The sequence below is a fragment of the Ammospiza nelsoni genome, chromosome Z (genome assembly GCF_027579445.1).
Source record: "Ammospiza nelsoni isolate bAmmNel1 chromosome Z, bAmmNel1.pri, whole genome shotgun sequence".
In the NCBI taxonomy this organism is placed as follows: domain Eukaryota; kingdom Metazoa; phylum Chordata; class Aves; order Passeriformes; family Passerellidae; genus Ammospiza; species Ammospiza nelsoni.
The window spans coordinates 32,879,541-33,167,898 of NC_080669.1; the positions used below are offsets into that span (position 1 = coordinate 32,879,541).

At 38.1% G+C, this 288,358-nt stretch overlaps 3 protein-coding genes across 5 annotated transcripts; 2 read left to right on the plus strand and 1 right to left on the minus strand.

Annotated features, from left to right (window-relative positions):
• Positions 1 to 8,390: 8,390 nt before the first annotated feature.
• IDNK (IDNK gluconokinase) lies at positions 8,391 to 14,671 on the minus strand. Of its 2 annotated transcripts, none has more exons than XM_059492462.1 (5): positions 14,539 to 14,671; positions 14,384 to 14,414; positions 13,934 to 14,020; positions 11,379 to 11,422; positions 8,391 to 9,416 (listed from the first exon to the last, which is right to left on the minus strand). In XM_059492462.1, the coding sequence occupies exons 1-5, from the start codon at positions 14,577 to 14,579 to the stop codon at positions 9,056 to 9,058; spliced, it is 564 nt and encodes a 187-aa protein (XP_059348445.1). In that variant the 5' UTR covers positions 14,580 to 14,671; the 3' UTR covers positions 8,391 to 9,055. The 2 variants fall into 2 exon arrangements, with proteins under 2 accessions (XP_059348445.1, XP_059348446.1); XM_059492463.1 differs by having other exon boundaries at positions 14,535 to 14,552.
• Positions 14,672 to 26,544: 11,873 nt separating this feature from the next.
• FRMD3 (FERM domain containing 3) lies at positions 26,545 to 158,415 on the plus strand. 2 transcript variants are annotated; one of them, XM_059492448.1, is made up of 14 exons: positions 26,545 to 26,692; positions 84,669 to 84,773; positions 97,519 to 97,561; positions 106,324 to 106,402; positions 120,871 to 120,968; positions 122,169 to 122,292; positions 132,555 to 132,642; positions 134,473 to 134,561; positions 136,767 to 136,830; positions 137,816 to 137,904; positions 141,179 to 141,253; positions 141,809 to 141,877; positions 146,672 to 146,793; positions 154,976 to 158,415. In XM_059492448.1, exons 1-14 carry the CDS (start codon positions 26,594 to 26,596, stop codon positions 155,569 to 155,571), a joined length of 1,740 nt encoding a protein of 579 aa, XP_059348431.1. In that variant the 5' UTR covers positions 26,545 to 26,593; the 3' UTR covers positions 155,572 to 158,415. The 2 variants fall into 2 exon arrangements, with proteins under 2 accessions (XP_059348431.1, XP_059348432.1); XM_059492449.1 differs by lacking the exon at positions 26,545 to 26,692 and adding an exon at positions 74,933 to 75,057.
• A 42,069-nt stretch (positions 158,416 to 200,484) lies between these two features.
• Positions 200,485 to 234,248, plus strand: RASEF (RAS and EF-hand domain containing). The gene is made up of 17 exons (XM_059492952.1): positions 200,485 to 200,852; positions 211,139 to 211,285; positions 212,071 to 212,161; positions 214,641 to 214,736; positions 215,728 to 215,805; positions 216,317 to 216,432; positions 217,052 to 217,120; positions 218,025 to 218,109; positions 219,443 to 219,534; positions 222,313 to 222,547; positions 223,561 to 223,698; positions 223,790 to 223,937; positions 224,842 to 224,923; positions 225,958 to 226,072; positions 226,925 to 227,044; positions 228,029 to 228,105; positions 229,189 to 234,248. The coding sequence occupies exons 1-17, from the start codon at positions 200,485 to 200,487 to the stop codon at positions 229,295 to 229,297; spliced, it is 2,166 nt and encodes a 721-aa protein (XP_059348935.1). The 3' UTR covers positions 229,298 to 234,248.
• Positions 234,249 to 288,358: the final 54,110 nt, after the last annotated feature.

Genomic DNA, 288,358 nt, shown 5'->3' on the forward strand with positions numbered 1-288,358 from the left:
CCACCAAAAAAAAAACAAAAAACCCAAAAAACAAACAAGAAAAAAAAAAAAAACCCACAAAAAACTCCAAAAAAACTGACAAAAAAAAAAAAAATCATAGGACTTGAATTTGGTGTAGAACTGCCCAAGATCTTTGGTAACTATCTCAGAAAAAATGCTTAAGCAACTTCAGTTAAAATATGCTAGAATTACTGTTATGGTTGTCTCTTTACATTTAACTGTACAGAAACTTGCATTATAACATTATTTCAATAGTCACAGATTTAACTGTAAATTACTTTTGTCATTGTCCAAATTAAAGAGCCACAGCCTTGTGCTCTGGAATTGCTTCTATGGCTATTTGGCTTGTTCCACTGAGATTTTTACATGTATTCTGATTTGTAATTGGAGAAATTACTTTCATTCATGGTCATGTGATACTCTAATTACTTTTAACCACCAAGTAAAAAAATACTGTATAGCTTTTGAGTTTCTATTGGTAGTTACTTCTCTTGTGCACAGGTAATAAATGAATTAAAAAAATCTTTAAGCATCTTGTTTCAGTGTGTTTGCAGTTGTTCATTACGTAAAAATCAAGATGACAGTCTATCTTGGAGTGAACTCAAGTTCTGGCAGTACTTACCATTTCTGTGCTAAAACTGGTTAACAGCTCCTGCGGTGTGAGGTGGACAGAGGAGAATAAGAGATGGATGATGTTGAAGACTTTTAGCTTAGATGAAGTAGGGATTGCAGAACAGAAGTTGAAATGAATCTGGTTTTTATTGCTCTTTTGTGTCAGTTTAATGGATTTGTGCATCTTCAGGTTCTTTCGATGTTCTCAAACCTGATCTTCTGCAGAGTACAGTTCTTCATTTTCCCAATCCCTGTTCTCACCTTCTATGACTTGGGCAGTGAGGCTGGAGCATTTGCTGGTGAAGACTGAGGCAAAAAAAAATCGAGTACCTCAGCTTATGTCCTACATAACCAGATCTTTCAAATCCCTCCTGAAAGGAGCCATGTTCCCTAATCTTTTACTGCTAATGTACCTAAAGAAGATTTTTGTTACTCTTGATGTTCTTGACCAGATTTACTTCTGTCAATGTTTTAGCCTTCCTAACCATCTCCCTGCTTTTACGTTCTGGAACTTGGACAGTGTGGCTGGAGTATTTGCCACTGAAGAGAACAGGCTGGGCATCAGACAGTGGGTGCTGAGCCACTGCACTGTGTATCATTTGTTTCTCTTTTTTCCTCTCTCTCTGTTTCATTATACTAATAATAACAACAACAGCAATAATTTCATCTCCCTGGCTGTTTGGACAGTTTCTCTGTATTACTCCCAAGCTACCTTTCCCTCTTCCTATGCTCTGTAAGCTACCTATTTGTGTTTTAAATTTGTCCAGGGGCTCCTTGTTCATCCATACAGGTCTCCTGACTCTTTTCTAATTTCCTCTTTGTTGGGACGCATTAGTCTTGAGCCTTGAGGAAGCAATCCTTGAATGTCATCCAGCCCTCTATGCTCAGGGCTCTGTCCCATGATATTCTACCAGAGAGATCCTCCAAGAGGCCAAATTGCCCTCTCCTGAAGTCCAGCGTAGTTATCTTGCTTTCCACTCTCCTTGTTGCCCCAAGGATCTCAGTCTCCACTGCTTCATGGTCACTGCAGCCTGCCTTTGGGCTCCACATTCCCCATCAGCTCCTTGTTGCTGAAATTATTCAGCCTAGCACCTTTCCTCTTTGGCTCCTTTATCAGTTGGAGAGGGCAGTTGTCGTCAGTGAACCTCCTGGAATACATGTGCTCTACTGTCCTTAGCCTCCAACAGGCTGTCACAACCAGAAGTGTGTGTGAGGTTTCTTGTAAATTCTTGTCTGTCTCAACAAGGTCTACATGTCTATACAGTAGCCTTAATTCCAGAAATTAACCTACTATTTAGCTGTAAAAAGTTGGCTAACAAGCTCTCCAACTTCTACAACAAACTTTCAGACTAGCTCCCAAATCTCACAGTTAACTTCTTGTGTTGAAGTGGTAGAATATGATTGCTGGGGTAAAACAGGAGAGAAAAAGGTGGAAAAGAGAAAGAAAAACGTCAGTCTTTAGATCCTGCATTGGTCCTACTGCCGTGGATAGTCTGGATCTGGGGTCGACAGGGAGAATGCGGGAGACCAATCCCCTTCCTTTTATGGTTTACCTGATATATGCCTCTCATGTAAAATAGATTTTTTGGTGCCATTCGTGCTGTATTGTTCGCATGTGTGTAGTCAATTATTTAGAGCCCTCCAGGAAGTGAGGGAATTAATGGGCTGTGGTGTCCTGGAACCCCTTTTAGTGAGTGTCTGGAACTTGACCCTTGACACAGGTGCACTAAGCATGAGTCTCGAGGCAGACTTACAAGCTTAACAACTTGGCAAGGAAAAGGAAGTTGGCTCAGAACGGGACTGACTGCCCCACCTCTGCAGGACCCTCTCAAGCCAATCAGCACTTCCCTGTTGCAGTGGTTGGAATCGCCTATGGGACCAGGGCTTGTGAATGTGAGGCTTTTCTTCTCTGCTTGTGGAGGGCTTCATTGGTCTTTCTGGTAAGGTGGTCTGTAGCAGGCCCCTACTATGAAGTTACCTGTGCTTGCCCTCCCTTTAATCCTCACCAAAAGCTCTAAGTTAGCTCCTTGTCCATTCCAGGTGGAGCTCCATGCACTCCAGGTGGTCACTGACAGAGAGGTTGACACCTCTTCCGCATCTCCCCTGCCTGTCCTTCCTGAAGAGACTGTATCCTTCCATTCCAACACTCCAGTCATTGGAGTTGTCACCATGTTTCATGATGCCAGGAAGATCGTAGATGTGCAGGCATGCATATGTCTCTACTTTATTCCCTATGCTGGATGTGTTAGGATGGATGCATCTAAGTTGGGTCCCCCAGAAAATTATCTTCTCTCTGGAGTGGCTAGAATCCATTTGTGCTGCCCTCCAGTTGTTCTCCTGCTGACCTGCAATCCCTCTCCAGACTCTGGGTGTCTCTTGCTGGCTCTGGCACCTAACTGATAGAAATAACTGACTTAACTGACTAGTAACTCACCTAAATAACTCAGCTAACTGACTTGTGGGATGGCAAGTCATCCCACACCTCCCTATATGGGATGATACCTCCCTCTTCCCAATCATAAATTGTTTAAAGCTGTATCAATGACTGCTAACCCTTTACCAAAGACCCTTTTTTCCTTTTGAGAGAGATGATGCTTCTGATCCTGTCTGATACCAGCAAGAATGGTGCTATATTAGCTGTCCCACTGTCCAACAACCCTAAATTTGGGCAGTGACTTGATCCTCAGAGCCTATGTTAATAGACTCCATTCATTTGTTTCTTTGAATCACTACTTGCACATGGAATAATGGAGGAAAAAATAACCTGTGCCCCTGACTCCCTCACCAATTGTCCCAAGGCTTTGAAGTCTCTTGATGGCCTTTGGACTGACTACATGTTGTGAGTTCATCACCACTCTCATGGAGGATCAGCAGTGGGTAGTAGTCTGAGCACTGTACCGGGCTGGGAATTTCCTGGTGACCTCCTTTAACCTTGACCCCAGGGGTGCAGTAAACTTCCTTGAGGGGAATATTCTTACAAGCATAATGGACAGGAATCATCTACCACTACAACCATTATTTTCTTTCTCATGGAACTGATCTTGTTATGAGCTTCATCCTCATCATCTGTTGCATGACCTTCCTTTCCCGTAACTATTGTACAGAGAGGAACCTAAAGGGAGGGTGAGATGGGCAAGGAGGCATCTTGGCCTGTTGTCCCAAGCAAGTTCTTGCCTCTGTTCATCATTTCATTGTGATCTTCAGGCACAGGGAGGTTACAGGACCATTAGATAAGGACGGATGGAGAGCAAGTAGTTTCTTTAGAATAGCCTCTACTTTTTTACAGTTATTTTCACAGTGATTAATAGGATCTTCAAAGAAACTAATTCAACTTAAGTGTGCCTTACTGGGACCTTGAATTAAAAAAAAAGTTCAGACTCCCTCATCATTCAGTAGGCAGATCTATTTGAGAATACAGTCCATGGCATCCAAAAAGTCTGTCAGATGGAAGGGCAAGGGTGATGTGGGGAAGAGAACAATTTTTACCAAGACACTAAATCAATGAATCTAACTAGCACAAATACTTTCTCGAGACATCATTCAGCTCACCCTTTTTAAGCATTTCAGTTGCCTGTTACAAACTAAGAGACTATACATTTGAAGTAAAATTTCATTGCAATTCAACAGGAGATGTAAGTTTGACCTAAATTCTATACCGAGCCTTTAGCTAAGCTGACTTCTTGAAGTAGAATCAATATTTATCAGTAACCACTGTCAACTAAACTGGCTTTCTAATGGTAAAAACAGCTGCTTTTTAATAGAAGTTTTAGTTTTGTCTGAAAATACAGCAAGCAGAACACGCTTTATAGACAGGAGAGACTTCTTATGTCATCTTTAATGATGAAAGAAAACCCACACTTAGTGGTTTAAGATTGTATTACAGTGTTTCTCTGTTCACCCCTCCCCACTTCTCCCCCTTGCCCCTTTATCCATCTCTCTTGAAAATTCTCTCTTCAGCGTTGCCATCTACCTCTTCTTTCAGATGAGCACTTAGATAACTTATACTTGAAATCTGCAGCTTGCATTTTGGACCAGAAGGGTATGTGTGTCTGAAGGTTGTCTCTTCATTTTCTTGCCTTCTTCTTTTCCTCCGCTGTGGATCAAGTGACCTGAAGGATTGTCTCCAAAACTGCCTTGCCTGATCATCAAACTCCTGCTAGAAAATGTAAGTGATGCCAAAACAAAGAAATCTAAAAGTTAGGATGATCTGAACTGACAGATATTATTTAAAAGACTCAGAATGCGTACATTCAGTATTGGAAGTATGACTGCTAAATGGCTGGTTTTATAAAGGATTTGGTCTGCCTGATTTTCTTCTTGGTTCAGTGACTGGATATACTGGGTTGACCCTGGCTGGATGCTAGGCACCCACGAAAGCTACTGTATCCCTCCCCTCTGCAGCTGAACAAGGGCAAGAAAATATAAAAAATGGTTAATGGATTGAGATAAGAACTGGGAGACATTGCTCATCAAATACTATAAAGGGAAAAACTGGCTGGAATGAGATATATTAGTTGAATTTATTAGTAACAAAATCAGAGCAGGATAATGGGGAGTAAAGCCAGGCCTTAAAACACCTTCCCCTACTCCTCCCCTCCTTTCTAGCTCTACCTCCTATCCCCATCAGTGCAGGGAGACAGGGAATAGGGGTTATGGTCAGTTCATCACAAGTTTTTTTCTGCCGAGGGAGATTTATTCCCCTTGGCAGAAAAAGAAAAAACTTGCTTAAGGAGAGTTATTAAGTTATTAAGGAGAGTTACTCCAGCAGGGGTTCCTTCCCATGGGAGACAGTTCTCCAAGAACTTCTCCAACATCTCAGTCCATCTCATGGGCAACAGTTCTCTACAAACTGCTGCCATGTGAGTCACTGTTCATGGGGCACAGTCCTTCATGGACAGGCTGCTCTAGTGTGGATCTCCTGCAGCGTCACATCCTACAGGAAACCTGCTCCAGCATGGGCTCCTCTCTCTCCTCTCCTAGTGTGTAGGTCCCTGCTAGGACTCTGCTCCAGCACAGGTTTCTCACAGGGTGACAGCCTCCTCTCAGACATACACCTACTCCAGCCTGGGTCTCCTCCACCAGCTGAGGGTGGATCTCTCCATCCCCACGGACGTCCATGGGCTGCAGCGCACAGCTGCCTTGCCATGGGCCACACCAGGGGCTGCAGCGGAGTCTCATCTCTGGTGCATGAAACACCTCCTCCCTCTCTTTCTGCACTGACCTTGGTGACTGCAGAGTTGTTCCTCTCACATGTTCTCATCCTGTTCTTTTCTGGCTGCAGTTTCATCTGTGCAATCATGTTTTTTCCCCCCCTTAAATGTCTTATCACAGGAGTGTTGTCACCATTTCTGATTAGCCCAGCTTTGGCCAGCAATCCCCATCTGTCTGGGAGCCAGCTGGGACTGGTTCTACAGGGCATGGAGGAGGTTTCCAGTAGCTTCTCACAGAAGCCACTCCTGTAGCCACCCCCTTTCCCCAACAGCACAACCTGGCATAATAAAATAAATATTATTGATAAAAACCCAAAACACTTATCAATTTATAGTTGTGGTGGCAGGCAGCTTTCCCTGTAAGAAAAATTGCACAGTTTGGGATAGACTGCATTTCATTTTTATTTCCTCATTTTAGCACTGAAAAATGTTTGTGCTTTATGCTGTAGTAGGTACAGTATTTACACAGCATGTTACTAAATGTGCTTAGCATAAATTCATGAGGATGTATAGTGCATGTACCTTGCACAGACAAGAGACATACCTGTCTCTTGTGCTTAGAGACAGACAGCAATTTCTAACTCCAGGTGTTTCCTCCTCAGTTTTTGCTGCATTTACTAAATACATTTCAAAATACACACACAGTGTGTATGTGCTGAATATTAATAGCCTGTCCAACTAACCTGAATATGACATCCCTAGAATAGTGATGTTAGTTTAAAACCTACAACAACAAAACCAAAAAAATATAGCCACAAAAAAAAAAAAAAAAAAAAAAAAAAAAAAAAAAAAAGTAGAATTGTGTTTGGATATGGATTGTTCTGCTACCTTTTCCTTCCAATGCACACATGCACAGCTTGATTAAAATCTGAGAGTACTTTTAAGTTGTTACTTTTGCAGCAATTCACATCTTAATCTATTAATTTGTAATGCACAGAATATAACTGAACAGAAATAATGCTTTGTTGTCTTTTCAGAATAGCAGGTAACAGACAACTGATTAGGTTGACAACAACGTTCTTTGCAGTATTTTTTAAGTAAAAGCAAAATGCGAACATAGTAAAAGGGTAAGGGAAGGAAATATTCCCAACATAGAAGCAAATACTAAGAAAAATACCGTGACCTAATTTGAAGAAGCATGAACTGCCTGTAAGTACAAACTTTGTTTAGAAGCCTTCCAAAATCCAAGCTGCTTACATAAAACTCTCTAAAAGAGAATTATTTTTTAACTGTTGAGTACAATTTTTTGTTAGTGGTGAGAGTGGTGAAGCCACTTTGAGAGTTTTCTATAAATGTGGACAAGTAGATCTGAAAATCAGTCTGGCCTTCTTAGAACTCACACTTTAAAATGTCCCTTTAAAAAAAAATATTTGAAGGTCTGATCGTATCTGCGTGTGAGAGGATGCAGCTGCTGTAGAGTGTCCTGGTCTGGCTTTATTGTGTGTGAAAGAAGTAAGCATAAATCTGTATTTTATAGTGGGTAAATTAGTCAACTGTTTGTAAAATGGTGTATTGGAAAAGATTAAGATCTCATTAACAGCAGAGGTGCCACAAGAGGGTGTTGTGTCTGTGATTTTCATAGCTACAAAAATTGGTACAGATCTGACAAGTCACTTTGTCTGAGGGGGTCTCTGAAATTTGAGGGTATTAAGCATACAGACATCCCTGTCTCTTACACTTTGCCTCTATGTCTTCACCTGGCACCCTGGCTCTTGGAACAAACAGGCTCTGAGGTGAGAGCACTCTGCAGTAGACTAAAACCGGTAACTGCCTGGTGTTCTCCCTTCTGGTCACTAATAAACAGGAAAACACTATGTCTGGGTAGGTTAATGCCTAAAATCCCAACTTAAAACCTGCTGCTTTCAGTAAGATAATGCCCATTTATTGCACTAATTGAAGCACAGTAGTTTGTCTAGTAAACCACAAAGCCTTTACTATTTCCATACATAATGAGAACCCTGACTAATGTTTTTCAACTACTTACCCAGGTAAAAACTGCACTAAAGATGCTTTCAGACATGAGGTGTTCTTCTACAAGAATTCATCTATCATCCCAGGAATAAAGAAAAATAACATGCATGACATAGTAAAAATAATCCACGTGTGACAGCACATGGAAATGTCTCCATTTGGACAAGACTCAAATCTTGCTTACACAAACTATCTGAAGTTTTTATAACATAAAGCTGAAAAGGCATGTCTTGTATAACACAGCATGAAGTACTTCTTGAAAAACACCTTGGTGGTAAAAAAGGACTTTAAAGTTAAATTCTGTGAGCTAGGTGACTGATTGGGTAGTTGGAATTTTCTTCTCATCTTCATCAAAAAAGATACATACTAGGAATAGTTTGATCAAAAGCTTTAAAGCAATTACATTGACAAGCACTGAGGTGCCCGCCAGCACTGGGAAGTGAAGGAGAAGGTCCAACTGCAAAAAGTAAGTTTTCAAAAATAAGGAAAGGCTAGGAAAGGCTATCAACCTTGCATTCAATTCAGTACCTTAAATTACTGGTTGACTCAGACTTGACTGCAATGTGCACTTTGTACATGAAAACTCTTAAGTTCAGAGTCAGTGTGATGCCACTTATACTTTATTTCTAAAGGTTTCCATTCAATTAAATTTTGTATACTGCATCGCCCCCACTACCTTTTTTTTCCTCACATTTTTCAGTTTGGTGGCCAGTACATACAGTAAGAGATCAGAAAAATTCTCGTGAAGTCATCAGTGCTCTGCTGAGGTCAACAAGAATACAAACACAGAATGTACAACTTGATGAAAATCCAGCAGTGAGACAGGGGTAGTGTCATGTATGGAACTTCATCATGCACGTTCCTGCTTCTTCTAGGAAAATGACGTTATTTTTAACACAGCTAAATTATTTAATCTTGTAATAGCAGATGTGCCCATATCAGTGTCTGACAGACTAAATATTAAGAAAATAAATTATTCTGTGTGACCCCTGCCAGAATTTTCAAAAGCAACCTCTTACTAAAAGGAGAATTTTAACTTAATGGAGTGAAGGGCTTAAAAAGTTAACAATTCTTGCATCTTATATATGCAAAAGATGTAAAGACATTTTAAATGTCTTTTACAGAGCCATGATAAAAAAAAAAAGTAGTAAACCTGCTCTTAAAAATAATTTGGTTTGATTTAATAATCAATTTGATAATTAAAATTCTGTCTCTTCGCCCTGCTATCCTTCAGGGAATTTCTATATGTGTTATTCAGAAAATTACTCTGGCAAAGCCTCACCCTGAAGAATGGCGGTCTCAATCTGTAGGAGTATTTCTGGAAGAGGTTTTTCTAGACTGACAGTAATGAAATTTTCTGGTGCACTGGGTGGCTCTAGAGTATCAAACTGAGACTGGAGAAGTTCAAGTGGCATAAAATGACCTCTCCGCTTCTCCAAGCGGGCAGCAATTATGTCCTTAGGTCCATCCAAATGAACAAAGAGGATCTTCAGTGCTGGGTTTTCTCCTGGTTGCTCTGGCTGGTTGCTTTCAATTGCAGATGCTCCACCAATTAACACACGCCTGTACATCTTTTTCAGTGCAGAACAGGCCAGAATTGTATCTTGTCTAGATGTGTCTTCTCTATAAAAAAAAAAAAAACCAAAAAAAAACAAAACAAAACCCAAAAACCTCTACATATCTACATGTGGTATAACAAAAATGACTTGTTAATTCTGCTAAACAAGGTGGACATGCCCTAGCTCCTCAAGAAGGCCAGCCATGGGAGTAGTGGCATTGTGACAGTGGTATTTGAGTAATCTTGACAGCATTTTGAAACCAAATTTCCAGTCCAGTTAAAGATGTGCTTTGAAAGTGAGGCCAAGCTAGCTGACCTTCTGATAAAATCTCCGTCTTAGGGACTCTCTCTATAGCCTTTTCTAAGCAACCAGTCTTTTCCTAAATTAAATTCAGTTCTAGCACAAGGAAGTATCAAGCTCATGTCCTCGATTGCTGAGAACAGGAAATAAATATCCATAGAAACACCTATCCCTTATCCATAAAATTACTATTCTCTCTAAGGGTAAGTGGCTGATAAGCAACACAGACCACTTAAATACACAATATTTTCAACACCTGCTGTCACTGTCTCAGATTTAACTGTAATTTATGTTTCCTGTAACTCGTTGACAGCATTGCATCTATATTAACTTCACGCTAAACAAGGGATTGCAGGTCAGTGAGTGCACAGTATTCACTGTATTTATTTTCTGCTGTCAAGGTTTCTTCAAATAAAGCATTTCATTCTGGGTGTGCCTGCTCCACTAAAAAGCAAATCCAGAATTAGTTGTCTCTGTGAAGAGTGAATAAAATTCCTGCCTAAGAAAATATATTTTGTAATAAAATTAAAATCTGGTATACACCTATTTAAAAATCATTCTGTGGTCATTAGATTTTGGTTCAAAGGGAAGTAAGAACTTCTAATACCTACCATTATCACCTAGGTAAGTCAGTGACAGCCTCAGCTACTAATAAGTACTAATAATTAAATATTGGCATTAGGCTCGTTTAAAATATAGTTGATTTTATAAAGTTTCCAGAGCTGGGCAGTGGCACTGAGCTATCACATAACATGAAGCAGTGGATCCAGCAAATCAATCCAGACAAATTTCTCAGTGAGAAATTAGGTATCTCAGCTCCAGTGAGGTATGATCACCTAATGTGCACAAGCAAGTGTAAAGCCTGGCTAAACAGGCTTTACACAACCTCCCAAGCTTTTCCTTGTTTGGGACACACTTCAGTCCCTTCATCATGGCTGGATGCTCTCCAGTATGTCCATGCCCCTCTCATAATGAGGAACCCAGAACTGACACAGCAGTTCAGGTGTGGCCTCACCAGTGCAAAAGGAGAGGGAATGGATCACCTCCTTTAACCTGCTGGCAACACTTGGTCTAATATAGCCCAGAATTCAGGATTTGGCTGGCCTGCCTTGCCAGAAGAGCACATTGCTGGCATATGTCCTGCTGGGGCTGTCCACCACAGCTCCCTCAGGCCCTTTTCTACTGCTTTCCAGCTGAGTGTCCCTCACTGTCCATACCAGTACTTGCATTTTTAAAAGGTTCCTACCAATCAATTTCTACAACCTTTCAAGGTCCCTCTGCATCAGTACTCCTCCCATTTTGGTGTCATCTGCAAATTAGCAGAGCAACACTCCAGCAAACAAAGAGTGTCAAAAAAACCTGACACTGTATCTTATTCAAAATAACAGTATTTTATCCTACTGTTGTTATTGGTGTATTTTGAGGTTATGTTCTTTGTAAGTAGCTAATGTTAGGCTTATTAATAAACTGCATCCTTGCAATTATTTTTACACAGATAGTAGAAAACAACCATCATTTGCAACAATTTCCCATTTTAATTCTCAGAGATTAGCTCACCATCAGCAATTACTACGACAGTTTAGATTAGTAAAAATAGAATGACTTTACTGTCTGCAGAATTTCTTTACACTACCACTTACATTTCTGCTTTGCAATGCAGTGGGGAAAAAGACTTCTGGTACTTCTGTCTTTAGCTAAAACATTTAAACACTAGATATTCTCTTACCTCCTTAGTATATCATGCAGTGCACAAAGCCAAGGAATCCTGTCCTAGAAAGCAAGCAAGTTAGTTAAAAATTCTTCAGAAATTACTTTGAAACAATTGCTTCTAGCATCTCAGATATTTGACACGAGGTAAATATTAGCATTAAACTGTACAGCAAGTTCAGTTTTGAATCTCTTTGTTCCTATATAGATTTGCTCCCACTGCCTGAAGGCTAATAAGAAGTGCTAGGCTTATTATGAATAGGACACTTCTGGTGCAATAGTAATTTTTATTTTACAAGTATATGATGGAAGTAATACGTATACAAATGCAGCATGCACCATGTAAATATCTGAAGGACAATCAACTTACTTGCTTCTATTACACTATTCAAATGTACAGCTAGAGTTGTTATTTCTTTTCCCTGATATAGTGTCATATGCACACCCCATCCCCATTTTGGATCCAAGTTGAAGCTTTCAGAAACAGATCTAAATTTAGTTATCTGCAATAATTATATTTATGTCAGTAGCACTCACAAATAAATGTGACCACAATCACAATTTCTCAAAACTTTTGCCCATTACTTAAGCAAACATGAGTGATCAGTCAGATGCTTACTTAATCTGAAATTTTAAGCTGCTGCAAACTTCAGTCATGCCTAATGAGCACAAAACAACTGCTCCCATTTAATGTTTCAATGCTGTTAGTGCTGGGTAAGCACAACAAATGGTAACATGGACAAAAAAATGCAACAATTTTTTGTTGCTATCATTACACAGTAACTTGCCCTAGGCATTCAAGAATGCCCTCACAATTTTGCACCTCTCATTTTTCAGAAGAGATGCTTTCTTCTTGCTGAGCACCACACACCAGTGCTTTAGTCATTCAAGTGTATAATGCTGCTACAGATGATATCATCAGTTTTATCAGTATTTGAATGAAGGGTATCACCAGCATGGATCCAGACTCTGCTCTGACTTCAACCACCAGTGAAAGATTTTAGTTTTTAACCAGAATCTAGAAATTTTTTTTCAGTTTAAATTGGCTAAGGACATCTCCCAGAAGATTTGAGGGACTAAAAAAAAAAAAAAGTGGAAGCCTTGCAAAAAAAAAAAAAAGGTAGGAGGTGTGCAAAATTTTTCTATTACAGATAGATTCTTGAAGTATTTTTCAAAATATCCTATTACTGCATCTTGCCCTGTTTCTAAGCTCCGTATGCTTTTAGATTTATTTTATATGTTCACCAGGATTGTTTCGTTTATATTCTTTGTTTAAAAGTCTTTATCTACAGTCATAAGTGTGTATTTCTCTAGAAGTAGTGGACATTAACTTTTTTAATTCTTCCTGATTCTGTGCAGGAAAAGTGGCTTTAACTGTAAAACCACTGTCCTAATTGATGGCAAATGGAAAAATCCTTTTTCAAGCTGTACCATTATGCTTCAAGCATTGCCAGCCCATCAAGGGATGGGATTGTTCTGCTCTGCTTTGCACTGGGGCAGCCTCACCTTGAGTCCTGTGTGCAGTTTTGGGCACCACAATATAAGAAGAATATAAATATATTAGAGAGCATCCAAAGGAGGGGAAGGTATATGAGAAATGACTGAGGTCACTTGATCTGTTCTGCCTGAAGAGGATACTGAGGATAGACCTCACTGCAGTTATAACTTCCTTGTGAGAGGAAGAGGAGGGGTGGGCACTGATCTCTCCTCTGTGGTGACCAGTGACAGGACCTGAGGGAATGGCCTGAAGCTGTGTCAGGGGAGGTTTACATTAGATATTAGAATAAGGCCCCACCCGCGACGGTGGTTGGGCACTGGAACACACTCCCCAGGGAAGTGGTCACAGCACCAGCCTGACAGAGTTCCAAAGCATTTGGTCAGTGCTATCAGGCATATGCTGCAATTCAGAATTGTGGAATCATTAGGTTTGGAAAAGACCTTTAGGATCATCAAATCCAACCTTTGACTGAATACCACCATGCTAATTAAATCATAGCTCATAACCAAGTGTCTACTCGTTTTTTTTTAAACACTTCTAGGTATGGTGACTCCACCATTTTTCTGAGCAGCCAATTCCAATGCTTAGCCACTCTTGCAGTGATGACGTTTTTCCTAATACTCAACTTGAACCTCCCCTAGCACAACCTCCCAGTTTAACCACGAGTGGTGATAAATTATCAAAAGTGATTTGAGAGAAGGGTAACAAATTTTCGGAGTTGTTTTAAGCAGGGCCACACAATGGATTTTGTGGTTCTTGTGGGTCTCTTCCAACTCAGAATATATGATTCAAATCCAAAACTGCAACGCTGTGTGTGGACTGTAGAGGGGGAAATTTCTCACAAATCCTGAAGCAGCAGCATACATACCACTTTCGAACTGACAAGCATTTCATAAACTACTTTGTAATGCAGAATCTTTTTTGATAAAAGAAGCCTCCCTTACCTTAGCAAATGCTGACCTGTGTTTACAGTTAGACTAATCTACGTAGTACAGCACAATCTACTTCAACAAGATGTGCATGAAGTTACAGAGATAAATGTGTGGACAAGTTTTTTCAGAGCTTATTCAAGGTACCTCATCGTTTAGTGGTATCCCTTTTTCCATTTTCTTCTTATTCTCTAGAGGATGATAATCGTCTGCATCGTAGAATTTCCATCCCAACTAAGAAAAAAAAAATAAATTAATTATAGATCGTTCAGCTAGGTCAGGTGAGGCAACAAGGACTTCAGAATTTACAAAGACGACACCGATGAAATTACAGGCTTCTTGCACCACAGTATGAGTCACCGTTATAGTATGATGATTAGCAAAAAAAAAAAACACCAACAAAAAAACACTAAGGCAGCTTGGTAGCAGCAACAGCTGTTGCATCACGGCACTGAGCCGAAGTCCGTGCAGGCACCACTGCCCCAGCCGAACCCGGCTGGGGAGGCCAGCAGCCCGGGGGAAGGCCGGCGGCCCAACGCGGGGAGGTGCCTGCCCGCCCCAGCACGCCTCCCAGGTGGCGGCTCCACACGCCCCTACCTTCTCAGCCAGCCGCGACCCAACCGTGGTCCTGCGGGGAAGCACAAAGGGCCGATTAACACCCGGACCGGAGCCGCACCGCGGGGCCCCGGCAGCGCCGAGCCCCCGGCTGCGCCGCAGCGCCGCCTCTGCTCCGCCCCCCGCCCGGTACCTACTTCCCTGAGCCGCTGACGCCCATCACCACCACCAGCACCATGGCGGCCGCCGCGCTCTGCCGCTGCCCCTCTGCCCTGCTGCGCCGCCGCCCCGGCCCGCCCTCGCTTCTGCCGCGGGAAGCGGGTGCGGCCCGCCCGGGGCGGCCCCAGCGCGGCCCCAGCGCCCCGCCTGCCCCCGCCGCCGCCCCGCGCCGCTGTCCGGGACCGTCCGCTCCCCTTCTCCGGGAACCAGAGACACCCGTGTCGTGTCCCCCGCTCTCTTTTCCCCCAGTGGCTCCTTGTGCTGGAAGTTACCGATCGTCTCCCGAGCCCTCTTTGTCTGAGGCCTCTCAGTCTGGTCGGGCGTTTCTCTTTCAGCTGTTCCTAGCACGGTACTCACTGTTTGCAGCCTCAGCAACACAGGCGAGTTTAATAGAAAAACAATAATTTCTGCAGTGCATTTATTATTAAGTACGCATTTGTGCCCATTGAATTCTGTATTACCCTTTCATGATAAAGGTCTGCCTTTGGAATTTATTTAAGGCATCAGCTATGCAGTGACTAATGCCATTTTAGAATTTGTTAAAGCCTTGATCCAGTCCTATTTTTAAATCACTGAATTACCTGGTGGGTAAGTCTGGGCAGGACCACTGGTAGGATCATCTATTTCAACACTCCGGCTCAGGCAGGACCCCGTAGAGCACATTAGGATTCTGTCTAGGCGGCTTTTGATTATCTCCAGTGAGGAAAACTCCACAACCTCTCTGGGCAACCTGTTCCAATGCTTGGTCACCTGCACAGTAACAAAGTGCTTCCTGATGTTTGAGTGGAACTTCCTGTGTTTCAGTCTGTGCCCAATGCGTCTTGTCCTATTGCTCAGCACCAGCCAGCAGAGTCTGGATCCATCCTGTTGATACACTCCCTTCAGATACTGATAAACATTGATGAGATCCCCTCTCAGCTGTCTTTTTTCGAGGCTGAACAGGACCAGGTACCTCAGCATTTCCACGTAAGAATAATCTAGTCCCTCAATCATCTTTGTAGCCCTTTGCTGGATCTGCTTCAGGAGCTCCATGACTCTCTTGTTCTGTAAAGCCTAGAACGAGACATGGCGCTCCAGATGTGGCCTCACCAGAGAAGAAGGGCAAGACTGTGGAAAACTGTGAAAATTCTCTTATATAGCAAGTATTCTTGCTATTACTGTGTATATAAATATGACCTAGCAACACTTTCAAAGCTCTGCAAGGATCAAATGCAGTGATGCTGCCGACCAGCGTTGAAGTTTACCTGTGCAGTGGAGAAGCATCTGCTGCCCCTGTAAGAGCTACTCCACCCAGTGACGGTGGCTTCAGGAGGGCACAATGTGTGCCCCCTTCATATTTTTTACATCAATCAAACCTTGGAATAAATTCTCAGAACATACATTAAGTCTCCCAGTCTGCGTGAAATTTTAGTCCTTTGCATGGCACTCCAAATAACATTATGAATGATACATGTATCTCTTTTTTTTAATTGTTGCCTGTCTCTGACCATTTAATTGAGATCTGGAATTTCATATACCTATTTCACTTACCTATTAAGAAATTCTTAATGAAGACCAGAACCTTCAACATTATTAAGCTATTACTGAATCAGGCCAGTTCTCAGATTACTAACAGACTACAACGATTTCTTTAAGGCGCCATGAGACTGGACACATATTTTTGCTGTAATAGGTTATGATTGTGCTAAAGTAATTGAATTTGCTTACATCTTTTCCATTTGTTGGCTTATCAATTATGAGACAGGAAAAATGCTTAATTGGGATGAGAGTTCCTGGGAGATCCAAATGAACAAGCTCAAAAATACCAGCGGTCACTTTGACCCTGGAAGCATCACAATTACTGCTTGCATTCCCAAAATTAAAACTTTTAATTGCTCTGTCACAATAATTCCTCAGATTTTGTTAACATGAAGAGCAACTGACTAGCCTGTCTACAGTGCACGCTCAATGTCTTTTGTTGTAACCAGCTTTAACAAGCTTCACTCTTTGATACCTTTTCATCCTTAATATCCTTGCATTTTGCCAAAAGAGCCATGTTAGACTGGTGTGATGTTATCTAATAGCTATTTTATATCCTTTTTGTGCAGGAAGTTGTGCCAGGGGTTCTCTTTTACTAAATCCCAGGAAAACATAACATGAACATGCACTGGCAGAGTTTGCATGCACTGTACAGACAGCAGTGTGCTCTGCAGATGCTGCTGCAGGAAGGAGAACAAGATCTGGAGAAAGCTGATTGAATTGTGCAAACACTAGAGCCTATAGGCAATGTGAAGCGGGCAATTACATTCAGACTTTCTGCTTGTGTGGCTGATCTGATTTGTGCAGATATAATTCATGTTTCTAGTCAACTGGAGAGATGACTGGATAAGACTCAGCCAAATGGTTGACTTAACAGCATCAGTTGAGCATTTAAGATATGCTTAAGATGTAGATCCAATAAAATATGTGGATTGTTTTCATGTGAGGGAGGATTTTCCTTTCACTCTGTTGTAGTCATAGAACCATTAAATATTTTTACACTTACTATTTCTTTAATAACATGGAAGAGTTTCATATCAGTCTTCATCATTTAGTGATGTATATACATCCTAGGAAATTTGTCCTGATGCTTATTCTTTAAAGATCTTTTCCTGGAGGTGGCATGGGTGCCTTCTCCTTATAATTTAAATTTATTTTTATTTCTAATGTTGTGAGAATGTAGAACTTGATTCCGAATCTCTGATGTAGCTGTATTAAAAATCTTGCATGGTGTCATGAGTTCCAGAGTACATTCACTTAGCTGAAATATGGAATGTAGAGGTCGTCTGATGTTTTATTTATTTTATTTAGTAATAGGTGAAATTACAATATAATGGTGAAGGATAAATATTCTAGAATTAAAAGCCAAAAAATCTCAAGAATACCTTCCAGAAAACCCATCAAGTACTTCTCAGCCCCAAAAGAATTTTCCAGATACTGTACTTTTAAATACTTTTTAAAGTGGCAAGTGGTATATTTTATGGCTATTGAGAGTATTTTCAGTGTCTTTCTGAGCCTTTCTGGTTTGACTAATTGACTAATATTGAATTTATGGAATTCAGTAAAACTTCATCTTCTCCTTAAATTAGCTGCTTAATTTTAGAGAAGGGTAGCATGAAATATGAATGAGAGAATTAATTTTTCTGGAGTTATTTCTGTTTGCCTTCACTATATCTATCTCCTTCCTGTGGATACTCAGAAATGTCTGTTTTATTCAGAATATTGCCATATTCAAGGTAGAAAAAAACATTCCCATCATAATTCCTAATGGAAACTTATCGCAGTATAAAAGGTGAACTACTGTAAAAGTGCACAGGCCTCTTAAAGCTTTCCAGGGGCATCCATTGTCATGGACATCTGCTTCTTATAAAAGTGAGGGCTCAGATACATTAGTAATCTGAGCTTCCTGAATCTTAAGGGAGTAAGACTGTTCTTCAAGCAGCTAAGGCCCAAATTTATGGAGTCATTTAGTGGTTCAAATCAAATCCTGAATATGCATTGATAGCAAATCCAAGGCAGAGGGTGTTAATACAATATGTTCACTCTGAGGAGAGTAGCTGAAAGAAACTATACTGTGGTGTTCTGTTGGTCACAGTTAGTCCTCATTGTGAAGTAAGTAATCATCAAATTACAGGTTTGTTGATTGGAACATTACCAACAATTTTCAGAATTTGTCCTATACTATGCAGAGTCAGTCAATATATTGTCTGAAGTTCTTTCTCAGGAGAATTTAGTGCATAATGGCTTTCTGCACCCACCAGAATTTGCCAGTACTGAGAAAAAAAATCATCAATTTGGTAAATGAGCCAAAATTTCAGACATTTGGGGTGAGTAAATCAAACTAAAGCTGTTAAATATTTTTAAAATCACATTAAGTATTTTTATATATTAACTCATTCCTTTTTTTAATACTGAAACTCGGAGCTGATTTTCACAAAATAAAAAAAGAACATTGTAAATAACTCTTCTTATTTTTCCAGTTTGCAGTACAAACACAAACAAACAAATAAATAGGTAAGAGGGAATGGGAGCAGCTTTTCTTTGTTGCTTGTTACACAAGTTTGTTCTCAGTTTGCTTTCAAATCTGTAGGAATGACAAAATCTTCTGAGCCTAGTTATAGGTAAAAGAGGAATGCAGTTCTTCATACCATACTACAATCTGATCATGTCATAGCTCACTAATTTCTGTACAGAGAAGCCTATGAACACATTTATCTAAAGTTTAAATACATATAGCTCTAATCAGAGAAGCTATTGTTAAATGATTTAAATTTTCCTAACAACAGCAAAGGAAATACTGTGATTTGCTTGTAACAGCTAGCTGATTGACTTTCAATAAAATTGATGTAGATAAGAAATGGAAAATTACTTGGGTTTTTTACATGGCTGTTCCTTAGATTTTGAAAACTTTTTCATTTTATGGACTGGATTTGATTGGTGTAATCATATTTAATTCTTTCAATAACAACTCAGGTTTGCATGTACATTCTACCAATTTTGTATAATAAATCCCAGTGTTTTACCACATAAAAATTTCTTCATGTGATGTGACCAAAATCAAAGGATTAGCATAAATACTCCAGAAAAGTGCTCAAAAAAGCAAAATTGTTTGAAACACTTAGTTTATAAAATAACATTTTATTTATCTGCCATGTGGAGAGTATAAAACATGTGAACATTGCAATAGTTTCAGTCCAGAGTAGCAACTAGAGCTGCAGTAGTGTGACCCAAAAGTGACGGGGAGAGGCAGGGTGTTATGTGTGACACTCAGAGCACAGCCCAGGAAAATACATGGATTTTTCTGCCCGGGTGTGGAAGGCTGATAGCAGAGGTAGTGCACAGCTACTGCTTGCAAGACACAGTCACATACAGTCAGGAATAATTTCAGTGTTACTGTAGGAAAAAAACTGGAAATAAAGAAGACCACAGAGTTACAGAAAGACTGTTTTCTTTAGTCTCCTCAAAAAGAAATCAGGCAGAGCTGAAAAGAGCATCTGGGAGAGTTTTACTGTTTCTATTCCCGTCCATGTGAGAATAACACTTGCTTCTACAGGAGTATTTTGTTGCTTTAAAGGATTCTGGCCTCCACTGGAAGTACAGGTTTTGCAACAGATTAATTATTTTATCTTCTCATCTTGTACTTGTCTCGTAAGACCCAGGATGGAAAAGTTATGCAGCCTATATTTCAATATCACTTACAATACCAACAGTGTGCACTGATGTAGAACCATTAATTTTGGAAGCACTCAAAGCATTAGTAAGATGGAGCCACCCGCTGGCTTTATAAAGTGTCAGGGAGAATATGTACCTTAAAATGCTGCTTCTGCAAGCAGGTAATAAGATTGCTATTTCTGAGCTTTTTCTATTGAGGGCTTTTGAAGTATGCTGGCTTAGTGTCTCTGATGAATTTTTTCCATGTAATTAGTCCACACCTCTTCCCTGGGTAGCCAAGCCTCCATTCTGTGATCACTTACAAGCACGCTTAAGCTCTTACGCCACAGAGTCCTTCATGCGCAAGGAGGTCCAACAACAAAGTTTGTTGCAACTTCAAATCCTGTCCATATTAGCTTTTACATAATTGAAAGAGCCAGACCAATAAAAAGCAGCAGTCTGTACACTGATTTGGAAAGCAATTAATGACAGAAGCCAGAAGCTATAGAGGGAGATGTATCAGAAACTGAATATTGTTGCATATTATTATTTAAAAATCGTGGTGCTAATTACTTTAATAACAGATTCTGGATACAGATTAGATGCTGACAAGATGAACAAACTTGAAATACATGTTTTATATTCATACATGTTTTTCCTGTAATACTTACTTTGTTCACAAAATGCACTGGGAGCCTGACATAATTTTGCAAAGCAGAAGTTTTATTTTGCTGGACTTTACCTTGATTTATGCAAATTAGACATGGTGTAAAATATGAATCCTCATATAGACCTCAATTTTGAGGACTATTCCTGGTTGGAAAAGTGCTATAAACACATTTGAAGTTAGACAACTGCCACTGCAGATAAATGATGTAAAATTCAAATCATATGATGGGAGTATTAAAAGGCAGAACAATCCCAAAAGAAGAAAAGGAACTATAAAACCAGCTGAAACTGGTCTACACACTTGGATCTCTTTCAAAGTGCATGTGCAGCAGCCATGGAAACAGGATGTTGCTGCAAGAGAATTCTGTCCATGAGCATCCAAATCCCACCCAGTAGCAAAAAGAGTATAAAAGGATACACAGAAAGGTGTGTGGTGGGGACTGTTTCTCTGTGTGCTCCTTAAGCAGGGCTTCTGGGCTGCTGAGAGCTCTTCAAAGCCTGACTCTGAATATTTCGCTGGACTGGTCACCCAGTAACTGATGCTAATGTAGTTTTTTATATATTTTATGATGACGTCTATTGTTACAGGAAGGATCAAATTTAATCCTACCTGCAATAATAATTTTGAAAAAATGTGGTTGTTTGCTGTAACATCAGATTGCATGTGAATTGGAGTCTTACTAAACAATTTAATTAGACAAATTCTATAAAAGGAAGAAAAGCTACAGATAGGCAATATCTATTTTCTCCAATTATCAACACTGTCTGCAAATATATCTCTACCTACTTAAAAAACCAAACTTCTTCATTGATCAGATTGCTGTATTTTCTGTGCATAGATACGGTCAGGAGAACAGAGCTGTGCTTTGTGGCTTGATCAAGAGTTAGAGAGTGCCTTTTTTCAGGTTCCCAAATCATTGGTATGGTAATTATTTTAAAAATTCATCATAGACTAAGGAGATATATGGATGTGGCAGCCACTCTGCATTCAGCATGAGACAATCAGGTTCTTCTAGGTACTGAATTAACTCTAGACTGCTGAAACCCCTGGTTGTGTCACGTGCAAAACCTGTAAATCTTTTGGCAGTGGTAGCTGCAGGGTTTTTCTGGGGCTGTTATCAAGTCTGTAAGAGTACTGCATGGATTGTGTGAAAGCAGCTAGAGAGAACCTGTAGTGAATGAAGTTTTTGGGAACAAAGTTGGTCCTGAGAGCACTTCTTGGAGATGCAGCATGGGAAACGGAGAGTACACTGCCTGCTGTAGTTTTTCAGAAGAGGATATTAGACTCATTGGATTAGAATTAGATTTGGAATAACTGGATATATATTCCCTGAAAAGAGAAGAGCATATCAAAGAAGCATTTTGATCCTACTGATAAGAAAACTTGGCAAGTCCCAGGATGCAGTGAATCACAAGAATCATCTCACTGACTTTTACTTCAAACCAAAAGGCTAAAAGCTGACATTTGCCTTTTTAGTAGTTGTACTATGTAGATTAAAATCAATGCAAAGTTTGCTCCCATCAGCAAATTTCAAGTGTGGTATTGTGCAATCCCGTTTAACTTAGACAAATGCTGATTGGAGTTCAAGCTTCCAGATGACATCTGCAGGAAATTTGCTGAAAAGTTTGTACAGTAAATTCAACCCATCGTTCTCTACTGAAAGTGAGTTCTGTAATGTTCTTGGCATACTTTGTTCTGAGTCTTTATAGAGATTGCTAAACTTAAGCAGTGGAAGAAAATACCTACTTCTGACTCACCACTTCTCCTGTGAAAGCCATGGTTGGGGTGCACAAGTGCCCCCAAGCAATGTGGAGGCCGACGGGACCGTCCATGCCATGCAGGTTGCAATACAGTCCTGCAGATTTCAATAACACTCCAGGTCTTTTCTACTGGGGCAGTTATGAGCAAATATATTACTGATAGCCCTGGACTTCTCGGTGGACTTTAGTAGGATTGACAGCTCCCTTTAGAGTACAAGCATGAAAATCCTGTCTTTTTATACTGCTGTCAAATAATGTAGCATTTTATGTATCTTGTTGCTTTCTAATTCATGCAATAAATATGTGATTTTTTAAACTGATTTTGTAATGCAAAAGAAAGTAGAAACCCTATGTAAATTCAAGATTCACCTTCTGACTCAACTGTCCCCCCAGTGAACAGTAGAACTTTTGCTATTTAAATATATTTTTCTTTGCAATTTATGTATATTTTAATACTCTTAGGATTTTTTCAATATATGCATTCATATTTTATACACAGTTTTCAAGTTACTGGTGTAATATTTACACGTAAGAAACCTTTTCTTTCAAGATGCAAATCCCCTGGTTTTTTATTTTTATTTTTTCAATTGTTTTTTTGATCTGAAGTGATTTTTTTAGACAACTACTTAAGACTGAAACAAAAGAGATCCCATATGTGTGGAATATCTTACTTGTTTTCATATTTTGTATGCTTCCTGGTATGCCCAACCCTTCAATTACCTCACTGCTAATTTCAGCTTAGTAACTGGATTTATTTACAATCATACAGTGTGTGCCTTTGTGCCTTTGACACACAAAGGCACACTTTCCTGACAACAGGAATCTACTCCCTGAACTATTGATTCATTGCTAGCTCAACCCTCACCTCCCGTTCTTTAGGACATGTTCTGGAGAAGCCTAATGCCCAGACCATCTCTCTTCATCTGAAATATTTAAGTGTTGGAGTTCCTAATACTATTCTAGAAGGGAACTGGGTAAAATCTAAACTGTCACAGACTTCACAAAAGGTGTCTGTTTACTTATGGCACCATGATCTCTGAGCAAAGGCTAATGGCTGTGCCCTGTGAGGGACCCATGCCCGAGGCAATGGGGAGGTGTGGGCCTTGGGAAAGGACCCCTCTGGGGACAGTGATTTGTGTGCTTGGCCTACCCATGCTGGAACTCAAGGTCTGACCCATGGCAGGCAGTGTTTATAGCCATAGCTGTTGTATTTATGGATTAATCTTCAAGTATTTTGAAAAAAAAACTCAAATCCAAATCAAATGTCTATATGTTTGGTTAGATTATAAACATTAACTGAAAGAGCTTAAGTTGCTGTTACTATCAGCCACTGAAGGGAAAATCCTTGACAACTATATTCTGTAATTTAACTCCGTGCAGAATCATCCAGATATCAAAGTACCACTCAAGCTCATTAGTGCTCCCTGCTGTCCCACATAGTATCTGGCAGCAATTCCTAGGTAAGTAGGCTACTGTCCTTTAGGCCATCCACGTGCACTGATCCCAAAGCAAAGTCATTCAGACCAGTTAGGCGAAGAAAGAATGGGAATGTGGCTATTGAATGGAGTAGTTCTGAGTCTGATGGATCTAAAATGCATTTCAAGCATGTGTCTGCGCACCACCATCCAGTTCTTGAAGGTGGCTTTACCAGGTATTGAAATCTCCTGCTAGAACTTCCAAGGTCTTTGGCAGTGCAAAGCCAGGTGAGAGCTTCAATAAACACAATAACATAACATGGTCTAACAGCAGTAGCTGATAGCCTTCCCCTGAGTCAAAAGCGTATTCTGCAAGTTCAAGCAGCATGTTTTTTATATACTCCATCAGCTCAGCATTTTCTGGTAACTGAATTAAATTTATCTATGGGTTGCTTTGTGTTTTCCTGTATTTGCCATAGTGTTTTAAATATCAGTTCCTCAAGTACCTGCCTTTTCAGGTAGTATTTCCAAATGCTAGCTATATAAGGACGGTTTGGCCTCCAAGAGCTGGCAAAAAAGGGTGCACTGTAATATGTTTTGAGGTAAGTTTGTGGGGTTTTTCTGCATAATTTATGGTACTTAGAGAACTTTAAGAGCCTTGTATTTGTAAGGAAAAAAAACAAACCTAGAATTCTTTTTGAAGAAGGTAGGGGAGGTAGTCCTAATACGTGATGCAAAATTCATCTGATGGATTACTTTGTGAAGTTGCAACTGGGCAGAGTGTTTGGTTTTCAACCAAAAATAACTTTCATTTCTTGGTTGGGTTTTTTTGGTTGTTCTTTGATTTTTTTTCTCCAGGGTGGAGTATTTGGTTTTGATTGTTTTATTTATCTGATGTCTTCCTGTTAGATGGCTGCCACATTCTGTGCCATAAAAACTATTGCTGTGGTAGCTGAAACATAGAAATGGGTTCCGTGTCTCACAGATTTCTCAGGCACCTCAGGTCAACATGGCATCAGATATTAAAGAGGCAAATAAAGTGAACAAAAAGACAGGAGTGACCTGGTTTTACAACAGGCAAATAAAATTCTGCTGAGCTCTGTTCTCAGGCAGCTGTGCTGCTGTTGGTACACACTAGTTCACACTTCTTGTGCTCACACTTATTTGGGGCTGCAGATTTCATGTTGTAGTCATCACTGCTGCTGTAACTCTGAGAACTCCTGGAAAGCTCACCCCTCTCCATGTGGTCCTGAAGGTAAAGCAAAATCCCCCTTCAGACAATGGTAGGCTATGACCTGCTCACAAAATCTTCAACATTGGCTCAGTTCTCTCTTGTAATTCCCCTTTTGGGTGGAGAAAAGTGTGCTGCAGAGACTGAAGGAAAGCTAAAATACTTGGCTTAGAAAAAGAAGATTCCTTCTCTATGAGAAGCAGGAAAATCTGTGTCACCTGAGTCAATCTGCATGTGGGTTTAAATCCTGCTATTGAGTTCCCATGTTGCAGGACTGTAAGACATAAAGTGTATTATATTATTAATGAGTAGGTGTCCACATCTGGTGTCTCAGCTGATAAGGACCTTCTTCCATAACTTGTGGGCTGACTGTGGCTGCTGAGGTGAATAATGTATTTTAAATACTCACTGGTTCGCTTCACTATTCACTATGCAATAGAAAGCATTTATCATTTCAGAGAAGCATATATTTATAGCTTTTCTTTTATGTTCCACATTAAAGGGCTCTGCATATTTATTAGCTGATGGTAGTGAGCATTATATATTTCACATTTGTTTGTGGTTGCCTGTATTTCCTGCTGTTAGCAGTCCAGCAAAAAGCCAAAGGAAGAGCTTACAGCAGTAGCAGCACTTATGCTCTTACACGGGATTTTCTAAAGAACAACACACTCACACAGAGCTATTTTCAAAATACGGACATTTAGAGGTAATCACAGACAACTGGGCAATAATAACTGAAATGTGTGATTGTCAGTGCTTCTTTTATATTTGTAAAAACTTCCAGTCATGTCACATTTGCCCTGGCTGTTTTTCATTTCATATTTCAAAGGCAAGTGCTAATTTTTTAACACAGTATTGATCCCTGTTTCAAGGCTGGTTAAGTTTGGTGCTTGCTTTCTGCCAGCAAGGTTTTACACAAATGTTTTACACACCCTTTTGTGATGCAGAACATAACAGTGAAACCACTGGATGTTTTATTTTCTTTCCCACTTAGACAACAAATGGGGTATGACTGCTGCTCCCTAATGGGTAATTTTTTTTTTTCCCGGAGGAAACAAGTTTCCAAGGCTTGCACTCTTACAGTAAGTTGTATTCTGTTTTCTTCTGTTTCATTAGGGTACACTCATCTTTGGTGAGGTTTCTTTACATGACTCTCTATATGTATTCCACAGGCTTCTCCTCCTGCCTCGGGCTGTGTTGGGATACGCCGGAGGCATGGGCGGCCAGCCAGCCTGGGGACTCCGCTCCCCGCCGGCAGCCTGGGGCTGTCCCCCGTTTGCAGGGCATCGGGCATTCCCACGCGAGCACCAGTCGCCCAGGTGGGCTCAAAACCAGGCGAGGCACGCCCGTGGCGGCGAAGACAAACGGTCGCGCTGTCCATTTCCCCCTGGGCGCTGCCAGCCCGACAGGAACGGAGCCGCGCGGGGCGCCCGGCCGGGACCGGTGGGGCGGAGAAGCGGGAGGAGCAGGTGAGGGCGGAGAGGTGCCCCCGCGGGCCGTGCCGTGCCGTGCCAAGCCGTGCCGGGGGCGGGCGCAGGAGGATGCTGAGGCCGGCCAGCGGAGCGCATCCTGACGCAGCGGCGGCCCGAGCCGCGGCGGGCGGGCGGATGGCGGGCGGCGGCGGAGCGCCGCGGGGCTGAGGGGTGGCGCTGCCGCCGCGCCTCTCCGCGCCGTGTGGCGCCGTGCAGCGCCGTGCAGCGCCGTGCCGTGCCGTGGTCGGCCGGGCGCCTCTGCAGGCTGGCCCCCTGCGGCTGCCTGCGGGGCGGCAGGGGCGGGCGGGCTGCCGGGATGATCCGGTTCCGGAGCTCCAGCATCAGGTCGCTGAGCGCGGAGATGAAATGCACCGTGCGGCTGCTGGACGACTCCGAGATCTCCTGCCACATCCAGGTGCCGGCGCGGAAAGGGGCGGCGGCGGCGGGGCGGCTCGGGGGGCGGCGGCTCGGGGGGCGCAGGGCCCGGGCTCGGCTGGGTTCGGCTGGGCTGGGCTGGGCTCGGCTGGGCTCGGCTCGGCTTGGGCTCGTGTCGGCTGGGCTGGACTGGGCTCGGCCGGGCTGGACTGGACTGGACTAGGCTGGGCTGGGCTCGGCTCGGCTCAGCTTGGGCTCGGCTCGGCTCAGCTTGGGCTCGTGTCGGCTGGGCTGGACTGGGCTGGGCTGGGCTGGGCTGGGCTCGGCTCGGCTGGACTGGGCTCGGCCGGGCTGGGCTGGGCTGGGCTCGGCGCGGCGCGGCGCGGCCGCGGCGGGAGCTCCGCTCCCCGCACACCCCGTTGTCGGCGGGGGCTCCGCGCACCTGCGGGGCGGCTCCGCCGCTGCTCCGCCGGCTCCCGGTGCTGCGCCACGGCGATGCACTGCACGGCGCGGAGCCCGCCCGGCCGCTGCCGGAGCCGCGGGATCCGTCGGGCTCCGGCGCTCCCGGCACAGCGTCCCCGCGGGCGGGAGTAGCGCTCTGGGCTGCGGTGGCCCGGGCGAGCAGGGAAACCCCGGCGGCCACATCCCCGTCCCGCGGGGGTAACGGGGCGCCCGCACGGCAGCGCAGGCTGCGGAGCCGATGTGCGGGAGGACTCGCTCTCCGACACCGGGAAAGCCCTGCCCTGGAAGCAAGGCCCACGGCGTGCGGTGTCGGGAGCCGCCGTTACCGAGATAGCGGGCAGAGTTCAAAATGAAGCTCTGCCCCTTCTTCCTCTTCATCTAAGACAAAAGATAACTTGGAGCAGGCTTTTCAGTGATAGTAGTTGCTGTGTGGTTGGGGGAAAAAAAAAAAACCAACAAAAAACAACTTCGCCGAAGTGCTTCTTCCTAATTACTTAGTCCCTCTTTCTTCCTTCAAGTATTAAGGATAGATGCAAACACTGAGGAGTCTGTGCCTTTGTGGTGTAGCAGCAATGTTTGTAATGCATGAAAGCAGGGGTATTTCAGGTGTTCTGACAGGAACTGTAACTCTGGATACACTATGGAAGACTTAGAGATTCTTACAGATTTAACGGCATGCATGAAAATCAAGTTACCCTCTGAAATTTCCACAGTGTTCACAGAATAACAGAGATGAACTTGGCATCCAGATCAGAAGATGTGAGTGGCCTTTTAGGAAGTTGTCACTCACAGTTGGTATTTCTGTCTCTCTGACAGAAAGAACTACATCTTTAAATCGAGTTGGTAATCTTATACTAAGACCATTATGGCTGAAAAACTCCATGGCTGAAAAAGTGCCATGAAATGCAAGTTTCATTTTTGCCAGAACCAAACTATGTTTTTGTTAGTTCTAACAGAGCTATTTAACACAGAATAGAGTGTTATTTAACACAGAATAGAGTCAGTTGAAAAGGACCTAAAACAATCACCTAGTCCAATTGCCTGACTTCTCTGGGGCTGACCAGAACATAAAGCCTGTTACCGAGGGCATTGCCCAAGTGTCTCTTTTTAAGGCATCAGTTCCAGGAAGCCTGCTCTAGTGTTTGACCATCCTCTTGGTAAACAAATGTTTGCTGATATCCAGACTGAACCTCCCCTCCTGATGCAGCTTTGAGCCATTCCTGTTCCATGTTGCTGGATGCCAGGAACTCAGCAGCATTCCCTCTCCAGGTCCCCTGCCCAGGGAGCTGTACAGAGCAATGAGGTCACCCCTGAGCCTCCTTCTCTCCAGCCCAGACAGACCCAGAGCCCGCAGCCCCTCCTCACAGGATGTGCCTTCCAGCCCTTCCACCAGCTCTGTTGTCCTCCTCCGGACCATTCCAGGACCTCCTTCCCACCCTTCTCAGAGCGTGGGGCCCAGCCCTGCACACAGGACTCAGGGTGAGGGCAGCGGGGCTGAATCCAGCAGGATGATCCCAATCCCAGCTGGTGATGCTGTGTCTGCTGCCCCCCGGGATGGGGTTTGCCCTCCTGGCTGCCCGGGCGCACACTGCTGGCTCACCCTGAGCTGCTGCCCACCAGCACCCCAGAGCCCTTTGGCAGGCTGCTCCACACGCACTCCTCTCCCAGTCCGTGGTTGCCTACTAGTTACTCTTGAACGGCGTGTGACCTGGAAGTAACAAGAAATCACTGAAAATATTTTGTATGTGTATCATTCTAGTGCTCTCATTAGTGAAGAGTCTGGTTATAAGATTTATTGAGTAAGAAGCAGCATGGCCTTCAGAGTCTTTTCTTGAAGTTAATGGAAGTTTTGCAGAACTTATTTGGCACCTTTAAAAATTAGTCTCTTTAAACAATCATAAATTTAAGGTCAGATTCTGAGACAATGTTATGACAGTTCTTTGGGCTTGAAGTATTCAATAGATTTACATATGCTGAGAGTATTCCCTTCAATGCCTACAGAGTAGAAAAATAGTTACTTTAACACTTTAGGTGTTGTATTCGGCAAGGTGGAGCAATGAGATCAGAACAAGTTGTATGGTATTGTGTTGCTGTGGCTCATTCTGCAGGCAAGAGAAAAATCACTGTTGAAAATATTTTAACTATTAGATTTCTAAGGATAATTCTGAAGATTGAATTCTGTTATAATCTCATTTAGAACTTGTTTTCCTGTGTCTGTACACTGACAAAAGCATTTAAAATGTCGGACTAGCTCAGATTGTTTCTTTATCCTTCTGTGTGCACATAGCTTTTTAGACACTAGAATGAATTAATGAATCCCAAACCACTCAACTTTTTGTCTTTAGTCTCTTTGTCAGACCTGTATTTGAACTTCATAGTGTGGACAAAACTTGCTAGGAGCTTTAGCAATACTAATTTTTTTTTTTTTTAATGAAAGGAACTCCCACATGCCAGTTAGATCTATATGTGCATATTGATGCATGTTCACTGGGACAAAATGGCCCAGATGATGTGCTGCTGGGTTAACAGTAGAGATGCCAGGGTTGTGCTGGCTGGAACATGTTGGACAGCTGTGTTTTGGTCATTAAGAGGATAAGAAATCCTAATTCCACAACACTGAGAAATGCCATCAGAGTCTCCTAAGGACACAGGATGCAGTAAGGAATGTGATGACTGAAATTCTTGCTGTTCAGGGAAAAGGGAGGGGAGATATGTAGCTAGTCTAGATGATGAGGTGTATAGGTATGATTTGATACAGTTTAGCACACCAAGTTTTACCAAACCCTACTTTTTCAATTATATCTTTCCAGCAGTTGGCTTGTACATGTAGATTAGTATCACAGGAACCTGGTACCACTTCTGGGCAGAGGTGTATGCTAATTTTCAGATGCACTGTAGATCTTTGGCTCTACAAAATACACCACAAGAATTGTATGTTACTCATCTATAACACTGGGTGTTTGTTTTAGGAAAAATAAGCAGGAGGAGATATACTTAAAAGCTGCATATGCACATGTGTGTATTTTTTTCCTTCTTATGTAAATTTTGGTGTTTAGGTAGGAAAAGAAAATACATGTTTCTTTTATTATTAAAGTTATTTTAAAGTAGTGTTTCATCAGGCGACCAAGCTAATAAAGTTTGCTTTTGGAAATTACATTTTTTTAGCAAATAGTCTAGTGACAGCATATGGTGCAGTGTGGGGAAAATCAGAGAATCAGAAATGAATCATGCATTTTTAGACTCCAGCCAACTAGTTATCGAGCTGTGCAGCTGCCATGTGGGTCACCAAGTTGCTCAAGGCTAGGTTTGCATCTCAAAGGTCGAGACTCAATGTGCCATCCTCCTCATCTGACAGACTTTGTGACTGCAAAACAGATGATGTGGTGACAGACACAAGAATGGGCTGGGACCCGAGGAACACCTAACTAATTCTTATGGTGATGTTTATTTTCCCACGTGAAGGTTTTTTTGTTTGTTTGATTTTTTGTTTGTCTCTGTAACCTGTAGTCAGACAGTCTTATAGCAGCAGTACGGTGAAGCGGCTGCGGCACAGCTGAAATGGCGAGGTTATGAAAAACAGCCTGAAGGGCCAGTGGCCACTGTCTGTTTCCATTTACAAGAGAAAGAGGTGACCTGCTTGTGCAGCCTGCCTGACAAAGCACAGAACCAAGGTTTGAAAGAGGGCAATGGGGGAAGCAGGTCTTCAAAACTATTGGAAATGAGTCTGGAGCAGCAAGAAGACCTCCTTTCTGGAGGTATTAATGAGACAGTTCTCTTCTGACTCAATGACATAATGGGTAAAAACTTCCAGTTTTGCTGACTTCAAGCAATAACTAAATGCAACAATTTAGCCTTTTAGTAGCAATGGCCTAGACCAAGTCTTGGTTTAACCCGTGCCACTCGCTCACTCCTTAATTCAAGTTTTCTTTACTCCTTGAGATGTTCAGGTTCAGCTGTGCGCAACCGGAGATAAGTTTGGCATGACTGAAGCTTTTCCTCTCATTTGGAGCTTATTATTGAAAGATAAACTTTGTTATCTGTGTGTTTATTTGTAGAAATACTGCATGACTGGGTCTTCTTGTGCCCCAGCACATGTGTAAAATTGTGTTGTAATGGGGCCTTTTAAATGTCACAGGTTTTGCTTTGAATGACCTTTCCTATACAGAAATCTGTTTTGATATTCCCAAAAATATAGTTTGGCTACAATACTGTTTTTTTTTTAATTGTATCTAAATAGTGATTTGATTGTTGCTTCAAAGAAAAAACTTGAATTTCTATGTGTGTCCAGATTTGAACAAGGAGAAAATGTTATTTTTAAAAAGTGGTTTAGGAATCAGGGAGAAAATATAGCAGAATAAATCTTTGATTTACTCATGTTCAGTTCTTAGACCTTTTAACATTTTTTGCAGAATTTAAAATGAAGGTGATAAAATCTGAGAAAGCTCACTTCCTTCTGCTGCTGATAGTTCAATAATGTAGAATGGTCTTGTGCTTTGCTAATCTAATTTTGGGAGCAGCTTCTGTGCAGTTTGAATACTGCTGCCTGTACTTCAGCTAATAATTTATTTGCTTGACTCTTTTTTTTTTTTTCTAATTTTCTTTTAAATGTGACATACACTGTTCCATCTAGTTCTTTTTGTAGCACATTGATCACTGAAAAGTTGTCTACTTGATTAATATTATCTGCTTGGTCTGTGTCTTACAGCCAAACGCTAAATTTAATAGAAATCTGCTAACCAGATAACACTATTTAAAATTCCCATCCCTCAATAAAATGTAAACCCCAAAACAACATGCTGAAGCAGGCTGTGAAGTAAAAGAGCAGTGACCACAAGTCTCACTGTGAAGGTATGCTGAATGTCAATGAGTTAAAAAAAAATAAGTGGGAAAGGGAAGGCAGCATGAAAAGGGAAGGCAGAATGAAAATTGTGGAGAGGCCAGAGATGTGAAAAAGGCAGCAAATCATAGCTGTGGGAAGGGAGAGGTTAAGGGATTATGTAGACAGAAGGCAGGAGACTTAGTGAATTTATATTTATCCTGTAAGCGATGTCAGAAGCGTAACCAGCAAGTGCCTTGAGCTGCTGGATTGATACTACAGCGGTTCAAAATAGTAAGATGAGATAAGGATGGAGATGCAGGTTAGGAAGAATTATTCTCTGTGTTCTGTTGACACATTTTAGAAACTGCTCACTAGGGCTTGTATTCCTGTCTTCATGTTTGAGCCTCTAATTGTACAGTTACCGGGGGTAGTCCTGGTGAGAGTTGTTCATGAGAACACTCTCTGATGAAGCTACGCCTATGGGTTAAAGCTATTGCTGTTGTAATTGCATGTGTTGGAATTTGTTTTTTGTTTTTATACATTAATAATTCTTAAAGATGTGCTCTTAGCTTCTTCCAAGACTGAAAAGGAAACAGGAAGAGAGTGTGGTGCTAGAAGATTACTTGGGTGTTGGCAGTTTTTCATTGAAAAATAAGAAATTAATTCTCTTGATAGGTTTTAATATGTGTTCCTGAAACTTGGTACTTGCTTAACATTAGTTTCCTTGTCTCTGATAAAGAAAAGGTGCATACCTATGTGTAATATTGCCATATTACTAACAATTCATAAACTCTGTTGTTCTCTCTCGCTATTTTTTAAGTGAAAATACTCACAGAGCTGGTTTATACAGGATTTATCCAACATATACTAAACTGCAGATGAACAGCTTTATTGTTGGCTAAAGCTTATTAATGATTTTTTTTTTCCCCACAATCTCATGCCGTCTGATTAATGACCAAAATCTAAAAATTTCCTGTCCTAAGACCATAATCTTGCCTTTAATTTTTAACTGCCTGTTTACTTTGTGTTGTGATTGACATTGCAATTCATATTTTGATTGCTAATAAATAAGGGAATCTGTACTTGAAGACTTACCCAGTCCATGGTTAAGATGAAGGTGTGTTTCAGTAAAAAGAAACAATTTAGGTGATAAGTAACTTAGTATAAAGTATAGTCTTTTCACTTTTACCCTCCTTTCATTTTCTTTCAGCTTTGCATAAAGATTTTAAATTCATTATGGTCAGGCATGTTTGGACACTATCTGAACAGTAGAAGTAGAGCTGAAGTAAGAATAAAAGGCAATTGAAAAATCTTTAAGCACAATGCAGCACTGCTTATATCTGTGAACTGCAAATCATAATTTTGATCCTGTGTGTAGAAAAGTGGCTCCTGTGAGATACAGAATGCTTTGCAGGAACTTCATGCGCTTTTTTGTTTTGAAAGGGCTTTTTGCACCTCACCCCAAGGTTTTCTTGTACCTTGAGACGCCCTAGTCTACATAAGCATCTTCGGTGCACTGATACAGATTGAATAGATGAGGCAGCCAAGAAGAAATAATATGGCAGAATTAAGTAGCCAAAATAATTAATTTGTAAGGAAGTAATGTATTTTCATGTTTTGGTTGTATTTTTCTAGCTTGGATTTCCTGTAGAGGTTAGAAATTATTTTACAGTGTGTATCAACGCTCCTGAACTTTGAGCTTTAAGAAAAGGAGATATTAATGCCTTTCCTATGGCAAGGTGAGAGAGAGTCTGAATGGTTTTCACTGGTCCCCTGTAACAGATATTATATTAAAAACTCAAGTTCTAAACACTTAGGTTAAAGAATGGGAAAAATCACAGCTGATTTTTCTCTTCCTCCTCAAAAACAACCAGGTGGGTTGGAAGACTGGAAAGTAATTATCTCTGTGATAAAATACTTGTTTTCTGTAGCACAGGTTCTTATTCTTCTGAGTATTTTGGCTTATTAAATCAAACATACTGAGATGGCTCTCCATCTTCTTGTCATTCTCTCTCTCTTTTTGCACTTCCCCTCCATTCCCTAGTGAGGGAATAATGTCAACCTGTTGGCAATGTTCATAACGTCCAGATAATCCTTCTCTCCTTGTCCTGTTAAAGTCAAGCTGTCAGCATACGACTTTGGCTGTGCCTTTCCCTGCTGCATATGGAATATATCTCCTTAGAGCTCTTCCTTTAGTTTAGTTTTCTTGTCTGTTCCTTTATTTTTGATTGCTTAAATACTGCTCATTTTTCTCCCTAGCCTTGTTTTCTGACAGACCCATTCTAGACCTTACAAGTCACATTTTTGTTCCTTCTTTTCACTGTGTTTTTAATTCCTTGTCTGATAGTGAAAACACAGTGTTAATAATTCAGCAATTTAATATTAAGTCTTCTTTCTGGCATGAAATAACAATAATTATTGTAATAATGATTACGATAACCATAATAACAACAATAATATCACACTTTTCAAGCAACATCTCACTTTTCTTTTTTCACTTCTCCTCTGTCAGTTTATGTTATCTTTCTCAGCTACAGGCATTCAATTCCTAAAAGTGCTTCTCTTTTCCTCTTTTCAGGGTCTAACACGTTTTTGGTGGAGGTGTGTTGACAACCACCTCTGGCCGTTTCAGTGTGCTTACCATTTCAAGACCAGCGTTGTTCTATGGCAGTTGTAAGCCGAGTGTGAGCAGTAATCATCATATTTGTGGCTGCTGCTTATGGGGAATACACACTGATGATCTAGTACTGTTATATTTAGAGGAAAAGTTTCCCCTCTGGAGACTTGATAGGAAATGTATCATATCAATCCATATATGGTTAGAAAACATATAAAATTTCTCAAGGCTGTTCACAGTCAGAAATGAGAAGGTAAAGGGCGGTATACCTTCAGTTCTTTTTCAGCAGAAGTGTTCACAAATGGAAATAACTCCTGCAATAGTTGGAAATCTGATGATTCAAAATAATTGCAGTAAGATACATAAGAATTAAGTGGCTGCAAAATCATTGCTCTTAAATGCTCCCTTTGGAAAATATGTTAAGTGAGTCAACACCTTCATTAAAAATGCCGTTATTTTTCCCTTGTTTACTTGAACCCCAGGAAGAAGTAAATTATTTGTATTGAAGACAAATTTTGCTCCTTTCAAATACATTATCTCACAATGATATTTTCCCCATAGCAACTCCCTTTTGATTAGAACTGTACTTAAAGAACACAAACCAAGATGATTTCCATCTGACCAATTTTTTCTCGATGTTATAATATTTAAATTTGCTGTAAAAGGGCAATGTTGCAAAGATAACTTTGGAACTTCTGACAACCTCATGTAAAACCTTTTTCATGCCATCAGTCTGTATGCCCACTTTTCACAATTTTTCACATAACAGAAAACTAAAAAGAAATGGTATTACAAAATTAAAACAAACACACAATACCCTCATGTTCCAAACCCAGACAGTGTCAGAAAATTTACAACAGGACATAATAATTTATTAAACATAAATAAGGTGAAATTGTGAAGATATTGATGCATGAAGTTCAGACTGCAATGGTGTGTACTTCTTTTTTTTCCAGATGCAGAGACTAGTCAAACACTTTTGTTTCCAAAACAGAGTGTCTATATGTGCACTGATTTTTGGGAATGGTTCCTGGACTCTCCTATCTACCAGTCATTACCTGGGAGCTAGTCAGCAAGAATGTTCATTTGGGGAAACAGTACTGTTGTGTCCTAGCAGTTTGCCTGACATGGGTGGTGGATTTCAACACTCTAAAATGCTTGGAGGGTTTTAGTAGTCTTAGTATAGATGCAATCTCCATTTTTAAAAAGGAAGAAAAAGAAAGAAAAAAGGAGATTTTTTTTAAATGACTGAAGATGTATTTTATAGTTTGATACTAAATTGTGTGAAATAGTAGCTATGTTCATGGCACTTTCATTTTAAGTGGAAAATCTGAAAAATTGTGAAGAGGATCTTCAATGGTTTTTGGTGGCTAAACCAGGAGTCACACTGGTTTTAGCAGGTACTTTCAAAACATCTGCATATCTTGGATTTGTAATCTTGGATTTGTACCTGTAATCTGTTCTGTGATGGCAGTCTTGATTTTCCTGGGTAGTGTGGAGGGTGTATGTGTGTGCTGTTTCACTTGAGCGCTCTTAGAAACACAGTCTAATACAAAAGTGTTCTGCACAACTTCAGTCAATGGTTTTCTGTTCTCATTTTTATGGACACAATCTCCAAGCCCTATAGAGGAGCGATAAATGAGACATGGCTGTTTCTTTATTTGAAGAGTACTTGCGAAAATGCAGATGAGAGTGGAGTGGAGTGCTATGCATGGCACAGAAATGCTACAGAACATATTTCTAATCCTATTTAGTTTTGCTTTTCAGAACAAAAGGCAGGCAGCAGATCTTTCACATTCACCTTATTAATTTAAAATTGAGAAACAAAGATAAATACTGCACAGTCAGAGGATGATAGCTACTCTTGTGTTAGATGGGACAGTTACCTGGGGTATGAGTTAAACTTAGAAGCTGTGCTGTGCCAGCCTAAACTTTAATGACTTCAAGAATTTATCTTGAAACATTCAGTGTGCAAGTCGGTGGAGTGCACCACACACATTGACCCTGCTTGCTCCTGCCCTGTGTGAGTTTTCTTTAGCTCCATCCTTGGAAAGGGAAGGAAACAGCAGAGGCTTTCACAGACGGTGCTGTGAGTGATTCAGTGTGCAGATTCAGCCATTCAGAAAAAATCACTCCAGCAGCTTGAGGAGCCCCTGCCAGTTGCTAGGTGCATATCCAGGGAGGTTTTCTGTTTTGACTGGAGAATCCACTCACATTTCCAGGATTTCTGGAGTTTTTTCATATGGTCTCTCTATTGGTACTTAACAGCCACCAGAATAGAGAAGAGTTGAGCAGTTGTCAGTCCCCAAACCAACCAAACCATGTTGCTGGCTTGTGGGATTAAAGCAAGAAGAGTGGCACATCAAAATGGAAAATTACCAATCCACACAGTTTCAGGACAGTTCTGGTTATTTTTTGTGTGTGCATGATATGCACCAAAGAGGTAGCAATTTTCATCCTCTTACTTTCTTGAGAATCAGAGGCTTGTATCTTGCCCAGAAGAATTTATGGTGTAATTTCAGTGAAAACATAATGGAGGAATGCTTCATTCATATTGTGATGATGAGATCTCACGAAGTAATTCATGCAGCTGGCCTGAGTTTTAACCTAAGTGTGGAAAAATGCTGTAGAAGAGAAATTCTGGTAGCAGGATGCTGGTATATGTGGGCATGAGGAAAATCACACTGCCCAAGGCTAGTGTCCACAGAGGAGACAGAGGCAGAAATCAACTTTATTTTAATATACAGAGAGACCCCTCTTGTCTCCTTTGTGCTTGTGGGGAAGAGAACAAGACTTTGGTTGTGTAGAGATTTCTGTTGTTATGTGATAAAATGCTAAGACAGCAGTATTGGTTACATCTTACCAACATTTGCACCTGTACTTTTGTTTCATTCTGTTATGTAGAAAGTCTTTCCAGTGAAAGAGCACATAGATTTTAAATCTACAATCACAACCACTGAGGTAATTTTTATTAATCTAATATATTCTCCTCCTTGTTCTATATTCACATTTACTTTCAGGTGTCAAGGGATGAGTTCTGTTTCAGCTAGGTTTGTGTAAATAACTTGCTCTCTCCTGGCTCTCTTGGAGCTCATTCATCTTGTGTAGGAGTGTAGGAAGAACTGCAGGAGGCTGGGTTGGACTGGGGAGGAAGGGGAAGCAGGAATTACAGTTCTTCCCTGTGGCCACAGTGGTTTTGATTGCTAACTCCTGCCTTTCAGCAACTCCCAGATTACTGCCTTCTCTGAAATGGGTAAAGACACCAAATCTGTGCATAGACACAGACCCTATTTCTGAGGCCAGCGTCTGACTTGACATTCACACCTTCTTTTCATTACCTGTTTCTTCAGTCCACCAGATTGTTTTCAGTCCTTTTCACAGATTCTCTTTGTGGCACTTCCAGGCTGTGATTTCTACTTTTTGTTTGGAAGTGGAGGTCTTTGTACTGTCTTGGAAACAGAAACCCGGATTGGTTGATAAACAATTCCACAGTTGGTAATTCCTGTAATTGTTTCACAGGGACTATTTAAAGAATTGTTATAGGTTCTGTAAATAATTTTTTACTTGTGTCCTATTGGCTTTTTTCACCCCAAAGTACCTTTTTGGATCATTGTTATGATGAAAATGATCTGGAGTTAGTCTTTGGACAGGGATGGCTAGAAGTTCCTTGCAATATTTTGGACAGAGATTGTTTTCTGGGGTTTTTTTTGGGTGTTCTTGTTTTGTTTGGTGGGGGGTTTTTTGTTTATTTTGTTTTTGTTTTGTTTTGTTTTATTTATTTGGTTGGCTTGTTTGTTAGAGTAATCTTTTGGAATTTATTTGCTCTGTGAATTACCTTGACTCCCTTGTTATATTTTATTGCTCTTGTAACATACTGTCTGCATAGGGTAGTGTGTGTTTGTGCACACCCTATAGTTTTCTTATAGTAATCTGTACAGTTGTAAGGCCTTTATAATATCTTAACTGTCTCTATGGGGATTTTTTGCAATTCTTTTATATTAACCAGGTTTTGCAGCAACTACGTTGTACCTTAAAAACTTCAATTTCTACACCTTCTTGCTCATTAACTAGGTTATTCTGACAAGTTTAATTTATTTAAATTGATTTTAAAATAAAAAAATCTTATTTTTCATGGTCTGCTTGCTGATGCCTCTCAAACCCAATCACATTTTTAAAATGTCTTTCTAAAGCTGTAATGGTATTTATGCATTTTAAAATTGAGATTTAAAAAAACCTTACTGGTAAAAACTCACAGTATTTATAGTAGTGATTTTTGCCCATTCTTTTTATTTGCACTGTCATGTGAAATCCTGAATGATACCAAGGTTGTTCAGAAATAGTGGAAATATTTCTAGGTCCTGCAGTTGCTTTCACAAAGCATGAGAAAACAAGTAATTTTTGATAACTATACCTCCTATCCTTCCTGTAATAAGTCAGCACTGCTGATATATTATTTGATATGAATATTCACATATTTTAATGTTTCTTTCTTGTGTGTGTACACATGTTCACTCTAGAATTTATTTACACACCATGTCCAGGATATGGTACATAGTTTTCTTTCATGAGTCATAAGTAGTTCAGTGGATACCTCTGTTCTGAAAAAATAGGCACAAACTGAATGTCCTGAAAAGCTCCAACATCTGCTTTATCACTGTTCTATTTTTGCTCTGTGAATGCTCTTGTTTCTTTGTGGTCAGAACTACCATTGTAATCCAAAACCTTTAAGAAAAGTTGTATTTTCCTTTTAGATCTTCCATAAATATTCTGCATTCTGATAATGGAAGAACTTGCTTTTGATGTGTTTCTATTAGCCTGTTTTTAAAAGCTTTGTCTTTTATTGTTTGGAAAACTACGGGGAAGATGCAGATGTGGATTTAGTTGCCTTTGCCTTCTTTCTTCTTCTCCCCACCCTTTGCAGGAGGAGCTTTTGGTAATTTTGAGGGCACCAATTTCTAAAAATTATTTTGATGTCCTTCTTGTGCCTAGCCAAGTTGTATTTTGGTGGTATTCCAAGAACAATTAAAATTCTACCAGGTGTTGACAGGTGTGGCCCAAGAAGTAATGTGTTATTCTTCATTCCCAAGCAGGTTATTGGTTTTGCTGGTGATGTCTTCTCCGGCCTCAGAGACAGCTCTGAGGTTCCCCTGCTACCTGTCTCAGTATAAATTATTAATATAATAATTTATATTAACCTATTTCCCTTGAAGCAAAACTCTGTGTTTTCACACTCGGTCTCTGAGATAATCTGTTGAGAAAAGAACTTCTTTGTTCTGTTCACTGCATCAAAGTGTATTTTAAACTGCTCTCCTAGTTTCTGTTTTTTTAAAGAACAAGCAGGTATGCACAGTGACATGTAAATTCATCCTGAAATTCCCGACTCACTGACTTTGCAGTACTCAAAGAAGACAAGAAGAGCTATGATTGTGGTGAACATGCAGTGCTGGTTTGTGCCCTACATAATGTTTGGCACTTCTCTGAGAGATGCAGAAGAAATTGCATTTTCTAACCTCCCTCTGCCTTCCCTCTCTCCAGAGGATTTCCTGCTTACGCAGTAACCCAAACGTTTGCTGGAGGAGGATTCTGAGTTTTATCCTGCAGACTGGATGGTACAGGAAGATTATGAATCCATGGGGAAGCCAGTTTAACAAATTCTGTTTCCCAATTGTGTCTGTACAAATTTGATATTGTTTTGTAATTAAAGTTGAATCTGCTTCTACAGGATATTGTTTTTCTCATTTTGAACAGTGAAGATTTGCCCTTGCATTCCTGAAATAGATCAGCTAAATATATGCTTAAGAAAGAAGGGAAATAAAAGGGAAAGTACTGTCCTCCCAAAGGTTCAGTGGGATTCTTGTAGCAGTATTTCTTTGCAGAAATATCATGAGTTGTCTTGCTGAGAGAAGGGTTTCTGCTTTATGAACATGATAATTGTATATTTCTGTCCAAAGTAAACACCATTCTGACACAATTCATGAATGCCAGATATTTTATGCACTCACTGGAATAAACGAAACAGTGCCCTCTCAAGCACTTAATCTGTGATTGATGTTGTGCCTGCTTTTGCACATCTTTCAGCTACATCAGAGATCAAAATGAACTCCAGCACTTGAGGGCATGTGGGGAGGATTTTAGACACTCTGGAGGAAAGTATGTCCGTAAAGCCTTAATGATTGTTCCTTCATCTACACAGATTTGCTTTAACCAGTGCCAGATCTGCTGTAATATTGATGACATCCTTCACCTTATTAGTGGCCCAAATGTAAAAGAGCATACGCTAGTAGTCAAATTTCATTCAATGTATAGGGAGACTAGAAATGTTGAAGGCTACAAAAGGGATGTGGGCTACAGCTACAGATTTGGCATGGAACATGCTTTCTGTTAAGTAAATGAAAAGTGTTTACAACTCTGACTCTTGTGCACTGGGCACATCCTCTGGCTTAGCTGGTGTGAGAATTTGATAAAGAAAATTCTGCAAGAGTTCCCTGACAGTGAGGCAATTAGTAAAATGTTGCCAGATATAATGGTGAAGTTGTATGTTGAGTGACTGCTTTTATCCCTGAAAGGGTATGAGAGTGTGTGGAGTACAAAAAGCCTGTTGCTTTCCATCTGCCTTGGTCTTGGTCTGGAGATTTGATGAAGCATTTGGCATTTAGGACACAGCAGTAGTTGGTGAAAAACTAGATATGTGCAATAGGAATGCTTAGCCAGACTGGGCAGTATTTGAGCTCAGTTTTATGGGCTTACAAGATGAGATTGCAGAATGCCTGAAGTGGGGCTGCATTTACCCAGGGTCATTGCCAGGGCTGTGCCTGGGAAATGGGCTGACTGAGGCCGTCCAGTCCCTCAGGGAAATAAAGGATACTTTATTTCCTATACTTTATTTCCTATACTTATTAAAAGGAAATTTTATGGTTTCAGTGGGACTATTCATCCCCTAAAATCTAGGTGTAGATTTTAAGGACTAAAGGAGGTTTCAAGGATAAAATCTGCTATTGAGAGAGAGGCTGTAATGGCTGTTTAATTTGGATCACTTTCTGAGTTCTGCAAGAAATAAAATTCAAAAATCTGAGATAGAATGCTCTGCCCTCTATACATGTGAATACATTCATGTGGGAATATGCTGTCTGAGATTTGTATTTCAAAAGAAACATTTAGTTCCTCAGGTTACTGTGTGGGATAGAGTGTTTTGCACTGCACTGGAACTTGTCTTCTGCAGAGCTCATGAATCAAAATGTACTTTGCTATGGGTAGTGTGGAAAAATGAGTTACCATTCTTATTTGTGGTCTGCCTTCTGAGCCTCTCCCCTTTTGCAGAGAGAAGGGATGAAGCTTCCATTGATCACAGTGTCTCTGTAATACCCCAGGTTTGCAAGGTCACTGTGTCCCCCTGAAGCGCTCAGGAGAGAAGTAGACATGCAGGCTGTTTCTACACTGTCACTGCTCCAGAGCTGGTGGGGTTTAATAGAAAAAGTTGCTTTTATGCTGTGTGGGGTAGATATTGTGTCCCCAGGGAATGTTGAACGTTAAGCTTTCCTGTATCTTTGCCATTCTCACAAGCTATGACCTTGTGTACAGCAGTGTGACTGCCAGACCTCAGGCACACCAGATCATCTGAAGCACTCTATTTTCCGATATTGTTTACAAGACAACCATTTGGGAATACAAACGGAGAGCACAGTACAGGTAGCATTCAGAATTTCCAGAGATCACACCCTAAGCCTCTCAGGGGCTTATAATTTGGTGAAAGCAGAATCGTGTTCTTTCAGAGTCCAAAGTTCCTCAGTGCCAGAATTGTCACAGATTATCAGTCACCCTTTTCTTCTTTTTTGCAAAAGGGGCAGATAATAATTTTCCTCCATACTAGTAATTTGTTTTCTCTAAGATGTTACAATTTTATTTTTGCAGGATTTGCCATTTTTAACTAAAAATGTATGTTGTGAAAGTTTTAGCAACTTTCATTAAGAATATCTGTTATTTCATTTCTGTAATATAAAAAAGCCACACCAGACAACTAGCACTCATGCTTCAGTTGTCTCTGTCTATCTAATGAATGCAAGAAGCTGAGGGCCAACATGCAAATGACAGCTTAAAACAGAATGAAACATGTGGAGTGCATTTCCGTGGGCAGTGACAGCAGTGTTTACTGCATTATCACATTATCACAATAGTGCCACAGAGCCTAAGGCATGGATAAGGACCCCATTTTGCTATGCAAACACAAAGTAAGATGCATTTCCTTGTCATGTCTAAGGACACAGACAGAGTGGAATAGTATCTTACACATATAAATAAAATAGCTTGCTGCCATTTAGATGAGAAATTGTACTTGAATCTGTATGTGGTCTTGGTTCATGACAAATGGGAGGGAGAACATTGCAGTCTGTATGTATGTAATAACATGTATTTTGCCAATACATGCTAATAAGTTCGGTTGGACAGTGTTCACAAAGGCAGGCAATAATTATTGAATCATCAAATGCAACTGTGTTGCTTTCTGAGTTATTGAATCATCAAATGCAACTGAGTTATTACCCTGAGCCAGAGTACTGAGCCCAAGTCCTTAAATTGAGACTGTTACCTAGATGGGCACCAGTAGATGAAGAAATGACACAGGACACTGTGGTGTGGTGGTCTCTGCATATTGCCATCTTTGCCAAGAAAAGAGGGGATTGAAACATTATAATGAAATGTTTTGCATTCAGTTTTTTTCTGCAAAAGGTCTGACCTGGAAGGAAATGCAGCTCCTTGTTTTGGAAGTCTAAAAAATGTGGGAGCTAAGAAGAATATGTGATTGTTATCCTCTCTCACTCATGAGGAAGGAGAAAAGGAGGCCTAAAGTGAGAGGGTCCTGATGGGCACCTGATAGGCTGAGCTACAACAGGGAACAGGGGGTGAAGGTTATCTGTAGATAACCACATTTGTGGCCTCCACTGAACTTACTTCAGGACCTCCATGTCTCTCTGGCACTGAGGAGCCGGAACTGGACAGAGCACTCCAGATGTGCCTCACCAGGGCTGAGCAGAGTGGAAGGATCACAGGATCACCTCCCCCACCCTGCTGGCAATGTTCTTGCCAATGCACCCCAGGACACCATTGGCCTTCTTGGATACCAGGGCACACTGCTGGCTCATGGTTCAGAACACCAGGAACCCCAGGCCCTTCTCCTCAGAGCTGCTTTCCAGCTGGTGTCAGGGCTTATTTTTCTTCAGTGCAGGACCCTGCATTTGCTCTTGTCAAATTTCCGACAGTTCTTCTCTGCCTATCTCTCCACCCTGTCAAGGCTGCACTCTGGGGTACTGGTGTCTGCTCCCAGAGTTGTGCTGTCAGTGACCTGCTGAGGAGGCCTCTGTCTCTGTCCAAATCATTGAACCTTGGGGACACCACTTGTGACAGGCCTCCAACTAGACCCTGCTCACTGTCACTGTGTCACCTTCTGGGATCTGCCAAACAGCCGGTTCTCAATCCACATCCACTCGTCAAGATGGTATTCCTGACTCTGCCTTTATGGTATCATGGTACCCAGAGCCTTGCTGAAGTTCAGGTACACAACATTCACCACTGTCCCCTCATCCAGCCAACAGTCCCATTGTAGAAGGTAATCAGTTTGGTTAAGCATGACTTCCTTTTGGTTAATCCATGCTCAGTACTCCCTATTACCTTCTTGTCTTTCACATGTCCAGTGATGGTATCCAGGATGAGCCATACCATCAACTTTCCAGGGACTGAGGTGAAGCTGACTGTCCAGTGGGTCCCTGGATCCCCCTTTCTGCCCATTTTGAAGACCAAAGTGATGTTTGCTTTCTTTCAGCCCTCAGGCACCTCTCCTGATCACCATGATTTTTCAGTGATTGTGAATAGCCCAGCTACAGTGTCTGCCAGCTCCCTCAAGCATTTGTGGGACTCCCATCACTCCCATTGGGGCCCATGGACTTGTGGAGATCATGTTTACCTAAGCAATCTCTAAGCCAATCTTCCTCAACAAAAGGAAAGTCTTTCTTCCTCCAGACCTTGTTCCTGGGTCAGGCATTCCTGAAGGCTGGTCTTGTCAGTGAGGACTGAAGCCAAGGTGGCATTCAGTACCTCTGCTTTCTCTGCAGCCTCTGTTGCAATGGCTCCTGTTCCTCACAGAAAAAGGCTCACACTTTCCTTTTTGTTCTTGATGTATTGGAAAAAGCCCTTCTTGTTATCCTGGATGTTCTTGGCCAGATTAATTCCAAATGGGCCTTGGCCCTCCTTGTTGCATTTTTACATTCTGACAACATCACAGTAATCGGCCCAGGTGACCTGTCCCTGTTTTCACCTCCTTTAAATCTCCTGCCTATGTTTGGATTTTGACAGGAATTCCTTGCTGATCATGCACTGGTCTTGAGCCTAGATGAAGTGATTGTTGAATACTCTAGGATCCTGCTCACTGCAGAGCATGTTCGTGTGAAATTCTTCAAAGAAGTTCCCTGAAGAGACTGAAGTTAACTCTCCTGAAGCCCAGGGCTGCTTCCTCCTCAAGCAATACAGAATTCCATGATCTTATGGTCACTGTAATGAAGATTGCCACAGCCTTCACATCTGCAACCAGACCTTCCTTATTATATAGTTTAAGGTCCAGCAGCCCAGCTTTTCAGGTTGGCCCTTCCATCACCAGTAGCAGAAAGTTGTCATCAATGCTTTCGACAATGCTACCACTTAGATTGTTTGTGCTTTGCTGTGTTGTTCCTATCACAGACATTAAAGTGGCTGATGTTCCCCATGAGAACCAGGGACTTTGACTACATAAAGGAATATGCTGAGGCAGGAGACCATGGAAAAAAATCTTTCTGTGATTTTTTTTGAAAGATACCAGAGGAGCAGAATGGCATTTGGCAGGCTAGAGGATATGATATTGGGATAATGTAGTCACATAATAACAATAATGAAATAATATCTTCATTTATTATAATTTAATGTGCTTAGAAGTTAGGATGAATAATGATTATTTGTAGTAAGAATATAATTTTAGGAAACAAAGTAGATGTGTGTTATGAGAGCATGAGCTTTGTCATACTTCAAAATTAACTGAATAAGAAAGAGGTTTTTAAAAGTGTTCCTTGACAGGCCAAGGATGCATGGGCTGTGAAGCTGGCTGTGTATTAGGTGTGCTTACAAGAAGGTATTAAATCTCTGGAAGCTTAGCAGTGGAATGCCATTTGCAATTAATAAGTGATATTTAAGTACTTCTTTGCTTTGAATTTGGCATGGAAAATTTTGACTGATTGCTACTGCCCTGTTGTGTGCTGGCAGGGTCACAGTCTTCTGGATTATATCATCTAGATTTATATTTTCCATGTATTGAGGTTTTCTCTAATATTATCTACAAGCTTGAAAGGTGAGTTTCAAATCTATTGAGCACTTCAATTACTAAAAAATTGCTATACTTTAATACAGCAAATCATATGTACTCTGACCTTGAAAGAGGTATGATTTTCAGTTCTTAAAAAGAATTACACTTTTTGACAGTCAAAAATGGCTGGCATCTCTAATGTGAGAATTTTAGTGTGAAAAACTCAGAGGTTTAGCAAAGTGTTAGGGAACACTCTATAAGGTTCAAGTGCAGGTGAGCTGCTTATTGACTTCCAATGTAGTTTGCTGTTTTGGAGAAAAAATTTGAGGTATTAGGGAAAATTAGACTCCATTTAGAAAAAAAAGCAAGTGTTTCTGTTGATTTGTATAAGGTATTTGACTAGCTTAAGTTGAATTAGACTAGATTAGTTTACTAAACTAGAATAGTTAAAATTAGACTAGATAACAGGCTTTCAGCATGAGACAATCAGCTTATAAGTTAGTGCTGAAAGACAGCAATATAAGGAATGCCTGCTAGAAAATAACAATCATAAATAACTTAATATTTTTAAATCAACATTTCACAGCTGTCTTTAAAGGATTGTTTAGTGTGATTTAAGATTGTGGGGTGAAGAATGCCAACTCACTATGTCAGTTTTCTATTCCTGAACGAATATGTGAAGGAAAACCATTTTTATGTTCACTTCATTATTCATTAACTACTCAGAGATATTATGTATAAGGTTCAATGTGGTACACCTGATTTATGAAAGTGGTTTTCTTGTTTTGCAGCAGATTTCTCCTGAACTTCATTGGCTAATCAGAAGTGAATGTACATAGTGCTGTACATAGTGCTTTCCTTACTGCTGACACCAGAGACGTAGGAGAGGGAAAATCTAAATTTTAATGTACTTAAAATGCTTTTTTAAAAATTAGTTGTACGTAAGCTGTATGATGGATTACATGTTCATTAACTACAAAAAATGCATTGAGCCAATGTCTTTGAATATGAAGGCACATAAGTTTAGGTACCTTAAAACACATTGATTCCAGCTAAATTAACATGCAACTAATTGGATGGATCTATGCTTGTCCAACTCCTAGCAGAGTGGATTTGAAAGGAAGTTAGAAGTTATTTGTAGTGCTTTACAGCTAATATATGTTCTTGTGGGAATAGGCTTATGATTTGCATCAGCTTTAGGCAAAACCATACAGTGAATAATACACAGAGATTGCATAATTTTTTAAATTTTAGATTAAGGCGTATACAACTTCTGTTTGTTTAACCAGTTAGCAACATCCCCTTGAAGCAGATCTTCTATACAAAACATCATAGGAAAGGATGCAGGAAATAGATCAGTCTTCAGGTGCAAATCACTTCAAAAGCTCAGGGTGAGAATCAGAAATTTATATCTAGCAGTTCTAGTATGGAGAAATGGTAAGGTCTTTTTGCAAAACTACTCCAGTGTGCATTAGGGTGAGGGAAACCAATGGAGTGGTTCCAGTGCAGTCAGTGAAAGCAACACAGTGGAGGATATGTTGAAGGTACATGGACTATACATGAGTCACCTTTATTTCCTGAATTATGCCCGGACTCTGGACTCTGCGCATGAACAGTACATGAGAGCGCTTGCTCTGAAATACATGTGCATTCTCACAATTTTGTTAGCTTACACTGAAGAGGGTCATTTTCTCAGAGGCAAGACTTCATTTCGGTGGTGGTCTTCATTTTTTTAAACATACTGTAAGTGGTTTCTCAGCTTGCTGTGTTGCAGTTAACAGAGGTCTGGAATATTGTATCCAGCTCTGCTGGTACAGACCTACCAACAGTCTTGGACTTCCAGCATCAACAATAGCTAATTTAAATGTTACACTTGGCATCTTCAGTAATGTTTCTTCAGGAAACTGAGGATTCACTCCCTAAATCACATGAGCATCACATGAGCTTTGAAAGTTAATTTTATGCAAGAATCCTGAACTGCTGTCAGGCCAAATAAATAATTTGTGTAAAGCTATGTAGTTTTCACAAAGACAGTCTTATTCAGGCACTCAGAATGCTGAGGTTATTTGTTTTCTGTACTACAATAAAGCTGATTTTATGCGGATACAAACAAATAATAAGCTAGAGTTTCCTGTGATGATATTAGTCCAGTCTGTGATTCTGAGTTGTAATAAAAGAAAAAGAAAAAGTTACAAACCATCCTATTGTCATAAAAGAGTGTTATCAATAGTTGTTATAGTTGTTTAGCTTCATTTTCCCTGCACAATATTAAGAATTAAATAATTAAACACAAATATGAAAAATTTGTATTTGTTTAATAGCAACAAATTAAAAAAACCCCAACCCTTTCCAACATGACAAACTTTAGAAAAGCTGTCTACTTTTTAATCATAATTTAATCATTTTTGCAGCATATTATATACAATATTTGCAGCAATAGCTTTTCCTTAAACAATTACATAGATTGTTCACCTCAATGTCTTGTACAAATTTCATAAAATGATAAGAATGGAAAAAATTATAAGAAAAAGATATAAGCACAATAACATACATGAAAGTAGTACTGTAGACAATACACACTTCCAACTCACTTCCAAGCCATAGTTTAATTTTAATTAGTAGACATTTATCTTGTTTACTTTTCAGTTGAATTCTAGTGCCCATCCCATTAAAACAGAACACAAATGGAAATGATGTCTAGCTTTAGAAAGTCCTCCAAATGGAAATGGAAATATTGAACCCAGGCTTGGTGATATTTAATTACCTAAATAATTAGGTATGTATATTTAATATAATGACATGGTTAAACTGGATAACATTTTTAAGGATTATCAACTACAGACAACTAATCTAAAGCAAGTATTAAAATTGATTTTTTATTTTGTATGTCATTAGTTTCCTGGTTTCTATTTTAAATCATGTGCCCTTGCCCAACAGTTTTCAATGTGTGTAATGGCTGAAGTGCCAGTTTGGCTTCAGGTTTTACCAACAAAAATTAGCAAGCAAAAATCCTGAGTAGTTTGGAGCTGAAGATCATTCCTTGCTACTTTAAATTATGCCTGATGAGGGATTTTTGTAAACATTTCCACCTTTGCAGTTCATCTTGCAGGCTGAAATATGCCTTCAAATGCCAATGTCTGTGATTGCAGGCAGTGTTTGCACGGGGCAGGGTCGGTCAGGGCTCGGAATGCTGGCATGTGCATTGACTCTGCTGCTGGGCTGCTTCATGTTCTGGGCACTCCTGCCACGGCCTGTGAAACAGGGAGAATTATCAATTTAAAGAGAATTTGAAAAGCTGTTTTGGCTGTGTTTTCCTTAATTCACTCTTGTGCTTAGGAGCAGACAAATATAAAGGTCCCAGGAATTCACATCTACTGAAATAGAACTTTCAATGTAGGTAATATTATTTAAATAAAGGTCACAAAAGTGTGTCAGTCCTATTTTTGTATTATTTTCTTTTTATCACAACAAAAGAATGTTTGAAAGCACTTTGAAGGAGAGAGACAGTGTTAGATTGGAAATTTATTTTATAACAATAAATAATTTTCTGGGAATAGGACATCAGTGTTTTTGAAGATAAAAATCTTACTCTGCTTTTGAACTAAAAGTAAACAAGCCCATTAATAATATGATTTTTGTAAGTAATTTAAGATCAAGTTTTTAGTTTCTTCCATTTTCATAAACCTAATTTAGCCTGTATGAAAGAGTTGTAAAGTGAATTTAAGCATGCGTCTCTAAAAACACCTATTTCAGTTAGAAAGACATTTTGGGGTATGCAGTTTCTCAAGAAACATAATTAATTGAAAGGATTATTATGAACATATTTCTGGTTCCTGCTCAGTACTTCACTGAATTCTGTATAGTAATACTAAAGGTTAAATTACTGATCACAAAGATGTCCTTGTATCAGCAAAGGTTTTTTGGTAAATGGGAATCAGTACAGTTTATTACTTGTTGTAAAAACATTTACCTATTTATTTGTGGTTTTCAATGCATTTATTTGTTTATTTTAAAGAAACTATATGAGTCTGAGGGGAGAAAAGCAGAAAATGTAAATATGTCACTTGTGGAGAACTTTTAATTTTTAATGGAATTCAACATATTTTAGCAAAGTTATCCTTCCTCAAGCAGTGATACTGACTGCTAGTATTACCCACATCCACTGCTAGTATTACCACATATAGTACATGTGTATGAAATTCTGCACTGAGCTATGGCTCAGCCATATGCAGAAAGGATGTGTTCTATTGTATTTATCTGTTTTCTATTTTTAAGATGCCTTTTTTTTTTCTTTTTTAGGGACAGGGTTTTAGGGTTTTTTAATGGTTTTTAATGTTTTTTTTATGTTTTTTTAAATTTATTTATTTAGGGGCAGTGGATTAAAATTATTCTGAAAATCCTTGAAGGCTGGAAGCTGCTATCATTATCTGAAATTTTCAGCTCAATTATTCAGCTTCTAAACCATTTGATAGTTTAAACCAGAAACTTTTCTGGCCCATTATCTTTTGATGTGTAACTAAAGTCTCTGCCATTTAACATCTCTGGTCTTGAATCGATTTTATCTATCTCTGATGTCATTCACCTCATACACACCTGCACACCCACTCTTTATAAGGCTGTCTTGTCTCTTGGGGTGGAGGCAGGACCCAGGTTTTGTTCTTGCTGAAGTTTTTAGCAATGCAGTGTTAAGAACAGGAACCACAGCATTGCTACATGCACTCCACACGTCCCTTTGTGCCTCGAGATCTACGGAGGTGTGACAGTGGTGGCTGTGGCTGTGCCACCAGGGCTATTGATCACACCCTGGTGGCCTCTGCTGCCTCAGCTGGTAGCAGGGATGGCTGGTCCCTTGCCTTGAGACAGAGGACAGCACTCCACCGATAGCTTGGAGAAGGATGGAGTTCCTTGGGAATGAAGGCGAGGGGCTGCACAGGATAGGGATAATTTGCCATGACACCTGTATTAGGCAGTGGAATTGTTTATGGGGCAAAATATGTGTGTAGATGGGGGGCTCCTGAATCTTTTTGGCTATGGGTCCATGAGGTGGGCAGCTGGGACCCTAAGGGCTTGCTTTGTTGCTGATGCAACAAGGACAAGATTATATTTGTGTAGAAACATTAGAGTTTTCTCTGACTTCATCATCTTTATGTGTTTCCTTATCAACTTCACTTGGTCAGATGTTCTTTCTTTGGAGCTATAGAATGCCTGAAAAGCAAACTTAGTTCTATTTATGCCATTTCCAACATCTGAAGCTGGCAGCAGTCCAGTTACAACATACAAATTTGGTATATTTCCATTCTAGCCACTATAGGATGCCTCAAGGTATAGTTGTAGCTTGAATATTAAGAGGTGGTTACACTTTTATTGTAGAGTAGTGAGCCAGTTCTGCCAAAAGAAAATCCATGGAACATTTCTTTTTTAGTGCGAGATTCATATTATTCATCTTATTGCAGTTAAACTGTACATCTTCAAAGTTTTTTCATGGTAGTATCTGTACTATGGCTGGGGATATACTTAGGGTACAAAGAGTCCTCAGGAATGGGACAGACACATTGGTTTAAGCCATACTGAATACTCAAAATGGTACTGGAGAAATTCAGCAGCCATGAATTGGCCCTTTACCTCTTTGCCTTATGAATAATTCTTGGCCAGGTTGCTATATTAATCTAAATTCTCAAATTTATTCCTAATTTGTAGTAATCCAGAGGCATTTGCTTCAATTTATTTTTAATATTCTCAATTGTTGGCCCTTTTAAAATAATTGTATGCTGAATGTATCTTCACAAAAGGCAAAGTATTCACATTCCTATGTAATATTTTATTTATTGTATTTTATTGTATACTGTATTTTCCGCTCCAGTCAATCAGTAGATGAAGAATCCTCCCTGGATTTCTTTGGTTTGTGCCTGTTCAGGTTTTGATTTTTTTTTTTTTTTTTTTTTTGTTGCTCACTAACAGAGAAGGTTCCACATGTGAGGTTGTTGTTTGTGCTTGATGTGACCAGACTGACCATGAAGCAATTGAGTTTAAAATTTCTGTTGTCAGGAGGAAATGTGACAGCAAAACTTCAACGCTCAGCATGGGGAGAGCAGAATTCAGGCTTCTCAGGGAACTAGTCAATGAGGGCCTGTAGGAAATGCTTTTGAAGCATTGTGCTGGAGTGCTCTGCGCTGGTCACTTTTTAAGCACCTCCTCTGAAGGGCACAGGAGCAGCAGATCCCAAATGTCACCTGTTAAGCAGGTAAAGCTTGGCTGAACAAGGATCTTCTTTTGGTGATAAGGCAAAAAAGGAAGGTGTAAGCCCAATGGAAGTAAGGTCAGGTGACATGGAAAGTATACAGAGATGCTGCTCACCACTGTAGGGAGAAAATTTGTGTGGCTAAAGCTCAACTGGAGTTGAGCAAAACTGTAGGGAACAAAAAAAGGAGTTTTAAAAAAATACATTAATAGCCAAAGGCAGTGCAGAAATGAGATTGGCCTGTTGCAGAACAACGATGATCACCTCATGGACCGGGACACAGACAAGCCAGAGTTGTCAAATGCTTTCTTTGCTTCTGTCTTCAGCACTGATGATGGGGTCTGGGAGTCCCACTGTCCTGAGACGGAAGACTGTGGGTGTGACAATCATGAACCCTCAGTTGACTCTGAAGTTGTGTGGGATGTGCTGTTCCAGCTGGATCCCTACAAATCTATGGGGCCTGATGGGATTCATCTGAGAATACTAAAATACTCAATATTGTCTGCTGTCATTGTGAAGTCTCTCTCAATGATTTTGAGTGGTCTTGGGAATCTGAAGAGTTCCTAGTTGACTGAAATGTCCTGCTTTTCAAGAAGGAACAAAAGGAGGATGCTGGAAGCTATCAGTTTCACTTCAGTGACTGGTAAAATTATGGAGAAGATTATTCTGGGAATTACTGAAAAACACTAAAGGGTAATGCAGTCACCAGTCATAGCCAGCACGGCTTTGAGAGCAAAGCCTAATCTGTCTAACCTGGTTTCCTTTCATGACTGGGTAACCCACCCAGCTGACCAAGGGAAGCCAGTGAAGTTTTTGATACTGTCTCTCACAGGATCCTTCTGGACCTACTGTGCAGCCTCAGCTGGATAAACACATCATGGCGTGGATGAGCAGCTGGGTCACGGGTCAGGCACAAAGGGTGACAGTGAATGGGGTGACATCAGACTGGGGACCTGTCACTACTGGGGTTCCACAGGGCCCCATCCTCAGCCCTCTGCTCTTCAACATCTTCATAAATGACCTGGACATGGAACTGGAAGGGATACTGAGCAAGTTTGCAGATGATACAAAACTGGGAGGAGCTGTTGACTCCTCCAGGGCAGGGAGAGGCCCTGCAGAGAGATCTCCACAAACTGGGGGTCTGGGCAATCATATGAAGTTGCATGGGCAACATAATACCTGCTTTGGTGGAGGAAATTAATGGCTTGTATGGCCCACTTTCAGAGCCTGGACCAGTTCTGAATTTGAAATTACAAGTATGCCTTTGCAGCAGCTGCTGTGTCAGTCAGCACAGTATTGTGACATACCAGTACCACGGTATTGTAACTTGAAGCCAGTACTCTACAATCTGTCACTAGTTGAGCTCTCTTGCTCTTCCTTTCTATCTCTCTTTCTGCCTGCATAAAAACTCATTTTGAAGATGAGACATACTTTCCTAACACACTGATAACAAATTGTTTATTTTGATGCAAGTTCTCAAAAGTAGTGATTTGTAGAGAGATTATAAAGGTTTCTTTCTAGAGGGCTGGGTGCAGCACCACTGGAGTGGCTCGCAAGGACGAACTTCCCAAAGCTCCATTCACAGGCTTTGGGTGAAAATCTCATATCCTGATGATGATCTGTAATAGTTTTATGAATCACTCTGACTTGGTCACTGAGATATTTACTCTGTGAATATCACAGTTAACAAAGAGCTACGTAATTAATTTGAGTCTACTGAAAGTAGACCTTGATTAATTCACTGTCCACAAGGACAGGCATCAGGGAGTAGTTGCTCTGTGCTGATTCCAGCTCTGCAATGCCAAAAGGCACTGCATGTTTTCTAAGCAATTGGAAATAGAAGCAGTGTGTTGCAGTGACTTCCCAAAGTCCTGAGAGAGAGGGGGAAGAATTTCCTGCCAGAATGTAAAAGGCATTGCATATCTGGCCCATTGGTGGAGCCTTGAAAAAGTACAAGCTGGCTGTGGGCCAGAATCTGCCATTTAAAATAATTTTATGCCTGGTTTAGCATGTTGGAAACCCACAAGCAGTAGCAACCAGTAAGCAAATAAAATTGTTCAGCATCAGCCACTGCTTTCAAAACACTGAAGAATTAATTTGGAAAAAAAATCTCAAAATAAATGTAGGATTTTATGCATGTAGTAGGTTTGCTTTTGTGTTTGCACTGCTGGTCAGATACTGCTGTCAATTTACAACATATTACAGGACTATAGTCAAAATATAAAATTTCAGCCTACTCTCACTGTCAGTCACCTTCACTTTTGCTTTCTTCTCCTATATATTTTGTGCTTCCTTTGTAAAGTCTCCTTTTACTAACTTGTCATGATTCTTGCTTATAAATCTTGGAGAAAATGGAAAGAAGGAAAGAGGACGATGACTGAAATAGAGTGAGAAAAGCAAGAAATGAAGGAGAATGTAGAAAGATTCTGATGCTGTGGTCAGAAACTGGGTTTGAAAAGAAAAGCATCTGCTTCTAAATCTTTAAGGAAGCATAATAGATTGCAACTTTTTATTGTTTTCCTGTTTAACTTCTGCCAATTAATTCAGGATCTTTTCAAAGGGTCATAATTATTTTTAATAGCTGGACTGATGAGCTGTAGTTTTCTGTTGCCTTGTTGGGTAGTAAGTGCTTTGTACAATTAAGAATTTTATCATACCTAAAGTATGAGACAACTGCATTAGTGGCATTTTTTGCATTTAATTATAGAATCATTTAAGTTGAGAGAGGCCTCTAAGATCATCAGGTCCAGCCATAAAACTAACATTGCCAAGTCTACCACTGAATCATGTCCCTAAGTGGCATGTCTACATGTCTTTTAAAGTACCTCAAAGGCTGATATTCTCAACCACATACGTGGGCAGCTTGTCTCATGGTGAATAATTGTTTCATAAAATAACGTCCAATGAATATCCATGAATAATATCCCATAAGAAATAGCCTTTTAATGTTGATTAGTAGTACATGAATAAAAGTTGCACCTGCCAGCTGAGAAAATGTCTGGCTAAAATTCAACCAATATCTTTAGGCCATTTTCAGAAGTCCACTTTCCCAGAGTCAAACTCCTTAACTTAACTCCTCTCTCTTGTGTGAATGGCGCCTCCCTTTGATGCAGAGGGGTGATAGAAAGAGCCATTTCTAGCTGGGGCAGATCTGCTGGCCCAATGCAGGTCAATTCTCTGTATTACTCACCTTCTCTCTTCAATAGAAACATAAACTAAAATACAGCATATGGGAAGCCACAGACGTGACCAGCTGAACGATGGCCAAGTTGCAGTGCTAGCAAAAGACAGCATCTGCTGTGTAATTCTTGTCAAAAACCAATACTAGTCTCATTCACAGGCACTCGTTTTCTCCTTTTGCCTAGCTCAATATGCATGGTTAATACTGTTTGCTAGGCAAGATATGTACTACTAAGATTAAGTGAAAAGGCTTGGTGTGGTGACCAAATCTGCGGAGAGGATGGTGCATGGCAACAATGGAGCTGTAAGACAATGGTGCATAAAAACAGTATTCAGGGCATTTCAATATTGTAGTGAAACTACAGTACTGAAATTCAGTACTGTGCAATTAAGTACTGTAGACAGCTGCAAAGTAATTCGAATCAAGTGATTTATTTCAAAATGTGATAAGAAGAAGAAAATAATTTGAATGTGGAATGTCAGTGTTGTGGTTTTTCCTGAGGTAGAGTTAATTACTTCTCAGTAGCTGGCACAGTGCTGTTTGGGACTCAGTAAGAGAATAATGTTAATAATTAATGCTACTACACAGGGAGGAGCTGTTGACACCCTCAAAGACAGAAAGTCCCTGCAGTGAGACCTCAGCAAACCAAAGATGGGTAGCCACCAATTGTATAAACTATAATAAAGATGTGCCAGATCCTGCACCTGGGATGGGGCAGCCCTGGATGCATGGACAGACTGGGAATGAGGTGCTGTAAGCAGGGCCATGGAAAGGGACCTGGGGGTCCTGGCAAGTTGAACATGGGTCAGCAGTGCCCTGGCAGCCAGGAGGGCCAACCCTGTCCTGGGGTGCATCAGGCACAGCATCACAGCTGGGCAAGGGAGGGGATTGTCCTGCTCTGCTCTGAGCTGGGGCAGCCTCACCTCCAGTGCTGGGGGCTGGTTTGGGGGTCACACCATGAGAAAGACATTAAACTATTAGAGAGCATCCAAGGGAGAACTATGAGGATGGTGAATGACCTTGAGGGGAAGATGTATGAGGAGTGTCTGAGATCACTTAGTCTGTTCAAACTGGAGAAGAGGACACTGTGGGGAGAGCTCATTGCAGCCTACATCTTCCTCATGAGGGCAAGAAGAGGGGCAGACACTGCTCCTGTGCTTAAGTACCCTCTAAGAAAATAATTACTTTCTAACATCCAAGATAAAACAGCACTATCAGTTTAAAAACATTGCCCATTGTCCTGTCGCTACATGCCCTCTCCCTTCTTTTTATAAGCCCCCTTAAATGTACTGAGAGGCCTCAATGAGGTCTTCCTGAAGCCTTCTCTTCTCTAGGATAAACAACCCCAATTCTCTTTGGAGAGGTGCTCCAGCTCTCTGATCATCTTCATTATCTTTTGGACTCACTCCCACAGGTCCACGTCCTCCCTGTGCTGGGAGCCCAGAGCTGGATGCAGGTTCCAGGTGGGCTCTCCCCAGAGCAGAGCAGAGCAGAGGGGCAGAATCCCCTCCCTCCCCTGCTGCCCACGCTGCTCTGGATGCAGCCCAGGACACGTTTGGCTCTCTGGGCTGGGAGTGCCCATGGCTGGGTCATGTCCAGCCTCTCACCCACCAGCATCCCCAAGCCCTTCTGGGCAGGGCTGCTCTGCATCTGCTCATCCCCAGCCTGTGCTGGTACCTGGAGTTGTCCTGACCCAGCTTGCAGTACTTGGTCTTGTCAAACCTCATGGGATTTCCATGAGCCCAATTCTTGAGCTTGTCCAGGTCCTTCTGGATGGCATCCTGTCCTGTGGGTGTGTCAGCTGCATCAGACAGCTTGGTGTCATCTGAAGACTTGTTGAGGCTGCACTCAATCTCACTGTCTGTGCCATTGACAAAGACATTAAAGAGCAGCAGTCAGAGCCGTGATGGACACGGCTTGTCACTGACTTACAACGGGGTGTAGAGCCATTGACCACAACTCTCTGCCAGTGTCCATCCAGTCAATTCTTTATTTACTGAACAGTTCATCCATCAAATCCACATCTCTCCAGTTTGGAGATAAGGATATAATGTGGGACCATACTGAAGGCCTTACAGAACTCTAGGCAGATGATATTTGCCAGTCTTCCTGTGTTGATTGTTGCTGCCATGTCATAGAATGCCACTTTACTGGTCAGGCACAATTTCTCCTTAGTAAAACCCCATGGCAGCTTTGGATCACTTCTTTGCCTTTTATGTGCCTTAGCAAATCTTCAGGGAGGATCTGCTTCATGGTCTTCTCAGGAAGAGAGATGAGATTCCTGGGCTGTACTACCCTAGATTGCCATTTTAAAAATGGGGGAGATATTTCCCTTCCCCTGCATGAAAATAGAACATAGTTTTTCAGATGAACTACACATAAAGACTTAAGGGACAAAGAAACTGAAGTACCAGCTTTATATTTTGAAGATTCCTGGATTGATATACCTAATTTTAATTCACAAGTTTAACATTCCTGAACCTACTGCTGTGCACCAGCAGCAGCTCACTGCAAGCAATGGTTCAGCTTCTGAGCCAGCTGGCGTAATGTCTTTGAAGACGTATACTGCATCAAAACCACTAATCTACATCAACCAATAACAGGATTAAAAATACATCAAAACAGAAACTCGAAATATAATGAGGCTAAAGATATAATGAGGCTCCTCCCCCATGCTCCCAGTTATAGTCTCAGGAGCTATCATAAATTACTTTTATGCAAAAAAGCTCTTTGTACGTATGGATGCAGGAAATATTTCTGCCTTGCAAACATGTTGTGAAGCCCACATGTATACAAACCCTAAGGCATAAACAAATAATCTGAGAAGCATGGTCACATCAGAGTTCCCCTGACTCGCACATTTAAGAACTGACAGAGGCAAGAGGATGAATGATTGTAGAACATTCCTCCCACAAACACTAAAAATAGTTTTCAAAATACTAGATGAAGTCTAGCAAAGAAAAGGAGAAAATCTATTTTGAGATAAAAGAACTTTGTTTCCATCAATGGCGATTTCAGGGGCAATATTAATATGAAGCAGAACACCTCTTAAGTTTTGAGGTACTGTAGTTGGTTAATACAAGATGCATCCAAAACATGTAGTAATTTTGATTACAAGATAAATAATATTTACCATATTAAACGAGTTTTTTATGTAACTCCTTCAGCAACTTTTATTAAATATTACAATAAGATTATAGCAAAACAGAATTTTCAGTACACCAAACATTCCTTGTGTATTACACTTCCAAGGGCTACCAATATGTGTTGATACCACTACAATAATTCTCACAATCAACCTCAATTACACTGTTTTTTCCTCTTCCCCTCCCCTTTTTCCTCTTCCCCTCCTCCTTTTCCTTTCTAATGGAAGCAATTAGAAGTTAGCTTTCCTAGGAACAGCTGTTAGGGAATGAACAACAGAGTTAAAAAAAAAATCTCACCGATTGCACTCATAATCACCATCATTTTGGTATTAACAGATACCACAGTAGCCTCAAATCTGAAAATATTAAATACTTCAAAGGCCAACAGTCCAATGATGTTGGATAGGACAGGGGGAACAAATGCAGATGCATTTCCATAATATATTGTGAACTTGTGAATTTTAAAGATCTGATCCTAAAATCTAATGCTTATTATTTGGAATTTAATATACTGGATAGAGTAGAAGTCCAACTTTAGAGTAATTTTAAATATCTGTAATTAGGAATATGTTGATATCATGAAATATTATCATTTGGTCTGGATTGTCCTAACTTCTCCCTTCTCTTTTTGCCTCATCCTAGCATCAAGCACTACAAAAAAATCTTTTTGCAAGTTTTTAAAATGCTAATTCTTTTTAGATGCTGATTCTTACTGCAGGACATTTCTATAATGGGCTAAGTATAGGCAGAGGTCTCGCTCCTAGTTAGTCCCCCCAGCAGAAGATCTTCATGGGACCCCTCAAACTGCGTCTGTTCACTGTTCACTGCATGTTCATGGAGAATTCACTACTTGTGCACAATCTGCTTGCCAGCTTGTCATCTGGCTATACAAGCAACATAATTGCCCCCAGAAATGGGGACTGTGCCTGCTTGCAGTAGCAGCTCCTCAGCAGGAATGCTTTCACTGCGCCACCAGTGCTGTCAGCACACACACTGAACACTCCCAACAGGATTCCTAGGTGGGCTTCTAATGCCATGACCTGACACCCTCTTTCCTTAGGACAACTTCTCATTGGGCTGAACCATCAGGCAGACCAGTAGCTCAATGCAAAGGCTGTGGTGTAGATTTTGGTTTAGTAGAGAATAAGCCTTCTCACAAGGCTCAGTTGTTAGCATTGCTTTATTAAACAGCTTTCTTTGTCAACAGAGATTCCTCTGTCTGGAAGAAATTTCCAGACTTAAAACTGTGACTTCTCATCCTCCCTACGCATATGTCTACATGCACACACATAGACTCAAACACACACTAAGACACAAACACACACACTCACAGAAACTCACAGACACAGAAAGACACACAGACACACACAGACACACACAGACACACACAGACACACACAGACACACACACTCTCTTGCTCTCTCTGAACCTCCCCTTCATCTTCGGCATGTGTTAAATGCAACAAAGCAATCAAAGGAAACGGAAAGCAGTTTGAAATGTGAGACTAACAGTGTCATGCACATTTTACTGTAATACTTAGAGTTATAAAGAAGAAAAACATTAAGACTGTAAGGCTTCATACCTAGGATTGTTCTAAAAGGTGCTGGACTGTTTGGTGTCAGCATTTTCATCTTCAGCATAGCTGGACTTTGAGATTTTAAGTCCAGAAACCAGTTTGGAACACCTACAATCCCGAAAGATTTTTACATAATCCTGGAATTTTAGGGTGACATTTATTCTTCGCAATATCCACTAGGCAATAGACTAAGCAACATTTGATTTCTTATTTTCAGTTCTACTTTCTTTTCTTCCTACCCCTCACATTATTTCCTATGTCTGTTCTTGCAGAATTAATGGAACTAAAGGAAATGTGCATTCCAACTGGAAATGTATAATCACAGCTTTCAAATGACATGCTGTGTTAATCTCCACTCATTCTAGATTCAGATCCTAATATCAGCTAGAAGTATATTGAAATTACAAAGGCAAGAACATGGAGTAGTAGTCCTACTGACCAATTTTGAAGTAAGAGCAGTTTCCAGTGGGTTTATAAGTAATATTCTGATGTTTTGATTATTAAATTCTTGTCCCAGATCTTCTCAGGAGCAATGGAAGTCACAGTGCAATGCCATTTCTCTGAAAATAAGCAATAGCCACTTGAGACTTGATAATTTAGCAGCAATGTTTCCTGATTTTCCAGTTAGGAGGAAGGTGTAATGGGAAAATACTGGAGTTAAGAAGGAAGATAGTGAACCTGGTTTTTTCTAACATCTCCTGTTAGCAGCTGCACCTTCTCCTTCTCTTAGGAGCAAATGCTACACCAGCAGTAGCAGCAAGAGTTCTACATTTGGCATACATTAAAGTAGCACAATGCAGTGCCAAGTAAGGAAACACCAGCAACTTGGAACAGGACTCTTCTGGCAGAAATCAAGTGGTTGCTTGGATGAAATTCAAGTTTCTGCTACTGGCTTAAAACTGGCTATACTGCTCATCTATCTAAGAAAATTCAAGTACCAGCAAATACCGAACTAAACAAGATGCTGTTTTCTCAGTAAAAACACTTGAAGTGTGAGTGAGTTTGCTAGCAGAAAAGCTAAACAAGCTTTATCTTTTACCACTTATCACTTCATCACTTTTTATCACTTTATGTTTTTAATTTTTAAGTCATTTTAGTCTTTATCAAATTTCTGTATCTTTATATCACTGGCTTAACTACTGTCATCATAAGCCCAGATGGCAACTAAGCATCGGGGACACACTTGTTCCCACCCCGCCCTGCACCTGGTGGAATGGGAAGGAGAATGAAAAGGGAAATTTGCAGGTTGAGATTAGAACAGTTAAGCAGCTGAAGCAAAGTAAATGATATAAAATTTGTAGGGTTTTTTTTGTTAGAAAAAGGATAAAATTCAATGAAGAACAAGTAATGTACAGTACAATTGCTCACCACTCACTGGCAGATGCCAGACCATTCCCAATCACTTATCAAACCCATTTCCAGGTAACTCCCTAACATTATATACTATGCAATATGTTCTGTGTTGTGGAATATTCCTTTGGTCAGTGTGTCACCTGTCCTGGCTATGTTCCCTCCCAGTCTTTTTTTTTTTTTTTACCACCTCACTAGCAAATCATGACAGACTGAGTAAATGCATGACTGAGGATTATGATTTCCCAGAGAAGCTGCGAATGCCCCATCCCTGAAAGTGTTCAAGGCCAGGTTGGATGGGGCCCTGAGCAACCTGATCTTATGGATGGCGTTCCTGCCCATGGGATGATCTTTAAGGTCCCTCTCAACCCAAACCATTCTATGATTCTTTGATTCTATCTACTGGGCATTTTTGAACTTGCAGTTTCCTTCCTGTAGAAGTCTGTAATCACTGACCTTCTGTAGGATATGTGGACACTGGTTTAGGAGAATCAAGAGGTAGTAAACCTTTTTGATAGGTGTTTACTGGTCTGATCCATTGCAGAACTGCTGACTGAGAGAGATTAGTGTTAACACTGTGTATTTTACTCCTATGTGCATTTCTGTCTTTTTCACTTGGGTGTGATGTACTTTTAATTGTATTCAGAATTTGGTGTTAGAGGCAGAAAAATAATTATGAAGAACATAAAAACATTGGGTCTCTAGGTCTCTAGCTAAAGAAGTTACCTGAGAGACACTTCTAATAAATATTTAAGCATACCAATACCTTTCTTAGAATTTAGTTATGTGTAGGTGAATATCTTTGCTCCTCCAGTTCTTCATGAATGCATAAATTGTGCGCATTTTCCTGGGCACTTGACCTAAAGGAGAACACTCAAGCAGCAAAATCCAAAGTCATGGTTGTGCTACCTTGTCTTTGCTTCCATTTTACATGTGTTTTTACCCACCTCTCACCAAATTTATTCAGGTTGGTTCTCTGTAGCAACAATTTTACAGATTTGAATGGTCTGTTCACGTCCCTTTAGAAATTTGTGCTTACTGATGTGGAACTGCACATCCTTATTCTACCCCATGCTTCACGTTGATTCCCTCTGGGATATTTTACAAGTGTACACTTTTGCAAAATGTACAGTAATCATACTTTTGAAATTTGACTTTAAATTCCATACTATTATTCTTTTTAAAAGGACAAATTGTGTGGAGTGAAAGAAGCTAAGTATTTTAAAATGTGCAAACAGCTCTCTGAGTACTACTGTCACAGTTATATCAGTGAACTTCTCCTTGTTAGAGACTAATATTTGTTACTGAAAGTTTATTTAGTTAAATTTTAGGAATGCAGTTTGCCTCTTTATATGAACTTTTATAGAGGTTTTCTTTGTGGTAGGGTCCTGTGTTACAATATGTTAATATTCTGTTATAGTAGTTAACCTTTTATTTTAAAGGAACCTGTACAAATTGAAGCAATTGTAAATTTTGTATTTATTTAAGACTGAGTTGTTTTCTCCTTGAACTGAATGGCATCACTGTAGTACAGGGTCACACTTGTTAATTTCTCATTCTTACACTTAAAAATTGGTATGCAAGTGGGAAGCTGAATGAGTGGTGGGAAGCTTTTCTCGCTTCTCCCCAAAACAATTTGGCAGAGCTTGTATGAGAGCAGTGTATGAGACCAATGGGACACATGCCTCTATCATCCTTAAAGAACAGTGGGCTTCTGTTTTAATCCTGTTTAATGCAAACTCTTTGGTATTTTTACAAGGATTAGATTCCTAGTTCATGCATATTTCTGAAGAAAAATGACTTACAGATGAATAATAGCTCTTGGCTGATGCCACATAGTATTTCTGCTAGGAGGTTGGTGTTGAAACATGCAGGATTGTCTTATGGGCACACAAAATGGCATTTTGGCAAAATGTTAGTCTGTTGGGGCTTGTTTTAAATAGTATTAACAGTCTTGTGGCACTGAGCTGGTCAGGTCCAAAATTGATATGCAGAAAGAGGAAGTGAACAGCAAATACAAGACTACACTGTCAAGCAGGGTACTTGTCTCCATTGGCATCCTCTTGGAAATTGTTGGAGTAGTTCCTTGGGAAGTGGTTTGTAGTGGAGACAGAAGAGGTGAAGGAAATATTTACATGTAGAGACAGTATCTCTGAACTTACATTAAGTTTAGGAAAGCCCTTAAGAGAGGAAAACCCCCCAAATTTAAAAGTACCATGGCTATGGTTTTCAAAACTGGAGACTCACAGTTTCTCAGGATATATATTTATGTGGGCAAAGTATTGAACTTGCCTTCACCATTAAAATTCTCAGGAGTCATTAAAATTCTCAGTCTCAGGCTCCCAAATTCAGTTTCTCCAACTGTCTCAAAATGCGTTAGTTTCCTGGCTGAAATAGGAAGCATTGTACTAATTACCATCACAGAGCTGCTCCAACAGGATTGTGTCTTTAATATTTACTGGAAGTGTTATGTGACAAAGATGGAGGGCATGTAAAATGAAGGACTGTAGAATTTTTTAATACATTTTTGCAATGCTGTTATACATGGCCAATTTGGTAAGATAGTGTGGAGATGTTTTTTACCTGGCTCTGTAAAAAGATGCATTCAGATCCCTGAAAGGACTGCTGTCATACAGATTGCTCTTACTTTGGGTGCTCATATTTTACAGTCTGCTGAAGCTGGAGGCAAATGCCAAACACTTCATCTCTGAGGAAACCACTTCTGTAGAAGTTTAAGGGGTGAACTTTCAATGGTGTACATAAAGACTGTTTCCACTCTTTATTCTTTGCATCTTCAACTTTTTAGTAGCTGTCCATTCATTTTATATCTCCATGGATTAAGTAATAATTTTTAAAAAGAGGTCAGCCTTTTTTTTTTTTTATCTTTTAAAAAAAGTTGTTTTTATTAAAAACAGTTTCTATCAACAGCAATGATTTCACCTCCTTACTTTGTAAATCTGTGAACTGCAGGACAGATCAAAGGGAATCTAGTGCACAACCTGTAAGTAGGAAGATTAGAAATCACTTAATTGTTTTCTTTTTCTTCTTCTGTTGCAGGAAATGCTAAACAGTCTCTTCTGTACAGATAAGCTTAGAATGGTGAATACACAAGTAGATAGGAGAAGACAACATGAAAAAGGAGAAATACTCCTGCCCAGAAAATATTTATGTTTCTCTGATGAATCATAAAGGTGTTTAATTTTTTTCTCTCTTGTTGATCTTACCACCCTGAGGGAGCATGAACTAAGAATTCCTCCCTATTTTTACTTTCTGTTGCTTTAGGCTTTCTAGAACCCCCAAGAAGGCATTAGGCATTTTGCTTTTTTATGTTCACTTGCAATATGTATTCAATACAAGGTCTTAACAATTTGAGAAATAACAGTTTTTATTTTCTGATATATCTGATTGATAGATTTTAAAATCACCTTTAGCCCTTATTTGCACAATTTTCATTTTTAGCTTCCCCTTAGTGCTAATGTGATCTATAAAAATGCTTGGAACTGTCAGTACCTATGAAGGGAACAAGTATTTCTGATCTGCACTTGTAAATACATATTGTAATTAGGTTTCCCTGAGATTTTGTAAGTATAAGCACTGTCAAGTCATCACTGATCCACTGATCATGTGCCAGTGTTCAGTAATAACAGAGCATGAAAATGTGGAAGGAGGCCATTCTGGCAGCAATGCTGTCCATAACAAATTTTGCCTGAAAGAGCAGAGAAGAAAATCTTACTGTTGCAGGCTAGGAAATAGGGAAGAATGTGCTTGATTTTGATAGACAGCTCAATTCAAAACTGTCCATGGTCACTTCTGCTATAAGCAGAGATCCTTAACATGGATCATCATCACGGCATGATAGAATCATAGAATAATTTGGGTTGGAAGGGACCTTTAAAGGCCCTGTAACCCAACCTCTCTGCAATGAGTAGGCACAAGTAATGGGCTGAGAAACACATGATCCAAGTAGAATTCTAATATCCTAGTCAAAATAAAGAAAACAGCAAATACAAAGTCATAATTTTACAACTTTGTATTTGCTGTATTCTTTATTTTGACTTGTTCTAGTTTTCAGATTTCTTTCTTTTTTTTTTTTTTTTTTTTTTTTTTTTTTTTTTTTTTTTTTGGTAGGGGTTTCTTTGATTGCTTTTGCTTGTCGGTTTGTTGTTCTATGTGTGTTCTATTCTTGGTTTTCTTGAAGGTATTTACAAGCATCAGGTCTCCACTGAAAGATATGGAGACCTGCTCTTGAGATCAGAGCAAGGTAATTGATTGCCATGAGTTGTAGAGCATGTGCTGTTCCCTGTCAGCTCTTTGCGCAATGACGTGCAGAGGAGGAAGTTGTAAGATCATCACTGTGTGAAGCTGTGAGGCAATGCCTGTTTATGGCAGTGCATTGGAGGCAAGCTGCAGTTGTGGTCAGAATGTTACTTTGAGCTGGGAAAGCATTTCACTTGCTATTTTTACTATATAGATCATACCCATTTGTTTCATATTTGTTTGCCAGAGTTAAAAATGATTCTAAATGCTAGATTTTCATTTGGATGATTCAAAATGGTGGATTTTCTGTTCCTCTTATTTTATTTAAATGGCTTTATTTTTTGACTTTAAGCAATGATTTTTCAATAAATATTCAGTGATGGATTATCTAAAGTCATCAAAGTGCTAAACACAAAGAGCTTTTTTACCTTCTAATTTTTTGTAATAAAGAAAATAACATCAAGTTCTTGTGGGCTGATTTTTTAGAATGCGCACTCTGTCATTTAAAGTGTCTTTGGTAGCATTTGGTGTGGTAAACATAAAGAGGAACTGGAATTTCCTGGAAGGAAAGATCAAAGAGTGTAAGGATTGTGCAAAACAGAGATCCATTGTGTTACTGAGTTTCCTAAGGAATTTCAAAGAAAATTTCAAGTCCTGCTACTTTAAAAATATTAAAGATTTATGAAACTTATTGGTCAGCTTACCTTTGAACTAATGAACATAAAAGAAGCAGTAATTAATTAGCTTTTTCATCTCTGGAAAAATTTAAAATTAAACTTAATAATAATGAAATTAATACACAGATGTCTTTGAAAGCATGAAAACATGAAAGCAGAGTGAAGAAATGAGGCTTAATCATTCTGTTTCATTGCATAATTTGCTCAATCCCTTTGCCTTGAAGATGCTGTTCCTCTTGTTCTACTGGTTCCATTTCATACCTTCGCAGAACAGTGCTCTGATGTAATTTCCCATGACTGCACAATTGATACAAAGAACAAACCTACTTTTTCTGGCTTTGCCTTTGGGAATATGGTAAACTTTTCAAAGGCTCCTGCTGCAAGTAGGTTAAAGGGATACAGCAATATGGACACAGTAGCTGCTTATCCTTGGTAGATCCATGTGTACCTTGGGATGCTGCGCATCCATGTGTATTTTGAGTGCTGAATGTTCACACCCAACCTAGCTGCTGGTTAAGTGCTGGTGAAAAGCTTTATGCCTTTGCTCTGCCTCTTTCAAGGGTACGTTCACTGTGCTACTACTGAGTCTGGTGTCTGCTGACAGTTTTTCTGGTTTTTACTGCCCTGCACAGAGGAGATGCTAGTGAGCAGTGTAATCTAGGCACACATCTTCCCTTTGCAAATCTGCCTCCCTCATACCTTCTCCTGAGCACACGTGATGTATGCATGTCTACCATGATATATGCGTGTGTTTCAGACCTTTGGAGGTCTCTGTGGTGGGCAGTGCTGCCATTTTGCAATGTTTAACACACTGAAACAAAAAAAAATTAGAGATTAACGAAAATACGTAAGCTTGTGCAAAGGGAAACACAAGAAAGGGTGACCCTGGCTTACTCATGCTACATTTACATTGAATTTTGTTGAGACTAGGACAAGATAATTTGTGCACTGATTTCTATATTTGACCTTCAGATTTGTGTATGAATGTGAGCTCCACAGATTAACAGGAAGAGCCTTTTTGTGATGTGTGAATAGCAGCTTGCATTGTAGGCTGAGATGCTAGCCTGAGACTGCAAAGTGCTGTGTGGTGCATACTTCTTTTTCTTTTTTCCTCTGCTTAGCTGTTAACTCATTCAGACTCCATCAAATGTAAAGTTGGACCCTTGCAGAGTTAAGCTGTGACTCTTTTTTAATTTAAAAATCTGGTGAGCCTTTCAGAGTGGGATCGAAGATTTCTAGTAAATAACTTCAAAATACGACATTTTGCAGGAGAGATCCCCTAAAATAATCTTTTCAGCTAGTATTTTAAAACCTGAAATGTGTATTTAGCTATACTACTTACTGATTTAGAAGGGCTTAATGAACTTCATCAACATTCTTCTCACACATGCATTTCTAGAAACCATGAAAAATTTGTCATGGTAACTTGAATGTCTGTATTGCTAGCCCAGAAGTTAGTGCTACTGAGGCAATAGTAGTATGTTGTTTTATGCTGATTCTACTCTCACTCTCACTGTTACATGCTTTAGTCATGGCACACTCTGAAGTGAATTAGTATTGAATGTTTGAATGTTATTTTTGCATTCCACCATGGTACCAGTAAAGCTGGTGTAGAGCCAGCCGTGATAGACCCTACCAAGACAAAGCTGAGTCAGTTGCTGGATGCATCCCATGGTAATCTTTTCCTCCTCTGATTTCTGTGATGATTCTGCTTTCCCTTACTGTGCACAATAGTGTCTCACCACTGGAATAATCTGCCTGTCCAGGGCTTTAACAAAAATTACTGTCAGGGGGATAAAAATATTGTCCATATTTCCTTTATGTGGTCTTTAGGATATATTGGATTATGATTAATAGTCTGAATAAGACTTTGAACTACCGGTGAGCTTCTTTGAGAAGCCAGTAAGGGCAAGAAAGTTTCCAGTTTGCCTTTTATTTGCCCTTTTGTGATGCCTTTGGCAGGTGCCAGGATGTATCTAGAAAAGAACTAGTGTATTTCCCAAGTCATGTTGCTGAGGTCAGACATACTCTGGCATTCACTGATGCTGCTTTTTACCTTTTCATTCTGAGTAAATGAATCCAGTCTTAACAAGAAAACAAATATATACCTTTATTACTCAGATGTTTTCCGTGAATGTGCTAGCAACTGAGATGCTGCTATTACCAGACAAATTTCCTTTTACATTCTTAATGCAGCTCCTTTCTGGAGGACTTATGTTATACGTATGTTTTTGTACATTGCCAGGAAACAGTCATCTTATTAAGATGAAAAGGTAATAAGAAATTGCCCTCTGCAGAGGGGCTAATTGTTCAGGCTAGTCTGGAGCAAGACTATCTTCCTGACTGAAATACTGTTGTTAAGTGGATGGAATGGATGCATGATTAGATTATCAAGCTGAATAATGCAGATGGTTTTCTTGCTGTGTTCTGGGTGTTCAGTGCTAGAAGAGTACAATAAAATAGAGTTTGACAGTACATAATGGCTTGCTGTAGCAAAATAGACATCAAGATGCGAAGAGTAAAATACAGGTATTTTTTTCACGATAGGAAATCAAGTGGTAAGGCAGAAAACTGTCAAAACGTAATTCATTAAATCAAGACAATTTGTCATTAAACCTTGGATTACCAAACACAAAAATATATTAATGGAAAAGATTGTCAGGTGCTTGTCATAGGTTATCAGAATAAATTCTATTTATACATTTGGTGTAGAATTCAGACAACAGATATTCTTCCGTGTTGTCTTGCAGCTGCAAGACAAGATCTACACAATGTTGATCTTCACAGTTAGACAAACTGGCTTTTGCAGTTTATGTTTTATTGTCTGGATTCATGAAGCCATTTCAGTAGAATGTGTTGTACTGATTTGTAGATCAGATAAAATTCTGTAATAAAGGGATTAATTTTGCAATTTAAAATTTGAAACCTGTGTTTTATATGACCTTTAGATGTTTGCTTTTCCATGGTATTGGCAGAAGAGTTTTGTACAAGGAAAGCTAAACTTTGTCCTTGACACAGATTAATATCTCTATATTCAGGAGAAAAGCTGAGTTGAATTTTCATTTATGAAGTCCTGGCAGGACACTATTGAAGTCTAATAGTTTATTGATAACTGTTTTGATTGCAGTATTTCATTTGCTGCATATCACATGGTACGTTTGTGATTCTTTTCCAAGCATATACAAATCACTCCCCAAACAGGAAGATTGTCTTTCAAGAAAAGAAAACTGCATTTATACAATATGTCTCCCTCTTTTCTCACTTTCTGGTGTTTTGAGGGGATGTGTGCACTTGCCTTATCTTGGGTCTCATGTTTTCCATGCAAAATTTTAAGTTCAACTACAGTTTACTGCCCAGTTTTATAACAAATGAGTCCTTCAGGAGTAGATCAAATATCACAACAGTTTTAGTACAATAACGGGAGTCATCATTCTCATCTTCTGGTATCACCCAAACAGAGAGTGGTGTGAAACAAGGGAAGGGTATGGCAGCTGTGACCTGATTGTGCAGTTGAGAGGTGGAGACCTGCCCCTGTTGTACAACCTGTTTTGGAATATTGAATGTTGTAATTTTTCTTTTGGTGATTTGAGAAAGAAGCTGAAAAAATACATTAATTTCTATCTTAATCTGTCAGAGGTTTTTTGGTAATTTTTCTTTCATGTGCACAATGTACTTAAACAATAATAATTCTGCAGTATAAGAGTCTTAATGTTTTAGCTTTCTGGTAATTTCAAAGGTCTCTGGCAGAACCCATAATTCCAAGTGGTAGATGAGGGAGGGTGAAGTCAGCTGGGTAGCATTCTAATAAAAAGAGAGAAGAGTTTGAAATGGCCACAAGGAGTCTAAAGTGTATGGAATTGCCACCTGCAGTAGGCAGGACCTGTTTTCTGTGTCTTCATAGCTGAGATTTTTTTGACAAATATGAAATTTCGCTTAAGCATTCAGTACATGGTTCTGAGGATTTCCCTTGATTCTGCCAGGAGGGAGGAGTTGTGCCTGTTTTTCCTCCTGATACAGGGTAACATTGAAATTTGAGTGAGACAGTGAGACAGGAATCCTGACAGTCACAGAGCCAGCGCTGACATCTGGTTTTCTGTGTTTTCATGGTAGGGAATGCACAATTCCATCCAAGGGCAAGCTGCCTACCCTCCTTCTGTTTCATTAGTCTGTCATGAACTGACTGGGTGTTTCCAGTGCCAATATAAAAAGAATAAAAATTATATCCATCCCCTTTTTTCTTTCCAACAGCTCAGCATCAGCTGTTGGAAGGCAGAGGAGACTTTCCCAATTTTCAAATGCTTTTTTTGTTCCCTTCATATTTTTTTGGGGAAAGGATGCCTATAAACTCTACAGCGGTTCAGTATATGAGGAACTTTTGGAATTGTGAAGTTTTGCATAATTTTCAAGGGTGATGTTGAGGAACAAGGTAGATGTTTGGCATAGATTGTTGCAAAGGTATTTTTTAAGACTTCATTTGAATGATCTGTGAAAAATTTCACCCAATATGATGCATCAAGTTGACCGGTCATAACTGTTTTAGGGCCTCAGTGAAACAGGGATGAAACTGCACCTTAAAACTTTTTGAGGAAAGCTGTGCTTAAAACTTTGTAATGTGTTCTGGCTTGTGATAAAGTGATTATTATTAAATATGACAGCATATATACATTTTAAAATAACAGTTTTTGAATGCTGTCAAACAGATCATAGTCCTTCATTAAATCCATTTGATGAAAAGAGATTGTTCTAGATAGGTAGCTCTCTTTTTTAGTACTTTTATTTTAGTAACAATGTTTGTGGGAAATTATGGTGCTCAGTGGTGCTATGTTGCCAGTACAATCAAAGCATGTTTTTTCCAAGTTTGTTTTGTAAAGCTCGTTATGCAGTAGAATTAACCAGCATCAGAATTTGCATGTTTTCAATCTCTCTTCTAAAAAGCTTTGAATCAAGATTGACTGCCTTGTCTGAAGACATGCTGTAGAAAAAAAATGCAATTATTTCATTTTACAAAAGATAAGGCTGGCAAGTATGAGACATTAATTGGATAAAATTGTGTTTGTTCCAGATTATGTAGATAGCTAAATCATCTAATGGCCTTCTCTAATGTTAAATGAATCCCTTATTGTTTCTTCTTGACATCTTTGTATTTATATACAAAGTGTGTACCTGTATGTATGCACAAAAAAAAATATGGAGTGTGTATGTGTGAGATGTAGCAAAGAACTCAGTATAAGCTAGAAAAGGAAATGCCTTTGATGAGCTAAATGCAGGATGATGGTCAGCATTTTTAATCTATTGGCCATTGCTATGAGAGATCCTTTATTAAATATTTCAAGACTAGTATCTTCAGCCATGATTGAGCATGCACTGCAGAGGTTCAGTGGAGTCAGTTTTAAATAGGTAGTAATGTCTGGAATTACTGGAACACATCCTTTGGAACTACACATATTTGTGTATTGGGTTATAGGCATGGCAGGAGAAGTTTATATTTGTGTTTCTGTTTGCTGTTGAGAGGAGATGATGAAGACAAAGCTTCAGAGGATTGGCTGCTGGGTACCTTGATGTGTGAGACCTACCTGCATGGCCTGAGGCTGGCCACACACTGCATGGTGAAGAGGAAGATAGGCAGAATTGGGAAGGGTTAGAGAAGACTAGGTGGTGAGACTGGGCAGCATAAGAGCAGAATGTCATTCCTGCACTAAAATAAAGTTTAAATGCCTTGTATGAAAGGGAATCTTTTATCTTTTCTAGAAAAATATATCCTGGTTTACTGGTTCTTGTGTCTCTGATATGGTTTTGCATAACTCTGGTGCATTCTCAGTTGAGTTTTCAGTGAGGTCTGGTCTTCAAGGCTCTTCAGAGAACACTTGGACATGGGTGGGTTTGGGTTAATGGCAGTAGAAGCACTTGATGGTGAAATCTTCAGAGATTTGCAGAATCACAGAAAATTCTGAGTTAGAGGGCACCCACAAGGATCATCAAGGTCAGCTCTTAAGTGAATGGCTCATATAAGGATGAACCCACAACCTTGACATTACCAGGCTCTAACCAACTGAGCTAGCCCCAGTGGCCATCCCCTGCTCCCTGCTTTCCTTCGGCTTGCTGCTTTCCTTGTACTTAGGGCACATGGCTGAGGATGATTGCTGCATCCCACAAGGAAGGGCGCAAGGCCACTGAGTGTCTGATTGCTCTCTCACCAATTTCCATGCTGGCTTGTTTCTTGCTTTATTTTTCAAAAGTTCTTTTTGCACCGATGTGTCAGGCAGAAAGAGAAATCTGAAAAGTTGTCCTGTGCTGCAAGACAAGATACCTTTTATTCTTTGGTGTCATCTGCTCATTTATGTAACTTCTCCAGTTTTGAAAAAGAGGTTCATTATAAAATAATTTCATCCTGAGGTTTTGCAGTCAGTTTTGGCAGAGCAGTTACAAAGCTGTCAGAGTTTTGCTTCTTAGAATCTGCTTATCAGCTTTGCACTGCATCTAGCTCTTTCCTAAGACACTTTTAAAGAAGTTTTTTTCTTTCACATAAGCCTGTAGTATCCATAGATGACCTGGGTGAGGAGAATGTAGACTTGGTTTGCTCCCAAATTACAAGAGGTTAAGTACAGGTTTTCAACTCTCAGAGGACAATAAGAAATCTTACTTTACTTTTACTTTGCAATAATATTCAAAGCCATTCACTCCTTTTTCAAGTTCCTTAGTTGTCTTCCTAAGTTTTTTCTATTGCTCTTCTTCAATTCTAAATGTGATAGGAATTTAAAGAGAGACCTTTCTGATGAAACAATGACCTAGGAACCAGCTGTACTCTCTGTTTATGAAAGTTACTGTATATTATATTTTTTGCCAGGTCTCCTTCCACTCCATAATCACCTGTGTGAGAACAGGAGTTTATTTAAAAAGTTGTGGTTTGATGTTTAAATATCTGTTAACAAGATATTTAAACATTCCCTAAAAAACAAGATATTTGCACATTCCCTAAAAAAATTTGCTCAGGAGAACTGTGCTTATTTATGTACAGGAAGTAGCTTCCATCATATGTTTTTTTTATCTGCCACTACATGTACTGAAATGAGTATAGGCAATCCTATTAAACATCATCTTATGGGGTTTTTTTTTGTTTTATTGGGTTTTATATTTAGTTGCAACAGGCAATGCGGGTGGTTAAGGGAAATCGATCAGTGTGCATAAACATCCTCTGCATCCATGGATTTTTCAAGGCATTCCCCAAATGCCAGCCACCAGGGAGAAAATTTCCAATATATAAGCACATAATCTCTAGTCCTTTTTTCCCCTCCTCGTCTTTTTTTCATTCAGTTTCAGCCAAGAGCTAAACTTTTATAAGTATCAAAGATAGCAAATTTTGCCCTTAATAATAGGAAAGAATAGACAGAATAGTATTGTTGTAAGGTCAGGAAAACTGAGTTACATACATTTGGTATGTAATTCAGGGCTTTGCTTTCCTTTTATTAGATGGGGAGACACATTTGCAGCAGTCTAGGATTTATTTTGGGGGAGGCCATCTTAAAAGAGATACAAGAGTAACTACTGCTAAGAAGAAAAAAAGTATGCTGAGTTCCCAACTTAGTAAAAAAGGATGCATTTAATAGTATGTCAGTACGTTCCCCAAGTAAAAAATGTGGAAAACAGACCAATTATTGAAACAGCAAAAAGTGAGGTCAGCTTGCCTTTGATCTCTGCTGAGTGTGTGGGAACAGGAAGTCTGAGCATATGATGGAATGATGAAGCTGAATCTGACACAGTAAGGGAGAAAGTGAAGTCTAGTAAAGGTGAAACAATTTTAGGGTCTGTAAAATGCATTGCTTTATTATCTTCTTTTTTTGCAGCTGTGGTTAATGGAATAAGTCTGTAAAGCCCTCTCTTTGAATTTTTATTGTGTGTTAGGTTTTTGTGATGATAGTTAAAAGAAATTCAGAAAGACTTGTTTTCAGTCTGTATTCTTATAAGTACTTCTTTAAAGAGTGGGAAAAAAAGACCATAGTTGTAATTTTGTGAGGTGATGATTATAAATGCAAGGGTTGTTCTGGCTATGCTATGCAATGGAGGTTTTATTTTAGGTAGTGCTAATGAGGCAGTTTGTATGTCTTTCAAGGACTGAATGACCTCCAGAAAGAAAGAAAGAGAGAAAGAAAGAAAAAAAAAATCAATCCAGCTTTCCCAAAATGCAAAAAAAATGTGAGCTGGGGAGTTTTTCTTTGGCAAGGAGACAGAAATTTGTATGACACAGAGAATGAGTTTCTCCCCTGATGTCAATAGCTGGCTTTTATTAAATACCGTTGGGGTGCATTGGTGTAGGCACCATGTCCAAGGAAATCTTCTGGAGGACTTCTTTCTTCACTGTTTTCAATCCACCATTAATTTGCTCTTTTGAAGATTGAATGTCAAATCTTACAAATTTAATGTTTGTTTTTCTTCAAAACAAGCATTTAACAACTGGGATTATTATGAGGGGGGAAAGTACTGATGAAAGATTCTTTACTGTGTAATTATTTCTGGCAGAAAAATATATTTAACCATATGTGTCTATAAAGCACTAGTTGAGCAGCTTGGAAATAATTTCTTGTGGTAAAATTATTCCTACAGTCTGCTGAAAGAAAGTACAGGAATGAAGCACTGCGCTGAGTGGGAAATGAGCCAACATGATCCTTGAAGTTACAAAATTTCTGCAGTCAGAGCACATAGGAAAAGTGATTAAGCGTTCTGACATATTACCAAAGATGGATAGAAAGGAGTTACTTACCTAAGGCAGGTAAGCAGGATGAGTAGTTGAAAAAATGTGTATTGGTGGATTCTAAATTAGTAGAATGTGAGAGATCTTTGTGTTTATCCCCATCCTCTTTCATCAAAACTTTTTTTTTTTAATGTGCATTTTTTGAAGATGCACAGTAGGTATTATGGCAAGTGTCCTCTGAGGCATAATGATATAATTATGTCGTATGTCTATCTGACAGTTCAAATGCATAGCATGGTGAGGATTCCTCAATTAACCGAAAATTTTATCCAGGCCCTTATCACATGAGATTAGTGTATGAGTTGCATTTTCAGCTGGTTCACTGAGAGCTGGTGACTTCTTCACCATGACTGAGGGTCTTGTCTGTCAGGAGATATTATTTGGGAGTTGCAGGACTTGTTGTGATTGGGTGTGCTCCAGAGATGATATTGCCAGATCAATGACTATATAGCTGGGTATGTGATTCCAGAATAATCCACAGAGTGATGGATCAAATTTCTGCAATATCTAGTTGTATATTCTGTTCATTATGTGAGCTCTTAGCCTTTCACATCAGCCTAATAGCCTTTCAAATGGGCATCACTTCATCCTCTCTAGGGACTGTGTTCCATGGTCTTACATTTATTCCTCCATTCCTCCCAGCAGTGCATACCCATCCCGTGCCATGCTTGCAGACATTCAAGATGTGTTTCCTCGTCCGAGGTGACGAACATGTGGGGATCAGCTGAGGGGCCACTCAGGGCTTGCAGGGGTTCCTCTGCTCTACTAACAGCTTCTTTCAAGCCACCCTTTTCTCCCACTTGGTGCGGAGGCAAAGGCGTGTTTGTTCCCACACGACCCTTACCATGGTTGGGGTTCAGTTTGTGCAGCTGAGCTCGGAAATGTGCTCCTGAAGGGGCATTCTAGCAACTACCCTGGCTGGCTGCTTTCACCTGGGCAGCATAAGTGAGCTGCATCATTCACTGCTGAGTCTCCCTTTAGCCTGGGCTCAGGGAGGTGTCTTGTTTGGCTAGAAGAATTTTTGGTGCTTTTCTTTTTTAAAAACACTTCTTGTAAAATAAGGACAGACTGCTATGCATCTGTTGGAAAAGGCATATTTAAAAAATGGTACTTGGAGTTGTAGTTGAGCATGTAGTGATTTTTCTGTCTTTCGAAACTACTGAGAAGATTCAGGCCAAGGGAGGATTGTTGACCATCACCTGTACTGGGGGACATTAGGTATTTTTTATTAAATTCCTGGTTTGGCTTTTATGTTGCTTCATAGGTGGGGACTGAGAACTCATTCCTGAAATCTCTTGTCCACTTTCCTAGATGTGATACGATGTCAAGAATGAAAGAGAGAAAGCAGAGTCAGGTTTGCTGAACAATGCTGGATATTGAATAAAATGATAGATTTGTTGACAGAAGGACTCAATTCCTTTTAAGAAATCGATAGTGTCTCAGATGGCATCACAAATGCAGTGCTAATGGAAGCTGTTATCAGAAGTGAGCAGTTAATGCTGCAAGGCTTCTGTGAGGCTCACACTTCGGGGACACAAAGCCTGCATGGCTAAGTGATGCCCATGTGCACAACAGCAAATGAGCATGATCCCTGTAAATGAATATTGCATTTGTGGTCTCCTCAGTGCTTGCCAGCCAGACTGGTGGAGACTTTTGAAAGCTGCAGTATGCAAACTATAAATATTTCTTTTTTATTATTTATAACTTACCCATGGGTCAGAGTAATTTACTTGCAGAATATCACTGAGGTCAAGAACTGATTGTGTGAAAGCTGTTACCTGTCTTCACCGCTGCTGCTCAGGTTTTACTGTGTAGTAGAATATACTTTTCATTTTCCATAGTATTTTGCTTTTAGAATAGTTTTCATTGCATGGGACTGGCATTGCGAGATTTTTTTCTGTTGTGTAATTTTTTCCTTTTCCTCTTCATCTGTTATTATTTGATCACTATCCTCATACAATAACCTCTAATTTAAGAGAGCATAAAAATATGCTGTCTTATGGACAAATCTGTCCATCTGTTGCAAATGAATAATGTAAATTAAAAAAAAAAAAAATAACCTCAAATGATCCTCATTTTCCAAACAAGATAGGAGGAATTTGACAAGTATGTTTCTGACCTCACTGCAGCAATTATTTCTGGGTAAATTTTCAATGCTTGAACCTTTAGCCTTGCAGTTTCATTGAAGATTAATAGAACTTCCTTAGCTACATTCACATATACACCCTTGAAATTGCTGTTCCCTTATTTCTCTTCTTCCCAACATAGACATTATTCTTTTTTCTTTCCTTTCTCCTTTATTTTTAAGATATATTTTAATAATTCTTCCCCAAAAGAAACTGCAAATAAAGGCTTGTTTATGGGGTTCTTTTTCTTTAGTTCTCTTTATTAGTATGTATAGCTTAGGGCCCAATTGATAATTAAGAGCTTAAAAATTTGAGTTTAAAGACTGATATATTTGCAAAAATTATGTCCTTTAAGATCCATTCCAGTTTACCAAATGAATTCTAAAACCAGAGTAGTTTCTGTCTCAGACATGAAGCATTTTTTATCACTATTAACTGCTAAATTCCCTATGAAATAAGATGGACATTAGTTCTCTAATGTTTTCTATCATCTATTCACATACTTTTATTTGTAGTAGAATATATTAAATGACAGATTTAAAAATTGTTCCTTCACTAAGTTCTAGAATTAGATAATGTTTATAGAAATTATTTTTAATGAATGTAGAAATAGTAACTAGTATATGGAACAAAATATATACTTTGCATACACTTTTATATTAGTTACCCATATAAAATAATGTGTGGAAGAGGTAATTAACATAAAATAATGTGTGTTATACTTACTTATAATTAAGTAAATGTCAGCGACTTTATTGCAGTGTCATGTTTTGTGACTTTCATTAAAAATTGTTGGCCCTTTTTTTTGCTTCATTTTAAGTTTGTAGAAATATAATTAATTCTTCACTGTTAACAGAAGAAAAATCTGCAATAAATACTTGGTTTCTAAAATGAAATCTTCAATTTCCAATTTGTTTGTTTTCTTTCAGCAAAAGTTTCCTTTTGTATTTTGGGACTTAAACTACAATAAAAGAAGTAAATTATAACTGACTCCTCTTGCAACTGAGAAAATTTTCTGGTTAAATGTTATATACTAGACTAGACTCTAGTTTAGTACACTCTTCCAGTGTATTTTCAAATAGTATAAAATACTGTAGAATGATGATTATGGATGGAAGGAATTCCTTTTAAAAGAGTTATACCACTTTAGCTGAGGAGTGAAACAGGCATGCTTTTATTGTTCTATATATTTTGAAGGTATTATTCAATATTGACTTCTTGTGAGACCTTTTCATATATTCCTGTTGTTGTTTCCAAAGAAGTAAAAAAAAATGGCAAAGTACTTGTCTCTGTATCTATCTTGTGAGTACTTGCTGTCATCTGTAGTCTCAGTGAATCCATAAATCCAAAGAGCCATAAGAAATTTGCAGGGGGCATGGGATATCGTCAGGGTTAGGGCTGGCTCAGCTTTTCCATGTCAGAGTTGAGTCTGTTCCACGTCACTGACTTTGGTTGCTGCAGAATGAGGGTTCTGTTCCAGATTCTGTTATTCAGGCAATACTTAAAAATTTATCTAGAAGATACTGAGAAATTCCGGCATGCCTAGTTGTCCTCCTTCTCTGTGCCCTTAGTTCTCTTCCCTGTTCAGCTTCAGAGGATGGATGTTAAATGAATCCCATTCCAGGGCACATACCACTCCAGTGATGCTCAGTGAACTCTTTTGCTGTGCCACTGGAGACAAATGCAAATGTGATTATAGCTGTATCAAAATGGGCATGAGCAGGGATTGCTCCCAGTTGTCCTTCCACAGCCAAACTCTGGTGTGCGAGAGCTGGCCCCATCCTGAACTACGGAATAATTGTCAATGAAATAGAAGTCATGTGCCTGTTGGTGTTCAAGTAATTTCTGTCATGAAAAGCCTAGAAGAAATATGATCTTATCACTGGTAGAGGATGTCCAAAGAAAAGTCAAAAATGTGAGACATGGCAGTCAAAGATGTAGTTTGGCTCTGTTACTTTTTATAATTGTTACATATTGTCAACAGAACTATCTTTTTTACAGTTTTTAGTGGATAAAAATGCTTTTTATGCTTTTGGCTTTTGTTTTGGGGTTTTTTTTGGTTTTTTTGGTTTTTTTTTTTTTTTTTTACCTTAGAGGCACAATGGTTTTGTCCATTTTTCTGACTGGACTAGTTTTCATTCTTCTGTTCTATCATGATTGTTCTTCAATACATGCATTTCATTCTTTTACATCTATTGAACTTCAAATATGTTGCACACCGAAGAAAACAAGCATACAAAATCAAACAGCACGCTTGCCTTGCCTGAGAGCCTGAATTTCCATTAATTTAGACAGAAATGCTGGTTTCATTGTGCTTTGTTTGTTGTGTTGATAGTTTTTAGTTTGTTTGGTTTGGTTTGTTTTTGTTTTTTTGGGGTTTTTTTGTGCGTGACTTTAGACTTAAGTAAGCACTTAAGTGACCAGCTTTAGGCCTAGGGTCACTGCTAGGAGCTGTTCACACAAGTAAAGACACTTATGGGATGAGGATTGAAATCCCCAGTATTAATAAATATGTGTTTATGACTCTGCACACTTCTTAGTAAAGTCAGTGGCTTCCTGACAGAGATAAGCACAGATGGCAGGACTTCAGTGGTTAGATAACAGAGCAGAAATATTGTGTTTAATCTGCTTGTGATTCTTGCTCTTCCTTGTGACGACATTCAGATAAATAGACACAGAACTCCACAGTAAAGCAAATTCAAATAGGGAAAACATTTCACTGAATGTAAGATCTTAAAATGTTATAAGTAGTTTTCCTTTCATTTTTAGTTTTATGAAGCATTGACATAAAGTCAGAAAGGTTTTGTGATCTTGTTTTATGTCATTGGGGAATTGTTAAATTGGTAGAACAAGTTACACTCTGCCTTGCTTTTTAAGTTGCATCAAGATAGATGAAATAAAAAAAAAATCCCCAAAGCAAGCATGAGATGGGGATAATGTGTTAATCTGTGCAAGAGCTACAAAGATTCCTTGTAATTACCAAGGAATTAGGTTACTCAGTCATAAATTTGCAGAGCTGCAGAAATGGAAGCTGTAATAAGAGTGTCTGGTAGGGAGAATGAAGCATTCTCCAGTTTGTTACTCAGTTCCTAGAGCTGAGGTAGAAACTCAGGTTGCCCTCTGAGCCTATCAATGGAAGACTCCATGTGATCATGTTTTCACATATTGTTGCAGCACAGAACATCCCGTTTTGCTTAATTCTTTTGCACAGCTGCTAGTTTAGTTTGATACATATTTGTTTCAATGAAAATGAAAACTTTTGATCCAGCTTAAAAAAAAGCAGTGTTTAACAGTTATTTGCAAACTGACCTTGTGTGTTCGGGGATTTTGCCATTTACATGGTATTATATCTGTTAGATATGTGTTGGGGTTTGTTGTGGGATTTTAGTAGTATTAAGGTCAGATATTCAAATACAGCCATAGGAAAAACATACTCATCTTGTCTGTGCCTATTGATCTAAATAAATCAGAAAGTAATTTCTCAAATTATTTATAGAAATCTCCAAATTTTTAAGTGTGTGGAATATCTGCATTATAGGACTTTGTTTAAAGACATTGCATGGGTTACAAAAATATGAACGAAAATATTTCTCATTTCAAGGCATATTTGAATGAATACACTTTAAAAAGTGGCTTATTTATTAGTATCATTTAATTGAACACAATGTATTCATTACAATTCAGGATATTTCATATATCTCATCTACAGACTTTTCTGACTATTGCTTCTGCCTGCATATGTGTTCTTTAATGGACGATAGTGGATAACTTCTGAGTGAACTGTGGTATAATTCTCAAATATTTGAGCTGTGAAAATTTTAAGTGTATGACTTGACTGTTACTTTCAGATCCCTGTTGTTTGTGGCTGAAATTCTTCAGTGGTATTGGAAATAATGGGTTTTTTATTATGTAATTTTTTCATGTTCTGACAAACATTCTAAAATGTAATATAAAATTATTTTTCTGAATTGCTACAAAGTATATTTTTGTATAAAAGGATTCAAGGATTGTTTTTGTTTCTTTGGTTTTTTTTTTTTTCTTTTTTTTTTAAGGATCACTTAATTGGAAAGCTGTATAGCAACTGTCTGAAATTTCAGGCAATGTTTTATATTCATTATTCTCTGACCCAAATCCATTCCCCTGCTCTGTTGTGGATGACTTGCTGTTCTTAATTTGTGTTATCCAGATTCTTTCACGAATCAGAACGAAATTGTGTTTTAATATATTCTTTTGTAGCATGGTAATATGTAGTAATGTGTAGAAAAAGATCATTAGATTCTAAAGCTCAGAAGAATTTGAAGCATGGTTAGAGAAATATAAAAAATGTTTATTTATTCTGCTGTTTGGAGAAAATAAAATTAACTGCCATTGCCCATCCTTCTTGTCATACAATCTATTATGAATTAGGACTTGATGTGTAATGTGCCACATCAAGTATTTTCCTCTGTGTATCAATTAAGATATCTTTATTTTTTTCAAAATTTCAGGTGTCTAGAAGGCTTTAAAAGTGGAACATTTACAATTTCATATGATGACTCTCACTACATTATGCATGTGCTGAATTACTCGACTTTTGTGCGCCTTGAATTTTTTTTAAAATGTAATGAACTGAAGGGGGTATATTAACCAAGGGTGAATTATTAACTAGTCCCTTCTGTTTATCGATGGGAGGCTTAAAGATTGCTAGAGCATGAATCTAGCTTGGAGGCTTTTTGCTCTTTTTAGTTTGGTTTGTTTCCATCATCTATTTTCCAAGGAAGAAAACTAGGACATCAATTCCTTTTAGAAACAGAACGGCGTCACTGGATTGATAAACATTATGTGTGCTGTAGGCTTTTATTGGTTTCTTCAGGAGCTCAGAAATTTGTGATTATTTAGGTGACTGAAGAAAAGCAAATTTTAAAATTCACAGATTAGAATGTGAAGCCCTAGTAGTTTGTTATAGAAGATTGTATTACTGACCGTTCTTCCAATGTGTCCTGGTTTAGCGCATACAAGCATCATATAGACAAGCCAGAACACAGTGACACCCTCTAAATTTGTCAGATGAAAATATGGATAGTCTGGCTTCCCCATTTCCAGTGTTTTAAAAAATGGATTTCGTTTGTATACTGTTGCCAGTAAAATCTGTTTTCATGTTTGATTGTACCTGAGTCATCTAATAGCTGTTATTTCCCAGTCCAATTTAATTTGCTGTAGATTAGTTGAAAACTGTATGCAACTTAAATGTCACATCTGTGTTTATAATTGCCCCTACTGCCTTTGTGATGAAATGTCACCATGCAATTTTGTCAATATTTTGATGGTCTCAGCCACAAAACTTTCCAGACACTTACAAGATTTTAAGTTAGGAAGCAGTTAATTGAAATATGGCTGCATAAGTGTATGGTTTTTTGGTTTTTTTTTGTTAGCCACAGGGAGAGCTACAGTTTCCCTTTTGTATTTTTCAGACTTTGATACGACTTTTCCTTTTGAGGAAAGCGTTCTCTATGTTGTCTCCAGGATGCCCATACTTGTAACTGGGTACAGCCCCAAGAGATGTCAGTGAATGTAACCACTCTTAACAGTAAACAAGTTGATTCTTTAATGTCTTGAGGCTGGAAGGAAACCTGTTGCATCTAGGTTACATGGGAAAAGGTAACACTACAAGGTGCAAAGCATGGGGATGCATGATCACAAACTGAACAGACAAAATGTGTTATCATCCTTCGATAAAGGCTGTTTAAAAATACGAAAACAAATTATGGGAGCACCATGTGCAGACAAGGCAGAGATATCTCCAGGCAAGTAGGAGAGCATGGAAGAGTGCAGGACTAAAGTTTATAAGAGATAAAAGGGAGAGACAGATAGGTGTAGGGGAATCAGATGGCTTACACAGTAACATTGGAAACAGAGATTGCCGCATCTTTTCCTCTTCCTAGGAAAAGGAAATCTGTAGAGAAATTGGCAATTCCATTGTGGCTGGAAGTGAATTTGGGAAGAGAGGAGGTTCTTATGGCTGGCAAGGTTACGTCTGCAGGAGCGTCAGCATACAGAAGGGCAATGCATGTCTTTGTCAGGGCCTTAACTGAGGGTGTTTTTTATTTTGTTATCTGTTTGTTGAGTGATGGAGACCAAAAATAAGCAACTGTATCTACATGAGAATTCCTTATTAATTGTAAAGGTAAGAGAACAAAAATTTAGTTCACAGATTGTATTATTTTCTAACTCTCCAGTCTTTAGCATGTCTCATTTTTCCTGTGGGAAGCAGTAGATCTCACCAAACAGTGGTGGTGCCCAAGCTATCACCTCCTCTGCCCTTTAGAGCATGGTGCTGGCTTGGGCTCAGCTACTTCTGTGCAAAGTGAATATGCTAGCAACACCCAGCCTTGTAAAGTACCATGAGATATATAGATGCCGTCCCTTCAATTTTGCTTGCCATGCTCTTTACAGCTTAAAGTACCTCTTAAATTCTTAAAAAAAAGTTTGAACAAGGCATAGCATTAAAGTTTTCAGGAAGTAGTTTGGAGAAAAACAATTAAGTAGTATTTTTATATAAAGTGATTTCATGTCCTGTGTAGTTTCTATTCAGTAGACATCAAAGAGCTGAATTCAAATTGTTTCATGTCAGCAAAGGGTAGAGGCTCCTGGTCTGCAGCAGAGATGTCTCAGTGCAGGATAAGGGTGAACACATAGAGGGAAAAAAATGTAGAGACCTACACCACTGTGTAGTAAAGCACTGTTGTCTGTTTGAAAGGGACTATTTCAGGAAAACAGCTTTAGTCTCATGCCAATACTGACACAAATCACATTTCAGAAAAAAACCCACATGAACCTTCACATTAGCTGGATCAGAAGAAATGTGAAAACTCGTGTAGGATCTCCATATTAGGCGTCAGATAAATGAGAATAAGCCCACACTCTTGAGATGAAAGAAAACAGAAAGAAAGAATGAGATTGTTAGCTAAATATCATGTGTAACACTAAGATTTGGCTGTGGTTACCCAGTGACAACACAAAGATGAAAACTTCTCTTTCAGTCATTTGGGCATTTGTTCTTTATGCTGTAGCTTTGAGTTAATGGAGGGAATTAGTGATCAGACCTCTCTTGCTGTGGGCACTGTGTAAACATCCAATAGAGTACTCACATTCAGATCTGCTTTCAAATTTGAGAGGATAAAAAACCACAAAGGGTTTTGAAATTCTGTATATAAATGTTATGCCATTATAGCATCCGTGGAAATATGATTGCTAGTGGCATATTAAGTCTCATAAATTTGTAGCCATTAGAGCAGCAAGAGTTTTCCTGAGGTAGGAGTAGTAATGATATTTCCTTAACCAATCTATGAATGTGCAGGGAGTGTATTGATCATTACTCTCTTGAGTCTTATAGAGACAATAAACAGTTAAATCCTTGTCCTCATCTGAATAACAACAAATTTCACTTATCATTTTCCTTGACACTTTGCATAGCTTTGTAGACAGCAAATTCACATAATGTTTAATCTCTTTATCTTTTTACAGAGGGAAACCAAGGGTCAGTTTCTTATCGATCACATCTGCAACTATTACAGCTTGCTGGAAAAAGACTATTTTGGCATTCGATATGTTGACCCTGAGAAGCAGAGGGTATGTATATAATCTCTGACTAAATTTGCTTTAAAGTAAAGTTAATTGAAGTTTTTTTTTAGTAGGAATGTGTGTTCTGATGCAAAGTTGTGGATCTCTGAGGATTTGTACTCAGGCTGTAATCTGTAAAGGTTCCTAAAGGGACATTATTAAATTAATTTCCCCCTCACTTAATGTATGCATTATCATGCTATTACTATATTATTATTATATATTCTGATTTGTGCAGTTCTGGTCACTTAAACTAGAAAAGAATCTATAGGCATGACTCAGAGTCAGCACAGAGCAGCTCTAGGCTCTGACCATGTGCTGGAATTTGGGATTTTTAGTTTTCTCTTAGTGTATGATTTTTGGGATATGTAAGAAGAAATCCTATCCAGTCATTCTGTTTCACCCATCACAGGATACATGGACTTAAGTCTATAATACAGAAAACAGATGTGATTTGTCAAGCTTTGGGGGGTTCTTCAGACTGGTCCTCCCTATAAGCATCTTTACATTTCTGCAATAAAGTTCTCAGGCCTGTGCTGGAGACATTTTTGTGTACAGCAATTAGTCATCCTTCCTAGGTGTTAGGTGGTTCTGCAGGTTGTATTTTATAGGTGATTTGCTGCTGCTACCCCCACAGGGCTTCAGAGGACTTTTATTCTATGACAGTAGGAGCAAATGGTGAACACAGAAAGCAGAAGTCCCGAGGTACTGAAATTCAGAACTGCTTCTTCACCATGTTGTCCTGCTGGTCTCAGTACTAAGACTTAGATATGTGACTTTAAATATCTCAGGTACATACAATGGCATTTAATCTCTGGAAAAAACTACCAGTTTGAAGCTTCTGTGATTGAAAACGAAAAAAAAATAATTTGGCAGGATACCTCTTACTACACCTTAATTAGTTTTGTCAAAAATCACAGGAGTTGGTCTATCACCATCAGCTCAACCTTATAGAGTTGCAAAAGCTTTGCAAAGCTACACCAAATAGTTTCCATTGCATCCCCCTTTTAAAGTGAAAATAATTAGCAGTTATTTTCACCAGTTTTCTTAATTCTTCACAATCATAAAAGTTATAGAGGTATTCACCTCTTTGGAATTGATAGGAAGATTATGTTGGGCTAATAATTGGGTTATAATTAAGTAAAACTCAATAAATACTTACTTCTGTAGGGTGTTTCTCTGACAGTCACTCAAAAAAGCTACACAAAAGTTACTTTACTCAATGGAAGTAAAGAGGGTCTTTTAAATAAAACCAAATTTTTGTCAAAATACTTTAAAACAGTGATACTTGAGAAAAGAACTCCAAAACCTGGAAGTGATTGTGATGCCCATAATATCATACCCTATGTGGTTCCTGCAATTCAAAGAGCTGTTAGCTATATTGTTAGCTGAATTTGCTGCACTGTCTTATCCATCATGGCCATACAGTTGCTGTTTTACATCTCGTAGTATAGCTAATTTAGTGCTAAGTTTATGGAAGATTCTACAGAAGCTAAATTTTTTTATTGCTTAGCAGCACAAGACAATTTGAAAAAAAAATAATGTTCTTACCTAAAAAATTTTGTTTTTTCATTTCCCTTTTTATCCCACAACTAGAGAATACTGTTGCTATTCTGTATAGTCTGGACCAGTACCAACTGGTCCAGTCTTCAGCGGGATTTTGTTAAACAGACTTACAAAACTTGAATTTCCGCAAATGTGTTTTTAAATGCTGATTCACAATTGCTTTCATGTTTTCAAGCATATCAATAATGTCTCTCTATTTCTTTATTTTAAATTCTGTCATGAATTAGGACACGATTTATAATGGACCCTTCTTTGTACAGACTTAAATGCTTCATTGATGAGTTGAAAGCAGTGTACATTCTTTTATGTAACAATTCATTAAAATAAGCTATTTTTATATTCAGTACCTTATATTGTCAGAAACAGCTTTCTGGAAGTCCAAGAATTCCTTACTTGTGCACCCCAGCAATGACGTGAATATATGATAACCCAGACACTCCCACATAGCTCCAGGCTTTGCCACCTCATGGTTACCACAAAAAGTTAACTCTGTCCTGGCCAAAACCAGGACTGCTCACGAAAAAGCTATGGAAATTACAGTTTTGAATTTACGAAGTATGTGGCAGTTTTCCTCACTGTTTTTATTTTAGCAATTGTGAGTTTACATGCCTGGAATTCATCTAACAAAAATCCATCAGTAGTTGCCTAGGTATGCGGTTAAAGAGATAAGCTATAGCAAGTATAATATCACAGGAGAAATGTCATATGGCTGTAGCCACTGTACAAGTATGAGTACTTATAGTTCTGTAGAAGAAATTTTCAAAGTGTATTTGTAATTTGGTCGAAGAAATTTCCAAGACTTAGTGGAATTCTTACAGGCCCCAATGAAGAGAGAGAGACACACATTTTCCACAGTACATTATTAGGGCTTGGTGAGATGTGTCACAGAACACAAACAGTAGCCCAGCAAAGATCAGTATGCGGATTTCAGCAACAGCTTCTTTCTGAATTTAAACCTTGTGGTTTGGCCAAGCACAACTACTCTGATGACAGCGATAGTTCATGCTGTCATGCTAGTTGATAATGTGTGTGACAATGTACTTCAGTGTCCCAGAGACAAATAAAGGGATGTGGGAAAATGAATAAAGTGACTATCGACTAGTCTGGTTTTAGTGCATGGCGTGGCTATGGTAACAGACACTTTGTTTGCCTCTCAGGACTGTATTTGCGGGAAGGTATTAATATCATTAGGCTCTAATGAGACCTCAGCTGCTCTGATCTAGATATCTGTATTCAAGAAAGATCAACTTAACTGAAGATGGAAAGAGGGGAGAAGGTGTATTAGAAGCATAAAAGAGTGGAGAGCTTGTTTATGAGATGCTTCTAAGAAGAACACACCCTTTTAGTGCAGGAATCAAAGGCTAGAAAGATAGGGTTATACATGCATCAGAGTGTAAAATAGAAAGAAAAAAAAATGCTTAAGCAAGGGAGGTGGTTCTTACAGTGGTGAGAGCTGCACTGTCTGAGACAGTCCTAATGGAGGCAGTGGGGAAAAATCTTTCACCAGGTTGGTCAATAATTTTGAGAGAATTCTCTATAATTTTATGGAAGAAGTTTATATTAAATATCGGCAAAGACAGAGACTAGGCACCATCTTCTGACTGTTCTTTCAAACAACATGTAATAGGAGCTGAAACAAGAAAGCATAACTCTTTTTCAGGAGGGTTATTGTAGATTCTGATGTACATAGCACACAATGGGTGTTGCTTTGCTGAATTTCTGGGAAATGCTAAATGCCTCTGTTGTAGCATTTCATATGTTGCAGAATTTTATATTCGACTGCATAGTCTCTGTGCTTGCACAGCATGGGCTATATCACTGGTTCCAAATGAAACTGCCAAAATCATGCATTTAATTCTGGCTTTTAGTGAATTATTCTTGATTGATTTTTTTGAATAGTGATATACAAAATAATGGTATATTATTATACAGTGTACGCACACACACACATATATATGAAATATTATGCAGATTTATGCCGCTGGCATTTAGTCTAGCAGTCATGCTTGCCTCCATTTTATTAAGATTTAACTTTTTTTGTGCAAAGGTTCCATAGTTGCTCTGAAAGCTAATTTGCAGTCCTTTTGTTTTATACTGAGGGAGCTCAAGCAGGCAAAAATACCAGCTTTAATTTATCCAAAATATCTTCTAAATGTAGAGTATGCTACTAAAATGTAGTATTTTGACTTAGGAGTATGAAAATGTTTGATTGAGTTTGAGAAGTTAAAAAATGAATTGCTTCAATATTTCAATATGTTTAAAATTAAATGTTTCAAGGTTTCTCTTTAGAACATTCAGAATTTCTGACTGTGAAAAAAAATGTAGAAAATTGAGCTAATTATGTCAAAAAAACTTTGAAATACAGGAAAACAGCTGGTGTTTTTATAGGTTATTTTTCAAATAAGTAATAATATATATTTCTTCCTCTCCCCAACTCCACTTTTATAATAATCCTTTCCTCCTACATAAATAAACATGTGTCTATATTTTGGACATACTTAAACTTTTTTGAGCATACATAAACTTTAAAAAATTTTCTATAGTTTTCCATATTCTACTCCAGACAAACTCTGGATGACACTCTTAACAGAAGTAGCATTGTATTTTCTTTTATGTCTATGGGAGAGTAGCAGTGACAATAAAATCAAATTGAACTAGGAGTTAAAAACTGTCGGTTCTCCACCGTGTTGTACCTTTTAGTGTCACATTTGGATAGTCTTTTGGGGAAACTTTGCCTCAGTGAAATTCAAAAATGTCAGCGGTGTATTAATTTTATGCAGTAAATTGTGGTATGCCATTTTACGTCTAATGATAATCAGAACAAAGGAGTTCCTAGTGTTCATATATTAACTGTTAACTTTCTCATGTGGATTTCTGAGACAGTTATGAAGGATCATATTGCCTTTCTCTCTGACTCTAAACTGTAGTAACATTTGAAGCTACTTTGGGTCAAATTTAACCAGGTCAGAGATCACCCCTCTGCACTAAGCACCGGTGAGGCCACACCTTGAATCCTGTATTCAGTTCTGGGACCTTAACTTTAAAAAGGACTTTGAGGTGCTGGAGAGTGTCCAGAGAAGACCAACAAGGCTCGTGAAAGGACTAGAAAGCCTGTCTTATGAGGAATGGCTGAGGGATCTGGGTTTGTTTAGTCTGGGGGAGAGGGGGCTCAGGGGGGACCTCATGCCCTGAAAGGAGGGTGTAGTGAGGTGGGGGCTGGTTTCCTCTACTGTGCCAGCAGGGAGAGGACCAGGGGAAATGGCCTTAAAATGAGACAGGGGAAATTCAGATTAGTTATTAGGGAATTTTTTTCACTGTTAGGGTGGTCAGGAGATAGGTTTCCCTGGGAGGTGATAGAGTCACCATCCTTGGCAGTGCTGAAGAGGAGTCTGGATCTGTTGCTGGGTTATGTGGTTTAGTGATTTAAGAGTTATATTGCTAGCGCTGGGTGAAGGATAGGACTGGATGGTGTTAAAGGTGTCTTCCAGCTTTGATGGTTTTATGATTCTATATAGTTCTCATTATTAAGTTCCTCTATGGGTTCATGAAGATAAGCTGCCACATTGGTGGATAGAGCCCTGTTATTTTTCTTACTGAGGGAGACACTGAAGAACAAACCCAACCCAGGAGATCTCAAGAGAATAAAGAGACATTGATACATTGTAAGATACACTGTAAGAACACAGGAACAATCATTTTGGAGCTTGTGCTTTTTAACAGTTTCAAATAGGAACCATGCCTGGACCAGCTGTTACTGATTCTCCTGCTGAAGGAACTATTCCTGGTACCTTTCCATATACTAGATACCATATTGAGGCCAATTGTCACCCTTCCACACTTGTGGAAATGCAAAATGGCTAATTCTCTGGGTTTATTGTGTAGCATTTTCATTTTTGGACTGATACAAGATGAGAATAGGATGACAGTGAAGCTGCTGTTCAGCATCTTCTCTAGAGTGGATTTCTTGTTGAAAGAGGCTGTTGTTCTTGAGTGCAAGGGGAGATTCAGCAGAAAAATGCTAGTGTGGTAAAAGATAGTCTTTAAATCCCTTCAGAAGGGCACCTGAGCAATCTGAGCAATTATTTAAACTTGGAAATATTTCTCTCCTTTTTTTTTTTTTCTTTTTTTCATTCCCAGTGGATCAATCTGGGCCCAAAGCTTGGGATTTTGTTTTTGAGTGTGGAAGTTTGGTGTGGTAGTTAGACAGAAATACCGTGGAGCTACCCATGGTGTAGGTTGGAAATGTCACGAAAAGGCTTTGTAGGACCCTGAAGCAATTGTGAAGTCTTAGCTGTCACTGTGGAGGTGTCTGAAATCATAATCACCCTTAAGCATTAAGATGCTTTGTCATGTGGGTGTACTGCAGGGCTGTCTGGGAGTAGCAGAGCAGTGCAGTGGTTTTAGCCCTGTGCTTGTATCAAAATAAAGCTTTCAAATTAGTGGAACTACTCTGTGAGTACACTCCCTCTATGCAGCTGATCCTGAGTGGTAGCTTTGAGTACACTGGAATTTTCTGACTTTCCCAGAGCATAGAGCCTGGTTTGCTGCTTTGATAGGAGGGTGACACTGGACACTATGGATTTGTTGGCATGACTGCTAATTCCTCCCTAAAGAACTATTGCAGATAAAATTCTCATTTTGCTTTCAAGCTTAAATATGATGAAAATTGGGTGACACAGATACAAGGTTTTTTTTAAAATCAGATTTTATTTCATTTATTTCACTAGTAAGGGTGGTTAGGAGACTCATTTGTATACCAAAGTGTATCACTTACAATCGACCTGGGCAGAATATTTGTTTAATCTTACAACCTAAGTAGTTTAGCGTTGTGCCAGTATTTACTAGGAAAGGAAATTCATCTCTGGTCCATTATGAAGTAGTGGTTCTGTTTTTAATGGGAGCTATATACAAAATGTACAGCAGTTCCTCATCAGAAGGACCTTGGGAAAGGGTCATCAAATCTTGAGTGCAGCTGATTTCTACTTTAGCAAGAGCAGCTATTTAATACATGTTTCTAAAAATGTGTACCTTGTCCCACATGAGAGTGGTGGAGGTTGGAAGAAAGACACATCAGACAACTTGCAACCTCAGTTTAATGAAGTTTTGTTTTTAAGGACTTGCAGTACTCCATACAGTTAGGAGTAGAGACCAGTCTGGCAGAACTCCAGTCTCTGTGAAGGGGTAGAACAGAAGTATTATGGGCAGAACCCCAGAGTAACTGAACTATAAGTTAATAAAAATCTTAATCCTTATCTATGCATATCAACCTCTGCTCCAGGACAGAGTTATCACAAAATTTATTGCATTTGCATGAACTTTTGCTGCAATGCTGCTTGCTGTGTGCTGTTCAGGTCATGTTAATTCAAAATAATTGAACTGGAAAAGGAACAAAGAAGGCTTTGAGAATTATATCTAATAGAAATGGATTTCATCCAGAGCTGGAGTAAAAAATAATATGTCTAGGAAAAGAGGTGAGTGAGAGAGAATGAATAAGAGAGAGTCAGAGAGTAAGCAAAAGTGAATGAGAGAGAAAAATATGTTGTAAAATAACTTGGAGAAGGTGATCAGGGAAAAGTTGGCCTGTAATTCTGAGAACTGAGACACTCTAAAGTAAACTAAGTGTAAAGTCACTGGTATTGAGAAACAGTTTTTAGAAAACCATAGGCAGTAATAAAATTCATTGTAGCTGTCATGAATTTGAAAGGAGTGTTAAAAATTGGAGTTTGGACAAATTGTTTAAAGCCTACAAAGATTTAAAATGAATTTTAATGTAGCCTGGGAGCCCATTGAGCACAATGGGAGCTACTGCTCTTGTTCTTTCTCTAAGTGCTTGTTTCAGACCATTTTCAGAGACTAAGTGCTGAGTTAAATGGCATCATGCGTTTACTAGTAGAGCTGCATTTATGTACTAAACAAAAATTTGACAGAAATGAATAATAATGTGAAGAGAATATATACATTTGTATACACTTAATTCAGCAGAAATATTACTAACTAATTATCTTGTGTGAAGATTAGTAAACTTGTAAACAAAATCCTTTTATATTATCATATATTGATAAAAACAAAGATTTTTTTCCCATTGGTTGTGAACCAATTTTCTGTGAGAATGTGGTGGCTCATGCATCCATCAATATATGCAGATTTTATGGCCAGATATTCAGCTGATGTAGAGACTATGGATAAGTTCCAACATACAGCAGTGATAACATGGAAATTTGCCAGTTCAGAATCATATTCTGAACTGGTGATTCTGCTCCAGTGTATGTGACTACCTTTTCTGGACCAGATAAATGTTTGTGATAGTGATGTACCTTGTTTCTTCCTCATTAACATGCCACTAAATAACATTGGTGCTCTGATTTTGGCAAAAATACAGAGGAGCAGCTCTTTTGCTATGGCAGAACAATGTCAATATTCTTGATATAAAAGTTCTTGAAACCATGAGAAAGCAGTGTTGGCCTCAGGGCATGACGAAGGAGACGCACATTATGCCCTAGGTCCTTTGGCATCTCTTGTGCCTGTAAGAGTTGCCCATCGCCTAATTAATTGCTCTGTCTGAACTTCTGTGAGCTTTGGATATGTATTTGTTTGTTTGTTTTTGTTTGTTTGGTTGGTTGGTTGGTTGGTTTGGGATTTTTTTTGGCAGTCCCTATGCAAGTCCTTTCTTTGAAACTAAAGCAAATTTACCTTGATTTTGCTCTTCATTCAAGAAAAATATTAGATATTCATTTTCAAGATTAATATAGGGTTTATCTCCAAGATTAAGATAGGGAGTTTTCAGTAAAATTAATTATTCTTTCAATTTTCTAGCAGTGTTTCATATCTCCATTCTCCTGCTATTTTCTGTCAATTAAACAAAGTTTTCCAGTCCAGCCCTTGCCTGAAGTATTTATGTAAAACCTGCAGCTTCTTCTGATTCTGTTTTACTGTATGCAAATGCAAGCACTTGGCAAAGTATTGCTTGCTGAATGAAATTTAAGTGTTCATAGTATTTGGCCACTTTCAGTTGCCCCTTCCTGACTGCTCCTCTTCCAAACACAGAGATTTAATCAAAAACCTCTAGGCTAGGAAGAGATGAGACTTTGCTTTGCTGGCAGTGCTTTGAGGCATTAGAACAGGTTGCCCAGAGAGGCTGTGGATGGCCCATCCGTGGGAGTGCTCAAGGCCAGGTTGGATGAAACTCTGAACAATGTGGTCTTATGACACATGTCTCTGTCAATGGAATGGGAAGTGGAACAAAATCATCTTTAAAGTCCCTTTCCACCCAGGCCATTCTTTGATTGTATCACTGTTTCCTTTTTCCTCACAGCTTCTTATTTAGAACTCTTAACCCTGTGCTGGATCAAGACAAAGCTCGGCCCTCTCAGACCTTCTCAGTGAAAGGCTTTATTTGAAACAGGTCAAAACAGGCTGAAGTGTTTTCTACCAAAAACATATCAGTGTTTGTGGAGTTAAACTGAGTTTCTAGAATGGTGCTTTTACCCTTGCAGGGTGTCCTTGTTCACCCTGAGCTTTTGCTGTGAAAGCTGAGAGCACATCAGCTGCTCAGCATTTGTGGGTAAGCAAGAACACACCTGGCCTCGCTAATGACTACTCAGCGCCACTTAAGGGCTGATCAGAGGTGAAGGCTCTATTTACAAAGCAAAAATTGCATTAGTCTGAAACACAGCATACAGTTGCAATGAAATCTTAGTCAGAAGGCAATGCTCAGCATATTTTAGGATCCAGCACCAAAAGTGATATCTGTGACAGTTTGCTTACGCACCACTGGCACTTGAAGCACCAAGACTCGTTAGCTATCCCGTGACTGACCTTCAAGATTTCTATGCATCTTTCTCTCACCCTTCTGTTTTCTGTGAGAGCACCTGTCTGACCCCTGAGATACGTAGCAGCTACTATGGTGGAAAAGAGATTGGAAATTAGTAGTGCTGAACATCAATCTCCTCTCAGAATGCTTGGCAATGTGTTAACAGGATTAGGATCAAAGTACTTCCTTCCCCATTGGGCAGCAAACCATGTTGCTAACATGCTTTCAATGAAACAAGAAGTTCAGCCCCTCCAGGAATGATTTCTAGTGATCATTAGCTACTATCACACATAAAGCCAAGCTGGGTTGCAGGTGTAGGCCATCCTTCAATTAAAGCAGCCTTTGTGGACTACAATGTCAAATGCACAAGACAGAGATGAAACTGCTTAAAATTGCTGGAGTTATTCTTCTCTCCCTGATTTGCACACTTTAGTGCTAGTAAAGAAATAAAAGATTATTGTCTCAGTTTTATACCTGAGTAGTTTTGTTTGGGTTTTTATTGCAATAAAGGGTACAATAACTCATTGCAATGAACAGTTGAAAACATCTGTGGCCTGTTCTTGCAAGGCAGTGTGACATGCGAATTAATGACAATTTTTTGCAGCTGAACATTTAAAATGTTTCTAAAATTTATCTTTAGAAGCTAACTTGAGGTGTTATACTTTCATTCACCTAAGATTTTTTTTCATGGAAGTTGTTAAAAAAATATTGCTACATGAAAAAAGCATTTTGCAAAACCAAATACTTTTCAATATAAAGTTTCTGCAGAAACAGCTTGATTAATTTTTAGGAACCTTAATCTCCTCCTTACTATAACAGCTAATTAATCTGGGAATAAATATGGCTTGGATGCTGTATAGTAGAGATGAGGCACAGGTATTAATTATTAATAGTCAATGCTGTAAGGCTGAAAGATAAGTACTCAGGGGAAAATCTTTCCTAAAACTCAAATTGAAATATGCAAACAAATATAGAGGTGGCTATTTCCAGAAATATTAGCAATGACTAGGTGTTTATCTTCCCCTGACAGCTAGAGAGCATTAAGCACCTAATTGCTGTGTCTTTGAAAATCTCCACAAATTATGAAGTAACTCCTCTGTTTTCTGGAAGATTCAGCTGAATTGTGTACACGTTTGCAATCTTCCACCAACAGAAGGTCACAGCAGAAATCTGAGCTTGTAGAAACTGCCTGTCACTTCCATGACCTCCATGTGAAAGCCTAGACTGCTTAATTGCTTGGTGTATTTCCAATCTGTTTTTAACCCATGAAGGTCGGGTCTTAGTGATACATGTTTGATTTTGGAAATGTTAGGTAAATCTGCATTCCTAGGGGTTTGACAAACTTCCATGTTTCCCCTCGTTCACTATTCACATGATTGGTATCAAGGTTTCATATTTGCAAATTTGCTTTTTTTAATCTCTAACTGCTTTGTTGTAATAGGTAATTAACTTTTCCAAACAGTTCTAAATGCTGATCTGGTCTGTGCTGATAATCCAGCTTGGTATTTCAAAAAGAAATATCAAGAAAATCGTATTGTGTTTCTGCTAGATGAAAATGTTGAATACTCATAACTTTCAGTTTGCTGGGAGCAGTACAGCATGGCTCACTGTCCAAGTCCCCTTTTGCTGTCTGAATCTTCATCTAGGACTGGCCTGATCCTGGTGGATGTGGGGTGGGGCTGTGGAAAGTGGACTTCTATATTGGTTTGTCTTGGTTTCCCATCTGTGAATTCATTCTGGATTATGTACCTCTAAACCTCTGCAGACTGTATAAGAATTCTTAAATCAGATTGTCTTTATCTTTTATGAGCAACTCTCAGCCCCCATTATTCAGGGTGAAACATATAAATAATTTATGTGTATTATCTAAAAAAAGAATGAAATGAGCTAGATATTTCTGGTAACTCAGTGAAACCGTCATTGCTGATTCAATTATGTTTCATCTTTTCCCCTAAAAAGAGAGATACTGGGAAGACAGAATAGGTAAAGAAATGTTGGAGGGTTGTTGTTGTGTTGTGGCTATTGTTTGAAGTTTAAGTTGTTGGCTTTTTGTTTTCTTTGTACCAGGGTTCCATATCTGTCTCTCAGTGGTAAGCGAACTTCAAATAGAAATACATTGCAGGGCTTATCGCCCCAGTACTACTGTAGACTATTTGTGTGTGAGTTTCTGAGCAACCATAGCACATAAACCACAGATATTAAAAATGCTCATTCAATGGTATTTGTTTTTTCAAAAGTTCTCTTCAGAAAACTGATTTGCAGTTATCCTGACTGCACCTGAATTCTTGAGGTGTCATAATTTTTAAAGTAATAATTTTCTGTCAGATATTAACATCTCCTACAAAATATCTACCCCTGGCCTTTCTCTGTAGTAGAATTGCTAAAGGCTATGAAGAGAAATGGTAGCCCATGTTTTAGGATCCAATATTTTAAGTATTGGACATTGTTTAATAAATGCTACGTTTTCTTTTTGCAGTTGACCAAAGGGTTTTAGAGCTGGAATGAAAGGGTTAAAAATGAAACCCTCTTAGTGCAAGGCCTCCCAGTGTTGAATGCTGTGCTTTTTGACCAGCTGCTTCCACAGCACAAATCTCATTTTACTGTGGAGATTTTTGCTTAAATGAAAAATACTAATACAAAGGCTCCTGGCTGTGGTGTGAAGTGGCACTTGAATATCAGCATGTTCTTTTGTCTGACAAAACATCCTCCAGAGCAGGTCAGCTAGTGCTAGCAGGGGATATGCTAAGGCTCTTAACTAAAGTGTGAGCCTAACTTATTTTCCTGCCAAAAACATCTTTTCCTGTAAATTTATGCACCTACTAATAAGCATCCATACCTCTCTTCTGTATATTAGCTATGATTAGGTTATTGTGAACATTTCACAGAAAAGTGCAATCTTTTTCCCTTGAGATTTTAACTTTTTGCTAGAAGAGAACAATTGCTTGTGTTTTGACTGAAGATATAGTACTTAGACATATAGTTTTAAGTTTTAAGAAGCGTAGAAGACAACACCAATGAAGAGACAGTGCTAAAGTTTCTGAATAGTCTTTCCTACTGTCTGATATGATCATTCTTCTGGAAAAAAAAGTCTAAAAGTATAAGACTAAAATGTCTACTTCAAGCTGAGGACTACAGTCTGCAGTCCTTTAAATATGTCTTTGAAATATCTGTCTTATTTCTATTCTCAACTACATCTATTTTACAGGCACTGGTGATATCAAGTATGCTTATACAGTACAATTCCATTACGGAGGTGTTTTTCTCATTTATGTATGTCTCAGTGAAATAAAATTCCTACTTCTCATTTTTGGTACCATTTACATTTACAAGGCTATTTTTGATTGATATTAACCTCTGTTCTCTGCTTTGTCTTTTCAGCACTGGCTTGAGCCCAACAAGTCCATCTTCAAGCAAATGAAATGTAAGTCTTGAAAGCTCATGCTTTTAAACTTATTTTTAAATAACGGAAGGTTTTCTTGTGCTTCCATGCAGTAATTTAGAATAAGCTTCATTTGTTTCTCAGTGTAAACAGGTCCTTCATGTCAGCTCATGAAGGAGTCCTAAAAACTCCATACTACCCTGATCTTACCATCTTACAGTGTTCTGCAATCAAAGCTTTTCCTTACTGCCCGTGGCTACAGCCAGAGGCCAGCAGACTTGGGATGGCAGATCTGGTCAGAAGACCTGTGTGTCCCAGCTCTCATTTTCAGTCAGATGCCATCAGCCACTGGGAGATGGCAATAAAAATGGTGTGTGGCAATTGCTTCTAGGTCTTTTCTGGTTATTCTTCTTTCTGCTGCCCCTTGCTTCCTGAAAATGCAGAACAGTGGCTTGAGATCATTGTTACTGTCCAGCAAATTCAAGTACCATGGGCTAAGAAGTGAGCTTTCTGCTACAGGTGGGGGGGAACTTAAGATCAGTATTTTAAAAAGTGTCTTTAAACCAAGACTGCATTATTTTAATTATTTTATTGAAATGTTACTGTCTGGCCTAAGGTTTCCATCAAATAGTCCAACAGTGAAGACCTCTTCTGTTTCTTCAGGAAACAGAAATGCTTTAGCACTCAGAAGGTTATATGCAGCAGTTTATTTGGCAATTCTGGACAATTGCCATGGCTCATTAGAAGTTGTGTCTTAGCTGTCATCTATCTATCTATCTATCTATCTATCTATCTATCTATCATCTATCTATTTATCTATCTATCATCTATCTATCTATCTATCTATCTATCTATCTATCTATCTATCTATCTATCTTCTGTCTTATGAAATGAAGGAGAATTTTATCCTCATATTGTTCATATACAGTTTTTTGTTTTAACAAGGAGCCTTTTTTGTGGGAGATAATGTATTTGCTTTAAAATGTAGTGAGGCTTAAGAGATTGTCTAATATGCAAAACCAGTTAATACTGGGTGTTGACTAGGAATTTCAAGGAATTCTTCCATTAATGCAGCCATACTACAGTATACGCATGCATGTGTATATATGCCAATATTCATATATCTGGCAGAGTCAATCCAAAATTTTATATCTAGTGTTTAGCCAGCTGGAGTACTATCCAGTAATAATTAAGTTTTAAAAAGTCAAATTAGAATGTAGTTGTTCTCCTCAGCAGTGCTAGTAAAGGAAGAAAAGAGGGAAGAACAGAAAAAGTATAAGAATTGTAAATTATCTGAATCTCTTGCTTCCTTCTAATGTGTTATCAAAAGTAGAACAGTTTCCTGAATGTATCTCCTGCATTTATGTTACTGCTTTTACCCAACAAAGTATAAGGGCTCATTCCTCTTGTGCACTTTGCAAAGCAGCACATGCAGGGGCTCTGCCAACAGATGTGCTGAGAATGTTTTGATGTATTCAAAACAACCTTCCCTGCATATAGATGCTACCTGGATATGATAGATGGTAGTCCAAGAATTCCGTAGATGTAGTGATTTGATGGCCTCATCAGAGGATTTCTGTGGCTTTTGAGATAGAATCCTAATCAAAACTCTAAAAAAAAAATCATATGTAGCAAAAAAGCAAAATAAAATGCATCTAGCATGAGGTTGTTTATCATAGTGGAAAGAACAACTTAAGAACAACTGCCAAAAAGAATGAGATGATAGCAAAGGATTTTTTTTTACCAGCCTTAGGACACAGAAGTTGGATTAACAATTTTTTAAACTGTTGGATTAACAGTTTAAGAAGTTGGATTGTCAATTTATACTTAAAAATACTAGTGTAAGTTAACTTTCTCTCATGTCACAGAAGAAAGACTTCAGTTGCTACAATAACCCTTTAAGGAAAAAAAAATAGAGCTATGTATATATATTTTGTACATGTATAGAATCCATGAAGATTATGCTCCCACAGGTTTCAAGGACATTTTTTTGTATGAATTTGGCATCAAGAACCTTTTGACTTATGTTTCTAAAAATAGGCTATATTAAGGTAGAAAACAAAAAAAATTCTAAAGGAACAGGGTTAACTCATAGTTGATCTAGAAATATTTGGTTTACTATGAAAAGGTTTAAACTCAGAAGAAGAAATTATTGATACTCACTTGCAAAACTTTCCAGTGTCAGGTGGCACAAGTGAGAACTGGAATTAGTAGAAGGTAGAAAGTCTAAAAACTGAAGCAAGGAAGTGACTGGTTAATAGCACCTATGTTATGTAGACATGACTCCTGGGAGAAGTGGCTATTCAAAGTGACTGTAGTAAATGGAACTTTCTTTTTATTTCTTTGCATTTAGGAATTCAGGAAAAAATGAAAAATTTTCTGTGATAATCCATAATAACTCAAAAGGTTCTAAATTCAGTTGAATGTTTAGATTTATGTAGAATTGTGAAGCTATTGCATACGTGCAGAAAAAATTTCAAAAATGATTTGTTCTTGAGCTCAGCTACCATTTGTATGGAGTTCCCTTTTCCTCAATCACAGCACCAGCAGGATTTTCAGTCTATTTATTCATGCAGCTCAATATTGACAAATATTTGGAGCAGAAAAAGTTTGACTAGTAGAAGTATTCTAGTATACATTTTATTAGGTACTAGCTTTTATGGGCCTCAGTAGTACATTAATCATTCAGGCATAATCCCTCTATAATCAGGTTGTAAAGAACTCATAATCTGGCAACAGTACATCTCTGTCTGTAAAAAAGGATGTTGTTTCTTTGAATCTCTGACGTGTTCATAGGATCTTGTGTGATATGCTACAATTTCAATTTCTTTGGCTTTGGAAAAAATTGCTTTAAATTCATATTTAGTAGCTGCTATATGACAAGAAGAATTGTCTAAAATTTTCTATCTTGTCATATCACATATGAAACTATATTTAAATGCATTTCTGGTGCCACACAAAAAGAATGAAGGCATGGTATTTTTTTTGTCTCACCATCTACCCCTGTATTTTTCATTGTCATTGTAATGTTTGTGTCTTAACATGAAGTGTAAGTCTGTGCCTCAGCCATTTTTACCACTGATTTTGCCTGAGAGGGAAAAATTCAGTTTCTGAGAAATGTCCTGAACCACAGCCAGTCTTGTTTGTACAAATTGAAGCCAATTGGTGACCAGCAGCTGCAAGCAGTGTGTTTCCAGCAGTGTGACAGAAAACTCTCTGGAAGGCTGCCCAAGGAAGCTGTATCTTTGTGGTTCAAGATACAGAACTTCTAAAAGAAACTTCTGTTCTTTGCATGTTTTTGTGTATTCTGTTATCTCTCCCAAATGCTGACAGTAAAGTTCTCTGTTTGGCAATGTTGTTGCTTATTTTCTGTCTAGGAAAGTTATGGTGTAAAACCTGAGTCACATCAGCACTAATGTTTAAGTAAAGAAGAGTTTTCCCATGCACTTTCTCTCCTGCTGTTTTTTTTTTATTACTCTTAAAGATTATTCTGCCTAGTAATATGCAGCTCTCCTGCAACCTGCTTAGTGGGAAATATCCAAATATTTTATGGGTTTTGTTCTTGATGACAGTGAGACAATTTCTGTTGCTCTGACGTGCAGGCATTCTAAATTTTCATGTTTTTCTTGTTGCCTCGCATAACCGAAAGAGAGTAGGTTTAGATTACATATTAGGGAAAAACTTTTTCGTGTGAGGGTGGTGAGGCACTGGAACATGTTCCTCAGAAAGGTAACAGGTGTCCTGTCCTTGGAGGTGCTCAAGGCCAGGTTGTAACCTGGTCCAGTGCAAGCTGTTCCTGCCCGTGGCAGCAAGGGTTGGAACTCGATGACCTTTACAGTCTCTTCAAACCCAAAGCACTCTATGATTCTATGATCTAAAAGAGTAATGCTGCAAGGATGTTCTCCTGTGTCAGGTCATTGGAATTTTTCAATTAATTTCCGTGATCTCTAATGCTAAAACCTGAAAGGAGATGGAATGAACCAGGTTGATCTCAGCACAAATGTAAAGAAAAGTTTAATCCAATGTGAGATTCATATATACATACATATATACATATATACATATATATATATATATACATATATACATATATACATATACAATACATATACAATGAAAAATTCATAAATACATATACAATGGGAGTTTTGTGTGATCCTTCAGGCACTAATATGAATGCTGTGTATTCTATAATCCTCATGAATATTTCATAACAGCATTTTAAGCTTTATTATAAACACTTGACAAAAATCCACCTTGCCCTGTGTTGCTCTTTAACTAATGAGTGCAATGTGGGATAGCTCTAATTTGACATTTATGGTAGATCAGGTATCCCTTATGCATAAAAACACTGAGTAACGTTCTACCTGTCTTTAAAATGCTCAGCAAGGAATATGGATAAAGAGCTGATTCCTCTGGAAAGGAAACAGGCATATGGAAACAACTATGTACGTATTAATGGTTTCCCAGAGATGCTTCTGCAGAGATAGTGAACATGAAGAATATTTGAGTGTAATATTTTTTCTTGCTTGTTTGTTTCTTAAATTTCACTAACTTTTTGTAGGAATCTGTAATTCAGAGAATATGTAACAACAAGGAGAGATGAAGGAAGTATTCTGCAAAGTTGCATTCTCAGGACTATAAAGATAATTTTAACATCTGCTTTTGGATTTCAGTATCCATGTGTAATTCATGTACAGATGTTCGTGTACACTGACAGTGCTGTGCATTATAGAACATAACATTTGTGCTTGGTGAAAAGGAAATTGTGAAAAACAAGCTTTCCAAAAAGCATCAGCTGAGAATCTTCCATCTTTATCTATTTGGTTGACACTTGTAAAATTTCAATCAAGTTTTTCAACAGCTTTTAAAAACTATTTTCATCTTTCATAGTGTTGTGGTTTAACCCCAGCCAGCAACTGGCCTCATGCAGGCACTCTCCCAGTCCCCCACCATCAGGATTGTGGAGAGAAGGGTAAAAAGCTGGAAAACCTGTGGTTAAGACAAAGAAAATTTAATATGAAAGGGAAAAGCAACACAAGCAAAGCAAAACCAGTTATTCATTGAGTCCTTCCCATGGGCAGGCAGGTGTTCAACCATCCGCAGGACAGTAGGTAACTGTGACTTGGGAAGACAATTGCTCCAGAAGTCTCCCCTTCCTCTTTCTCCTACTTTATATACTGCACATGATGACATGTCATCTGGCATATTCCTTTGGTCAGCAGAGGTCATCCATCCTGTCTGTGTCTCCTCCCAAATTCCCATGCACACATAGTCTCCTCACCAGGGTGTCAGTACAAAAAACTTCTCTGTATTATCAACCCTGTGTTCAACACAAATGCAAAACACAGCCCCATACAAGCCACTGCAAAGAAAATTAACACTACTCCAGCCAAAATCAGCACACATAAATATTTTATTCTTTTTTCAGATTCTTTTGCTATGAAGAAAATGGTAATACAAATGTGTGGGCCTTTTTGGTAGGGCGCTTAAAAATAGTTCATGTGAGACTCAGTCCCTTACTTACTGATTTCTGTACCAAGGGAGGCATCTCCCATATTCCTCTTTGTTCTTGTCACGGTGTTGTAGGTTTGGGAGTACTTTAGGGAGATCCTTCCTTTTTGACGTACATAGAATACTGTATCGTAGTTAAATGTAAATGAAATAAAATTTAACAACATACAGCCAGTTGCCTTGAAGACTATGCTCTGTGTGTAGCTCCTTCATGAGCATTTAGATCATGACTTGTTTCAGCATTTAACATAATTTAAATGATTTTATTTGTACTTTTTCTTTCACCTCTTATGTACTGTTAGCATACAAACTGGCAAATTAATGGTTCTGCTTCAATGGAGTTTGCTTTCGATACTATTCTCCACAATAAAGTCCTTTGAAATCATTGTAATTGTGAATGGTTTTTAGTGAGAAAGTGAACTCAGATAGCAGGAAATTCTGACAGAGCCTCAGGCATTTTGCTATGCCTGCTGCTTCTTATCTGAGAGATAAAGGACCCTCTGAAAGAAAAGACTTATAAGAAATAGCTACTAAAAAACTGATTATGTGAATTGATAGTTTTGTGTTGATGAAATGTGCTTCTGCAATTCTGGTCTATTTTGGGAAGGTTTGTTGTTAATGTCTCCACTTTAATATGGAAGTGGTCAAAAGTAATTTTACTTTCAAGGAATTGAGAAATTATCTGGCTTGACAATCATATCTCTTGAGCTGATAAAATTCAGTGCCTGTCTTGGTTTCTGCTATGAGAAATCAAAGAGAGAACATGAAGTCCTCATGCATGTTTCCCCAGTGTGGTAAAATGTATGAGAAAAAGGCCTTGCTAAACATTTACATATCTTCAAATGTCTGTTTGGAAGAACATTAGGCTTATGATCTACCTTAAAATTAAGATGGAGGGTAAAGTGGATATCTCTGGGAGTTCCCTTCTTCCCCATTCAAATGTTCATTGAGGCTGGTTTTCCAGCTGGGAATAAGGAACAGAAAAAGTGGCTCTCCTGTAATTGCAGGGAACATTTTTATCTCCACAGATTAATTAGATGGATAGATTCATGTTCTTTTTACCATTTCAAATTGCAAGTTGTTTTTGTTCCATTCTTGCACAGCAATAGAGAAGGGATCTTGGCTTAGCAGGCTGCAGCAGACTTGTATAGTATTGCTGCACTGCTGAGGAGGAATATTGTTACAGGAGCTTGAGTCTAGAAAAAGATTTGAGAAATAGGCTTTAAGCTGCCTTGACAAATCCCCTGCATGTCCTGTGCATTGGTGTGTACTTCTGTCACATACTGTTCTTCTGCTCAAGTAAAACATTTCCTACTTTAACCTTTCCTATGAATGTAGGCTATTTTTATAGTGCAGTGGATGCCATCATTTCCTCGCCGTGATACTCTTTGCATATAGGGCAGCTGATACTTTTATGTGTTTACCATATACAGTCAGAATGAACCTTTATTTATTTATTTATTTTTACCACTGATAAATTTTCCTTTTTTTTTTTTTTTTTAAATTGACATCTGGAAAATTGGGTGAAATTCAGTACATTTTTGGAGTCTTGCAGTAGGCTTGTATTTGCTATGGCCCTGAAGATAGATGCATTAGCTATTCTTATATCTTCATTGCTATTTTCAAACTAATTCTAAATCTGCCAAAACATTTAAAAGTGAGAGGTTTTTTTCTTTGTTTTCCCCAGGGGAAGAGCTCTTGCTTGTTTAATACAGGTTGTCTCTCCTGTCACATTTTTAAATTGGAACAGTATTCCAAAATTTTCCTCCCTTAATAGTTTTAACATGACTATTGAGGAGTGACAGAAACATTTAAGATGACTTAAGTTATCCTTTGTTGTGTCCAGGCAACATGACTCCTTAGTGAGTTTCTGCATGGATGCTTTCCTTTCTGGGACAGTGAATTCACTTTACCTTCTACTTTGCTGTTGCAGGGCAGTTAAGACATAACAATGTCTTCTGTTTTGCAGTCACTGTAAGACAATGCTGCAGTCATATCTAGGACAGCAAAGCCCACAGAAAACAGACTGAGTGTTTCTCTAGCTTTCAGACAACTTCTCCAGATAGGAAAACTGTGAAAGCTCAAGCCATCTCTAGAGAACAACAAAGGCTTTTTTTTTTTTCTTAGTTTCCCCTTAATTTCTATTTCTTATTGATTACTTGTTTTTTTTCTTTTCCTGTATTTTTCATATTTCCATTCCCATCCCTTCTGAAATTCCTCCTTGTGTCTTAAATGAATGGTTATTTAAACAAGGAAAAAAAATTAAATCAGCAGTTTTTGTGGCAACTGACTGTACTTAAAGTAAGTACAATGTGAGATTTTAAAAGAGGAAAATATTCCCTTATCTTCAAGAAGATAAAGGAATATTTTATCCAAAAGATACCAACCGTAACAAAAGATTTAACTAATTTTTATTTTCTATTGCTGTTGTACATCACATGGAACTGTGAGATATCTAGGGATGTGTTTCTGAAACACTGCAGCATACACGTAGATACTGCAGTCAGAGAAGCTTGAAGAGTATCATGATTGTTGAACTAATCACCACATGAAGTTTATACAAGCCTTTTAACTGGTGAGCTTAAGAAGATGGTACAGTAAAATGTTCTAGTAGCTTACTAATTACTGTTACAATTTACAATTTAAAAAAGAAATTAATGATTTCACCTGGTAATGTCTTCCATTTTCTCTGTAATTTTTTCTTGCTCTTTTCTTCTGCTTTCCCTTTCCCTGCCATAAAAGCACAATCTTTTCAAGGTTTTGGAAATTTAAAATTGTCTGTGTACATTGAGAATATACCAAGACCAAAATATATTAAAACTAACTAGAATATTGTAGATCTGCACTTTGCTCTAAATCGAAGTGCCTGAGAGGCACTGATTGCAAAATTGAAATATTTCCTGTTATTGTGATTCTTTCCTCTTTCTCCTTTCTCCTTTCTTTTTCCCCTCTTTCTTTTGTATTGGAAGGATTGTACATCAGGCCTGGCATTGATATAATTGCTCAGAGTTGGGTACTATAATCTTATTAAATACTGGGAACAGAAATACTTCTACTGTCTTTAGTTTCATTACCTAAATGGTTTCTTCAATTTTGTAGTATTATCATTGCTTACTGCTTATCATTTGCCAAAAAAGACCACCCCAAAATAAAGCATATATAATAATGCCCCTGTTTGAATCTCTGCCTAAACTAACCATTAGTAAGTGATTTTAAGGTCACTCCTTCAGAGTGGCTTAAGCAATGTTTGTTTTCTATGGTTCTCATGTTTTTTCTTTATAATGTTTCAGCTCATCCACCATATACCATGTGCTTTAGAGTGAAATTCTATCCACATGAACCCTTGAAGATTAAAGAAGAGCTCACCAGGTATTTTTTGTTTTGTTTTATTTTGTTTTGTTTTGGGCTCTTTCTTTTTTTTTTTTTTTTTTTTTTTGGTCCTTTTTTAGTCTGTGCATTTAATATGCTTTGCTAATAAGTTCAAGAAAAGGCAGATTGTTGTCTAGGGTACGGTTCTCACTATTTCTGATAAAATTAGCATAGGCTGGCATTTGCAATACTGATCTTCTTTGTACTGTGATACCTATAGATTTTTAATGCAGTTTAAAGGAAGTCTTCTATAACATACAGACAAGTAGTTATGATATACAAGAACTTGCAAAAAATGAAGCAATGGTGAAATGACTGGGCAAAATTTACCCTGGTTCTTTCCCTGGCAGGGATAAGTTCCCTTCCCTTCCCTTCCCTTCCCTTCCCTTCCCTTCCCTTCCCTTCCCTTCCCTTCCCTTCCCTTCCCTTCCCTTCCCTTCCCTTCCCTTCCCTTCCCTTCCCTTCCCTTCCCTTCCCTTCCCTTCCCTTCCCTTCCCTTCCCTTCCCTTCCCTTCCCTTCCCTTCCCTTCCCTTCCCTTCCCTTCCCTTCCCTTCCCTTCCCTTCCCTTCCCTTCCCTTCCCTTCCCTTCCCTTCCCTTCCCTTCCCTTCCCTTCCCTTCCCTTCCCTTCCCTTCCCTTCCCTTCCCTTCCCTTCCCTCTTTTGCTTTCTTTTTTCTTTCCTTCCCTTCCCCTTTTTTCCCCTCCCAAATAATCTGGAAAGTTTAATTCAGGCCTGACTATTTCAAGACGTTTATGCATAGTCTCACTTATTTTTCTCTTGGGTGTATCTTTAGGATCACAAATAAGACAATCTTTTCAAAGTAGTGACAGACCTTAAGCTGATACAGAGGTGCAATATATGCATATTTTTCAAGTACAGCTGCTCTGGAGGGTAAGAATTCTTGCTGCTTATGTTGGAATTTTGAAAATTTTGTTGTGAAAACAGAGTTGTTCAACACCTTAGCTGTGCTTAATGAATGGGAGCTCTGTCCTTCCTACTGGCCATTGTGAATATTCTGTTGCTCTGGACACAAGAAGTGTACGTGGCGGGGGGGGAATGCAGGAAAGTAGCTCTTTTGAGCTCAGTACCAGTACCAGTGCAGGACTGACTGTGTGTGTGCTTTACCACCTTGCTGGAGAGCAGGCACGCTGCTGACTGCTGTCTGCCTGCTGCAGAAGCACCGAGTGCCTCAGCACCTGCTGCCTTGGCTCTTGGTTGATTCTTTCCCCAAGCACTGCATGCGCTTGTGCTCACAAGTCACTTCACAGTGCGGGGATCCCATTGTCACTGGCCTCACACTGAAAGTTTCAGAAGCAGGTTATGTTCTGCTGAATGATGCATTTGTAGTTTGTATAGAACAGCTGGGGCATGCTGTTATTTTATAGCTATTTATCTTGGATGAAATACTGGAACTGTACAGCTGAGTGAACAGGTCGTAAACCAGGAAGTCAATGGATTTTCAATATTTGCTACTGTTTGTCCTTGGACGAACATTTTACCTTTTATGATCCAGAGTACGATTGTATAGTCCTTTCTCATTCAAGAGTCTAAATTAATTGGCTTTTAAAAAAACCTGGATATCCTCCCAGGATAAGTTTTATTGAAATATAAAGCACCAAGAATTCGCTCACTGATGGTTGTTGTGCTGTGAGTATGTTTTAGTCTTTGCTGGGATATTTCAAATAAATTTTTCAAGTGAAGTTGTGTGAAAAATGTGTTACAGTCTTTTATAAAAACTAATACCATTAAGAACTTAAAAAGGAGAAATAATTAGAGGCATCGTTTATTCAACATATTTTTGTATCTGATCATCTTAATAGTTTCTCAATGTTGTTATTTGGGAAGCTTTGCTTCATCTCTGCCATATGTCTTACACAATAACAAAATACAGAAAATGCTCCTGAAATGAGCAAGTGAAGTGCAGCCATGCAACCCATCTCTGAGAATTTGCTTCATGACCAAAGCAGAGGGTCAGATTCTAGGTGATGCCCTAGATTGGCTGGAGTTATTTTTCTTTTTTCTTGAATTGCAATGATTGGTGAAATTCAAGTAGAAGAGTGTTCATTAGCATTTTAGAGAAGACAGTTGTGAAACCTTGAGGACTAGTTCTTCTAGTCCTACTAGTCTTCTATTTCTTCTAGAGGCTTCTTGGTAGACTTTTGCTTTGCCTTTTATTTAGTGCTGCTGTGTTCACTTGACAATCATATTTTTCCTGGCTGTTCTTAAGATGTTTTGAAAATAAATTAATAATATTGTCACCCTTTGACTTAAAAACCATCTGTACTTTGCAGCTGTATGTACAGTCAACTGAGTGAGAGTAATAGTGTTTTGCATTTCTGTCATTGTCTGTGCCTAAGGATGTCAGAGCTCTCTGTCACTTCTTCGGCTGGGTGGAAGTCTGATGGGTGTCTGTGGTCCCCATTTGAATAATGAAATTAAGTAAGACATTCTATCACATTGCCATACTACTCTTTGTTTCAGAACATTGATTAACCCTGTGGTTAATGCCTCATATGGATTATGGTCAATGCAGTCTTTTTAAAAGCTTTATAGGAATAAATCTTTAATGAAGCATCTTAGAGACATCAGAGAGGCTTACAGGTCTTAAAAAGAACTGCTTTTCCTACTCTTCCATAGAAAAAGCTGATGTGAAAAAAATCATCTGTTCAGTATATGAAGCTTTGTGTCTATGGGGTAAAGGTTTGGTTTCTGTGAAACCAGTTTAACATAATATTCAGGATTTAGACATCACTTGCAGCAAGAAAATTTAAGAGTTATCCCCTCAGATTACTGATGCTTCATTTCTGTCCTACCTGGGGCCCAACCTTCCCTGGTTGGATTTGACTGTAATCCTTGACTTACTCTGTGGTTTAACATGTGAAACTATTTTCAGAAATTGAAGGTGGAGAATTATCTATTTGAAGTTATCACTACGTCTATGATTTCATAGAAAAAAAACGTCTAGTAGTCTGAAAACTTGTGCAAACTGCATGTTTGGAGGCCAGGAATGCCTTGGGCAAATAATGATGCTGTGTTCTTGCCTGTCACTGCATTTTATAACACTGCTAAGGACAACTAAGAATATTGTCAGTCAACATTGTACCTTTCCTGACACTTACTTTCATTTCTCTTGTTTTAATTAACAACCATTTTCTTAGCTATGCTTTTGAAATAAAATCAGTGTCTGCCTTTGGATGTCAAGGCACTCTGAAATATTATTGCTAAAGTATTGGCTTCTCTGGGTCTGGATTGAAGGCACTTGAGATGGTAGATCATGTTCAGACTCAAGTGTTTATTTCTTATCAGTGAAACAGTCTCACTACTGTGAGTTGGGCAGCTTTTCATCAGCAGGCACAAAATGGCTAACAATCTCTTGTTGCAAGGTCTTTTAAGACTAAACTATCCAATTAAGAACTAGATTATTTTCCTTTTTAACCTAATAACTGATCTCACAGAGCCCACAATGCAGATGTTTCTGCCCAATTACAAAATGCCACCCAATCCCACAAAGAAGAAGGAAGAAGAAGCGTGAAGAAGAAACCCAGGATGATGCCCTGTGCCCTCCATCTTGCTTCCATCCACAACATAGTAAAAATCCCAAACCCTAAATTTCTCACCAAGTGATAAACCTACACTACTCTCGATAATCTATTTCACACTTCTGTGGATTCTAGTCTATCTTGAAGTGTAGGAAACTTCCTCCATGAATGAGGGTCAAAGTCAGCGCTCCCCCGGGGGTCAGGGCACCCCAGAGCAGACAGAAATATTCCTGCTGCCCTGGGTTTCCACACTAAAGGAGAAATTCCGTGGAAAATATTTCTGCTTCTCACTGTGGAAAGGAGGTTCTGCATGATTCTTGGTCACTGTTTTCTCTAGAGTGAACTGGTGTTAGGATGGTAATTCACAAGTTCAGAGGCCATGGGGGTTGTTGCCTTGATCTCTCTTGCTTATGTAGTAATAGACCACCTGAAACCCAACTTGTCACTGAAGTCAAAATCTTAATGCACTTCAGGGCTTCTCAGCTCATCTGCTTAATGGATGTCAACATGGATTTAGAAGATCTGTCCTTATTTTTGCAAATAGTTTCCACAGCAGAGCACTAAGGCTGCACATTTGAAACATGTTTGAGAAAGACTCAAGACACACCTTTTCTTTTTTAATTAGGCAATTTTCCCAACGAATTAAAAAAAAATGTGATGAGAAAGTGGCAAGGATTTAACTTATTTTTCTCAAATGATTTGGCCTCTGCATGTGCACTGGAGGCTCAGCAAACTGAAACACAAGCAGTGTATATATACTTTTCAATGGTTTGTATAATCTTTTAAATAGAGAAAGATGCTGAGTCTTAGAAGAAGAGTGGTGCTTCTTGTAGGGTGTTGATCCTGACTGGATGCCTGGCATCAGCCAAAGATTTTCCCTCACTTTTCTCCAGAGCTAGACCTCTCACAGGGGAAAGAAAATGTAATGAAGGGTCCATGAATTGAACTAAAGATGAGGAGAGATCACTCACCAAATACCACCATGGGAAAAAAAGGTGCAATCTGAGACAGTAATAGAATTTATTACTAAAAAATCAGAGCAGGATAACGAGAAGTAAAATAAGACCTTAAAAATGCTTTCCTCCCCACCCCTCTGTTTTTCCCAACTCTACCTACTCCTTCAATGGCACAGAGAAATGGGAAATAGGTTATGGGTTATGGTCAGTGCATCACAAGTTGTTTCTCCTGCTGCTCAGGGAGAGGGGACCTTTCCCTCCTGCACTGTGGGAGACAGTTCTCCATGAACTTCTCTGATGTGAGTCCATCTCACAAGCAGCAGCTCTCAGTGACCTGCTGCAATGTGAGTCCCTCCCCAAACTGCCACAGCCTGGGTCACTCTTCCACAGGGTGCAGTTCTCCAAGGACAGGCTGCTCCAGTGGGGGCTCCTGTCTCCACGGGCCTCCCATGAGTTCACAGCCTCCTCAGCCATCACAGAATTAACTAGGTTGGAAAAAACATCTGAGATCATTGAGCCTAAGCTATGACCTAACACAATCTACAGTCAGCTAGACTGCATCACCAAGTGCCACATCCAGTCTTTCCCTAAACACCTCTAGAGGTGGTAACTCCACCACCTCCATCAGCAGCCTATTCCAATGTTCAGTCACTTTTTCTGTGAAGAAATTCTTCCTAATGTTCAACCTAAACCTCCCCTGGTGCAGCTTATGTCCTCTTGTCCAGTCACTGGTTGTCTGGGAAAAGGGACCAAGACCCACCTGGCTGCACCCTTCTTTTTTAATAATTGTGGAGAGCAATAAGGCCTCCCCTGTGCCTCTTTTTTCCAGGCAGAACAACCCCAGCTCCCTCAGCTGCTCCTTGAAGCACTTGTGCTTTGGACCCTTCACCAGCCTTGTTGCCTTTCTCTGGACACTTTTGAGCAACTCAATGACCTTCCTGAACTGAGTGTCCCAGAACTGGACACAGCACTCAAGGTGTGGCATCACCTGTGCTGAGTGCAGGGGGACAGTCGCTGCCCTGGTTCTGCTGGCCACTCTGGTGCTGATACAGGCTGGGATGCCCTGGCCTTCTTGGCCACTAGAACTCACTGTTAGCTCATGTTCAGTACTCTGTCAGCCCCTCTGACCTCAGCCTGTTGCACTGCAGGAGCTTGTTTTGGCCAAAGTGCAGGACCTGGTGCACTCAAACCACTGGATTCAGTGCATCTCTCCAGCCTGTCCAGGTCTCTCTGGAGAGCCCTCCTACCCTCTAGCAGATCAACACACATTCAACTTGGTGTCAACTTGGTGGTCAGTGTGCCTCTGTCTGACCTGCTGAACGGATCTCAGCAGGTCAGGGAAAGAATATTAAAGATAACAAAGAATAAACAGCCTTGAGAACCACAGCTGAAGAATCCTGACTCCTTCAATCTTGGGGCTGGGAAAAAGAGACTTTCGACCGCAGAAACCGCGAGACATAACCTTGACAGGTTCTGAGGTCAGGCTGACCAGCCTATAGTTTCCCAGTCCCTCCTTTCAGCCCTTCTTACGGATGGGTGCCACACTGGCCAGCCTCCAGTCATCAAGGACCTCCCGAGTGAGTAAGGAGCCAGGACCCTAATATACAGAGCCACCCCTACTCTTGCCTGTCTCTTCTGAAGGGCAAGTAACCATCCATTGCAGCACTCCAGTCATGCAAGTCACCCCTCCATGTTTCCATGGGTGACATCTTAGCTTCCCTTCTGTCCAATGGCTTCCAACTTCTCTTGCTTGTCACCCATGCTGCCCACTCCAGTGCACATGCACATCAGCTGGACTGCTGATTTCACCCCTGACTCTGGCTTGCCACCTATGGCTTATCTCTGGAGAGCCCATTTTCATCCCCTTCCCTATTCAAACATTGTTTAAAGTCCTCTCAATCAGCCCTGACAGCTCATGGGCTAGAATCGTTTTTGCCCTTGTTAGAGAGATGGAGTCTATCTGATTTTGGAAGGCCTATTGATGTAAAAAGTTGCCCCGTGATCAAAGTTACATCCACCTGCTCTGGCATGGGCTGCAGGTGGATCTCTTGCATCCCTGTGGATCTCCAGGGTCTGCAGGGGCATGGCTGCCTCACCATGCTTTGCACGAGAGGCTGCAGAGGAATTTCAGCCCTGGAGTCTGGAGCATCTGCTGCCCCTCCTTCTCCACTGACCTTGGTGTCTGCACAGTTCTTCCTCTCATGTTTTTTTTTTTTTTTTGGCTGCAGTTACATTTGTGCAATCACTTCCCCTCCCCTGAAATCTCTTATCACAGCAGTGTTATCACTGTTTCTGACTGGCCCAGCCTAGGCCAGTGACACATCTGTGTTGGAGCCACCAGGGATTGGCTCTGCTGGACATGGAGGAAACTTCCAGCAGCTTCTCACAGAAGCCACCGCTGTATCCCCACTGCTACCAAAGCTTAGCCATGCCCACCCAGCACACTCCTTTACACTGGAGCCATCTCTGAGGGTTTGAGTTCTGCTCCATGTGTAGTATGTGGAGGATATCAGGCTCTTCTGAATGTTACATCTGTGGCTCTCTAGGTCTGGTTATCTGTCACTTACAGATGGTGTGAAGTCCTTCAGTTCTAGAAAATAGCATTTAACTGGCATAATTGAGTATATCTAATGAGAGTAATAAGTTTCAGTTTTTAATTATGCAATTGTAACATGACACCACATCTTCACATCTCCCCTGTCCCCTGCTACACATACCTGTAAAATATGATTTCAGTTTCCTTTCTTTTTAAATCAGCATTTGTAATGAAGCGTGACAGGACTGTGGATAGAGGCCTTGAATACATACAGTTTTGGTATTATTGTTAATTTCCTTTTCTCTTAATTTTCCTTTTAAAAATAAAAAAAATTCTTTTTGGTTAATTCCCTTTGTTTTTCCAGAAAGCATGATAGCTTGATGGGTAGAAGTTTTCTTTTGCCATGTGCATCTAACTGTGTGCAGAAAAAAGGATATTCACTATAATGCCCAAGGTTATTCTGCTGGCATGGCATGTAAAGATAAAGAATTGCTATGAAGAAAGTTTCACCTGCAGAGATCACTCAATGCACACCATCCCAGCAGACTTTATGAAAAGCACAGATATTTTACACTGTGCCATTCTTTTCTGTTCTTGTTCACAGCTCAGAGCCCACAGCTGGAAAAGCCTGAGATGCTGTACATTAACAAGATTTGAGCAATCAAGGGAATATGAACAGATAGATCCAAAGATTGATCATACTTTCTATTTTGTTATTTATTTTTGGTGTTGTTGCTTAGGTAATAAATAAATCAGTGGTTTTTATTTCTTATATATGAAAGAATCCCAGGGTCTCATGCTCTCTTATCTTCAAATTCCTACATTTTAGTGTGTATGTATAATTAAAATGGAAGACTATAAAGTCATTTGAGGTCCCAAAGAAATGCTCTAAAATGCTACAGATAATACTGTATCAGTGGTAATCCATGATTATTATAGAAAAAACAGAAGAGGGCATGGGTAAATAGATGGTGGAATTAACCAAAGGTGGATTATTTCAATTTGCTTTCATCATGCCTTTTTTTCCTAATCCATACTTCCTAATCCAAGAAGCAGTTCTTCAATGACTAATCTGTCATAAATCAGTGTTACAAGTATAGCAGGAAAAGCAGATGAAAAAATTGTTTATTTGGAAGTCATATAAAATGACAAAGACTTGGCGTATGTAAACATGGCATGCTCAGTGTTTGTCTAGTCCAGTCTCAATCAGCTGTACTTTATGTTGCCATGTGCTAGAAGAGCCTGGTGCTTTTCCCTCTGGAAGCAGGAGGCCAGTTGTGTTTGGTAGTGATTTTTAATTCCTGAATGGATCTGGTTATTAATGCCTCAATATGAAGTGACTCATTTGCAAGTAGGAAATTTGTGCAATATATTTGTGCTATTAACCAATAGCTCTAAGGTGAGTTCATACAAGGTGGGCCTGTGCTGCTAGCCCTGTTCCAGACATCACTTAGGAATATCTCTGCTCTTCCTGGTACCCCCTTCTGCTCTTCTTGAAGTGGGAAGTCATGCTTTGATATCTATGAAAGTCCACTTATCTATTTTTGCTTTGTCAAGGACACATTGGAAAGTTGTCAAGGACAACTTTGGCAGTTGCCAAGTGAGTTTATAGTTTTAATACCATTGCAGTCACAATCAGATTGAATAACATAAATCTTAAAAGTGAGTTTTTTGTTAATAAGAGCACTTGATGCCTCAGGCTTGCAGATCAGATTCAGAGTAGGGAAAAAATTACCAAGAAGGGTAATTTTTTTTTGCTGGAGATTGCACCTCAGGGAGAAGAGACCTTGTACATGTTCAGAGCTCTTCTTGTGGTCCTCTGTGGGGAAGGCAGAATGGCAGAGAAGATGCAGTCCAGTCATGGTGTTTTGCAGGAAAGACTATTCGCATGCTGTGGTGGGACTTTCATGCAGCCAGGAGCCAAAACAATGCCTTTCTTTTACCACTCCTTTGTCTGCTTTACTTGTTAGTGAAATTAATTATTAAGTAATAATAAAGATTTTTTCACCAGTAGCCTGTGCTGTCAAGAAACTCACTGGGATGGTAATTTATCACTCTTGTCCCAAGGAAAGACCATACAGGCACTGACCAGCTGTAAAGCCAGGAGGACAAGCCCATGTCTTGCTAGCTGCAGTCATAATCCTGACCGCAGAAGTCAGAGATTTGAGACTACTGAAAGCTGTCATTAAAGCCACCTTCCATCCCCCACCCCAGAGCATAAAATGAAGTACTTATTTTTGAAGGAATAGTTTTGGGTGCTTTGGGGCATTTTTTATTACCAGGAATCCACAATTTTGGCAGTATAGGAGGGGCATAGGTTCAGAATGGAGATATGGAGTACCAATACCTTCATTATGTTTTGAGTCCTTAGCATTAGTACACCTTCAGAAATTGTAGAACAAGAAGGGTGATTCTTTCTACAGGTGCCTGTTAACACAGGCATGCAGTCATGCAGTTTCTCAAATTTTCTGGTGTTAGATATTTTAAGAAAAGTAGAATTTTCCTTTTTCTTGTGTTTAGCTGAAGATTATGCTTTGAAATCATGATAGATATACCCCAGTTCCTAATTCCTCTACTAGAATTTGGTTTATGACAGATCAGAGAGTTAAAAAGGGCAACTGCTGTACTGACATCAGTGTGGCATGCTTATTGTCATGGGTATCTGTTTTACAAATGGGTTTAAACCATACTAACATGGTTTTAACTTTCCTACTGTTTCAAAAAACCAAGAAATCTAATAGATGATCTCCTTCCCATCAAAATTCACTAGAGGGTTTTGGAATTGTTATATTAGGATTTTCAACAATGAAAGTCAATTCATGTGTATTCATGTTAGTATTAGTTTCTGGATATTTTGCCCATATTTGTGTAATCATTCTTTTTTTGTACTTGGTAATACTGTTTTTCTTCACAATCTTCTGAGGCAGTTGGTTTACTATCTGCTATGGCAGATGCTTTCTTTCCTTTGCCTTAAGCAATTTCCCAGTTCCACTGATTTTCCTCTAGCTCTAATGTTGAGGATTCAGTGGATAATAGTTCTTCATTTGCCTTTCCCACTACCTCATGATTTCAGAAGACTCACTCTTAGTCTCCCTTAATCACCATCTTGCCCTATAAGGGAGGCTCTGTCTTCTCATTCATTTTAGTTCTTCTCTATTAATCAAGCTCATCTATGTCCTACTCAGGCTGAAAGGACCAGAGCTAGGTAAAAAATTCAAGGTGTGATAACTTCAATGCTTTAAGTACTGGCAAAACAGCCCTCTGTCTTTTTCACAATATCATTCCTAGTGATGCCCAACATTCTCTTGGGTTTTTGGCTGCTTCTGTACCCTGAGTTAATGATTTCAGAATGATGACTTATTTTAAAATATATCAAAATCCATTTAAAGGATTAGCAAATAAGTAAGCAATATATTTTAGCTAATATAATTATTTTTTCTGTCACAGAATCAATTAGATTGGAAAAGATATCTGAGATCATTGAGTCTAACCTGTGATTCAAAACCATGGTGTTCAGTAGACCATAGCACTGAATGCCACATCCAGCCTTGTCTTAACCCCACTGGACAGTGATTCCACTCTCCTCTCTGGGGAGCCTATTCCAAAGCCTAATCATCCATTCTGAGAAGAAATTCTTCCTAACGTCCAACCCAAACCTCCTCTGGTGCAGCTTAAGACTGTGTCCTTTTCTCCTGTCACTGGTTGCCTGGGAGAAGAGACCAAGCCCCAGCTGGCTGCACCCTCCTTTGAAATAATTGTGGAGAGCAATAGGGTCTCCCCTGCACCTCTTTTTTCCAGGCAGAACAACCCCAGCTCCCACAGCTACTCCTTGAAGCACTTGTGCTTTGGACCCTTCACCAGTCTTTCGGTCCTTCTCTGGACTCACTCCAGCATCTCATTGTCCTTCTGGAAGTGAGGACCCCAAAACTTGACACAAGACTATAGGTGTGGCCTCACCTGTGCTGAGTACAGAGGGAGAATGACTTCCCTAGTCCCTCTGGATGGACTGTTCTTGATAAAGAACAAAGGCTGGGGTGCCATTGGCCTTCTTGGCCACCCGGACACACTGCTGGCTCATGTTCAACCCTTTTTCTCTTCATGGCTTTGTAAAGTATAGAAAATATGTTCTCTTACTTGTGATATTACATACTTGTACATAGCAGTTAGTGTTTGGTGGAGATTCATATGCTTTGGCAGGAAAAAGGTGCTCCTGCAGTGTATTTGATACTATCTGCTGTGGAAGACAAAAATGCAAAGTTGGTATTCAGAATAATATGCATAAATAACTCAAAAATTCTTCTAGGTAGGAGGACACCCAATCCAGGAATATTGTAAAAACATTTATTTTCCTTCTACCACACTGTACCACAAACAGCACCATGGAAAATAGTAGTGAGTCAAAGTCAGACGCCATGCCGAGATAGCAATTTTTTGAATTGCTGGATCTCTGGAGGTGACCATATCTGTCAGCTGGAAAGACTGCAACAACACCAAGAGATACATTTGCTATGAGAATAAACTGTATTAAGTGACTTGAACAAAGTAAAAAATCACTGGGTGGCCAAATCACAAGGTCTGGCTGTGGGAAAGCTTTCATGCCTCACTGAACACCTTAAAATAGATAAATTGTCTGTTAAACAGCTAGCAATCTGGTCTCTGGGGGTCATGATGCCTGCTTAAAAACAAGAATAGTTATTGCTGACCCTTAATCTGCATGGCAGGGAAGGTTTGGCCAACCTGAAGTTGAGTCATATGTACTGCAAAGAGATGATAGATGGAAATGAGGTTATTCCAATGAGAGACATTTGTGAATGTAAGTATAAGTTTACTAGCTTCTTATTAAGCTTGGATAGTTAGGGCTGTAAATCAGGTTATAAAGACATGCCAGGGCTTGGAAAAAACAGATATTGTGGAAGGACACATGAAGAAGCAAAATCGATTATTTTGCAAGCTATTTCTGTAAGTGTATGCAGTTTTAAATACATACATACACCTCAGTGAGTTTAGGAGTCAGTTTTTTTTTTTTTTTTCCATAAGTGTTTGCTGACCTGGGTCATAAATTACTGCATCAGTATTACAGGAAGTGCCTGAAGTTTAGTGAGCCTTTGGTAAAATGTGCAAAAATTCCTTTCAATTGAAAATATATTTATATTTTTCATTTGAAAGAATTCTAAAGTCTTGGTGCTGTTCCAGGCTTCCCTTCTTGCTTTGTAGATCTCAGCCTATCTTCATAGGACAGGTGCTCCAGATGTCTGATCAATTTGGTGGCTCTTCTCTGAATTTGTTCCAGCAAGTTCACCTCTTTCTTGTGTTGCAGACCCCAGAGCTGGATGCAGGTTCCAGGTGGGCTCTCACCAGAGCAGAGCAGAGGGGCAGAATCCCCTCCCTTGACTGCTGCTCACACCTCTTCTGACACAGCCCAGTGTAAGATGGGCTTCCTGGGCTGCCATTGCACACTCTTGGGTCATGTTGAGCTTTTCATCCACCAACATCCCCAAGTCCTTCTCTTCAGGGGTGCTCTCAATTAATTCTCCATCTGGCCTGTGTTTGTGCTTTGGATTGCCCTGACCCACGTGTCGGACCTTACAGCTGGCCTTGTTGAGCTTCATGAGGTTTGCACAGATGTGTGTGGAAGCAGACTTGTTTCTCAAGCCTGCTAAGGTCACTCTGGATGGCGTCACTTCCCTCCAGCTATGTTGACAGACCCCCACACAGCTTGGTTTTTTTGGCAAATGACACTGAGGATCTTCAATTGTGGTCAGTACAATTTGCTTAGGAATAACACATGTTAATCTGTTGACCTCAGAGCTTGGCTAACAAGCCATGCTCTGAAACCTTGGGTGGGTTTTTTTGGCACTGCTTAAAAGCTGAACACAGTTTAGCCTCAAGCTAATGGTCACTCTGGAGAATGGCATCTCATTTTTTCACTCTGGAAAATCTTACCAAAATTCTTTGTGTAGGGACTGCTCAATTGCCCAAGCTATATATGGCATTTACACCAATATACTGAACCTTTTCTGGTACACTGTCATTGCAGATTAAGAATTTTTACTTTATCTCACTGAGGCCTCTGGTGCATTCTGTTACAGATAGTTCCTCTGAATCTACCTGTAGAATAGCAGTACCAACATACAGCCGTGAATTTGTGAGCTGTTACTGGACATTGATTACAGGAGGGGAAAAAAAGGTGTTGCAAAAAAAAAACAAAAAAACAAACCTCGAAGTGTAAAGATCAATGAAGGGATGTGTTTACAATGAGAGAAGATTGCTTTTCTCATTGATAACTGTATCTGATTTATTGTATTCAGTAAAAATCCAAGGAAAGGAGAAAAGTTTCTCTGCCCTTCAGATAGTATTTCCTGGCTGGCTCTTGATGCAGAAGCTCATGATATGACCAGGTAACAGGAGAAGGTAACTTGGAAAAATATGTCTGACATTGCTGTTACTAATAAACTACATTTTTATTGGCTATGCTGTATGTTGCTCAAGGTTGGAGAGGACTGGCAGGAATGTCAAGAAATGTCAAGGAATGTCCTGATGGTCTGCAGAAGCCACTGAGTCTTGATAGAACCCTCTAGGTGGTCGATTTGTCTGGTCAAAGCAATGTTTAAATAGATTATTTTCCCAGAGGGGTGAAGTGGCTGAGTGGTGTGGCTGTAACCTGCTAGGTGCTGGGAAAAAAGCTGTGAGTGGTAGAAGCTCTCTGTGGTAGAAGGCAGAGTACAGGTAGAAGGAACTTTTTGTTTTCTTCTCCCCATGTCCTTATAGAAAGAGATGAATGGGAAAGGTGACTCCCTGCAAGGCAGGTGCCTCATGCCTGTGGCTCTTTAAGCCTCATGACGTTATTGCTCCCTTCAAACTTCATCTGGGATTCTTTACAGATTAAAAAACCCAAAACACCCAAAACCAAACCAAACCAAACCAACCAACCAAAAAAACCCAAAAACAAAACAACAAAAAAAACCAAAATAAAACCAAAAAACAAAAAACACCAAAAAAAAAAAAAAACCCCAAAAAATTCCAAAACCAGAAGAGGAAAAAATCTCCACTGTGGTCAGTGTGCTATTTTGCCTACAGTAAGAGAAAGATTTCCTTTTGTAAACTTGTATATAATAAAAACAGAGGTACTCAAACAAGCTTACATTACCATAATTTATTTCACACTAGTAATGAGCATTGTAATAGATGTATTTTAAATAAAACATGTTCTATGACATTTTATGTGCGGTTTTGTTACTTTTGCCTTTATTATTTCATTGTTAATGAAAAAAAATCTATTTTTTTTTTTTCTTATGGTTGTGTTTTGCCTTTTTCCTGCCATTTGAAATAACAAGAGGAAGATTCAAAATAGTTGCACAGCTGGTTTCACACTGATATGTTAAATCTGTTACAAAAAGATAGCACATAGTTTCTTAATTTTTAAAACTATATTTCAGATACCTCTTATATCTACAAATAAAAAGGGACATTTTCCATGGCCGTTTGCTGTGCTCCTTTTCTGATGCTGCCTACTTGGGTGCCTGTATAGTCCAAGGTAAGTATGAACAGGCTTCTTTAAATACTTCAGTCTTATGTTGGTTCTGTCAAATAAGCAATGCAAAACTTGTGTGACTACAGCTAGCAGTAACTTGTTGTTGCTGTACTGTTTCCCTGTATTGATATGCACTGTGAAGTAAGTAATTCTGGCAGTTAGCCAATGAAGTGGAGCTTAAAAAAATGAAACCAAATAAGTTATCTTAGCATTTTAGTGAAGAAGTATGCCATCATTGTTAGATTCCACTTACAAAAAGAGAAAAAACTCAATTCTGAATCCTGAATGGAAATTTAGCCTATTCTGTTTGAATTAAGGAGGAAAAGGTGTCATTTGATGTCCTTTCTTATGTTAAAGAAGACCTGTATGGTGATGGAATATCTGACAAAAATAGAAGATGTAATTCAAGAGAAAAGAAATTTTAGCTTATTTTCCCTAGCTTTTTTTTTCCCCTCCCCTCTCTCTCTCCATCATTTCCTTAGGACCAAATTCAGACAGATGTCTTTATTTGTACAGAGACAAATAATCATCTTTAAATGTCTGATTAGGGAAACCATAAGTGTGAACGTTCCCTTTATTCTGCCTTAAGGTGAACAAAGCTCTTAAAGTGTTAGAAGGCAGTGTATCCAAACCAAAACCGAGCCCAGCCCTTATTAAATGAGACTCATTCAGAAAATTAGAACACCAAATATCAGGTTTGTGTACCTAAGTGGCACATCTTTTAGAAGAGAAACCAAGTTCTGCCTGTTACCTTGATTAACATTGTGGACTGTGTTTCTCTGCTAGAACAGAATTAGGACCAGTCCATGCCACTGCAGATAAATCATGTGAAAAAGGGGAGAATCAAGAATCCATTGTTTTGGGTCTGCCTGGTAAAAATAAATACTCAAAGTGAAACATTGCCAAAGCTTCTGTTTTACAGAGCATTTTCTGCCACAGAAAATAGTTCAGTATTGCTAATTAATGCAATAGTTAATAAACCATTGAACTTCTCTTGAAACTCATTGATTAAAGTGACAGATATAAGGATTTTCTTGTTTCAGTTAATTATAAATTCCTCAAAGAAGCATTTCTTGAGACATACTAGATTCTTACTGACTGTGGATGTACCTTGAATTACAGTGCATTTACTGACTTCTTTCCCTATTAATTAATGTTACAATTCAATTTTTCTGCTTTGTTTTGTGTTTTGGATCTGTTCAGCTGAGCTTGGTGATTATGATCCTGATGAACACCCAGAGAATTACATCAGCGACTTTAAGATTTTTCCGAAGCAGTCACAAAAGCTTGAGAAGAAAATCGCTGAAATGCATAAAAATGAATTCAGGTAATTTATAATGCTGTTTGATAAAGAGACAGCTAAGAAATACTTTTATCTATTTCCAAGTTGCGCATGTTAACTTAGGAGGCTTTGTTCCATGAGTTATAATAGAAGCTCGACCAATATGCTGTCTGATAGGCTGTGTTTGAAAATGTGGTTTCAGCTCAGGGGGTTTTCTTTGCCTGTTAACCTTCATTAATCATACTTGTTTCCTGCATGACTGCTGGTAATTTAGACTTCATTTGCTTGAAATGTAGGTCTGGTTAGTGGGAACAGCTCTCATGATCAGAGCTGCTCTAGTTGATTAGTGGAATAACATCTTTCATTTAGGTAGCACATGTTTCTTGCTCAGAAATTTCTGTCTGTAGTGCAATCCTAAAATTCTTGGTAGATATTGACCTGATTGAAACTGTAATTAGGTTATTTTATCTGTCGGTGGTTAATTTTATCAGGTAGTGGTGAATTGCACAGAAATGTATTTAACTTCCTTGGAAGACTAAGGAGGTGAAATCCAGAACTCTCTGCATGCTCTTTTTTCCATCCTAAACTTTTAGTACTACAACAAAAGGCAAAGGAGAAAAGAGATTAGTCAATCGTTTGATTTTTAAGTTAAATGAGTTTCAGGAGAGAAGGAGCAGTGAGCTGTGCAACTATACCCTCTTCAGGGTTGTTAGTGAATGACATGCAGAGTGTCTGGAGGGAGATTTCATGAGGCCCTCGGCATCCTGCTTAGTTGAGGATGGTCTTCAGAACACGCGGAAAGGCACAGGATGTGCAGAAAATCAAATTAAATCAAACTATTAATTACGTAATTAGAAGGACATTTTTATGGAAAGATCACAAGGCCCTTTGCACTTGCTTACCCTATGTTCTGTTTTCATATTTCAACATATGCAAAGAAAGGAGCAAAATTCCTTTTAAGGAGAGTTAAAGCTTAAAACACTTTTTATTTCTAGAAGCCTGTAAAAGATATTTTTCAAGTAAAGTTCAACACTCATGACAATAAGATTGCCAGTATTAATCTGTCTTTTTTTTTTCCTGAAACCTATATACTTTCTTTGTATTTCTTTCAGTGAAATCATGTTTTAAATGGTTTATATCTAATATTTCTTAAAGCAGTTCAGCCTGCCCGGTACACAGACCCATAGAAACAACATTTAAAAATAAGAATAACTTATTTTACTGTCAGTATTTTTCCATACACTGTCTACAGATTTCCAAAGGATAAATTCAGCCTTTGAAAAGATATTTCATCAGTTAAGCCAAGGTGCTATTGAAAAGTCTTCGTAAATTCAGTCTTTCGTTAACAGGCTCATGCCTTACTTAAGGTTAAGAGAAGAGGCGGAAAGCTGGTGGGCTGGTTGGTTTTATACTTTGTAACACTGGCAGAGATGTATTTTTCTGTCTGGTTTGCTTTTTTACGAATGTGGAATTCTGCATTCTTTGTTCATGCAATCATCTAGTTCTCCTTTTATGAATAACCAGACATATTTTTAGCTCATCTTTTAAATCCCCTTTCCTGTCGGTATAATCTGTCTGATCCTGTGACTGTAAATGTTATAAACTTTCACACAGGTCCCTCTGGGATTTTCCAGGTCCTGAATTCTTTCCATCAGTGGCAGCTCAGCACATGAGGATGTCCCTGAATTTCTTCAGTATTCTTGTCAAGGGACACCATTCATTATTGCATTTTGGAAATCAGATGATATTAAGCTGACTTTTTTTGCTTGTGGATCTTCTAGTTCCTACAAAAAAACCCAAACCAAACCAAACCAAAACAAAAACAAAACAAAACGCCCAAACAAAAACAACCAGTAGGCGTTTGAGACACATCTATGTTTCATAGTACAATTCTTCTCATATATTCCGTATATTCTTCTCATATATTCTCATTATATGTTCCTTAATTTGCTTTCTATTCTATATTTTACCAATTTTAATGTTATGAATTTTAGACTCAGTGGCTCAATTCTTTGTAGCCTTCAAGAACTGCCATCTTTCTTTTCTGTTTTCTTTGCTTATGTCAGCAACTTTTGTGCCTTACCTATTGGTATATTATCAGAGAATAAAGGCAGTTTCAGAGCTGTCTGGGTAGCTGCTCTTTGGTAATTTCCCACTCTTTGTTTTCTGCAAACTGATAATCCTCTAATATTTTTTACATCAGACATTAGCCAGTCATTTGTCAGGAAGTTTTGCCTTTTTATGGATATTTAATTCCACAGATCTCTATTACAGCAGTACAAATTAATAAAACATATCTGACATATAATGAAGTATATAGAGAGGGTTCCAGGACAAGGTTATCATATTTTGATATAACCAGCTGGAAAAAAATTATAGGAAAAAATGGGCTTCTCTCTGGCATTGATTAGCACATGTGTTTCAAGGCATTCAATGCATTCTTCAGGAAATCCAATTTTCTGATAACAATTAATATTGTGCTGCTCAGCAAGTATTTTTAAGAGTTGCAAGGGGTGCCTCAGGTTTTTTCCTACGAGATACTCAAGTGCCATGTTAGCTGAACAGATGAGACTGAGAGCCTTTTTAATCCAGCTGCCATTCATCTGCCTTCACAATTGTAACTTAGCAGTTTTATTTAGAAACCTTTTTTAATTACTTAAAGCAGATGTGTGACAGGGTATCATTACTTCTTATTGGTTTTAGCTATGAGGTCATTACTGGATTTAACAAAATATAATCCATTGTGTGACTTTCTGTTGCACTTAATTGCAAAAATATAAATGTGACAGACAGTAATTCATGGCAGGTTTGTTGAGTTGTGATTGTCTTGTGAATTTTTATTCTTCCCTCATTAAGGGAGGGGGAGCTACAGAACACGACAAAAGACAGAAGAAAAAAATACCTTCTAAAGAATTTGATATCAGGTCTTACATCCTTTAACAGAGTTCTTTATTCTGATAAAGTTCCCTAGTTTTGGAAAGATACCTTTTAGCCAGAGCTCCCAGGGGCTAGGCACCAGAAAATATAAAGATTTCTAAGGGAAATGTTGACATATGTCCCTAACAAAGGAATTTATGTTTATAGGACTATGTTTTGGTTTGGTAGGGTTTATGTTTATGTTTTGGTAGGGTTTTTCTTCAGGTTTTTTTTTTGTTGTTGTTGTTGGTGGTGGGGGTGGTGGTGATGGTGGGTTTTTTTTTTGGTTTTTTTTTTTTTTGGTTTTGGGTATGGTTTTTCTGGGGGGGAGTGGGAGTCTTTGTTTTTTTTTTTTTTTCTTTTTTTAGAAGAACTTTGAAAGTCAAGTACTTTTATATGCCATCTGGAAACTAGTATTCAATTTTTAGTTCTGATATGAAATATTGCACCATATATTTATGGAAATGTTATGTAAAAAGCTTTGAATTTACCTGAAAGACTCCCACAAATATTTCCTTTTTAAAAGTTACATGACCTGTTCAAATGCCTGTTTTCAATGCTGAACTCATATAGGTAAATATAAGGTTTTTTTATTCCCTTGGATGATCGATGTGGATGCAGGCTTGGGGTGTCTGAATGTTACTGAATAGGCTTTTGTCTCTACTTTGTGTATCAAATGATTTGCAGGAATCATATGTGAAAGACTGTCTTTTGGGAGAAGAAAATTTTCCTCTGAGGGTGTGAAATCACTGCCATTTTCTGATAATAACTATCTCAAAAATGTTAAGATAAAGGGAGTATTTTCTTGAAAACCAGAGTAGCAAATTATGCTTGTCTTTGATCCAAGCTAAAAGAGAAGTGTTGTTTAAATTTGTTTTGAAAGGCATATAACATTTTTATCCTTTGCTGTATCATCCACACTGTAACTGCGCAGTGAGGATTTAAGCGCGTTCCAATTTCCTGTGCTCCTTTGACTCTCACTGTGCTCCCTTAGCCGTCCCATCAGCTCCCATGTGGCTTTCACAGTGGTGCCAGCAGGAGCACAGGATATCCCAGCCTCCACCAATGTGGCTCTCCAGCTCTTGTGCAGCTGTCAGTGGAGCCACTGGCAAGCATGCCTATAAATGTTACTATCTGAGTGCAATCTGGGAGGCTGTCCTAAAAGACTTGGCAATGGTTGCTAGAAAATGCTTTTCTTTGTGGGTGTTAATATAATTTCATTCAAGATTAAACAATACATTGAAATTCCGCATACATTGAATACATTAAAAAGCACTAAAACTAAATTTTGATTTAGCTAATCCAGAATAAGGTGGATTTGTTTCATTTTGGTGCTTCTCACAATTAAAGTTCATATTATGTGGTTTTATGCATAGTGCTGGGGGCCACTCATGTACACTTGAAATTTAACTTCTAGTAGTACTTGAATCACTTCGGTATCTAACAGCCTTGTATACACTAAGGGAATTTAATTCAAAGGATGGACAGTATGCTCCAAAACTTGCAATTCATGTTACAGAAAATAGAAGCCACTTTTCTGGGAATCAAGGATCTGTTGAGGTTTATGTGGAGCTGAGGGGGATGTTTGGATCAGAGCAGGGCTTGGGCTACTGCAGGGATGGGTGCTTTCCAGACCTCAGGACCCAAAGTATTTTTAGTTCCTAGTAATACAAAATATACTGAGGGCTTTGGAGGGCTGAGTCCAGTGTTTTCTTCATTTCAGCTTTGGTATTGCATGCTGCCTGAGTTTTCCAGTGAAGCAATTTAGATTTATCTATCAGGCCGTATGTTGGCCACTATCACTGCTTGAAAAAGAACTAATTCTCTAAGTATCAAACCATCATTGTGTGTGGTGTAATAGGTGAATAATTTGTTTCTATTCTGCTACATTTTCCCGGTGTTTTCACTCCAGAATTCATACCAGTTGTAATCTGGATGAATCAGAGAGATGGTTGGAATGTAGTTACCTAGTCCTTTCCCTGAAGCATTCCCTGCGTGCTAATTTCCTCAAAGCTTTTTTCTTCTGAACCATATTTCTTCTGAAAAAGTGTTCTTAAAACCAATTCAAATAATGGAACTATTCTTATAATTCTGGTTTCACCAACTAGAAAACAGTAAGAGCGAGATGTTGTTTTGTTTGATTAATGTTTGCATGGTAAAGAGAATATTTCCAGAAGCTCTATCGTGAGGTGGGAATTTAATGGAAGAGGCAGCTGTAGGAGTAATCCAGAGTAAGAAACCTCACAGACAAGAGTTGTTGTTCTCATTCTCATTTGGAAAACTGAAAAAATATATCCATACATGGGATTTTTCTTTTTATCTAATTCCAGGAAGTATTCAGTAGAAAGGATAATCTGCTTCAGATGAAAACACTTTGAAATTTATGGCAACATTGATAGTTTTTTATCTTTAGGACAGATTTTTCTTGTGTGTATGTGCACTCACGCATGAACTGCATGTTTTTACTTCTTTATTCCCTGGGAAGAGTGGTCATAATGCTGATCTGCAAATGTCATTGTTTTTATCATGATAGTTGCGGCCTGTCTAATGGTGAAGTTTGGATTCAGGTTCTGCATACTAAACACACTGATATCTTCAAATATCTGTGTGAAATTTTAAAATTTACAGATTTCTTCATCAGCTGGAAGGAACTATTTCCTCTGCACCCTCCTCCATCCTCATCTCTTGTCTGTTTGGAGAGGGCTTTATGGGCTAGATGTGTCTGGACCAGAAAGCTTTGCAGATTTCTCTGTATAATGGGAATATATTTTAAATTAATATTAGAAAAATTAAAACTGCATATCTTCTGCAAATGTGTTCTGTCTTTGAATACACTTAAAGCTGTCTGTGTCACTGCATCAATTTATGAAGCAAAGCTGAAATACAAATGTCTGAGCATAGACTTCAGAGACATCATCTCACTCTGATCTCTGAAGGCACAGAGGTAATTTGAAACATTGTGGTAGAAGGAGTTATGTGACTGGCACATACCATCACAGCATGCACGCATTTAATGGACTTGGTAAAAGAGTTTGATTCTTGTTTTAAAGTGGTTATTTTGGTCTTACTGGATTCTATCTATCTGGGAGGAAAAGAGCTTTGCAGTAGAAGTTAAAATTGATATTTAAGTGTTCTGCAGCTTTCTACGTTTAGTATATTTCAGCAATCTTCAGCAATTCATTTACTTCCTAGCTGATAATGTTTCTTACCATATACAGACACATTTAAAGGCTTTCCTCTGCCAGTGCCAGATTGGGCTGGCCTTATTATTCTGATAAACTGAACTACAGCCTACAATGCTATTTCACTTACCAGTGTAGTCATTTGGTGCTTTCCTTTGAGATTATCACCACTACTGTGCTATTCTTCCCACTGCAACTTAAATATTAGCAATCATAGCAGGTTTATTTCAATGACACATAGCACCATCATCGTGACGAAAAATAGTAGCAAAAAGACTTTATTTAAAAACATCTCCACTACCTACCAAAATACTCTGAGCTTAAAGTAAAAGTTGATCAAGACCATTAGCAATTTAATTTTATAACAATTGGAGTCTCAGCTACATGTAAAACGATTTAAAGGTGCAACACCAAAAACTTATTCACGTGGTAAGTAATTCTGTGTTCAGTGTACCGTGCAGCTAAGTGTGCTGTTTCTTTAGCAGAGTTCTAGCATTATTTTAGGTTAGAAAGAACCCTGGGTAACTCAGTTCTGCTGGGAGATGTCCTCTACAACCTGTGGGATATAACAGCAAGAATATTTAATAGGAGGACATCCTTCTTGAAGTTGTTGCTGTTGTCTGTCCTGAGATCACGGTGAACTATGTCCAAGATTGCAGGGCAGGGCAAAGAGTGGCTGATGGAGGCCGAGCCTGCGTTGTTTAAAGCATTGTGGCTGGTGTCCCTGGTTTGCATGGAAGTGAATATATAAGGTCTCTAGAGGCCAGACCATTATATACGTATTTATGTGCTGTTTTATTAAAACACATTAATACACCTTACAAACTGCAAATGTCCAGAAATTAAACACAGATAGGATATACTCTAGGAAAGTATTGCTATTGTATTCTGCAGCAAGTACATTTTCTTGATGCAGAGATAAGGCAAAAAGGTGGACTGTAATTGTTATTATTACTAGTTTGTTAACACTAGCATCTCACAGCACTTTTTGAGTCAGTAAGAAAATCAGGGAAGACAAATCAAATTACCTCTCTAATAGCACTCAGGAACAAGGAGGATGAGAATAGCATTGAAAATGCTTTTTCTTTGCTGTTTTTGCTACATGGTTTCTATGTCAAAAGAAGTTAATGCTCAATCCTGTGGTATTTCATTCTTAACTTGCACTAAGATTTATGACTTTAGTATGTAATAGATACATACTTCAAAGGAAAGGCATGAAGGGGAGAAACTTCTGGAATGAATTTATATTGGCAGTGAGTGAAGCAAGTAGATCATCACTGTGGCACATCCTGGAAGTTATTCCCTATTGAGCTTCCTTGCCCTTTGGGTGATAAAAGGAGCTTTTACATCCTCTAGTGCATACTTCTCATGAGCCCCAAGTTAAAACAGAGAGTGTTGCATACTTCTCAGTGTTCTGTTGAAGTATTTGTTTCAAAAAATTTTATTAGGAACTTTTGGATTAATTGACGCCTAGAGGTTGAATAATTAATTCATAGCTAATGGCTGTGGAACTCTAATTTCACCAATAATCAACTTTTTATCATTTGTATGGTATGCAGAAACTTTTCTTAGTAGCAGTTTCTTTTTTTGGTCCTGTTCAATATTTTTGCCATGCAACAGATGGATGCTGAAGTGCCTACAACATATAGAAAGAGAATATATCTTTCCCTTAATGCTGAATTAATACTGGAAAATAAGGTCAAGAGCAATAAATGCACTGAGACCTGAATTTCCTCAGAGTACTGAGTTTCAAAAAAGCAAATATGTATTGGCTAAATATTCCCCATTTTTCCACTCTAAAACACTTGCATAAGTGAGTAAACTATAAATTCTTGTATAGGGCTGTTTGTTGCATATAGAAATCTTAAAGGCTTTTAAACAAAGCAAATCAAAAGCATATCTAATGTTAGAACAGTGATTGATAAAAAAAAAAAGTTGCCGTCGCTGATAGGATTTGTTACAGTTATATTTTTATTTAGTAAGAAAAATTTCATTACTGAGTTACACACGAAAAACATATTATCAAGGCTTAAATGTTAATCCTTTGATAAGAGATGAATGAGGATTTTTTCATTTGATATTGTCCTTGACTCTTGTGCTTTGTGATGTTCTTTTAAGGCTTTGCACTGCAGCCATTTGATTAGTCTGTAATCGGATAAGATCAAATTTGTCCATGTCTTTGGCTTTTTTTCCCCCCAAATACCACACAGAGCTTGTTTCACTGGATGTACACAAAATCATCATAGTTGCAGAGGCTGTATGGGAAGGGAGCCTGATAATACTTTCTTGAATGTCTCTTTAATAGTAATAGCAAGTTGAAGTTTTTTCCCCATTTCAATATGTCAACTCCCCAAACCTCATTGTTACAAAGTGCTCGTCACTTTTTGGTCCACTGAAACCAGAATATTGACTATCCTTTGTACCAGCAAACGGAGGTGGATTAAAAAATGTGTTTTGTAATCCTTTGTTTTTGTAAGGCCCAATGTCTAATAAGGAACCAAACTATTTGTTTGACTTTTCACTATGCAACATAACTATTCAAAGAAATTTAGGTCAAACTAGCTAATTACTTCTGTCAAATGCAGTTGACTGGTACATGAAATAAAATTGTTGTCTTTTTAGGGGTCATTTATGGTCTTACCATTGCGATGACATAAAGTTGTGATTTAATAGCATTTACAATGGAGTAAAAGCTTAGTAGGGCTACCAAAAAACTGAGTGGAAAACTAAGCATTTTTGTTTTGATTGCTGCTTTGGTGCTGCTTCCTCCTTAACTATTAGCTGTGTAAATACACATTTGTAATTTTTGGTGTTCCACTTAATATATGCTCTTCTCTACTGGCAAGTGGTGAGAAAGAGACTGGAACAGGAAAGGCAAAGAAGGCCACTTCTTCTCTAAAATATATATCTATTTTACTTTAGAAGTAAAAGATCCACAAAAATGTGGTCTGAAATAAAGTGAAGGTTGTGTAGTGTCAAAACAATACTGAAGAAGCCCAATAAATATGATGAGGTTGACTAGGAGATGATAAACAGTGAAGTAAAAAGAAGCAATTTTAAAACTTTGAAACAGAAATGGTTCTTGACACTTACATTGCCACAGGTCATCATCTTGTTAGGTTTAAAATAGGATTTGATGTCCACAAGCATGCTAGATGTTGACGTATGATATCCAGATCAGATGCTGAATATCATATATTAGTACTTGTTTTCTACCTGAAGGGGCGTAACAGGCTTTCAGGGAAATTATGCTACAACAATATACAGTGAAGTATTAAATGTCAATTCCTATGTACAATTTGCAATGTGAGGCTAGACTCACAAAAAAATTCAGGGGCAGAATAAAGTATGACTATCAGTATGGTCCTTGAAAATTTGTTAATGGCTCTTTTTACTTTTTTTGATTATTATTTGCATGGAAAGTATTTATGAAGTCTGGCTTTCTAAAGGCTCTAGGCACTGCTCATTATCATAAAACTGTATTGTCTTTCAAAATCATGTACTGTAGTTATACAGATACAGAAATGAAATAATACTTGAAACAGCTCACTTCCAAATGGGCGTTGTAAATCTGTGTTAGAGATAAATAAATCTCTATAAATATCTGATAAAACTTACTCTAGACCCCAAGTCTTCATGTCACATTTCAGGCTTTAGTGTATATTTGCTGTTGATTATAGACACCCTAAAAATAGGGTTGTATAAATGGAAATGCTGACAGATTCTGAGCTATCATATTGGTAGCAGGCACTGCTATAATTAGACATACATCTGAGTAGGCAGTGTAATATGATTGCTATGTTTATACCCTGCACTGGAAGGAATGTCTGTTAATCTGCGCAATCCTTTTAAATGAAATGGGGAGCAAGAGTTTGTGGAAAAAAGATGCTGAGGTTTATTTCATAATCAGGCTGACATGAAGACAAGAAATACTTTCAAAATATGAGATAATTCTGCTGTTGTTATCTCAGGATTTTTAAAAAATCCTCAGAATTTACCTGAAAACATCAGGCACTGTACAATTCAGCAGAAGAAATGATATGAAAAGTTTTCTATCTTTTTATTACAAACAAAACATGGTTGAAATAGTTTGAATGTCAGTAAAAACTTTCCTTTCCTCTGTCTTTAGGCTTTTAAATTCTCCAGTCAATAAGTCTTTTTCTCCTATTTCTTTTTGCTGTCAAACTCCATTTTCCTTTGTAATTTCAGAGGTCAGAGTCCAGCTGTTGCTGAATTTAACTTGCTTCTTAAAGCAAATTCTTTGGAAACTTATGGTGTTGATCCTCATCCTTGCAAGGTAACAGTTCTTTTTACTAACTTTTAATAAAACATTTTTTTTACTAACATTTAGTTAAAAGTTAGTAATGGAATTGATTTAGCTCTGGTTTATATCAAGGTGTAAATAGTGACCAGTTTCTAAAAAAGCTGCCCTGGAACTACATATTATGCTTAAGCCTTGGAAGAACACTGACTGACTAACATTTCTACGTCAGTCAAAAAAGGGTCTCTCCAGAGGAAGCAGAAGAACATCACAGGAGAATTTAGTAGATTGTAATGGCATAAGCTCTGATAATAGTCCATAATTTCTTTGCATTTAGTGCAAAGGTTTCTTTTAATTAGTCCAGGTATGAAATATTTTTTGTTTGCCAAGATTATCGGGATTAACCATTATTTTGACGAGAAAATGCAAAACACTGATAGTCCATGGCATATCAGTTTTTCAAACACCATCAAAATATGCAAATCTTAGGAAGAAAGCAAGCCAAATGTACAGGGAGGAAAACCCATTTCCAATTCCCACTTCCCACTTTGATATTTTGTGATCTTCTGTAAGAAGGTGATCTTAATTACCAGTTCTGATTATCATGTACGCGCACATTTTAATTACGTGGTTGTATCTGTCTCATCTGTGATGTTTATTTTTAGAGTGACTTGCTTTTTGTTTTAACTGCTGTTTTTGCTTTGGCTCATGTATTGTCTCTTCTGCTGGGACAGCAGTACTGTTTAGTTAGCTGTTCTGGGGGTGATCATCCTTAAGCAGTCAGCTCTAACACAAAGCTGCATAAGATTTTGTATACGCTTTGTTAGGAATGGTGCTCCTGTGTGAAACACAGGGTCTGGCTCAGAGCTTAGTGAAGTCAGTGATGCAGTAAACTTTACTTTGAAACTATACTGCAGATTTTCAAAAGGTATCCCAAAAACTGAGGCATAACTGGCTCAGAATTACTTCTTTACCTGTGAGGCAGGGTTTATAGTGTGGGAGCCAATCAGAAATTCATCACCCATGCCTGAGGAAAATTTGTCTGTCTTCTGGAAGTGAACCTCAAAGTGAGGTCCTTGGCAGGCTCCTTATGACATGCTCCTTTTGGTGCTGTGGCTGTTGCTCCAGAACCATCCCCGTTTCTGTTCCCCTTTACTTCGTTGTTAAGACATAAGGCACAATAAAGTTGATTATCTTTATCAAGATGAGGGTATGGAACTTGGGATGGACAGAAAATCCAGTAAATAAAAAACTCATCTTAATCATTAATCAAAAATGATATGCCGGAACTTTTATAGTGGAGCTATATTTTAAGAATTTTCTTTTCTATTTGAAAGGCAACTGCTATTTCTTCTGGTTTGTACTGAAGAGTCCGTGAGTACAAAACAGAAGCTTGTATTAGTAAATGCTGTCAGTAGTATTTCCAACATGACACCTTGCAGAGGAACAATGTATTGTGAAATCTCAAAAAATATCAGTGTTGAAGCAGATATGAATCCCTGGTTGGTAGTTAGTCCTCCTTTTAAGACTGGGACATACACAGAAGCACATTTTCATTAAATTTGGTAAGTCTGCCTGAGGAGTCCCTGGTGTCATCAGGTAGAGGAAAACAAAGAATAAGATATTGTTACTCAAATGCCTAGAAATAAATGAGATCTTTATTTCAAGGGCTGTCCTTTCCTTTAGAAGTATATCTTTTAAAGGCAAATTTGTTTTGAAGGGGAAAACAAAAGAAAGGTAATCTAGAATGGAGTAACAATTTATGCTATCAGTAAAAAATCAGTAAGAAGTACCTCAGTATCAGTAATAAATACCTCGTTGGATGAGGGGAAAGTTATGTTGCTATGTTTCTTTTTCTCTTTCAAGGACTCATTCGGGACAACTACATTTTTAGGATTCACAGCTGCAGGATTTGTAGTTTTCCAGGGTAATAAAAGAATTCATTTATTAAAATGGTAAGCATATGATGTAAGAATATTTTAATAAATAAGCATATCTTCTTCTGTGTCTTCTCTTCCTACCATCTTCACCTGCATTTGTTGTCTTTAAGGAGAACCATGTGAATATTACCTTTCCTGCCCCATTATGTTTCTGTTTTAAAGGATTTTAGATAACAGCTACAACTACAACAATAACAAAAACAATAACAATTTAGTCTCATTCAACTCCCAGTGAAAATTATTCCACAGAGTTCATTAGTAAATATAATTTACAAATGCTGAAACTGAGTACATTGATTTTTTTCAGCTATCTGTAAATCACCAGTGAGGTTTACTGGCAAAGAGCCCACCTTAATCTTTATTTGATTTTTGGAAATATTGCATTTGCTCATTTAATAACCCTCAATTTGAAACCATGAAAAAACTTATTTGGTAAACAGAAGAGAAAGAAATGATAATGCAATTGAATTTATTTTTTTTATGTCTCTTTTTTAAAGAAACGAGTACTTATGCAATTGTCTTTGGGTAGTCTGTTTTGCTTTTATTTGAACTCCTGGACTTACTTAATTTGTTACCCTCACTGAGCCACATTTGAGGAAGAGGTAAAACTGAGCTCCTGCAGATGATGTGAAGAGCAGCTGGGCACACCCATAGCGGTGTGGTGGAAAGTGACCAGTCATGCTTAGGCACTGATAATCTCATTCTAGCCCTGCTGCTACATGCATGCCAACAGTTGTAAACGTCCTGTCTCTGAGCTCTCAGCCTGTCTTGTGGGATCAAGACAGGCAGAAGGTGGAAAAAAAATGAAGCTGGGCTCCTTGCTGCATATCTGTAGAAACTTTTCTAAGTGTTGAATGACCTGAAATCTTCAGAAGTGTAAAATCAGCATAGTCCTGTCTGTACAACTGAGTTCCCTATGGAGCTCTGGGGACACACCAATCAGCAGCCATCCATTTATAATCATGGGTTTACGGTACAATTTCCCCAGGGTTAATTGCAGATGGCTGTGGTCGCAGTACTTCAGTGGTTTGTGGTTTTGGCACAAGGAAAACATAACAGTAATGTCAGTCTATGGCACACTGAGGAGAGAGTAGCCCTTGCCAAGCATATGCCCACCATACTGTGGGACATGAATCTCACAGCATTTAGCTGCTCATGTCACTTGAGGGTAATGCATCCTCTGGGTGATACAGGCATACTTATTAAGTGCATTAATTTGTAAACCAGATAAAAAAACAAATCAGCGATGGAGGAGGAGCCAATAAACTCAGTGTTACTGTAGAGGCTGAAAATCGGTCTGGTGAGTTTTATCTGAACACTATGCTCTGCTTCTTCCATTTCAGAGGCCTAGAAGTGAGTGCTAGTAGCTGTAAATAATTTTAGCTGAAATTTGCACTGCACAATAAAAAACCCAGATTTGTATTTGAGATTTTATTTTCAATGTAAAAGCTTTCTCAATGATTTTTTGCTTTCTCATGTAAAAGGAAAACTCTTGTTGTAAAGTTTCAGGTATAGCATTGTCCTTGCCTCCAAGATTATTCCTGCTTCAACTCTGACATCCAAAACCCTTAGGGAAATTTGTCAAAAACAGCAGTGGCTCCATTTTAACTCTGGTAATGACAAAATTTCCATTACAATTTAAGCAGAGGCATGGCATTGCCTTTTTGTGGTTCACTGTTATTCCATATGAAGATTGAGCACTTAACCTTGATTAAATTAAATTTTGATATAAATTTTGCAACTCAAAAAGCCTGTCTGTAACAAATACTGCTAAACATGGTCTTTTTCTTCTTGTTGTACTCTGTTACTAAGACGTGATGTGAAGCCTCATAAATGAGTATAGAGAAAAGAATATTATCTTTCCCTCAACTCAGTTACAATAGACATTTTAAGATTTTAAGATGTAAGAGGAATTACAAACTGTGCAGTAAATATAATATAACTACAAGCTTCTGTCTACCTTTGATTTTCTCTTCACTTTCCAGCAAAGTTAACTCTTTGAAGATACATAAGGATGTAAAAGAAATACTCTGGACTTATCTTCTCAAAAAATTTAAGCTATTAAATAATTTTATCCTAAATCTTGTAAGGCCTGTAGAGGGCTTTTGTCATTTGATTGCCTGCTTGACTTTGTTAATCAGGAAAACTTACATGCTAGTTACTTTTCTTACTCATAGATTTATCTTTGTTTCCTATACTTAAATTTTTTTCTCTTTCTAGGTGTGATGTCTATAAGCTGAAATTTGAAGGGAAGACATTTTATGTGTCTGGAGCTCAGAAAGAGGTTGTGTTTAATATTTTTACAGAACTTCTGTACTTGATTAAGATTGTATGAGACATAGCATATGTTTTTAAATAAACAAACTACTAAATCAATAATTGTACTTAATATTATAACTAAAATATAGAATATGAATGAATGTGAGTAAGTTTTGGAAAAATGTCTAATTTGCAAAGGATTGAGACATTTCTCACTTAATATTCACGCTGGGCTATGTGGATTGTTCATGGGTTTGGATGCCTTTGGACTCAAGTTTTAATGTATTTTTAAGTGCTGAAGTTGTACTCACTCACTCTAAAGTATAGAAGATGTCTGTATATGATTGCAAACTCAAGTAAGCATTGATACCTGGATCAATTTGAGGCATTTTTCTGCTAATTACAGTCCCACCCTCAAATTTTGGTGAGCTGAAAAGGTTAGAGTGTGTCTCATAATTAGGTCCTATCACTGGGCTGTTGTCATTGAAATCCTAGAGACTTGCCTACATCAGTTCTTTCCCTAGATCAGAGTGATATATCCTAAGGTTATGGTTTTGAATGGAGGTGAGGAAAAAAAATGAAGGAAGGAAATAATGCCGGAGGTACCACGACTGCTCATGTGGTTGCAAGGAGGTTTTGATGGTAGGACATCAAGTGGTAGAGAGGAGGGAGAGATGGGTGGTAAGTTGTGCAGCAAAGAATATTGAACTCTGAGATTTCCCTCATTCGATTTTGACCAGTTATACAGTTGTTTTAAAGGCCACTTGGACATATGCTCTTCCTTCCCCCCTTGAAGCATCTCCTTTTCTCTGAAAAAATTGTCTGGGCTGTTTAAATATCAGCTGTGTATGGATTGTGCATCTGTGGGTGAACCACAGATTTACACTATACAGGAAAACTTGGTCTTCAGTGTATCTGGTTAAAGGTCATGCCATCAGGTAGAGCTATTGCAGGCACTGAGAATTCAACATTTTCATTTCTTTCATTTGCTTTCTTTTCCTTGCATTTAGAAGAAGGCTGTGCTGGCATTCCATACCTCTACACCAGCAGCCTGCAAGCACCTTTGGAAGTGTGGGGTGGAGAACCAGGCTTTTTACAAGTATGTACACCTGAAGTCATTATCTATAATGAAAGTAAAAAAAAAAAAAAAGTGTGTGAGTGGAGGTTTGTTCATTGTGAAATGTTCCATTTAACTAACAGAAGGCAACATGTAAACAGAAATATGCAAGTTAATGGGAAATATTATTTCACTTCAAGCCAGTATTAGAAATAGTTTAAAATATAAATGAGACAGGAGGGTTTTGGCTCCAGCACAATGCTTTTGCTGCTCTGTAGTGAGATATTCGATGGACAGAGTACTGCACTTGTGTCTGGGAACATAGCTGTTAATCTTAGCCCAGCTGTAGAATATCTTGAGAATGAAGGGAAAAAATCTGTCATTCTTGATTCTCTGGGCTCTTGTGCCAGGAGGTAATTGTTCTTCTGCTTGAAATGCAAGGCTTAGTAAGAGTTGATTGAAAAATAAACAGTTCTCTTTAATGATTTAAGGAAGAAAAGAAAATATTCTTAGATGCATTTTGAAAGATACCTGTGATCTTGTTATACATAAAAAGCTTGTAAAGTGACAAAAAATAAAAGTAGTATCTACCTCCTTACTCCCTGAAAAAGATCCTATTAATAATTCCTCATTGAAAATTCCTCTGCATTTTTTCTGCCCTTCCCTGACTTTGTTAGGTCTGTTTATTGATGCTTCCCTCTAGGCACGTAGCTTTTATTCTTGCTACTTAGTGTTTCTTTACAGGCTCTCACATATTTAATAAATATTACTGTTTCTGTGTTGGCACACAGCCAAACCAGGGGGCTGCTGTAAGGGCAAATAAAACAGAAGTAGGAAAAATATATCTTCTAACCAGAATGTTAATGATCTGCTTTAATTTGGAGAAGTGACTCCCTTTAGTTTCAACAGTGATACAATCATATATAATCTATCCAACTGATATATTCAATTGGATAGAAAAAAAGAAACAGGAAGTAGGAACTGGCAAAATGCATTTGTTAATTCTCTATGTTAACATTTACTGTGCTTGAGATTATATCAAGCCTAAATATAGTCTATAAATAAAGACTAATTTGAAGTTTATCTGGAAGCCTTTTCTGTTTTAGTAGATTTAAGCAGGAAAATACTGCATGGTGTTTGAGTAGTTTCATTTCATGTCACAAGAAATAAATTGGGAATAGGAGATGATTTCCCCATAAAGAAAAATTACTTAGAGTAGAAATTAGCTCAATGTAAAAATGTGTCGGGGAGGCTCACAGGAATATCACCTCTCTGTTCTTGTTGTGAAATGGCAGTAATATTAACTATTTGGGTTTTGGTCACAAATACATGGTTTAGGGAGTTTGATCTTGTCTAAATGCCAGATGCCTACCCAGCTGCTCTTTCACTCCCTCTAATCAGCGGGTCAAGAGGAAAAGGTATGATAAAATAGCTTATAGCTTAGGATAAAGATAGAAAGATTGCTTATCAATTACTGTCACAGCAAAACAGGCCTGAATTGGAGAAATTGAATTTAATTTCCTTTTAACCTTTTCACTCTATTTCAATTTGTCAGCAGAGACAGAACTAAAACCACCTTTCCCTGTTTCATTCCAGGATCACCTTTACTCCTTCATTTCTGACTCTTTTATGTCCTCCTTGTCCTGAGCAGCTCAGGGAGACAGGGAATGGAGGTTGTAGCTCCTCTCTGCTGCTCCTTCCTTCTTATACTCTCCCTGTACTCCAGTCTCCTTCATGAACTCCTCAAGCATGGGCCCTTTCCAAGGGCTTGCAGTCCTTCCGGACAAACCTGCTGTATCTCGTGTTCCTCTCCACAGGCCGCAATGCCTGCCTGGAGCCAGCTCATGTGTGAGCTCTCCATTCCTTCAGAGCATGCTGGCCTGCTGCAGGCTCTTCCATGGGCTGTGGGGAGGATATCTGCTCTGTATTTGGCTGCAGCGCGACAGACTCCTTCCCCACAGTTTTCTCCATTCGTGGAAAGTGCTCCAATACCTGGAGCACCTCCTCCCTCTCACTATTCTCTGACCTTGGTGTGTTCAATGCTGTTTCTCTCATCTATTTTTCTACTTTCCAAATTATTTTATGGAATGGAATTATTCCTTAACAATGATTGCTTAAAGTTACACCCACCTGTTTCAATTCTGGTGGGTCTTTCAAGAGGACTTCTTTAATAAAATGAAGATTGGAAATGTTATTCAACAGATAGGAATGTGAACAATAGATTGGAATATTGTAATGTTTAATATGCAGAAAAATAACAGTAACGCTTCAAACATGAAACTGAAGCCAAAACCATCTATAAGTAAAGCCTTAAAATTGTAGTTTTGAAAGAGGAAATGTTTTCACACATTTCAGAGAAATAGAGTTGTGCAGTGGGGGCTCTGTTATTTGGCAACATTTGATAATTCTCTTTTGTTTAAGTTCTATATAATACCAACAAGATATTTGAATAAGATTAAGACAGACATAGTCAGACAGTGAAAATAATCCACATCATTGACACTTTGCCTTAATTAAATTTGGTCCTCTCCTCTTCCTAGAAGAGTTTGAGATTTGGAATTTAAGGGAAGGTCATGTTTTCAAAACATGACATGTTTTGAAAAACAGAGCTTTAGTCCTGTCTTGATCCAGGTTCAGGAGTCACTGTTGCAATTATTCAAGTAGATACTAATAATGGACAGTTGTTTACTAGGGTCTGGGAATTAGAGGTGACTGTTCAAAATCAATTTGCCATTTTTCAAGAGGACATCAAGGAAATGGCACATGAGGTGCTCTTCCATGGTCTTTGTAATAAAGATAAAAGGTTGCTATGTACCTGTTGAATACAGAGAAGCAGTAGGGTGTGATGTAGGCTACTAAGAATAGAGAATAAGAATTGACTGAATAGAGATACTGGAGAAGAACCTACTTCAGCAGACAAGTTGTTGTCTTTATTATTTCTTTGTTTTCCTAGTGGAAAAGCAGAAATAGCCATATTTTCCCAAAACAAGCTGGTGTTAAGACACACGTCTCAGAGTCTTTGATATACCATGGTCTTTCCTTCATCCTGGGAATGAAAATTCATAGAGATGCAGCAAGTGTCTGCATTTAATTTTCTTGTTCTCATGACAATCACTTGTTGCATGTTCAGTCATTCTATGCTGTCTGAATGATTTTATGTGTGCTTCATTTTTTGTATAAAGGCCTTAAAAATTGAAAAGCTCATTTTTTGAAAATTACTTTATGGTATAAAAATAACAAAGCTTGTATTTTGCCTTGTTCATTTTTGCTTATCATGTCCTCGAAAAGGTGACAGCCTCTGTTATTTTTTTTCAAGGTATGCAAAATCCAGTCAGATCAAGACAATGTCCAGCAGCAAGATATTTTTTAAAGGCAGTAGATTTCGATATAGGTGGGTGTTTGCTGTTTCTTATTCACAGTAAATCATTTCAGGAAGTAAGAAAATGTAAGTAATTAGTCATGGAAAATTCAGGGTTGTTACTGCTGGAGGGTCTGTTCATGCCTAGCTGATGTCAAGATTTGAAAATCTTCCTGTTGCCTTTTCTAGTGTCACTCAAAAATTAAGCAGCAGTTTTCACGCAGACACTTCTGTCAAGAGTAGTGCCGCCAGCAGATAGCTCCACTTTTGGTGCATCTTCTGCAAAAATTAGGATGTGTGGCCAGTGCAGAGATTTTATGCCCCCTGCAGCTGGGCAGCTCTGAACCAGGTGTGAGATAGATAGTCCGGTTCAACCCATGGTGTTCTACTACAGAAAGTTGCTTTGTGGTAGCTTTTTGGGCAAGTAGTCAGCACAATTTTATTCTAGAACATTATTTATGCATTTTATTGCAACTTTTTCCCCCTTTATTTTAAATTTCTAAAATGTAACTTAATTTTCTACATTTATGTAGTTCTTGGCATGTATCTTAATATTTACTTGAATATTCCTTTCATCTTTCAATGCAGTGGAAAAGTAGCCAAAGAAGTTGTGGAGGCAAGCTCTAAAATCCAGAGGGAACCTCCTGAAGTTCACAGGTATGTCTTGACATTCAGTATTAAAGTTTAGGACTGGGGAGGATTATTGCTTTCTACAGAAGTATTCTCCCTCATTTTGAGCTTCCACAACTATGCGTGCAAGCCTTAGGAAATATGTGTCTGACAATGTCTCAAAATTCAGACAAATGTCTCCTATAAAGGAGAAACTAATCTGTGCTGCTTTGAAGATGAGTTTAAATAATCAGTCAGATTGATAACCTATGTTATTTTTTGTGTGCTAGCATGAGCTGTTATTACATGATCCTGACAGAAAAGTACACTCTAGTTTCTTTCCTAGATTTTGTTTGATTTTGGAATTTCTTGGTTTCTATATGTTTTTAGGTATGTTTCAAAGTATACTTCATACCTTTTCCATAATGCAGTCAGATTAAAAAGCATGAAGTTCACTCAGTAAAGAGGAAAAAATATTCAAGAATCTTTTTTTCAGAGGAAAATTTAGCTTGTGAGAAATAAGCTGCTAAACCTTGCAAGAAAACTAATGCTTTCGGGTCCTTATCACTCATTGTAGTGACAGTAAAAATTCCTAAGAACCTGGAGAAAGCTCTTCAGAAAAGAAGGAGGCCATCAGGGAAAACTCTTTGCAACTGTTTTTAAAAACAGGTTACTTAACAGTCTGAATATTCTACAGCCATATTCCCTTTTTGCTGAGATTTCATGTTTGGGGGGAATACACATTCTTTACTTTTAATTGAATCTTGCTATTCTGTCTATATTTTGGATAAAAGTAGATTATCTTTACTAAAAGATGGGAATATATTTGCAATAAATATTTATATTATGTTGTCCAGTCACACTATGTAATTAATAGTTAGGCTATGCAGGCATGCTTTCAGACATGTTTTTCCAGATTACATTTTAAAATGAGGTAATTGAAGGTCTAGAATGTGCTAAATGATAACACAGAAGGTAGAATATAAGTGCATCACTGAGGCAGTATAAAGTACTTGGGCACACAAATGCATATTAAATGAGAATAGTTGCTCAGTTTAGGAAATAGCTTATTGCCTACTATCCAAGAGGTTTCTTTGTTCCAGGATAAGAAAATATTTTCACACATTTATTTTTTATCTTGTATTTTGCTTTTCTTTGATTTCTATATTTAAAAGTATTTTAAACACATAATTTAAAAGTTAGTGTACACAAAGAAGCAGATCAGAGAACAAATACATTTATAAAGCAACATCATATGGATTTAACATCCATAAATAGCAATGTATCTCTTTTATCATTAACCTTCTGAAAAAGCTTGCAATTATAATATTATGGAAGCTCCAAGTTCAGTTTCTTAGAAAGACTAAGGAATATAATGATTTCAGGTGCTTTTATAGCTCAGGATGTGAAATGGGAGACAGAGATAGCTGATCCTTCTAAAAGCACAAGCAGGCAAAAAATATAGAAATTTTTCAGCTCAAAAAAGAGATATGTTTTAAAAAAAGTTTCTTTGTGAAAGAGGATTTGGGGATACGAAATGATGGCTTTTCATCATTCATCAGAAGCAAAACATTCAGAAAAAAATATTGGAACCTAAACATATATCTATTATATCAATGCATCTATATATCAGTATATCTGTATATCTCTATATCTATATAAAGTTTTTCCTCCCTGTGCTCTTACCCTCAAAGTCAATTCAGTTGTACCATGGTTGCATTAAGAAAGAAACATGAGGTTGAGAGGAGGGTATTGCTCACAACCTCTGTGTTTGGATATTACACTCAAAGCTCTGTGTACTGAAAATCTGTGTCATCATGCAGGATTAATGCAGGGGCAAGCTCTTCTGCTGAGCACAAAATGAATGATTTCATTTTTTTTCCAGGGCATGCCTGAAGGAGGGATCTTTGTAAATAAATATGGATCAGAAGCCTGTGGGTGGTCCCAGGCACAACTTATATTTTGGGAGTTGTTTGAGAGCTTTTTACAACAAGAACAAAGGTTCTGCATAAAAAGCCTATGGATTTACCTTTGGGTTGGAGTGACTATAATTACAATATCCTGAGTGAAAACTCTCTGTGGATAGTGAAAATTTAAACTAAATAGTTATCAGAGAATACAAATAAGGATATAAATATCATTGGGCATGTGTTATGGAATATGAAATCATGTCAATTGTGTTGTTGTTATCTTATTGTATTTCATATTTCTGGTGTCCTATCTTAAAGTCCATACCTTCTTGCTGGTCCTATTATGCAGCTCCTCTCTGCAGCACAGTTCCTCATGGTTTCCATAGGGGCTCCTTCTGGGCTCTCGACCCAACCCCCTTTTATCCCAGAGGCCTTCATGAGCTACAGCTGCTACCCAACCAAGGATCCCACAGCTGTAGCTCATCCAGAGCAACAGGACCCACCTATCTAATACATAGGACTCTCACTACATATATATATATATTCACAAGGACTCCTTTATAACAATACATATATTCAGGCCCCTACATTTCCCCCCTTTTCTTTTAACAATTATACAATTACAATATACGTATCTGTCCCAGCTCCCAGGCTGCCACAGCTCTCGGCTGTCCGGGGGATTCCATACCTAATACATATATTCAGGCCCCTACATTTCCCCCCTTTTCTTTTAACAATTTCTCCATTACACAGTTACCATATCTGTCCCAGCTCTCAGGCTGCCACAGCTCTCAGCTGTCCTATCTTCCACTGTCCCAGCTCTCCGGCTGCCACAGCTCTCGGCTGTCCGGGGGATTCCATACCTTCTCCTTGGCTGCATGTTCTTTATCACGTCGCGGTCACCAATTGTTGTTGTTATCTTATTGTATTTCATATTTCTGGTGTCCTATCTTAAAGTCCATACCTTCTTGCTGGTCCTATTATGCAGCTCCTCTCCGCAGCACAATTCCTCATGGCTTCCATAGGGGCTCCTCCTGGGCTCTCGACCCAACCCCCTTTTATCCCAGAGCCCTTCATGAGCTACAGCTGCTACCCAACCAAGGATCCCACAGCTGTAGCTCATCCAGAGCAACAGGACCCACCTATCTAATACATAGGACTCTCACTACATATATATATATTCACAAGGACTCCTTTATAACAATACATATATTCAGGCCCCTACATTTCCCCCCTTTTCTTTTAACAATTTCCCCATTACACAGTTACAATATCCATATCTGTCCCAGCTCTCAGGCTGCCACAGCTCTCAGCTGTCCTATCTTCCACTGTCCCAGCTCTCCGGCTGCCACAGCTCTCGGCTGTCCTATCTTCCACTGTCCCAGCTCTCCGGCTGCCACAGCTCTCGGCTGTCCTATCTTCCACTGTCCCAGCTCTCCGGCTGCCACAGCTCTCGGCTGTCCTATCTTCCACAGCTCTTCAGGCTGCTACACCTATCTTCCACAGCTCTTCAGGCTGCTACAGCTCTCAGGCTGTCCTATTTTCCACAGCTCTTCAGGCTGCATACCTCCATCACGTCGGGGTCACCAATTATTGTTGTTATCTTATTGTATTTCATATTTCTGGAGTCCCATCTTAAAGTCTATCCCTTCTTGCTGGTCCTATTATGCAGCTCCTCTCTGCAGCACAGTTCCTCATGGTTTCCATAGGGGCTCCTTCTGGGCTCTCGACCCAACCCCCTTTTATCCCAGAGGCCTTCATGAGCTACATCTGCTACCCAACCAAGGATCCCACAGCTGTAGCTCATCCAGAGCAACAGGACCCACCTATCTAATACATAGGACTCTCACTACATATATATATATATTCACAAGGACTCCTTTATAACAATACATATATTCAGGCCCCTACACAATTGAGCAAGAAAGCTTGTTTATTCCCACAGAATATTTATTGACAGGTAGTGTGGGTTAAGAGTTGTACACCTGTGTCCCAAGTTTACCTAAACCTTCAGCAACACACAGTTCCATCTTCTGACTTACAATAGGTTCTTTGTTCAGTTTGTTTATGTGGAGTTTTAAGTTGAGCCTTTTGTGCAGACTTGAAATACATTTTGTGAAACTTCAGCATTGTATCAATATACCATGAGAAATTAAGTAAGATACTCTTCCATTTCCTCTTTGCTTTTGTCAAAGTAAATATTTTACAATATAATGGTTAAGATTTACTGCAGGACTCTTGCTTCAGGCCTGTATCATGTAAATTCTAGATAACATATTCAAAAGAGCCATTTTATATTCTCAGAAATACATTTTTAGGCTAATAAGCATAATGACTGAAGAAAATCAGCAGCATTCCTAAAACTTTCCGGAGCATAAGTAACACCTGCTACCAGGAAAGCCTCTTAGAGTGAAGCAAGACAAGAAAGAAAGCCAGTGTGAGTGCCGGGAGGCATGGTGTAGAGGCAGCATCTGGGGTGTGTGGGCACGAGTGAGAGCACTCTGTATCTGTAAACCACAGGGATACAGTTGTTCCTGCTTTAGTCTTTGATCCTCAGAGCTCAAACTGTAACAAATCCTTTATCCACTTCTGGAGGCAATGGAACAACTTTTCCCATCCTTGAATCCAAATATTAGTGTTTGCTGTGCACTGTGGAGAGGAGCAACCCACTGAAATCCTGCCTGAGACGAAAGGAAGTCAGGCAGTGTAAAGGAGCTAGATCTGGACAAAACTTCTCTCACACTTCAGATGTTGAAATGTTTACACCTGTGGAGGGTGCAACACAACACAGCTGAAAACAGCATTCAATGTGTAGAGCTTATTACAACAGCTCAAGGCCTAGTAATTTATGCAAAATGATTCTGAGATGAGACCTATTGGACTGCAGCTATTTCCAGTAAGCAAACTGCCCCTGTTTTCTCCATTCTTTTAGAACGAGCATCACCCAGAGTCGCAGCTCTCCATCCTTGAACAAGCAACTCATAATCAACATGGAACCTCTGCAGCCTCTCCTTCCTTCTCCCTGTGAGGAGGAAGAGGTTCCTTCAGATGAAGGTGAGTCACTTACCCAATTCCCGCTGATATTTATTACAAAGCATATGGGACAAGATGTGATCCTGACTCAGGGATATGGAAAAATATAATAATTTTCATTATTCCTAATCATTAAACCTCCGTATGTCATACCCAGTAATGATAACTATCTCAAGAGGCAGTGCATTAGGACTAGGGAATAGGATGAAGGAATATAATGACATGAGAGATATATGGTGAGGAAAGTTACTACTATTTGATTTCTGTTTCAAAAAATCTTTTAAACTGTCAGGCAAAAGGATCTTAGAAAATAAATAGTCTCAAGATGGCACCTTTTTCTGAATAGTGTCAGCAGTCATTCAGGAGTGAAAACTGGCTGTTTACTGCTGGATATTTTGCTTTTCTTGATTCTCTTTACTTTCATATTTCCTTCTTTCTGCTTTAGTCTGCCAATTTAATTTCCTTAGCAAAAAAAAAAAAAAAAAAGACATTATTTGCAGATCAGCTGGGAAAGATCTTTAATTTATCTTCTTTGACAAAATGGGACATGATTGGAAGATAAGTCTGAATTTATTCGGTATAACAATGTTTTGCATGCATTTCTTTATTTCTTGATATTTTTAATATCACATTGAACAACTTTCTTTTTGAGACACAGTCACTACAAACAATGACATGAACACCATTGCCAGCTTAAATAGGGATAATTGCCTTTGTCCTAATAAAAAGGAAGCCAACCAAACAAAATCTGACACTAATTCTTGCTTGAGATGTAGTGAGGTAATTGTTTCAGAGGTTGGGAAATACAATATTTGCTGTTGCTTTGTTCTAGTCAATGAAAACCAGAAAAATCTGAGTGAGTATCTTCCTTTTCATGGTAGTATGTCTTAATTTTATTTTATAGGAGTTGTATGAACATGTTTTGTTCATTCTTCAGAGTTTGGACACTGAATGTAGCAAGTACAGGGTGAATTACCTTGTCTGTGTTCGTACTTTATTACAATTAGTAGTAGCAGCTGTTAGTTTTAACTGAGAATTTGCCTTCTAGCAGCCAAGTACCATGGCTGTGCTTCCTCTGGGCAGTTGTCACGACTGCAGAGCAACAACAGCTTGCTCTGTATCCTGTAACCACACTTACAACTCGAGGCAATGAAATCCATTTTTGGAAACTGGTGACTTCTTGCTAAGTGCTCACCCGACAGTGCTTGTTTTAAATGTTTGTGTTACGTAAGTTTGAAAATTACATTTCCTTTCAGTCAGACAGATTGTTGTTACTATGATGAGCTAATAGACATATTTGCTGGTGGTATTTAACTGCATACTTTATATGTTAAATATCACCAGATGCTAAGTTAACAGTATTTAGACTTTTACAGGCTTTTCCTGCATAAAACTTGGCAATATTATCAAATTGCAGCTTGAACTGATCTCAAAGCTCTTCGACAGTGATGCTGGCTCTCTTCCCAATATCCACTTCTGTGGGTTCCCACCTTCTCCCTTGCATCAGCACTAATCACAACAGTGTGAACTAAGAGAAGGAGTTAAAAAATAAACCAACAACCAAAAAAAAAAAAAAACAACCAAAACCAAGAAAACAAAAAAACCCATAAAAGAATCCCAAAAATAAACAAAAAAATGAACCAAAAAACCCCAAACCCAACCAAATAAAAAGTAAATAAAATAAATTCAAAACAACAAAACCAAACTAAACCCAGTAACAACCGCAAACCAAATTAAAACAAAAAACCCAAAACCAAACAAAAACCCCTTAACTGTGCAGTCTCCTATTATTGCCTGACTCAACTATTGACTGGATCATCAAGAGAGTCAGCCAAGGTCCTGTGTTGGGGTAAGGGCATGAGCAGGAGGTGGGGAGCGGGGAGGCATACAGCCCTGAGACTGACACAACTACCTTGGGAGACTGCTTTTAGTGTGCTACAGACATGAAATAGCCTTGGTATCTCTGTATATGTCTCAGCACAGTGAAGCATACTTTCATTTTGTTGTTCAAAAGGCAAAAAAGTCAGTGTTATCAGATGAATAATTCATGCATGAAATCTCAGCACAAAAATATCAGGTGACCAAAATGAAACTTTCACTACTTTGTTGAAACTACATTAATATCCTGTGACTGGAGAGGTATGGTATTGCCTTATTAAAAAAATAGTCTACTCAAAAAGGTGAAGCTGTGATAGCATCTGGTGCTAGAAAATCTGGAGACAATGGACTTGCATCTGCAAAGGCAGTAGTCTGTCCAAAATCAGACAGTAAAAGAAGGCAGCCACAGAATCTGTATAGCAGGACTGCAAGAAACATAATGTGTTCAGCTACACATGGAGCAAGAACTGAGCTATGCTCAGTGCTGGTGAGGCTGCACCTCAAATTCTCAGTTCAGTTCTGGGTCTGTCATTGCAAGAATGCCATTGAGAGGCTGGGGAATGTCCAGAGAAGGGCACTGGTGTGAGTGAAGGATCTGGAGCCCAAGTCCTGTGAAGAGCACTTGGGGGACCTGGGGTTGTTTAGTCTTGAGGAGGCTTGGGGTGACCTTACCAGTCTCTACAACTCCCTGAAAGGAGTGTGCAGCCAGGTGGGGATTAGTCTTGTCTCCCAGGTAATAAATAATAGACAAGAGAAAGTGGCCTCACATTACGCCTGAGAAGGTATAGTTTGGATATAAGAAAAATTTCCTTACCAAAAGGATGGTCAGATATTGGGACAGACTGTCCAGGGACATGGTTGAACCAACAACCTCCATGGAAGCATTCAAAAGGTGTGTGGGTATGGTGCCTGGGGACATGGCTTAGTGGTGAACACAGCAGTGCTGGTTAACAGACTTGATGGTCTTTCCAACCTAAATGATTCTATGAGCAGGAGTGAGCACACATCTGCTACCATCAGTCTAACTGTCCGTCTCTGTGTGGGTGCTTGGCTGTGTAAAATTTGGTTGTAGAGGAGAGTTGTGTGGCGCTTTTGTAGCTATAACTATTTAAAATTTTTTTAGATAGTCTCTTGCTGAGAGTTAATATAGAGAGTTAATATAGAGAATTAATATAGACTCAGAGTTTCTGAGTCAGTTGTAAGATTTTAAGATTTCTCCCTTACTTATGTGTAGATAAAATTATGGGGAACAATTTGAAACTAACACAGTCATTTCTCTTTTGCATAAGCATGGTCACATGAAACATAAACAATAGATTTTACTTCTCAACATCAGTATGTAGGAATACACTGGCCTTTTTTCTCCTTGCACTAAGATTTGACGCCTTGGATATTTTTATAATTCTGTGTGGTTCAGCTGTTATGCTAGCAACTGCTAGCTCAGATGGATGTTGTGGAAGTTTGCAATGTTATGAGGCATTTGGAAATGTGTCAAATGTTGGAAATCTTTCACAACCTTGTCTGGCTGACACTTGAATCCTTGTATAGGCCTTCCTTTATGTATTGAAGACATTGGTGGTTAGATTTTTGTAAAAATTCATGCTTTCCAGTTTTTGTAGCTGCATATACAATGAAGAGTTAACCTCTTTTAGTTAGGATTTAATGATCCTGTTTTGGCTCTTATGACAGTTATGAGAATAAAAATGAGAAAAGAAGACAGAATCTTATTTTTGAAGGGATGAAAAAATGGAGATAGGAAGCAAACGGGTACTTGATCTTTCCTCACACCCACAAAAAAGTGTTTGCAGAGAAGGAAAGGAAGAGAGAAATCTTTGCTCTGGCAGAGGAAGAAAACAGGACCTTTGCTGGATATTTGTACTATACTGTGTAAGAAAAAAGGCTGTGTAAGAAAAAAGAGCCATCATAAAAATGCTTTCCAAAAAGCTTAATTGAAGCAGATGTCTTTTACGAGAGAAACAGCTGGGTGTAAAATAGACATTTGCAGGACTCCCTCCCCGGCCGCTCTCTTTCCCACATATTTGCATACACATCACTGATTTTTCGGTACAAAGAGAACAGATACTGAGGATTCGGGTAGTACAATGTCATAAACATTACAGGTGAGTTCTCTGGGGAGTGAGAGACTACATCCCCACCAGTACACTCCTTGCAGTTTGTCTCTTCTCTGTGGCTTTGGTGTACCAGGAAAGAGTTTCTTTCCCACTAGGATAGTGTGATGTTATGCATATGGTTGCCTTCCAGCTCCCAGCTGGAGCAAGTTATCAGCAGCCAGCATAGGTGCATCATGCATTTTTGGGAACGTGTATATCTCTGCTGGGCAGGAACAGGGAAGTGCCCAGCCTTCTGAAACAACAATTCTTTCTGTCCAAGGAGAATCTGTCCAACAACTGTCCTCAAGCAGGAGCTGGAGCTCATACATAAAGAGAGAATTTTTTTTCCCAGTCCTAGAAATTTTCTGTTCTTCTTTTACATGGGTAGGTCAGGTTCTTATTCTAGGCTAGAAATTAATGTATTTTGGTCTCACTGGTTTGCTTTGTGGGTAAGATTTGTGAGCACAGCATGGGATTTTTCCATTGTATTTACATGTTTCACAAATAATTTCCAGGCAGTGATGGGGAACTGACATTACTGGCATATTAAAGCATTTTAGAAAAATAATGGGATTATGGATGCTGGCCTCTTTTTTAACTGCACTATGTTTTGGTGCCTTAGATATTTTTATGCCTCTGTGTGTGGTTCAGCTGTTATGCTAGCAACTGCTAACTGAGATGGGTGCTGTGAAAGTTTGTATTGTACATTATGAGGCATTTGGAAATGTTTAAAAATAACCTCTGGTTCTGTTCCCTGCTGGGATATTTTTGTTGGCCATGTTAGAAGCTTGTCATTTGATTCATTGAGAGCAACCTGTGTGTTAGTCTCTTGAAACTCGGTGGGAACTTAATAAAAGGTCAAAGCTGGTATGGCTAGAGCTTTTACAAGACTTTGAGAAGAGGAATTAATAGTCAACATGGTGAAATGTCTTGTAAAAATCCAGACCAAGAGAAGCATTCATTTGCGGATGGTTAACCACTGCAACAAGGAAGTGTGCATTCGTTTACTGCGGCATGGCTCCAAGATCACAGCCAGAAGGGCTGGTAAATTTAAATTTATTTTACTCAATCCTCTTTTTTAAACCCTCTTACCCCAGTTTAAGTTAATAGTTGTTTCTTGGAAAGGAACTGTACTGTAAATGACATTTACAGCAGAGAATAAGGACAATTTACTGACAAGAATGAAGTGGCAAATGGAGAATGAATGAGAAAAAACCATAAATTTATTTATTAACTTACAGAAATTTGTAGATTTATTTGTTAATTGGTAACAAATGAGGGACTGGAATTTTACCTTTGTATTTTTCTGTGACTGAGGTTGGGAGAAACACTTTGAAACTATAGCAATTTATGCCAAAATGAAATAGTTGTTAAGCTAGAACATAGTAGATTTTAAATATGAGCTGAATGCAATAGTTGAGTTTTCCATTTTGTAACTTTATCTGGTTTATTTTTCTTGATACTGAATAATTTCATTGACTGAATAATAGTTCTAAGGCTGGTGGAGGAAGGTAGAACTTGGGCAGTCTGATTTATCTCCCTTTTTCACTACACACGGGAAGAGTGCAACCCAAGAAACAAAAAGCATTCAGTATTGCTATGAACGGCAAAGGGGTGTTTTTTTTAGGAAATGACTTTGCTAAAGATCCCCTTCACTAAATATGTCCATTTCCGTAATGTCATAGGACATTTTAAAATTTGTTTTTCCATGCTTTCTGTAGTACTGATAATTTTTGATGTATGGGCTTGAATGGGCTTTGATGTATGGGCTTTGATGTATAGGTTGAATTGTTTCAGTTTTTACTAACCTATGTTAAATCTTTGCATTGAATCTTCATTTCAGCAGATTAGTTTTTAATCAAAGAATTAACTGAAAGTGTTCTGGCAAAGATTAGAATATTGTTACTCTTTTGATATCTGAAATTTAGAAAGCAGTGAGTGCAGTAGCTACATGAGAAACTGCTTCTTGCAGTGATTTGTCTTTGAGTAGCAGCAGCGACTGGTTGTCTTTGTTTCCTGAGTTCACCACTCAGTGAAGACAGCAGAATCTATCAGAATACACCTAACTCCCTTGATTGAAACATAGTAGCAAAATTGAAAAAGCATTATTATTGATGTGTGTTTTGTACTTTTACATCTCAGAGGTTAAATACTGGTTTCAAATAGATGCAAGACATCTTGGTTTAATATAATGACAGCAATAAGAGGTTTGTATGCTGGGACTACATTAGTTCTTAAACACCTTGAATTTGTAGTACTGTTCATTTTGAACAGTATTGCTATTTCTTTTGAAGTGAACATGCAAAACAATGTACATATATATATATATATATATACACCAGCATATAGCACCAAAGCACAGGAGGTAGCTAGTGCAGGACTCCTAAAATGGCACACAACTCCTTGGGAGAGCCCCATTGCAACACCTTCAGAACAAATGTTGTTCAGAACAGTGCTGACTCGTGCTGGGAGGGGTCACCCAAAGCTGAGTGGGAATGCTGAAATGTCCCACTTGCCCTTTTGCTTGGGTGCTAAACTTTCACATCAGTACTTGGCACTTTCCAGCCTCACTGGCCTTGGCGTGGGGCTGGGCACTGAGCCACTGCAGTCCCATCAGCAGCTCCTTCTGTCTCTGAGCTGCCGACAGATGTACCTTGCCTTCTCATTCCCGCTCCCACAATACACACTTCTCTCCCTGATGCTTCCTTCAGTCCCGTTGCTGCTTAATCCTCTTTCTGGCAGGGGATCAACAACTCTGGATTGAACTCCTTCCAGGCCAAGGGGAAATGGAAAACAGGCATCCCAGAATGCCCACCATGCAGTAAGCTCTGCTCTGCTTCTGCCTCTGTGCTTTGTGTGCTCTTTATGTGGAGAGCAGAGCAGTGGCCTCCAGTGTCTGTACTAGCTGTGACATTGGGCACCATGACACAACACAGCTGGGAGGCGAGCTGTAATGCCACAAAACATCCAACTGATATGAACTGGCAGCTGGGACAGGGCTTTGCTCCCTTCTGGAAGTTCCCACTAGACTAAAGCAAGCAGTAATGGCCGGCAGGAAAGTCAGGTCACTGCCTAAAAAAGAGTTACTATAAACTGTCATTGATTAACTCTCCTTGAAAAGCTATAACAGGTGTCTTTTATAAGCATGGGATGTGGGTATGGTACAAATCTGTGACCTTCTGTTTCTGAGGGCAGGAGGTCTGGCTGTGATGCAAATCCTGCTTGATATAGATCCTGTGTAGGGAAATATTTAAATGCAATGCCATTCTAAAGTCTGTCTCATTTTTCTACATTTTCTTGGTGACATTCCTGCACTTTGCTCACATGACAAAATCACCTTCTCCTTCCCTCTGAAAGGTCATTCTATTCATAGTGCAGATGAATTTTGTCTACATGGAAAATAAGCAAAGGATACATGATATTTCTAGAGGAAAAAGTAAAAAGGACAGGAAGGATTTCTCCTAATTGCAGCCTGGCTGGCCTTTTTTGTTTGCATGTGTGTATGAAATGTTCCTAGCACTGTACTTTCTGGACCATATCTAATTTTCCATTTGTCTCTTTAAAATGAATGTATGTTCACTCTTGTTTCTTTCTCCAGTATTAAAGGCCGTTATAGGTGTGTAATTGTGTTTCTGGTAAGCAAAGCCCTGTGCAGGATATCCAGCCAACAGACAACGTGTGAACTGAATTTTTTAATAAGCAGAGTCTACATTCTTCTGAGGTGCTGTACTTCCAGCAACTGCAGCTTCCTAAGAATGGCTGAGCTAGAGCTGCCCTTCATTTTGCTAATCCTCAGCTGCTGGTTTTGGCCCCTGTAGAAGTACTAGCAGCTGACAACTTTTATGTCAGACTTCTTGCACGTTCATGTTCACAGCCGAGGACCAAAATAATGTCATGTCTTATTCAGCTGTTCATGCTCCTGGCTTGGAGCAATCACAGTGTTTGGTGCTGTCTTTTCTGCTTTGCGCTACACTGTTATCATTGGTAGCTACATCAGACCCTCTTAAGCAGATCTGATGTACTGCAGCATTGTAAAGATACTGCCCTCTTCAAAAAGCTTTTCCAGTTTTTGATAATTATGTACAGTCTGGTTTTAATACACAAAATTATTGCAGAATATTCTTTCCATACATCTATTTTATACTCCTGGAAGGCTGACTTTTGCCCCCAGGCTGTGAGAAATTTAGTATTATTTTTTCATCTCATTTCTTCAGGTATCCAGCTGCCAAAGGAAGAGGAGATTTCAGTACCTGTGACTTCAAGCTCTCCAGTAAAGGATACTGGGAAGGATGTTGATTTTGCCATTGAACAGGAAGAGAAGATGAAAGAGGAACCCTTAACCATCTCAGAGCTGGTATACAATCCAAGTGCCAGCTTGCTGCCCACACCGGTTGATGATGAGATTGACATGCTCTTTGATACCTGCCCAAGAGCAGAGAATGAGAAAGATGATACCGATTCATTTGAGGAACTTGAAGCAGATGAAAATGCATTTTTAATTGCAGAGGAGGAAGAACTGAAAGAAGCTCGGAGAGCCCTCAGGTGGAGCTATGACTTTCTGATGGGCAACATAGAGGTGAACGCTTTTGTGAAGAGTTTCTCCAGACTTTTTCTTGTAGGCCTTGGACTATTGTTGTTTGTGTTCCCCCTTTTCCTTGTGCTCTTGGAGTCGGACCTTCAAATCTCTTTCCTTCATGAAATCCGCCAGACGCCGGAGTTTCAGCAGTTTCATATTGAATATTACTGCCCCCTTAGGCAGTGGATGGCTTGCAAAATAAACTTCATTCGTGACATTCTGGGCAGTTTTTAAATTTTACATTAATATAGTACAACTAAGGGCTATATTCAAAATTTCAGTTAGTGACAGCTTTCGATAATGCCCCTGGGCCCATCTGTTGGCAGCTGCCTTCATATCCTCATTTAGTGTTTTCATTACAGACTTGTCAGGTTCTTAAGTTCCCTTTACATACTTAAATTGCCATTTTAGTTACCAGCTTATACAGTCACCTCTCAATAACCAAAAAGAAGCTTTATTTAATTACATTTCAGACTTCTATCTCATTTATTACATTATATAAGATAGGGTCACAATAAATTTCATTGTCCTTAACCTTTCAATCATGACACTAAAACTGATGATATTGAAAGAAAACCTTTTTGAATATACTCCTTAGTGAAACAATCTCTTCTAACCAATGCCTATACAAGCAATGTTTATGCTGGGTTTTTGGGTTTTGTTTGTTTTTCTGTTTGTTTGTTTTTTATATTTTTATGTGTTTAAGATATTTTGGTAAATTTTTAGTAAAAGACAACTTATGATGTTATTTAAATGTACACATTGGTAAGAATAATGTAGAGGGGCATGCAGGGTGTTTTTAGTGTTTTACCAATTCTTTGTTTTTAAACTATGGCTGGAGAATGAATTTAATGTAGCTCTACACAAAAGGACTGTGTTTGGGAAACAGAAAGTTCACTCAAGTTCTGTAGGGGCTGCCTGGGCAAGGTGAAATGACAGCAAGTATGCAAAAGAATTTCTGAAAGGCACAGTTCTAAAGCTTGGGGAAGTGGGCAGAACTGAAATGATCCTTCTTCTTATCTGTCAGGTTGTCTTCCACTTTATCAGTTCTGTAGAAAGTCCTTACAAGATAGTCCAAGTACGTTTAGAGAAAGATTGAGTCTTCAGTCTAAATGTAGATTATTGTACATAACGGAAGACAATAATAATAAGTAGCAAAAAAAAAAAAAAAAGAAAAAAAAAGAAAAAAGAAAAAAAGGATGCAAAAATAAATCAGTAGGTGAGCAAGCTACTTTTTAAAATCATAAAGAAGATAAAAAGATGAAAAAGGAATAAATTTTTCATACTTCTTTTAAAAAGCAAAGCATTAGGCTGTACAGTTGATGTCAAAATAATCTACTGGCTCACACTTAAAGGCTTAAACACTTTAAGAGATGAATCTTCATGCTTGATGCCCTTTATGACTAATCTCTAAGACAACATATTTTCTGTGCATAGTAATATACTTCCTTTCACATATAGCACCATACTCACCCTCATTCCTTGTTATTATGAGCCCAGTTACAAGATCTAATGCTGTTTTGTGTAACATGGATTTGTATATCTAAAAGTATTCCAATATAGCTTAGAGAACATACGTATGTAAAATCTTGTCAATGCTGAGAGCATTTGAAGACCCTCAAATATACCACAGAGGTTGTATCTAAGACAAGAAAGTTTTTATCCCTCCTCTCCCACAATCTTAGTGCAGCCTTGTTTCATATTTAAATTAAAGTACTTGAATTTTGGCTTCAGACTCTTTCTCCTGCTTAGACATTTATGAATCGGAAACATATTTGAGGCTATTTTATTAGATGTGCATTTTACACATTGCAACCACGTCTAATTCCTACTAAATAAATTCCATTAGTTTCAGTTACAGGGAATCTCTTTTGCTTGGTTTTCTCTTGTAAGCCTTTGCAAGTGTCTAGTTTTAAAATGGCAATTTTCATAGAGGATTTTTCCTTCCCTTCTAATCTTCTCCAGTTTTTAAAAGACAGAACAGTTACAGGGCTTAGGAGTTCCTTTCCTCAGCTGAAAACTTTTGGATTACTCTTCATCTCCCCTCCAACAAAGGCTAAATTAAAAAACTGTGTTTTTTATTGTCTTTGTTTGTCCTTTATAATCTGTGTCCCAGAAGAATCATTAATGATTAGTTATTTAATGTCTATTTCTTCCTGTGCTACTTGCAGCTAAATGATCCTTTCCCACAAGGTAATAATCATTCAGTCTAATAGAAATGGAGAGTGAACTAATGTAGACATTTGATCTTAACTTGAAATTATTCATTTGCATTGTTTCTAAATATAGGGGTCAGAAAAGGTGTTTTCAGTGGTGAAGGCTGTGAGAGCAGACATCCTGATGGACTGTGAAGACATGGTTCCATACAACCTCCTAGAAAGTCTGAGAGTCACTTAAAAAAAAAAAAATTGGTTACGATAGACTTGTCCCTGTGCACCCCAGAAGTAGTAGTATTGCAATGCTTGATTTAACTCTTGTCAGAAAATAGCTCAGTTGCATCAGAACATAATCTCAAAAATTGAGCAGTGCAGTGGAGTTTTGTGCAGGGTTAGATGCAAGTGTGTGTGCACATGAGCTTGCATTTACTAACCACGTGCATACATTCACATCTGGCATTTTAATATTCTCACCTTTCCTTCCTGATATTCCCTGGTCTATCAAAGTAATTTAACTAAAAGTCATGAAAGTGTTATAACTTAAAGGCCAGGACCATGTCATACACAGAAGGATGTGGTTGGGCACATTAAGAGAGTGTAGCAGCTTTTTACTGGTAAAGATGACAGACTTGGACTGTGGAGTGTCTATAGGTACAATATTGTGTATTTCTGTCTGTGCTTGGATTATATTGTAAAATGTTATGTACTTGAAATCTATTTTGTGGTTTGTCCAACATTTATAAACACAACTCTGGGAAGTATTAAAAATGGTTTTATTTCATGGAGTGTAAGGGGAAAATATACCTGTAACTTGAGCCTTATCTTTGTACAGTGAATTTCACATTTCTATATGTCAACATCCTGATTGTTTTGTATGTTGATATGATGGCAGAAATCCCTAATAAAATTACACTGGAGAAAAGCTTTCTGTAGTTATGACAGTTTGTATGGGGAAAGATTTTCTATAAATGATACTTTTTGACATGAAGTACATGGAATATAATATAGTAGAGATTTCTCATTACTTTTACAATGTTTTCAATATGATTTTCTTCATTCATCAGCTGGTGAGACACTAAAAAGTACTTTAAAATAGGATGTTATTAACATGGTTTCAGGCTCATTTACCAAGAGACTGTTGGTTTGTCTGGTAACCACATAAGAGTGAGTCAGAGTACTGAGATACAATTGCTGCACACTGAATGAAAACTGAGAGGCTGGTTTACAGTCAGGCCATGGTAGTGGACACATGGCTGTGATTTGTAGAGGCAGGTCTAGCTAGAGTGTTATGTAGAAAAAGCGGTGCTTTCTTACATTTAGTTGGTTTGGTGCTCTGACAGAGCAAAAGTATTTGGTAAGAAATATACAGTCTGCAATGAAGCAATTTGTTATAATTCTGGGGAGCTAAGAGAAACAGAAGCTACTTCCTGAGCACATAAAACATTTAGATGAAGACATTACTGTACAGTACAGAAAGTGCCAAAATCTAAATAAATTCTGGCAATTTGAAACGTAAAAAAAACAGTACTATATAGTACAGGTAGACCTATTAATTCAGTTAAAAGGATGCAGGTTGTAATACAGCCTTCAAAAGAGGTTGCTTTCCTGCTTTAACATAAGAATAAAATATATCCTCCTCAACATTGTTTGTATTCTGAAGTCCTACCATAATTTATGAAACTAGCATTTGTAAAACAAAGTATTTTTACTTTGGGTAGAAACTCAGCACTTGCCATAACTTCTTTCTGAATAATCACACATACTTCTCTAAAACTACATTTCACTGAAATGTCATGCCAGAGGTGCATTTAAAGAAATCAGGTTGCATTTTTGGCGCTAATACTTGCTGTAGGTCCTTGACAACAGCTGCGTGGACCAAACTGGAGATCGCAAGAACTAGAAGGCAAGAAACTTCACCTGGAAGTCAAGGTACACTTCTTAATATTTTGTTTGGTTGTGTAGGCTTTAGTTGTGTTTAAATCCCAAAGGAGTAATTATCTCTTCTGTTTGCATGGATTTACTGTGGATTTCCTTAAACTGTCATTTTATATGGAAAAAGACATATGCCTGGGACACTCTGTGAAGACTTCAGCTGTCACAGCTGTTAAATACCATACTAAAAGCTGACGCCAAAGTGTTACGTCTTTCATTCTGCACCTTTACAAAGGTGATTCCCTCATCAGCTTTATCCTCAGCAATCTGAGGGAGCTGCTGTGACATTTAGAAGCTGTCGTGGTTTGACCGGAAATGGGACATCTGGGATATGTTGTTTTTGCTGTGGTTACCAATGGGTGTTCGGATTTTAAGATGAGCACCTGGTTTGACCAGTGGGGTATTGTATCCGCCTCTTGAGACCACAAACCCAAGGAGTTAAAAGCAGGGCTCTTGGCCCGGACCCGGTGGAAGGGTGGGGGAGCATCGAGCGACCTGTTTATTTCCCCCCTCCCCCCCCCCCCCCCCCCCCCACCTTTTTGGAGACGGAGAGAGAATGCAGCCTGTGCTGTTACCTTGAAACTTGATATCATGTGCCGGCAGCACGGCTGGGAGGAGAAGGGGGGGGGCAGCGAGCAGCCCAGCCGCCTGGGAGAGCTTTTAACTCTTGTGGATAGTGAGAACTTCACGGAACATTACCTTTCCTAGGAAAGGGATAAGAGTGGAAGATGAAGGAAGAAACAGGCCAGTAAGGGGGTCTGGCAGAGAGAAAGAGAGATGTTGAAGGAATGGAGGAAGATGGAGTGGCAATTTTGCTGGACTCTTGTTGTATATCCATGGACTGTTTCCTGGTGATACAGAGGCTGCATTGCAGGGGGAAGCGGAGGCTCGGAGCCAGGAGAGTTTGGTGTTGAGACCCCTCGGCCCCAGGGGGTATAGAAGAAATGGGGGGGGACAAACCTGCTTGGAACGAGACGAGGCAAGGCATCCTTAAAAGGCCCACCCTGAAAGCAGGCCTCTGCCCCATCCCATGCCTGGTGGTGAGAGCACCTTGGCATGGAAAGGAGATGTCACGAGATAGCAGGACTCCGGGCGGTGCTAATTGTGACAAGAAGTCCGTGGTACAAGGAAGGACTCCGTCTACTCTTCATGAGCTGAAGATTTGATTTTCTAAAGGGTGGTGCCAGACCGAGTGTGGATAATTTTGGGAGATGAATTGTACTGGGGATCTGGAGGAGGAGGTGGAAGTGTTTCTGTGTAGTTTTCATTCTCCTTGTGTTTTCTTTTTTTTTTTTTTGTGTGTGTAGTTTAGTAATTGTGTGTGTAGTTTAGTTAATAAACTTTTCTTTATGTTAAGGTTGGAGCCTGCTTTGCTTATTTCCTGGTCACATCTCACAGCAGACCTCAGGGAGGAGGTATACTCATGGGGGCTCTGGCTTTGCCAGGCCCAAACTATAACAGAAGCTGTCTTGCTTGGGGTTTCTTTCTCTTAGGGCAGGTGATTGATGTCAGCCAGATGAGCTCCCTGCAGAGATCCTGTTTTACAAAGGTTCACAGCTTGCCCACAGGTCTCATAGCTCACTCCCAGAAAACATGGGCATTATTCGTGCCTGTAATGCTTAAGGGCATTATGAATTTATAGCTGTGGCACAGCTCATCACACACATCAGCTGCTATAACCAGCCACAGCTCAGTGCTTGTGTGTTACATTGAAGAACAATAAGGCAGTAATTTCTACTTCAGCATCGTATAGTGATGGAGAACTAAAACATTTTTATAAAAATAAAAATTCAACAAGTACTTGAAAAATTACCTTTTCTATTTATTCAATTCTGACCTTTCCCATATTAGCTTACTTTTATTTTCTCTGAAGAAATATTTGTTGAGTTCACGAGATGGCAGATACTTTGGAGAAGCAAAGTGGCCCACTAGCATCTTCATCAGTGTCATGACAAAAAAATATTACCTACTAATTGCTAGTTTTGTCATCATTGGTTTAAATTGACTAAAAGTCCAGGTGAAATAGGTCTCATTTCTTTGAAGAATAATTAAGTATATTCTTTGAATCTATTTAATTAAATACAAAGATTTAAATATATATTTAAATGTACAATAAGTATATAATTATACAGTATTCTATGATAGAAGAATGATTAAATATGACTGAATAGGGCATCTATTTCTAGAAAAAGCTGTAGAAAAAACAACATGAAAAGCCTCTCATTTGTAATACTATATATCTTATGTCAAATTCATAATGAAAAGCTCTACTGCCTATAGTGTCTTCTGAAAAGCCTAGTTCTAAATACATTTTAAAGTATTTTCTGTGTTTCAGTATTATGCACATGAATAATTCCCTAAAGAGAAGTTTTGAAAGGCTTCAGGTACTTTTGAATTAACTTCTAATGCAATGAACCTATCAACAGAAACTTAAATGTCATCTAATATGTTTTTCTCAAATCTTTACATTCTTATATATTCAGGTTCTTCTTCCTCAAGATAGAGCTGTATGCACACTTTGGGTGTGCATGACATACACTTTGGGTATTGGAAAAAATCACTTCTGCAAAACCAAAACCTAAATAAAAGCTTCTGAGCACCAAGTTTGCTTAAAGCTTCTTGAGAGCTAAGTCAACAGATGTAATCCTCACTCAGAAGCTGTATAAACCCTGGATATACCCAACTCAGTAGCACAGTGACCATCACCACTGTTTTACTGGCTTTGCCTAGCTCATGGCATGAGCCATTTCTCCCTGAAATCCTGATATGACCACAGGGAGCTGTAATAACAAAGGCAATGTAAGGAAATATCTCTGTTGCGCTAATGGGCATAAAACCAAAATAAACATCAACTGGTGGTGAAAAATAGATTGAGTCAATTTTGCTTCATAGCTGTCTAACTTGCCCTTGAAATTTCAACCTACTGTTAAGCCAGAGTAGCCATAGTAACTGACTTGTATTTCCTTTGGACAGCTCACCATAAATGTTACTTATCATATATTTGGGACCATTACTATACCCCCACAACTTTTGCAGTCACAGATTTATAGGACATCTTCACTAGTTGTCCCTGCCCTTTCCCAAACACATTGTTTTCCCAAAAAGTTCTTTTGGAATCTCAGAAATGAGATAAAACATTGCATCTCTAAAGAGCTGAAGTGCTATCGGTGCTCAGGGAAAGGACTCACCTTTCAATGTGTGAGCAGCCTTGTCATAGTGCCCCATAGCTGGGCTATTTTAAGTGCCCTTACAATAGCACAGCAGCCCTGTTTAATGTGGGAAGGAAGCTCAGAAGCTGAAAACAGAATCTCTACTGCCAGCCATGTACTCATGACTTCCTCCTTCGTGTATGTTGTTTTTACAATCAAAGTCTCCTTTGCTGGTCTGATTTAGGGAATTGCCCTCCACAAAGCTCCACCTGTCAAAATGTCATTTCCAAAGCCTCTCTTCTGCTTTCATCTCTCATGTGCAAATTCAGTGCATGCCCTGGATACACAAACAATTGTACTGAACTTCAGCATTGCCCCTGGGCTTCAAAACACAAACAGCTTAGTCCTGAATATGGTGTGCTGGACAGCATGACCAATTTTTTAGTCTGTAATAGTGTGTAATATGTGCAAATTTTTATGACTTGCATTGCAACAGTCATTTTGCTATATTTGTTAAAAACCCGCAATTATAAACAATTCTACTATAATTGCTCTCTCAGAATCTTTATAAAACATCAGGACCCTTTGAAATCTGTTTCAAAGATTTTGGCTCTGCAGGTGTCACTTCTGCCTCTGAGTAACAGCTCTGGCTTTATGGTTGTACTCTGCATATTGACTTCTGGCGTTATCAGTACTCTCTTGGCAGGGCAGCAAGAAGTGCATTTAGTAAAAATTGATCAGCAAAACCCTGAAATCACAAGATATTTCCCCCAAGAAGCTCCACTGATGCATCACAAAGTAAAAACCTAGAAAAAAGAATATAGTAAACCTAAAATTATGTAATCACTATCAGTATTAATAGAGTAGACCCCACATCTAGCTAAACATTTTAAAACTAGAAAGCCTTGATAATTATGGTATTTATATTCTCTCCAAAGACATACAAAGTAAGGAGCGTAATCCTATTTGCATATGCATTTATCCAAGCTCCCACATAGATTATAAACAAAAAGTAGAAATGATAAAAACCACAGTGGTTTTTATCAGCTATAAACTGGGTGTTCTTCAGAGATAGTTTTACTATGAGTTTCTTCACATTTTCATTTTCCAAATCCTTCCAGTTTATGGTGTCTGGTGGATTTAGCCTATTGGAAATGCTGTAATGAATCAGACAGGATCTAGTAATGTGGGAAAATATGTTTTAAAGGTAATTACCACATCAGACTGAACTAAAACCAGCAAAGAGATTTGGAGGTCCTAAGTAAGTCTTAGCAGAATATCCCTGAGCCAGACACACTGGTCAAGGTTCAGGTAATTGGGATCTCCTGCACCTACTTAGTTGCTGCCATGACAGAAATCAGAGTTAAAAGTGTAATTAGCACCCCTAAATAACAACTTCAAGTTCCTCTCTTCCCCCAAAACAACAAACCATTTCAGAATACTTTAAAATGAAGTTAAATGTGAAACACATTTAACCCAAATATAACCAGATCACCAGCTGTCTTAAACTCTATTGTTTCTAATCAGTTTGTTGTTAAGATGTATGTATGTATGTATGTATGTATGTATGTATGTATGTATGTATGTATGAAGATGGTAACTTATCATTCAACTATTATTTCTTTTTGTTCCTGTTCAGGCAAAAGGACTTACCACAGGTAATATAAAGATTGAAATGGAAGTAGATTCTACATGTTATTGTAAGCACTTGTTCCACTGAGTTGACTATAAAGAAGCAAGATATTTTATTTCTTTCTTTTCCATTTGTCCCAAAGTGATTATTGGGTTACATCACCTCAGATGTTTTAATGCATTATTCACATATTGTAATCACTTGCTTTGTTCCATCTAAAAAACTTTTACCTGATGTCTTCAAAATAATTATGAGGCAGTGGCACTGCAGTTATTCAATACAATATTTTTAATACAATCACTATATTTAAGAACATAGTTTTATATTTATCAAAATGTATTTATTAAGTTGTATTTTTAAAAAAGGTATATTTGCCTAGTTGCTCCTGGCAATTAAAGACAAAGTAAATGGGTATTGGTACCTGAGTTTTATGCATATGGAAACAGCACATTTCCAACAACTGAAGTGTAAGTGTTGCAACTTTAGCTGCAACTAAAGTGTAAAATACATCATAGGATTTTCAGAGAAAAGCTGTGAGCAGAGTATAAGAAAAAGCTCTATGAACCAAGACTAATGCAACTTAAACAATGGGCTATAGCTGTTAGTTTATCTTAAACTTTTAAAGCAGTTATGATAACAAAATGTTAATTATTTACTGCCTGAAACATCAGGTTAACTGAGATGGAATGAATAAGAAGACATGTCCCTATCTTCTGGGTTGCTGGGGATCAGAAATCTGTATTTAACAATACAAATAACTTGTAAGAAGAATACAGAATACAAAATAACTTGTGAAGCGCTTGTCCTTATTAAAAATAAAACCACTGTTCAAGAGTGTCCTCTTGTGGCACTATAGAACAAGCCATATGAAGTTGTCTTATGTAGAAACACTTTTAACAACTAGATTCTGGAGTTGGTTGGGATGTTCTGGTAGATGTTTTTATTTGGTTAGTCAGTTGGGGTTCTTTAGGTTTTGTTCAGTGTGTTTTTTTTTTTTTAACTAAAAAAAATATTTGCAAAAGTGTTTGAAGATGTGTTTATAATTTTAGTAATAAGTGTTTCAAGGTTGGTTGATCTGGGAACAAGCTTTTACACTGGTTCAGGAAGACACGATGCCACAGGTCTCCAGCAGTGTCCCTTCTTGCCCTCCCAAGGGGATGGGGGCTGGATGGAGCTGAGAATGCAGAGCCATCCTGAGCAGAGCTCAGCCATTCTTGGTTCCATGAACATTTGTATCTCCTGGTGTTTGCCCAGTGTAGATATATAATACAGTTGTGTCTGCAAGGCATGGTGCAACCTGCATTCAGGTCCTGGGCTGAGTTGTTTTGGTTCTAATGACCCTCCCGCTGGCACCATGCACTGATCTGCAGGTCAAACTTGCCTTCAGCCATGCCTCTCATCCCCGCTTGGAAAAGTGCTTATCATGCTATCATGTTTGGCTGATGGTATCATGGATAAATGTGGCTAGCCACAGATCAGGTATTTACAGTTTAGTCAAATGGACTACATTTAGTCACTTTTTATGCTGCTTGTCCTGTACTTTTGAACTTAGTTTTCTCACCAAAGTCAAAGTAATTACAGGTGATTTTTAATTGCTGAAGGACTGCTGTGGTTCAGGTGTTCCAGAAGTTCACAGGGATATTGGGCAGGATCACAGAAGGTAAATCTGTCCATCTGGGGCTGATGGCCTCTGACGTGCATACACCTCACTAAAAGGTGTATGCTCTGAAAGGTCCTAATGCCTGTGGCTGCACTTCTGTGTAGGCAGCTTCTCCTGAGCACTGTGGAGCAGGATGGAAGACATCAAGAATCTGATACCACATTGAAAAATAGGTTAAAACTGTGCTGGAGAGCAGACACAAAAAAAAAAAAAAAGGAATGGAAATGAAGCCAATAGAGTTGTGTAGTTGATAAGGCATGAAATGCCAGGATGAAATATTTAACTTATAAGGGATTGTTTTTTCTCGTGAGCAGCCAATTCCTTAAGAAAGAACAAGGTCTTGCAGTACTTTCATGGAGCAGGGTTTTTCGCTGACAAGTTTGGCATGGAAAAACCCTGCCAGCACTGTTCATGGTCAGATGAATAGTGCCAGGGCTTCTGCTGCATTTCACAAACTGGTCAAAAATGGGACATCATGACTTGTATCATTTTATCATGCCCTTCTCCTGAATTTTATCAAAGAACTAACACTGATAAAATTGTTTGGTGTCTGGTTAGTCCCTGAAAAATCTTTGCGGTGATACAAAAGAAAATTTGTTTCTAACACTTAGTTTGTAGAGAACAGGATGTACTCACAAAAAATAAATTATCTGAGACAGAGGGCTTTGGGTTTAGACTTCATTTAGCAAGAAAAATAAAACCATGGATATTTGAGAAATACCTTTGGAGAAGGCAAGCAAGCAAAAACATGTGGGAGAAGTTTGCTTTGAAAATTAATGTGGGCTGATAACCTGAAAGCCAGGTTTCAAAGAAGAGTAATTATAAATAAGCTCAGTATAATTTTCTTAACTGCTCAGATGGTGATTGAAAGATGAAGCTAGTTTCCAAGTTCTTCCGTGTTGTTTCTGTGCCCATATTATTTGTAAATTATTTGTTTTATCTTGCTTGTCATCAAACCCATGAGGCTAGGTTGCATTTCTTGCTGTGCTGGTTAAGATTTGGAGTCAGCTGTTTATTTCTTATTTTCCTTACCTCTAACAACTGAGAAAATTCTTATGAGCCCCAAACATAATGTTCAAATGGTAAAAATACACAACATTATTATTATTCTTGTCTAAATTGGAAGTGGAAAATAGAGATCAGTTGAGAAACTTAGAAATGGTTAGGGAAAAAACCTTAATATGTAGGGAATGTCAAGTCTTTGGGTTTTCAAAGGAAAATGTAGAAAGAAAACTTAATTTGTGAAATAATGAGTAAGAAATTTTTTGAAAGGACCTCCAAGTAAGTTTTCTAACAAGAAAATCTGATATTCCCCACTGTTTCCTCTGTAGTCCTTTTTTAATTTCCTGTTATATCCTACACAGCTTACTTATAGTTGTGAGTAGCAATCCTCAGATCTGCAAAAACCATATTATTAACATTTGTTATAGATTTCATTTGGGGCCTACTTCGTTATGGATATAATCATTTTCCCATGAATATTAGAGGAATTCTCGCATGTTTAACTATTGGGTGTCATTTGGACTTGGCTTTTCTTCTGACAGTCTTGTGGCGATCATGCTGCCTGCTCTGCTGGAACTGGATGGGCTGTGCAGACTGCTTGGATTCAACCTGGTGGCTCTGTTGATATGGATGTTGTTCCTGAGGCCAGCAGACAGGCAAGAACCCTTTGCTAGAGCAGAGAATCAAGAGAGTAATAATTTTTTTCTTGGTTCCTTTGATACCCGCATCCATGTGCCCGCTGGTCCATGAGCAGAATGCCAAGGAGGAGGTGGAAGATCTTTGTCAGCAGTAAGGCGTGTCTAACGTATCTTAAACCTAAAAAATGATATCATAAGACTTGTGAATTCTGACTTCTTGTTTGCTTTATATGAGTCAGCCTGCTTAGGCGAGTTACTTGGGCAAAGGAGTAACATCATGGTGGGAAGAGAAGTCCAAGAATATTCAGTCTTTCACCCATAATTCTTGATAATCTATATCAATTCAACTTAGTGTCTTTAAACCCTGGGAATGCTTCATACCTTAAGGAATCTGGCTTGCATTGAAACTATAGGCTGTCAGTTTTGAGTTGGGAGAATTTGTCCCCAATCATCTTCTGAATGAATTTATTTTAATGATTATTTTAACTTGCAGAATTCATCTGTGAAAACACAAAACCAGTGTTGGACATACTGTCAGTTCAATCCTCCCTTTCACTCTGCCCTTCTTATTCTTCATATTAAAATTGAGATTGATTAACATATAGCATATTTTATTGCCTTTTTTTGCTAAAATAAAAAGTAGCAATAGGACTCTAAGGACTCAAATACTCAAGAAAAGTACTTTTAAATAGTATCTACTTGAAAGTGTCTACTTTCAAATGAGCACTTCAATCTGAATGAGACATTGCTGAAGTTCCTTCATCTCAAGGGGAATTCATGATTACAGAACTAAACACTGAAAACTCTTTGATATTAACCCTTACCCAGGCCTTATATATTCAGTCTAATGTAGGATAAGGATAGCAACATTTCCTTATTTGATTGCTTTCTGGAATAAAATTGTTAACATTAAGCTGTAAGAGAGAGAAGAAGGCAGCTCTTTGTTTAACCTAGGCTATTTATACATTTGAAGTTGAGGTGAGGAATGGATGGGCCAGACTTCCTGCTATTTCCATTACTACTTTTCCTTCAGTAAGATCCATACAAATCTAGATTTACAACAAAATGTTACATGCAATATCAACTTTATCCTGGCTTTTAATTTTAAATGGAAACATCAAATTCAAATACATGATAATCTTTTTTGAATGACATCTTGATTGATAAATTTCATCTGACATGAAATTTTGTATTTCATGTGAATTGAGGCACTGCAGTACTGATTCAGGGGAGCTGAGCTAATTTAGTATTTCTGGGCCTTCCAGACTCAGCTGGACCTGGGAAACAAACAAAACTCTAGATTTTGCATTCAACTACAAGAAATATTTTCACATATTTTATCTCAATAAAGTCAGTATTTATCCTTCAAGATTGTTGGGATTTCATGCAGCTTTAGCAGATCAAAAGAACTTTGCAGAGGTATACATGTCTATATCAGAGAGTTCGTTGACTATTTAACAGTTTAAAAATTTTCTTCCTATTTTTTTGACTGAGAACTTCACTCATTGGACCCTTGGAGTAGTAGCCTGTGATTAAGAATTTCATTTTAAAATTAGGTTTTATTGTTTTTATTAAGCTCCACAGCTGATTTAGTGACTAAATATCAATTTTATCTAATACCCTATACTATGTTTCTGTTCCAAGACATTGTTTATGGAAATAGTTTAATCGTTTTGTTTCTGTTATACCATTTAAATTTCTGATTTGATTTTCAAATCAAGCAATGTAAAGATTCTGTTTGACCAGTGGAAAACATACAGTTTTGATACAAGATGGAATTTTGTGTATCACTGTATCTCACTTAAACATAATTGTCAGCATGGTTGTGATTTGATTTGTGATATATCAAAGTCGCAATAGAATACTTTGTAAAAGGCTTTGTAACCTATAACATTAAATATCAGCTAGTTTTTAATATTCATGGATTCATACAAGCAGAGCTTACTTATCAGGATTAAAAGTAAATGAAGAAAAAATGTTCTAGATGTTTAAGACAGTAAAGGAAAGTTTCACAAAGATATCTTACTTGCTATGAATACTTCAAATTTTGGTAACTTGAAAATGCAATGAAGAGAATACATTGTTGTATTGTTGTATAACTGTGTATGCAGTTGTGCATACACCCAATTCTAATTGTTTCTGAAAAAAACCTAAATTTTCTCACTTATTTCATGTTAGGCATATATTCTAACTGCAATAAAGGAATACAGTTCTTATGTCTTCATGTGGCATCCTCTGAACTCTAAATTTTGAGGGTCTTCTTTGTCTCCATTAAAGAATTTCCTTTACTGGAGGAGGGATCAAATCTACAGTCATTGCCATTACTGAACAGTAAACAGATTGTACCTCCTGAATATGGGTATTCAGTGCCTTAGTTTAGTGTTAGCATTTCTATAGCCTGGTTGTACAGAAATCGCATGAAGAAAAGCTGTTCTTGGGTGTTCACATGAGAAAACTGGTTTTAATGCATCACAATGTAATGAAGAACTATGAAACTGGGCTAAAATAAGTTATCTTACAGTGGAGGAGAAGTTTTGCTTTTTCCTTATTGAAAGTGACATTCATAATTATTTGCATTAAATAAATGTGTTTGTTAACGTTAAGTGTTTTCACATAGTTTAGATAGGAAATTTTTTGAAACAGATAATCCTTGGAACGAAAGCGAATGGTCCAAGGACATACTCAGATAAGTCCAGAGGTGAATAGTCATCTTACCTAAATGGAGAACTGAAATCAAGGTTGGCTTACTTTTTTAACTTACATTTATTACAAGATTTTTCCTATCTTTAAGGAATATTCTACCAAGGGCTTTAATTCTGATTTTTAAAACTGCAGTGTCCTAAATCCTTATCTGCAGCTTTAATGTTTTCTGGTTTTAGTATCTTGCCTTATGGAGTGTCCTGTGAATGATTCAGGTCAAATAAATCAAAGTACTGTTGTCAGAGCTTCACTTTAATACATTCTTCAGCAAGATGGTAGAATACAATGAATACATTCCTTTAATCCTTTAATGTTTCTCTCTCATTGAAGAATGTTCATAAATAAGACAAATCTGGTATTGTTAATATCCTCTAAACTTCCATAATGTCTGTGGAGTAATTTTTTTTATTCAAAATCTTCAGAAATTTGTAGCTTCTTTTTTTGCTTTTTTTTTTTTGTGCTTTTGTTTTGTTTTGTTGTGTTTTTCTTTTTTTTTTTTTTTTTTTTTTTTTAGTAGAGAAAGAAATATTTAAAACAGGCAATAGAAAAGTAACTATTAGAAAGCTTGTATTCTTAAGTAGAGGAGATTGTTTAGCATGGACCAGATAAGCCTTTACATGGGAGGTAAATTTAGTCATAGAATCATAGAATCATCATGAAAGAGGCCTACAAGGTCATCCAGTCCAACCATCCACACAGCATTACCACAGCAACCCCTTAACCACTACGGCTGCAGACTTCTCTTGAACTCCTCCAGGGATGGTGACTCCACCACCTTACTGGGCAACCTATTCCAGTTCTTGATCCTAAAGGTGAAAAAAAAATTCTGAATCTCCCTCTTAAGACCATTTCCTCTGCTCCTCTCCCTGCTGGCACAGTAGAGGAAACCAGTCCCCACCTCACTACACCCTCCTTTCAGGGAGCTGTGGAGATCTGTGAGGTCCCCCCTGAGTCTCCTCTCCTCCAGACTAAACAAACCCAGATCCCTCATCCATTCCTCATAACACAGGTTTTCTAGTCCTTTCATGAGCCTTGTTGCCCTTCTCTGGACATACTAAAGCATCTCAAAGGCCCTTTTGAAGCGAGAGGTCCAGAACTGATCAGGGTTCAAGGTGTGGCCACGCCAGTGCTGAGTACAAGGGGATGATCGCTTCCTTAGTCATGCTGGCCAAGATGCCACAGGGCTTCTTGGCCACCTGGGCTCATACTGAGCCACCTTCAACCTGCATCCCCAAGTCCCTTTCTGCCAAAGTGCTCCTGACCCTTTCCTCCCTCAGCCTGTGGCACTGCATGGGGTTGTGACCCAAGTGCACTACCCCTTATTGAAGCTCATGAAGGGACAAACTTTTCAAATTTTTTTTTGTATATACTACTTAACAACAGAAATATATTATGGCTTTTCACTGAAAAGGGAACAGATGTATTGGACTTGCTCAATATTCTTCCCCTTTACTTCTTCCTGTTTCACTTCTCTGAATTAGTTTCATTAAATGTGATGTTGTAGTATCTCCCATCCCACTTCTAAATAGACAATATGGGCTACAGAAAAGGAAGCACAGAATTGTCTTCTTATCAGCTTAAAAAGTGGAACTGGATTTTACACATGCCTAGAAATACACAGCTAATACAAAACTAGATTAGTGTAGCATCCCAGAGTTTGGTGGTAATCACATTGTGCTTCTTTCCTGTCAAAAAGAATTTGGACCCTGTGGATCTAAGTTGATTATTAACCTTCCTTTATTTCCAATTAACTCTGCTGTGTGGTACACAAAGTTACTGAAAGATTGACTCTGAAAACAAAATGCGTGTTACCTTTAAAATGTAACTTGGTTTATTAATTCAAAAGTGTATTGTTTCTCTATGTCACGTATGAGCTTGTTTTCTTCATTCTTTTGGCATTCTTATGTTTATATTTTCCATGCTTTTGGGGACGTCTTCTTCTACTCCCTACATTCTACCCCTGCTGAAGAGTGTTCACAAAGGCTTCTGCTTTGCTTGTAGGTTTAAACATACAAAGTAATGTCACCCCATTTATCATGGGATTATTTCAATTATGCATTTTGTTGTTCACATTTCTGAAATAAGCCTTAATAAAGAGTAAAAATCAGAGCATTTTGTGAAAAATTGGGACAGTAAATAGGCCCCTGGCTGAATGTAGAATCACAGAGTCACTGAAGTAGAGGAAACATCCAGAAATTGCCTCATGCACTGCTCCCGCAATCTAGAGCAGATTTCTCAAGGCCAATCTTCAGCTGGTACTGAATGTCTCCAGGGTCAGAGACTTGACACCAGTGTCCTTTGTGGCCATTTCCTGGGGTCAGGCCAGTATGACCATGTTTCTCTTATACTGGAAGCCCAGAGCTAGACCCAGTTTTCCAGGTATGTCTGAGCAGTGCTGAGTAGACAGAAATGATCACCTCACTCAATCTGCTGGTAACACTTCTCCTAATGCAGTCCAGGTGGTTGTTGGCTATCTGTGCAGTAAAGGCATAGTGATGACTCACATTCAATTGCCCACAGAACCTCTAAGTCTTTTTCTATCAAGTATCTCCTCAGCTGTGTGTCCCAGCTAGTTCTGATCGTTATTTCTCCCCATGAAAATGACTTTTCTTTCCCCTTTGCTGAGCTCAATGAAATTCCTATTTACCCATTTCTCCAGCTGTCTGACAACACACAACCAACTGGAGTACCAATCAGATAGGTTTGGGTTGTTTTGGTAGCACTGAGATACAAATTTTAAATTATGTGTGCTATGTGAAATGCAAGGTAGTATTGTCCCTGCAAAGTTTGTTGATATTTCCCATAGGATAACTGCTTTTATTGAGCCCTTGATGAATTTTTTTTCCTTAACCAAGCAGCTATTACTCAGCTAGATGTATATATTAGCATATACCAAGAGTGAAAGAAACGCCCTTATTGTTCAAGAAATACGTGCCACCCTGTTGGATCTAATCCATATACTACTTATGACAGATGTTACTTGGCAAAGATTTCTGTCATGAAAAAGGCTTTCTGCTCTCCTTCTTCAGTGAGGTTCTGACCACCTAGATGCACATGTGTATGTAGGGGAATTGTGGATTTGTGATCAGGGACATCTGCAATCAGATCTTTGCCACAAATTTCTGTTATGACTAGGATTGCTCAGTGAACCCAAGTTGCTTCAGTTCAGTTAAATTATTGAAGGGAAAAAAAAAATCAAATGTTTTCCATTGGCATAGAACATTTATTTCATTGTTCTCAAGAATTAGTCAAAATCTAGTGAAGTAAAAACATCAGCAAATTTTTATCCAAAGACCAAAGGGTAACAGAAACAAAGAAAAAGAAAACTGCATGCACTGAACGACCTGAATAGTTAATAAGTTAGGTAGTTTCTAAAAAAAGAAGAAACTCAAGGCTGTGACTAAAGAAGCAAACAAAGCTGTAGGTCACCTGCTGTAGGGTAGCCCAGTCATGGCTTATGTCACGTTCTCACAGTGAATTCCTGAGCTAATACACCTTGCACAAACAAACGTCAGGAGTTGCATTTCAGCAGCGCTGAACCAATATTTGGGCAATGAAGCGTGCTGTTCCTTTGGAGAGGCCACAGCAGCAGCGGCAGCAGCCGGATCCAGCGGAGCCAGCGTCCCTGCGGGCAGGGGCAAGGCCTGGCCTGCCCTGGGCTGTCCCACCAGCAGCTGGTGACACAGAAGGCAGGAGCCTCTGTGCAGGATTTTGTCTGGTTACAGGCTGTCTGCTATAGGTAACACACATAGGGGTAAACGGCACCCATCGGGCAGGCATGGAAAAATGCGAGTCAGAGGGATTTTTCACTTGGTCCTTGTGCTTTAGTTTGCTTTGGTTGTTTTGGTTGTTGTGCATGTCATGAAACAAAACTTCGAAACTCAGGTTTTTTCAGCTGTACATGCTCGGCTGTGTAAGCAAAGCTGTCAGCTTTTGCTTGGTGAGGGCAGTTGTGCTTCCAAAGACAGGATATGTACTCAGTTTCCAAGACTGATTAAGGTACACTGTTATGATTGACAGCTGATACCTCTGTATCTACATTTCCATATGCTATCAGTACTCTGCTACTTGTGATGCATAAAGTTAGAAAATATGAAGGTAATGTGGATTTTCTTTAGCTGGATAGGAAGCCTCTGGCAAGTGGAACTATTTTTTTTTCTGAGCTGAAGGAATTTCAAGAGATAGCCTGCCTTTATTTCACTCTAATACTTCATACTGACACAAAATCATGTTCAGCCCACTTTTTCAATACAGCCATGTACTTCATGTGTATATTTTAAAAACTTTCATAAATTCTTGTATTCATATCTTCAATAACCGTAGCTATTTTCTACTTTATTCACACCAGTATCTTAATTGGCATAATTAAGAGTAGGGAAATAAAATGGTGAAGCCTATACAAAGACAACTATACAAAATCTGCATACTAGCACCAAGGTGGCATTGAGGGAAAATTTCCTAAAAGAATTCCAGTTGCAGGAACAGAAAGAATGGCAGGATGGCAGAGCTAGTATTCTGAGTGTACAAAGGTGGGAAGATCCTTTGCTTTCTCTGTAATCAGCTAGTGTTATTAGCCACTAGTGTTATTAGCATATATTTTATATTTAAACTAGGTACCTTTAGGAAAAATTACTTATCTATATTACCTTTTTATGGGTATTTTATAGGCAAACAAATATATTATCTCATCAGGCTGAACTAGAAATAATTTAATCATTTAGCTGCACTGTAGTTGTAAGTGCAGACAGCTGTTTTGAGCTCATTGGCAGTCTCCCAGCTGGTTCTAAAATACTCCATCATGCAACAAAAGTGGAGTGGGAGGCATGTCTGTGTAGAGTTCCTGTTCTTCAGTGTTTATGTTGCTGAAAATCCCATCTTTTTCTACTTCTAATGTTTAGCCCATACTCTTAATTTCTGTTCCCAATCAAGTTGTTTAGATATAATTACTACTAGTCTGTAGAAAGGGCAAATGTAATTTTAGGGAGTGATTTGCTAGCAAGGATTTGGAGACTGAGCATAGGGCCATCTCATGTAATCAGCAGTTCTCTTTAGGAAATGGTATTACATGGGTGAATGAACTGTATTTGACTGTTAAAAATAGCTGGCTTGTTTAGCTCAGCTAAACAAGTATCCTGTATCCTATATATTGTATATAACAAGTGTGTTGTATCCTGTATCTTGTTGAGGAAATAGGTGAAAATGGGTCCTTGAGAAAGTTACAGATGTTTTCTTAAGTTTAACATGAATACAAAGCATGGATGGATGTACAAAACCACATGTTTATAGCTGCCATAGAGGCAATGATTTTAAAAGAAATAAATCTTGGAGTTGCAAACTCTAGAAAGCAAAGAGGTGTTAACCCCTTTTTGCAGCAAAGCCTCCTCGCCCTCCACTCTGTCACAAATTACAGCTGTTAAGCAGTCCCAGTTAGAGTGTCCTTTTCACAACTAAAATATGATTTATTTTTTGTGTCCTAGATTTGGATTCTTTTTCTTCTTGAGCACTGAGCTTAGTAAAGTGCAATAATTTAATCCTTTATTCATCTAGGAGTTTTGCTTTCCCTTTTTTTCTTGCTGTCTAGTGCTCTTGATATTAAGCAGCTAATTTAAAGTGTGTATCAGGTATTTATATAGAGTACTTCCTGGTGTGGAATCAGAACAGAGAAAGGGAGGTAACTGAGGTGGCATTTATTAGTGCCGTGCCTTGCCCTCTATTTGGAGCAGGAAGTCCGTCTTGGAGCAGACTTATGGGGTTGCTATGGACACTGTTATACAACCTGCTGCAAACAGTAAAGGACTGAACTTTCCAGAGGGCCCTTCTGTGTCAAGTAAGTTTCAGCAATTTGGAAAATATTGAACCACTAAGGTTAATTTTTCAGCAGTAACAGTCAAACTGACATTTGTAATAACAAATCATTAGTTAGCATTTGAGTATGCATTACAAATGTTTTAGTTACTTTATTTAAATACATGCCAGAAGTAACTCAAGTTTCTGCTCAGGTTTTGCCTCAGTTATTTTGTTCAAAGTCACTTAGCTAGAGTCAAGGCTAAAGCACTTTCACAAATGAGCAGCTCAAAGTAAAGAGTCCCAGCTGGAAAGAAATACAGTAAAATCTTGGGTATTAAGATCTTTTCAAGACCAAGATTAAGAAAAGTTTTATCCAGTCCAAAAGGGCTCTGACTAGATGGAAACCATTGTCAGATCATGAGCATGTTGAGGAGGTAATTCAAAATGTAAATGTGGAATGGGAAATCCGCTCTCAAGTATGACCCGAGAAGTCTTCTTGAAAGGTTTTATTATGCTTCCTGTGTTAGCCCAGATATGCAAATGTTGTTAAACAGGCTCAAACAGTGCAGAACTAATTAGCTGACATCAAAAGCATTACTTATTTGGAAGTGGATGAAGTAAACATGATCCACATGAACAAGATGATCATTTTCTGTGAAATAAACAGAGGATGACCAAGGCTGAGCTTGAGTTCTCTATGTAAGCCTGACATCCTACACAAAATTGCTAATGTACCTTTAATTTTGAGCAAGCACCAGGTAGTCCAACCTTTTCAGAACATTTAGAAACAAACACAAAAATGCATCAAACACCAGAAACCACTTTTTTTTTTTTTTTGTTTTTGTTTTTAATGCAGATAAAAATTAGGGGTAACACTTCAAAAAAAGTGGTAGTATAAAACCAGAAAACTGACTGTGATTTTATGCCTCTTGTGTTTAAGGAAACAGAGCTTTGTGAACACACTATGTCAAGAAGCAAAATTTCACCTGTGAAATCCATCTCTTTCTATAGATTCACCTTCTAAGAGAAATAAACTTACAGGAATCTGCTATAGGACCTAATTGCAGAGTAACAAGTATTCAGCAAAGCACATTTTAAAAATCTTTGAATTATTTTTTGCAATATCTTCAAATGTGCTAAAAATATGTGTTTTGAAAAGCAAGAAAAAGTTTTTTTCTAAAAGTTTTACACATACTTACAGAATGGATAGAATTAAAGAAGTTTTCACTGCTGAATATACTCAAATGATACCTTCTGTTTGGGGTTCACTGTCTAGTAGTGCCTTGATCATTAGTTCAGAAGCTAGAATTGGTATTCAGCATGGCTCTGCTCTGTGCTAATTAGCTTGATTGGCAGAGCTAATTAGCCTGGATGTAGCATTGTGCTGATGCAATTAGACAGCTTTTTGATACATAAGCTAATATTGTTGCATGGCAATGTGGTGTTCCAGTTCATTAATAACTAGATCAGCTCTTTCCCTAGTATGGCATTGCATTTCCTGCTGCAGATGTGTTCACAAGGACTTTGCACAAGGGACGATACATTTAAGGCAAGCCAGATTGCTTTTGCTGCCACTGATCCTCAATCCTGTGTTAGTAAGACTTCCACTAAGCAGGTGGATTCGTAAAAGACTTTGAGCTGTACTCATTGAGACTAGACTTTAAATGAAGAGAGGAGAGAGTATTTAGAAAGTGATTTGATAATTGGCGTAGCCTATCAATAATTTTGGACTTCTTTGTTTCACAGAATCACAGATTGGCTGACGCAGGAGGGAGCTCTAAGTACCAGCTAGCCCAACACCCCATCTCAAAGACAGCCAGCTGGGCCAGGTTGCTTAGTGCTGTCTCCAGCTGGGTGTTGAATACCTCCCGGAATGGAGACTCACCAGGGAGAATCCACAGTCTACGTGGGGACCAAGTTCTAGTGTTCAATAGTCCTTAGTGCCAAACAGGGACTATCGAACGCTAGATGATCATTTTTAATCTATTTAAATGTAAATTCTTGCATTTCACTTTGTGCTCATTGCCTCTTGTCCTGCTATCAGATACCACTGAGAGAAGTTTGAATGTCTTCATTATAACTTACAATCAGGTAATTAGACACACTAAACCTTCCCTGGTCCCTGCTTGCGCGAGGGCGTACGTGTCCCTAAGTCCGGCTAGCTGGAGGGGAGAAGGCCGACACCCTCACCGCATCTGAGGCCAGCCCCTCTTGGCATCCTGGCCTCGGGCTGGGCTGGAATGTGGACTTGGATTATTCACGCTGGCAAGACGTAGGAAGGGAGAGACCACTTGCTGGGGGTTGAAGTCGGTTTATTGGAAGATGGTAGGTCACCAACAGAGGAAAAAAACCCAGCAGCAAATGGCACAGAACTAGGGGAGAGGCAAGGTTTTAAAGGGAAGGGGGTGGAGAAGGGAGGGAAGCCCAGCTAACCAATGGGAGAACATAAAGGGAGGTACTTAACATAACTGACATCCAAACATATCCAGTAAACACAAAGTAAAGGAGGGGCCCCGGGACACCAGCCAACCACAACCCCCAGAGAGAAGAAGGTTCTCGAAAGCTTGGAGGAGTGGGGGGTGATTGACTGGGCCCAGGGAGGAGGAAAAAACTTACTTATGTGGTAGAAATAGGGAGGGGAAGTTACATAACCTAGGCGATTGACAACTGAGGGGGGGGGCAGGGGTAACCATAGTAACATAACTGTAAGGAGAGCTGTGGCGGGAAAACTGGGGAGGGAAGAACCATTTTGCGAAGAGCAGGGGGGAACAATACATATAATGGGGGAGCAAAACAAGAAACTTAAAAACACACTGCAACACCTGCTCTCTCAGCCTTTCCTTCTGTGACAGACGCCTAAGTTCTCTAATGATGGAATATCAGTCTCCTTCAGAGCTGTTGGCTCGCCTTGGTCCCATATGTCCATGTCTGTCCTGCGCTGGGAAGCCCAGACATGGACCCAGCTTTCCAGGTGCGTCCTACCAGTGCTGAGTAGAGGGGAAGGATCACCTCACTCAGTCTGTTCGTGATACATCCCTAATGCAGCCCAGGCAACTGTTGCCCTTCTTTTGGGAAAATGCTGGCTTTGAGTTGTCCAGAGGACTCACAGGTCTTCCTTTCATGCAGTATTAATAGCTTTCTACCACTGTCTGGAAGTGGGACTATATCATTGGCATTATTTCCTTTCTTGCTAATTTGTAAGAAACATGTTTATCTTGCTGCCCTTACATCTGACTACATTTTATTTCAGAAATCTTTAGGTTCTCTAATCTCTTTCCTATACTTTATAATTTCATTTGTATTACCATATATTTTTTTCTTTTTAACATTAACTAAATTTGTTTTGTTTTGTTTTGTTTTTTTCCTTATTGTTGTTTCTAAATGCAGTTCTCTGTTATTTAGGCAAAGATTACCAGAATTAAGTAGTTCTGCCAAACACAGCATTTCTCCTAACTTCAAATTTTAACTAAAGAGCTCACAGCCCAGTTTTCTCTGAACATTCTTCTTCCCAGTAGTTTTTCTTACAGCTTTTTGAAATGGGAAATTTAGCCCTTTTGAACAGCAAATTACTTGTGGGAACTGAATTCTGTATTTCCACAACAAATACATGTGTGTTACAAAAATGGAACTTTAGGCAACCACTAGTTTGCAATCCACTAATTCATTAATTTTATTCCACTGAGATTAAAATAGATCTCTTTACTGTTTTGTGTAAAACTTTTGCTTTTCAACTAACTTCTACACTATTAATAAATATTATGATTTACTGCTTATTGTGTAAAAGCGTTGTATAACAAATAATTTGAAGTCTACTCAAAGTCCTCAGGTTTAATTTTTGTCTCTTACAAACAAAGATATTAAAGAAGGAAATTTTTTGCCCAGTCTTATCTGGAGATATCAAGCTGTCAAGCTTCAATATTTTGTTTTGTTTTGTTTTTTTTTTTTTGTTTGTTTGTTTGTTCATTTTTGTGTGGCAGTGGTGGTTATTTTGTTTAATTTTGGGGTTTTTTGTATAAAATACATTGTTGCATTCTGTAAATAAAGAAGTGAAGAAATCTGCACATTTAATCATTTAATACTGAATTTGAGCAGGAGAAGCATTGCTTGCTAATATTAGTATCTTATATTTCTAGTTTTGGCACATCAGAAATCATTCTCTTCTAAGTGGAGTGAAATAAAGTTCAGGTAATTAAAGCAATTTTCATTTGCAGTCTGACTGCAAAAAACCTGAACTGTCATGCTGGAGAATGGCATGACAGTGGCACAGGTCTTGCAGTTGTAGGCCAAAACCTAGATCAGAAATATTGATCTTCATTAATTCTTGGGTATTTCTTAACCTAAGTCATCCAAGGACCTGCTGGTTAATTAAAGGTCCGTTTTACTGGAACAGTTAAATTTCCCTGTATTTGTATAATAAATTAGGTTTTCAGGTTAAAATGGAGACTAAATTTAAACTCTGCAGCACTTATGCTAAGGTACATAGTTTTTGTCTTGATTTTACAGCTGGTGCAAAGAACAATTAACTTCATTAGGCTAACTAGTGGCCAATTTTTGTCTTACTTGCACCTTTTTTTACAGGAAACAGACAGTGTTCCTGATGCACAATATTATAAATATGAGGAGATACCGTTAAAAAAAAAAAAAAAAAAAGATAACGCAGCAAATTTAAGGCTAATTAAACCTATCTTGTCTTTAGAAGAACATTCAAGAAGCCCAGAGTCAGGGAGTGGGATTGACAACCTGCACATTAATGCAAGAGAAAGGGCGATGCAGAACCTGTAATAAATCTGGGGTGTGTGGTTTCAAAAACTCATTATCACTCCAGCAAATGCAACCATAAGCACAATTAACTTTGGTTGCCTTTAACAGGATGCAGATGTCTAGCAGCATGATCTGTCAGTATGTTTAATTAATTATCCATCCTAAAAATGATGAATCAAGAACTCTTTGATTTTGATAATTTACAGATGATTTAGAAAAATGTTTTTATACAGAACACATTTCCTTTCAGAGCATTCCCTTGCCTGTCTCTTACTAGTCCTTATAAATTAAAGGGGTTTGTGTGGAAAATTAAAATCTTTCATAACAAAAACCACGAGGGGGAGCCCTTGTCACCACGTTGTTTTGTTGTTGTTTTTTTTTTTCTTTTTTAGTATACTGAGTAAGTGATCCTCTGTGGTTTAAAGAGTTAAGCATGATGTTTTTTCTTTAGTATTCACATGTCTTCAGCCTTCTTTTCAACCGGACCCAGTGAAAAGTCATCTGATACAGTTCTGAATGTTACCTTTATACAGGGGAAGTATTAAACAGCTAAGAACCTTATTTTGTGTAAAACCAGAAAAAGAAAGAAGGTCCTGAAGCTCATTTGACTCAGCTGGTCTCTACTGAGTTCAAAAATTTTAAAATCAAATTTCATTTAGGTTTAGTTTTCCTTCTGTGCTGCCACTCTGAAGAGGAAAACGTTCACAGGCAGCCATTTGTCATAGACGTGCTTTTGCATGCATACAGTCATAGAATGGCTTGAGCAGGAAGGCACCCTAAAGATCATCTTGCTCCAAACCACCTGCCATAGGCATGAATGTCAGTCACTAGATCAGGTTGCTCAAAGCCCCATCCAGCCTGGCCTTTCAGGGATGTGGGACATCCACAACTTCTTTGGTGAACAGAACATGCTGAGGAGCAGAAGAAATCCATTGTCAAGACCTCAGCTACAAAGAAAGTGTAGGTATAATACCCCCTGAATTGTCTCAGAACTGTAATATGACACAGAGAATTCAGTGTTTGAAACACATTAGGAACTCTTACATGCAATTTGAGCGTACTTATTAACAAGATGGCCACATATTTCCAGAGGAGATGTAGCTAGACCATTTTATCCCTAGTTACAGGAAGTCATTCTACAAAAATGGCAATAAGAGGAAGACAAAAATTTTGTGTTGTTTGGACAAGGAAAATGATTGGCAAACAATGTGGGAAAAATATTTACATTGAATTTTGCATAAGGTAACTACAGTCATTTGGATAAAATAATTTAAAATAGAGATGAACGGATAAGTTCTCAACATTTTGTAGAGGAGATACAGGTTAAGTAACATCTGATAACTTAGATATTTACAATTCATTGGGCCTTCTGTGCTTCCTCCTGACTACTGCTCCTTAAGTGCAGACAGATAAAACCTTAGCTGTAGGTATAAAGTTATAACTGTGGAGAAAGGGGTCCCAGAAGACTAAAATCCCATAACAAGTGCTTATTTTTGAAAGGAGGAGAAGCAAGTACATAACTTTTATTCCTTGACAAATTTTCAGAGAAATAATAAAATTTCACTCTTAATAGTGAGGGGAAAAAAAAAAGGCAAAAAGTAAAAGCTACTCTCTTTCAATCAATCTTACCCCGCTCTGCAATATGCTAACAAACCTTGAAGAGAGAGAAAGATACCAAATAAGTTTTTGGCACTGTTCTCTGTGTTGTTTTCACAAGCAATCAACGGAAACATGCTATGTGCAAATATTTACAAATAAATGAAAAAAATGTTTTGAATCTATTTCAAGAGTAGATGGCAGTGATTTGTTTTAGTATAGAAAGAATGTTTTGAGTTCTTCACAGTCTTTGCTCTTGGCCCTCTATAATTTAGAGTTTTCAGTGATGGTCCTTATGATGCTTCTGGCTTTGTAGCTGAAACCACACTGAGGGTGTGTGGCAGGGCTTTGCCAGTCAGGATTAGGTAACAAATCTAAGTATGTATCAGTAATGTCATCTGGCTTCACAAAAGGCAAGAAGTGGGGAAATAAGAAAGCTTTTGACATTTCGACTGTTGGAATCTCGGAGTGGCTACTGCCTATTGTTGTAGAGGAAAGTCTCTCAACAACAGGACTCAAGGAGTCTTGTTAGAGAGGATACTTCATATGCATGGGTAAGTGCACAGCTGCAAACACACAGGCATAGACAAACTATTTAACACATTTCATATATTTATTATGCCCCAAATCAGTAGTTTGAGCTGGGTAACAACCAAGAAAGGTGAACAAATCCTTTATCATCAAACATGAAGTTGCTGGTAATTAGCTTGTAAATAGATTATCAGTTACATACATTTACTAGTTTTCTTCCAAATGTTAGCTGTGCCTGCATGCTTCCTAATGAGAGCCTTAGAAAGTCACAGTAAAATTATTTTAAGACATAGAATAATTCTTAAATATTTTAAGACTACGAGTAATTAAAGTGATTTCTGCAGCAGTTCATTTTTATGCAATAACTATGTCATTATATATAATTTTCTCTAAGTTTCAGATGATTGAGTTGAAAAAAAACCCAAAATCCACTCTGATAAAGGAGTTATGGGATATAGTTTCCAGTATTTTGTAGGACTTAGTTTGGTAGCAATATTAATTCTTAGCTCTGGTGCTGGGAAACTGATTTTTTACAAAATTTGGACTAAATACTCTTTCTATTTATAGCTCATAAAATATAACTACAACTCGAGCCAATACAACTTCCATTACTGGAAATAGAAAGGATCCTAGTGGTTTCTGTGAGAGACAGGTTCTTCCTTTCCTCTTTGTTCACAGATTTTGAGGTTCATCTTTTGTTTATATATGGTCTTCTTTCCAGTGTTTTATAGCAAACCTAAAAAAAAATCTGGCTCGTTGCACAGCTCTGTAGCGACTCAAGAATTCCCACATCCATCTCTTCAGTTCATATTTTTCTTAACTGCTAATGGGACTAATCATGACACTTTTATTCCTCTTCATGACTAATCATGACACTGGAAAGATGTGTTCTTTACCTGTGTGTGTACCTGTGTGTACCTTAAGTGTGATGATAACACAATCCTACAAAATTTTCTTGGCAGATGAGTAGGGGAAGAATATTGGATTAAAATTATAAATAGTTTCCAGTCTTGTTAATAAAACTGTTTATCTGTATATTGTTAATATAATGTCAAATATGAAAGCAAGAGAAGGAAAGAAATGACAATATTTAACTGGAGTCCCATGGCCCAATTCAATAGAAAGATTTTATTTGCAGTACCTAGTGATTTGAAGATTACAGGTTTGAACGATTAATTGGCAAATGATTTTAAAATTATTTAAAATGAAATAGAAGCCTGTTTCAGTGCTTTTTTTCCATAGGAGAATAATAATGAGTCTTCCACTGATTAACAAAAGTTTTCTTGTTTTCATTGGAAATTCATATTTGTATCCTGTCGTACAGAAAACTAATTTGTAGTACCACAGTAAAGTTTCTGGCATTTACAATTGGTTGCATTCCACAGGAATGAGTAGGTTTCAGAGCAGGGGTAGAGAGAATTCAGTTGCCAAGGGGACAGAATGCCAGCCAGAGGAAAACCAGGGGATATCTGAATGGGGCAGCCCATAATACCTGGCTTCAGTTCACAGATAATGGCATCCAGTGGACTGTAACCAAGAGGAGAAAAAAAACTTAGAAAGGACTTTAGATTGCTTTGTGAGGAGTGATTAAGTGGAGCCTTGTAATGAGATTATCAGCTGTGAACTTGCCTCCTGTTCGCAGGACAGAGCTGAGCGCAGGTCCCAAAGGCTTCGCTGCGCCGCTGGCGTTGGGACAGGGGATTTAACTGGCTGGAGAGGAGGCGAGGGAGGACAAAACCAGGCAGTGGCTGCCTTCACACACACTGTAAACGCACCCTGTTTGTCCACAAGAGTGAGTGTGGTGAGTCACACTGAGAACTAGCTAAAGATGAACCGCCTGTGGGCTGGGAGAGTAATTGCTTGCTGTTGCTGGCCACAGCCTGTGGTTTGTAACTCCTGAGGCTGAGCAGAGAGATGCCTGGGAGCTGCATGATTCAATTTAAACACTAAACTGGTGCATGCAGCTACCTACCAGTCACCCTTGAGTACAGCATTTCCTCAATTAATTTAAGTTGAATTAAAACAGCTTTAAACTTACAGCTGGGGTTTTTGACTTTTAAAATTGATAGAACAGAATATGAATGCCCCAGCTTCTTCCAGTTTACCATTTCATTTCTAACAATAGACCAAGGAAATAAAAATTTTCTTTGCTGTCCATTATTTTCTAGTCAACATCTGTGACTTTACCTAATGAACGAGTTATATTGGAATAAGATGTAGAGAACAAGGGCATTGCTATGATATTACACTGAGGTATAACAACTTAAACTCCAAAGTGAAATTCAGCAGCACAGAGCCATATCAATAAACAGCTAGAGTTTTGCCAAGGTGTACTCTATTCACACCTACAGAAATATTTATTTAGTCTTGCAACATATAAAGTATGTAACTAAACACACATAAGTTAGCATAAGCAGTTAATTTTTCACATCTAAGTCTACTCTTTGTATATGAAAATTATGTAGTACATGAAGCATGTAGGTTTATATATATATATATACACAAACAAACACACACACACACACACATATATATATATATATACACACATATATATACCTATGTATTTTTAAATATGCTGGTAGAATTCTAACAAAAAAGAAAAATCCAAAGCCATTGAAATTGTCGGCTTTGGGTTGTTTTGTTGACGTTGGTTTTTTTTTGTTTTGTCTTGTGTTTTCTGTTCTTTTTTTTTTTTTTCTCTTTTTTTCCTTCCAAGACTGTAGAAATAGACCCCAATTTTTGCATTTCAGTTTTCAAGGTACTTCTGCCCTTCGATTCCATATTACTGACGACACTTTAAATATTCTGGTTGAAAAACACAGTTAAAGATAACTGCCATTCACATGACCATATGTAGTAAAATTATCAGTTTACTGTGATAATGCAGATTTTTTGGCATAAAGTTTTCATCTTAAAAGCTTAAAAGTTTTTGGTTTTGAGTTTCATCATCTGTTTAACCTGTCTCAGTAAAGGTGTGCATAACTGTGTTTACGTTGGAAAGTAGATACTAACATAATGTCCAAAGAAAATCTGTCTTAACTTTTCTTGAAATTGGGTTTTAGCTGCTGCAAAACAGTACGTGTTTTGCAGAACTCTAAATCTTTATTCTACGCAGAATAACACCTGGTGATAACCTAGTTGTTTCAACAGCTGGGTTGTGATTACCTGAGGGCATTAATCATTACAGCTGGTTGGAGATGTGTTTTTCACACTCCAGAAACACAGATCTGTGTCAGAGCTTTTACTGTTGATTGAGCTTTGATAAGTGACCTGACCACAGGTTTGAGACAAGTCAAGGCAGAACCCTATCAATTTCTCTACTCTCTGGTAGGGAGCATCTCCTTAATATCCCTTGCCCTTACATTTATTTACATCCACCTGTGAGAGATCAGGTTTCATTCCAGATGTGTTTATGAGTTATACATTGAAACTAAACAAGAAGAGTCATAATATGAATTAGTACTGCTTGAGTATGTTACCATCTGACTGTTCAGATTAAAAACTGTGTGCGTTCTTCTCTAAAAAAATTCTGTGCTGTAACAGGGCTAATGAAACATGAAATGGAAGAACTGAATGTATGAATGTCCTGTTTCCTGGCTTTATACAATTTCAATTGGTAGATATGTTGTGTAAGAACCCGAATATCAACCTACATTAATTTTATGTTTCAGAATATATAGCAGGAAAATGATTTGCTAAGAAAAATAAACAAACTGTGAAACAATAAGGATTTGTTAACAGTGAAAACTATGTTAATGTGATATTTGGAGAAACAAAGCAACAGGATGCATGAGAATGAGAGAAAACTAGCTAATTTTTTGCAATTAGTCAGTGGTTTTATATTTTTCATAATGCGCAAATCTAATAATCAGCAGGAGTGCATATGTGTGTTACACATATATTTTACACAAAATACTTTTTTAACATAAAATATTTTGACAGTAAGTTATAAGAATGAATGTGTCACCCTGTGATAAAAGGAATCTTGGCTGTATAACATCTAAAGAATAAACAGAAAAATTGAGGGTGTGAATTGTGACATTTTTTCAACTATCTAGATACAGGAGTAATCTAGAGCAGCCTTGCTGGCTTGTCATTTAATTTCCTTCTAATACATGGAATTAGAAAACATTTATATCTGTGGTTTGTACGTGTGTGTGTTTCTGACATTCCATCCATTATTGCAAATAAGTGTGACGCAGAGGACAGAGAAGCTCAGTCAGATGAGACCTATTTGTCTTTTGTTTACAGCCAGTGGCCAGTCCTTTTCTTCAAATGCTTGCTTAGGGTGGAGTGAAGCAAATAAAAAATCATGTGAATGAAGTAAAGGGTTATGTAGACTTTAACATAGATTTCTTCTGAACTGTAATGGAGCTGAGTTTTAGGTAAAAGCCTTGTTTGGTGCGAGAGGAGGCAGATTATTTAATAGCTCTGACAGTCAATGTATTTTATTCGGTAGCAAATTTCTCACTGTCATTTGTTGGGAGGAAATGCTGGTCTCTGACTTTATTCTAATAAGGAGTTTATCCAACTGGTTCAGAACATGTTCAGTGTGCAACAAGTATAAATTAATAGAAATTCAATCATGAAATCCAGTCTTGACTTCAGCATCTGTATGACTTCAGGAGATGGAAAACTTCTCTGATGGTGTTTGGGCAACGGGTGAAAATACCAGTGAATGTCAGTCTTGTGAGTCACCTGATGCAGTTGTTGAACCCAGTACAGGCTAAACTGATGATTTCTGCTTGTTTTGCACACTTCAGATCTGTCCAGGAGCATGGAGCACATCAGTCCTCCTTGTCTGGATTAACTCTTCCAGCTGAAGAGGCATCTCAGTCTATCTCTGTCCAAACTGATGACAGCTACCCATTTCTAACCAATACATTAGCCAACCAGATTCTGTATATTAGAGAATAACAGAACCAGTTAGGTCAGAAAAAACCTCTGAGATCACCATGTTCAACCTTTGACCAGACACCACCTTGTCACCAAGACCGTGGCACTGAGTGCCATATCCAGTCTTTCCTTAAACACTCTGGGGATGGTGACTCCAACTCCTCCCTGGGCACACTGACCTATATGACTTAGTTGTGTAAGTCTTTCCTGCTCATATCGTCTTGGCAGGATTTTTAAAAATCCTTTTGCTTTCCAGGATTGTAGGGACTGGTTTTTTTTTTTGGGGGGGGGGGGGGGGGGGGCAGGTTTAGTGTGTATTTTTGGATACAATAAAAACAGAATGGTTCCATGCTTATCAACTACTTAAAAGATGAGCAGTATTCAAATGATCCTCCTTAACATAGATATTTCTAAGCAATGTTCTGTAAGGAAATTTCTTTCTTATTCTTGTAAGCATGTGAATGGTTCCACTTTTGCTAATCCTGTCTAAAATGAAAACCTTTTACATCAATATATACTAACATATATACACACATATAAATGAATAAACATTAAAAGAACTGCTTTAACTTAAGATCAAAACTTAGCCCATCATAAAATTATTATTTTTAACTAATGTTAATAACTAGTACATTTTACTCACCCAAGTATGTTACTTGATAGTGTGAGGTTGTGAGCAGATATATGGGTCTCCTCAAGCCAAGTCTTATAAGCTCTTGGAGATTTATATCACACCCAAGATAGCTCAGCTACCTTAGAAGGCATAAAATCAGCAGGATGGCTTCTGTGGTAGTGTTGGAAACAGGGAAGTTTTAATAAAAAGCAAATTAACAAAACTCTTTACAGAGAGCCAGGTGCAAGAGGTTCTTACTCCTGGTAAAACACCTCACAAAAAGCAATTAGTTCCTTTGTTTCTTCTTTTTCTACTAAATTGCTTAGGTAGGACTTTTTGGCTCCTGTCCAACTGGCCATCCTTAAGTTTGAAGTGAAGTCCCCCAGGTCTTGTGAGCTGTCTTTTTACCACATTGAGGAGAGAAACTTCTGAGCCTTTTTCCTTTTCAAGGAAACAAAGGATAGTTTTGTCATTCTGTCAACAGGGAGCACATTCCTATAGTGAGCTACCTGAATTTCACTTGTGAAACACGGACATGCAAGCACAGACACTCTGTGCCAGCAGAGAGGCAGCAAGTGGAACAAGATGTGTTAGCTGTACGGATTGAGTACGCAAGGGTCCAACGCAAGGAAGAAGCGCGGGCTCACTGCACGTGCCGCCTCTAATTTGCAGGACCCTGGCATGTCCTAATGCCTGGTAACCACAGAAAGCTGCTGTGAAAGTTGCTTTGAACAGGTTTCCAGGCATGTGTAAAATCCATTCTTATGGACAAATCACAATTTCAATTTGTACAAAGTTTCTGGGGAAAAAAAAAGGATCTCTTAAAGGAAGGTGGTGAACATGGATTACACATGGTAGTGCCCTACTAAGCGTCATCTCCTTCTTTTTAGGACTTGATGCTTTGAAACACACAGTGGGGTGATATCTTGTAGGTCTTATGAATTTGAAAAGCAGTTTTCGGTGTAAAAAGGAGGAAATATCTGATCTCTCTTAGGAGTAGGTAATTCATAGTTCCTAAAGGCTGCATTTTGTAAAAGTTTTTGGGAATTTCATGATATTTTTAGTTGGTTTCAGTTAAACTAATTGTGAGAAATTGAGCAATAGGAACAAATTTTTATCTGTTTGAAGCAGTTCATACTTGAGAAATCAGTTTATGCATTATTTGTTGGTAAGGATGACATACTTCAGATATTGTAGTAATATCATCCATTTCCACTTGTGCTGCACCTTCCACGGAAGGATTTTTTTTTCATAATTCAACAGTTTTTTGTTTTTTTCTCTGGCATATTCCTTAAAAAAATTACACTAGCAAGAAGAAAGTACTAGTAATCCGCTGCACTGTCCTCAGAGTAGTTCTTCAGCATTCTATGCAAGGAATGTGTGTTATTAATTAGGCTGATGGAAATAAATCTTTGCCCATAAATCTGATTTTCTTCAACAAAGAAATCATGCATGTTTTAAAAGCTCTGAGGTTGCTTAAATATTTTCTGTTAAGGATCATCTGACTGATTTATTTATTTAGACTGACATGATTCTTTGATTCTATAACATAAAATTGTTTTTATAGGATGGACTGCTTATCCTTCATTTGATCTTCTCATTTCTTACCACAGTATTGGATATTATCATAAATTAATGTATATCAAAGCATAAGACAGGACTATGCTCCTCACAGTCACTTGGAGTTTGTGCTGAACTAGAGCCCTGACCAGTCTAAAGGCAACCCAGTAGGGTACAAGTCCTTGCCACAGGAGCATCTAATTCTCCAGACTGCCTCTCAGGAGTCTATCTGATTTTTTTCTGCATGTGGTTTTCCATTTCTTCATGGCAGGCTTCAGTTCATTTTAGTAGTAGGGAATACAACATAATAAAAACATTATCTTCCTTTGTAATTATGACACAATCTTTAGTCTGAGTTTCCTCTTCCAAGGTTAGGCATCTAAAATAAGTTACTTACATGACAACTTTAAGATTGGCCTGATGTTCACAGCTGGCAAACACAATCCGTGTAGCCACTGTATGTTTCACAGGGCTAACTGAATATCACAGTTTAAGAAAACAGAAGTACTGAGTTGATTTTGGAGCGACCCACGGTGACATTGGCAGGTGCCTGAAGCAGTCTGGATTGAAATGGGGCACAGGGGCCCTGCAGGCAGCCCTGCAGGGCTGTGCTCCAGCAGCATCTAGGCAAGCCAGCACGGGGAAAATTGCTGCTTTCCTGAGCTGGATAACTCACTCCCAGTTATCCCAGGAAACTCTTCACCATGATTGGTAATATGTCCTTTAAGGATATCTGGCTTTAAACTAGCTTTGTTAAGCACTGGACTCAATGTGCCAAGTTGAATCCTTCAACTGAATCCTTCAATTTCCTATATGGCTGCATGACAGGTGGTTGCCAACTGCAACCAAATATAAACAAACAAACCTGACAGGATCCATATCCTGTAATTAAAGTTTCAGTGGCTCTCCTGACAGTTCTTCTCCAACTTCTCTTTCATCACTTTCAAATACCTGCTCCTCTGCTTCCACGTAGGTCTTGTATTAAATATGAATCCTCTCTTACTTCGGTCCCTTGAATTTTGTAAGACAGAAATTACTCCAGTCTTGCAAAATACGAAGACAGATGGAAGTAGTTATGCAGTGCATGGAGAGGGGAGCTCCTCTTGTTCTTAAAATAATAGAAATGGCATAGAAAAAATGGCATTAGAGAATATGAAAGAACTGATTTTGTCTCTTTTCTTCTTCAGATGGAATGAAAATACTTGGAAGAGGTAAAAAAGAATAATCGTGATAATTTCAAAAAAGTTTTTTTATCAGAGAGAGGGAAATACGTTAACAGAAACTGGTAATAAGAACAAAGAATAAAGTTTGAAGTAATACAAGACATATAAGTAACATAATTCTCTTCAGGAGAAATGCTCTTTTGTACACCCTAGTTTCAGGAAATAATCACACCAAGTTTCCAGTACAATGCAGGTTCAAGATTATGATGAGAAATTTAAACAGGGACTTTCTTATCTGGGTGTATATTTGCCATGTGAAAGCAGCTATAAAACCTATCACCTTGTCCTGTGTGACTCCTTTGGGATGAATGGACAGTTTAAGCTGCAGTCTGGTTTGTTGCAGAATACAGAAGGTGTTCTGTGAATAAACTAGTTTTTCCCTAACTGTAATCTGTATTTTCAAGGCAGTTTGATCACTATGAAGCTTGAGTTGCAAGTGAGATCCCTGGTGGCTCCTGTTACACAGCAGTAGCTTTAATGGTAAACTACTAGAGAAACAAGTGCAGAGTTGAAACTAAAACAATGTCTTTTGCCTTCTCTTTTATGTCACCCTTAGGAAATGTAAAAGAATGTAAGATGGTGTTACTCACCTATTTCTCAGAAGAATTGTAAAGGGATTTTAAGTTGCATTTGGAAGACCTTTTTCAAACTCCATATATTCAAACTCTCCCTTTGTTAAAATTTTATTCAAATCTTGCTGTTTTCCAGAGGTTTTTCCTTTGACAACTTATATATTGCTTCCTTTTATTTCCTTTGATTTTTCTAAAGCATACAACATTACATTGAAATGTCATCAGCAGTAGTAACGTTGAAATATTCTGCATTTAATATTTTTTTATGGTTTTCTAAAATTAAAGTTGACTCAGCCTTTGAATGGTGTTATGTGTAGGTCTCTATGCCTATAGAACCTCTGAAGGTGTTTTAAGAGACACCTGGAAGAATGCAGGCTTAGCTTGGTTTTTGTTTGTGGGTCTCTTGGCTTTTGTTTGTTGGCCAGCTTTTTCTTGGTCTGTCTGGAATGTGTGAAGCTCAGTTTCTGCAGAGATGCCACTCTAGGTGCCATTAAAATACTTTTTAGTAACCACAGAAGACAAGCAAGGGCTTGGATATCCTTCAGTCTTAGACTATGGCTACAGCATTTCCTTTCAGATTGTGAGGACTTAATTCAAGTATGAAAGCATTATTATTGTCATTAAGGTCAAAATGTGTTCTAAAAGCCATTCACAGCTAACTTTAAAAATGCAGTCAGGTTTTGTTACTCTCACAGGAATTTTTTTGCACTTCAGGATGCTATATTCATGTTATACTAATTCATAATGACTGTTGTTATTCGCTTTTATATGCTGTCCATTACTTTTTCAAAATTTCAGCTCTCATAGATAGATTTTTTTACAGCATTATGATATAGTTATTTTAAGTAGTGTATTATGTTTTTATTAAAATTACATAGCATAGAAACTCACTAAGAGATTTTTTAATACAATAATGTGTTTTATTTAAATATCACTTTTTAAAATTTATCATGAAAGTAAGAATAATTATGAAAATCTATGGTACTGTTACAATAGATCTTTTAACAAATTGCTAAGAGTATAACTTTTTCTGTTGCTCTGGATTGCTTTTGAATAGTTTTTCTTTTTTTTCTTTTTTTTCCTCTCTCAGATTGCTGTGTTCAAAATTACCTACTGGTTCATCCTTAGTTTTGTTTGAAAGTTATCAGCTCATAAAGACTATTTGAATTTAGAGCTGTCCTTACTTTTACTGAAGACAGTCACATGAGGTGTTTTTCATGCTGTATCAGGTGGGAGAACTCGATGGCCTCTTTGTGCTGAGAGAAACCCCAGGAGTCAGCAGAGTGCATTCAACTGTCATACACCTATAAAGTGGTATGAAATATAATATCCCAAAGCTTTTAGCCATGTAGTATAGTCAGCTAAAGCACTTAGACATCACCATGGCTAGAGCCTAGTTCAGCGCAGGTGAGCGTGAGCTGAGCTGTTATTTGTGTATGGCTGTTTCAGAAATCAGGTGCTTTTGGAGGAGGGTCAGACTGTCAGCAAAAGCATTTATATTACAAACAGAATTAACTTCTCATAGGAGTTCTTGAGTATTTACTTAGAGGCAACTTCATCTGTAGAAAAAAAAGTCATTGTAATACTTATTTTTGTAGTCTTCTCCAGTTGTGTAAATATTGAGGAAACTCATATCAAGTCTGTTAATGGATTCAGGCTCATCAGAACGTATTATTTTTCTTTATGCTTTGGGGACAGGTGAAAAGCAACCCTCTTTCAATAACAACCCTTTGGTGGAAGAAATGTTCAATAGAGTTAATTCTCTTTTTCCTGGCTGATTTTATACTGTGTTGCTGAGATAATTGTCTTTTCTGCAATTTCCATGCTAAGAAAAGAAGATTCCTTAAATTGGTAGAAATGAAAAATTAGTGTGGCTTTATAACTCTGTGATTATTTTATGGTTTGTTTTACTTTTCTTCTCTGAGTCATGTAATCTTTAGTCTCTTTTAATTTAAATCCCCCATTAATTTTGTTTGATGTTTCCTTGATGTCTCCTGTTTAGAAGACCCTTCAGGAAGGTTTTACTACATCTCCATTTTTGTCCACCTCTCCAATATTTTATGGCAATATTTTTTGGTCATTGTAATAAGTAATAACTTAAGGATTTTTATTACACTTATTTTATTTCTCTAATGATAAAAAATTAACCCTCCTTAGGTAAAGAAATGTGAAATTGGCCATGTTCACAATTATTCAGCATTTAGATTTGACCTATTGTCAAAGTGTGATGTATTCAGGAAGTAAATTGTAATAGGATTATAATCTCAAATGTTATTCTGACCTTTTATAAATAAAAAGGCTACACAGGTAATTTTTCTGCTCTTGTAAATTAAATAAAAGGACTGTTCTCTGGCAATGAGGTTAGTGGACATGGCAGTGTCTACCCTATTATTGAACTGGATGTGTCTTCCAAAACAGAGTGGCCACATTAAAACTGGATTATCCCATCTCCCAAACAGTGTTCATTGAGACAGACTCATGGGAGATGCTAGCTGTGCTGTAACCAATGCCAGAGGTTGTTCTAGACAATAGAACAGCATAGGTAGGTGAGTTTCAGTGTCTTTGTCTGGGAACAGGCACTTACAGAATCATTAGTTGCAGTTAAGGGGACTGACAGACACCATCGGGTTTTGGCTAGGGAATGTTAATTTTCTTCACATGGCTAGCACAGAGGTGTGTTTTCCATTTGTGCTGAAAACAGGGTTAATAACATAGAAATTGTTAAAGCTGAGCAGAGCTTACACAGAGTGAAGGCTTTCTCTGCTTTTTCGTATGGCCCCACTGGTGAGGTCTTCAGGGGTGTCTAGGAGTTTGTGAGGGCAAACAGCCAGGACAGGTGACCCCAACTGGCCAAAGGGATGTTCCAGACCATATGACATCATGCTCAGTATATAAAGGAAGAAGTGGTGTTTGGAGTGATGGCGTTTATATTTCTAGGTCACTTTATGTGTAATGGCGCTCTGCTCTCCTGGAGGTGGCTGAACACCTGCCTGCCCTTGGGAAGCAGTGAATGAATTCCTTGTTTTGCTTTGCTTGTGTGTGTGGCTTTTGCTTTACCTCTTAAACTGTCTTTATCTCTACCCATGAGTTTTCTCACTTTTATGTTTCCAATCTGTCCCTGGTCATGCTGGTGGAGGAGTGAGTGAGTGGCTGTGTGGGGATTGGCTGCTGGCTCGGGTTAAACCTTGTCCCCATCCAAAATTGTTGTCAATGGGGCATTGACCAGTGATGTTTTCCCCAGGAATATTGCCCAGAAGGCTCAAAATGTAGGAATGTCCAATGGCCCTATGGGCACTGAGCTGCTCAAAAGCAAACATCCCTCTTGGGATCCACAGGTAAGACATTCTTCCCTCATTCTTTTAAGGCCTGCCCTGTCAATGGTACACAGAGTTTGCCTAACATGAATAGCAGAATTGATGTGAAACAGTGGCAGACACTTTTGCTAGGATAAAGTAGGAAGAATTGCTGAATATGTGTGTCTTCTTTAAGGAGGAACCTGAAGGTAAGAGCATTACACACAAGATTGGAAGTGAATTCAGTCTTCCTCTCTGTCTGAACAGATTTAAGTATTTCTTGCTCTAGTTAAGCAAATATCTTTCAGACTGTCTTACAGCTGCTCAAGTGATTGAATGGATACCATTTAGTCAGAATCTGTGAAAATAATGTAAGATTTTTTTGACCAGACAGAGAGAAATAAAAGATGGATTAGAGATCAACTGGCATATGGAAAATTGTCATCTAGCATTTTCACCAAAGCCTATTTTTGTCTAGTTATAATGAACTGTAAAACACAGATGCTTGGCACAGTGGCTTTGAGCAGCTGGGTGCTTCTCAATTCCATCACTGTCTCCAGTATCTTTGTGGTTAGGACACTTGCATGAGGAAAAAGAAAGCTGACCCTAATTTCCTTCAGGCAAGGCAGTGATTTAAACTTGAATCTTCTGCTTCTGGGGAAATGTTCCAAAACATTGAGCAAGAAAGGGAGATAGGTAGAGGGTGAAACAGTGACGATTGTGTTCGCAAGGGAAACCTGGACCTTGCTGTGTTTTTGAAGGAGCTCTGGCATCATTTTGCAGAAAAAGGTCAAAGCTAATCCTAACTGGAAGGAGGCATGTCTGTTTGACCTAAAACTGTTTATCTCTCCCTTCAAAAGGACACTTACATCCTCTGTTTTCAGCAGTGCTCATTGTTAACTGGATTTGCACATGGGGAATTGCATTTTGAGATGTCCATTTCTTTAAGAACAAAGAAGCTTAATCAGTAGATGTGATTTGGTTTTGACTATTAGAATTGAAAATAAACTATATAGACTACCCAAATCAAGGAAGGCTTCCCATAAACAAAATGAAATTTGTAAGTATTTTGTAAGTAACCATACGATTCATAAGTAATCGTATTGCTAGCTGCTTATGTTATTCAAAAACACTACAGATTTTGAGAATTGGCAATATAATAACATGTCTTTAGAACATGTCTTCTAAAGTTATTTTTTGGGGGCTGGAGAACATTAGACCAGCATGAGAGTGATAGCTAATATGTCCAAACTAGGCCCAGCAGTCATTATCAGTCATTTCAGCATCTCCCTGGCTATTCAGTTGATCATGCAGACAAGCTTTTAAAAAGACTGCCAATAGTTAATAATTTCTGCAAAAGCACCTTGGGTACTTTGATATTTAACTATCAAGGGTCACTTTTGTCTTTTTCAGGCTGAAGATACTTCACCTGAAAGGTTTATACTTCATGATCTGGAGTCATCATCTGAAGTTTGTTAAAGTGTTATAATACCATAGAGTCTTTTAAAACTTCATTGTCTGAACTGCTAAATGTTTAGGAGAATAAAAAAATCTGTATATCCTGAGAAACATTTTTGGCTTTTAAATGTACCTCTTCTTAGACAAAGAACTTTTATTGTCACTTTTTGTATCATTTTATCACAAAGTCAAAGCACAAAATTATGTTCTCTCAAAATATTATTTTTTAATTTCCTGGACTAAGTTTTTAAAGACATAGATTATGCCTTTTGAGGGTGAATCATATTCAGTAGTATTAAAATTATGCAGCAGGGAATGAGAGCATGCAGAAATGTTCTATGATCTGTCCAGACTTGGCATTTAATATGTGCACCTATCCTATGTGTTTCACACAAAGTGCACGCCAGGACAGAACCAGGTAAACAGTAAGTTTAATGCCATCAAAGCAAAGAAAATGCCATCTAAGTAACAAAGAGTGCAAAGGAAGACACTTTGGCAGTAAGAGAACGGCAGAAAATGGAAACCATTAGGAAGAACCACTACCACAGCCCATCTCATTGAGAACTCCCAGACTCTGCTCTGCACATCGTCACCCTCCTCTGCTTGTCCTTCATATGCCTGTGCACACTGTGCTTCCCTTCCTGATGGCAGGGGTGATGAAGAGGTCCTGGCCAAGTAGTTACCAAAGGTACAGATGGAGTGCCATACTGGAATTGTGATGCTTTGAGATCTATAGTGATTTGTAGAGATGGTAAAGTTTGTGCTGCGGGAGGGAAGAAATTGGAGTAGGTTTATATAAATTAGTTTTCAGTTGTGATACCTGTGTATGATATGAACTGTTTTCAATATCACTGGTTGATTCTATTTTATTTATGCTCTCTTCATGTCATGTGCTTTCCAAGTAGGTTGCACAATTTATGCTCAGCTGCGTAAATTGTCTTAATGTAAAACAGAAAAAGGTGAATAAGAGAGTAATTGCAACCACAAAGGGATAAATTTTCTTTCTTAGCCAACCCCAACGTTGGGAAATTCAGTTAAAATGTGCAGAAACTATCCAGAATATACATTCTGTCCTCGGCAGATTAGAATAGTATGGATGACATGGTAGATAATGCCCAAGTCCACAAACAATAATGATGAAAAGTAAATCAGTGAATAATTGTTCCAATTTATGTTCTATTTCCTAACTTTTAAATGCTGGATGTTCCAAGTTAAAAATCTTCCTTTAATATGTATGTAAGGTTCCTAAGACAACACAGAGAGAGGGATGGGAAGAGGGCTGTTATTTCAGGCATTGAATCTGACTGGAACAGAGTACTCTAGCTTTTTTACTGCATAGCTACCTTCAGAGACCACATGCATTCAAATAGCATTTCCACATTCTGTAGCTTATCCCTCAGCTCCTCTGCTTCTTTGCTTCCTGGGACAATAGGTCTTGATGTCATGTGTTGCCAGCCTTTCTTTTCTGACTTACCTGTCTCTTCCAATCTGTAACATTTAACCTCTGTCTCTACAACAGCGTCAAAATCCACTTTTCCCACTCAGTAAAACAGGACACTTTAGTAGTGACACAATCCTTTCTTGTTCATCTGTTGCCTTAGGTCTCTCTAAAGTTCCTAAGAATGATTTAATTTTCTCTTCTGCCTCTTCAGCCAAATAGATGCTTGGGCTAGCTTGTGAGTTTCATGGCACAGTGAAGCAAAACAGATGATAGACTGAAAATTGAAGGCATGGTATACCTGTATCTTCAGTATCTTATGCATGAATTAAAAACTTCTCTTATGAATTTAAGACTACTATGCCACATAAACAGTGCCTTGTATTTGCTGGATAGAGCTGGATTTAAAGAGCAGGTCATTCTAAGAACAGGGACACGATCTCAGAAGAAAGCATGCCATTGCCTGCTGGTAATCCTGGTCTCACCACTCTTTGGTCCATTAAGACCATTCTTTGGTCTTAACAAATAAACCATTTATTGTCTTTGTGTGGATGTGTCAGAACTATTCAACTAACCCATGTCCTGCCAAGCAAGTATGGGCTGTGTAGTATCGTGCACCATTGCAAGCATGATCTGTTTTGCAGAATATACCTATGCCATGGCAGTGCTAAATGATACACTGTGCTTCATGCCAGTGCCTGAGATTTGTGTGACAAAACTGCTCTAACAGAAAAAAAGACAAGAAAAAAAAGCCAACAGGGCATGTCCAAAGTCTATGCCCTATGCTTAGCAGCCCAAGGTAGTGACTATTAGTAAAGATACACACAAGAGTACGTGAAAGACTGGGTAGGATAGCTGACAAATGTCAACTCATAACTCTGCAGCCACAAAAAAAAAAAAAAAAAAAAAAAAAAAAGAAAAAAAAAAGAAAAAGAGAAAAAATAAAGCAAATAAGCCATAAATAAAGCAAATAATGTGAGCACATTGATTTGAGCGGGAATGGGAACACCCTGTCTGGCTAGTCAGACACACTCAGACCTGGATGAGGCTGCTCCAGTTCACCTCATGAACTTGTCTGCTCTGAAAGCCAAATGTCCCAGCTCCTATAAAGAGAGCTGGGTTGTACATACAAGACAAGTTTCTCTCTTTTGATGGCTGAACAACCCCTTAAAGGCTCCATGATACACTTTAGTAATAAAAAATTGGTGGATAAATAAAAGACCATAGAACAGGAAGAATACTTTTGTTAAATTAATTCTGTTTTACTAAAACACTAAGAAACTGATGATGAGCCACTTTACTATTATTAGTAGTTTTGCAATTGTGTGGTGGAAATGTAATAAAATGTGTAAAATCACAAATTTAAGTCTTTCTGCTATCTTATATTTTAAAGCTAAAATTTACATTTCAAATTGCTTAACAGATACATTTCCCTAAAGTGTGGGGAACATTTTACAAAACTCTTTACTCTCTGGAGAAAGAGTGTTGGCTGTCTGCCTAATCCTGAAGGATTAATAATCAAAAGCTGCAAAAAAAAAAAAAAAAAAAAATCCACTTGAGGGCATTCTACGTCTTAGGCAAAGGAACTTGATAGTTCCCATTTACGGTATGTACTTTATTCTGAGGAGAGGTAAGATGGACTATTTGTGCTTTGCTAGATCACATTATTAGGCTGTTTTGGTCAATAAGGAAATGCTGCTTTGACCGTTAGATTTGTAGTCTGTTTATCACAACTGTGGTACAACACAATTTACATTTGCAGATAGGCATTAACAAGAATAAGGGCAGGGAAATAAATAATAATTTTAAAATATCCTTTAGATTCAAATGGAATCTGAGTCTTGAATTTGACTTCAACAAGGAAAACATCTTGACTTCTGTCAAGAAAGAGACTAGTTCTTCACAAAGCACAGAAAAGCTGTCTCCTCTGGTTTATTGATTTGAATAAATCTTTTGCATTTTCACTTTAAGATGGGATTTTAACAGTCCACATTGCTAAATCACCGCTGGGGAGACATCTGTGAGCACATACCCACAAGGTATAACTCCAAGACTATTCGTGCCAGACAGAACTTATCTGTTCAAACTTTGTGTTATCATGTGGCTTCTGGGTCTTCCGTGAACGTGAAGAGTATTTTTATTATGTTGGAAAACGGCAGTTAGGTTTAACACCTTATACGGTGACCGCCCAGTGTCGGGACTTACGTTTGAGTGCTGCAGGGGGGTGAGACATGTTTTTTTACCCTGCGTTGCTGTCTGTAGTTACCTGTGCCGTTCGTAACATGCTGGGTCCGCGGGGAGCCCCACGCCCCTACACTCCGTGAGGAGCGCGCCCTGCTGTCCCGGGGGGGTCCGCAGCCCGGCCCGGGATCTGCCCCGGCCAGAGCCGCCACCGGCGTTCCGCCTCCCGGCCGTGCCCGGCCCCCCGGGGCGCTGGGGCGGAGCGGGACCCGGCCCGCCCCGCCGAGCCGCAGGTAGGGCAGCGGCCCACGCCATCCCATCGCGTTCCGTCCGCGGTCGAGTCTCCGCGCCCCCGGCGCTGGCCGATGGATCCCGAGGCGGCCGGGGACGAGCTGTCCCGCCTGCGCGCCCTCTTCCTGGCGTGCGACGCCAGCGGCTCGGGCCGCATCGAGCGGGAGGACTTCGCTGCTCTCTGCGCCGAGCTGCGGGTGCAGCCGGCCGAGGCCGAGGCCATCTTCCAGCGCCTCGACAGCGACCGCGACGGGGCCATCACCTTCCCGGAGTTCGCCCGTGGCTTCCGCGGCGCCACGCGGCCGCAGCCCGCCGGCAGCGAGCCGGGGGGCGAGGACATGGAGGAGGAAGAGGCGTCAGCGGTTTGGGTCGCCGCGGGGCTGGAACAACCCTGGAAGGACTTCGAGGTGCGGCTCGGGGACGAGGCGAGGTACATCCCCAGGTAAGGTCCGGACCCGCCCGCCCCGTCCCACGTCGACCCCGGTAGAGGGAGCAGGCCCGGGCCGCGGGGTCGGCGAGCTGGGCCGTGGGCACCCCGGCCCCGCCGCTGCCGAGCTGGCCCCGCCGTCCTGCGGGGCGGGAGCGGCTCACCTGGCGGAGCCGCCGCCGGCGCTGATGCAATCCCAGCCGGGGAGCGGCCGAGTAGGCTGACCCCTCGCCCCCGTGGCTGCAGGTGCAGAGAGCCCTCCGCACACCTGCCTCCCGGCTGCGGTCGTTTCCAGCGGTGTTCTTCCAGCCTGCAGCCGCTCCTGGCTCCCTCTGCTCTGTTATGCCAGCGACCCACGTGGGAAAGTCTGGCTGCTAGAACGCGCGAGATGTAAAGTTCTGCCGGCTCCGCAAGAACTTTCTCCTCGTGTTGTTCCCCGACCGGCCCCCAGCATTTTGCTTCCAGCCCAGTCAGTCTTTTCCTGGTAAAGCCTGACCAGCAACATCGTTGCCTCCACGTTAACGGTGTTGGTAAATATTGCCCTCTCTGTGATGAGCTCCCTGAAGTTTGTGAGAGTCTTTTTCCCCGGTCTCAGTGAAATGAAGACAACTGATGGTAGCTTTGTTGGAGAGGAAGCCCATTTACCGCGGGTCTGTCAGTACGCGCCTGGTTCTAGTGTACAGAGACACATTTTGGTGACTCTCAGGAATCTGCCTGAAAGCTAAGGTGTTCAAAATGAATTTGAAAATGTTGGCTATAGAAAGTACAGAGTGGTTCTGCTTCATTTTAACGTTGTAATTTATGATGGAAAACAAGTAATCTGAGTTTCAGGACTTGGCGGCTAGTCAAGAGAGTTTAAAAAAAGTTGTGCACTTGAATATAGATAGCTCCATGTTTTTTTCTATATAGTGCTCTTTAAATTCCTACCTATACCAATTTGGTTCCAGCCACATTAAAAATATTTTGGATTATGAGGCGAAAATTTTTTTCAGAAAATTTTTCAGTTAACCTACTAGTCATGTGTAAATCCAGAGTAAATTTTCTTTTCTTTGTGGACTAATACACTTTAGTCTTATTGGACTGCCCCATTTCAGACAGATCAGTATTTTTGTACAGGTTGTAATTTGTTCATGGTGCTTTCCTTGTTAGACACTTGCTTTCTAAAGAACAAAAGACTGTTTGAAAGCTTGCAGACACAGTTAATAACCTGAACTCAGAAACTCAATAGGAGCTGGAGAGAAATCTGACTCATGAACAGTGGTAACTTGTGAAAGCATCTGTCTCCTCTTGGTAATAGTTCCGTTTCAGTATCTTGGTTGCTGTTTGCAGCAGCAGTTTCAGTATAGTCTGTGTCTAAAAGGATAATAGAAAGGGGAACAGCTTTAATTGGCTCCACTATGCAGACACATCTGGTAGTTTTGCTAAATTCATCATGATGTAATTTGTGTTATGGTTCTTTTACATAAAAACTGAAAACTCAGTTTTGATGGTTAAATACTATCAGGTAGGCAGTAATTTGATGTAAATGTTTCTTATTCAGATTCAGATATGAACGTCCTTCACAGTTGGCTATATTTATTAAATACGTGTCAGTGTCAACTGAAAAACAATGTGCCCTTTGTTTTTTTTTCTCTCTCATCCTGAAGTGCTAGAAGCAGGTGTGTTCTACAGCTCAACTTTTTTCCATTTGTAGTCCATGTCTTTTTTTGTTGAAATGTACGTTAGGTTTTTTCCCATGTGAGTAGTCCCACTAAAATCATTAGGACCACTTACATAAGTAATAAATAAATTGAAATTCTTTGAGAATTTCAGTAGAAGAATATAACAAAATCAAGCAAAGTACAAGCTGGACTTCAAAAAAGATATTTATCTTTTTGTTTAAATGATTTAATTTGTTTTAGTTGTTTGTCACTTCAAGTTTTTATTCAGGAAAAGGCAGTACTTTGAAAACTAGAACAGGCTTGGAACACACCTGAATCTTTAGTGCTATAAAAGAGTTGGTGTTCTTATGCTGGGATTTATTGCTCTTCATAGATTTGTTGTGGCATTGACATCTGTGAGAAAAGTAATTACAAAGGAGAAACTCCTCAAAGCCAGATGAGTGCAGTTGGGAGTCCATGTTTTTTAATCTCAGTTGTGTAGTTTTTATCTTGATCCGTTTGGGGTTCAGTTCCTCAGAATGCTCTGCCTTGTGGCCACAGGCTATGGCACAAGACTGTGGCCAGCAAGACATTGGCACATGTGCTTTGATGCTGTAGGGGTTTATAGAGAGAAACAAGGCATAGCAAATGGAAGTAGTGAGGTAAGGGTTGAAGTCAGGAGAAGATGACACCTTAAACATCTGTAGTCTCTGTCCCTCCTCAGCTTGAGTGGAAATCATGGAACCCATGGAAATCAAAGGGAAAATGTCCACGATGCACATGGTTCTGTCTCCATTGTTTTAGAAACCGGAAGTTCAGTTTCTGTGACTGAACTTTTAGAAGGCATAAATACCCTCCATAACGAGGTGTGAAACCCAGTAACAGGTCTGTACCTCGCCCCAGTCCTCAGTGTAGTATCAGGCATTTAATGCAGAATTGTTTACTGCCAGATATTAAAATAAGCATACATTAAAATAAGCATATTTTGAATTTAATTACTTCTTTGCAAAAGGTAATTTTATTACGGGATGGATCATACGTCTGCTGTTTGGTGTATCAGTTGCACAGTCCTTTAAGATTATACTTCAAAATATTCAAGTCTGTGCTGAAGCTGTCGTTTTATTGTTTGCAGTTAAACAGGCAGAGTCACATTAAAGAGTCTCTTTACAGCCTTGCTCCTTTCCTCCTCACTTGAACAGATTTTTTGGACTAAATTAAGTTAGATTTCTTGGTTTGGTGGTTACTGTGAGTCAAAGTATTGTTTGCCTTAGTCTTTACTTGTGCTTGGTGGGCAGTTTGCCTCTAGGGAAAAAATGGTGGAAGGTCTTTGCAGGCTGATAACCCAATATGTGAAGTCAGACTTTAGTGGAATTTTAGAATTTTACAGAGGGTTGTTTGTTGTTTTCTTTTTCTTCTTGTTACTGTTTTGATTTGTTTGTTTTTAATTTTTAATTTCATTTAAAATGCAGCTACCCTTCTGCATTGCTACATTTAATCAGGAATAGTGACTAATTAAACACAGAATCATGCAGTGCCTTTAGTTTATATGTATTTATAGTGAATTGCCAGTTGGAGATCTGTTTTATTGAGAAGTCAGCCATGCTCATTAGTTTATTCTTCTAGGAAGTATTTGCAATGGTACGGGAGCGGACGAAAAATAAACGTACCTTTTTGGTGCTCCAGACAGTGAGTGCTTCAGTGCTCTGCTGCACTGGAAATGTTTAGCCCTTGATGGTGTTACTGGACTGTTGCATTCTTTCATGTGGCCAGTCTCAGTTTGAATTTCAGTGGCAAGACTAAAAGATTCCCTCTATGCTCCTGATAGACAGATGTTTCCTTTAAGTGTGTGGGAATGTCTCCCTAATGGCAATCCTTTTCCATTCCTCAGCTTGAGCAAGGAACAATCTAACATCCTCTGATGCTGCAAGAAAAATCCGGTATTTACGAATGCTGTGGCATTTCTCTCTCTATAAATAACAGGCAAAAAACTTCCTGGAAAACAGATTTTTAAATTTCAGTGTCAAAGACTTCAGTCATGAAGAACAAAGGCTTGGGACTGTCAAAAAGATTAAGCCCTACCAGGCAACTTTTGTGCAATATTTGGCAAATTGGATAATCTTATTGGAAAATGAACTAAATTAATTAGAGCATGAATGGGTGGATTAATCTGAAGCAGAAAGTTTGTATCCCTGTTTTGAGTTAAATCTGCTGCCACTGAGAGGCCTCATACTCCATTGCTTTGCTTTTTAGTCTTTGTTTTATTTATGTGCCTTGTACTTTCAGCCAAGCTGACTATTCATCAGACTCAGATTTCAGTGCTGCCTGATTGTGAGATTTTATGCCTCATACAATTCCAAAGTCTCTTAATGTGATTATAATAACAGTGTGCCCCCAGTCGTGTCATCTGGGGCTGTATAGAAAATGTGGATCTGGGGGATGTGATAAAATGAGAAAAGCATGCTGTTCTTAATGTGAGCTACTTAAACTGTGAAAACAGGCGATGCTCATGGGATATACTGCTGTACTACAGCAGAGAAGCTCTGCTGCATAAAAAACCTATCCAAAACCTGTCTTGCTCTTGGTGTCATAAATTAGGATGGATTTTTGCCAAAGTCAGTATAGAGCACAGTATTAACTTTTGTCAGAAATTTGTGTTTACTTCCATGAGATGATCAACCGTGATGTCAGAACTGGAGAGGTTTCCTTGGAAGCTGAAGTGTGTTCCCTGGAGAGGGGATAAAGGCAAATCCTGGGGCAAGCCAAATGCTGTGTCCTTTTTATTCACCACCATGCTGGAGAGGGGATCTGTTCTGTGGGAATGTTGTGTTGTCTTTTAATACATATCATGACCGGAGTTTGAGAGATGTGCTCTGCTGGAAATGTGATGAATGCCTTTCTGTGAGCTAGACTTTCTGAGCTACTTTAAATTTTACTGCTCTTCTGATTTTTGCTTTAATCAAAACAGCATCTGTGCCAACAAACTTAAGCACTGTAGCATTCATTTTCCTGGATTATTTTCCTGGTATCATCATGTGATCATTTGCCATAATGTCTTTGAGGTGTTCTCCTTTTCCCCGGACTTAATCTTTCCCTGCCTGTCCCACAGACTTTTCCACTACTGCTCCACTGGCTGTAAACCACACCTCTAAGGGAACAGCATTCATGCTTTGGAAACATTAAAAATCTTTCCTCTGGGAATCAGACCTTGGCTGGGCTGTCTCATCTGGGGGTTACTGATTTGATCATCTTCTTTTAATGCAGCCTGTTTCTGAAGGGACAGAAAAAGAAATGGTAGTATTAAAACACCCATTGTGCTTCAAGTGCACAAATATTTTGAATTTTACACCATGTTAAAGTTCTGTGTAGTGTATTTTTCCTTCAGGCACTCAATCTAAAGTGTTAGGCACTCAGCTGTGACAAAGTTAGATCCTTTCTAATCTGGATTAGATTTGGTTGTTCTTTTCTGCTGGCTGGTACAGTGGCATATGCAATGTGTCTGCTTTTCAGAAAAAAGTACCTGTTGATCTCTTGGGGAACACATAGGCTGTTGTCTCCAGTGTAAGGACAGGTATCAGATACATAATGCTTGAGCTTTGTTTTGTTCTGACCACCCAGCTCAGACCTTCCCAGCTCAGACCACCTTATGCTTCATCTCTTCATGTCCATACCAGAACAGAGCTTCTACAAGTGATCAGAGCAATTTAACCAGCTGATGTACACTAGAAAGCGATCATTAAAATAGTGTTCTAAAAGCTAGTACTGCCCTTAGGGTCAGACTGGGTGGCCTGTGTAAAGCAGCGTATTCTTTCTGGTGACCACACATGTAAGATACTGAGCAACTCTGGGGTTGTTATTAGTTGAAAAATTCTATCATCTTTCTCTGAACTCTGAACAGAGTGTGGATTATGAGGCAAATGGTGACTGTATAATCAGCAAACCAGGAATAATACTATGAATTGATAAGGATTAAAATAGTTGTGTGGATTAAAGGAAATTATAACACAATATAATCTAAATATCTGATGTAGCCAGAATTAGTGTTGTGGGGGTTTTTTGGTGTGAGTTGTCCCCCTGCCTCCCTTCTGCTCCTCTTCTATTCAACCATGGTATATTAAATCTATCATATTAGAAATTGTGTTATAATCAGAGCAGTTTTATTTTCTTTATGCAGTTTTCACAGGAACTCTCTGAAACCATGTGAATACTGTAACTTTGCTTAAGTTAACTCATGTGAAGCTGTGCAAATATTGACTAATTACTCTTACTAAGTACTAATTTTACAGATGATTTATGCTATAAACCATACTTTGAGATGAGGTAAGGTAAAGCCAGAGTAGTCCTTGGCCACAATGCTATACTTTTTGTGGATTACTAGTGTTTAGTGTCTGCACTTTGCAGAAGCAACAGAAATAAATGCAGTATAACCATAGTGCCAGTATAACCATAGTGCCAGGTGAACAAAGTTACAAATTTTCATGCCATATATTAGAAAATGCTCTTTCTGTGCATTACTATTTGTGAATACATTTAAGTTCCACACTAACTGTTAGTGTGGAACTTACAGGTGTGCAGCTAAATACACTGAAAAATTAATTTAGGATTTCAAGGAAAACAAGTTTTAAAGAGCCAGTCCAAGCATTTGAGATTAGTTTTGCTGAAACATTTTGTCTAGCAAAAGGACAGACTGTTTAGAGTTCAAGTCAGCTTGGTGAAATACATTTGTAAAATCTTCTTTGATAATTAATTTTGAATAACTAATGAATTTGCGGGAATAGCGTGTATTCAAGAAGAAGTGGCAGCAAAAAAATTGGGCAATATTCATTGCAGCTAATCTGCCCTGCTGCTGCAGCAGTGTCACTGATATTCACCAAATCATGTGAAAGAAGAGGAACGATTAAAAATAGAAAAATTTGGAACAAATAATCTTCAAATACTTACTGCGTGTTGATACAGAGTCCATATAATTGCTGCTGTCTTTACCATGGATCCATGGATACTTGGAATGACTAAATTACTGACAATCTTTGCAGTTCATGAAAGTGTATTACATCTTCCTGAAATCATAGGTGATTAACTAATCCTGCTAATTTTGTTGCATGACTTTGATTTCTCATCTGTTTTGTTAACGTGTTTGGTGGTTTTTTGTGATTTTTTTTTAATTGATGTAGTAGTTGTGAGTCTACTTTTTAATTGAGATATCCTGTATTGGTGCTGTAGAAGCGCTCATGTAAGTATCATTGAGAGTTTCGGTGACCAGCTGTGATCTTTCCAGGCCCTTTCCGGACTCTTGCATGGTTGTGGTTGTATTGGATATGAAGACTTCTTGAGCCTAAGTGCTGCTTCCTGAAACGGTGTTACTGAAATATTTTGAATCCAACTGTGTGGTAGCTGGTCATTGGGCTAAACATTTTTTTCATCCCAGAGGGAGAATAAAACCTCACAGTAACTACTTTGGGTTTCTGACTACTGCATCTTAGAGCAGACTTAGCTGTGTGGCAGAGGATCGGCATTACAGGCCTACTGATTTCTAGCTTAAATTCAGGCATATGTATTTCCAGATCACAGAATATTCTGAGTTGGAAGAGACCGACCAACAAGGATCATGAAGGCCAGCTCTTAAGTGAATGGCCCATACAGGTATTGGACCCACAACCTGGTGTTATTATCACCATGCTCTAACTTACTCAGGTTTGCATATACTTTGAAAAGAATTACAGAGTAGTTATGGTTGGAAGGAGCCTTTGGAGATCTTCAGTCCAATGCCCCTGCCAAAGCAGGGTCAGCTAAGAGCAGGCTAGACAGGAATCTGGCCAGTTTTGAATGTCTCCAGAGAGGAAGACTTCACAATATCTTTGGGCAGCCTCTTTCAGTGCTCTGCCAGCCTCAATGTCAAAGAGACTTTTCCTCATATTGAGGTGAAACTTCTGTTTTAGTTTGGGGCCATTGCTCCTTGTCCAGTTGATGGACACCACTGAAAAGAATCTGGCACCATCCTCTTGGCACCCACCTTTCAGATATTTATATGTGTTAATGAGATCCCCTCTCAGTCTTCTCCAGACTAAACAGGCTCAGTTCCTGCAGTCTCTCCTCATAAGAGAGATGCTCCAGATCCCAGATTATCTTTGTGACCCTCCGCTGGACCCTCTCCAGTAGCTCCTTGTGTCTCTTTTACTGAGGAGCCCAGAACTGGACACAGCACTCCAGGTGTGGCCTCACCAGGGCTGAGTAGGGACACAACTCCCTCCATGACCTTCTGGCCATGCTCTTTCTGATGCACCCCAGGAACCCTTGGCTCTCCTGGCCACAGGGGCACTGTCAGCTCATGGATGGCTTGTGATCCACCAGGATCCCAGGTCCTTCTCCACAGAGCTGCTCTGTAGGAACAGCCCCTGGCTGTGCTGGCACTTGGGGCTGTTCCTGCCCAGGTGCAGGACCCTACACCTGCCCTTGTGGAGCTCATTAAGCTTCTCTCTGCCCAGCTCCAGCCTAGCAAGGTCCCACAGAACGGCAGCAGAGCCTTCAGGTGGATCCCCACTCCCTCAGTTTAGTGCCATCAGCAAACTTGCTGAGGATACATTCCATCCCTTCATCTGGGTCATTGATAAACAAGCTGAACAAGACTGGTTCCAGTATTGATTGATCCCAGAGAATGACATTGACTACAGGCCTCCAGGTGGATTCTGGAAGTGTCCTTAACAGTTTTTTAAATGCAAATCATTAATTGAATAAATATACATTTGAGGAGTTCTTTAATGTTGCATTATTTATACAGAGTTTGTAGCATCTGATGATCAGATAAATCTGTTATCACTACTGTTTGTAAACTTCAGCATTACTCTCTTTAGAATACATTTTGAAAAAGAAATTGTGTGCATACATTGGAAGATATTTAACTTACTAAATACAGGTAATACAGGATTAGCCTTTGTAAAGGAGATCCTTTGCAAGACAAAACCACAGAAATGTCTCAGGCATCAGTAAATCTTTATCTCTTTGTGCTGGTTTTAGGTCTCTCTATCTCAAAATGAATGCCAACATTTCAGCTGGAAGCAAATTTTACAGTGTCCTGAAGTTGTTAAATTGTTTAAAATGGAATTTGAGCTATAGTAACATTTGTGGTACTGTTTTATTAAAGTAAGTTAGACATTCAGTGGAGAAATCACATACAAGAAGCAGAGTGCTGCAGCATTGATAATCAAAGCTGTGGAATTGCTTCAAGTGAGAAAAAAATGAAGAGAATACACACTTGTTGGATTGCACAGTTGTTATATCATGTGTATGGTGAATGTATTAAGTAGCACTAGCTCCACTAAAGATAGGAAAACTAGCTGTCTAACAAGGAGGATTGGTTAATCAGAGTTGAAGCTTTCATTCGCAACAAAAAGAGAGCATGTATTTGTAATGTTAGATATGGTGTTAGACTTGAACTTGCAAAACATTGTTTCTGGCTGTATTTCTGCTTCTGATAATGTGTATTTCTTAATTACTGGCCTGTTTTCTCCACCTTTCTAGACTTCATCTTCTCTGTTCCTTTTTTCCATTTGGTTTTTAAGTTTTGAGTTGTGTTGAGTTGTTTAAGTATTGTATTTAAGTTGTTGAGTATGTGTTCATGTTCTAGAATATAGTCTATGTCAATCACATTCAGTTTTCCTTAGGACAGCTAAATTGTGTTCTAGAATATTTTCTGCTATGTTGCAGAATGTAATCCAGGAGTTGGAACCTAGCATGTAAAACAAAGATTTGCATGACATACCAGTAGCATGAACAGAAATCAGTGGTATTTGTGTAGTAGACTTTGTAATAGAGGTTTGGCTCTTATGCTATTATTTTTTTTTGGTCTTGTAAAAGTTTTTTGCTCCAACAATTAGAAAAGCATGCAATCTATGTAAATTAGTCCAGATTAAATAAAAATCAGAATATACTATTCCTGCATTGAGGCAACTTTTCACTGTGAATTTCAGGAGAGCTTTTAACAACTAAAATACCAACAGAAATATTTTCTTTCTTCTTTATGAGATATATCTGTCATTTTTCACATGAGAGTAATATACAGAATTCACTTCTTATACTGAGAGATTTATTTGGATGGAGACCAGAATAATTTGTGTGAGACTGAAGAGCTGTATTCTTATTTTACCTGCAGCCCACCTCCCTCTGTCTCTTCTTCACCTTTTAACTTAGGTAGTTGGCATTCATACCTGTTTTCAGTTCTTGTGCAACCTCCTGAAATCTTACGTTTCTTCACGGATTATGATTAACATTAGAGCAATCAAGAAACTTGATATACGTTGTGGGCTACTCCAGTGGCATTCTCTTCACTACACTATGAAAAGAAGTAGGCAGTTTTGGTTTTTTTTTTTTGGAGGTTTTTTTTGTTTTGTTTTGTTTTTTTTTTTTTTGGTTTGGTTTGGTTTGGTTTTTTTTTGTTTTTTTTTGGTTTTTTTTTGCAGTAGCTATATTAAACTAGAGAAGTGGAAATGGTAAACATAATTTAAAGAATTTAGACATACTGTCCTGAGTGTTGAAAGCCTGTATCTAGCTTGCCAAATTTTAAAAATAGGTAAAGAGGGGGATATCTTAATTTGTTGTAAGTTTCTCAAACCTGTAATAGAACATTGTTCCAAATAAGTGCATTAAAATGTGCATATCTCTCTTTTTCAGACAAGAGCAGGTCAGTGTTCTGTATCAGAACATACACATCGCAGAACCAAGGTTAATCCAGCCATATGAGCATGTCATTAAGAACTTCATCCAAGAGATCAAACTTCAAAGCACAGAGATGGAAACTCTGGCCATAGCGGTAAAAAGGTATAGTGAATTCTGTTTCTAGTTCAGTTCTGCAGTTTCTTTTTTATTCCTCTTCTCGTGCTTTTATTGATTAAACTATTGAGAGCTAATGCTAAAATATGCCATACAAAGTATTTCTGTAAACTGAGTTCTGAAGTTAGTTTGTGTACATACCCTTGTGCATAAGCATATATAGCAGCCTGCAAATGATTGCCTGTTCATACTTTTGATAAATTCTGGACCAAATTTTTTGCAGGCTCTGTTGTTAGTTAAATGCCTTAAAACATTTTGACTCCTCTTCCTTGGCTGCAACTTTGAGTTTTATCATATATGTCCACTATACTTTAATTTTAGAAATCATATTTTTGCTTCATGAGCTTCAAGGACTGTATTTACCTGTTTTAACTACTTGGCACTGTCAGTCTCACATCATAACTGCCAAAACCAAGCAGATTAGCTCAGAACAGAGATCATGTATGTGTGGGTGATGCAAGTTGCTTTTGAAGTCTCTTCAGAGGATAATGACGGGCACCTTTCATCTTTGTAAATTAATTTTAAAAGTGCAGATGTATCTAATGCTAATCATCAGCTTGCAGCTGTTATTTAAAATCTAATTTGCCAGTGTCTTCAAAATAATTTGGGATTTAGGTTCCTAGCCACACCCTTTTCAAGGTCTGGGCAATGTTAAACTGTTTCCCTGTCTTTCTGTCTAATTTGTTTCAGTTGAGGTGGGCAGATAGTTTCACACTGTGTTTCTTTCAAGCCGGAGGGCAATTCCTAAGAGAATATTTTCTTCTAAATTTTAGGGCTCAGGACAAAGCAGCAGTTCAACTCAGTGAGTTAGAGGAAGAGATGGAACTACGGATACAGGCTGCAGAGCATAAAGTTAAAAAAGAAGTGAGTATTTTATATTTACAGCATTTCATAATTATTGAACTCTCAGTGATCTTAAGCAGGATTGATGGCCACGTGTGGTTTTGATCCTGACGGACTGACTCAAAGCTGCTCTAGGCAGGGCCTGGATGAAAAAATGCTATGCATGAGATGAAAGAATGCATGATCTTAATGCTTTCCTAAAGAGGAGTATCTGCTTAGGTGTAATAAACCAAGAAAAAAAAGTCTGTCCCTTTTGTGGGAACATACTGGCCAAGAAGAGTTTCTTTCTGAGACCAGTATTGAAAACAGACTGGAGAAAATTATATTTCAGCACTAAAGAATGTAATCTAGTTCTCCTAGTAAAATAATTTATGTATAATTTAATGCTTTGATTATTTGGTCCTGCTTTGTATGTCTGCTTGGTGTAATGATCTTTCTTTCCTCCATTCTCCTGCAACTACATTTTAGAGACTTAAGAGAGGGGTAACTGTGATAGCAATGTGTGAGGGCCTGGGCCCCTCAAACTTAATGGGAAATTCTGTTTTGATCTGCTCAATTTTATTCGTTGTTTCAACCCACTTGCAGTCTATATGAAAAGGAGTAAAAATCCTCTTCTCTTACCCAGGGAGAGATATATTAGAGCCACATGTGACTGAACAATTCAAAGGAGGAAGACCAGCTCGCTGGTTCATTTTGAATTGTTACTACATTCATTTGAGATAGGCCAAACTTTATATGAGCATAACAGTTTGTGAAAGTGTTTTAATGAGGGCATAAGAAATGCTTTAATTAATACTTATAGTATGGGCATAATTATTGCTTGGTTGGACACGTGGTATACTGAACATCTATATGTATTTGCTATGGGTTGTTTTACCAGAGTACTTGCAGAAGCAGAAGTAACAAACTGCTGTCTGACAACTTGCTGATTTTAAGTTGTTCACACTAATTGATATGTGAAGGTAAATGGTATTCTGATAGATTTAGTTCAAGTAGCTTTTTTTCCTGTACAGGAGAAAACAGTTCTACCACACCATAAAGGCTATTGTGTTCCTAGAAACAAAATATAATGGCATAAAAATCTTAAAGATATCACACCTGCCAAAAAAAAGTGTGATTTGATGTGTTTAACTAATGATAGATAATGCAGCTCTTAGTAGAGATAAATTTTCACTTCCAGAGAAGCTAAGTTGTTAATGTTTAGAAAACAATTACGTTTTCTCTGAAAAATTACTGTCCTCAAAAAGTGACAAATCACTGAAATACCGTTTTTCACTGCTTAAAAAAGATGACTGGGATGTGTGTGGTTGCAATTATGTACTGGCATTATGCAGAAGTGAATCTTCTGTGTATTATCTACATCTAGTCTGTGTTCTCAATCACTGTTTGTGTCTAGCTATAGGTATGAGGGATGGTCTGTTAACTTGTTTTTCACAAGGCTTTTTTAATTTTCACTCTCCAGTGTTCCTTGTAGCTCCTAACTCCACATACCGCACCTACTAAAACGCCCTGAGTGTAAATGTTAAGTTATTTACTTTGTGGGAATGTACTAAGCCATTAATCTTAATGTCTGTAATCAAGGCTATTGTTTGTCAGAGTGATCTCAAACCGGGACACCTGCTTCTGCATGAGCCTATCCTGTATTTTGTTTCTTCAAGGGAAGCAAATAGTTACCCAACAATACTTACAAGTCCGTGTAGTTGGCAACAGTAGGGGAATCCAATTTAAATTGATTACTTGGATTATTGTTTTAACACGTGAATGCCAGCGTCACCTACAGGAAATTCTGAATTCTAAACAAAATCTATGCCTGCATCTTCCATGTGAAAACTCAACCTGTCTTATTGGCTCCACTTCTCACTGCTGCATTCTGACTTCTTGTGTTGCGAAACTGGAGTCCCTGGGAGTGATTGGAGTGAGTGAAACACGCCAGTCAATAGCACACTGCATCCTTGCAGGCAGTACTTGGTGCAGTCTCTTAAACACAGGCGCACACCCTGCTATATGCCCTGGTAAAAGATGGCATTGCTTCCATTTCCAACTGCTGAGACCATCCTGGTGATGTGGGTAGTATTGAATAGACAGCAGTGAAACCACTCCCTTGTCTCTGTTCCTGGGATGGTACCATTTATCTAAAACTAGAGATGCTTTCATCTGCTTTTACTGACATGGGCCTCTAATGTTCTAACACTTGCAAGCAAAAAAAATTAAAAAGAAAGAAGTAAAAAATGAGTGACATTGAGAATATTAAGTGCAGGAATCATGAATGAAAAACACTGAATTGACCCATATCGTTACTCATGCCATTATTTTATTTCTGTGAGTGTTTTAGAAGTGGACTGCAATTACAGAATCAGAACCTATGGATCTTCAGAAAGGGACAGAATAGAAAGATACATTTGTCTAAGCAAAAAGCATGTGCTTTCCAAGCCAATGAATGGATTTTTTGATAAACATTTGAAACCTGTCTCAGCTTCTAATGAGATTGAAAATATTGCAGGAGAAGCAAAAGGCTGAAGAAGCACTAAATGAGCTGAAGCGCCAGTATGACACTGAAGTTGGGGATCTTCAGGTGACAATAAAAAAACTTAAAAAGGTAAGTGAGTTGAAGTCTGGTGAGTTTTTTAAAGTATTTTAAGAGATCTTGACCTCATTAAATGCTTCCCTTAAGATGGATAATCATAATTGTAGGTTTCTGATTTAATTTGTATGAGTAAATGGCAACTGCAGATAATTTTTAGGTTGTGTTGACATTCTCTGCTATTGTATTCATGCTGTGTAATTTGTTGAAATACTTAGGAAAGGGAGCAGCAATTATTACATAAGTTCTGTAGCTTAACAATTTTCTAGGTCTGTCACGTTATTAGCATTGCAGTTACCTAGTCTTACGTTTGGCCCATTAGAAATAGTCCAAAATATTGCCACTAAGTGTTTGTAATTTATAAATAAAGATGGAATTTGCAACACAGATATTGTAATTTTAGTACCCAACTTTATGTATAGTGCCTTTTAGAACTCAACTGCAATCTGAGATAGTAATTTGATTTCTAGTAATAAAGCAAAATGAAATCTCAGATAGGAATGATGTTTTGGAATATTTCATAATTTGGGTTTAATTGTCACCTTGGTTTTTGCTATAAGTTTTATCAGAATTATGGCAAGCAAAGTGGATATATTTTTTGGGTTTTGTATTTAATTGCACTTAGAATAACATTTTCAGAAATGGAAATTTTTTACAAGAAACATGAGAGCTTCTTGTCCAAGTACTACATAGTTGAGGTAGTAATAATTTTTTATATTTTTTTAAGTTAGTGTTTCTCTCTGTTTCTATCTTAACGGCAGTCTTCTGTGTCACTAGTTATGAATATTTTATACCTAAAGAGTGAAAAAAGCATATCAATTTTCTAGAAAGCCAGTGATTTTTGAAATAATGCTGTCTGCTACTACATTCAGAAAAACTCTTTAAGTTTTAAAAACTTTAGTAACAGTAAAACTTTTTAGCAATTATTTATTGTGATTTTCATAAGGTTTTTTTTTTAAATCAGAACAATCAAATAAATTAATTGCGCATTTTTTTAATACTCAAGCTGGAGGAGCAGTCCAAGTCTGTCAATCACAGGGAAGATGTAGTTGAACTGAAAAAAAGGATACATGATATGTTGCTGGTAAGAGAATGTTATTATTATTAACATATTAATTTAGCCTCAGTTTTAGTATCTGCAATACAGATTGTTATACTTGTGGAGATTTGGGTTTTGATTTTTGGTTGGGGTTTTTTTTTTTTTTTTTACATTTACTAATGGTCATCTAGAAAGTAAACCTTTGAAGTTATGGATTAGTGTATGTGGATCTTATAAATTGAAAAAGAACCTGTTTAAATATATACACATTCTGCATAGGACATTTAGAAATGGCTTGAGATCCTGTGGTCCCATTTTTTTTGTAACTGAATGGAAAATAAAAAGTTAAGAGGTTCTCACGTGTTAATTTAATGACTTCTCTGTTGATTTAGCCTTCTTTAATTTTCTTTCCCTCTCTATGCCAAATTTTATAGTGTCTCATTTTTGTGTTACTTTTCTTTTTAAAAACTATGGTTTTTATTCTACTATTATAATATATCAACATTTTGTGGAGGTGACTGTGACAGCTAACATCTAATGTCTTCCTTGTTTGAAGGAAAATCAGAGACTTAGGAAAGATCTCTTAGAAGCACAGACAAATATAGCTTTTCTGCAGAGTGAATTGGATACCTTGAAAAGCGAGTATGCAGATCAGTCTTTGAACACTGAGAGGTAAGTTAACCAGAATCTATTCTCTGATGTAATTATTATGTATGCAGTTAGCAACTGTTATTTTCTAAATTTGCCTTAAAGGGTAGGTACATGTTTGATACCGTGTCATCAATGCTGCTCATAAATCTTGTTAGGTTTCTGAAAGAGCAAGTTCTGGCTATGATGCAAACTCTCTGTCTTGCAACAATATCCATTGATTTTAGTGAGACTTTATTAGGAATAAAACAACAGTACAGAATCAGGATTATTTTTCTCTTCATGGCTTGCACTCACATGAGGACCTGTATAAATTTTAGTTTTGGAAGCCTTCCATGTCTATCTTAACCATTTGTTTTTCTAAAATGAATGGAAGCTACTTCTAGTTACTCTTTTAAAGGAGCATAAAGGGCAGTTTCATGGTGGTGTTATCATCAGATAATACAAATTATATTTGAAGGTAAAAGGAAACAGTTCCCATGGTTATTTTGTACAACTTTCATTTTCATTCACAGTCTTTGTTGAGTTATAATTGCAGAGATTAATGAAGTCAAAGGCAATATGGTGAAAATGTAAGACTATCCTGTTAAGCATAAGTTTATTTAAGTTTGGTGTTTGGTTTTTTTTTTTTTTTTTTTCCCAGGGATCTAGAAATTATTCGAGAGTATACTGAAGACAGAGATAATCTGGAAAGACAAATTGAAATACTTCAGTAAGTTTGTAGAAATTCAGGTTTTTTATTATCAAACTTTGTCCCACCATATTTGAGATAAGTATGCAAAAGATTGGGTTGAAATTTGGGGAAGAGTTTCAAGTTAAAATAATGAAATGGCCTAAATTATCATAAAAGGTGTTGTTCTCAACTGTCATAAATGTTACTGTGGTATTAATTCTGCAGTGGTACTGACCCACTAACACTCTAGTTGTTTTCTTTCCATTTCTTTTCTTAGCCCCACTAACTTTCATTTCTTTCTATTAAGCTGAATGTGATTTGACTCTGTCCATGTCTGTCCAATAAAAATTATTGCCTCGCTCCTTTTTCTATTGGCTTTGCTTCTCCAGTAACTTCCTGTCTTATTGTTGTCTGGAAAGTACCAAGAGTGTGCAGTATTATGCAATAGGTGCGCAAGAAGGGTCACAATGAATAGATTTTTTATATCTTTATTTAATATCCTTATCCAAAAAAAATTCTTTTTTTCAAGCAGATTAATGATATATGTCTTCAGAATCACCTCAGCAATATTTAAAGGGTAGTCATTTTGTACAGAAATGGCTGGACTAGTTGTTTTATCGTGTGGGTTGTTTGGGTTTTTATTGGCACTTTTGTTTTTTGTTTTTTTGGGTTTTTTTTTAATCACCATTCCTCCAGTACCTTAATTTCCACTGACCAGAGACCATGCTGTACCAGTGAAAATGGGCTTCCTGGGCTGCCACTGAAGCCTAAAATTCACAGTGATTTTTTTGAGTATCTGTCAGTGTGTTTCCAGTTTCATGTAACTCTTTGGTGTTAGCTAAAGAAGAAATGGGGTTTTTTAGAAGTATTTTGAAAATTTTTCTTTTGGAGAGTTTTTCATGTTTTCTTGAGTTCTGCAAGTTGAACTGTGTTTCCTTGTTAGATCAGCTAATAGAAAATTACATGACAGCAACGATGGTTTAAGAAGTGCACTTGAAAACAGTTTCAGCAAGTACAACAGATCATTGGTATGTATTTATGATTTTGTTACATTGTCATAAAAGGTGAAAGAATCAGCACAGCACAATTAAACTGGTACCTCACTGGGTACTGAGAAAATAGAGGTTTTTTCAGTGGACTCACTGTGGGAATACTCCTGTGTAGTTCTGTTAGATTTTACTTACACTTTGTTTAGTACTGGAAGTTTTGTTAGAGCACAGCTGCTTTCCAAGTGCTTTGGAAAATTACTATTTTAAAAAATATTCTGTGATGCTTTATGAGGTGAATAAATCAACAGTTTCTCCTGCGCTAGAGGGAATATATTTATGTTGTGTGTGAATATGAATGGCATGGAGTACTGATAAGAGACCTTAGTCAGACCATTTTGGGCTCTTAGAACTGCATTGGAGTCTCTTGTAGCAAATGTCACTTGAAATCCTCCAAACTAGAGAAAGGAAGGCTTTAAGGTAAGAAAAAACCTACTCTACACTGTCATTTTGCTGTCCTGTGAAACCTGTTAAAGCTCTTAAAACTAATAATTGGGCATCATGAGGAAAGCATATAGCTTTTTTGGAAGGATGGGATCAGAATAATGGGCCCACAAAGACAATACTGGAGAGGAAGGAGGAAAATAGGGGTCAGTTCACTGCCTGTTTGCAGTATTCCATACCAGTGACCATGAGTGCTTTTTGTTGATACAAGCTACCAGAGCATGTTGCTTTTTGTTGATACAAGCTACAGATGCAACAATGGATACCATTTTCAACTGTCATGCGTGGAAATATAAATGAGCATATTACATAGAAGACACTGTTTCCAGTGAATAAATGGAGGCACAGCAGAATTTACAAAATACTTTTGTCACATGCTATTAGTTGAGACCTTTCCTTCACGATCTCTCTTAGGAACTGGGAGGTAGCTCTCCTGAAACTAGCTCAGCTAGTGACAGTTCCCCTTTTTTTTCAGTATTTTTTTCAGTAGTCAGCATGCCATGGTCTAAATATCACTTTTCAAAGCTTAGCATTTCATAGTCTTGAGGTCAGTCTTGAGGTAGTCAATGAAATCATCCTCTTGGAAATTCTGTTTTCTTTTGTAGTTGAACATGTCTAGTATGTTCAGTATAAAGGCAGAGGTGAAGCCTAAATGCTATAGGTAATAAGCCTTCTGACTCTCAGTCATATATGAAGTATGAGGTAATATATATATATATGAAGTATATATATTTTAAAAATATAAATAAACATATATTAAATACATCCAATTTGTAATTTTGATGATGCGCACTTTTCTTTCTGAACAAATCTAGATATAATCCTCTGTGTTCATCAAAGTTATAGTGCATTTACTATGTATCTGTTGCAGCGGTTGGCAAATACCTCACCAGGAAGTACCATTTCTAGAAGCAGTTCTAAATTTAATGGTGAACATTCTCCTTTAAACCCACGATATGACAGGTAAGCCAGGCTTGCTTTTGTTAATTTGAGAATGGCTTGTCTTAGAAGACCAGATTAGTGTTAAGTAACAGACAATGGTTCTGTCTGATTTAGAACAAATATGTGACCTTAGCAGATGATCCAAAATATACTAAAGTCAATAGGAATCTTCTCAATGACTTCAGAAAGCTCAGAATAACCCTCTTCAGTAGAAGCCATAAACTTGTGGAGACATCAGACAGCCTCTTGTCTGGTCTTGGCCTCTTTTGATTCTAGTTTGAGTCTCAGCCTCTTTGTCTCCAAGAAACTGTAAAATTCTTCTGAGGACCTTTGTTAGCCTTTCTCAGTACTTGAGAAATAAAACATTTTTGGTTTTGTATGCCTTTTTTTCCCATATAATAATTAGTACAAATGTGGGCCTGATTCTTCAAATCGCCTTATCTCACACTGACATGCAAGAGTAGTGGATGCACTTGGATATTTATGGGATAAGAGTACAAAAACACTAAGTTATCTAAATGCAATTAGATAGTCAGAGGTACTTAGTTTTCTACTTACTAGATAAAGATCACTGAGCAGAACTTCCTCATCATTTCAGAGACTCCCTGAAGACAGTGGGTACTGGAGGCAACCCTGAGTGCTATCAGTCATGTTATGCTTTCACACTTGTTTTTATAAACAGATCCATCAGCAAAAATGTGTGTCCTTAATCAATGGATGGATTATTTTGTCTTCTTTTTCTTTAGTGGTATTCCCAACCGTGGAGAGATCTCTAATAGAGGTCTTAGTAGTCTGCCAGAAAGAAAATTATCTTGGATAGTAATTAAATTGACTTCACTTCACACTTACAATATCCCCATTCATTCAGCAGTGTCCTTCTTATTGTGTTGTCTCCATGTGAGATGTGTTTGCTGGCTATAAAGTTTTGCTTGTCAAAAGCGCTTTCCTGATTCTGAATGCGCAAAAACCCAATTCCCTAATGTTGGACCCTCTGAAAATTTTTAGAGGCATCCACTCTAAGCTGCATATTGCATTCAGTAATTTTCTGAGGGAGTAACTAAAACCTCTCTGGAGGCTTGGTTATGTTGTTCTTTTTGAATACTTATTAGTACATACCACATGGTGCAACCCTTGCATTTCCACAGAAGTGAGAAATACAAGGCACTTTAGAAGAAAGTGTGGTAGGAATATGTTATGTGGTAGGAATAAAGTTTATTCATAACATGTGTGACTTGATAGTATCAAAAGACAGAAAGAGATGTGAATGTCCCAAAACCTGTTTGTTTTCAGTACTTTGTCTCCTGACATCAGATCAGCATGAAGAGGTATTGGTTTGTATACTGACATGATTCAAGCAATCTGTTCTAAAATGTATGATTTTTTTTTTTTTTGTCTGTAAGATTCATCTTGGTCTAACTTGTTTTAAGCATATATGAAATTCCCAGCATTGAATTCATAGTTCAGTGCAGTTGAGAAGTGCCTGCTTAAGAACTTTATTTCAGGGAATGCCTGACAAGCTTAACTTTGTTATAGCATGCACTCTTCCTCAGTAATTCAGTGATTTGATATAGGCTAGTAGGTGCATGAATACAAAGACCATGTATGCTTTGATATCCCAGAGCAAAGATCACATGCATACATGTGATTATTCATTAGCCTGAAGGGGTGTAAATTAGATGGTTCTGAATGTTACTGCATAGGAAAATGATGCCACTGTCACCCCCATTTGACCAGGTGCAGGGAAGAATTCGACTCAGTAACAGCTTCATAATTTGGTGATTTTTCCCAGTGTACTCTCCTGTGTTGTGCCATCACAGGGGAGCCCCTCTGGGAGCCAGCTGTTGTTACAAGGATTGATGCTGACCTTGTCTGGTTTAGCAGGTCTGTGCATCACACCCATTCCCAACAGGGCTAAGCCAGACCCTCTCTGCTCTGCTATGACTTGGCGACCTTTACTGCCTCACTTTCGTTGATGCCTGTCCCTGTCTTGCTGAAGGAGCATGATAATGATTGTAGCCATTGTAACCTTTTTTATGATATTGGTTTTCTTAGGGTTCACTCTATTAACCTTCCTTTTTCTGTGTTTTTATTTGCATAAATAAAATCTTTTTTTTCTGTAATCCATACTGTCATTGCTGCATTAATTAAATATTTTTATATATTACAGTATCCAGAAGGAAAAAAAAAAAGACTTTTAAAGGAAGGTAAAGGGAAAAGAGAGGAATTCTGTGTAAAAGTTTAGGTTTTGCATAGTGTATCAGACTGTAAGAAAATTCTTCAGTGAATTCTTCCACCATTACTGATCTCCTGAACTTGGCTACTCCATCTTCTGCATTTATAGCTGTTTCTTATTGGCATGCACATGCATGCCTCTGTAAACAAATGTATTCATTTAAATGAGATACAGTATGTCAAGTTTGATGTCTTAGAGTAGGCCAAAATTCACTAAAACATCATATGTATTTTTCTTTTTCTCATGTCTTCATAGTACATCACTTTCTGAGTGTCTTTTAGATAGGCTTTTTAAAATTAACAGATAGTCATAATTACTGACACTTGGAAAGTGATCATCAGTAACACAGATTAAATAATTTGATTTGAGCATCCCAAGACATATGATTGAGAAAGAAATTCTTTGTAAAGGCAAGATAGGGATTGACATATGTCCTAAACATAACATTAGCATTTCTAAGAATTGACTATTCCAGAAGGGCTCAGATTTTGTTGGGAAGAGCATTTATTATTGGGATTTATAATATGGAATAATTTATTTTTCCTCCTCCAATATTTTCTTATTAGGTCGTCTCATTCTTCTTGTGTCGATGAAGATTATGATTCTTTAGCCCTTTGTGACCCAATGCAAAGGATAAACTGTGAAGTTGACAGCTTACCTGAGAGCTGTTTTGACAGTGGTTTGTCTACCCTGAGAGATTCAAATGAGTATGATTCAGAAGTGGAATATAGGCATCAAAGGATTTTTCAAAGGTCACAGTGTATGCAAGAAGGCTTTGGTGGTGATGCTTCTGATACAGATGTAAGTGCCAGATTTACTTCTTGTCTGAGAAAAGCCTTTGACTGGAGACAAAATTAGCTTCCTGTTTATAAAATAAAATGGATCTTTGCCCACAGGCCAATTAAAAGTAAATATTTGGGTCATACATATTTAAATTAATTAGTGAAGATATTTTGAGAATAAATAAGTAGTTCTCTTTTTGAATTTACATTTTTTGATAAGTTTTCAGGTAATAATTTTATTTTTTAAGTTTATGTGATTCTTGAAGTTTGTCAGACTGTATGCAGAAAGGAGCTCATTTTCTAATGATAAAAAAATCGATAGAAATAAAATAGGTTTCTATTCACTTCCTCTTACTATGCTGTGGCAGTGGAGAAAAAAAGCACATATGAGATAGAATACTGTTGGTTCACACATCGATTTACAGGCTAAAGTCTTAGAGAATTAAAAAAATCTAAGGAGGTATTACTGTGTCTGTTTTATTGCTGGTAACATCAAAAGAGTTTCTGAGGACTACAAAGTAAAAATAATATCAAGCACAGTGTAATATGTTTTTTTTTTTTTAAAAACCTGTTCATTTAGTAGACATTAATCTCTGTGGAGACTTTGCTATGAATAATGTTGATTTCAGCTGTGCTCTACCTGATTTAGCTTGAGTATTAATAGCATATAGAGTAATGTCTTTGGGGAAATTCTTAATATTTGCAAAATAAGCTTTGAAATTAAGTATTGTCCTAATTGTTTACTGTGACTTTGTTATAAGCTGAAATTTTCTTATAGAAATTAGTTTGCTCTGTTAGAGTACTGAAAGAATGGATGCCAAACCATAAAAACATTAAAAGACAAAATGTAGATTATACTAAACAGAAATTTATGAGAAGAGAATTGTCACCGTATTTTGATTAGACTTGCGCAGCTGTATCTGGTCATTTATCTCTGTTTAATCCAAACTCTTAAAGTGTTTTACTCAGTCTTAGCTGTGCCTTTCCAGAAAGACATACTTTTCTCACCAGAGAACTAACTCATACTTTCAGGTTCCAGAGATCAGAGATGAAGAAGCATACAGTCCTGCTAACAGCACTGCAGTTTTAGACTGGAAGCCCTCACGACCAGTGAGTCGAAGCAGCTCAGTTGCTTCAACGAGGAAATACATATCTGCTCTCACCCCTCAGGTAACCAGTTCTTCAGGGGAAAAATGGAAAAGAATGATACGGAGGGGTAGGTTTTTATGAGTTGTTACAGAGGGATTCTTTTTATTTTTAGTCAGATGCAGCTGAATGCACTCCAAAATACCCCAGTACAGAGAAGGCTTACAAGATTGTTCTTGCTGGAGATGCAGCAGTGGGAAAATCCAGTTTTCTTATGAGACTTTGCAAGAATGAATTTCAAGGCAATACCAGTGCAACTCTAGGTATAGTTGGTGTTCTTCTTAAAATATTGAAGTTAACTTCATTGTCATTTTGCAGTGAAGAGGATGAAAAGCTTGTCTTTGTGATTCCTTGCTAGGGATATACACAGAGAGTTTCTTATGCAGGCTGTGAGACCTAATTGAGTACTAAAGCTTAGTAATAACAGCTGTTTCTAGAACAAGATAGGGTACTGGTCTAATTTAGTTTTTCTTTATGAAGCCTCTTTCTGAATAACACAAAGCACCAGAGAAGGAATGTCTGTGTAGGAACTTTCAGTGTGTGTATGAGCTTTTCTGCATTTTTCATTGCTTTCTTGTTTTCTCAACACTTCACTCTTTCCGTAGTATTTCGTACTATCCTTTCATGTCTTTCCTACCATTTTTTGTTGCAATTTCTTCAAAGTGTTATTGAAGCTTTGCTTTAAGTACAGCTAGAATGATTTCTGACTGACTTCTGTATAGTAGTGTACTTGTCAGCTAACACACTTAAGTCTTAAGGATTCCAAAGACTGAATTTTGTCTTCCAATCAAATCATACTTTTATGTTCGTTTTATTGCCTCTTGTCAGGATTTTTGTTCTAATTTATCTTTTTCTTCCTTGGTATTTGAAACCAAGTTTTTTATGTGTGTTTTCACTTCTTTGATAAACCTGTTTAGCGAAATAAAGCAGCGAGAGTTCTTGCTTATTGTTCAGACTTGCAATTTATATAAATTCTTCTCCGAAAAGGCAAATACATTCAGGGGATTATTGCAATTCAGAAGTATGGGCATGAGTGACTGAAATCTTACAACCTATTAAAAAATATGAATTTTGGATAAACTGTTATATGTAGCCCCTACCTTTTATTTGTGGTTTCTTTAAGATTATCGATGGGTTATTTTAGACTATAAACATGATTCTTTTCAGGTGTGGATTTTCAAATGAAAAGACTAATTGTTGATGGAGAACCTACAGTGTTACAGCTGTGGGATACAGCTGGGCAGGAGAGGTTAGTGATATACCCTGCACTTTACCTTGAGTTATTTTGTTTGTAAAAGTCATTTGCCTTTTTTTCATCTAGCTGGAAAAAAAGCATTAATTGTATGGTCCATATGTAAGTATCTGTAAACAGATGCAATTTTTCTCTGCTGAGACCTCAAGACAGGTGGAATGCTTATGCGTTATCTTCGATGATGCTTGAGGTATCAAGAGAAATAGTTGAGGTTCACTGCAGGATCTATTAACTAAATCTGTGTGTCCCTCCTTGGCAATACTAAACGGTGGAGCAGATGCATATGGTTTCTTCTGTTTTTAGTCTTTAGCTTTCTTTGTTCTTATTACACCTGTATTTTTAAGCAGACTTTTTCTTTGAGATTCCCTTCCCTTCCTCCCCATCTCCTATTCTTTCCATGAAAATCGTGGTCCCGATTTGTATTGTATTTAGTATATAAAAACTTCTTTCCAAAGACTTTGGAATTTTGCTAAAATTATCTTTGTATATTGCTGAGTTTATATCCATGATTCTTCAAAATATTGTGTAAAGTTTCCTCAAAATCCTATGACATCTTTACTTGAGAGCCATTACTTATTTACCAACAGCTTTTAGGGCTTTTTAAGAGGTTAATCTAGTGCTGTGGAAGTCAGTTTAAGATGTTCATTGGCCAAGATTTGTGTTGGCTGTATGTACGTGGGAATCCAATCAGCCTTCTTCTCATGTAATGAATTTGTGAAGAATATTTTAATACTTGTTTTAAATACCTAGTTACTATACTTGGTTGAGTAGATTGTATATTGAAAGATTGTAGATTGAAAGTTCACGACAAAGATGGCTGTAATTGATCATGAAGTCCTCAAATAATTTTATTGGATTTCTGTCTTTTTCAAAGAAGTAAAGTGAGCTATCAATTTAGAAAGTTATGTATAGGTCATTCATTGAATCATAGAACCATTAAGGTTGGAAAAAACCTAATATCTTATTGATATTAAACTGAACTATTATTTGATAATGTGGCCTTATGCAAATACTTTCTTTTTTTCGGAAAGATTTCGAAGTATTGCTAAATCATACTTCAGAAGAGCAGATGGTGTCTTACTGCTATATGATGTAACATGTGAAAAAAGCTTTATTAATGTGAGAGAATGGGTGGATATGATTGAGGTAAGACCCTTACATATGTTAGAACTTAGAAGCTATGTTTCACTACATTATTGGTTTTTTTAATTTATAAAATTATATTAGATGTAAATTGTAATTATCCAGACTGGAGGCTGTCATAGAAATAAAAGCTACGTAGAAGTCCGAAATGTATCCTGATATACTCAGTTAGAATTCAATCTGATACATCTTTGTCTGTTAAAGGATGTTGTCAATGACACTCTTCCCATTCACTTCCTTTTAAAATGAATGTGACAGCATATTTCAGATACCTTCTTCTGGATGGCTTGAATAGTCCTTGGAGTCTTTGTATTTTAAACCAATATATTAGATATATAAAATAGCTATAGCTTCAGTGAAATTTTCAGGAATTCTTTCTACTTGTGCTTCTTGGTTTTTTATTTGAATATGAATTTGCATGTAGTGCAAGGGGTTTTCCTCTTCTGCTGCGGATGCTTAATAGGAGGGAAAGTGGCAAGCAAATTACTTAGTTCATTATGAAAACATTTTCTTTTAGTCATGGTATAGGAGTTGGCTACTTTTCCCTTAGTACTTTTGTCATACAGCATTTAGATGCAGTAACCAATTCCATTAGATGAACTTAACACATTAGATTCCTTTTTGGGAAACAAGGCTTATGGGAATGGAAACACATGTTTACGGGCTGATAGTTAAGCTGACTGCTTACGTTTTGAGTGGTTTATAGAAAGTTCTTAGCATAGCTTTTGTAATTTGTCAGTTTTTTTCTACTAGTGTACAAGACTTTGTGGAAAGGAAATTGATATGACATGATGATGTTGGCCATTTCTTTGTATTGTGAATGTTCTAGCAATAACAGGATGCAACTCCTTACAGGATGCGACTCATGAGAATATTCCAATTATGATGGTCGGAAACAAGGCAGATCTCCGTCAAGATATTACAGAACAAGGGCAAAAGTGTGTGCCTATAAACTATGGAGAAAAGCTGGCTATGGTAAGGTCCAAGTGCACCTCATTAGTATAAAATAGTCTTAGGAATTTTTATCTGAAAACCATCTGAGAAACTAGTAAACAAAGGTAATTTTATGCTCACTTGTCCAAGTCAAGTAATGAGGATTCATGGACACTTAGCATTAAACTATTGTGTTTTGATGGTGTTTGCTGGGTTAAATCACATCCCAGTGTCTGCTGAGCTGAAGTTCATTATTGGCTCTGAAAGACTTCTCGGTCTTTCTCGTAAAAAGGTGGATGGACAGATGACTGAGTTTTTCTGCTGCCAAATAGAAGTTGTTCAGTAGTTCAAATATGAGGCCCACTATTGACTGATTTGTGTCCATCCCGATTTTGTGTGGAGTGTTTTCATCTTCAAGAGACTCTTGTATTCGTGCCCCGTGTGCAGAAAGAAAAAAAAAATTCTCTGCTATAAATAGAAGTGTGAACAAGTTTTTTTTGCATGTATTTGTGTGGGTGAAAGCAATGCACAAATCCTGTATTTTGTAGAATAGGAGGAGTCTTAAGGGTCTTGAATGGATGAGTGCTTGCACAAGTGATTGATTATACTGGGATAGATACCATGTCTGTTACTTGTGGAATGATGTTTTTTTCGTTAACCTACAATAACCAGATGCTATAGTTACAGTTGCTAGGTTAAGTAACCGGTCCTGGCCACTTTCTATTTTATAGTCTTGTGGACAAGAAGATTGAGTTTGAGCATTAAGTTTATAATATGACTTTTTTTGGGTTTATTAATTCAGAATATAACGATTATAAACCAGAAGTAATTAAAAAACAATTACTGTTTTATTTCACAATCCTAAAGAGAATGTGTTCGACAGTGAAGTACACTAGCAGAAATTGTGTTCATTTAAATGTACTGTCATTCTTTGTGTTATTCAGGAAACAATTTGTAATTAAATGTACCCATTCACATGGGAGCCATCTCAGATCAGTTAGCTTAACATTTTATTTTTACTCACAGACTTACAATGCACTATTCTGTGAAACAAGTGCTAAAGATGGATCTAATATTGTAGAAGCAGTTCTTCATCTTGCTCGGTAAGTAACTATGTTTTATTTTCACCTAAACACATCTGAGTATATTTTATGAAGAGAACATTTTATGTGAATGCACATGGAAAGGTACACATATAGTTTTAAAATTGTACCAATGCTAAAAAAATTTGAAAATAATACTCTGTTAAATCATTATAGATAAATGCAAGATGGGATGTATTCTCAGTTTAATGAAATAACATTTTTGCTTGAAAATGTTACAAAGCTCTCTCAATAATTAATATTTAAACCAGGACACAGTTACAGAGCCCACAATTTTAAGAACTGTTTGCTGAGTGAATTGTAATTTTAATTGTACATGGATTTGTTTTCTTGATACTTTCATAATTTATTTTGAAATGTAATAATTCTATGTGTAATTATTTTTTCATTCTTTTACACATATTAATATTTATTCAGTTTTATGACCATTCTAATTGCATATATTTTCTTTGATGTCCCCTTCTCTAAATTATTTACAGATAAAAATTCTGTTTATGTACATTTAGCACCCTGGTATTTCTATAATAGTGTGTAATCCAAATACTACAATTCTACTAACTTTTCAAGCCATTTTTGGTTAAAGTATAATTTTGAAAGAGCTGTAAGAAAGAAGTTATGGTTCCAAGAAAGTGTTCTGTAACCCATAATCAATCATATTTGCACAGCTTTTAAGTCTGCATTTCTAAAAGGCATCCAACAGCATGCATTTATTCTATGAAAGTAAATTCATACTTGAAACTGAAGTTATTTGTTTTTGTACTTAGAGCTATAAACATTCTCTTTTTTATGGTAACATACAGAATCAAATGAAAACTTCTCAAAAGAAAATGGAAGATAAATCAGAACATGTGGGAGTTACTAGATAATAAAAAAAATATAATATTTTATCACTATGAATTGAATAGAAATGTCAATATGATTACCAAATTGGAAACTTGTGAGACACGTTGATTCTGTGCTAATTTACATTGTATTAGCCGTACAATAGATGGTGATGAACTCTGCAGCATATTGTGGTAAAAATAGAAGAATGAACATGAATAGAAATGTGTTAATTGAGTGCAAATTTTTGTTTTTTTACAGTGAGGTGCGAAAACGAAGTGATAATCAAGATGATACAAGATCAGTAACCAGCCTGGCTGGGACACCTGTCAAAAAGTCAGCACTCACAAAAAACTGTTGTAATGTTTAAATGATAGATAATTTTCCTTAACTAAATAACTTGTATATTTAAAAAAACCCAAGTTAACAACTAAACCAAAATATTTCAGTAGTGTTTTCCTTTTATTATGGATTTATACGTTGTATATTTAGAAGCTATACGTAATCTTCAAAATCCAGACTGTACTTTCTACTCATTCAAATTTGTGGAATTGCTTCACCCCATAGTCTTTTTTCAGTTTTTTAAAGTAATATTATTCAGTGCAATGAGCTCAGAATCAATGCTACAGTAGTCACTGCATACAATATTGTAATATATATTATTGTCTCTACCTGCATGTTTCTTTATGGCATTCGTATTTCTTATATATAGAACATGGTATTATCCAATGTCACTCACAGGTAAAGAAAAAATTACAGCTTCAGTGAATATAATCTCTTTTTGATCGAGTCTGCTTATCTAGTTTTTGACAGCCTTAAATATATGTTGATTAAACATTTCTTAAGAAAACTCCAAACCATTAAGGGTTGCCTAGGTCCAAGTAATCCCTAAGTTTAGGGGAACCAGAATGATCTTTATCAGGAGAAGACAGTGGCAGGTGCATGGTATTCTGTTGTAGTTCCTCAAAAGTTGGCTAGTTAGAATGTATTTCATTTCGAGTGTTGGGGTTTGATTAAGAAGTGTGAAATAGACTTTATAACTGATCCTACACAGCTAAGAGGTGAAAGAAGCATTTGTCTGGACTATTACAGTTCAAAATTCCAGAGAGAATGTAACACCTGTGATACGTAGGATTGCCGAAATGAGTTATGATCCAATATCTCTCTGCCTATTTAAGTTAGATCCTTATTGTTACTACAAACTGGTGCAAGTTGTAATTTTTCCTTTGCTTTTTCAAATATCTTCTATTCAGTCACTAACTGAAAGATTGTAATAGTACGTAGGAGTCTAATTTAATATATATTTTAATACATTTTTATAAGTTTTAAATCAGTAGGTGAAAGAATTACTGCACATGCACAAGCATTTGTATAAATTTTTCAGTAAAAGAGAACCCTGGAATGAACAGCAATCACTTTAATGAGAGTTCTTTCAACTGATTTTAGAAAAGTTCTGAGAAACTTACCAGAGGGTGGTAGCTTTAGGTGTCATCATCTCTAAACTGAATTTTGCTTAAAATAGTTCCCAAGAGTTCCATAATGTAGTAAAAAATCATGGGCATTTCTACAGTTAGTGGTCAAAATCCAGTTCTTCTTGACTTTCACTGATTTTGATCAAAATAGGATAGGACCTTTTCAGAGCCAGAAACCTGTTGTCTCCTCTGTTTCCATTAATAAAACATCTCCAAGCTGAAGCCTAGTTAAGTAAATCAAACCTGGGTTAAGTTTTATCAATTGATGGAAAAACTGTATGACTAGCAGCTGTTTGCTGCATTTTATAAGCACTGTATGGCCTGTACTGTGTTATCTCTTGTATAAAACACAGAGATCTGATAAACAGGAAGGTTCATAATTTAGAAATAATAAAAAGGTTTTAACTAGGGAAAGAATTTGTTTGAGGCATCCTTTCAAATATGTAATCAGAGCAGCTAATCCTTAGGTAATTATCAGAAAATTTTTCACCAAGAGAGAGAAATCTAATGCCAGAATGAATAAGACATTTTATTTCACTGTATAATAGTTCAGACCTAGAAGACAAAACATGTTTGGTGAGGGTTTTTTGAAGTACTAGGAGAATCTTCACATGCTGCCTAATTCGATGCAGGAGATTTCAGGGTTGTAGTGTCTTCCCACACCGCACTACAGGATGCCTCACTGTAGTTCTGAGACTTATCTGAAGCATGTGGCAGAGAATGCAGGACACTCAAGTGTGTCAGGAATATGCCTAATCACATACATATTGTTTATTGTTAACCCTATATTATTAAAAAAAAAATACAGCTTCAGTTAGCTTCTTTGAGCAGAAAAGCCAAATATAACTGACTGTTTTGGTGAGGGCCTTTTCTGTGTTGTTTGTGTGAACCCTTCCCTTTGTCCATATGAATGAAATGGAAGGAAAATTAATTTGGGAAGTGTTTGCAGTAGGGAAAAGAGAGGAAGGTTATATAGTCCTTGGTTTGTGAAGTGTGAGCCTTCAGCATGTAGGCATTTGCATTTTCTCGGGGTAAGATCAAGATTATAAATTGTTACTTATGTTCCAAAAATGTTTCTCATTCAGTGTTGTTAGCTTGGAGAGCCTGGACTAGGGATCAGTGTTCTAAGTGTGTGTCCTGAGCTACTGTGTTTGACCAGTTCTGTGGTATTGGCCTCCAGTAAATAAGGTGCAATGTTTGCTTAAACATTATTGACACACCTGCATGAGCAAAGTGTTTTGGCTGGATGCAGAGAATCACATAAAGTGATTTGCAGGCAGGATTTCTGGAGGTGGTTTTGTCCAGCCTTCCAAGGACTCAAGCAGAGATGGACTTTGGCTAGTCCTAGATTTGGTTATCTGTGGGGTTGGATAGCCTGCCTGTGAAAATGCTCCAGGACAGAGGTATACTACTATCGTTCTGGGCAAGATGTTCTCATACTTGTCCTCCTTTTCTGTATTAACATTTCTCTTCATGTCCAACTTCAGTTCCCCAAATAACTTCAAATTTCTAACAGTTTTCCCTCACTATGTAGAAGAATTTGACTATAATCTTGGTGATTTCCCTTTTAGTATCTGTAGCTGTCCCTTGGCCTTCTCTCCACCTGAGTCACAACATCAGGAGTATCTCTTGCAAAATGTCTCTGGGTTTCACATCCCAGAATTAGCAGCATGTGTGCATGTGTAATAATTGCTTTCATATCTAATATTTTTATCATACAGAGGGTGCCATGAGAGTATCCATGTTTGTAGAGAGGCTGGTTGAAGGATATAAGTTCAGGGACTTGCCTCCATACCAGTTTTTCCCTCTCTGCAGGCCACTGATGTTTTCAGTACTTTTGTTTCTCGTTTATTTTAATAACCAAAATCTACCTTATGTTATTTAGTCAAATTATGTAGCCTGCATCAATTTATTAAGTTCTGTAATTTTTTTGTGTCATGTAAAGCAACTTTAATTTGCAACAGTGTTGTTTTCTAAATAAGATTCAGGGTTGAAGGTTGTTAGCTGTTAACAAAGTTTTACCTTGGAGTAAATTTATGATCAACGTCTAGAGGACTGAAAATGCACTATTAAATGGGGATATATATAGCTATAGCTCAGTTGGAACTCATTTTAGAAATCCTGTCATGGTCAGTTCCATCATATTTTGAATGTTCACATAATACTGTGTTGAATTTATGTTAAAGCAAAAGAACTTGGAATGTTTAAATCTAGAAATTAAAGAATGTATTTATATGTGGAAATAATGAATGCATATTTTTTTCTGTTGTTTCACTTTAAAAGGTTACCTTGTCTTCAGCCTAAAAGGTAAAATGACAAACATCAGCTTTATGCTCTGACATGGTTGCACTATTGTCCTTTGAATGTTTTTATGGTTTTGTTTAGTACATAAGAACTGTTTGTTTAATCACACAAATTTATTTTTTTAGTCAGTGAAAGTGTTCCCTTAAGACATGTATTTATTTGAAAAAGAAAAGTCTTTTATGTTTTTCCTCATGATCTGTAAATAAATTATTTTTATTCAGTTGACATGGAAACATTATTTTATCCTGTATTTTTGACCCTTTTAAATTGTAATTTATTATGCATTTCTGAGACAATAATTCCTATGACACACTCCAAAAGTGTTTTGATCACGTAAGTTCTTGTAACTACTTTGTGCCTGTTTAGTATATATTGCTGGCTTAATAAGACAAACTTCAGCTTCTAAGTTCTGTTATGGCCTTACATAGCTTAAGTATTTTTCTGTGTAACTACTTTCGTATTGACTAGAAAATCCTCTGTTAGGAAAAAAGATTGCAGTTATTAATCTGTATAAGATGCTAAAATGTAGTTTAAGGAAAATATCTATAGGCCACTCCTTCAAGGAACAACGTTCTGCTGTGCATACATGCAGATCTCCAAATAAAGTAATAAGTTCTGTGCTAGTGCAGGCAGTCCAAATATATATCCTTTTAAAGAGGTTTTCTGTTTTTTCCCCTATCAACTGTTATACAGCAATGGTAGGGGTAGCATTTTAGGTAAAAATACTGCAGTCAACAATCCCCGATTCATAAACCAAAGAGAATAATACATTCTTGGTACTTCGTTATATTATAAAGAAACATATTTTCAATATGTTTCTAGTTGTGTTAGAGAATTGTAAAAATGGACTAATATCTCATGTACAGTTCCATTGGCCTTTACCACTACCTCTGCCAGACTTGATATAGTGTGTAATTCTTTAATGCTGTCTGGGCTACTTATGGATTAGAGAAGCTTTTTAGAGTGCCAGTTATTTTATTATTTATCTTCCACTGTATTACTATCAGTCCTAATAGTTTCTTATTGGTATTCTTGGGACTAGTAATACCAATATTTGTCATTATTAATTTTTTAAAACTATTCCTTATTTTGAGGAAACTTCCTGTAAAAGAAAATGTGACTCAATAAGTGAAGTGTTACTGAGTCTGTACAAAGAAGTCCTTTCTATGCAATTCTGCTCCTTGAGTTACAGCTTCAGATAGCTGGACTAATACAAAATTAATCATGAAGTAGCTGAGTAACAAATAAAACCAAGCTATGGAAGTTTCCCACTGAATATAAAAGGAAGTATGTAAAATGTGAATCTGTTTTTAAACTAGTATGAGGAAATTGTACCCATTGTGTGTTCATCTTTCAATAAAAGTCTGTATATACTATAAATAATTCTAAATTATGAAAAGGTTTTTAAAATTTTATACAAGTAAAACTGGATTTAGTGCAGCTTGTCTCTCCTTGAAACAACTGATCATTTGCTGTAAGTTTGTATATATAGGTTTAAAACTAACACCTTTCCTGTATTAAAAATTACTGAATAATAAATTATGCTTCAATAGCCATTTTTCTTCAGTGTATTTTCTTATCAGTACACACGGACAGCAGTCCAGCATAACATCTGTTACCTGTCAGCTTAACGTTGTTGTTATTCACCAACTTCTGCAGCCAGTTGCATGCAAGAGTGATGCAACTAAACACGGATATCTGGCTGCCTCCAAATTTTTAGCCTCAGTGAACAGTCATTGGCTTTGAGCTGAGAGATGTCTGTTACTGTGATTCTCAAATAAATCTTCTGTACTTCTTTACAAAGATGCTGTACTGTACTGTGAAGATGCTGTGCTGTAAATTAGCTGTACTTCTTTACAGAGGTGCATTAGCCATGCTGTCCCTAACCACCAAGATGTGATATTGGTCAAGTAAGAAAGAAAAGAAGATAAGTAGCCCAAAATAACAAGCCTCTTGCAAATGTGGTCATGTAAGACTCTTAGCATCAAGCAAAAAATACTTAGGGGGATGTATATCAAAGACAAAAAATGCCCCAAAATAAAAATTAAAAGCTGCATCAGGTAAAATTGGCCCATTTAGATGTTACCATGGAATCACAGAATCATGCAAGTTCGAAAAGACCTCCAAGACCGAGTCCATTGGGTAAGACCAAGTCCTGTTCTTCCAAGCTCACATGTGACTTCACTAATGATTGAATTTGGAGCTAAAGCAAGAATGTGTGCTGCTTTCTGAAGCAGAACAATAAGCCATGGAAGGATGGGATGGGGATGAGGGGTGTGTCACTGTCAAAATGCCCTTTTCAAAACCCAATTTCCTTTCTTTTAGAACTCAAGACATAATATTTTATTTCCTCTTCAGGTATTTTTCCCTTCTGTTTTTGTAAGCTGTTCTTCACCAGCCACAAAACCAGTAAGAATTAAAATGTGGTTTTGCTTCCTTTATTGCTTCCACTAATTAAAAGTTATTGTTGAAACTAAAACATTTAGCCATATTTTACACCTGATGTTATCTATGTATAATCAAAAACTATAATCTTACAATGGGGGCTATATCTTTACTGACATAGTCAGCAGGGAAGTCTACTTCACCAGCTAGTGGTATAAACGAAGGAAAATTAGGCGTGCAACAACAAAAGCTGGTCTTACTGCAACAAAAAACACACACCTGGTAGTTTAAACTTTTCTGTTACTTTCTGCCAATAATCACAGATTTTCTAAGAACTTGCTATTGTTTTCATTTTGAAAAAGGTATTTTAAAAAAATCTTACTTAAAAATAGGAAGCAAATCAAAGACAGAATCAAGGATGTTGTCCTTAAAAATGGAAAAAAACCTCATGCATTCCTTATGATCAATGACAAAATGTAAGATACAGGAAAAAAAGACAGGGACTATATTTAATACACAATGCTGACTGCCTCATGTTTGTTTTTCCTGAACGTAGCTGTCCACTTCAGTCTGTATCCATCCCTGTGGAGTGTTTCCTTTTCGTAGCTTTTAGGGTATTGTTCTTTTCATGTCACAAACATATTTTTAGAGAGATAACTGTAGTTGGATTAGAAAATCTTCAGGAATTTTGCAGTAAATTTATCAAAGTTCTCTTTATCAATTGAGTAAGTTAAAGTGCCTGAGATTTGCAATGGTTCCACAAAACTCACTTAACATTTATATTCTGAATAGAGGCACATTCTAAGATAAAATAAGGAAGCAAATTAACTGTGAAAAATGTCTAACTAAAACCAGGTCTGTGAGAGCAGATGGTACTGTATGAAACTATGTGTGTAAGTGATGATAATAAAAATAGAAGCTATTTATTGAGTGAAATGTTTTAGATTAATCTAAACTCCAAACTGTGAATTATAGTACCACTTTGTGAAGTAGTTGATATTTTCCAAAATACTTCTGCTAGTGTTTATGCTAAACTGAAGACATTGTTCTGGCACTATCAGAGCTGAAATATTAAACTTTTCCATTAGAAAACTGAGTTCTGGACCACAAGAATCCTAGCTGAACCATACGCAGCCCTTGCCAACTCTTGCTGTTCTTACTCATTATACTTGATCAAACTGGTGGGAATCTGAACAAAAGCTGTGTACATGAAGTAAATTCTACTAAGACATTCTGCAAATGCACAAGAGTACATATGCTTTTTCCACATTTGTTTCCAAGTCATCAGAAGTGACCAAACACGCGTGATAGTGTAAGGCTAAGCAGTGAGTAGTAAACTTGCTTTGTATAGCAATGTTCCAGTTCTGGAAAATCACTTTTAGGGAGGTATATATGTACACCTACCTGTATACATGTAAACATTAGAATATATGCTCTTTCTTCTTTTTTGTTTATATACAAACATGCACACATATCACACATATATGTATATGTGCTGCATGTATACATGCATGTGAAACAATGACTTCTGCCTTTCCCTTAAAAAAATTAAAATCCTGGATCACAGAAGCCTTTCTGTAGTGGTTTTCATAAAAGATAAGGGTGACATCAGTCATCTTGTCATGTTTTTTTCTCAGTGTACATCTGCTCTATATCCAAGGCTGTGTCTTGCTAAACATGTACTGGCAACTACTTTTACTTGTGAAAAACAGAGAATTTTTAGAACTTCATTGCAAAATGTTGTGAGCTACTTTGCATATAGAATCTCAGAATCATTGAGGTTGGAAAAGATCCTAAAGGTCATCAGTCCAACAATTAACCCAGCAGTGGCGTCACTAAACCATGTGTAAGTGCCACATCTACTCGTCTTTTAAATTCTTTCAGGGTTGGTGACAATCAGGTCTCCAGGAATTGGAAGCCAGGGCACAGGGAATGTTTCTCTGCCTGTCCTGGGAAGTCCTGATCCCCAGGAGAACACTGCTTTTAACCTTCATCCATGGAGAAAGCTCCCAAGACTTTGAGATGAATCAGAATCTATGAGTTTGTGAAATAGATAGTAGTGTAGTTTATCACAGGGTGAAAAACGTAGAGTTTTTCAGTTTGGAGGTAAATAGAAGAGAGGATGGAGGATTTTGGACGTTGTCTGATCTCCCTCTTGTTCTTCATCTACTCCATTTTCTGCAGTGTTGGTAGCACCGAGTGATTGGTTAGAAAGAACCACAATACAGATGTTGTGTGGACAGACAAATAATTATTGGTAGAAAGGTAGAAATAAAATAAGTTCTAAGAATTAATTGGATTAAACAGCTTTAAAAGACCTTGAACCAGTGTGTCTTGTGACTTTTGGCGCCTTCTCTGTGTGCTAAGTCTGGCATGTATACGGCGTACTGAACTTTTGATAAGAGAAAAATAAACAGCGATATGAAGACCAAAAACTGAGCCTTGTCCTTCTCTCATTCCTGGCACAGAACTTTTTAGGGGTCTCCCCTTTGTATCCCATTCTGTATTTACCTGAGAATGTGTATCAACTTGTGAGTATAGAAGTGCCTCAGAATGAATTTCTCTCAAGATTTACATGGATAATTTACATTGCAAGGTGGTCATAAGGAGCAATAGTGTCTTTTCTATAGAATCAATGGACCATTTGAGCATTACAGTTCTCACGGAATAGCTGTGCTTTTTGAAAAAAACATGAATAATTGTAACATCAAAGTGCTGTGATGGACATAAAATCTGTCCTTACGTGGAGAAGATACACAGATCATTTTATGTGCCTAATGGATAGTTTTGGAGATTTTTCCTGCTAAAGAAAGTCTTGTGTCTTTTCATCTCTCTTTTTTTTCTCTCTCAGTGTATTTACAAATAATGAAGTACTAGGGTGCGTGGAAGTCATGCAGCCAATGTGTAGTTGCTTTCCCAGAAAACATGATGACAAATCAAGGTTCAAAATAAATATGACACTTAAAGTGGAAGAAACAAATAGGTACTTTAAAGTCTGAAATATCTTTTGTGATTAGTTACTGATAGGATTTTGTTGAATAAAAGTAGTAAAATTTTACTTCCAAAGAATACATTTGAAGCCAGATGTGGAGCCTTAAAACCAGTGAAACATGGACATGCTTATATTTTTAAATGAAATATGTATAAGAAGGTTTAATCTTAATTTTTTCCTTTAAAGACGAGTTCTAGAAACATTTTGTTAAGTCATAATATTTTGTTAAATTCTATCTTTTCCTTACTTTTACCCTAAATTTGAGATTTAGGATTCAGGCAAGGGAGTACTTTGTATATCAATAATTTAAAATATTTTCTTTTTAAGGAAAGTAACTTATTGAAAAAAAATATAAGCAATTATTTGAAGATTAAAAGACTGTTTGCACAGCACATGGAAAAAGACTCTGTTTTTCTCCCAAGTTCTGAAGTTTTCTCATTCTTATTTTCATATAAGAATGGGAAATGATCTTTTTCTTTGTCCTGTGTCTCTACTTGTCTGTCCATCCCATACTCACTATCCTCTTTCCATGCTTTCCACACCCTTTCATTCATACTTTCTGATTTTCTTTCACCCATAGCTGTTTTTTTGCAAACATCCATCCCTTCTGTTTAACAATGCAAGGACTTTGTCTCCTGACATTCCCAGAGTGTCGCAGAAAACTTTCTCAGATAATCATGATAGTTTCTTTGCCATGTTAGTAAAAAGCAGCTTAGGTGGTAAATTCAGATCACAACTTTTTGGTGACGTAGAAAAGTGCGGTGCAAGAACCTAGAGGAGTGCACTTATGTGTCCCAGAGATTGAGTATCAGTTAGATAGCTGTTTAGTACAGCACACTGTTCTGCCAGGTTCATTGCAGAACTAAAAGGTTTACTAATGACAGAGGAAATAGTTTGCTGCATTCATCTGAAATGTTGTAATCCTGGGGTAAACAAAACAAAAAAAGGAATGTGTTGTGCTCATCAGAGCACAAGTGCATAAGAATCCAAAAGCTGTTGGAAAACTGAAAGATAAAAAGTGCATAAGCATGTTTTTTAAAACTATTTATCTGATTCAGAAGAGAATTTTCCTGAATCTAGCTACAGAAGACAAGTTTTCAAAATCAAAAAAATGTGTGTCCTCATGACTGACTGATCTGCAAGGCCTGGGTTTGTGCTCTGATCATGTTCCCCATAAGGAACACCCTTGTTTCCTGGTGAAACATAGGTTTAAGATCTTGCATCAAGAAACTGCATCAAAGGCTATGATTTTCACAATTTTTTTGCAATACGGACAAGGTCCCATCAGAATACAAATCTATAAGCAAAATAAAGAGAAAATAAGTCGCAAAATGTTGAAAATTTGGAACTACAATATTAAGGACTATCAAACAACTTGTCTATCATATAACACACTTCTTGTAAAAAAATACAGGTTAATTTTTAGCAAACATTAAAGCAGTCACTTATTCCCACTGAAATGCTGGGCAATTTGTGGAATGAGAGCAATGATACATATTTATGATTTGCACTGCTTTTTGTGGAAATGTCTGAAAATGTTTATTGTGAAAGTCCCCAGTAGTATAAACACTGTCACGTCTATAAGAAGTTTCATACCTAAATTACATCCATTTGTTATTTAACTAATTGTCATGTAATATAGCTTTCTTGCTTTCAGCTTTTCTGAAATGCTTGTCATGCACAGTTTTACTGACATACAAAAGTATTGCTGATTGTAATTGTATTGCATTACACATTTTATTTGCAGAAATATATATTTATTTACATTCAAATACTTCGTTTAATCAAGCGATATTTTAAGGCTAAGGTTAATTTAGATTTCAGTCTCATTAAATTCTGTCATAGTTCAATGATCAGAATATCACTTATCTTGTGAGCAAAGAAACCTTTTGCAGGAAAAGCTCTCTTCCCCAGTTGCATCTTCTGTGTTGTCACTGGAGGGCAGCAATGTCCAACAGAAAACTATTTTACCCCTCGTGCTGCAAAAGCTGACATTCTAATCCCCCATTTTAGAAATACATCCAGTTCAGATGTGGGTTTGTATAGCAGAGCATTTGCCCTGTGCTAGTTAAATCCAGTTCTGTTTTCACTAAAACAGTCTTTCTGAGCTGTTTATTACTTGCTTATGAAAACTCCCCCAAGGCTAAAATTTCACATTCAAGAATCTTACACCACCTTCTCACCCTCCTTCCCACCCCCCCTACACTGGACCTTTGCTGTAGATTGGTTTGGCTGTTCTCTTCTTGGAGTCTGTGGTGCAGCAGATACTGCTGTGACTATGGGTGCCAGCTGCTGCCTTGCAAAAATAGTTGGATGAATTTCATTCTTTGATTTCTTTCATTTGTCTTTTAGGTTACTATTATTATGAGAAAAACATTGCTTAGGGCAATTTTCTGTAGTGACAAGCATTTCATTATAGCATTGAATGGAGGGAAAAAACCCCATTCTACCTCCTCTGACTGATGTTTTACAGAATGAGGGATGTGTGCTGTGTTTTGTGTCCTAGACTGTCTTGTGGACTTAAGAGATTACTTCTTCTAAGGATCTCTTATATGTGTATCTTGCTGGCTTGAATATGTTAATTTTGAGTAAGCAAATAATAAAAATGTAAGTAGAAGACATTCACTTTGCGAATATCCTGGTTAGAGTTTTTGGTAGTGTAGAGGCATGCATTAATTGACAACTCAATTCAACTAAAACAGCTGTAAATGTTAAGACTGGCTAGTCCCAAGGTATTTATTTATTCATTGCTCCATTTCATCGATGCAGAAAGGTTAGTTCTTTACCCTGCTGATCAGCCTAGGGTAATAAACAAATGTTTGCAGTCAGAAACAAATAAGCTCCATGCTAGCCTTACTGTGTGCAATGGAATACACATGCAAACATAGAAAAAATTACTCATTAAGTGGTGAACCTCTGACCCTGGAAGAAAGACACTGACCTGATGCTACAGGAGTTTTTGCCTTTACTATGGAGGCTGTGGGCTGAGGTGAGAACTATCCCACCACTGCTCTCACTGTCCCTGCTAATAAGGTCTAGGCTAACTACATGTGGCTGTGGAGATCTTGATGCCCCCATGGGATCATGGTATCCTTGAATTAAAAATGTCCATATGCTGTATAAACTAATATATAAGGCTACCTATAATGTCCCAACCTGGCAAGGTGCTAGCTGGTGCTGGCCAGTGCTGGTGGGCTAAGGTGGGATAAGGATGCTGGGAGCTAGAGAGTGAGGGTGAAGCCCTGGCTCTGAGGGCTCACCCAACGTTCCCCCTCATCAGAGTGGGAATGGGAGGGTGAAGCCACAGGGCTATGCTCCTAGCTACTATAAAACATTGTCCCCTGGCTTGACTGGTATGCTGAGGTGGTGGGTCCTGATATCTACTGTTGGGGATAAGCCCCAGGGTGTATTTTGTTGAGCCGACCCTCTCCCATATTGTGTGTACAGGTCCCTTCTGTGGGAGAAGAGAGAGCAGATATTGCTCCATTGCAGACCTGTGAGACTGTGGTGAGTGTGGAGAGGAAATCAGTGTAATGAATGAAATAATTTGATAATTACTGGAAGGGAATAGGCTCAGAGGCTTGGGGAGAGATGAGAACAGAAACCAGTGGAGGCCTAGAGGGAGTGCTGTTTATATGGACTGCCTGCAACAGCACCTATTTTTGAGAGGATGTCAGGGCTGTAGACTCCAAGTATGCTCTTCTGCAGTGCCAGGTGAATTGCATAAAGAAGGATAATACTTTGTGCTCAGCCAGCCTGTGTGTGGCATATGTCCTTGCTGCACCCTGGTTGTTGATGCTGCCTTGAGCTCCTGCACACCCTGTGGGGAGCAGGGCACAGACTTTCTATGGGACTCTGCTGTACAAGTTTATAGGGATTCCCACTGGTTTACGTAAGTTTCGGGGTTTTTCTACAACAGAGAATTTCAAGATTGTTTCATGTCCACTATCTGGAAGAGGCCCAGATCTGACATAATCTATCTCTCTGAAGGACATGTCGGTGGCTGCAGCTGCTGGGGACTGGGAGCCGGGGCATTCAGGCTTAAGCACCCAATAGACCTCTCCAGCCACCCTGAGCAGCAGATGCTGAAACACCATACAAACTTGTGTATAAGCCTGACTGTGAAAATGTAGGATCTAATCCCAAATTAAAGGGTAACTGTATAGAAGCTGCATTACAGACCCGTTGGACCCCACAAGGAGTTTGTAAGATGGTGGGGGCTGAAGCCACTGTTAGGGCATGGTGCTTCCAGAGACAGAGTGTGAATTGTTACTTTTCCTTTGCCTGAACTTAAACCATAAGGAAAAAGGATTTTTTTTTTTTTTTTAGGTCTCACAGAAAGCTTTGATTTCTGGGGTTTTTTTCCTGTGATTTTTGGGAGGAGTTGAGTGAGATAACAATAATTTAAAAGCTAGTCTAGCTATATCTCTTGCGGAGATTTGATGTCAAATGGCATATATATATGTGTGTGTGTGTGTGTGTGTGTGTGCGCGCGTGCATGTGTGTGCCCATTAATATATATACACACACCCACATACACATTTTTCCAAAATGAGTTGCTTATGAGGTTTCAAAAGCCATGTTTGTATGATTGTTTTTGTGTTGCTTCAGTAACTCTGGAGCATTTATCCATGTAATAGCATGGCCTTCTGCTTCACTGGTTATATAGAACTCATGCCTCAATAACTTTGTTTGATAGGATTCAGATGAAATGCTGCTTAGTATATTTTGTGTTTAAAAGCTTACTTTTAGCAAATAAGAAAAGCAGGCATTTAAAAAGACATAATCAGGTTGACTTAATAGGCTAATTTGGTTTAAATATATATACTAAAATAGATGGCTGAACCATTTCTTTTTAATTGATGTAAATGTTGTTTTTTATTGTGGTACAATTGAAATATGGACTATTGTCAAATATGGTTTTTGTAAATGAAGAGATCTTCATCTCTTTATAAAAAATAATATCGTAATTGGCAGTGTATTTGTGGAATTGATGATGAAAATTGTTTTAGGAAGACAAATATCCATGTGACTTTTACAGAATCTTCACAATTGAACAGTTACTACAGGGCATTGTGGTGCTAATTTCAATTAGCCTGCAAGAATAGGCTTAACCCTTGTGTTACCAGTACTCCAAAATTATTAAACTGACAGAGTAGAACTGGCTGTCCTAGCAGATAAGTGAGACTCTATCAGACAAATGTTAAGCAAGGGGCACTTCTAGAAAGGTAGTCCCCATATTTCAACTGACTCACTGGTCATTCTCCAGTTGCTTTCTTGCAGGTTCTTAGAGTTCAGCAGTTACTTTTAGTGTGTTCCAGCGACAGATGAAGGTTGATCTGGAACAAGTAAGAAAGTAGCTTTTTGAATCTGAGAGTCTTACCAGCTGTGTCTTCTCATATGTCACTGAAATTCCATCTCAAACTCTGGTGTTAGTAATTCCTCAACTATGGCAAAGCGGAAGGGTTGTCTTGCAAGTGAGCTTCCTACATTAGAACTCTAATAGCTTAAATTCCAAATCTAGAATTCAATCCAGACTTGAAATGACTGATTGCACCTAGGGAAAGAGGGATATGACAGGTAACAGTTGAGCAAATGAAATCAGCAAGATCTATTAGATAATGTTTAAAAGATTGTTAAATTCACTTGGCTTATGCCATCAAAACTTAGTAAATAAGGGACTAAGAATGCCTGAAAGGTTTTTTTTTCCTAGCAAGCAGATGACTACCAGTTAGAAAACTTATTTGGAGAAACATGACAAATTGTGTTTATTACACTGTCTCCAGAGTACTCTCCAGAGTCTATAACATGTAGCTGTTTGCCAGAAATAGCTGGAAATCTACACTGGTGATTTTTTTCATCCTTTTTTTAACTAGCAGGAAATGTGCTACTCAATGGATATGGAATTGACTGGATGGCCACAATCAGAGAATTGCAATCAATGGCTCAAGGGGAGACCTGTGACCGGGAGTGACTGCTGTCCTCAAGGGCTGGTGTTGGGGCCAGTGCTGTTAAACAGTTCTGTCAGCAGCATGGACAGTGGGATGGAGGGCACCCAAGCTGTGACTGTTCAGTCAGGAAAACTAAAGGCTCCTGGTAGATCTTGTAGCAGCCTTTCAATATCTAAAGAGGGGCTATGAGAGAGCTGGAGATGGATTTTTTTACAAGGGCTTGTAATCACAGAACAAGAGGAATGGCTTCAAACAGAAAATGACTTGACTCAGATCAGATAAAGGAGTTTTTTACCATGTGGTGCTGAGACACTATTTCAGGTTGTCCAGAGAATTTGTGGGTGACCTGGAAGTGTTCAAGGCCAGGCTGGACAGAATTTTAGGCCACTTGATCTAGTGGAAAATGTCCCTGTCCATGGAAGAGGGGCTGGAAATAGACAAACTTTAAAGTCCTTCCAACTCGAACTATTCTATGATTCTATGAAATATTGACATCAGATATTCGCTATTCCATTTTTCTGTGGTAATCTTGAACCTGCTATTTCAAGTACTTTTCTATTCACGATTCAGGAACATTTCCACAAGACGCGCATATATACTTGAGCTATGGGAATTAATTGTTTGGCAAGGTACCATGAGTAGGTACACTTTAAACACTTGAAAAAAAGAACTTCCTGTTTGGTCATTTAACCCCACAGATGAATAATTCTTCCTTATTTGGTCTAATGGTTTTTTTTTTTTTTTGGAGATCATGCAAAAAGATAAAGCTCCTCTTGCACTTTGAAAATTGTTGCAAGACAACTTTAACTGGAATGGTGAAAGTCTTCATTTATAATTTGTTTTTATCTGATCCTTTCTTTCAGTGTGTGTTCCCGTTCCCCCCATCCCCCCCCTACCTCGCCCCGCCCACTATTCACAGTTTCAGTATGAAACTACACTGGTTAATAAAGTACAGAACAGGAACCACTGCCTGTATTGCAAAACTCTGTTTATTTTGAGAAAGCCCTAGGCTGTGTGCCTCCACACAAGTTGTTTTTCCTGCTGTCTGAGTAAATCAGGTATTGGTGAGGCTGGGTCCATATCAGTTAAGCTCACCAAACAGCTGCTTAATCAAAGAGTTTCTTAATTAAAACTTTATTTCCTTCAATTAGAGACAGCTGAATGCCCAGCAGTGAGGAGGGAGAAGCATGTGTGTTGTGGAGCTGGTCTCTACTATATATTGGAAACATGTAAAATGTATTATGGGGAAGCATAAGAGCTAAAATAAATTGCTTGAAATAAATTATTCTGAGTAGTAAGCCCTGCTCAGTGGTGAGCACCATTTGTCAAGAAGAAAACATGGTTTTTAAACCTTGCTTAGAATGCAAGTATATGTTGTGAACTGTTTCAACTGCTGGAGCAGTGATCTGGGTGTTGTAGTTTGAATTGGTTAATCTTTTTTCTTCCATTGTTTCAGGTGATCAAGGGAACCTGACAGGGCCAAAGAGCCTGTAATACTCATTGTTCACACGTCAGCCTTAGATTCATCTTGCACAAGAAGAAATTCTTACATTTTATTGCTTATGTTGTTGACATAAGTAGCTAGAGATACGGTGTTACTTGAATCACTAGAGTGTGTTACCTAGAAACCATGGGCGTGTTGACACCTGAAATTCTTGTTGCTGACCCCTGACTCTGGGGTAAAACATTTTTTGAAAAACTGTTGCAGAAGATAGAACAACCAAATGTAGGCCTAATCTTTTCATCCTAGATATAGCTCTGTGTGGCAGAAGAATTAGTTCTCTTTTGGTTTTACAGGAAGATATTGCAAGATGTATAGTATTATCTCTGATAATTTTTTTCATAAGAGTCTCATGTCAATAAGTACAGAATGCCAATTTGCTGTCTGAAGGGATTTGGAAATGTCAAGGAAAGCTAGAACTTTCAAAGAATTAAAATATAAATCTTAGTGTGAGCTTGGACAAAAGAAGACTTCTCTGGTTTCCAACTATTTTTTCTTCAAATCTCTATACTTGTATCAAAAAAGAAAATGTAACTTTATGATTGTTTTCTTATATTCTGCAGAATGTATGTTGTGAAGTGGCTAGTACTGTTAAACAAATGGACAATTTGTTTAGTGATTTCAAATCGACAAATGGATGATTTCAGGTTTTTTTTTTGATGGCTTTTTCATGGAAATGGTTGAGTAATTTCTGATAATACATCGAAATAAAATTAATATAGCCTTAAACAGAGAGAAGCATGAGAAAAAAAATCTTAACTAGAAAAATTTGCTGTAACTGTAAGCAAGGGATAGAATTATAATAAGCATAATGCAGTCTTCCTTTTTCTTGCAACACAAAAACGTAAAACTGAAATGAAAGTTTTAGAGGAAGAGAAGTAGAGTATATATCAGAGTCATTACTTCTATACATGATGAAAAAATATGTAAAGTCATACTTGTGTGTGATCTCTTACTGCATCAATATCCAACATGGAAAATTCATAATTAATTTTACAAAATTATTTGATAGTTTTCTGTGATTCTCTTTTTGATTCACATTGCTGTGGATACAGGTCTTATTATGTGGTGGGAAGGATGTGTATTGATTTTTGAGGGGTACCTAAAGTCATGTAGTCCTTTGTCTTTCATCTTCCCTTTTCCCCTTCCCTGTGTAATTTCCCAGACAGAACCTTTCCAGTGGAGATGAAGCATGTTTTTTCACTTGTGGAACAGCAACACCCTAACTCTCTGAGACAGAACCAGCCAGCAGGAAACAAAACAAGATCAACTGGACTGTCTGTTGTCCCCCCAACAGAGAGAAGGCAGTAGGACAGGAGGTCAAAATAAAAGAGTGAATGGAGACAATAGATATGAGGGTCTATACATGGAAGGACAGTCAATGGATGATGAGAATGGATGAAGACCCAGCTCCATTGGAGATGTTACCAGTGTCTGAAAGACCTACACTTCCTGCCACAACCACTTCCACAGCAGCAAAAAAGACAGGATATAATTGTAGATGATTACCTTAAAATTGGAATGGAGTCCAATATGTGAACCTGGGGCCAGGGTTAAGGACATCACCAAGAGGCTTCCTGGTAATGCCCATGGACTACTGATCCTTGCTAGTCTGCCATGGGGGTAGGGATGAACTTGCAATGCATAGGTTTTGGGTGATCAAAATGTCCCTTAAGGGCATTCAGATCATTGGTATGGAATAATTACATTCATGGACAAAGGACGGGCTGTGAATGCTGCCTACCTGGATTTATGTAAGGCCTTTGACCTGGTTCCCACAACATCCCTTTGTCTAGATTGGAGAGATGATTTGATGTGGGGAGTCTTTGGTGGAGGAGGAGTTGGTTGAATTGGGTTGGTTCCCCAGAGGGTATGGCCAATGGCTCGCTGTCCTTATTAACATCAGTGTCAAGTGCTGTCCCTCAGACGTTCATATTGGAAACAGTACCGTTTGATGACTTAAACAATGACACAAGGAAAGGGAGCAAATGTACCTCTAGCAAGTTTGCAAATGACATGAAGCTGAGTGATGCCATGGACACTCCTGGAGGATGGGAAACCGGATCCAGAAGGGCATGGTCAAGTTGAAGGAGTGGGACCATGGGAACCACATGAGTTTCAACAAGACCAAGAGCAAGGTGCTGCACCTTGGTGCAACCCCCAGTTCCATCACAGGCTGTGGGATGAACAGATTCTTCTGAGAAGGACTTGGGGGTGCAGGTGGATGAGAGGCTGGACATGACCAAGCAATGAGTACTCGCAACCTGGAAAGCCAAACATGTCCTGGGCTGCATCCAGAGCAGCGTGGGCAGCAGGGCCAGGGAGGGGATTCTGCCCCTCTGCTCTGCTCTGATGAGGCCACACCTGGAACCTGCATCCAGGTCTGAGGTCTACAACACAGGAAGGACAGGGACCTGTTCAAGCAAGTACATAGGAGGGCCATGAATTCTAGTAATAGCACACTATGTCCAATCAAATGCTTAATGCCATAACCTCAGGAAGACCTTAAGATAAAGGCTATTAGAACTAGGGAAATTCACTATATAAATGTAAGGTTTCATGCCTACTGTACTGTGTCTATTTGAGATAGAGGGTTTCTTTTTGTTTGTTTGGTTTTGGGTGTGGGTTGGGGTTTTATATATTTATCTATATATCTTTTTTTTTTTTAATAGCAGGGTGTATGATGCTATTTTGAATTTGTTACTGAAACACTGTTACCAACAACTCATATTTTGGCTGTTGCTGAATATTCTTTGCCCAGCATAATGGTTTTTCCTTTTTCTCACTTTCTTCTCTCACCTTCCTCTCTCAGGGTTGGACCTAGGCAGGAAGCTGGCAGGAGAGCTGACCCCAAAAGACCAAAGGGATGGTTTAGGCCATATAATGTCACAGTCAGCAACGATAGTAATAAAAGCAATAAAAGGATAGAAGGAGGGATTAGGAACATTTGTTGTTTTGGCTTGTATTTCCCCAATAAATCATTGTGTGTTATGGTTTGCTAAGGCTCTGCTTTGCAGGGGGTGGCTAAACATCTTCTAGCCTATGGGAAACAGTGAAACTGTTCTGCTTCCACACGTAATTTTAACTCCCCTATTAAACTGGCTGTTTTAATCCATGAATATTCTTTTCTCTGTTCTGTTTTCTCCTCTTTCCAAGGGATAAGGGAGTGACTGGATGGATGTGTAGGTATTTGCCCTACCCACCACAGGATTTTTTGTTGCACAATGGGGCTTAAGAGGTGCAAGATAACATCAGACTGATTGTAGTTTGAATTTATAGCTGTTATAACTGCTTAGCTGTTTATTGGCAGGCTCTAATGCTTGCCATGAGGCTGATTTACTTTACTGTATGTTGGAGCCTGTGGCTTGGTGATGACTGTTTTTGGTTTTTGCTGTTTGATGTTCTGCTTATCATCTTACTTTGTCATGCCATTTTGATATTCCCATGTGCCTGGGCTGGTATATGGACCTGGCAATGCTTCCTTTCATGTGCTGCTATACCAGATATGGATGGAGTAGCTATGACCTAGATCAAAAACCCCTGAAGGGACTATGGTTCATGAATAAACCCATGCTGGAGCAGGCACATCCTCAGAGGAACTGCAACCCGTGGACGATTTATTCTGGCACAAGTGCAGTGTGTGGATGTTGTTGCAAAGGTAACTCTATCACCTGGTCCAAAGGGAAAAGGGGTGCAGATTGTAATGGATATACAATTAACCTTATCATTTATACATATTGAACTGATTGTTTGAGTTGTATGTTGTAGGAAGTGGTACAATGGGGGAGTGAATGGAGGACCAACCTCAGAAGGAGCTGGGCAAGTGAGCTGGTGACAGCCTGAGCTGTCATTGCTTCTCAGCAACAAGCAAGCCTTGTATTCTGTTCTGTACTCTACAGAAGGCCCATCTATGGTCTGAACTGACCCCATCTATGGTCTGAACAAACCCAATGGACTTTTATCTTCTTTCTCCTATTTTCTCTTCATCCTAATAGAGAGGTGAGTGAGCAAGCAGCTGTCTGCATATTTGTATATTGGCTGGGATTAACCATCACATTTACCTGTCTGTTACAAGATACATTTTAAAAAAGTTCTATCTGGATGTGTTTGTCACTTCTCCCTTGCTGAAGCCTAGAGTTCACCCTTTTAGAAAGAAGTTAACAATTGGATGTTATTGCAAACAGAAACTTAGCCAAAAAAGGACCTTCCGTGTGATCCAGTAGAGCGTTTTTTGTTAGTCATAGAGAAATGCTCCTTCTTGATTTCTTTTATGTTTTAATTGAGTTATGTTACTTGGTTTTGGTATCTTTTCAGCAGAAAGACATGCTTAGTCAAAACTCAAACTAGTACTTAAAATTAAGAGTATGCAAGAAATCACTCAAATTCCTCACAGTTTATAAATGGACAGTGAATGGATTATTTATGCAGAGACTTCAGTTTTGGCTTGAGATGCTTTAATTTGCAATTAATCAAGTGGTAAATACACCATCAAAGAGAAATTACTTATGTTTGCAAATGAGCTTTATGTTGATTGTGGAATAAGAATGTGAAAAGAGTTGAGAACCCTCCACTAAGAGTTTTATAATTTTATAGATATAACAAAAACTAGACCTCCTTTCTATCCTGTAGATTAAAAAGGACCAGCACTGAACAACATGACTAACACCAGTAGAATCAAGCTAGCTATAGTACTATGGACCATAAATAAATGGATGGGAAGTCAATGAAACTTAAGTCATCTTATTTTTCTTTTCCACTTGTTTTGGTTCTGAATAAATAATTATTCAATTAAGAGAGTGTATGGTAAGGACCTGAGCCACTCTTGAAGTATTCTCATAACTGACAGGACTTACAAAATATTCTCCACACCAGAGAAGGGTAGCAAATTTTAGACAGCAAATGATAGAACATGATAGCAAATCTTTTTTCCTTGTAAGAATATGGCAATGTCATTTAATCCCAGTGACTGATTCTACTGACTATGCTTCTTTTTGTCACAAAAAAGAAATATACAAGGTGTAGTCAAACAATTGAACAACTATCGATTTGACATCAAATTTTCTAACATTTTTATATTATTTTTATTTTTGTCCCTGTTTACAAGAAGAAAAGTTTATTTTGTGGCAATAACCATCTGAAACTCAGGCTTTTTTTGACAGACAAAGCTCAGGCTGATGTGTGTAATTTTTTTCTGCTTAAGTATGAGAGTTGCGGAGCTGAGTTTGTTTTTTTTAGGTGTTTATTTATATACATTATTGTTTTTAAAAAGAGATTGCTAAACGACAGAGATTTCAGGGTACATCAGGTATAAGAATGAGCTTTACGTACCCTTGCCAAGATAATCCTTCTTTGTGGCTTTCTTGCTCAAATCTTTTGGTTGAAGAGAGAGGGATTTAGCCTTTTGGATCAAATGTAAACATGTCTGTTGACCTGGATTTAGAAATATCTGATAACTAAGGCATAGAGTATCACACCTGAAGCTCAGTCAAACAATGATGCCAGTATTCAGTGGTTTGGAATTGTGTTAAAAGGCAAGACCCAGTAAATAAATAAATAAAAGAACAAAGGAGGAAAAGACCTGCTGGGCATGAGGTAAATTTTCTGATTCATCTTTTAGCAAATAGGGCAGTGTAGCAATCAGTGACAGCAGAACATGTGCTGGGGCAGTCATTGGAGCAGAAATTCCATGTGGGTGGATAATTTTTTTTAAATATTAAAGAAAAAATTAAATAATGTTTGAAAATAGTAATTCTTTCTAGTTGAAAAACTGATTGCATTCAAAAGCATTGATTTACTTTTAACTGTGAATCATATCTTTGGTGTGGTAAATAATCCTAGACTCCTTTGCATAGAAACAAATTTAATTGAGATCAGCTTGTGGCTGCTTCTCTCATTACTTTAATTTCTCTATGTACAGAGAAGAGTAACCTTTCAGAAAATGTGTAATATTATGATATCTGATGAAAACTACAGGAAGATAAAGAATGAGTAACAAATCAGGCCTTAACAGGGCAATGGATGATCTGTGATAATAACTTTGAAACGTGAATTGTTTGCAACACCTTTCCCTTGACAGATTTGATATTGTAGGCGAAAACACTTGGTCAGAATCTTCACTGCTCTCCTTCTGTAGTGTCTATGTCTTTTCATTTTTAACATGACAATATTCAATTGTTTTATTCTTATACAATCCATTAATATATTTGACTTGTACTGACATATTTGAAGGCTCTTTTAATGGGATTTTTGTGTGCACAAAATCCATGGATATCTCACTAGACTGCTTTTGTTTTTCATAATGGCTTTGTCGTGGCTTTCTTATGTTTGAACAGAAGAGCTACTACAGAGCTTCTGCACTTGAAATTCATGTCCCTAATAGTCAGTAAGTTGACAAGCCCTTCAGCTGAAAGAAATGCTGAAGGTAATACATCCTTCCACAACATGTAAGGAAATATTTCAGTATAACAGACTCCTTGAAAAAAAAGAAACTTAAATTGATTAATGATGGTACTAACTAATTATACAGCAGTTTTCCTCTTCAAGATACTTCAATCATTAATTAATTTTCAACACCTTACTATCCTCATTTGTTCCACCATTTGCTGCTTCACACTTTACTCCTATTTTCTACCATCCCCTAATTTTCCATTGCAGATAATCCAATCTCACTGTGTTTTTCTTACATCCATTTGGTGGTTATCTATAAGTACCATCTGATTCTTCAGTATATGTTTCAATGCGCACTCATCATTGAGCATAAACCATAAACCTATGGAACACTTAATGTGCTGCATTTGAATGTGCATCAGATTCTGGAAAACTTACCATAAATTGACCTGAAATATTTTCAGTGGGTTCTAGATTTAGCACTGCTGATTCACTGGGAGGTTGTCATATATAAAAATTGCTGCTATATAAACAAGTAGATGCAAATAGCTTCAGCAGTGTAAATAAATACTTACAATTAATTCCCCTTTCAACTTGAGAACTTAAGAGTGTGGAAATATTAAAGAAAGTATTATGAAATGATCAGTTTGCATCATAAATATGAATTTTAATTCCCTAGAATCTTAGAAAGAAACAGAAAAAATTTGTTCTAAAAATCAGTAAGTCAAGCATTGTAAATCTGTTGTACAGCCAAAATATGGGACACAGGAAAATAATGTTTTCTTTTGGGGTTTTGTGACTGGCTCCAGAGAAAAGCATTGCTTGCATCATTTCTCCTGCAAAAAGGATGGAACTGAAATGCAGATACATGTGACCTCTGTCTGGATTTATATGGATAATAGAATGCTTTGGGCTGGAAAGGACCTTAGACATCATCTAACTACAATCCCCCTGCTGTGGTCAGGGGCACATACCAATACACCAGGCTGCCCAAATCCCCATCTAACCTAGCCTGAACGCTTCCAGGGATGGAGTATCCACAGCTTCTCTGGACAGCTTATTGCAGTGCCTCACCAGCCTCACAATAAAGAATTTCTTCTATATACCAAGTCTAAATCTCTCCTCTCCCAGCTTGAAGTCTTTTCCCCTTGTCCCATCTCTGCAGCTCTTGATGAAGAGTCTTTCTCTCTGGCTTCCCTGTAGGCCTCCTTGGTGGGGGAAGCTTACTGTGAGCTCCATGTAATCTTCTCCATGCTCAGACTTCCCAGCTTCTTCACTTTGTGTTCAGCCTAGAAGTGCTCCAGTTCCCTTTGGGAATCCCCTAAGTACAGCAATGGGCTTTCTTTCCTTTTTTGTAGGGAATGTTATGTGTCCTTTAGCATAAGGATCCTTTTCATAGAGTAGAAATCTGTGACAACTTGTAAGTTCTTGTTAGTGTTTCATATCTGCTTGAGAATCACTATCTCTGCTCATTTATAATGTTATGAATACTTCAGAAGTAAACAGGTTTTTTTCCATTCTCCATTGACTTAATTTAAAGGAGCTGTTATTTCCAACATTTTAAGTAGTCTGTTTGATGTTTGTCTTCATTTCAATTTGTTTATTACAGATGTATAAAACTGTGCATGGTATTCTGTGTACCTGGTATTCTCCCCATTCCCAAAATGTGTACAGTTGCAGAAATGTTATCAAAATCAAAGGTTTCTACTTAAGGTAAAAAACTATGAGGTAATTTGTTTTATTAACTCATGGCTTCAAAACGGGGAAAACTGATGGTTGTACTGGATGTTAACATAAACATTTCTGACTTTGTCTTGGAGGCACATTGCTTATACACTGCATATAGATTAATTGTGTTGCTGTAAGTTTTCTGAGGCTGTTCCACATGGGTTTATTGGCACTGAATTCTCAAAAACTGCTTAACTTTGGTCTTGAATTCAGAGTTTTGCAATCCCTATCTAACTGTATTTACCTACTCTAGATTATGTTAGAGCCATTATCTTTCATCTGCTTTGCAATGTGCTGGTCTATAAAGCATTATTTACATTTATGATGAGAAAGACTACTTGATTAGTTTTTTATGCTTGAATTTTTCCTTCCATCCAGCAAAGTGGGAAGAGTTTTGTGGTTTTGGTTTGGTTTTTTTCTGATTATTTTTAATCACAGATTTTAGTTATTCTATCAAACAACAAAACATCCGTGAGGTCTTTCTTTATATTACAATGGGAAGCTAGCTGAAATCTTAGGAAGTAAAAGGTTGTGTGTCTTTCATTTCAGCTAGAAAACTGTCCGTTCTTTTCCAGAACTGATACTGACAATTCCCCTGAATGAGCCTACTGAGCTAAACACGAATCTTTCTTTTACCTAAGGCTTCTGTACTAAGGACCAACACTTCTGTGTCACCAAGTAGATGTTATCTTCAATGCTGCTGCTACTTCATTTTGTGCTTCACATTGCCTTCTCTATAAAAATAAGTATTTATCTCCCAAAACCAATTATTTCTTAGCATGTCCAACTTAATTTTTAGATTAAAAACTAATTCTGAATTTATGTACTCAGAAATTCTTGGCCTGCCAGAAAATCTTACTACACAGGTGTGTTGGTTTGACAGGGCTTGGTTCTTGGCAGCAGGGCAGCCACAAAGGTGGCTCCCATGAAAGAAAAGTTCCTAGAAGCTTCCAGCAGAGCCAATGGCTGATGGCTCTGAAGATGGACATGCTGCTGGCCAAAACTGGGCCAATGAGAGAGGCTGGTAGTGTCTCTGTCATGACACATTTAAGAAGAAAATCAACACAAAGTCATAAGGTTTTTGCTCCTAGTCAGAGAAGAGAACATGTGAGGGAAACAACATGGAGACACCAACCAGTGGAGAAGGAGGGAAGGAGGTGCTCCAGGCACTGGAGCCAAGATTCCTCTGCATGCCTCTGGAACTGAGATTCCTCAGTGGTGAGGTCCTGGTGAAGGAGTTGTGCCCCTACAGCCCATGGGGATCCAGGGGGGATGCAGAGATCCACCCACAGTCCGTGGGGGATGCAGAGATCCACCCACAGCCCGTGGGGATCCATGGGGGATGCAGAGATCCACCCACAGCCCGTGGGGATCCACGGGGATGCAGAGATCCACCCACAGCCCTTTGGGATCCATGGGGATGCATAGATTCACCCACAGCCCTTTGGGATCCATGTGGGATGCAGAGATCCACCCACAGCCCATGGGGATCCATGGGGATGCAGAGAGCCACCCACGGCCCGTGGGGATCCATGGGGATGCAGAGATCCACCCACAGCCCGTGGGGATCCATGGGGATGCAGAGATCCACCCACAGCCCGTGGGGGAGGTGTTCAGGCTGAAGTGGGTGGATGCCTGGAGGAGGCTGTGATCCAGTGGGAGACCTGGTGGAGAGGGAGGGCCCTGATTCCAGGCTGGAGCAGCCTGTCCTTGGAGGGCTGCACCCCATGGAAAAGAGGCCCGTGTCACAGCAGTTTTGGAGCACTGTATGCCCATGGGAGGGACCCACATTGCAGCAGGTGTGCTGTGCCTGCTGCTTGTGAGAGTGACCCACACCTGGGAATCTCAGTGAGAACTGTCTCCTGTGGGAGGGACCCCATGGTCTCAGAGGGGATGGACTCCTGTCCCAGAGCAGCAGAAGAAAGTCTCGGTGATGAACTGACCAAAGCCCCCATACCCTGTCTCCCTGCTCCCTGTGGGAAGGAGGGAGGGCCTGGGAAGAAGGTATTACAAGGTATTATTTTATCATTCTCTGACTCTGTTAGTATTAAATTCACTTTGCACTTAGTGTTGAGCTTGTTTAGACCTTGATATATTTCTCTTGGTCCTTATCTCAGTCATGAAACCTTCATTAATTATTCCCCCCCCTCCTTTACCCAGCTGTGGCAGGGGAGGGTGAGCGAGTGACTCTCGTGGGTGCCTGGCATTGGGCCAATGTCAAACCACAACAGGTGATAGGCATGCACCTGGAGAATGCTTGGCATGGTCTAAATAGGTCCATTTTTTAGCAACAAATGTGATTAATAGAAATATTCCTCATATGCTCCAACCATAAATGATCAAGGCCATTCAATTTTTCAACAAAAACCCCAAGAAATATAGTGTTCTACCATCTTTTTCCTGAGTCTGAAATGCTGTCCAATGGCAATCACAATTGTTCTACTAAAAAAATAAAAGTATGATTAAGCTATCATTAAGAATCTCCTAATTATAAAACTTTCTGGAAAGATTATGCAAGACTGAAAAATGCTGATCTAAAGTGATGAAAGAGATGACATGTGATAGACACGGAAGCTCGTAAAGATGATTATAGCAGAATCATTGTCCTAGAATTGATGGGGTAAAATATAGATTAGATTAGATTTCTGTTTTAACCCTTTTTAACTAGGAAAAATGGACTGAAAGGAACTGATGGATGTTATTTTAGTAAACCGATAAGGTAATTACCCACAGGGCTGTGCTGTTCTGATAGACTTGCTGATGAGCAATATTCTTATTAAATTAAGTGTAAGAAAAGACTGGTTTGGTCTTTATAAAAAAACTGCTCATTAACATAAAACATTTTGCTTTCACTGAACAAGTTTAGAATTGAATAACTTGGGGGATAATTAGCCTATCTATATTCTATGGTGATATTAAGAAAGATATGCCATGCCTAAATTCTGGCCTATGCTCTGTAATTAAGTGTAGTTGAAAGGGATGTTCCATGCCATGTACATGAACTCAGAGGGAGTGGCCAGGAGGTCCTTACTGCTGCTGAGGGATGGGCTGGGCATCAGTGTTGGGCATCTCTGATTTCTCTTGGGTTTTAGTCCTCTCTTTCTTTTACATTTAATTATTATTATTTTACTTTCTTTCAATTATTAAACTGTTCTTCTCATAAGACACAGGTTTTACCTTTTCATGATTCTCTTCCCTATCCCCTTGGAAAGTGTGCGTAAGAGGCTAAAGGGTATTCAATTGCAAGCAGGGGTTAAAGGGTTAAACCAGGACATGCCCATACAGAAAATAAGTCTGAAAACATGGCTTGAAGTATAGCCAGAAGGAATTCTACAAAGTCCATGAAGCTGTGTGTGCCTGTTTGATGGTGTAGTGCACAGAGAGTCTCTTCAGAGCAGGCTGCCACGTGGACAGGAGGCATGCTGTGATCCCAGCTGCTACAAGGACTGCTCACTAGAAGCAATCCAGGCATGACCAGTAGGAACTGGCACTGCTCCTCTCTGTAGCACAAGTCTTTTTTCTCCCTATGGGCTAAGGTTCCCTCCACCTCTGTATTTTCACATTACCTATAGCTTTGAAGGACTAGGTGTCTGCAAATATTTCTAAACTTTATCTAAGAATATAATGGTAAGTGTTTTAATACAACCTACAGGCCCAGCTGGCATTGATTCTTTAGACACCTGAACCCTTCTAGAAATGTGTCTCTTGGGAACTTTTGGCTACTTTTCTGCATGCACACAAACACACACATACACATACATACATATATATATGTGTGTGTGTGTATGCATCTATTTATTGAGTAATACTCTCTAATGCTAACTGATAAAAGGTAGTTTCCTGAATTAACATGGTGTATCTGAGCATTGCTCTAATGAAAATGTTCACTAGGTGCTACTCTAGCTAAAGATAGGGGGAGCTAATAGTTTCAGGCAGGCAGTACCAAATGCGCAGACTTCCTCAACCTGGGGAGATACTTTTTCCATGCTTCGATGGGGAAGGAAGGAAAAAGCAGCATCTGCTGCTTTTGCACACTGTGGAAAGAAAACACTAAGCAAAGAGAAAAGATAACACTTAACTAAATAAATTTTAGGTTAGTTTTTCATATACATAATAGCGTTGTTCATATTTTATACCTTGCACTAGATTTTGTTTCAAAATGAAAAGGTAAATGAATTAATATCTCAGCAGCTATGATAAAGTCACTTTTAAACAAAGTTGAAGTTAATTTGGAAATTCTTAGGGCACTTGAAAATAAACAAACAAGCAAACAAATGAATAACTAAATTAATTAATTTATTTAATAAATAAATAAAGTTCTTTTGAGATGCACCTTCATAAGCTGACAGGTCTGCATCTGCAAGATCTTTCTCATTATTATTTATGCATGTCTTTTTGCTGCACTAGGGACTCTTTCCTGGGGCAAGAGAAGCTAGGAAGATACTGTGGTAGTAAAGCAGTTAATAAAAAATATTTTGTTGGTGCTCAGTATTTCAAGAAATGAAAGTCTGTATACATTAGAGAACTGGAGAACTTCGGACTACAGAAGTGTTTGGAATGCTCAGCGCTGTGTTGCACTGAACTAGGATCCCTCTCTGTTGCATGCTGTCTATGAATGCATGAAGACACCTCAATACCTGTTCTTTAAATGTACAGATCCAATATAAATGGAATCACAGAATCATAGAATATTGCGGGTTGAAAGTGTTCTTTAAAGGTCATCTACTCCAACCTCCCTGTCATGGGAGGGGACACTTACCACTAGACCAGGTTCCTCACAGCCCCATCTGACCTGATCCTGGATATTCTCAGGGTTGGGGTATCCATCACCTCTTGGACCACTTCATCAGTGTTTTAACACTGTCATTGTAAATGCATTAGTTCCCTTTTAATGTAGACATAGGTAGATAAGCTTTCCCCTCCATTTGATATGGCAAGTGGCAAACCTTATCTTAACACAGAGTGTCTGAACACCCCTTAATATTCCATGTATTTATTCTCCTTTACAAAAATGTGTAGTCAGTAAGTAGGAATTCAGTAACAACTTCACATGGAAATGTGTAGGTGTGTTGTATATACATCATTACATAAATATAAACTATATATCTGGAGTAACATTGATGGCTGTAATGTATTCAAATTGGCTAAATGATGTTAGAGCTTTCTCAGCACTGACACAAAGCAGCTTATGTCCAAATTATTTTAAACTGACATCTGAAACACAGAGTTTGCTCTTAAACTGTCAATTAGCATGAGCAGGAGTCTTTCTCAACTCCTGAGCTGCACTTGGAAAATTTTTAGGAGAGCAACAGGGGCCATTAAAAAGCCTAGAATTAGAAATAACTGGATTTCTGTGTATAGAAATATTCCCTGGTGCTTTAATTTACTACTGTGCATGTTATCTAAGAAATGATTGATTTGCAGAACTTGAGTGTACTCATAACTACGTGGGAAGCATGTGACCACTACTTTATGCTGTACAACATTTCCAAATGGCAAGCTATTCATCCTTTCTGTTAGTTGGCAATCAGAATTACTAGTGCTAGAACACTTCCCTTTGGCATATATGAGTACACATTAAAAAAAGGAGGGAAGTCATTCGGAAATCCTTGCTGGCTGTTGTCCATAACTTATTTTAGCTTGTTCAGCAGCACAGGGGATAAAATTTCTTCACTCCAGCATAAGTTTTCCCATTAGCAAATTAAGAGGAAGAAATGGGTTGGTAATGAAAAATTCTTGGTTTGAAATGTTCAGAAATGAAGCCCAGTATGACGTGTAATAGCATTAGCTTGTCACAGATTTAGGCGACATATTGATTAGCTAATGGCAATAAAAAAGAAAAAATTAAGGTGCTGCAGACAGTCTGTGATGTCTGCGCCAGAGACATTGTGATCCATTACTGATTTGTGAGACCCTAAGAAGGAAGACATGATAACACTCATAAATCAACAGTGAAGAAAAACTCTCATATCCTGACACTAATTTTACCCTGATCTTTATGGAAATATATGCTGGAGAAAAGAATATGGTTTATGGAAGAAGACTTGTATGAGCAAGCATCAGAGTGATGAGTATCAGAACTGCTTCTGGATTGTAAACGCATGAAATTTTGTAATAATATGTCCATTTGTCTGAATTTTAGAAACAAGAAACAGCAACTATTTGTTGGTACCCTGAGAAGAGTGAAACATTTCTTGGCAGTCTACTTTAGTCTAGAGAAGACAGTTGTATATTTGTGGCAGTGAAAGTTCCTGATTTCCTGGTGTACTTTGATAATTTTGATTACAGGACTCATTCTCCCAGTTTATGTTTTAGTTCTGTGAGACTTAGCTGGTACAATATACAGAATGTATATGGGGATTTATGCTATAACTATATGAAGGCATTCTGGGACTGCCTTGAGAGGTTAATAGGCAATAAACTTATATAGGGGTGGCTGACCTTCCTGACCTTGCAGACTGCTCATCAGAAACTTCCTTTGTTGAAGGGCTGTGGGATTCATCTCATGTCTTGGACTAATGAGGAAAAATGGAGCTTTCAGGGGAGTTCACAGGAAGAGTACTCCTGGCTAGAGTAGAACAAGCCAGGAATGGCCGTTCCAGGGTTTACTTTCCTCTACAGCTGAGGATCTCTACTGCCTGTTCCTAGCATGGCCTCTCTTCTAGCTGTGCTCATAGTCTCTATATAGGAGCATCACTACTTGAGAATAAAGTGAGAGCCAAATGTTGACTATAGTATAGAAGAACTTCCTGATTTCATATCTGAAACATAAGATAAAATTCCAGACTTTTCTGTATTTATCCTGTTCAGGACTTTACATAAAAATATTTATTACATAGAGGAAAATTTAAAGTTACCAGCTACTTTGATTTCTGATTTTTAAGTCTAACCATACTCCCTCTACTGCCTTTGTGAAAAAAACAAATCTTCTAATGCAAGATCAGAAGCTGATCCTTACAGTGGATATAATTGCAGGAAAAATCTTGATTTTTATTCTCATTTGACCTATATAAAAGGTAGTGAAATTATTCCTGATTTGAAAATGCCACCACTATATTTCTGCTGCCAAAGTGCTCTAGCAACCACAGACTAACAGAAGACTAGCAGTCCTCTTTAACTAACCTGTATGTAAAAGCTGCATAACTTGCTGTGGCCATTTCACAGCTCCTCTGGAAATAATTCTCAAAGATACTCAACAGCAATTTTAAATATGGTTTGTGTAAGAAAATTTTATTGCCTTTTATATTTAAAATCTCTATCAGGAAATAAGACTACTTCTGTTTAAATCCCCTAGAAAAGCAATCCTGTGCTTATTATCCGAGCCACCAGTCTAGAGACAAAGGGTAGAAACAAGAAACAAATTACCACATTGACACCCAGATCTTTCCTATTTTGTCTTGACAGCATTTCATTTATATGGTGGTGTATTTTTCCCTTGCAGCTATTGCCTCCTGTTACTCTTTAAGGTAATTGAAGCTGGGCCCAAAAGACCTTAGAGGCTTGTATCTTCTCCTCACATTAGTGACACTTCAGTGATAAACTTGAACTTAAAGTTACTGAGGCGTAACTGAGGGTTCATTTGATAGCTAGTGGTTTTCAGCAGCACTGCAGGGCTTCAGCGGCTCAGCGCGAGCGAGATTGTTAATGTCCTGTGAGGGAAAACAATAACACATTTCATTAATGCGTTCATGTGTGAAGCATCCATTAGTGCACTGGAGGTATTAATGACGTTATGCTTTAAACTGACATGTGGGGCATGACAGGAATTGCAAGGTCTGATGAGAACAGATGACAAGATAAGCAAATATTTGAATGGCTTCATTTGCCTGCAGGTCAAACCATGGTGCAGGGGAACTGAGAAAGCTAAAACCTGGGAGAGATTAGTGTTTTCCTAGCATGGACTGAACCACAGGAAAACTTAAGAAAGATTGTTTGCTAAGTAAATAGAGAGGTCATTAAGGACAATAAATATGTAAAAAATACAAGCTTAATTATTGCTGAGTCTCAGTTTGTAATTTGAGTTAAATTGCTAAAGCCATGGCACAATTCAAGGTATAGATATACAGACAAATATTTTGATTTTATAGATATTTTTAAAATTTTCAGTAATTCTTCTCTTTCTGCCTGATGTGAAGGTTTATAATTTATAGCCAAATAAGCTGCTGACCATTGCAACAGAACCATTGCACTTTGTGCTACAAATGAGTTTGGCAATGAGATTTTAATAAACTAGTTTGTCTGCAGGCAAGCAGAAGTTGTTAGAGTTGATAAGATTATTATTCTTCTCTAATTGTCATGCACATTCTTTATTTGTCAGGTTTGAACTAGTTGTGAATTAGCAGATAAAGGTCTGTTCCTGTTTTGGACCTGTGTTGGATTGCTGCAGGAGGCTCACAGTGCAATGGATTTGACAGCTGCAACTCAGCCTTAGATGACAGCAGTGCACATCTCAATGCCATCCAGCATAATTTAACATGAACAATCTGCCATGCTTGGCAGATCCTTGAAGAAGGGGGAGGAAAAGGCCACTCCTTTGCTACCTCTGATTCACAATGATTTTGTACAGCCAGACATTTCAGAAGTAGTAACACTCACTAGCTGGCTAATGCAATGAGGCTGCCGCATTATGACTTTTGTGTAAGTGCTGCTGTGCAAAACCAAAGTGACAAACTTTTGCAATGCCAGTTCTCTAGGATCCATAAATAAAAACCTGTGCATTTTGTTTTTATATCTTCAACACACCTTCATCTAACTTATTAATGAACCCTTCTCCATGCCTCACTATCCTCTGATTTTCATCTTTTAGTGCAATGCAGTGACTTCCTGTCCAGGCCTTTCTGCTTGTACTTCAATCAGTCTTGTAATAGTTTAAAAAACTAAGCAAATTTATCTGACAGTTTTTCACATTGAAATTCTGGGAAGTTTGCTCAGAAGTTTGCATTACAACTGTTGTCACAAATATTATGCATTTGAACTAAAATTTTCCATGAAGATACATTTTTGTGAGAGAAGTCTGGAGTCTTCAGCTGGAGTCTTCAGGAGGTGGGAAAACATGCTTTTTTGCCCTATAGTTGGCAACATGGAAAGATACTGTCAAGGACAGTGTGTGTTTTCCCTTTTAATAAGCTGCAGATTTATGAGTACAGTTTGCTTGGTCTTATACTTGTCTTCAGTAACAAGCTGTCTGAGAGAGAGCATGCTGATGGACTGCACATAACTTTCTCCAGCTAGACTGTCAAATTTGAACACTGTCCTATTTCTTGACCATCCACCCTTCAAATTAGCTTATGCTATATCTTGTCCTCAAAGTGCATACTCCAGATGAATGGGAAATGGCTAACTGGTATAGTAGATTGGGTAAGGAGTCAGAGCTGAGTGTCACTGAACTGGTATTTGTCTGTTCTTACTTAGGGACTCCCTTAACAGGACAAGTGAGTAGGAACTGTGCAAGAATGACCCTACAGATTGACCCTTGTGGGGGGTAAATCTTTAGGGTCATTCTTGCACACCTCCTACTCACTTGTTCTTGCACAGACAGAACACCGAACTCCTGGTTTTCGGTGTTCTAGCAACACATCAGTTTGGGTTTTGTGTTCTGTCTGTCCTAACTAGTTCTGTTCCAAATTCTGCCTCTAAACATCAATAATTTTCTATTTAAGACAGACACTACTGCTTAGAAATTGTCAATTAAAGGAATGAAAAAAAGTCATAATGTTATAGTCTTAATGTATGTATGTTTATTATGTTAAGGGTCTTATTCTTAGGGTCCTCTGCATGTCATGGCCTAAACTTACAATGCAGTTTACTTCTAAAGGATTTCCAGGCTGATCTAAAAATGGAAATTATTTTGATAGACAGCTGAGCTTTTGAATGTTTATTTGAACTGACCCTCCAAGCCTCTACTGATTTCTGTTTCCAGTGCTAAACTAGTGGCTGTGATGGTGATGATGATGAAGGGTGTATGATGTTGATGCTGAACTTTAAAGGATTAAGGCAAGAGCCTAAAATAACAGGAGGCCTTTGAGCATGAATTATCCCATGGCAACAAAATGACACTACAGTATTTTCTGTAGAAAATGTGACCTTTTTGATGAGGACGTCTCTAGAGATGAATGACAAAATGCCAAGTCTGTCCTTTGCCTATCCTGTTGAAAATGTCTGACCAATATTTCTTCCCATAGCGTGCCTTATCTAGCGGAAGATAAAGAAGTGACAGTGAAGAATCTGAGTAGCCATAAACCTACATAGAAAGGAAACTGGGATTTTATTACAGGCATGCAGACTATGCTCTACACTTTATGTACTGAGAGAACTGACTTACAGAATACAAATCTGAGAGTTTTTCCTGCATGACTGCAGGAAGGCTGTTGTGTGGATGCATGGTGTGTAATGTCAGTGTCAATGAGTCCACCATCAGGGATAGAGGTTTGTGTTTCAAGACAATAATGGTGTAATAGTTATCCTTTTTATGGGATGGTATCTGTGTTGCATTCTGCGAATGTCTTACTATTGCTGGTGCTTCTCTGCTTAAAATACTCTTTCAGCTGGGAAATCTGATTTAGGAGAAATAGTTACACAGTCAAAAGTCATTATGGTAGAATGAGAAATTTGAATCTTGGCATTCTGTTTGAGAGAAGTCAGATAAGTATGGCTTTCCTGGTTAATGATTTCAAAATATTTTTCCTTGTTTTCTTCATGAACGTTCATCTAGTTATTAGGCAGTAAGAATATGTGACATATACTTTCTATCCTTTGCTTTTACAATTTATCAAGTCAAACTGAAATCTTCCAGAATATCTCACAATTTTTTTGCTTTGTAAGAAAACTGTGGTTTCTTGCAGTGAGAGATGTATGTCATACTGGTTACTTAGAACTAAATGTACTAAACATGACCAACCATTAAGCTGGGTCCGCAAAGTCACTTGCTGTTCTTGGTAGAGTCTTTAAGACAACTGCTAAGAAGCACAAGGATATATTCTCACAAAAACTTTAAATTTGTTATAAACTAAGAACTTCCAGCTTACACCAAAGGCCTGGCAAATACTTTCTTTGTCTTTGCTATTAGTTTTAAAATAGGAGCTGTTGCCTAAAAAAAGAAAGCCAGATTGACAACTCAGTGTTTATCTTTGCAGAGACAAGAGAACACACATGTTCTCAAAATGTGTGGCTTTTGAAATGTAAGGTTTAAAAAGCTTTGAAGCATTTTTAAAGGCTTCTAAAATAATTCTGTTCCAGTACTTAAATAAATCTTACCTCTTGCTTTGCTTCCAACACTTTCTGACAGTCTTATTTAATATTTCTTCTCCATAGTAGGCAGCTCTTGCCTCTCTAGTTCAAGGGATGAGATCCATGGAGGAGGAATTCAGAAAAAATTAGACTTTTCCAGAGATCATGTTGAGAAGAAGTGGGTACCAGACAATTGAGAACTATCTGATAGTGGTGGGAGAATATCCTTATCCTTCTTACAGTGATTTGACTACATGACAACTCCATTCTACCAAACATCTTGAGAAATTGTAACTATGTAATGCAAATATTCATTTGGGATGCTGGTCGCAGTGAGACTACAAATAAACTGCAACACCAAACATGGGGCTAATCCACATACTGACTTTTACTTCACTGTTCATATTTGAGTGTCACTTTTATTAGAATAGGCTAGCATGTGTTTTCTTAGATGTTAGACTTTATAAGCCACTGCAGGCATCTTCCCAGGGAACTCTTGGAAAATGCTAAAGAAAGAATCCAAAAGAATCTAACTTGAGTAGCAGGGGATCTGCAGCATAAATTTGTTCCAAACAGCTGAGCACTAGGAATCACTCTGTTTAAATGTCTGATGCAAACTTTTATATAAAAAACTGCTGAGTTATAACTAATGACAAGAGAGAGTTTGTCTTAACTTGGCTACTTTGTATTTTGCTGATTATCATCCACAAATTCTGGTCTTTGCTGGCAAACAATTCAAGGAAAGTGATCTTTCCTGTTGCTGTAATGGGATATTCTGATCAATGGACATAATTTGAAACTTAGAATAAATGGAAACAGAATTAATATAAAATTTCGGGTTGCTTTGGGTTTTTTAATTTTTTTTTTTTTGGTCTTTTTTGTGTTTGTGTTGGGGTTTTTTTTGTTTGCTGATAAGAGTTTTTAAATAATATAAGACATTTAGAATACCTCATACTTTTATACATATGTGAGTATACAAAAAATAATAAAATGCCTCTAACTGTATAAAAAAGATGTGAATTTTCTCTATGCTAAAACAGAGGATAATTAATCAAGAGATTAATTCAGAAACTCATGTTAAAACTCTGGTGAAATATACAGTGACATGCACTTAAAAACCCCTCAATTTAGCACGATTCTTCCTGCTGCAATGAAATTGAAATGTTGGAGAAGATGGAGTGGTAGAAATGGTATCTATATAAGATGAGATTAGAAATACTTTTTATACACTACAAGCAGCACATCTCTGAGATCCATATTTCAATGACTTCATTAGAAAATGCATAAGTGATATATGAGGATCAAACCTAGTTGTAAGACCTTGCTCTGCCACAGATTTTGGAAAATAGACACAAAAGAAAGGAGAAAAATGGAGTGGCTAAGCAGCCTGGCAGTTTTTGTCTGAGCCAGTTTAATGAGAGAAAGTGTCTGAAATCTAGTCCTTGAAGAGAATGAAGATACAGAGTTTAAAACTGGTGAAAGGAGAAACATCTGAAGAAGAAGGCAATGGGTCAGAAAATCTATCAAACAAATAACAGTTTAACAGACAACACTTAAGAATTTGCAGTTTTAAAAAATTGCTGGATTTTCTTGCTGTACTACATGCTGTGACTTTTTCACAAATTGTTTGGAAATAAAATTACAATGTTTATGATTATTTTTCTTACATATGTTCTAGGAAAAACTTGTAGTTTTGCAGTGTGTGGAATGATATAATTGCCTACCCTGCTATTCCATAGTATATTCTTACTGACAAATATAATGATAAATCAGTAATTTCTGGCATATTTAATTTAGACACTAATTGCTGTTCTAGCTCATTATTGATATTAATGATCCAGCAACTCTAACTGTTAAGGGATGAACAAGGCTGTAATCATAGTCCATAAGCTTGCTACACTTTCAATAGATTTGAATGAAAATTAGACTATGTATGTAAATTGGTGGGTAAAAGGGATGGGGGTCTTTCAGCCTTGTTAAATCAATACATTTTATTGGAAATCAGTGTTAATTTGGATGGGTGTTTTCATTAGGAGCTGAGCAGCATCCTTGGCTTGGGCACCAGGTGTCAGTCTTGGTGCTGGTAGAGAGGAGAGAGCTTTAAAAAGACCCTGTGTGGCTGGAATAGTGAATCTTTCCCAAAGAGTTCCTATGATGCCTAGCAATGCATGGGGGGGGGGGGGGGGGGGAAGGAAAAACTCCTCACATATTGTTACCAATACCAATGCCATGAATGAACGAAGATACTTATTCAGATATGTTACAAAATTGCTGTAGTGTCCTTCTGCACTTATGGTCCCCTGCATCCAGTAGAGGAGGAGGAACACAAATTTCTGGAAATGATGATACCTTCATACAAGTAGTGTTTAAATGTTTGATTAAACACCTTTTTTGAATCAGTATCACTTTATGTACCTACATCTGTCAAAAGCTAAAGAAAATATAATTTCTTTCAATACAAAAAGAAACCTGAAGGGTTTAATCAAAATGACAGTGTCCAGCAGAACTCTTTGGAAAGAAAGCGACTTTATACTACCTGACATCTTTGGTCAAATGCAAATATATTGACTGGTAGCTAGTATTTTAGGAGACTATTGAATAGTAATTGTTAATTAACCAAGCCAAAGAATTTGTTTACAGGTTAGCTGATAATTGGTGGACACATTCAGAATTGCCTTCATCAACCATGCAGGAAAAAAAAAATAGTTATGTACTTGTAAAGTATAAAATACATCAGATAACATGATTTGATTCCACACCTCATTCAGCTTTCCAATAAAGGTAAGTTCACATTACAAAAGGTAGCTTGGGATTGCAATTAGATATTGCTCCATATTTAAAAGTAATAACCATATATTTATTGACTCAAATTTGATAATCTAACAAGACAATTGGAAAAAAAATGGACCATCAGTCAGATGTTTGAAAACCTTATCTCTTCCTTCCTCTGGGTCTTCTATATCTCAATGCTTAAATTGCATATTACATAGAGAAAATAATTATTTAGTAAGCCTGTCATTTCTCAACCTGAGAACTTCCCTAAGACATCTGCTCCTTTGCTTCAACACTTGGATTCTGTTGGATGAGTTTGTTTCTTCAAAGTAATAATAAACTCAGCTGAGAAGATAGTTGCTATCTTAAAAATTTTGTAAGGACACGTACTTTTTGCCAACATGAGTCACTGTTGCATGTATGTGTCTCAAGAAGAAGGACCTTAAAACCAAATTAAAAGTCATTGATATTTTGTCAAATTTTCTACAATTAGTACATGTTGTAAACATGTACATGTTGTATTAGTACATATTAGTACTTATTGTAAACCACATTTATTTTTCGTAGTATTCATTACACATTGTTTTCTCAGTCATTGATTAGAGAGAAAAAATAAAAAATATGAGTATTTAAGAATTTTAATATAAATTTATTAAAATTTATATTAAAATTTTACAATTATATGAATATTTTTTGTATTGTGCACTTAATGCTTTAAATCAACTTGAACTGGAAACAGTATGAAATTTTCTTGCATGAGACTTTTTTTAATAACCAATATTGCAGCCTGGTAAACATTCTATGAAATTTAATAAGCATCTTGATTATCTCATTTGGCAATGTACTCTGGAGAAGCAGAATACGTCATTTCATTCAGATATTGACAGTGGACCTTCCTGTAAATAGCTGATCTCAAAAACCCTTCAGAAGTCTTGGAAGAAGGGAGACCCTAGATTTGTGGAGGTCTTTTTATGTCATGATCTTCATTCTGATTAGTGTTTGTGCTGAAATGCATGCAACACTAAAGTTTAGATCTGAAAACCTGGTGATATTTGCAATGTAGAGATACACAACTCTCTTGCCATGTCTGATATTAAAGTCTGACTCATCTCTTTCCTGACGATTGTGTAAAATGTTCCAGTAAAGTCAAGGATAAAAAACTTTGTATTGAAAAGGGTATATGAAAGTAAGGATAATTATCTAATGACAGTAGTTGGCTTTTGATTGCGTTTTGTACCCTACCACTGACTTTCTGTCAATTTTATGGATCTCCATTTAACCAGTTTATCAGTAATATTTGTGTCATTCCTATGAAAACACAGGCCTTCTGCCTTTCCCCCCTTCACTAGCCTATCTAAGAAGTATATCTAAAATGTCAGTATACATGAAAACAAAGCTGTGAGGGTGGGGATATAGAGGTCTGAAGATCATTGGCTACTTCATTAATAGGTGTCACACTATTATTCCTCAGATGGGGAAAAGGATGAACAGCAGTTGATGTGCTGATATTTGAAGATTCAGCAAAATGTGTTATTTCTAGTACTGTTGGAATGCAAAATTTATCAAACATCTTTTTGCCTACCTCTAAAAAAGTGCTTTGAAACCTCTGTAGAGAGAACTAGTGATCCATCTTTGCATGTATCTAGTAAGGGAGGTTTATTGTTTGAATGCATTGCTTTTTCCATATAACACCACTAAGGTCTGCTGCTTCAGCGCTTGCTTAAACCAGTTTCCTTCCATCATTGTCCTCCTAACATTCATTCCAAACAAGAAGCCATGAAAAATGGAATGTGGTAAGTTTTGAAATGTTGTGGCAATATCTGGGATAGCTCCCTGTTTGGTGAAGCACTTCACAAAACCACACAAAGAATTATTGCCCTTTAGAGGCCCCAAAGAACATTAAGAATAATATTAAGGTGTTCATATGAATATGGAAAGATGTAAGCTGATTTTCTGAGAAGCAGAGTTCTGTCATAAAAAGCAAAAAGAATCCATTCAGAAAAAAACCTCATGGTGACAGTAGAAATCCTATTGTTCTTGGGATGGCAGTCAGGTCCCAAATTTTTGTCCAGATGCTAGAAAAAGCCACAAGAATCATTGTTCTCCATAGTATTAGGAAAAATGTGTGAAATTAAAAAATAGAGGAGATTTCTGAACCAGTCAAAGAGGGTTCAAAGAAAGAAATGGCTTTCTCTGATATGCAAGGCAAGCAAGCCGTGACTATGCATGGACACCGGGATGAAAATATAATATTTCCTTAGGTGTAGATTTTTGGCTGTCTGAGTCTGTCCTGTCTACTTTGCTGCAAATGTAACTGTACTAATCATGCATTGGAATTAATGGCTGAGGACACAGAGTTTTTTAAATGTACCTGATTCAAGGCTTAACTTCACCATTTATAAGAGGCAACAATTCTATTTTGTACAGCCAATGAGCCATTTATTTTCATCAGCCAAGTAAAGGTGTAAAGATATGCCTTACAATGACCAAACAGCTTTTAATTTTTTTTTGTCTATTTGTTCTTTTATTACCATTACATAAGATATAGATTTTTTATAGTTTCTTGGGTTTTTGGGGTTTTCTGGGAGGGCAGGGGTCACTGTGGGTTTTTTTTTTTGTTATTTTGTTTTTTGTTTTGTTTTGTTTTTAATAGGAAATTTAGTGTAGAAGATTACCTGAATAGATAGCTTAGGGACAGAGCTTTTTTCTAAGAGGAGTCATCTAAGAGATGAAATTACTTAACTGGTACCAAGAGATGAATAACTGTAGGAAAACAGGAAGTAAATATGAGAAAGATGAAACTGTATGTGAGCAAATGAGCATATATTAAGAATGCAGGGGAGTAAAGGAAGTATAGGAGGATGTAAAAAACATGAGATAAGGCATGTACATAATCATGCAATATATTATTCAGAAAAACTGAAGTAAGGAGGTTTTTTGTTGGTTTTGTTTTTTGTTTTTTGTTTTTTTTTTGTTTGTTTGTTTGTTTTTTGGTTTCTTTTTTTTTTTTTGGTAATATTTTATTCCACCACAATGGGAGAATGACTGGTGAAGAGGTTTTTAAAACATCATAGATGAGATGTGGCATGACTTGCCATTGTTATGGATGTACAGGGCAAAGAAGTGAAGGAATCTGAGATGACCACCAGGTTTTGACCTGTGTATCTTTAATGTGGATGAAAATGTTGCTATCTCTTTTCATGTGTTTATAAGTGCTTTACAGCCTATGGGGATTCTTGACCAAGTCATTGTGAATTACTTTCTCATTTTTGTGTTTCTAACAAAAATGGCGTTACTATCCAGTTCCTATACTTGCTCATTATGCTTAAGTATTCATATAGCTAGGCAGATCTATATCAACTGATATCTAAAAGAAATTAATCAAGCTGACTAAAATGGGAATTGATACTCGTTTTAGAATAAAATATTATTTGAACTGAATTCTACATATTCTCCCACATCTTCTTTTGAGGCCTCTTGTTAGAACACCTGATAGGCCCATATTAATTTAATGACTGAGTGCTACCCTAATTCTTAAATAAGCAGTCAGTACACATCAATTCTTTTTATTTGTTAGTCATAAGAAGACACTTGAGTTAGTAGGAAATGTTGCAACAAACACAAGGGCCTGAGAATGTTCTTCTCCCTTGGGCTGTGCTGGTGTGGAGAGAGTGGAGAGCACCTACAGAGAGGAGTGTGAGGGAACACGGATTCAGGGGCAAGTAGAAAGACCCACTGGAAACACGACAGGTCTGGTCGGAGCTTGGTAAAAGAGTGAAACTCAGCAGTAATACAATTAGTTGGCTACTGTTGGATTCCTCTATTATAATGTATAGCTGTATCCTGAGAATGCAAGAGAAGGTAAGAAGAGATGGGGTTTTTTTTGATAATCACCTGATAAGGTAAGGGTTTTTTGTCCTTGATAAAGAAATTAGTCATGGCCTGATGCTGTCTGGCCCAAATCTGTTCAGATTTGCCAGAACATCTTGGGGAAAACACACCCATAAAAAATGTTAAGAAATTATGAAGTGTTGAAACCTGTAAGATTCTGAGGCGATTTTTTTTTTAACTAGTAGCTTTTATAAATGATTTTGTACAGTGAGACTTTTGAAATTTCACAGAAAACACCAAAGACTTAGTTCTGCTAAGGTTTACAGTTAAATTGGTGAATCTTCTATGTAAAAGGTGAGAGTTGATAAAAGTTGCAAAACCCAGATACATATTTAATTTTCTCTCTAGTTCAGTAGGGAATGGGGGGGAAGGAGCAGGTCATCTGTGATAGGGATCCATTTTTGGTGAAAATATTGTAAGTTGGCTACAAAACCACAGATGAATGCAGCCTTTCCAGCTTCAGTGAATAGACTCTAACATGTGGGCAGATCCATATACTCCTTTAAGAAAAGGACTTGGACCTATTCTCATCTGTTTCTGTTTTGCAAGGTCCCAAGAGGTCCCTGGCCACCTGGAACTCTAAAAACAAATTAAACATTGGTTTTGATTTGAATCTGCATGAGTGCTGAAAGCTTGAAGATAATCAAAGCTCAAAATAACCATGGAAGAGGTAGGCAGAGCCCAATGCAGTCACACAACAGAAAGGGACATTTCTCTGCCAGATTAAAGACTAATTTGCATGACTAATACATGCAAAGAGTAGTATTGACCCTTTTCTGTCCTTCCTTGTCCATATGAACTATTCAGGCTGTCTGTAGAAACCATGCAGAGCAGTATTGGGGATATAGAGACAGTGAAAAGTAACTTACAGAAAGTCTTTATTTCAGATGGCTGCCTTTCAATAGTAATTATTTATCTGCTAATTATTAAGAGAATATGTACATATTTAACTTCCTATTATGCTGCCATGGTTCTTGGTTTTAAGTTATATGGTCCCAAAATTAGCTTTACATTTTACAGAAATTAATAGATGAGGGAAATATATGGGATTAATCTTTTCCAGCATAGAAGGAATTGGACACTTCTGTAAAAGTGCCTATTTCCATTCAATAGCAAGCTGCTATAGAACATTGAACATTTGAATCCAGTGGTTTTCATGGTGCTTCATTTTGTGCTTATGGACTCTTCCTGGTGGAGGTTTCTTCTATTTTATGACTATAATAAGCAGTGCTCTAACAAGGTACAGAGTGATCAAATGTCTGCAATGGAGGCTGGGACAAACTATTGTGGTAAAATGTTAGCAGTTTCCAAATCTAGATTTTTTTTTTCCTGAAGGTGAGAGAACACAGGAGAAAAAAGGATAGAGCTGTAAGACTTCCATTTATCTTGTTTTTCTGTGTAAGTTAGAGTTCTTGAAGAGTTCAGGTGTAATCACAGCCTTCTGTTGCAACAGGAAGCACCATCTGCTGAGGCATTCTGTAAGCAATATAACGTCTCTCCAGAGACAGTTTAGCATTCAATTCACAGAGAAGGATGGCAGGGACTTGTAAACAAAAGAAGACAACTGAAGCAGTGAAGAATAGGCTGTGCTCTGAAGATTCAATATGTTTCTTTATAGCCAAAAAAATCCTGTATTGCTATAAAAGCCTGGCAGAGCCCTCTGATGTATTAATTGTGGTTGTTTTTTTTTTTTCATTCTACCTTGTTATTTGAAAGCCAAAAAGTAATGCCAAAATACTATCTGTTGTTTTTGTTGGGTTTTTTCCACTGAAACCCCCAAGTCTGTATGAGTCTAGCCCAAATTTTATTTCAAGTAACTATTGTTTAAAGAAAGGGAGAGAAAGCTTTCAATTGCAGCTCAATAGTAATTAAATAGGTAGAGTAGACTTATGAAAGTAGTGGCAATGACTGCCAATGAATATAAAGTTATGAAGTCACTTGGCATTCCAAGGGAACAATAGACTTTCTAGTTTACAAATGCCTAGTATACAGATTTTTATATCCTATAAAATATTTTAAAACAGACCAGGAATGTAGTTGGGGTATTGGAGAGATGGATTGGATGGAAACTATTTCCTGTTTTGAATTAAATTTAAGTATCAGAATTATAGACAACATATCCATGGGAGTGTCATGAAGGATAGTTCTTATTGGTCTTATGTCTAAATGTAATAAATAACAAATATAAGGTACTGCAACTTTAGAACGTGACATCAGAATTTATAGCTTCTCCAAAATGGTGAAGTCTTCAGTTGGCCTACTTATCAAAAACCTTAAAATAACAAAATCTTTCTTAGTCACTGTCCTGTGTAAAGCAGACATTCAGCTTTCAGGACATGTGAGCAGCTTCCGTTACATGGAAGCTCCCCTAAATCTTATCCATAAGGAAAACAGCGTTGACACTATTGTCTGTCTGTGATGAAAGAGACACGTCTGAACTGAATGGCTTTTGTCTGTTTTTCTACCTTACACATCCAGAATATGTTAGATTTGAATGATGAGGGCCGGAGAGAAGAGAAAGAAAAATAAAAGGAATATATTTGTTAATTAATTTCCACTTCATGATAGTTATGCTGTGTTAGGTAAGGCAACATCTTCATAGTTGTGGTGCCAAGTGTTGGATGTTAAGGAGTCTCCAATATATACTTGTCTATGGAGATAATGTAGAGGCTGTTTTGTCACTAAAACAAGTGTGTATCTAATCAGAAGAAGTTATATGTGATATAGGTAGCTTTCAACTAAATTGAATATTTTAATTATGACATAAAACACATGGTTGATGGAATAAGCTTTTAAAAATTGCACCCTTATTATCAAATGGTGCAACTTACCAGAAGTACCTGAAAATCCAAGAGAGTTATGTGTTGGTGCTCTACTCATGGATGAAATTCACTCATAAGGTATTTCTATTTCGTTAAACCCAAAAGATAAGAGGTACCTTGATTTTGGCCACTAAGCTTTTGTGCTCTAAGATTTTGCCACTAACATTTTGTGCATCTAACTAAGATGCAGAACATTTAATCATTTTTATTTTATGATATGTTGAGCCCTCAGGGCTGCAAAAAGTCTCACTGATGCAAAGGGGACCATGTGTCCTCACTTACAAAATGACAACATTAGTGACTTTTACTAAAAGATATTTGAGATGGAAACAAGGAGGGAAAATATTAAGTTCTAACTTAATAGTGCAGAAATCAGCACTCTGTGTTGGGGGCACAGAGGAAGTACAGATTAAAAAGCATGATACGATGGACACTATCATCTGATTCACATAAATCTTATAAGAAATGAGAAGGAAGTAAAGTATTCAAATCTATCTCCCCTTCCCTCAGATCTGCTGTGTTTATTCACTCATAATTAGGTATCCATTCAAGACTGAATCCAGTATTGATAAATCACCTTTTAAGAAAAACTTGCTCATCTGTGTAAATAGCAATAAACAATCCTGTGAAAACTGGAGAATGATATTTGGAGAACAAAGCTTTTTGTGCCAGAATCATAGAAGTGTTACAGTATTAAGACAAAGTATTAGAGAATTAAGACATGATGGCCCACTGATCCCTTTCCAGAAGAACTTCAATTTTTTCAGTCTTCGTACGTGGGAACAGTCCTCTGTTTAAATCCATGGGGGTCTTGCCCCTGTATTTTTCTTGTGTATCAAGGCTTTCTGTAAGCCCTGGGAGATATAACTGGAAAACCTCTGAAACAATTTAATGCTTTCAAGTTTAGAAATAAAAACTACCTGCAGGACTTACCCCTAGAAATTAACAGTTTCTGGACAGCTGCTTAGCACAACCTGTAATGCTCACTGTCAGGCTGATTTCCTCCTTAGAATGGGTGGCTAAATTATGAAAAATGCAGTAATCTCTTACGTAGATTTATCATGAAGTGTAATTTTTCCCTGTAAAGAGGACTTTCTGATGGATAATAGCAATTAAAGACAATAGGTTCTTTGCCTAGATTTCTTAGACTAGCTGTAGCCTGACATGCAAAAAGAGGGAAAAACCCAAAACATTTAAAATATTTTTAAAAGGGCTTATTTCATAAGTCTGCGTCTCAGACTTACAAAACCCTGCAGGCATTGTTTAGGACTAGTTGCCCTGTCATAAGTTAACACTGTGAACTACAGTATCCTGGAGTCCTACTGTGTATAGCAGTAAAGCGGTAAACTGTTTAAGAACAAATGCCTTTAGGGTCTTGTACAAAGCATTCTCTTAATCCTCTTCTTACTTGGTTTAGAGATATCCATACAGAGACCTGCTTGTTCTGTATCTAAAAATTGTCCTGTTGATGGGTTTAGGAATTATACAGATTTACGTTTTTAGGCTTCAGATTTATACTGTTCATTCTATTCTGCTCTCAGTAATCCAGCAATATGTCTGGTCTGCCATCTGGAATGACATACTGGTATATCTTAAATAAGAGGAATTTGCTCTTTGTTGGATTTTCCACTGTAGGCCTCTGTAGTCAAGGACCCGACTGATTCCTAGACTGATTCCTAGTCCTTTCCCTCTAGTTGCATGACTCTTGTCTCATAACTTTGAATCTTTTTCCTACTGAAGAATAACTTCAATATGAAAAGGACTCCCTTGAACAAGGAGTCTAGCCCAATATTAAATGAAAGTGTCACCTACCCTATTTTTAAATAACACCTTACACTGCTATTGCTTAAGGAGACTTGAGACTATTACTGTGTTGTAAGCTTGTCTACTATGTGCATGTTGCTTGAGCAGGAATATCTACAGCATTTTTTCAGTTATGAATTTAATTAAGTGAAGAGTATTTACAGGTAATACTTCCATTTATGTCTTGCATCTGGAAGAGAGAGACAGAGTTAGCTTTCGTCTTTCAAATTAAAAGCTCTAAAATAAGCAATAAGCTGTAAACCAAACCAAAATAAAAGTCCCAGAAGTAGCACTCCTTGTTGGCTATGTCTTGCCAATCTCAGCTATAGCATTCCCCATTTCCCTATTTTCCATCATCTCTGCGATGCGTTTCCTGCTGACACATTGCCCAGGTTTGCTCTCAGTTGTGAGAGGGGGTGGAGCCCAGGGCTGTGTGGGCACGGCCAGCTCGCAGTTCCATACCACTCCTGTCATTGCTGGGAACATGGCTTCGGGGGAAGGAGCGGCCGCCACACAGTGGCAGCCACACCATTTTGTTCCTCTTTCCCGAGGGAGAGTGCAAGTCCAAGTGATAAACACAGCTGAGCAGAACGGAGCCGAGCTGAGCCCAGTCCAGCCAAATAGTGCTGAACCCGGCAGTGTGCACGGACCACAGGTGCCACAAGGAGCCGTGATGGAATGGAGCGATGTGGACAAGCTGGCTTGGAGTGGTTTGTCCATAATTTGTCCATTGGCTCAGGGAAGGGGAGTAGTTTGTCACTGCAGGGCTGTGGTAATGTCTGCCATTTTCTCCTTTGTTGCAGGAGGCCATGTGGTGCCAGCAGTGGTAATGTCCAACAGCTTTTCTTTGTCTCAGCAGCCGTGCTGGGTCAGGGTGGTGAGCACATTTTTGTGTAAATATCTCTCTCTTTTGTATACTTTCATTATTAATGTGTTGTTGCTGTTCCTGTTAATTTCTTGCTGTTTGTTTTCAGTAAATTGTTATCTCAGCCCCTAGCTTCTGCCTATGTTCCTCTCTCACCAGAGGGAGACTAATTTGGAGTTTAATTCCCTGCTGGTTTTAAACCACAACGTTTAATTGGACTGTGAGAAAACAAGGGCATACACTAATAAAATGAGAGCATTTCAGACAAGTTTTATTAAGTTGTTCCTCTGAAACACAGAAAAACTGAAAGCTGATCTTCAGTGCAGTCTATAAATACTAACAATAAAGATTTAGCTGTTTTAATAGGGGTTACTCCTATGGATTGACATGTTTGTGCTAGCCTAAGGGAGATTTTTAAGGAAGTAACAAAGCCTCTCTAAGCAGTCAGTGGTTTCCTAACCTTTTGCATCAATAGGGGTCTGAGAAAAACATCTCTGATAAGACAGGGGTCAGACTACCCAAAACAAGCCCTGCTGATTGACTGATATTGTGTTATATGTATCTGTAAAACCTCATTTCTGGAAGAAAGGAAGTACAAAAGACTGAAGATCCTTCTCGAGCAGATGTGACTTTAGATGTCCTCGGTGTTTTTTCTTGACTTTGGCATGTAAAAAACCTTACATATTAGAGAATTGTCCAGCCCATAATACTGTGCAAAACCACACAGCCATACCATTAATGGTAGAAGCAGAAATAATAAAGAATATAAGCATAATAAACATTCCTGTAGATGGACTCATAAAAATATCAAAACATTAAGTGGTGTCTGCAGCATTTAAAAATTTTCTTATCTGAAAGAATGGAAGAAAAAAACCTCTTGAATCATGGTGCTGTTGCACATATGTAGTCAATCATTTCTAGAAGACGTACATCTCTGTTGTTCCATTTATATTTTTAGCCTGCCTGTGAAGATGGATCCCCTCAGACTCATGCCTTTTTTATCATGCTTATTTCATTAGTGTTAGTACTAAAAAATTGCAAAGCTTACTGTGAATTTTATCTTTTCTAACAGTTTTGCAACCAGAAGATCAGAAATATGACTTTGCAGATAGTAAACAGGAATCCCTAGAGTACTAACAATTTGAAGTGCATGTTAGTTTCTCTATTACTTGATCAATGCTGTCACTAATGCAAATCTATTCCCACAATGCATGGAGTGTCATTAATTTTATGTTGTTTACGTACTCTTGCCATAAGGTTAAGCAATTCCTACTATTAAGCTAGATGAAATTGCATTACCTTAATGAAATGCACTTTACTGATAAAGAAGAATGTCACTTTCACAAGTGGAAGCGCTGTTAGCAAATTTTTACGAGAGAATTCCCAAAATCATATCTTAATTGCTTGGACAGCTGTGTAGTTTACATAACGAGCAAACAATGCCAAGGTTTTTTATTTTCTTTGTCAGCTGTATTGGATGTTAGTATGCGTGGTGGAGCTTTTTTAGGCCTTTTATTACTTGATTGCAAATCATTCTTCATTGCTGCCCAAATTTATGGAAGGACATTGCTCCCTGAGGTGCCATATCCTTTCAGGTCTGTAACTGAACATGACTGATGGCTCCAGTGTAACAGTTGCTTATTACGGCGCTCACTGAGCTATGATTGCTCCAATACTTTATGTTGGCAGATGTGTTTCCCTTGGAACAGCATCTCCGAGACAGAGGTCATTGATCAAACCCCCCTCTGGCTGTTCCATTATGTGCAAATTATTGCTAAAAGCAGAGAGACTGAGAAAGAGCGGGGGTGGGGGGTGGATGTGCATGCGTGTGTGTGCATACAGTCTGCTCACTGCAGAATTCAGGGGAGAGGAAAAAGCTAACAAAATGAAGAAGAAAAAAGCTATATAAATAATAAAAAAAAAAGCTTTCAAAATGTGATCAGATGGAAGAGAAAGAAGGAAAACTATTATTTTGGAGGAGGAGACATTGCATAAAACGGTAGCATTTTCTTTTTTAACTGACAGTATTTTTGCCAATGCTGTATTGAGTTTGTGTATTTTTAGTGGTGGAATGAGTTAATGGATCAAGGCTTATTCAGTGTCTAAGACATTTCTATTGACAATTGTTAAATAAGGAGGAGAACATTTATTTATTTGTTGGAAAAGCCCTTGCTACACTGTAGTGGGCAGTGACTGAACTGTGCGCCAGTTCCAAAAAATCAGAAGGGAGACAAGGTTGTTGAGTTAAGTAGAAGACGGTCTGAATGAGATTATGGACACTCACTGTCACAATCACTCTTTAAAAAAGAGTGATTGATATGACATGGCTGGTGTTGCACAGAAAATAATAATATGAGGATTCTGTGGACAGCTTGTACCACAGGGATGGGCTAGCAAAGCTTTGTGAAATTTAAATGTAAACTTTGACCAGAAGTCTGTCACTCCTCTCTTCTCCTTGCCTCACCTCACCTCACCTCGCCTTACCTTGCCTTTCCTGAAATAATGGAGGAGTGTTTTTGCTAGTATCCAGTTTCCCAGGCTTTGTTTTAGAAGTAACTGAAGGTAGAATCCAACACATATATAAATAAAAATGCAATGAATACTCAGTACAATCCCATACAAAAAGAGATTATGGCAGAAGTGAGTTGCTGAGTTATTTCATATAATTTTCTAGCTGTACATCTAATATCACTGAGGTTAACAAGAAGCAAAAAATGCTAATTAAAATAAAATCAGTTTCCAATCTTTTTTTAAGTCATCAGGATCTGTTCCATGAATCTTTATTCATGGAGACAGCCAAAATTTAGTTGAACGTGGTCCCAGGAATATTAGTGGGCCCTAGGGGGAACCTAGTAAAGTTTAACCAGGCCAAATGTCCCTTACTATCACAGGGGAGTTGAACTAGATGATCTCTAAGACTTCCCTTCCTACACAAACTAATCTCTAGTTCTTTAGTTTGACAAAGGTTTCTGGATCATCTTCTCCAGTAATTATAAATTTCAATTAATTTTATACCTTGTCAAATCATAGTGTGATTTTGCAGCCTTTGCCAGTTTAGGGAGGATTATTATTACTTTATCTATCATGCAGTAAAAACCATTCTGATTGGCTTTCAGGTCTGTACATCTCATGACAAGCATAATGAATCTATTGCCTCCCAGCTGTTTCTATGTACCTTTCTCAAGTACACTTGCTTCTTATCTTTTTAGCAACAATAAAATCAGACATTGGAAAAAGTTTTCTATAAATTTCTGCTGAAGCAAAAAGCAAGCTTTGCTTTGATATCCTCTTTCTTCAACTTTTAATCCACTATTTTACCTATTCCAACTCCAGGTATCTCCTCTCTAATTGCATTGAAACTTACTAGTTTCTTTAAAAACCTTGCTATAGCTAGTCTGGTTTGGTTTCCAACTTCCCTGTTTAAAAAGAAAATATTTGGGTGAAATCCACAGCTCTTGTAAATGGAGGTAACCATACTCAAAAAATTCAAGGACTTGGACCAGCACAACTAGATAATTGGAATTACTTTAAATCATATAAATCTGAGCTCCCATATGCATGTTTAGGAACAGCATTTTCTCTAAGGAGTTCTACTTTTCTTGACAAATAGTTTTACAGTGATTCTGCTGGTTACCAAACAATTACCATGTAAAGATTGTCAATTGTTTATCTGCATACTTTTAATTATATCTACTTTAGCTTTCTTTTCTACTATTATAATAACTTCTCTTTTTTAGACTAAAGAACTCAATCAAAACCAGTTCTTTTGAAGAAAATAAAGGACATGTGATTACTAGATAATTTCTGCTCTCCCTTGTCCTTATATCTGATAGGGTATTCAGTTTTTATTTTAACTGAAAATTATAATGATCTATACAGTCATTCACATTTTTAAAATTGCAAACTGAAAGAAAATATTTCTTTACGATACCTTTGTCTATTGATTTTTCACATTGTCATTGTCACCAATCTGGATGGGATGACATGTTTGAAAGATGTGGTTTATTATAAATTTTCATTTCCATATGAGGCCCTTTCAACAGAAGAAAAAATGAATAAGATATTATTTGGGAAAAAAAGCAAAAGGAGATAGAGAATTGCAAACACACTTCTCTGACATTGCACTTGCTTTGGTTATGGCTCTTGGTCAGAATATGGAGACAAGGCTTGTATTCCAGTGTGCAGAAAAAAGTTTCTGAACCATCACACCAGGCCAGGTTGTTTTTCTCTGGAAGGCATGATCATCTGATTATTCAGGAATCTTTGCCTTTTTTTCCTTGGAAGTTATTCTGCTGAAATATATCTTACCCTCACCACTAAATGTGATACAAAAAATGTTTAATCCCTGTAATATCTGCTTGCTGGGGGGAGTAATGAAACTGTTGTATTCTTTCTCTGAGTAAAATGACTGAAAATCTGTCAGTTCTGAAACAAATGTATGGAGAGGAACTGTTATAATTTAAAACCAAGTTGTTTATTTAGATAATGAATTGTGTTTCTTCTCTTTCCTTTCACCTCAAATAAGACAAAATTGCTGTCTCAGAAAATACATCAGATCTTTATGGTCTGGGTACAGGATGTACCAGCAGTGTTCTTATCAATATCTCATACATTTCCTTGTGCTGGTTGCACTGTTTGCTCCCTATCAAAACAAACACATAGGCCATGATCCTGAAGTTATACCATGAAGAAACCTTCCCTACCTGAATGTAATTCCTCTTATATTACTTTAAGTAATAAAGAAACTTATAGAAAATAATTTTCAGTCATTTTTGATGTAATATGGGTACTCACAACTAAAAGCTGGGAATACAGAGTGCATGTAGGACTTACAAAATACCTACTATTCTTCATAATTAGATAATTTTTATATAGTTTATATTGCTCTAAACAAGTTCTTTTAGAAGTAATAATGCTCTTGCAATGGCAGGTTAGGATCTTTTGTAGTTTTGGGGAACAAAGTATCTAGAATACCTGATAGACTTCAGGTCAAGGATGACCAATATTTTTTTTTTCTCTAGACCACGATCTTGACAATTTGTCTTGGAATCCTCAAAGCCCCTTGCATTTACTGTCATGACATTAGGAAAATCATGATGCCATTATTTAAATGTCTTTCTGCATAGGAATTACATTTGTTCTCGATTTTGTTCACTTTATACAGGGAGGACGTTAGATATCAAGGCGTATGTAGCTTGCAAAGACAGCTTTTCCAAACTTAAAGACAAATACTGGACATTTGCTATAAATGCAAAACGTATAGGGCACAAGTCAAAGTTTTTTAACAGCAGTATAAACATTGTCCTTTGATCCTTTTCTGACAAGGTGTTGTCAGCCTTCTAATGAATTGAAGTTCACACCTACTTAAAACAACTCTAGCAACAGGGGTTTAAGAAGGGCCAAGGAAGTTAAGTGCTTAAAACCTGATTAATGACTGATGCCCAGTCTAGGGCCTTGGTATTTCCTCCTAGAAAATGATGTGCTAGGCAGCAACCTGTGAACTCACGTCTCTTTTCCCTCAGAAAACATGAGTTTAATAGCTCTTGCTCAGTGTGATGAAATATGGGAAACAAAAGTATACACAATCAATGTAAAATATTATGAACTTTTTTTTTTTGGTTCTTCAAATCATTCACCTGTGGCATTAAAAACAGAGCCCAAAAACCCAACCTCTTGCTACAGCTGCCAGTTTTCAAAAATACCATTCAAAACCAAGAAATCTTTCTGGATAAGGGTGTCTTTATCATATATTCCTAATAATTTTTTTTTTCTTTTTTCTGGCTAAGAAAAAGTCCTAGCACTAGTGAAACAGTCTCAGATAGTATGTCAGCAACAGAGACTAAACAAACTCATGTTAAAGCACTGTAAAATTCTGTGCCAAAGAATTCACCCAACAGACGCTGTGCATGCCATATAGTATTTATTCTTGTAATTAATACATGGACTCTTCAAGTGCTTTTAGAAATGAAGGCAATATGTGTAGCAGCACATTGTTCAGAAAATTAGATTACCTGTTACTAAGAGCATAGTTGCTAAAAGTCTTTTACAATCATTCTGGAGCAAGAAAGGCTGAAAAAGCAGTCATTCCAGGTCAATGAATATCTTGTCTAAGCCCTGCTGACTCTTTCTAGATTAGGAAAAAAAACCTCTCAGCCTTTCCAGGTCAATAAAAATATTTCAAGTCTGTGACTTTCCTTGAGATGTTGACAAGTCAGTTAGAGCAATTAAACCAGTGCAGTCATGATCCAGTCATCATGGTTGAACTATGCTATGTAATACCTTTTAGCAAGCTGTGTAATATCTTTCAAGTTTTTGAAGGCACAAATTGGAACTGGTAATAGAACAACTGTCCTGACTTGGGAAAATAAAAAAAGGTAAAAAAAAAAAAGACCAAAACCTTCAAGTAAAAACCTCCTCTAATCATTAAAAAGTGATAAACTTGGAATTAATTTGTTGTCTAATTTTATTTTTTTATGATTTATGATCAGATTAGTGTATTTCTTATATGATTTCTACAAACAATTGCATTACTGATGCGTTCCACTATGTTCAAAGGTTGTGTTACTTTTAAGAAATTTTAAGCTGTTGAAATTAGAAGGAACAGTTTTAAGGAGCTGTCATTACCTTAAGCAATCAAAGGCAGGACTATTATGTGTGCTCATTTCAAAAGTTCTTCTCCCACAGTGTAACATCACTATTGAAGGTTCATAATTATTAGCATTTCAAGTTGCAGAGTCTCATTTATTAAAGTAACTGGACTTAAACTCAAATGTATGAAGTGACATTTCTCTTCATAGGAGTTCACTCTAACATGATTTTTTCATTTCAGTGCAATGTGGATTTTATCTGTCCTGTAATGTATGTCTGTGTAGTTGAGATTTTATTTCTTTTGATTTGTGTATAGTTTCTTGGGTGTTACTCAATAATCAGCCTTTAAAATTTTGATAGTCTATTTTCTCTACAGCTTACTTAAAAAAATACTAAAAATATCTTATTTGTTTTTGGGTTTGTGTCTTCTGCTCTTTCTGTGTAAGGAGCAGCAAAGTAAAAAACAAACTGACAAACCTTTTGGTTATTTGAGACATATCCTTGATGGCAAGTAAGGAAAAGCAAGCTGTAAACATACGAGACTAGAAATTAAGTTAATTCTGAGGAGCATTGATGACATCTTAAAAGTTAAGGAAAAAAAAACTATATGCAAAAGAACATGAGATGATACCAGTGAGCAAAAATAATGTGCTGAGGTATGTTAATGTTTCTGATATGATAAAGAGAAAATTAAGAAGGTGCGCTGTCAAATGATACTATACATGCTTAATGGTTGTGGGCTGCTTTGGGGAAAGATGCAGGTGTTCATCTCTGTTGAAAAGAAGGCCATTAAATGATAAAATATCTCCTGGATGGAAGTGGCAATATTAGAGAATATGAGAAATTAAATCCTCTGTGCACACATTCTGAGCCAAAGGCAACAATATTAGGAGTAGAAATCAGTTAATGCTGCTGACCTTAGCATCAGCTGTTTTGATATATAAGAGAGATAAAGAATCCTAATAAATACTGTTGATTGGAATAGTTCACAAAATGAGGTTTAACTAAAGTTTTAAACGTCCTAAATGCAGGTAAAATCATTATGCTTAGCTTCTGCATGGTAGGAATTGGAAAGTTAGAGGAGAAAAATCATCCTGGTCCAAGAAGATGCTTGTTTTTTATTTGGGGAATGACAACAGCTTGATGAAGTCATATAAGAGCAGAATTAATGGTGCAAAGACTCAAGGGTCATTCTGTAAGGAACCCAAGCTGGATCTCAGGAGAAAAATGAAAGTGATTAAATGGTTGCTTATCACAAGTGATTGCCAAATTGTGATGTATATTGAAGTACAGCTTCTGTGAATGTAATGTAAGTTGTGTTTTATATCTGCAGACCGCTAAAACTGCATTTCACCAAAAGCAGTGTATTTAAGAGTTAGAACTCATGCAGATCAAGGACTTCTGGAGCTCAGTGATGATCCAATCCATAGTCTGTTGGTGTTATTCAGAGAAATCAGTGAGCATAACAGTAAGAGCAAATACGAGGTTTCACGTGGCCACTGGCAGAAAATGTCTTAGTAAGGATCGGTATTCTGATGTGGTATTTCAAGAACAGATGAGCAATCATTCCTTAAATAATCTGTATTTCTGACCTGTTGTAGTTGATAACTGCCATAATATAAATGTGCGAAGGCAATAGAATTGCCAATCTGTGTGAAGCTTCAGCTGAAGTCTAATGAGATTCTCTAGGCAGACAAACTTCAAAGTAACATTTAATAGCCAATTTTACCAGTGATTCAGTAACAGGTGATCTGGAACAAGGGCAGTTTCTTGAATTACCTTGGGTAAAACCAGTGGAGAGTAAGTAAAATGAAGTCCAAATATCATTTGATGGAGTATAATAAAAGAAGTAGAGATCAGGATGGTTGTGTAATCGAAAAAAAGATTAAAGTGTTCCTCTCCACAATGCTCATCTACTCCAGAAAAAAAAATCTTGTTTTTTCTTCCAAACATCACATGTTGCAAACTGATACAACAACAACAACAATAAAAAGTTGTCTTCTGGCAGTTATTTAAAAAGAAATCCTGATTTCTACAGAAAAATTGGGTTCTGATGGAAAAACTTTCAGGAAAACTTTAGATAGTGATGATTTCAGTGTTAAGTGATAATTCCAGAGAAGTGAGAAAAGAAAGAAGCAAAGACAACAAGACAGAAAATCTGAATTATTTAATGGGATGTATCACTATGACACTGCTATTTGGTGTTTACCTTTCTTTTGAAGTCTGTCATAAGATATTTTCTACAATAGCTAATATTGGTCGATTTTGAAAAAAAACTAATAATTTAAAAAATGTGGTATTAGTGTTCATAATGGAACTCTGTGCTCTGCAAAGAAACTTTTAAAATTACTTTGCATTTTAATATAATGGAAGGAAGTATGGCAGGAAGTGAGAGGAGGGCAGAGGCAATTCTGTCTCTCCATCTGTTTAGCTCTTTGCTGTCTCCCTTTTCCATTTTTTGCTTACAGTTCTCCACACATTGCAGCACTCTATTAGAAAGTGTTGTACATATTTAGGAAAAAGGATTTTGACGGTGTTAAATAGTGGGTACCTATAAACTTAGTCACATCATGCGTAGTATAGTGCAAATGCTTCCTTAGCAAAGTATTTTAAATGTGTATGGGACATCCTTTTATGTTACAACAGTTAAAATTTTATTGGTACTTGTGCATTACTGGCTGTATGTCTTGCTATTTCAAGACAAAGAGCACATCCTTTCTAAGTACATGCTAAACATTTATTTTCCCTGGTACTGATATTACTGAACATGGATAAGTAAGTCCATTTTCTTGAAAAAACATAACAGAACAACAGAACTCCTGAATTTCCCATGTCTTTTGCAGAAGAACCAGTCAAATATTGCTGTCACTTCTGTCAGTATTGAAGAGGAACAAAGGCCCAGTTGTGTTTGACTTTTCACAATACACAGAACAAGGTCACGTATTTCTAAGATGGAAAGTTATTAATGATCACGTAAGGTTCAACACTGTTTTTGTGTTCGATGTGCGTGGAGAATGTGTGGAGTGTTTCCTGAAATTGTGTAAACTGGCAAGCAAAACCTTGGGGACTTCCAGCTAGTGGAATCACTGACTACTAGAGAAGTTTGTTTCCTGCAAAAGCACTGTCTCTTTGAAAAGTGATTTCTGATTGTAATGTAATTGTTTTCTAATTAATTGTAAAGACATAACTAGCTGCAGAATGAAACACAGATTTGACTGCTTGGACATTGGCTATAAAGCAAGCACTGAGTAACACTTCAATACACTGTATGCGGAACTGTATGGATACTAGTTTGTAGCTCTGAAATAGAAGAGTGTTTTGCTAAAAGTCTTCACATTGGAGAGAGTAAGAGTATTTAACCTTTAATCTATCCAATCACTCTTATCCTTAAAATTGTGGAAGAAAGGAGTTGGGAGACAGCAGACCAGTGCCACCTGTGTGCCTGGGAATATCATGTCACACATGCTCATGGAAACAATGTTAAGGCACATACCAAACAAGGAGACAAACTGAGACAGCCAACACAGCATCATTAAAGGCAAGTCCTGCCTCATCAGTCTGGTGGCCTTCTGTGATGGTGTGCTGGCAGTGCCCAACAAGGACTGATTGACTGATGTCATCTACCTGGAAGCCTGTAAGGCCTTCCACATAGTATGCTTACCGCAAATCAAATCTTGGACTACTTGTGGATAAGGAATTACCTGGATGAATGCAGCCAGAGAGTTTTAGTCAGTGGCTCTCTATTCACATAGAGGCTGGTGACAAGTAGGGTCCCTCATGGCTCTGTCTTGGGCCTGGTGCTCTTTAATATCTCTCTTTAATATCTTTATCAATGAGACAGTCAGTGGGATTGTGTGCAGCCACAGCAAGTTTGTAGATGACACAAAGTTGAGTGATGCAGTGCATTCTCATGGGTCCAGATTCTCAATTTGAAATCCTGTCCTTTATGCTGCATTTCTTGGTGGTTCCTTTTCTATGTGGCATGTAAAAAATGCACTGTTTATGAGAAAAATTAATAGGAATATTTTTTTAGTTAATCAGAAATTTATTATATGACTTTAGAGATCACAGAATCACTGAATATTGGCAGAATTGGATGCCTGTCTTCTGCCCATTGCTGATATTTTGCATGAAAGTAAAGGCAGATAATGCATGCCATCTAGATGATGAATATTTTGGATATCTGACAGTATATGTTATGTCTTCATGTGCTTTTTAAACCATCTTAATTTTGAGGAATATATTCACTGATCATAAACACAGATCTTTTTTAAAGTTTTGAATATCTAAATGGAAATTCATTATGCTGAGTTTAAACTATCTGAACTAGAAGTTAAAAACTTTTATGATTTTCCATAAACTTACTGGCTATTGGGAGCATATGAGAATTGCAGATTTCTTTACTGGGAGTATGAAAATCCTTTAATATTTCAAGTAGCAGCAGAGTTAGTTGAGGAATGTGTTTAATTTAGACAAAATTAATATGATACTTCAGTAAAAAATTACATGTAAAGAATAGACAGACTTGACTGAGAATTAGTTATTGCCTAAACTAGGAATCTAGATTGAAGAGACTGAAGGACTGCCATGAGAATCTTCTACTGCTCCTGAAACAAAGCCTGATTTTCTTTTGTTATTAAATATTATACTGCTTTTATGGTAAAGGAAATAATGTGAACATTATAACTTGCTGTGTAATTATGGTCATTTCTTTGCAGTGCTTGATCAGAAGCTCTTATTCAAC

Coding starts and splice junctions, on each gene's coding strand:
- IDNK (XM_059492462.1), bottom strand. CDS start 14,579: ATGGTGCTGGTGGTGGTGATGGGCGTCAGCGGCTCAGGGAA. Junction 14,415..14,538: donor GGCGTCAGCGGCTCAGGGAA/GTAGGTACCGGG, acceptor GCTTCCCCGCAG/GACCACGGTTGGGTCGCGGC. Junction 9,417..11,378: donor CTGCATGATATACTAAGGAG/GTAAGAGAATAT, acceptor TTTTTTTTATAG/AGAAGACACATCTAGACAAG.
- FRMD3 (XM_059492448.1), top strand. CDS start 26,594: ATGATCCGGTTCCGGAGCTCCAGCATCAGGTCGCTGAGCGCGGAGATG. Junction 97,562..106,323: donor CATCTTCAAGCAAATGAAAT/GTAAGTCTTGAA, acceptor ATAATGTTTCAG/CTCATCCACCATATACCATG. Junction 132,643..134,472: donor TTGATCCTCATCCTTGCAAG/GTAACAGTTCTT, acceptor TTCTCTTTCAAG/GACTCATTCGGGACAACTAC.
- RASEF (XM_059492952.1), top strand. CDS start 200,485: ATGGATCCCGAGGCGGCCGGGGACGAGCTGTCCCGCCTGCGCGCCCTC. Junction 211,286..212,070: donor CTGGCCATAGCGGTAAAAAG/GTATAGTGAATT, acceptor TCTAAATTTTAG/GGCTCAGGACAAAGCAGCAG. Junction 228,106..229,188: donor GCAGTTCTTCATCTTGCTCG/GTAAGTAACTAT, acceptor GTTTTTTTACAG/TGAGGTGCGAAAACGAAGTG.